The sequence below is a fragment of the Diospyros lotus genome, chromosome 14, assembly GCF_014633365.1.
Source record: "Diospyros lotus cultivar Yz01 chromosome 14, ASM1463336v1, whole genome shotgun sequence".
Lineage (NCBI taxonomy): Eukaryota > Viridiplantae > Streptophyta > Magnoliopsida > Ericales > Ebenaceae > Diospyros > Diospyros lotus.
In genome coordinates this window covers 34420096-34697566 of record NC_068351.1, presented here as the reverse complement: position 1 = coordinate 34697566, position 277471 = coordinate 34420096, and the positions used below count along the sequence as shown (strand labels likewise).

Below are 277471 nucleotides of genomic sequence, written 5' to 3'. Positions count from 1 at the left end.
AATAAATGGCATTGCTCTATTTATAGTACACTTTTTAATTTGATTAGGTTACACCAATCATTTTATGACAGTTGTCGTAATTGTAAAATGATTAAGGAAAATTCTTCGGAGCTAGATAGGTTGATAGATGGACTTACAGAATGTGAGCTAAAAGACTAAAATGTCTATATTTGCATTTTATTGCATTTTTTTCAATGTGGGTGAGGTCATTTTAGTCCCTATTCTGTAAGCATATCTTGTAGAAAAACCCAATGATTAAAGTATTCTTATAGAGGAAATTTTTTAATAGATTGATAGATAAATTTACAGAATAGGGGTTAAAATATTAAAATATTTTTATTCAAATTTGATTGCACTTTTTTCAATGCAATGTGAGTGAGGTCATTTTAGTCTTTTAACCCCCATTCTGTAAGTTTATCTATTAATGTGGTGAGGTCATTTTAGTCTTTTTCAATGCAATGTGCATAAACGGTTATTATTTCTGGACAAGGTTTAGATAATAATAATAATAATAATAATAATAAAGAAAATTATTAAAATTTTTAATATTTTATCAGTATTTTATATTTTTAAATCAAATTTTAATAAAATTAAAACTTTATTAGGAAGGATGAATGGATTATCTAATGTGAGAAAATTTACGGATCAAGTTGCACTTGATATATTTTATTTTTTTATGGATATTATAATTTATTATTTTTTTATTATTTAAAATTAAAATTATTATTTAGACACTTAATTTTAATATTTAATAAATATATTTATATTAATTTAAAATAAAATATAAAATATTTTCCGAACTAAAAAGTATAATAAAATATTTGGTCTGGCAGCTAACTCGTTATCAAAATTAAAAAAAATTGTTTTTATTCTCAAAAAAGCTTGGGTTTGGGAATCTCTTCACAGTTGCGGCAGAGGAAGAGGTTTCCGAACGTTGCCGTTGTCGTCGTCGTCGCCGGGGCTAATTTTTCGTCCTCATTCCTTCCGTCACGATCTCTCGGAAGTCTCTCCTCTCCGTCCGTGTAGGGTTCAGATGGGAGACAACAAGCGGAAACGCGGGCGAAAGTCCAAAACCCGACTCCCCGAAACCCTAGATTCTCAAGCTACGCCCTCCTCCTCCGCCGCCGGCACCTCTCCTTCCGCCGAAGACGTCGTCATCTCCGTCAGTAACGTCGTTGACCTCGTAGACAAGCCCGCGACCAGCGAACGGCGCCGCCGGGGCCGGCCACGGAAACTCCCGGAGGCCGAGAAAACCCAAGTGGCCTCGCCGACCAGGCGCGCCGAGGCCAATGGCACTGCTGCGGCGCACAATTTGGTCTCCCTCGAACCAGCCTTGGCTGTCTCCACGAGGTGGGAGAGCGTGGCGATGGTGCGGACGGTGCCGTCGATGGACGCCGTTGTGAAGGTGTTCTGCACTCACACCGAGCCCAATTTCTCGTTGCCCTGGCAGAGGAAGCGGCAGTACAGTTCGAGTAGTAGCGGGTTTATCATTGGTGGCCGGAGGGTTCTAACCAATGCACATTCGGTGGAGCACTATACGCAGGTGAAGTTGAAAAAGCGAGGGTCTGATACCAAGTACGTAGCCACTGTGCTGGCCATCGGGACTGAATGCGATATTGGTGAGAATTTTTATCATTTCTGTATTTGACGATTTAGAGTTCTCTACAAATACTTTAGATTGTGTTTGGGAACCATATTTTATTGACTTACATGAATTAATAAACAACCTAGTGAACTAAACGGATTATATGTTTGACTGAAATTGTTTCTTTTTAGAAGCTATTGTTTTTAATATCTTGGTGATAAACTATATCATTTTAGCAATATATTGGTGAAAAGCTATGCCAAAAAGGTTCTCTACCCTGTGTAATTAGTTTTGTGTTTTTGATAATATAACTTATTTGGTATAATTCTTCCCGTTGCTTTTAGCTGCACTGATATCCATATTTGGTGATGACTTATCATAAAAAGACAATCACGTCCTTATGGTAAATGGTGCACATCTTTTTATTAATGCAAATTTTGGTGAATGTGATTTTGCAGCCATGCTTACAGTAGAGAATGATGAATTTTGGGAAGGAGTATCACCCTTAGAATTTGGGGAATTGCCTGCACTTCAAGATGCGGTGACAGTTGTGGGGTACCCAATTGGGGGGGACACGATTTCTGTAACGAGTGGGGTTGTTTCGCGCATAGAGATTCTTTCTTATGTTCATGGATCCACTGAGCTTCTAGGGTTGCAGGTTGATTATATTGTGCAGATATTGATGTATTTTGTTGCTTTCTTATTATCCGTTTTGACCTCTTGGAAGTTGTACATGGTTTCGTGCAGATAGATGCTGCTATAAACTCTGGAAATTCGGGTGGACCTGCCTTTAATGACAAGGGAAATTGTGTTGGTATTGCATTTCAGTCCCTTAAACATGAGGATGTGGAGAATATAGGCTATGTGATCCCAACACCTGTTATCATGCACTTCATTCAGGATTATGAGAAGAATGGAGCATATACTGGTATGTTTATTTGGAAATCATAAATTATTTGTGCTAGTGTCTGTTTGTTATGGCTCCTTGTATACACACACATATTCACTAGGCCACATGACTTGCACACTGATTAATTGGTATAACAATAGAATTAATGAGTTTGATATAGAAAAACTAAGCATATAGAAACTGAAAATGTAGAGAAGAAGAAGAAGAGAATTAGAGAAGGAAATTGATGAATTGTAAACCCATCTATTTTGGAATTTCATAGTTCCAGTCCTAGGTGCTTTATAAGTTTTGTTATTCAGGAACCTTATGATTGTAATTTTTTTTCTGCTTTAATTTAGATTATTTGTTTTTTAAGGATTAGGAACGTTTTGATTTCTGTTTCACAGTTCTCCGATTGCTGATTTGGTAGAGATTTGTGTGTTTATAAATACCTCATAAGTTTTGGAAATTTTCAGATTACAATGATTGATATTGAAGTACAAGATTTGAATTTTCTTTTTGAGTATTCTTCTTCCCTCCCTAATTATTCTGTCTCTGTATTGTCTTATTGACTTCTTTCTATTCTTTTTCTTCTTTCCTTCTCTCCTCCTCTTCCTTCTTTGCCTATCCACCAAGAATGCAATGGCTTTTGGAACTAGCTCTTTACACTTTTGTAACACCCTATGTCATTGGTGTTATAAAATAAGGAAGGATGTTTGAAACTTCCAAAAGTGCCCTTGAGGAAGAAGTGGATATATGAGAATAATGGTGCCCTAGGAGAGGGGCATTTTGGTAAATTTGGAGTATAATTCCATGAGGGAATTAAATTATTGAAGAGGGAGAAATAATTATAATTCATTTATGTGGAAAAGTAATTTATTTTCCCTAAAATGGTGAATAAGGGTGGTGGCAACACATGGATGGCTTGGATTGAAGCTTGGAGGCCAAGGTAGTGTCTAATAGTGACACTTGGCAAGCTCTTGTCCAAGAGAATGGAAGGATTTATTTAAATAAAAAAGAAAAGAGAAATAGTCATTCTAGCATTTATGGGAGAAATGGATATGTTGATTAAAGAAAATCCAATTGAAAATGGAAATTAGTCTCTTGAAAATGTGGAGATTTATTTAAATTGAAAAATGTTGAAAATGGTCTTTTAAAGGTTATTCTTGAAATTAGTCAAGAATTAATTAATTGAGAAATTGGATATTTTATGGGAAAGTGAGACTTGATCCAAGGGTGGAGATTAAGTCTTGAAATTGGAAAAGATCCAAGGGTGGAGATTTGAGTCTTCAAATGGGCATGGATTGCCAAATGGGTTTAGTAATCCAAAGGAAGAATGAGGTGGATGGTGGAGATTTAATCTCCAAAGAAATCCATGGATGGGATTGAATCTTCTTTAAGCACATGGATTATGCTTTCTCTATGTGGTGGAGATTGAGTCTTGGAAAGGCAAAAGTGATCCAAGGGTTGAGATTTAAGAAGTTCAAATGGCATGGATTGTGCTAGTTTTAATGGTTGGGATTTTCTCTCCCAAAGAAAAAAATCAAGGGCTAGGATTTGGTCTTGAGTTTTGAGATATCAAGGCAAAGGAAATAATCTCAAGAAGAAAGGAAAAGAGAAGAAAGGAAAGAAAGGAGAAGAAGAAGAGGGAGGAAGAAAAGGTAAGAATTCTTCCATGTTATGGTTTCTCTTTCTTTGGTTTCTCTTTGAGTGGTGGCTTAGCCACTTTGTTTTTCTTAAGGTTTCCTTTGAGTAAGAAAGTTGGAAGCAAGGGGATTGGAGGCTAGAAAGACCGTTTTAAGTCCAAAGAGCTCCAAAAGGTAAGGGATGGCCCCATGGGTGGGTGGCCATGCAAGCTTTGTAAGTATGTGATATGAGATTTCATGTGTTTGCAAGCATACATGCATTTGAGTACTAGTGGACCTTTGGCGATAAGGAGGACTAGAGTATGGGTAAAGGGGGGTAGGTTATTGCCTCAACCAAGGTGGGTGTGAGGGCAAGAAGACCAACCACATATGCATCACTTGCATTACATGAATATTTTTATGCTCATTTTTACATTGCATTGCACCCTTACTAAGCATTGTAGCTCATGGGGTTTTTACCTCACCTTGTAAGTCTCTCATGTGCCAAGAGAAGGGGGATGTTGGAAGCTTTAGCATGGACTTGTATTTTTATTTTTGATGTATGTTGTGTAACCCTTGTTGTGGGTCAATGAAGGAAATATTTGTTGTTTTGGGTGCACATTTGTGCATATTTAAATTCTGGAAAAATTGGGCTAAAGGGGGCCCAAGGAAAAAAAAAAAGAAAAAAATGAAGTAGCAGCAACCGGCAAATTTTTTTTAAAAATTCTGAAAATTTGAGGTTTTTGGGCCATTTTGAAATAATTTTTGGACCCTAGAGGAATTTTTAAAATAAAGGGATTTTTGGGCAATTTCGACGAAAAAATTCTAATTTTTGGAAAATAAAGATATGTGAAAACTCGGGAGATCTTGGATATTTTCTGAAGAGAAAATGAATAAATGGGTTTTCTCGAAAAGCGTGCAAGCTAAAGAATTTTGAGCAAATAAAATAAAAATAAAAATAAAAATAAAAATTTCGCTCAAGAGTAAAAGCCGAGCTAAGTAACACAACCTAGATGTCACCCAAGCTTGGGGTAGTCATCCTTGGCTCAAGTCAATTGAGCTGAAGAAGGATGGCACTCACTTGAGGTTTCGGGTTCCTTTTGTTGCAATATTTTTCGAAATTTCGGAATCGATTCCATTAGTGGAGTGAAGAGAAGGACGAAGCCTAGTGTTCATTTAGGGCAATTTTTGTTGGAACATAGTCCAACCCTTCCGAATCTAGTTGATGGGTGAACAATCCGGTCTATTATTCACTCGTGATGCCCGTAGGTGGGAGCAGGGTGTTACAACTTTTCCTTAGCTTGTGGAAAAATATCTAACTTGATGCAAGACAAATCAACATGCTAGCAAGTTTCTATTAAGAGGGAACTAAAAACTAGATTTGCTCTAGTAAGTGCCTTGGAAGGCCTAGGATTTATTTAAAAAAAAAATCTAGAATGCTAGAGTAGAATAAATAGTATTTGAAATTTTGTTTAAGGTAGGAATGATTTGCAGGCTTATATAGAATTATAAGCCTATCAATCTTTGTTTAAGTGATGTGATATTGAAACCATAATTGATGACTTTGATTAAATATTAATTTCGTGACTTTAAATAATCAACTCCTGATGACACTTCTGGTCTTTGAAATGCCAACTTCTAGTTCAAGTCCTGGCATGCCCTTGTTGTGTGTTATGGGATCTTCTTAAGCAGATGTTATTTCATTTCATGGTCATTTCATTTCTAAGGCTAGCATGAAACAAAGTGTGTTTTTTTTTTTCCTCCTTCAAAATTACAAAATTCCAGTATTTGTAGAGGAACTGACTCAAACTCTTCAGAACTCTATGAAACATTTTTGAAACAATGTGATGTTTTGACCCTCGTTAGGAATATCTAGTACCATTTATTTTTTAATTATTTTTATTTTATTTTATTCAAATAAATATTTGAGTACTAATAGAATTTAAAGTTCATTTCAAAGGAGAGATAGAGTCAAAGGAAAATTTTATAAGACAACTATAAGACTGGCTTTGTTATATGACACGAAAAGTTATCACCGTGTGCTAGATACGAGCATAATGGAGATGAGGATGTTAAGATGGATGTGTGGCTATACAAGAAAAGATAAAATTATAAATAAGGTTATGCTAAGATGGATATGCTTTGATTGAAAATAAGATGACTAAGATGGTTTGTTCATCTGAGAAGAATAGAGCTTGTGAGGAGAATTGATGGAATGGAACTAGTAGTTAACATAACAGGTGAGAAAGACCAAAAAGGGTTGGTGGGAGACATGTAGGTTTGATATTAAGTATATGAGCCTTACAGAAGATAAGACAATGGATAGAAATGAATTGAAAGCTCGAATTCATGTAGCCAATTGCACAAAGGCTTGGTATGTTGTTTTCATGCTATAGGTATCTTCTTTCATAAATATCGTAACTGTTGTATTTTTTTCTCCCTAGTACTTGAATGTTGATATTAAACCTTCTTTCTTCTTTTTGTTTGTTTGTTCTGAAGGGAAAAAATAGATAGCCAACCCTACATGGTGGGATCAAGGCTTGATATGTTGTATGGCTGTTGTATATTTGAGGAATGTCTATTTCTTTATGCAAAGACATTGATGGATCAATCAATTTCTATAGACAACATATCAAAATAGTAGCTCAAGCAAAAAGTTAGTCTAGTTTGATATGATTGGATTGACTGGCTATGTCTCTAAAACCATATGAATTATACCCTATCTTCTCTCAGGATATATCTGTACTCTAGCTTTCTAATCATTGTGCCTAGTACCAGTTAGGAGTATTCATTCTTGTTTCAAATGTAAAGGGAGAAAGAAAGTAGACAGGAATTGAGAAGTGGAGCAAATCACTTCGGGTCATCTAACTCTAAACTGGTGTGGGTGAGGTGCATGACTGCATTGCCTTTTTGTAACAGTAAAATTACTGATGTGAGAGTTTTTTATTTATTTATTTTTCAAGAGGTATTTTAGTTTAAACATTAAAGCTTGTAAAAAGTACCTCCCTTTATCAGTAGATAATTTTATGGAAGCATAATCATTGTTTTATGTTATGTGCTAGGATTCCCAATACTGGGGGTTGAATGGCAGAAGATGGAAAATCCAGATATGCGTATGGCAATGGAGATGAAACCTGATCAGAAGGGTGTTCGTATAAGAAGAATCGATCCAACTGCTACAGAATCTGAGGTCTTGAAGCCATCAGATATTGTACTCAGCTTTGATGGAATTGATATTGCAAATGATGGGACCGGTAATGAGATCTTGCTGTTCATCCCCCCCCCCCCCCCCCCCCCCCCCCCCCGGGGGGCAGGTGTAAAAAACTTGAAAAAATGGAAAATAATTCCTGCCACTTAGTCTTTTTTTTTTCACATTTTGAACTATTAGCCTACCCTCGGTATTGACATCTTCAATCTTGTTTCTCTTCTTTATTACATGGAGACATTTCTAAAGTCATCTATAAAACTACTTTCCCCACCTAGGCTTTGGATTCTTGTTATTGTTGTATCCATAATACTACTTCATGGGATGTGATTCAAACACAAAGATTTGGATCCTTGCTACCTATAGCTGAGCAATAAGAAATCAAATCATGGCTCTGTCAGGGCCTAGTCCTAAATAATGTCTTCTTTGGAGATAGAACTAAAATTTGAGGGAGAAATAGGAAAAAATAAGGCAGAGACAAACCGAAATGAGAGAGATTGACCGAAAGTAGGGGGAAAACCAAGAGAAATGGAGGAGAAATCTGATAGAATTGATTGGGAAATCAGACAGAACAATAAGGGGAAATGAGAGACTTCAATAAATTCTTCATAATTCATACATGATCTCGACGCTGTGGGGGTTACGGCATTATATAGAAAGCTAACCACAGTTATTTGTGGCACTTACCACTCCTCCACTGCCAATAACTTCTCCTAAAACACTCCACTATCTCCCCATTTCTCTATAACTGTAATTCCTAGAACATAACCACTAATTAAATATATAACTACTGAAAATAAAATGAAAATATCTTCCTAATTCATGGGGTCGTGACAGGCTCTTGTATCTTGGTTGATATTTAATGTCATGGCCCCTTGTGTGATGTTGTCTGTGCTTTTGATTAAATCTTTTATCTTTAATGTAATAGCTTAGCAGAATTATCTGGTGTGTATAGCCAACTTATTTTGTTGTTAAACTACTCATCTAAACACATCCTCTCTTTACTTTGGATTGAAAAATACTAGGTCGGAAGCTCCTTTTTTGGCATCATGTTTTATTGGCAAACAATACTTGTGGCAAAGATGATATCTTTACTATCATAATTCCAAGATCATATTTTTGAATCTCTTTTTCCTTCGCTTTGTAGATTAGTTACCTTTTCTAGCGCTTGATGTTGATGGATGTCCATGATTTGAGCAACGTTTTGAGTTTCTGGCATAATCTTCTTTAAGCGAACTCTTTCATTACATCTTGGAAACAAGGCATTGTTATGTTATAATATCATAATATGGCTTCAAAATTAGGATCAATTAATTGGATGGAACCCTTTTTGTAAATGAGCAAAGTAAGTCACTAGAGTTCACTTTAAGAAGAGTAAGTCAGGCAGTTGCTTTTGTTGTGAATGGCCTTGGTTCATTCTTTTTATAAAGAAACAAAGTGTAAAAGATTCGAACAAGTCGATAGCTATCCATAAACATGTAATGCTAGTTGTATATCATTTGCGTGATGAGCAACAAAAAGGTTCCTAGCCTTAATCCTACTAGGTGGACTCGTCTACGTGAATTATAACTCACCAATAATCAATATCTATCACCATAGCATCTATAAGGTCATTATGGTCCTGTAGTTGTCTAATAAAACCTTCCTTTTAGGTTTAGAAGAATTTTATAGTTACTTAAAATGTCAAAGAGCTTCTTCATTTTAACCATCATGTGATAATTTTGAGAGTATTGTTACACCCCTTGAGTAGAACTCTCTCTAAAGCTAGCTGTCAAGGGGAGTGTGCCCAAGAGGTTATAAACCACACAGCAAGAGCCTAAACTTCTGATGTGGGACAAGTCTCATACTTTACAGTAGACCATAACAAGTACATCATCCCTAATTTCCCTATCCTTTTGGACAATTCCATTATAACATTGTCGACACTTTTATTTTACTAAACTTCATTTCATGTATTTAGTTTTTGATCTGCTCAACTTAAAACATCTAAATTCTAAAGTGTCCCTCCATATCTAGAGTTTAGAATTCACACCCTCTTTTGTCTCATCCACGAAGACAAGGTCATCTATAAGTAACATACACCAGGGCACCTTCTTGTATGTGCTTAGAGAGTTATTTTAGCTGGAACTAGTTAACTAAACTATATTTATTTGCTGAATTTATCTGTTTGTTGCGGTGTTCCATGCCTTTATATTAATGAAAACTAGGAAAAGGTCCATATTACTGGTGTATCTTGACCTAGTCTTGAAACTTTTGATCTGCAGCATTCAAAAATTGAACACTAATGTATTCAATTTATTCTTCTGGTCTCTTTTGATTTGCTTTTGGGCTCTATGATTAACTTCTGCCCCCTTATGATTTCCAGTTCCTTTTAGGCATGGGGAGCGCATAGGTTTTAGTTACCTCGTGTCCCAGAAGTATACTGGAGATGTTGCAGCAATAAAAGTTCTCCGCAATTCCAAAACTCTCAAATTCAATGTCAAACTTAAGAGTCACAAAAGGCTTGTTCCAGCTCACAACAAGGGCAGACCTCCCTCATATTATATTATTGCAGGACTTGTTTTTACAACCGTATCTGTTCCATATCTGCGGTCAGAGGTAAGCAGCATTTCATTGGTGCATCTATCTCCGAGTAGACATGTATTTCTTGCCTGTTTCAACGTCAATCCACTCCTAACTCAACAAATTTGGACTTCTGTCACATGGGTTTGACAATATTTCAATATCTAATGCTCCTTTCATTTCTACACTTTGTTTTTATGTTGACCAGTGATCACATGTGTTCACATAAACTTTAGCTTGTTAATGGCTGATCTGTCAATGAAGCTTTCTAGTTTGCACCTGAATTTGTTCTTGTAGCTTGTGATTTTGGTTATAGATTTCTCAAGAATACATGTATGGCAAACTTAGAAGCGGGCTAATTATGGAATTTCATGTGCTCTGCATAGAAACTGAGCTGTTCATAAGCAGCTTAGATGTGGCTCATTGTATATCAAACTGAGCTTAATTTCTTAGTTTAAGCTTGTTAATAAATGGGCCAAAGTTGAGCAGCTATATTGTTCTTATCTGGCTTGTGGAAGTGAGACAGTGGCAACTATCAATTTCTGTTGACTTCGATGTATCTTGTTCACTGTTCATAACAGGCATATGATGTCATATATTATTGTCAATGTTGGGTTTATGTGTGACTTGTTATCAGGTCAAATGCTGACATGATAGATCCAGATATGTCAGTTGTCTTGTTTGTGGTCACTGGCACCAATCTTAGGTCCCTTGATAGAACAAAATGGAATAGGATAACTGTGTAATGTGTCGGAAAAGCCTTACTTGAGTTTAGGTCTGCATCTAGTCATTTAAATTGCATCAACTCAAGAAGGACAAATGACTTGATGCTGTTGTAGATTTGTCATTAGTCAATCTGACCAGGAAGAGTTGCAAGCCTTTTAGCTAATGTAATTTTGATGTCAAGTAAATAATGTAAGGTCCCTGATTCATTGTAAAGCTCCGAGTTCCTCTACAAAAATCCAGGATGGTCTTGGATATTTAAGTTGTGATAACAAATCCATTGAATTTTTGGTTGAGTCTTTGGGTGAGTTTCTGTCATCGTTAATTCTTGGTAGCAATGGTAAAGTTGTTTATTTGTGACTATAAGTTATGGGTTCAAGTTATAGAAACAGCCTTTTTGCAAAGTAACGGTAGAACTGCGTACAAAAATGACCCTTCTCCAACCCTCACAAAACAAGGAACCTTGTGTACTGGGAATGCCTTAGATCACATGCATGACAGCATGGGTTTAGGAGGATTGCAGGCAGGAGTTAATGTCAGTCAGGCTGAGTAGGAGTAGCCATCACTGATTTTGTTTGAGTGGATTCCCTGCTAGGACATAAGGGATAACGAGGGAGAGGAACTGTAGGACATCAGTTGTGCTGGCTTGTATTGGTGGAGAGGTCTGCCTGATCCCAAATGACATACTTGGATAGCCTACAAGGGGCATGGCTGCAAAGAAATACATATCAGATACACATAAAAGTAATTTATTTTCCTCTATTTGAAATTGTAGAAACCATATTCATGTCTCACATTGTATATATTGGAATAGAAGTGCAAAGAGCCCTATTCTGTTTGCAAAAACTATAACCCCAAGGGCAAAATAACTTGGGAGTTTTGGGTACATGTCATGTAAGACAGACTGCGGGATGGATTAAAAAAAATTATGTTGCTTTAGTCTTTATTCATTGCCCCCGCCAGAATCTCTCAAGATTTGTCCCATGACCCATATGTTCACTTGTCTTCCTATTTTCTACCCAGTTCTAGAGCCATTAAAAAATTACAGGACACATGGGAAGTGTTTGATATATGTTCCAAGGTGTGTCCCACATCTGACACACCTTGGAACATAAAGATGTTCAACATAGGTATGACATCTTTATCCATGCTTCATAAATTAAAGGAGCATCAGCTTACACACAAGTGTTATGACCCTGGGGGTATCTTGTAATTCTACCTCTATTAGACTGTTGGAGGAGTTAGGAGGTTAGAGGGCGGGAGAGACTGTTGTAACAGCGGGAGAAGACAGTTAGTAGGTTAGAGGAATCATTGTATAGCTAGAGGTCTTATTAATAAGAAGACCTACGACACTTAGGAGTTTACCGATTGATTGAATGAATAAACTCTTCTCTCTTGATCTTTGTATTCTCTCTATTCTCTTTCTCATTCTCTCTCTCTCATTCTTCAATCTGAACTACTGAATTGCAAGCCCTAATTCAAGGACTTGACAACAAGTTTCTGGAAGTCACCACATTTAGGTAACCAAGCTTTTGGCAGTAGATTTATAGAAAATGGTTATTATCAACCAGAGTCCCTGTTTGCTACTTGGCACCTCAAGCCTTTTCAGTTACAGTAAGCTTTCCACTTTGAAGAGGCTATCTGATTAGAGTTCCTCAAAATAAAACTGTTCACTAAAAAATTTCCAAACTAAAACACCAACAGAACTATTTCCCAAAATAACCACATCACACAATACCTTGTCAAATGAGAAAAGGAAGAGTCCCCTAGTGAGATGGAACCGCTGGCTCAGCCAGCAGTGCGAAAAATTGGGAACTGCTGCAGTTCCCATTAAAATAGGAACTGCTGCTTGCTGGTTTCCATTAAAAATGGAAACTGCTGCTCATCCTGTGATTTTCCTCTGGAACTGCTGGATTGCCAGTGGTTCTTTCTTGCCTCTTATGTAGTGTCTGAATGATGATGTGTGTGAGTGGAATGATATGATGGGGGTAGTTTTATTTTTTAGAAATAATTTAGAGGGATTTTTAGTTTGGATTTGTTTTTTTGTATGGAGTTTTAATTTTGTAAAAAAATGCCATCTGATTACCACTTTAGCATTGCTGAAATTGATGGTCATTAAACTTTCCCTGTACCATCAAGGGTGGTGTCTGATGGTCATAGACCGTAAAAAAGGTGCGGAGTGGTCTTTGAATTAAGTTTAAAGATCAAAATAGCTTGTTCTTAATGGACTGCACCCTGCTTGGGTTTCTAGTGGAATTGGGTCAGGCTGTGGCCAAGTGTGGAAGTCCTCCCAATTTTCTTTCACCCTTCAATTAGGAATGCTTGCAGTCATGCACAGGGAGCTTTGTCACTCTCCCACGTCCCACCCACCCTTTTAAGATGAGTGCATTATAAATTGTCAGTGGTAAAATGGCTGAAGAGAAGCAGATCAAACAAAGAAGCCACTTTAAGGAGAGCCCCTACTCTTAAGATGGCTTCTCAAGGGATGCGGGAAACTCCTGCCACTGAGAGATCTGTAATATGAGTGAGTGCAGAAAAACCCATCCATCTTCCTAACTATGTTAATTTTTTGGGAACAGAAACAGCAGATCAAACTCTGTTTCCTGCTTCGTTTTTTTTTTTTTTTTTTTTTATCTTTTTTTGTTTTTTGAAGTGAAAATAAAACTAAAAAAGCTGAAAAATAAGATTTTAATCAAGCAGAGACTGGATATGTTTTTTTGTCTTTGGGAGGGACATTAAAGTTTGATATGAAGTGTATGGGCTTAAATGAAGATATGACAAAAGACAAAAATACATGGAAGTCTAGAATTCATGTAGCCGACCCCACATAGTAGGATAAAGGCTGGATATATTGTTGTTTTGTAGAGACTTACTGTTTGGTTTTCAGTTTACCTAATTAAGTGACCTGGGGACTAATGGCAATTATTCGTAGGATTCTTTTATGAGACAATGGCTTGTTGGAATGTGGTTGGCCAAGAAATTTCTTAAAACCATGAGATTGGTGGCCACGTGGCTGACAGGCGCACAGTGTCTAACTTGGCTCATTTTATGGTCATTGGAACATACTCGTTTAATTAAGTATGAGTCCAACTCTAAAACATGATTGGAAGATCTTATCCTGCTGGCCACTGCGATTGATTAAGCTTGTGATGATTCAAGAACTTTAGCTCCACTGTTGTACTTTTCAAGTAAAGTTTGGAGTCTGCTATGCCATTTACTGATTTCAATTTTGAACATATTCAGTACTTGTTTTATTCTAAAAGACAGAGATCCATTGTACTTATCATCTGTATTTTCAACTTGATAGTTCATATTTTAATCTATCCTCTGGAAGCCTTACCAATAGATAGATGCACACTGCTGGGGTCCAGGAAGACATGGATTTGGGTATTAATTTATAGTTTTCAGCCTTGTGAAGGAACGATTAGTTTATAAGTAGCTCTTAGACATGCAGTGTGCTGTCCTTGGGGATCTAGTGTGTTTCATTATCTTTAGTTGGGAAAAGGGGAGATGTTGAACTGGATGTAAGCAATTTTAACAAGCAAACCAATGCTTCTTTAGTGGGGCGTGAGCATCTAGTATTTTATCACTTTGGCATAATGAGGAAGATATTGTTAACATGCTTGTTAAGAATTTAGGGGGAGGGGGAAGGATATTGCTGTCATTGTTGGACATACTAAAGGTAGGACCTCTGGACCATATGGGGCTCTAGATTTTGATATTGAGAAAGCTGGAACATTGTTGTGGATGCCAATCCAAAACACTAGCTGAGAAGAGGTTTCTAACATGATATACATACACATATCAGACAAAGTTGTGGGGTCAAGGAACCTATTAAAAAATAGATGTACAGCTCTGATGTTTTTCTGTGCATTATGCCAACCAGAAAAATCAACTAAAAATTTGCATAAAGCGCTTGCATCCAGTCTATCAAATTATTCTAGAGTTGCTAATGAATGGTACACTGGTTTTAATGTCTCAGTTTAGAAGGTTTATCGTTACTATACATTGCCTTAACATTTTTATGCATCTTATGACCAGTATGGTAAAGAATATGAATATGAAGCTCCAGTAAAGCTATTGGATAAACTATTGCACGAAATGCCTCGATCACAAGATGAGCAGCTTGTTGTGATATCTCAGGTCTTCCACCTTACTCCTCTTGTGCGCCTATATAGCTTCAAATTTTCATTTCATTTTTATTTTTGATAAACACTTGTGTAATTCTCCTAGTGGGTGCCTTTTGTGTTTACATTTCTTGCTAAATGTATGAAGGTTCTCGTGGCTGACATTAACATTGGATACGAGGAAATAGTGAACACTCAGGTCCAGATTTTCTTGCAAGTCTAAATGATTTCTAATGCTAGTAATGGAATTCTTAGAACATGCAATTGCTAAATGCCCTTTACTTGTGTTATCTGCATAGGTTCTTGCTTTCAATGGCCAGCCCGTGAAAAATCTGAAGAGCTTGGCCAGCATGGTGGAGAGTTGCGATGATGAATTTTTGAAATTTGATTTGGAATACCAACAGGTATATTGACCTCCTCTCACACTCTGCAGATGCACATGGATGAACGTATTTGGATGGTCGTATTCATGTCTTGTGTTTTATGCAGATAGTAGTCCTTCGAACAAAAGCAGCCAAAGCGGCAACACTTGACATCCTCACGACACATTGCATTCCTTCTGCCATGTCCGACGATCTCAAATCCTGAGATCAAGTCATCAGTGGGTGAATTACACGAAACTCCACCACTTCCTCTTTTCACTCTTGGTGGACTCTATTGAAGCTCTTTTTGGGTACACGTAGATATGGTCCATTGAAGTGATCTAAACCTTAAAAGACTGAGGAATGCGTCCGAGCTATAGCTAGCTAGCAATTTTTTTGACATTATCTAGTTATGAGTACGAGGAACATAACTAGAAAATTGTGGCAGAGCCAGAGGGGAGGGAGAAGGAAAAGAGATGGGGTTTTTCTTGCTTCTCTTTTACCCCTTCTTTCATCTCTCTCTCTCTCTTTGGGCTGTTAGGGAACTGTCGGTTAATGGGATTATATCTTATCATAAACAATGTTAGCAAGCCTCTCTCTCTTTTTCTCTCTCTCTCTCTCTCTCTCTCTCTCTTTGGGCTGTTGGGGAACAGTTGGTTAATGGGATTCAGCAGGGCTGTTATGTTGCCCGGGTCCCAATTTGTCCACGTCGGACAAATGTTATGTTGCTGCGGGCAAGATAACATTTTCGTTATATCTTATCATAAACAATGTTATGAAGCTTCTCTCTCTCTCTCATTGGGCTGTTGGGGAACAGTCGGTTAATGGGACTGTATCTTATCATAAACAATGTTAGCAAGCTGCTGTCATTAAGGAAATTGATGCCATGTTAGTGCAGAAGTTGCATTGTTGTTGTTCTTTGCCATACAGGACATTATGAGTAGCAAACCATGTAGCGAACAATTTGGGTGCTATCATATGGTTATTGAATGTCATTCATTAAGCAGTTCTTTTTTGTATTATATTATTAATTTATTATAATAAATTACTAATGTACTAAAAATGATATTTGAAAAGTATAAAGTTCTGGTAGATTCTACGGTACTTGTGAATATTGGTATTCTGTACAATATAAAGGATACGAAATGGTATTATTCAGCTAGTAATTTATTATATGCATTATTCTTTGTATATTATGCAAGATACCATTGCCCTTGTATTTTTACATTTTTTTTTTTTGTCACTCGAATTTTTTGTTGTTTCGATTATATTTTTGAAATTGTATTTTTAAATAATTTAACTCTTATATTTTGTCTTTTTGTTCGTGTGACAGTTCAAATTGTTATTATATTTTTAGACTTGTGTTTTTAAATTAATTTTACTTTTATATTTTGATGTGAACAGAATGTAATGTATTTTTTCATCTCGTTTTTTTTATATATATGAAAATATATGAATTAAATTAATTAAAAAATATAAATATATAGGTATAATTGAAATAATAAAAATTTTAAATTGTTATATAAAAAAATATTAAATATAAGAGTTAAATTGATTTAAAAATTATATTGATTTATCTAATTGAAATAATAAAAAATTTAAGTGATTACACGAATAAAATTTAAAAATATAAGAGTGAAAATATGAATTTGACTCATAAATTTTTTTTTAAAATAAATAAGGTAAATTATATGAAATTCCCTGTACTTAAGCTATGTGCAACTTACTCCCTGTGCTTTCGATTGTATAAAAAAATCTTTACATTTTTAAAATGTTGCAATCAATCACAATTTGTTGTTATTTATAATTTTATGAAATCTATTGATTGATTAATGCAAAAATTTATATTTTTTTGACATATTGAAATTATATATGTAGAATTATATATTTTGTATGTAGATTGTTATACAAAATTATGTAAAATAACAACAAATTGTGATCGATTGTAACATTTTGAAAGTGTAAGAAGATTTTTTGATATAATCGAAAGCATATGAAAGTAAATTATACATGACTCTAAATACAGGGATTTCATATAATTTATTCAAATAAATATAATAAATTATTATACTTGCCTAAAATGGGTATTGAGCTGAATTTAAACGATGGCTGACTACAAGTTTTGGTAGTGGGTTATGGGGCCGATCCAATGGTACATTCTTGGAAGAAGGGTACCCTGAAACTGAAGTCTGGAGCCCGGACCACCTTGACCTTGAGGTTGTAATGTAATGTAGCAGGCTATCAGCCCAGACAGCAACATTCATTGATGCCCAAACTTTACTAGGACCTGGACCCACTGAATATACAAGGTAAATACAAATATGAAGGTTGTTTTTGTTATAAAATATTTAGAATTTAAGGTTTAGCTTTAACATATAATAAAAATATTTATTGATTTGAATCAAAACAATCACAATCTACACAATGGGGTCGTATTTAACTATTTTGAACATTAATTGTTTCCTTTTACACACTAATCGTAATTTAACTTGACACGAATAATTTGTTAAACACTAAAAGACAGAACAAAACTATTTATAAGATCGAAGAACAATCTCTTACCCACATTGACAACAAGCTTCACCACCAAGCTATATGTAACGGCCCGCCTCTCAGAACCCCCGTGCACCAAGAAGACCCGTGAGAGGGTCATTACTAAAATGATACCGAACAACACACAACTACAACTCATGAAATTTTTTTATTAAAATCATATTCTTTTATCATTTCACACCTCATAATCATTTTTCAAAATCATCTATTACTTGGGCCCACCTGGGCTTACATAACATACGATAATCTCTGAAAACGTAAACATTAACCTTATCAAAGACTCGATAACTGCCCAGGATCTAGTTTTGGGAGAGCTCTGCACTTGCTATCATGACTTGACGGTCTGGACCCAAACCTCGATGAACGTACATGCGATCTCAGGATATGCTGATCTGGAATGATGTAAAACAAACATGAGTCGCGAGACTCAGCAAGCTCATGAAAGGAAGGTTGAGGGTTTAGGGTAGGACTCTTCCCATAACACCCCATGCAATTCATGCCAATGCAACCACACCATACCATGATTCACATGTACCTTACTTTTACATGCATAACATAAAGTTAACTGCACATAAGGAACCAGGGGCCCACATAAGTCACACATTGGCACCCGAGTCCCGCATACATACCTGTTGACAGCCTTTTATAGGCTACCATTCCATCTTCCTTACATGCTCATTCCTGTCGCTCACATCATAATCTGTTGCCGTGGGTCTCACCCCAAGGTCTTTAAGTTGCCGTGGGTCTCACCCCAAGGTCTTTATGCTGCCGTGGGTCTCACCCCAAGGTCTTATCATGGACCACGCCGCCGTGGATCTCACCCCAAGGTCTTACTGTGACCACGCCTACCACCCATACTTATCACCTAAAACGCACATTCTCAACATGCAACAAATAAGAAATGCAACGACTTTTGTAGCATAAACGTGATGACAAGGCCCCCATAAACCAAGCATTAGGCCATGCTAATGCCCACATAAGAATTCACCCATGCGAGATGCCTCTAAATGCATATACTCACCTAGGGTACCCAAATTGACTCTTAGACCAACCAAGTCATGTAAATGCTCACATATCCCATTACACACAGAGCATGTCCCCACGTGAATGCAACTCAGCCATTTGTAGTACACACATAATGAAATGCACAAACCAAGTCGGGAATCTGGAGTACCAGCTCTTCTGGCCGTCTAGCGCTTATCGTAACAACCGATGACTGGCGCCCATACATCCAGCCATCAACTGCCACGACCCACGATCAACAGTCAGTGGCTTTGTACCCATACCCTTAGACACACTTACCGACACCATTAACTTTTATAGCCTATAAACTTAACATTACATAACATTTCTCCAAAACTCTTCATGTACATAACCACATAACATCATGATATCATTCTCATTCTTCCTCATTCATAAAAACCATCTCAACACACATAATAGACTCTTTAGCACATTCTCCTAATTCTGACCATAACCAATTTCTCTAAGAACCTAACCCCAACGTGTTCAGCATCATTCCCAAGGTAAATGGAGCGATACAAAGCTCCGTAACGATCAAAAAGAAAGATACTAAGATAACTTTGCTTAACTTATTCCATCGAAAATAACCTCATTAATAACATATAAATCATAGGGTGGTTGCCATGCTGAATATTATTATTAATGTGTGACACCGAATCAAGGTGAGAGAGGGTTTAGAGTACAAGAAACCTCAAAGACTTTCACAGGAAATAAATAACGCCAGGAAAGGGTTATGAGCTTGCCTGAAATCGGCTGCTTTCAGCCTCTCTTGTGCTCCCGATGCAAATTAAAACATTTCCTAGCAAATAACACAACCGAGACTTAAATTAATTAATTCTAATCACGTAAAATTTATAATTTAAACATATCATGTTTCTACTAATTTTTACTCACGTACCTGATCACTTTCTATGCCGAAAAATTCCAAAATCCTTTTATTTTCCTTATTTTCTTTTCCTTTCTTTCTTCACTTCATTTTCTTCTTCTTCTTCTCCTCCTTCCCGCGCCCACTGCTCCCTGCGCGCGCTGCTTCTTCTCCCTTCTTTCCTTCTTCTCCTCCATTTTTTCTTCTTCTTCTTCTTCTTCTTCCTCGCGCTGTTGGCCGAACTCCCCTTGCTCCCAAAGTTTCCTCTCCTTCCTCATCTATTTTCTTCTCTGCTTCACGCCAACACACTGGCCAAAATGGCCTTTAAATTGGCAAGCAAAGCTTGGTAGCCAAGCCACTCACACATCCCTAGGCCAGCCATACTTAATTTCCAATGACTTGGACGCGTGGCTGCGCCTTGCCTCTATATTAATATGCCAATATCAAGTATTTTGCCATTAATATAGTATATGTTAATATTATATACGTATATATATATTTCACTTATTTCAATTGAAAGCAATTCACGCATAGCAACTTCTCCAAATTGCAAACACTTCCCTTATTTAATTATTTTATATTATATATGAGCATATTAATTGTTATTATATTTTTATTATTATTATTATTATTTTTAAGTCACCAATATTTCATAAATCACCGTTCACTCTAAAACATCAGAATTAATAATTATCAATTACCTCTAAAATTTTGGATATTACACTATCACTTTGGGGCCAAACCTAATTTTCAACTATCACCCATACATCTTTAACATCTTTAATCTTTTTTATGTATCTACTAAACAAAAAAAATACTCTTTTGTTTTAATTTTTTTTTTTTCAAAAGTATATAAAAAAAAAAAGACCCACCCCAATTTTATTAGGACTCATTTTTATTTTACATCAATTATTCCCTACACCGAAAAAAAATCTAAAAGTGTGAAATCTTTTGTGGAACATGAAAACAAATACTAATAGATATTTTAAAATAATAATTTTTTAACCAATGAAATTAGCGAAACACCCCCGAGGGAGAAAAAAATTCCCTCATTGCCCCCTTCCTTGCTAAGAAGATTAAGGAAGAGGCGATAGTGAAATTTCCCCCATTTATGTAGATTTCCTCCAAACTCGATCGATCACCTAGTTCGACAAAAATTATGACATTCAAAAATATACGAAAATAACTAAGTTTTATTGGATCATTGAAGTTTAATCTCGTTTCACGAGACATAAGTCAATCCAAATTTTGAATCGAAAATCAAACCCTAGGTAGCTAGAGATCCTAGAGGCATTCTCATGTCTCACTATCATCAACTTTTAACTATATGATAATATGCACGACATCAATCAATCTATAGTTACACATAATATATTCCTACCATAATACTCAGAATCAAATCAAATATATAAAGTTCAAAGCAGAAAGGGGAGATAGGGAGGACCGGCGATGATGTTCGCCGTCGTCATCGACGTTTCCGGAATTCGAACACCGGCCTTAATTTGCCCGGGCCGTCACGTTCTTCCCGAAATCTGCCGACGACTTCGCCGACGTCGGGATGGCCGCGAACCTCACCGAGAAGGTACGGGACCCGTACTCCTCGTCGAAATCGCGGTTCTGCCCCGGGCCGTCGTCGAAGTTGAGGGAGTAGCTGAGAGGATCGTACTGAAATCTAGCCTTCCGCTTGCCAGCGCCGCGGCCGCGGCCGCGGCCGCTCCTGCTCAGATTAAATTGGCGCAAGAACGTCTTCCAGCGCGGCCCCGCGACGATCTCCGACCACTCGCGGAGCTTCTTCAGTGCGCTGATCCACCAGTTCTCGTCGCTCTCCGCAGTCCGCGCGACCTGTCCGACGACTGGCGATCGCTTTGCGCTTCGGAAGCAAGGAATGCGGAAGCAGCAGCGGCGGCGGCGCCTCTTGCGGGAGAGCTCCTGCGCCATTGCTTCACTGGATTCTTCGTCTTCGAAAGAGATGTCACCGCCTCCAGTAGCCATATATACGCTGGATATGTGTGTGTGTATATATATATATATAGAGAGAGAGAGAGAGAGAGAGAGAAAGAGAGAGATATATACATATATCTATATGCGTAGCCTTGAATCAGACGAAGAGGAAAGCAATCGAAGTAGCGGAATCCATGATTTAAGAACCCTAATTCTCTCTCTCTCTCTCTCTGTAGGGATTGATTGATATCATTACATCGCCACCGTGTGCAGTGGTGGCGGAAGGTTTCCACCGCAATAACCGGTAATCGCCGGTGAACAATTTTTTTTTTGTCACAAACAGGTTAAACATTGCAACTTCAAAGGAGTCAAATTTAACCATGGTTAGTAACTAATGCCATGTATCCCAACCCAAGGAGTCAAATTTAACCATGATTAGTAACTAATGGCATGTATCCCGACCCAAACCCGAACTCCCAAACTCAATCGAAAAAGAAAAAATAATATCGAATAACTTGTAATATTTAATTAAGATGAAAACATATAAAAGATAATATTACAAGATTAAAATTTAAAATCAAAATAATATTTTTTTTATGTAGTTTGATCATATGCAAACTTAATAACTCATTTATTTATCACAATAGTTAATGTCCTAAAATTTAAAAACAATATAATTTATAAACTTAATTACTAAAAAATAATGTCCTAAAATTATTATCACAATAGTTAAGTTTCAATAAATGCACTTCATTTTTACATAGACTTAATATATTTTATGCTCTTTTTAACAATTAAAAAATATAATTTTTTATTTTTGATATGCACAATGTCAAAATTTTGCATCTCGCTTATTAAAAATTATTGTTTTATGTCATTACCATGATAGAACTTTAACTCATGTATGAACTCATCTGTTTTTATAAGTAACACGCTGCGTGGATAACAAATTGATGGTATTTGAATAGATTAATTGCTTTGTTGTGCTTTCTCAATAATTAAAAAAATAAGACTTTTGATCCTTAATATACAAAATGTCAAAATTTTGCATCTCAATTATTAAAAATTGTCGCTTTAAGTCCTTATCCTGAAACACTAAAAATGATAGAAATAAGAGAATGAGAAAGCAATGAAACCGAGTTTAATAAAAAAAAATAATGGAGATTAGTTCTATCATATTTTGTTATTGAGAATAGAAAATATAATATATTTTTTTGTTAGCGATTCAAAGATTTAGGCTGCGTTTTCTTTGTTGTTTTCAAATCATTTTTAGTTTTCAATTTTCTAAAATAATGAAAACGCGTTCTTTTTACTGTTTTTAAAAATGCATTTTTAAAAACAAAAAAAAATGTAAAGAAAACTCAAAACAACAAAAAGTTGTTTTGAGTGTTTTCATTTAAAACAAACTCAAAACTCAAAACACATTTATTTATTTGTATTTTATTATTATAATAGGAAAAAATATTACAAAATTCATTAACTTTAAAATGTAAATATTTTTTAATAATATATTAACATTAAATATTTTTAATTTACTGAATAATCAAATTTATTAAATAAAATATCATTAAAAATTTATTTTTAAAATTTCAAAGAGAACGCGTTTTCTAATTTTCTATTTTAAAAAATAGATTTTCAAAATGATAAAGAGAACGCATTTTCAATTTTTTAAAAATAGACTATCAAAACAGAAAATTGAAAATGAATTCAAAACTCAAAATTAAAAATTAAAAAGTAAAGAGAACGCAACCTTAGATGTTTAGCATTTATTTATTTGGAATTTAAATTTTTTTAAAATTGTAGGTAATTTGGTCTTTTATCATTGAGCTAAATTTTAATATAATGTGCCTCGTTGGCATCACATTTTTTATGACATAGCAATTTCTCTTTTTTTACTTGTACATTCTACGTGGCATAAATAATAACTATATTCACTTCCAATTAAGATAAGAACTTAAAATAATAATTTTTAATAATTGAGATATAAGATTTTAAAATTTTACATATTAGGGATCAAATGATAGATTTTTTAATTGTTAAGAGAGTAATTAATTTATTCAAATACTGGTACTTGATCATTCATGTGGCCTGTCACTCGTCGAAACTAACGCATTCACACATACGCTAACATTTCGTCAAGATAAGAACTTAAAACAAATTTTTTAATAATTCAGATACAAAATCGTTGATGTTCTACACATCAAGGATCGAATATCATTTTTTTTTATTATTTTGAAGAAACGCCATATATATTAAGCCTTTTAGATAAGATGCATTGTTTTTAATTTTAAAATAATTTTATTAGTTAATAATAATTTGCAACATTTTATCAACCACTAAAATTGTTTTGGAACAAAAAATTATGCATATTGTTTAAAAAAAAGTTGCATTATTAAAACTTAAAAAACAATGTTTAGTATTACCCAATTAAAAAGTACATTTTTAAGTATTTAAATTTTTAATAAATGATCATTAATGAGTTATAACCTATATTTAAGTTTTGTAGTCTATGTGTATATGAATATATGTATATTTAGTTTTGGGTCCGAATCGAATTGAATCGAAATTAAAAATTACTATTTTTTGAACCAAAAACTAAACTAAAATAAGATCGGATTAGACCAAAATTTGCACTATTATACTCTCAGAGAGTCAATGGTTTGGCCTTCGCAGCCCATGCTTACCTTAAGGGGTGTCACTTAACAACTATTTGTGTTCTTACTTCTAAGTGGATCAATAAAAAATTATTTTTATTTGTTAGTTCTTTTTATCATTTCTTATGTTTCAATTATAATTTTATATATAGAGAGAGGTTTCTGTTGTTTACATCAGATAATAATTATGTTACTCGATATTAACGTAACAACATGATTATTGAGGATGTGACTCCTCAATTACGAAGAGTGGGACCCAATTTGTTGCCCAATACTATCGTGACAACATGATTATTGGGGGTGTGAGCTTCCAATTATGGAGGGTATGACTCAATTGAGTTTTATTTCTCAAATGGTTTATTATCACATCAACGTTGAACAACATAATTGTTATTTGACACAAGTAATAGATCAATTTTGTATGTATACAATGCGACAATAATGCTATATTTTTTGGGTTGACAACAATTTGTGTTTCTATATTGAAGCCGAGCAAGGAGTCGTCATTTTTGTTTGTTAATTCCTTTTTATCTTTTCCTATGTACCAAAGCTAGCCACTCCAACTTTGATGCTAATCTGTTCATTCTTCTTGAGCGGAACCCGGCTGCCACAGCAGGCCATGCTTCAGGCCTATAGGGGGGTCGGGTCTTGGGCCCAAGCCCAACCCTCCAACCCTGCTGCGGTATTAAGAAAATTAGCTTACACATATATGATGCACAAAAATGTTTGGGACACCATTTTGACATATTTAAAACTTTTTTATTTTTAAAAATATCAAAAAATGTCAAAAAAAATATTTTGAACTATTTCTATAATTTTGTAAACGTTTCGAAATCATTTCGTAATATCAAAATAATATAAAAAACTCAATTTCATCCACAAACTAACTCAAAATTTTTTCATCAGGTTGGAGATGAAATTTTTTTCTTTTCTAACTCAAAATTTTTATTTTCTTTTAATTTATTTGAATGTATTATAAAATTTATATCTTTTATATTGAATAATTATTTTTTATAATTTTTTATATTAAAAATTATATTTATAACAAAAATTATATTTTTTTATTCACACATTTTCACCCAAAACTCATTTGATATTTCTCTTCAAAGAATAATGATTTGTTGTCCTATTAGATAGGTCGATTAAGGGATCCTATCAAACAAAATTCCTACTTTACCCTCATTTCCTTTTAGTGATGTTAAAAAGCAAAAAGGGTAAAATGAGAAATTTCACCATTAGATCACCTACTCGACCTATTTAATAGGACCAAATATCAATGCTGGACTCTCTGGGCTCAATTTTGACCCTATATCTCAATCCATCTCTCAACTTATTTCTTGGGCCAATCTCGACCCATCTCTTGATTTAGCATTAGTGTGTCTCATCATTATTGCAACTTTTATTGGATAATCGCACGACCGCTTTAGATGCCATCCACATTAATAAGAGTCTCGTCGTCACTATGCTAGTATCTGAGAATCTCCATTGACACCGGATACTCAATCTCATCACTACGCACAACGCATGTATGCAGGAGGACATCTCTTTCTCTTATATTAGTTAGCTCTTTTCAGATGTAAGGTATGTTCTGCCTTCTGACACACTGTTATTTCTTTATTTTCTTACTTACTTGAGCGTCGGAATGTTTGCAAATGCCAATCACCTCCTAAATGGACCTGTCACCAGAGCCCGCGTCTTGCTGTTGCGATCCCGCCTCCGATCGCTCTTTTTAGAAAGGAAAGAACAAATGCCTATGCTCAAAACCTGTAAAAATAACACATCTTGGACAGGAAAAAAAATATATACAAAGTTTACAAAGAGGCCGTATGACCTCCCTAAAACTACTTTGAGACTCGGTGATAAGAAGAAACTTAAATTGCACAGAAAAAAATATAGAAAATGAATATAGTATAAAATAAAAATAAAAATAAAAATATATATTTTTAAAAAAAATAAAAAAACAAAAATATAAAAAAACATGTAAATAAAATAAATATAAGTATCTTTTTGTAAATATAATTTTTAATATAAAATTTTATAAAAAAAATTATTTAATTTAAAGATAAACATAAATTTCACAATACATTTAAACAAAAAAAAATATAAGTTTTATGAATCATAATTTACTAATTAAAAATAAATAATAAATTTTAAAAAAAAAAATCTGTCTCTAACTTGATTAGAGATGGAATAAACTCCTTTAAGATTTAGTGACAAGAAAAAACTTAAATGGCACGAAAATAGATACAATATAAAATAAAAATAAGAAAATATATTTTTAAAAAATAAATAATAAAATGTGAGAAATCACCTAAATAAAACAAATATAATAACCTTTCTGTAAATATAATTTTTAATATAAAAAATAATTATTCAATCTAAAGATAAACATAAATTCTATAATGTATTCAAATAAAAATAAACATAAGTTATATGAATCATAACTTACTAATTAAAAATAAATAATAAATTAAAAAAAATCCATCTCTAACTTCTCTGAAGTATTTACAGCGAAACCAACTCAGCAAAAGGGTATTGAAAATCTAAAAAGGGTTTCAGTTCATCAACTGGATAAACTAATCAAACAAGAATCAATGACCTTCTTAACATGGATTCTAAAGAGAATACCAAAGATCATTAACAGAACAGACCAGTATATATAGCATATACAATAAGTGATCCTATGTTATTGAAAAATATGCAACTTCCTAATTGAATTGCACGACAAGTGAACTTGCTACTTCTGTAAATGATCCATTTACCTGGAAACCAATTCGGCCATCATGCGATTGAAATATCTCAAAAGAATTTCAGTTTATCTACTGGAAAAACTAACCAAACAAGGATCAATATAAATTTCCGGGTCATCTTAACATGGATTCCAAAAGAATACCAAAGATCATTGATAAATACCAATATGGGACATATAGAAACCAAATACTTGTTGCTCTATTGAAAAATATGCAACTTTCCAATTGGATTGAGCTACAAGTTAAGCCGCATAACTAACATGCCCAACTGGGAGGCCAAGGTGAGATTTACAACACTCAGTGACGCCTCTTTGAGAATTCAGTACAGTGCACGCCATGTGCATTTCGGCCGTAAGGGAAAGAGTTTTCACTGATAAGTTACTACTAATAAGAAAATTAATTGATATGTATATTTTACTGTCTAACACGCTACAGATATGCACTGATGAGTCTCCTAGACTTGTTAAATTTAATAACTTAACAACCCATTGAGCTGGGGCACAGAAAAATCAGGAAACATAATCTTTAGTACATTAATAGACACACTTGAGCTTGATATTTAGTAGAAACTGCAGCTCTTTGTACGCAAGTTAACAGCTAAAGGATAGAAACAAGTAAGCATCCTTGAACTATGTCCCAAACAAGGATCTGAGAAGGGAAAACAAAATGTAGGAGTTGAGATTAGATTCGTTCCTTTATTTTGGTTGGACAAGAAAATAACAAAAAGATGAAGAATTGTAACATTCCAAGGGTTTTCCAAGAATGGAATTATGGAGGAGTTTGGGAGTGAGAGAATAGAAAGGGAGGGAGAAAAAAGAAGAAAGGGGGAAATTCAGGAGAACGGAGGGAAAATTAGAAGAATTAAGAGAGGGAAACATAATTCAAATTCATTCATCAGCTGACATTCTCTACTTCTTCAACTTATTTATAGGTTGTTACATCCCTTTAATTAGTAATTAACTGTAGGTACAACACCATAATAGCCTAAGGTACAACAAAGAAAAATACATGTAACCGAAGAATTACTCCTATGCCCTTGGAGTCGTGACAAGAATCAATAAGTTTTCAAACACTTCATTGCACAATCACAGGCCATTCAATAAGTTAGTGCTCTTTAATAAGTTAGTGCTTTTTGCTAAAAACATCATGGACAAACACCAAAAGGAGTTCACCAACATAAGCAAAGCACCAGAATCCAAATCCCAACATTTGTGATAAAAAAATATTCATCAAACAGTTTGCTGTTCGATCATAGCTATTCAATCAAATGGTGTTCATTGCTAAAACATCAAGCACAACCACCAATGGAAACAAATCATTTAAAGCACAACCCCAACAATAAGGAAGCAGCATTATCATATGTAATTATTGGGGAGGAGAATCCCACATAGAGTGCGAGTTATAGGAGGTCACTCCCTTTCCCCACAAGGACCATTGGCCAGAGCGGACAGTACAGCTGTGGCTTAGAGGTCACTCCCTTTCCCCGAAAGGATCCCTTTTAGGATAAAAACCTTGAAGGCCAACCTCATGCACCATTGGCCAGAGCGGACAATACTCTGTACAACACAGTCAAAAGACTCAAAACTTTGACCAAATCATAAAGCATCATCTATGGGAATCCCATACATACCCCCCCATAAGCACAGCTCATCCTCAATTGAGGGGTTCGTGTTAGGGAGGGAGAATCCAAGATCAAGTGGGAGTCAATGGAAGCTATGGCTTATAAGGGGTCACTCCCTTTTCCTACAAGAGTATTTTTCATGACAAAACCATGCAGGCTACGCCATTATGCACTTTTAGCCAAAGCGAACAAGTAGCTCATAGGAGACAAACCAGAACTTTGATCGCATCACTAATATTCACATATCCACCAAACAGATAATATATAAAATCACAGGGCATTCAGTCAACTAGTGTTCTCCACGAAGACATAAGCAAATCATACAAACCTAGACCCCAGAGATGGGAAAATCGGTTAAGTATATAACAGTGTATGACATACAATCACATCCGCAACTTACAGTGCAAATGCTCTTCCAATGCCGCCACCGTGAACCCTCCAGAACACAGCCCCGGCTGAATCAGCCGTCCCGTTATCGACCGCAATAGCCCCAAAAACCGCCCGGAAAGCACCGCAAACCACCGCCGGGGCAGACGAATTGGTCTTGGGAGAAACCCGTACCACCTTCTCCAATCCCAACCGCATTCCATCGGCAGTGCACGACGACTCCACGTTGGAAATCTCCGATATCCGGCGGGTCAGATCCTTCGCCGATACATCGACGTCATTGATCAGCGATCGGAGCGAAACTGCCGCCTCGATCGCGCTCGCCCCCAAAATGCTCAGCGCCTTGTTGTTCTCCTCCGAGTACGACGCGTGAGTCATGGCCCGTCGCAGAAGACTGATGCTCTTGAAAACATAGCTGAAACAGAGAGACAAAACAACGTCCAACAAAGGAAAAGCATATTTGAAAGCATTTCCGAATAATTTTACGAATGCTGACAATCAGTATAGTGCATAAACAAAAATCGCTAGTTTTCACACCATAAAAACTATAAAAAAACATGAATTGACTTGCCCGATCTGTTTTTGTAGGATTTTGAGGGCAGTGGAGAAAGGGGAAATGGATTCAATGCCATGATCGCGGAGTGAGCCCGCTGAAGCGGATACCTGAGAGGTACTAACGGAGGAATGTTAGGTTCGGGAGAAAGGAAAGTGAAGAAGATAGTGATCGTACCTGAAGGAAAGTGAAGAAGATAGTGACAGTACCTGAAGATGACAGTGGATCACCAGGGCGACGAAGCCGACGGCAACCAATCCCCGGCGACGCATCTCTCTCTCCCTCTCTCTGCAATGGGGAAAGGGAAGACTTGACGAAGACTAAGGAGAGACTGAGAGTGATGAGTACCTAAAACGATACAATATTTTAGTTATTTAAATAATAGATTTATTTTAATGCAAAAACACGTAATGAATTTTCTATAATTAAAAATATGGAAATGTTATTATCAAACTGATTTAATTGTTTAAATTAATAGAATAAACTTATGTCAAAAATTAAATTGAACAAATTAAAAATTTTAAAAAATAAAAAAATTAAACTGACAGCAAAATTAAAAATACAAAAAATTAAAATAATAAAATACAAAAAAAGGTCATTTTTTAAATTTTAGTCGATCCAATTATTTAAGATTTTTTTAATATTAAATCTGAACTGAATTGAAATAATCTAAAGAAATTCTATTTGCAGCCACCATTTTACTCTTTACACCTAGCTTTTAATATACCTAAAATATCCTCTTTTTTTTAAATTTATTTTTACTCTCTTTATTACACCCATTTTCTTTCTCAATACATCACTTGTCAATCACCATACGTGATCACTTATTCAAATCGAAAATGATGCACCTCGTCAAATGTGATAGGATGAAGATAAAAAATGAATGAAAATATAGACATAAAATAGAAGAAAAATGGCGATGCATACAAACATATACAAAGAGATACATGTATATATATATGCACATATATATACATATAGTTATACAAACACATATATACACATTCGAAGTCACAATGACACACGTATAGACATTTCTAAATGCATAAACACACGCGCAGACACATATATATATATATACACGTGTATACGCGTGCGCGCGCACACAAACATATATATATATAGACACAGGCTGTGACCATATCTGCTGGCAACGACCATACTCGCCGACATGAGCCATGAAAGCCGTCCCTGAACCCTTGGGTTTGGGGGCTTCAAGGCGTCCCGAACCCTAAGGTTTGAGGCACATGAGAAGAGATTTAACCAATTATTACCAAACATTATCTAATAATTTTTTATTTAAAATATTTTAATTTTTTTTCTCTATGTAGGAATTGATTAATATCATTACATCACCACCGTGTGTTGTGGTGGCGAAAGGTTTCCACCGCAATAATCGGTAATCGCCGACGAACAATTTTTTTTTTTTGTCACAAACGGGTTAAACATTGCAGCTTCAAATGAGTCAAATTTAACCATGGTTAGTAACTAATGACATATATCTTGACCCAATTAGTCAAATTTAACCATGATTAGTAACTAATGGAATGTATCCCTACCCAAACTCGATCGAGGAAGAGAAAATAATATCTAATAACTTGTAATATTTAATTAAGATGAAAACATCTAAAAGATAATATTGAAAGATTAAAATTTAAAATCAAAATAATATTTTTTATGTAATTTGATCATATACAAACTTAATAATTCATTTATTTATCACAATAGTTAATGCCCTAAAATTTTTAAAAAATATAATTTATAAACTTAATTATTAAAATGATAATGTCCTAAAACTATTATCACAATAGTTAAATTTCAATAAATGCATTTTTTTTTTACATAGACTTAATATATTTGTTGCTCTTTTAACAATTAAAAAATATAATTTTTGATTTTTGATGCGCAAAACGTCAAAATTTCATATCTCATTTATTAAAAATTATTGTTTTATGTCATTATTGTGACGGGATTTTAACGTGTCCATTTCTAAAAGTAACACACCACGTGGATAATCGATTAACAGTATTTGAATATACTAACTGTTTTGTTATACTTTTTCAATAATTAAAAAATATGGCATTTGATATCTGATATACAAAATGTCACAATTTTGCATATCAACTATTAAAAATTATCGCTTTAAATCCTTATGTTGACACACAAAAGATGATAGAAGCAAGAGAATGAGAGAACAATGGAATCGAGTTCAATAAAAAGAAATGATGGAGATTAGTTCTTTCATGTTTTGTGATTGAAAAAAGAAAATATAGTTTTTTTCTTTTTTGGTTAGTGATTCGAAGATTTAGGTGTTTGGCATTTATTTATTTGGGATTTAAGGGATTTTTTAAGCTATAGGTAATTTGGTCTTTTTCCCATCGAGATAAATTTTAATATAATATATCTCGTTGATATCACATTTTTTATGACATAACACTTTCTATTTTTTACGTATACGTTTTACATGACATAAATAATAACTTTGTTCACTCTCAGTTAAGATAAGAACTTAAAACAATAATTTTTAATAATTGAGATATAAAATCTTAAAGTTTTACATATTAGGGACTAAACGACATATTTTTTAATTGTTGAGAGATCATAACAAACCAATTAGTCTATTCAAATATTGGTAATCGATCATCCATCTAGCCTGTCACTCGTCGAAACTAACACATTCACAAATATGCTAACATTTCGTTATGATAAGAACTTAAAACAAAATTTTTAATAATTGTGATACAGAATCGTTGACGTTCTACACATTGAGAACCAAATATCATATTTTTTATTATTTTAAAGAAACGCCATATATATTAAGCCTTTTAGATAAGATATATTATTTTTAATCTTAAAATAATTTTATTAGTTAATAATAATTTGTAACATTTTATCCATCGTTAAAATTGTTTTGGAACAAAAAATTAGGCATATTATTTAAAAATAAGGCACATTATTAAAACTTAAAAAATAGTATTTAGTATTACCCAATTAAAAAGTACATTTTTAAGTATTTAAATTTTTAATAAATGATCATTAATGAGTTATAACCTATATTTATGTTTTATAGTCTCTATATACATATGAATATATGTATACTTAGTTTTGGGTCTGGATTGAATCGAAATTAAAAATTACTATTTTTTAAACCAAAGACTAAACCAAAATAAGATCGGATTGGACCAAAATTTGTGCAGTTCTATTCGAGTCAATGGTTTGGCCTTTGCAGCCCATGCTTACCTTAAGAGGTGTTACTTGACAACTATTTGTGTTCCTATTTTTAGGTGGATCAACAAAAAATCATTTTTATTTGTTAGTTCTTTTTATCATTTCTTATGTTTCAATTATAATTTTATATATGTAGAGAGAGAAACTGAAAGTTTTGTTATTCACGTCAGATAACAATTATGTTACCCGATATTAACCTAACAACATGATCATTGAAGATATGAGGCCTCAATTAAAAAAAGGACGCAATTTGTTGTCCGATACTAACGTAACAACATGATTATTGGGGGTGTAAGCTTCCAATTATGAAGGATATGACTCAATTGAGTTTCACTTATCAAATGATTTATTATCACATCAACGTCGGACAACATAATTGTTATTTGATGCAAATAATAGATCAATTTTGTATATATACAATGCGACAATAATGCTATATTTTTTGGGTTGACAACAATTTGTGTTTCTATATTGAAGCCGAACAAGGAGTCAGTCATTTTTGTTTGTTAATTCCTTTTTATCTTTTCCTATGTACCAAATATATGTATAAATATACATAAATGCGAGGGTGATCTAATAATAATTTATTATATGAAACGATGGGGGTGTTTCTTGCTTCCTTCAGATCATTTGGTTAACAAAGCTAGCCACTCCAACTTTGTTGGTAATCTGTTCATTCTTCTTGAGCGGAACCCGGCTGCCACAGCAGGCCATGCTTTAGCCCTAGGGGCTGCTGCGGTATTAAGAAAATTAGCTTACACATATATGATGCATACAAATATTTCGAAACACCATTTTAACATATTTAAAACTTTTTTATTTTTAAAAATATCAAAAAATGTCAAAAAAAAATATTTTGAACTATTTCTATAATTTTGTCAAAAAAAATATTATCAAACAAAATTCCTACTTTACCATCATTTCCATTTAGTGATGTTAAAAGCGAAAAAGGGTAAAATGAGAAATTTCACCAAGTAAGATCACCTTCTCAGCCTATTTAATATGACCAAATATCAATGCTGGACCCTCTGGGCCCAATTTTGACCCTATATCTTGGTCCATCTTTCAACCCATTTCTTGGCTCTCTCTCTCTCTTGGCCCAATCTCGGCCCATCTCTTGGTTTCGCGCTAGTCTGTTGCATCATTATTGCAACTCTCACTGGGTATCCGTATGGCCGCCTTAGATCTCATTCACATTAATAGCATATCTCATCCACATTAATGAGGGTTTCGTCGTCACCATATTGTTACCTAGGAATCTCCGTCGGTGCCGAATAGTCAATCTCATCACTTGCAGATGCACGATACATGCATGCAGGAGAACATTTCATCCTTCTATATCAATCAACTATTTTCAGATCAAATGTATGTTTTGTCTTCTGACCTACTAATACATTGTCATCTCCTTACTTTCTTACTCACTCGAGCATTGAAGTGCTTGTAGGTGCCAGCTACCTTTCTGATGAACCCATCACCAGAGCCCATGCTCTGCCGTTGCGATCCTACCTCTTGTTGCTCCCTTTAGTCAGGAAAAAACAAATGTTTATGCTAAACATAACTCATCTTTGGCAGGAAAAAACATATACAAAGTTCACAAACAGACCATATGACCTCTCCAAAACGAGTGCGGTTTTGTTCACCCCCTTTAACGGAGTGAACATAATCCTCAATATTTTGAGAGTTAAAAGTAACAAATGGACAGTACTTTGATTTGCTATTTGGCTACCCCTCCATTATTTTTAACCCTCAAAATACTGAGAGTTATGTTTACTCTCGTTAAAGAGGATGAACAAAATCGCACTCCTCCAAAACTCCTTTGAGACTTAGTGACAAGAAGAAACCTAAATTGCACGAAAATAATAGAAAATAAATATAGTATAAAATAAAAATAAAAAAATATATTTTTTTAAAAACAAAAATATAAAAAAATATGTAAATAAAATAAATATAAGAATCTTTTTTGTAAATATAATTTTTAATATAAAATTTTATAAAAAAATCATTATTTAATTTAAAAATAAACATAAATTCCACAAGTAAACAAAAATAAATATAAGTTCTATTGAATCATAATTTATTAATTAAAAATAAATAATAAATTTAAAAAAAAAATGTCTCTAACTTGATTAGAGATGGAATAAACTCCTTTAAGATTTAGTGATAAGAAAAAACTTAAATTGCACGAAAATGAATAGAATATAAAATAAAAAAATAAAAAAAAATGTAAGAAACACTTAACTAAAACAAATATAAGAACATTTCTATAAATATAATTTTTAATATAATAAATAATTATTCAATCTAAAGATAAACATAAACATAAATTCTACAATGCATTCAAATAAAAATAAACATAAGTTCTATCATCCATGAATCATAACTTACTAATTAAAAATAAATAATAAATTCAAAAGAAATCCATCTCTAACTTAATTAGAAATAAAAAAAAAAATTGTCTCTAAACTTTTTGTGGACAGAAATCCATTTCTAAATCAGAAATATATTTTTGATATTTTTCAAATATTACGAAATGATCCCAAAATTATAGAAACAATCCAGAAATGTTTTTTTTTGTATTTCTCAATGATTTGATAAGAAAAATTTTAGAAATACCAAAACGGCACCACCAAAACGTTTCTGTGCGGTCATAGGAAGAAACCAACAAGCGCACCATGCTAACTTATCAACTCCCTTAGTTTGCAACTTCTCTGAAGTATTTACAGCGAAAAAAGGGTTTCAGTTCATCAACTGGATAAACTAATCAAACAAGAATCAATGGCCTGCTTAACATGGATTCTAAAGAGAATACCAAAGATCATTAACAGAACAGACCAGTATATATAGCATATACAATAAGTGATCCTATGTTATTGAAAAATATGCAACTTCCTAATTGAATTGCACGACAAGTGAACTTGCTACTTCTGTAAATGATCCATTTACCTGGAAACCAATTCGGCCATCATGCGATTGAAAAATCTCAAAAGAATTTCAGTTTATCTACTGGAAAAACTAACCAAACAAGGATCAATATAAATTTCCGGGTCATCTTAAATAAATACCAATATGGGACATATAGAAACCAAATACTTGCTGCTCTATTGAAAAATATGCAACTTTCCAATTGGATTGAGCTACAAGTTAAGCCGCATAACTAACATGCCCAACTGGGAAGCCAAGGTGAGATTTACAACAGTCAGTGACGCCTCTTTGAGAATTCAGTACAGTGCACGCCATGTGCATTTCGGTCGTAAGGGAAAGAGTTTTCACTGATAAGTTACTACTAATAAGAAAATTAATTGATATGTATGTTTTACTGTCTAACACGCTACAGATATGCATTGATGGGTCTCCTAGACTTTGTTAAATTTAATAACTTAACAACCCATTGAGCTGTGGCACAGAAAAATCAGGAAACATAATCTTTTAGTACATTAATAGACACACTTGAGCTTGATATTTAGTAGAAACTGCAGCTCTTTGTACGCAAGTTAACATCTAAAATAGAAACAAGTAAGCATCCTTGAACTATGTCCCAAACTAAGATCTGAGAAGGGAAAACAAAATGTAGGAGTTGAGATTAGATTCGTTCCTTTATTTTGGTTGGACAAGAAAATAACAAAAAGATGAAGAATTGTAACATTCCAAGGGTTTTCCAAGAACGGAATTATGGAGGAGTTTGGGAGTGAGAGAATAGAAAGGGAGGGAGTAAAAAGAAGAAAGGGGGAAATTCAGGAGAATGGAGGGAAAATTAGAAGAATTAAGAGAGGGAAACAGAATTCAAATTCATTCATCAGCAGACATTCTCTACTTCTTCAACCTATTTATAGGTTGTTACATCCCTTCAATTAGTAACTAACTGTAAGTACAACACCATAATAGCCTAAGGTACAACAAAGAAAAATACATGTAACCAAAGAATTACTCCTATGCCCTTGGGGTCGTGACAAGAATCAATAAATTTTCAAACAGTTCATTGCACAATCACAGGTCATTCAATAAGTTAGTGCTCTTTGCTAAAAACATCATGGACAACCACCAAAAGAGTTCACCAACATAAGCAAAGCACCAGAATCCAAATCCCAACATTTGTGATAAAAAAAAATTCATCAAACAGTTTGCTGTTTGATCATAGCTATTCAATCAAATGGTGTTCATCACTAAAACATCAAGCACAACCACCAATGGAAACAAATCATTTAAAGCACAAACCCAACAATAAGGAAGCAGAATTATCATATGTAATTATTGGGGAGGAGAATCCCGCTTTGAGTGCGAGTTATAAGAGGTCACCCCCTTTCCCCACAAGAACCATCGGCCAGAGCGGACAATACAGCTGTGGCTTATAAGAGGTCACTCCCTTTCCCCACAAGGACCCATTTTAGGATAAAAACCACGAAGGCCAACCTCGTGCACCATTGGCCAGAGCAGACAATACTCTGTACAATACAGTCAAAAGACTCAAAACTTTGACCAAATCATAAAGCATCATCTATGGGAAACCCATACATATCCCCCCCATAAGCACAGCTCATCCTCAATTGAGGGGTTCGTGTTAGGGAGGGAGAATCCAAGATCAAGTGGGAGTCAATGGAAGCTATGGCTTATAAGGGGTCACTCCCTTTTCCTACAAGAGTATTTTTCATGACAAAACCATGCAAGCTACGCCGTTATGCACTTTTAGCCAACGCGAACAAGTAGCTCATAGAAGAAAAACCAGAACTTTGATCGCATCACTAATATTCACATATCCACCAAACAGATAACTGGTGTTCTCCACGAAAACATGAGCAAATCATACAAACCTAGACCCCGAAGATGGGAAAATCGGTTAAGTATATAACATCGTATAACATACAATCACATCCGCAACTTACAGTGCAAATGCTCTTCCAATGCCGCCACCGTGAACCCTCCAGAACACGGCCCCGGCAAAATCAGCCGTCCCATTATCGACCGCAATAGCCCCAAAAACCGCCCGGAAAGCACCGCAAACCACCGCCGGCGCAGACGAATTGGTCTTGGGAGAAACCCGGACCACCTTCTCCAACCCCAACCGCATTCCATCGGCAGTGCACGACGACTCCACATTGGAAATCTCCGATATACGGCGGTTCAGATCCTTCGCCGATACATCGACGTCATTGATCAGCGATCGGAGCGAAACTTCCGTCTCGATCGCGCTCGCCCCCAAAATGCTCAGCGCCTTGTTGTTCTCCTCCGAGTACGACGCGTGAGTCATGGCCCGTCGCAGAAGACTGATGCTCTTGAAAGCATAGCTGAAACAGAGAAACAAAACAACGTCCAACAAAGGAAAAGCATATTCAAAAGCATTTCCGAATAATCTTACGAATTCTGACAATCATTAGAGCTCAGAAACAAAAATCGCTAGTTTTCACACCATATAAACTATAAAGAAACATGAATTGACTTGCCCGATCTGTTCTTGGAGGGTTTTGAGGGCAGTGGAGAAAGGGGAAGTGAATTCAATGCCATGATCGCGTAGTGAGCCGGCTGAAGCGGAGACCTGAGAGGTGCTAACGGAGGAATGTTAGGGTTCGGGAGAAAGGAAAGTGAAGAAGATAGTGATCGTACCTGAAGGAAAGTGAAGAAGATAGTGATCGTACCTGAAGATGACAGTGGATCACCAGGGCGATGAAGCCGACGGCAACCAATCCCCGGCGACGCATATCCCTCTCTCTCTCTGCAATGGGGAAAGGGAAGACTTGAGGAAGACAAAGGAGAGACTGAGAGTGATGAGTACTTAAAACGATACAATATTTTAGTTATTTAAATAATAGATTTATTTTAATGCCAAAACACATAGTGAATTTTCTATAATTAAAAATATGGAAATGTTATTATCAAACTGATTTAATCGTTTAAATTAATAGAATAAACTTATGCCAAAAATCAAATTGAATAAATTTTTAAATTGAACAAATTAAAAAAAATAAAATTAAAAAAACAAACAAAAAAATAAAATGCAAAAACGACTTCAATAATTTAAGATTTTTTCATTATAAATACTGAACTGAATTGAAATAATTCAAACTATTGATAAACTGAATCAGCTTACAATTTCAATCAATTCAAGCCGATAATTTTGGTCAATTCAATTAAATTATTTTAAGTTTAACTGAAATATTATTCATCCCTAACTTTTATACCTAATTTTAACATTTTGAATAACTTTTCGTATTTATATATTTATATTATATAAATATAATATATAATATAATACATCAATATACAAATGTCATTTAAGTATCAAAATTAAGTGTTTAAATAGTATTTTTGTTAAGAATAAGGATCACTTGCTAAATAAACTACCATATTTCGGGCATGTTTGTTGTAGCTTAAAATCTGTAACTTTTAGCTTCTAATTTCAAAAAAGTTGAGATGTAGTGTTTGTTTTAACTTATAGAATTATAACTTATAATTTTTACTAGCTTTTAGAAGGAGTAGAAGCTGGCTTTTTCAAAGCTGGGGTACTCCAGCTTTTACAACTTCTGCTTAAATGATTATAGTTTTATGACAAATTTGCCCTTATTTTTAACAAAGAATTACCCTCATGTCTACGTAATCATGGGTTTTTCTTCTCCACCACCATCTTCATTTTCAAATCTCTTATTCTCTTTTGTCATCTTTCTCTTTCTCTATACTTTAATTAATTTTTTTATAACACTTGAAATTTATACATATACACTAATTAATTTTTAAATTATCATTCTATAACTACTAAGGGTATTATGGATAATTATAAAAAAATAAGTTATTTTACAACTTGTGGTATTAAACACCACAACTACTTAACTACAACTTCTAAGAAGTTGCAGCAAATAGGTTCACAACTTATTCTAAGTTTTAAAAACTATAATCTAAGAAGTTATAAGTTATAATTTCTTTAATTAAGCTGTAACAAACGGGGCCTTCATCAATGGCTAAAGTTGGTATTTGTGTTTTAAAAAGTGTTAAAAAAGTTATTGTATTTTCATATCCAATACCAATTTGTAATTGTGCACAATTCTTCAAATTCAAATTTAAGATTTCGTTTGGGTATTTATAATCGTAGTTCATTATTTTAATCTAAACTCTCGTTAAAGCTTATATTTATTTAAATAGGTCCTTAAATTTTTTAAATATAGTCTTAACGCCCCTTTATTACTAATATTGTTAAATTAATTGATTATAAACTCTTTAAATTAGGCCTTTTAACCCGTATACTCCGTAACTTTATTTTGTTGTTACATCATTTTTTGAGCTTTTTTTAAATGGTTATAATATTTTATCCATTGGAATAAATATTTTAATAAACTAAATCAAGTAGAGATTATGGATGATTCTAATTTAAATTGGTTTAATGAAGGTTGTTTTTCAAGAAGAGGAACTTAGATATTTTTGAAAAGTTTAAGAATTAATTTAAAAAAATAAAATTTAAAGAGAGTTAGGGTTATAATTAAATTGAGTTGAGTTGAACTTAATCTAGTGAGGTAATTTATAAACTCAAGCTCAAGTCGAGCTCTACTCATCAAAAGATTAATGAGCCATGCTCGAGCATTTGTTGACAAGTCCAAGCTCGTTAAATTCTATTATTTCAGTTAAACCTAATTTGCTATTTTACTTTATTATATATACATATATTATATTATATTAAATAATTAAATTAATATATAATAATTTTAAACATATTCACTTTTATTATATTATTATAATAATTTAAAATTTGATAAGTTTATGTTAAATAATATATTAATGTATTTATAAATGAAGTTGTTTATGAATTATTCCCAAAACTTTACTCGAATATATTTGTAAGTTTTAATAAGTTAAAATTTATTGAATTAAAATTTGGTTTGTATACAAATCAAAATTTAAAGTTAGGTTAAAACTCAATTCATTTATCTTGACGAATGAATTCGAATAAGGTTTTGCCGAATCGAATACTAAGTCATTCACGAACGACTAAGATCATTTGCGACCATAAAGAGATTGTATAATTAATTTATTTAATACCATTACTAAAAAAAGGGGTAAATGACTAAATAAAAAAAAACTTTAGAAATTTATTTAACAAAATATAAAGTTTAAAATGAATATAAATTAAAAATTAGAAACGTTGTAGACGAATTTACTATTGAAACGAACTTATTTTCATTAACGAGAAGGCGCCTTATAATGGGTCATTCTATACTGTGGGCTGAGCCCAATCTGTATATATTTTGAGAGGCGGCCCAATGATAGCCTACATCACGACATGGACTCAAAGCCCGGCCCATGGTACGTTCGGTGCGTTCGTCATAAACGACGTCGTTGGAAGCAGAAAAAGGAAGGGGTTTTGCTTGCAGCGTACTTCACACTGCAATTGGCTCACCAAATAGATATTAGGGTTCAAATCTCAAGCGCGAAGGCTCTCCGAGGCTTCCAAATCCGTCGCTCTATCTTCAATCTGATCGCCACCGCAGGTTTTTTGCGATTTGAGTCGGAATGGCAGCTGAACCCAAGGCACCGGCTGAGGAAACCAAAATCGACCTGTTCGAAGACGATGACGAGTTCGAGGAGTTCGAGATTAACGAAGGTAAATCCATCTTATTCCAGTTGAGATCAATACGTGCTTTGGTTTGTATGTTTTTTGGTTAGTTTGATGTACCGTGTCTCTTTCTCTGAGAATGTCAAGGCATTCATGGTAACGGAGTGATCATGTCTTAATTCTTGTGGGTGGGTATGTCCGTTTGTTTGTTGCCCGGAATGTGCGGGCTGGAATTTGATCTTACATCGCGTAGGCTCCAGATGGGCGAATCTAGGAATTATGGTAAGAGGGGTGCTAAAGTAGACGAATGAAAAATGTTACAACTGGTAAGAAATTCAGAGGAAACCACTAGGACCCGTTTGGCCATGCTGTGGGGAAGGAGAATAGCGTATTTTTATAGCAAAAGCGCATTTTTATGCATTTTGTAGCGTTTGACCAACAATTAGAAACTGCTTTTAGACGACCACTGGAGCAATTTTTCAGCTGTATAGCTCAAGCATATGCAGAAAATTGAATTATTATTTGACAAGAGTATGCTCAATATATGTTTAAAAATTACAGCCACTAGCTTTCCCATTTGACCCCCTGTTTCAATCCCCTTTTCATTTTTGAACCCTAAACCCTATCATGAACAAGAGCAAGAGCAAAGTTTTACATCCATTGCCACGGTTAGTGGTTGTCATTGTTGGGTGCACTGCTGCCGGCACTTTGAAAATGGAGGGGAAATGACCCCTTTCTGTATTAGTTCCGCCGCCAGAGTTCTCCTCCAGTCTCCAATGTCTTCAGGCAAGCCGTCCTCTGAAGTCCCTGTCACACCCTTGAATTAGGGCTGGCAATTCGGTAATTCAGAATGCAAGAATGATAGGAATTTAAAAGAACAGAATGGGGAAGGAAACAGAACAGAAAGAGAGAGAGAGAGAGATAGACAGAAGGGAGAGGAGAAAGAACGAGAGAGAGAACAAGATAGAAAGGGATGATCTTGTTTATTATCTTCCATGTCCCTTCCATACTGCCTCAGGTCTCTATATAGAGCTTCTAACACCCTTCAACAACTGTGCAACCACCTAACTAACAGTCAAAACAGATAGCTGTTATACAACTAGCCTTTTACCATAGATGTTAAAGGCTCGTCTAGGTGCAAGGTGCCAGTTTGGCGCCTCGATTGGGCTGAGGCAAGGCGTTTTCCAAGAGGCGCGCGCCTCATGAAATCAGTTGCCAAGCAGCCCACTGCCCACCAAAACCAGTTGTCATTCTCGGTTCCAGCCTGCTCTCGTGAGTTTTTTACTTGTTTTATTTGATTAGAATTAGAATTAAAAAAACTCGATCACAATTGGATTCAACTTCAGCTTCAACTTCACACGAATGAGAATATATATATTTGGAGATTAGGGCTGCTCCCCCCTCCCCCCGGCGAGAGCAATGGTGGGAGCCCTCCACTACCACCACAGTTCTCATGAAAAATCCACATTTGGGTCTTGTCCCAAATTACCCAGGCCAGGTCAAATAACGGGTTTTATTCTGGAAATCAAGACATACTTCAACAACTTCTTTATTGATTGTGGACTTGTAATGTTTATTGATTGTGGACTTGTAGTGTTTATGTGTTTGTTTAGAATTTTGCATGATGATTGATATTTGTTTGAGTTTGAACTTTAATGATGTTTCTAATTTAGAATTTGCATGATGAATGAATCAACTTTAATTTTGTTAGTTTAGAATTTGAAGATGATGAATCATGAATGATATGCATGTGTTATTATTGATAATTTGTTAGTTTATGATTTTACAAGATTTTAAGTTTTTTTCGCAAATGCGCGCTTTGCCTCGTGCGCTTCAGGCTCCAGGACCCTTTGTGCCTATCACCTTTCAAAACTATGCCTTTTACCCATCTAACCCCTTACAGTTACAATGGTTTATACAAGGTAAGTGTCCTATAATTACAATTTTACCCCTAGGGTCGTGACAATCCCCTCCCCTTCAAACAATTATTGTCCCCGAGAATTGACAGCGACGGCTATGTGTCACGACCCTAGGGCACTAGGAGGGCATAATTGTAATTAGCACTAGGAGGGTATATTTGTAATAGTGTATTCTGTTATGAATTGGTTAATCGTACATAGGGTTGATACGGCTGTTACAGCCATGGAACTGCCTATAAAGGGCTGATTGTAAGAGGATGGGGATAATTTTGATGCTATGAATGAAATCCTTTCCCTCTTTATAAATTCTCTTTCCCCCGAACCTTCTATCTTCCTCTAATTCTTGCTTCTCTTCCCCTTCAGTCTGATTCTTCCCTATTTTTCTCTCTGTTTATATTGAAATTATCATCGTCGGATCTTAGGATATAACAATTTTGGTATTAGAGCCCGGCAGTCCTTGGTAGTCAAGTTGAGATTCTAGCGAGTGAGGAATCGGTTCAGAAGTGAGTGTTGCATCACGACAATCGCTATTAGAACTTGGAGCGATAGAGATTGTGCAAGGGGTTTATGGCAAATTGGTCAGATTACAAAATCAAGTCTAGGAGCGGTTGCTGCATCATAGTAATCGGCGATTGTGTAGGTGTTTTCTGGTGATTTGGAGTTTGAGTGGTCTCGTTTGGACAAGGAGGGTGTCGCGGCCTCGCAGGTGTACCATTGTAGTTAGTGAATTAACAACGGAAACAGAGGAAGGGTGTCACAGGTGTACCCATTGCAGTTAGTGATTAACCACGGAAACAAAGGAAGGATTCGAGGTGAGGCATGGTGGAAGGGACGAGAATGAAACAGCTAGAGGCCTGATTGGACATGGTGGAGAGTGGGCTTCATCAAACTCAAGATCATTTAGAGGGTAGATTTGGAAAGATGGAGCTCGGGCTCCGCCAAACTCAGGAGGAGGTGAGTCGTGGCAAAGCTGAGAATGTTGCCACCTGGGATATGATGTTAACGATGGAGCAAAATGTTAGGGCCGAGATGATCGGCGTGCGGGAAGACGTCTCTAGCTTTAGGGAGGAATTTTCTAGGTTTGGCTAGCAATTGAGTACTGTCCTGAGCATGTTTTTGAGGATGCTTAACACAAGTTTGCATGCTGATTTTCCCTCGAGGTCAACTTCAGAGCTGATTTTAGCTAGAGGAGGAGTTCAACATTGTGCTTTTGATCCTTGGGAAGCAAAGGAGCGATCGGAATTTAGTCCAGTGACATCAACCAGGGGAGTTCAAGCCAATCAAAACAACACCTCGATGTCTAGGTTGGAAATTCCATCATTTGAAGGAGACAAACCGCGTTGGTGGATACGACGTTGCGAGCGGTTCTTCCATTGTTATCGGGTGGTTGAAGGACATAAAGTAAACTTGGCAACCACATATTTTAATGACATGGCGGATGCCTGGTACCAAGGGTGGAGTAGCTGAAGAATCGAATTGAATTGGCATGAATTTGCAGAAGAATTCTGTACTCGGTTTGGAGAAAGATCGATGACAGATATGGTAGAAGAATTTAATAAATTAAAATAGGAGGGTGTTGTGGATGATTATTTGACCAGGTTTGAAGAGTTGAGATCATTATTAGTTCTCTCTCGTCCAACCTTAGATGAACCTTATTTCGTGTCTAATTTCATCAGTGGCTTTACTGATGAGCTAAGACTGTCAGTTAAGGTGATACAGCCGGCCACTGTCAAATAGGCAGTAGAGAAGGCCCAGCTTCAAGAGTTAGCTCTAGAATCGATTTTTAAGAAGCACAAGATGTCACCTAAGAACCATGGGGTGAACAATCCACATATTGGTGGTGGAGGAAATTATAATGCTATTAACTAGGCTGTATAGAAGGGAAATTCAGTTCCTAAAGCCCCATTTAACCTGGCGCTGGTGTAACACCCAGTGTTACTGGTGTTAAGAGAATGAGAAAAGAAGTGAGAAACTTCCAAAAATGTTCTTAAGAAGATGATGGATCCTTGAGAATAATGGTGCCTTGTGAGAGGGGTATTTTGGTAATTTGGATAGTGAAGTCCAATAAAGGGTATTTGGGTAAATTAGAAATAATTCCTAGGTGGAATTAAGTATGGAAGTGAATTAATTTCCCATTTTTTTAAAAGTGAGGAGATAAATGGGGTAGTAATTCACAAAGGGTATTTTGATAATTTTGGAGTAAATTCCATAAAGAAATTAAATTGTGGAGAATGGGAAAATAATGGATATTCAATTATTTGAGAAAATAATTGATTTTTCTTAAATTGGTGAATTAATGTGGTAATGCCACATGGATGGTTGAGATGGAAGCTTGGAAGCTAAGTATGGTGTCTTAAAGTGACACATGACAGTATGTGGTCCAAGATAAATGGAAAGATTTAAATAAATGCAAAAGAAATGATAATTGGTCTTGTAAGCATTTAATGAGAGGCATGATGGTGTTGGATTAAAAGAAAATCCAAAAAGAAATGAAATTAGTCATGCATTAATGGTCAAAAATAGTCTCATTAATTTAAATAAGAAATAAATGAAAATTCGAGGGATTAGATTAATTCTTGGATTTGGAAAGTGATCTAAGGGCCACCATTAAGTCTTAGAAGTTGGCATGGATTGCCAAATGGTGGAGATATTTTAAAGAGAGATGATTGGAAGGTGGAGATTTAATCTCCAAAATAAATCAAAGGCTAGGATTAAAACCTAGCAAAGCACTTGGATTGTGCTTCGTTTGGATGGCTAAGATCTTGTCTTGTAAAGTGAGATAAAATCCAATGGTGGCTATTAAGCAAGACCTAATGCCATGGATTGTGTTAGTTTGGAGGGTGAGGATTTATTCTCACCAAATAAATCCAATGGCTAGGATTTATTCTTGAAGGATTGGGTGCTAGTATAAATGGGCTAGTTTATGGAAACCCTAATCCTTTTGGCAAAGTTTAGTAAGAGAATTGAAGAAGTCTCCCATCTTGTAGAGAGTAAAGAATGGAAGATGGAAGGAAGAAAAGAAAAGGGAAGAATGGAAAGAGGTAAGGGAAAGTTTTCATTTCCTTGTGTGAATCCCTTTTTATTTCTTTTAAATGGTAGCTTAGTTTCTTCATTTTTGTTTCAAAGATCTCTTAAGGAGAAGAGATGGTATTGAAGCTAGGAGGTTCTTGAAGCTTCAAAGAATGGAAAATGTAAGAGATAGCCCCATGGGATGGTGGCTTTGCATGGTTGTAAGTATGGTTCATGAGCAAATATGTGTGCATTGGCATGTTGTTTGTGTTTAAGGACCTATGAGCATGAGGTAGGGTAGGTTTAAGCCTCAAACCAAGGTGGTTGTGAGGATGTGAAAGCCCTAACTTTACTGCATTGCATGCATTGTCATCACATTTTATATTCATGTTCATACTTATTGTCATTGCACCCTTACTGAGCTTTATGGCTCTTGAGGTTTTATCCTCCCCTTGTAGGTTGTTCTTATGGCAAGAGATTGAGATGGTTGCAAGCTTGAGGTTGGAAGCCTTGTGATGTATTATTTTGTGTTGTTAGTTGTGGCTTGGTGAAGCCTAAGTATGTATTGTAATAGTCATGTATGATTTTCTTTTGAAAATGAGATATTGACTTAGGGCATGTGGAAGCCAAGGTATTGTTGTAAATCTCATATTTGATTGGGTTGTTGGAAGCCAAAAAGGGGTAAATAAAATGATTTTTGTTGGAAATGTGGTGAGTTTTGATGATTATTTATTTAATGTAATTTTTGGAAATTTTGGGCTAGGAAACCCAAGAGAAAAAAAAAAAAAAAAAAAGAGTAAGGTTGGCAGGTGGCAACAGCTGGGGGCCGTAGTAGGCGCGCGGGCGTGCGTGGGGGCACGCTGGGTCGCATGGCAGGTGCGAGCGGGCGGCAGGAGTGAGCGGCCCGCGCTGCCAGCGCACCGTGGGGCCTCGCACTGGCCTCGGGTGCGCCAGAAGGTCCCGCCGGCCAATTTTTTTGAAAAATTTCAAAAAAATTTGGGGATTTTGGGGCAATTCTTGGTTGATTATGGGCTTCAGAGGAATTCTCAAAAATAAAGAGATTTTGAGTATTTTTGGAGAAAATGTCAAAATTTTTGAAAATTTAAATTATATGAGTTTTTCTTCCAAAATTGGTAAAATCAATGGGTTGATTGAAATGGTGAATTTTATGGAGCCCGGTGGAATTCTTAGAAAGAAGAAGAATTAAAATAAATAAAAAAATGGCGATTTGGGCAAACTTAATGGAAATTAATTAGCTAAGTGTGGTATGATTAAAACCCAATTCTGCTAGTGGATCCTGGGGTTGAGGGAAGGGAAGGATGAAGCTTATTTCCTACCTAGGGTGTTTCGTGTTGAAACATAGTCTATCATTCACGAATGGCCGGGCATGTAAGCAATTTGGTTGATTGTTCACGAGTGGCACCCGTAAGTGGGAACTGGGCGTCACAGTTGGTGAAACCTCTCTCTTCGAAACAAAAAAGACAGCTTGGGCTATGCTTACGGTGTGGGGAGAAGTATGTTCCCAGTTACCAATGTCGGAGACAACTACTACAAATGGAAGGCTTAGAAGAAGAAGTGGAAGAAGTAGAGGAAGTGGCAGTAGGAGAAGATGAGAAGGAGAGAGAAGAAATGGCAAGGGAGGAAGGTGGGGAAATTTCCCTGCATGCTTTGCAAGACTGGCCCATCGGGTAAGATAATCAAGGTAAAAGGGAGTAAGGGAAGAGGACATTGATGATTTTGAAAGATAGTGGTAGTACTCATAGCTTCTTGGATGAAGCCACTGCCATAGAACTACAATGTTCAACATTAGCCACATTTCCCTTATCAGTTACAGTGGCCAATGGCAGCAAAATGTTTGGCAGGTCGGGGTGCCAAGGCTCTAAATGGGTGATGCAAGGGCAAGAGTTTATAACCGACCTCAGGCTGTTGAAATTGAGAGGGTGTGATATAGTTCTCGGAGTGGATTGGATGAAAACGGTTAGCCCTCTCGTGTTTGATTTCAATAACCTAGAGGTGACATTTGAAATGGGGGGAAAGAAAGTGACACTGACAAGGAGTTTGGAGTCTGGAGAATGCAAACAAATTACAAGAAAGAGGATGAGGAAGATGGTCTAGCAAGAGGAATGTATGGAGGCTCAATTATACTCAGTATATGCAGTTGAGTTGGAGAATGGTAGTCAAGGGGGAAGGGTCGATGAACACCTTGAACTTGCAGGTGGATTTGCAGCACTCACTATTTCAGAGGTACATTTCAATGACTCTTTACAATCCCTTTTGATTGAATTTAAGGATATATTTGTTGAACTCCCTACTATACCACCTAATTGATTTCTTAACCATTCTATCCACTTAAAGCCCAACTCCGAACCTATAAACATTAGGTCTTACGGGTATTCACCTAACCAAAAAGCTGAATGGAGAAATTAGTCAAAGAAATGCTAGCCAAATCGATTATCCAACCCAGCCGAAGCCCTTTTGCTTCCCCAATCATACTCGTTAAGAAAAAAGACGGGACATGGCGTTTTTGTGTAGATTACCGCTAGCTTAATATCCTAACCATAAAAAATAAATTCCCTATTCCCATCTTTGAAGACTTACTTGATGAACTAACCTCAACCACTATTTTTTCAAAGCTAGACTTGAGGGTTGGATATCATCAAATTAGGATGAATCCCGTTGATATTTCCAACTGCTTTTAGGATCCATCAAGGGCTTTATGAGTTCACAATTATGCCCTTCGGATTGACCAACACACTGTCACGAACCTAGGGTTTAATCTAGGATTAGATTGGAAATCGGAAGGATCCGATAGGTTTAGAACTAAGCATTGCCTGGTTTGGGGGAGGAAATGAGAAGAATGAGGGGGAAAATCAGAAGAAGAAGGGGGAAGAAACAGAAGAGAGGGAACAGAAGAACGAGAGGGAGAGACGGGAGAGGGAAAGGAGAATTAAGAGAGATAGAAATCAGATTTTCATTCATTCAATAATCTCTTCCCTTCTCCTACCAACAGCCTTATATAGGCTTCCTCTAACAAAAATAACAACATCCATGTGCTGTAACAGCATTACAAAATATCTCCTAACAACTTGCTAAATCTATTACTATAATGCCCTTCTATGGAATCTTGGGTCATGACACACACCTGCCACTTTCCAATCCCTAATGAACCATATATTTGAACCCTATTTGTCTTTTTTGATGATATCCTAATCTACAGTCCTACCATTGAACAACACTTAGACCATTTGAGGACAACATTTAAAATTCTTAAATTCAATCAATTGTATGTAAAGCTGTCAAAGTGTACTTTTGCTACAAAGCATGTAGAGTATCTTGGCCACATAATAACAGTGGAAGGAGTCCAAACAGATCCTAAAAAGATAGTTGCTATGGTGGAATGGCCAAGGCCAAAGACAATGAAGAAGTTGCGGGGTTTTTTGGGCCTTAAGGGTTATTACAGGAGGTTTGTTAGAAATTACGGAATAATGAGCAAGCCTCTAACGGAGTTGCTTAAAAAAGACAGTTTTCAATGGAATCCAAAGGCGGATGGGGCTTTCCAAGCATTGAAGAGAGCCATGATGAAGGCACCTATATTGGCTTTACTTGATTTTTCAAAGCCATTTATCCTAGAAACTGATGCATGTGATGTGGGGGTAGGGGTGGTGCCGGTGCAAGAAGGAAGGCCATTGGCTAACCTTAGTCAGGCCTTAGCTCTTAAGCATTCGAGGCTAAATATATATGATAGGGAGCTGCTTGCAGTGCTAATTGTAGTAGAAAGTGGAGGTATTACTTGGAAGGACACCCATTTGTTATAAGGACGGATCATGAAAGCCTTAAGTCCTTACTACAGCAACGCTTACATACCTATTTGGGATTAGATTACGTGATTCAATACAGAAAAGGTAAAGAGAATATAGTGGCAGATGCTTTATCGTGAAGAGAAGAGAAAGGCAGCTGCCATGCCATTTTTGCTATAGTTCTTGATTAGGTGAAGGAGATTTCAGATAGCTATGAGAAATCAAAATGGGCTAAGACTCTTGCAGCCCAGTTGGCCGTCTAACCTACTAGTAAACCAGGGTATAATCTATCAGCAGGATTATTGAGGTTTAAAGGAAGGTTGCTGGTAGGGGATGTGATGACCAGTTGAAGGAACGAATCTTGCAGTCCTTGCATAGTTCTCCGTTGGGAGGACACTCAGGGCTAAGGGTCACCTATCACAAGGTTAAGCAGCTGTTTTATTATAAGGGACTCAAGAAGGATGTGACCGCATTTGTCTTGGCTTGTGAGATATGCCAACACTGCAAGCACGAACAGGTTGCTTACCCTAGGCTGCTACAACCCTTGGCTATTCTCGAAAAAGCTTGGGAGCAAATTTCATTGGATTTCATAGAGGGGTTACCCAAATTTGAAGGGAAGAATGTCATCTTGGTGGTAGTGGACAGATTGATTAAGTACGCACATTTTTTGAGCTTGACTCACGTCTTTACAACTCAAGAAGTGGCGCATTTATTGCTAGATTCGATTATAAAAATCTATGGGCTGCCACTATCCATCATTTCAAATAGGGACAAGATCTTTACCCAGCACCTTCTGGCAGGAATTATTCCAAAATTTGGGGGTGAAGCTGCAAATGTCGACTGCCTATCATCCCGAAATTGATGGGCAGACCGAAAGGGTAAATCAGTGCGTGGAAAATTACATCCGGTGTATTTGTTTCTCCAAGCCTAAGAGCTGGAACAAGTGGTTGTCTCTTGTCCAATGGTGGTCTAACTCAAGCTTTCACAATTCACTCAACAGAGCTTCCTTTGAAGCCCTGTTTGGATACAAACCCCCACTACTACTTGCAGTAATACCCTCTCTTAGCACTGAAAAGGTAGTGGATTATTATTTACAGCAGCAGCAGGAGGTGTTGCAATTGATTAAGAAGGAGCTGGCAGTGGCTCAAAACCTTTCTCACCTTCCCCTATATCCAAGTTGAGTCCCAAGTATTACGGGCCTTTTGAAGTGCTAAAATATGGACAGTGGCCTATCACCTGGACCATCCGATTTTTCATGTCTCCCTCTTAAAGAAATCTGTTGGTGCAACAGAGACCACAAGCCCTCATTTACCCCCACCAGCTGAAGACTTGGTAGAAAAGGTTGAATCGCTAGCAGGCAGAGGAGTTGGAATCGATGGTTGGCTTTGGCACAATAGTGGTACAACACCAATTATCACATTGCCCACAAGAGGACTCCCTTTGAAGCCCTGTTTGGATACCCTCCCCTTATCATCCCTGCCATTATGCTCTATTTCCCATCTGAGACCACGGCAGACCAGTATTTGTAGGCCAGACAAGAGGCCTTACAGGTGATCAAGAGGGAACTCACCATGGCCCAGCAAAGGATGAAGCAAATGGCAGATAGACACCTCACAGTCAGGGTTTTTGAGGTGGGTGAGGAGGTCTATCTGAAGGTCAAGAGGTTCCAACAGCACCTTTTCACCAAGGGCCCTACATAAAAAATCAGTCCTAAGTAGTATGGGCCATTTAGGATTATGGAGAAGGTGGGTCCTGTGGCCTATAGGTTGCTACCTCCTAAGGGAGTGGGGATGCATCCGGTGTTCCATGTCTCCCTTTTGAAAAAGGCGGTGGGCACTACAGAAAGGGTAAGCCAGGAAGTATTGGAGATGGTTGAAGATCTAATAATAGAAGTGGAGCCCAAGGCAATCATGGACCAGAGAGTGATTCACCAAGACTCCATACCTCTCACACAGGTCTTAGTGCAGTGGACCCATCTGCACCCTGATAACACCACTTGGGAGTACCTTCAAAACTTTCTCCAACAGTATCCTAGGGTGGCCAGCCTTCTTTGATTTCTTGGGGGATAAGAAATACTTCCCCCCGGGGGGGGGGGGGTTAATCTCGTAATCAGGTACATATGATTAGTGGGGGGAAAGTTAATGATTGTATCTAGAGGCTGGTGTAGGGAATTAGAGCCAAGTGCACATGGCCACCTGAGCTGTTCTAGAAACTGTCTCCTATAAATAAGAGAATACCAATGAAGATGGGGATCATGTGAGGATTATTCCTATGATGTTTTCCCTCCTAATTCTCTCTCTCTCTCCCTATTTCCCTTTTGTTCTCTATTCTTTCCCTATCTTTTTCATATTTCTCTTTCTTGCTCATTCTCGGTTCTTCCCAATTACCAAAGAACCTACCTGACAGATCATTTCTTTTCCTCTCTCTCTCTCTTGCATCCTGTTTGTTCAAATTGCCATAATTGTCCAGCCCTAATCAGAGGGCTTGACAGGGAGATTATGAAGATGTTGCCATAGAATCAAGGCAGATGGTTAAAGTGGAGAGGTGCATCTAGTAACTTATGCAATCATAAAATCTCTTTTAAGGCTAAAAAGAAAGTTTTATGGCTTAGCATGTTGAGTAGTTAAATGCCAACCACATCTAGTGAGATTAAGGCTTGTGATGATTGTTGTTGTTGTTACCTTCTTTAAATGTAATAGCTACTTATTCTGAGCAAAATCAGTCCACGTCTAGCTAGAAGCAGAGGGTGAAGTTGTGTAGTAGTCCCATCTTGTTGCCTTCAAACTTTCTATTTTGGTGTTACTGAGAGATCAACATTTTGATAAAATGAGCAGTAGAGAAGGTTGGCCACATTCTATGCCTTGTTTTTCTCATGCTGTGTTGATAAAAAGCACTTTTAAGCAGACAAAAGCTACCCTGCCCCCAACACACACACGGACGCACTTTTTCACTCTTGAGGTTATTAGGGAAAAAATGTCTCTATATGAGAACCACGGCAATAACAATCACAAGCCTTAATGCACTAGGTAAGGTCTACTATATGAATTATAGATCTTCCACCATCTTGTTTTTATATAACAGCAATAGATTTTTTTTTTTTGTGTAGGAAAATCAAGAATTTAAAATTTTTTAAAATTTTTTCTATGTAAGGTGAGTATAAACGAAATTAACATTATTTTCAAATCAATCAGAATTATTCTCACAAAAAACTTTTGCAAAAGTTATGCTCCCCATAGTAGAAATTTCAAAGCAAATCAAACAAACATTTTGTCAAAGCGACAAGGAATCTAGGAATTTCAAGTCTTATTTAGTTACAGAGATGTTTCTACCTTTAGTATTTTACTTCAGCCTAGGTGTATTTTTTCCACTGAAAATAAAGAAAAAAAGCACAATTGTTGAATACAGAAAACATTTTCACCTAGCAAAAAATAAAAAAAAAAATCTTAAAATTTTAAACAGAAAGTGTGTTCAATTGTTATATATTTTCATATCATGTTAGTGATAATATTTATTATAGCATTAAAATATTATAACTATATAGTCATAGTCATTGTTATACTGTCAATGGAATATTCATGAAATTGTGATCATTTTAAGGATTCCAAAATTGACTGTAATTCATAAACTTGTAAATCATAAGTCATAAAGTCTTAAAATAAAGAGAAAAGAGTACTAAACCGATACCTAATTTGTCATGACCCTAGGTTTTCCTAGGGTTTAGAATGGAATTTTGGGAGGAATTTGAAGAAGAAAGAACAGAATGGAGGGAGAAAACAGAGCAGAAAGAGGGAGAAATTGAGAAGAGAAGGAAATGGTTTGGATGAGGAGAGATAGAGAGGGAGAAGAGAGAGAGGGAAACAAAATGATTTAATTCAGTTCATAGCCCCCTATTCTCTATTCAACAGCCTATTTATAGGTTGTTTACATCCTTGCAGTTATTACCAAACTAATCAAACTAACACACTAACAAACTCAAGCAACTACAAACTAACAAACTCTAGTACAATTACAACTACTGCCCTTTGGTTCCTGACATAATTATGCTCTCCTGCAAGATTAATGTTACTGACGCAACCCGACTGCAGAATCCAACTGCTCCAGTCATTTTTTGTATCACTGGAATTGTGTGATTCAGCCAGGTTGTCTGGTATCATATGATACATCTGATTCAGGTTGCAATTCAAAAGAAAAATCCACTTCACCATTTGGTTCATATTGGTGGGGATGAGTATCAAATGAAATCATACAATACGTATTGCATATCATGCAATACTAACAACACTGCCATATTACTAATTTCTCACTCTCGGTGTTCTGAACTGATTGTGATTGTGTTGAGCTGGTTGACAGATTTGGCTCTGGTATGCAGGTGTTTGTTTTATGCTACAGTGGTAGTAAAATATGGTCCTTATTTGTTCTATGCACTGTTTGTTTCTTGGTACACAACACATAAGATTGTGTTATTAATGTTACATATAATATATGGAGTGAAATAATTTTGTGTTCTGTATGGTGAGTAGATGTATGTATGTGTGCGTGTATGTATATTTATTAAGGTGGTTGGGGAATAGGTAAGGCAGTATTTTATTGTTAATGGCAGTCATAAGATATTAATCTGTATGTTTGACTCTATTGGGAGCCGGACTACTTTTAAACAAAATAAAGTTCTATTTAATCTCTGGTTTGGCAACTGTATGGTAACAGTTCAAGTCCACGGATGATTAGCTAAATCTGCAGCTAATGCCTTCAAAGACTTTTGTCCTTGGACCTATTTTTAGGCTAGGGCTCGTTAGAGAGAATCATTCGATCTCTTGCACACAAAGTATGCAGAAAAAGAGAAGTTTATTTTCTAATCCCTTGTGGTATTTACAAGAGATTATTTATAAGAAAGCCCTAGAAGACACCTCCTTGGACACTGCACCTGCTAGCAACCAAAAATTTTAAAGAGTCTCCGGTCGCACACAGGCTCCTAGCACTAATGAAAAACTGACAATTGACAAAATAGGAATGGGAACATGAATAACCCTAATCTTCCTTGACCAAACCTGGAATAGACATAACCTATTCAGTTTTCTGCTTAATGTTCCAACACTGATGGGTGTTATGAATTGGAGGTCTAGAAATCTCGACCATAACACCGTCTGTCTGCAAGCCAGTGTGTATAGTTATAGTTAGGACGTGGTCCTGAGCTAATTTCACAAATGATTTTGATTGGTTTCAAGATGCAATTTGATTTGGAGCTCCTGTCTTATGTTTAATAACTAGGATTGCTTATCTGACTGTTTAATTCGAGTCTTCTGTTTTTTGTCTTTTTTTGGGGGCAGAGTGGGAGGACAAGGAAGAAGGAAAAGAGATAACACAGCAGTGGGAAGATGATTGGGATGACGACGATGTCAATGACGACTTCTCTCTTCAGCTGAGGAGAGAGCTGGAGAGCAATGCCGAGAAGAAGTGAGGCTGTCGAAGTTGGTGTGTATCGATCTTGTTCTGCTATGATGGTGCAAAGTAAAGGGTCCTCTCATGAAACTCTTTCTTTCTTTCTGAAAAGAGAGAATGTGAATCACTCTGCATAGATGCATGAACCTATGGCAAGCTATTGGGTTTTGGCATTTTCTGTCTAACCCTTGAAAAACAGAACTTTCTCTTTTGAATTTCATCTGTCAAATGCATTAGGGTCTTTGCTTGAAGAGGCGAATGTTTGATTTGCTATCTTACTTATTGTTGAATTCAACTTTTGAAGCTTGAACTGAATAGCACACACGTAGGACACTTCCTTATCACTCCTGGAGGATGCCCTTGTCTTGTGCAAACCTGGGAATGGTCAAATATGTTTGATTCTCTTCCGATTTTTTTTTTTTTTTTTTTTTTAAATAAGATTATGATTATGGATGCTCTATAATTTTGAATTCAACTTTTGAAGCTTGAACTGGTTAAGGACGCGCAGAGAGGACACATCCTTATCACTCCCTTGAGGATGCCCTTGTCTTTAGCAAACCTAGGAATGGTCAAATATGTTTGATTCTCATCTGATTTTTCTTAAAATAAGATTATGTTTATGGATGCTCTATAATTTTTATAACAATGTAAAAGCACTTGCTATTTAATATTTATGATTACTGTTCTTGTTACATGGGTAATGTTAACTACTGACCTAAGAGCAAGAGCAATAGTTAAACGCTAGTAAATGTACCTTATTTTCAAATAATGTCCATTTATTGTGTTTTATTTTTAATATTTAAATAATTTTACTAGTTGATTGAATGGTTCAAAATGCTATGTATTTTTTTATCAATTAATAAAATTGATTGGATATTGAAAATAAGATATATTTATTAATGTTTAGTCGTTTTTTTAAAAATAATAATTTAAGATAATGTTTATATATATATATATATATATATATTAGAAATTCTCAATCTCTTTATAACATGTTATTCACATATCCCTTCGATATTTTGGTTGTGCCAAACATGCTTCTCACGTTAACTGACCCATATTTGAACTTAGAAAAGATGTGTTTGTGCCAAATTACTAGATTTATTTATTTTTAGGGTGTACTACACTAAGTTATTATGTTTTAAAAATATTTTTGATTTTTTGTTTTTTTAATGAATAATTAGGAATGAATATTTGGTCAGTTCAATTACTAAATTGATAGAATTGCTCAAATTGAATAAACTAAACTTATAACAAAAATCGAATCGAATCAACTAAATAAATGCTCAAATTGAACAAATAAAAAAATTAAACAAACCAAAAAAATTAAAAGTTCAGTAAAAAAAAAAAAATGATGTTGATATTTTGGTCTATTAAGATATTTTAATTTTTTTAAATATGAAAATCGAACAGAAACAAAATAATTAAAATTATTAAATTTAGAAACTAAAGTGAATTAACCAACAATTTAACTTGAATCGAATTGACAATTTTAACTGATTCAGTTCTATTATTTTTTATATTTAACTGAAATATTATTTATCCCTGAAAATGGCAAAAATTACAAGGGCACTTGCAAAGCATTCGTCACGTTTAAGTCACAAAAGGTCTTTTTGTACTAGCATTTGTTTTAAAGTAATAATTTTAAAAATTATGCTTATAATAACAATTTAAATGTAAAATAAACGACCATATTTATGTCATTATAAATACTATTAAAGCCATCTCCTTCAACAATCCTAACCAAAGTCATCAAGACAGGACATCTCTCGTCTAGTTACACAATTTGCTCTTTTAAGGACAATTTGTCTCTTGTTTCCTCTTAAGGCTTTGAGTCCTTTGACAAACTCATTGTTATTTTGAAGCACATTTTTATTGTTTCTAAATTAAAGATAAAATCAAAGACTTTTACCTATTGCAAATAACAATTTTCTTTTTGAGTGAGGTCATATGACATCACACTATAATCAATTTTAAATTTTACATTCGTTTTATAAAGTCTGAAAAATAAAAAATCGATCTCTAAGAATGCATAGTTCGACCCTGAAATTCTCATGTATAGAACTCAAATTAGAAGATTTAGATATAACTTATCTTAATTTCTATTAAAAATGTTATTTGGACACTTGAGTTTATAACATATTATAAAAATTATACTCTACTTGTCGACAGTGGCGGATGCAGTAGTGAGCTGTCCTGGGCTTCAGCTGAAGCCCAGGGCAGCTCACAACAAAATTTATTTTTGTAATGTAATTTTTTTAATTTTTTAGTAGTAGCCCAGTCTTAATTTAGTCCATTTCACTCTTAATTTTGTCTAGCCCAACCCATCCCACTTGCCTGGATCCACCCATGCTTGTAGAAATCGAAATGTTATTTAAGAAATTCTAAGTTTGGTATTTACTTTTCAATAAAAATGTCATATCTATGTCGATGTCTTGTATACTTGTATTGATGTGACACATAATATTATCACAAATACAAAATTTAGAATATCTTAAATAATATTTTGGTTTCTAGAAGCAAAGTATAATTTTCATAATATGACAAAATTGAATCAAATTGAGAGTGACAATGGCATTCTTTTATAAATGAAAACTGTTCTTCTCCCCTTGGCATTTATACACTCAACTACATGCCAAAATAGAAATACCAACCAAAAAGATGGGAACTTTTACATTTCTAGTCGTTGGAATCTAATTTCTTGGACATAATTTCTTCTTCTTCTTCTTCTTGGGCAAGAGAGTAAAGTTGGGTACAAAAGTATGTCAATAAATCTTATTTGGCTCTATACTTTACTCTTTACTTGTAAAATTAAACTTATTGACAAAAGTTGAAGAAAGGAGATGAATTAGCTAGCAAGCCAATTCCTGCAATCTCTGGCATACCCTTGAAGTCTCCACACCCACTCTTGAAACCTTCACCTGCAGGATATATATAAATTCATGATTAGACACATTATTTTCTCTAATTCTTAATGAATTTTTGAAAAAAAAAAAAAAGATGAAGAAAAAACTAGGGGTGATTTGCATAGAAATAGTAACGTTATTTCGATATTTGTCGCGAATTCTAGTTATGATTTGTAAAAGTAGTAATAATAATAAGATTGTATACAAAAACGAAACCCTTTAAAAGCACTTGTTTTACTAATAATGAAATTAATATCAAAAGGCAACAAGAAAGGTAGGGCAAGAATGGCCAAACCCAAGAAACCAAAGGCTAACAAAGAAACTAGAAATTAATTAAGGGTATCAACAAAGGTATAAAATCATAGAGCTCGAGAAGGGTAGTCAAGAGAAGAACCCTGCAATGGACTAAGAGACTACTAAAAGGTAGCTTGAAGACCCTATGCAATATAAAGCATGAGACTGACCCCAATGCTCAGGTCTTGATATCCTCAAAGCAAAAGGGTCTGTATGCAGTCCTCGAAGCAAAGCTAACATGTTGATATACTTTCCCAAGAACCAATTGGCCAAGAGCCAAAAAAGAGGCACCATAACCAACAACTACGTGCTACAAAATGACCCAAATGAACATAGCTAGAAAGATCCGAGAAATGTGATGCAATAGAAGGGGGAATAGCCCTAGCTAAAACTAGAAGGCAAATCTCAATCACTTGACATGGGGGCCTAAACAAAAGTAAAGGGCGCGCTTCCTTGGGTATTTTCTATCAAAATCATCAACTTGGTTAAGATAATTAGTCTATATCCCTATGATCACCATATGCCGAACCTAAAATGAAGATTAAAGATGGTATAGAGTGTGAATTAAGGTGGGAATAATGAATGAACCTGAGCATGGAGAGTGTGGAAAATCCTATCTTCCTTGGTGCAACAGCTTGCACTGACAACTTCAGCTCCTTCATCCTGAAGAACCCTAATCACTTCACACAGCATGAACTTGTTCTTCAACCCACTTATCAGAACAACTTCTATGATGGAACCCAGCTCCCTGAACTCAACCACTGGGGCTCTGAATCCATACATCATGCTACCATCACCATCATCAGCATCTGAAACAACATTCTTCTTCTTCTTCTTCTTCTTGTTTATCCTCAATTGCTGCCCACTGGCTGCAGCTGCTGCTTCTCTCCTCGCCTCTAATTCATCTGTTCTTTCTTTCAGTTGCTTTATATATGTAGCTGCCTGATCCAGCAGATCTAGCTGTGACATGTCCTGATGAAAATTTTTACAAAAAAAAATTATACACACACAATTTGAAATGGTATAATATCCAAGTAATTCAAAAGCATTGAAAGTAGAAGAGAAAAAATCAGATGTGTAGGACATACATACATACATATATATAATCATTTTAGTTTTCCCAGAAGACCAGATATTTTGCTCATTTATTAGGGCATTAAAAGCTTAGATATACGAAAATGTTAATCCCTGCATTTTTTTTTTCTCCAAATGGCAATGGATTGATGAGAATACTTTACATTAATTAAGAGATATACAATTGGTTGGATTAGTTAATACGAATTGGATCTTTCAAACCCAATTTCAGTGCTTGCTAGCAAACAAAATTAATTACCGACTTATGATTAGGTGGTTTGATAGTAATTGCATATATCCTTTGCCTTTGCCTTTATGACAATGTTTACTCTTCCTCTATATTGTTGCTTTCTTAAGGGAAGTGATTAGGAGCAAGGAAAAGAGAGAAATCAATATATATATATACACATATACGAGAGAGAGAGAGAGAGCACCTTGGTGGGTTTGAAATGGTGGGGAGGAAGGAGAGAAGAGAGCCTGAAGTAAAGACCTTTCATGTGAATTCTCCGGTTCCTCTCAACCACCTTTCTGTCAAGCTTATGCTCTGGAGACCCATTGCCTTTCTTCATCATCAATCCCCACTTAGTTACACTATATATAGGTAGATAGATGCAGCGAGAGAGAGAGAGAGAGAGAGAGAGAGAGAAACAGTAGAACTGCAGCTGATCAGAAGGAGCAGAGAGAAACCCTAAAAATGCTGGTATTAGCAGAGCTTTAGGAAGATCCCCCATGCCCCTTTTATAGGGTTATTGCAAGTGTCTGTTTCAACCCTTCACTTCATTTCATTTCTCAAAGAGAGAGTGCTCACTGTACTCCGAGAGAGAGAGAGAAGATGAGGGGAAGGAACATAAACAAATGGGAAATGGGAGGGTCAACTAGGTGGGGCAGAAGAAAAGCCACATACAAATATTTGGCCCAATTAGAGAAGCTGCAGTGGGGACTCTGATATGACTGTTGGCAACTGCTCTCCCTCTCTCTCTCTGTATATATATATATATATATATATATGTAAGGCTAACTGTAGGGTTCCACGTCCAGCGTGGCGGCCGCCACGCCAGCTGCCGCCATTTATAGCTGACCCTTGACCCTTCTCCCCCGCGGTTTCACCGGCCACCACATCCACATCCACGTCCTTCTATGTATGTGACATTCTCGTCCATTATCAAACTCTCCAAGTCTTCTCCCTGCGTCAATAGAACCTTTAATAAAATCAAAGAGATTGGTATGTTAATAAAAAGTTATAGTGAATTTTTTTTAATATTTGAATTTCAAAAAATTTGTGTGAATTCATATAAAAATTTAGGGAAAGTTTCATAAATTGGGTTTGCCTAAATTGTACTGAATATTTTGACTTTTTAAAAAAGACGCGAGCTTTCTTTGACTGTAATAAACCCTGAAAATGAACTATTTTGAACTTATATATATATATATATATATATCATCTCCACCAAATGACAATGGTTTGATAATGGCTGACATCACTTTACTGTCTCTTTCTCTCTTGTCGCCTTTCCTATTAGAAACCCTAACAAAAACCAAAAGGGTGGTTTACTACTGGGTTCACTAGTGGTTAATTATTATTTTATTCTTTTTGTAATTTTAGAAAAAAAAAAATAAGGGTAGTTTGAGAATTTTAACAGCAATTAATTAGCGACAGAGGGCCTATGTTGCAGGAGGGTTAACCTTAAAAAACACAAAGATGATTGGTGTAATTCAAACGTTAGGGATGTTTTGTGAAAGTTACCCATAAAATTGTGTGCTTATTTAATGTGTTAGATGAGCTTATTTGGTACACACTCCAAAGTAATGATTTTGAGTTCTCATTCACACCACAAAAATGATGGGGTAAATTACATTAACCTAATTTGAAGTTAGTATAATTTCAAGGGACCCAAGTTTCACTTTGAGAAATTACAATTTTTTATATTATTAAAAAAATAGAATATTATTTCTCTTCTCTTCTCTCACTCTTAAATAAAAACTAAAAAAAATAAATTAATTGCAATTAGTTAGCCTATTGTTGTTGTCAAAATACAAGAATTAAAATTTGTGATTTGGGGTCCACTAGAAGTCGGTGTCGGGTGAAGTTGAGCTGGCGTAAGAGAGGTCGCCTCAAGAGAGTTTGCCGCTAGGATGCTCGTGCAAGGACTTTGCCACTAGCTCTTTCGCCACAAGATTTTACCACAAGACTTCGCCACTAGCTTTCGCCACTAGCTCTCGTCGCAAGCTTTTGCCTTCGCAGCTAGGTCTCGCCGCAAGATTTTGCCTTCGCCACTAGGTCTCGCCACAAGCTTTTGTCTTCGCCACGAGGTCTCGCCCCGAGCTTTTGCCTTTGCCGCTAGGTCTCGCAACAAGCTTTTGCCTTCACCATGAGGTCTCGTCGCAAGGTTTTGCCTTTGCCACTAGGTTTGCTGCAAGGATTTGACACTATTGATGCTAAAAAAATAAGTTATAAGGCTTGCGAGAATCTTTCCCAGTAAAGACCCTTCAATGCCAAAGTCAGTCTTGAATCCCAATGTCTATTCACGAAAACAGTAAAGATGCATTCCAAGTGTCTAAAATTTTACCGAAATTGAAAGTCCTCATTAATGTCTTGTAACTGGGTATTTATAGGGCACGATTATGAAGGATGGTTGATGCCGACACATGTCGATCACTGAATGGGTCAATATTTAACAAAAGAAAAAGGGGGGTCGATTACCACGAAGCCGCCGTAAAGCCACTCACGGCAGGTTGCCACAAGGCTGGCACTCGCAGCCAGCCTAACTCGCGGCACGCTGCCGCGAGGCTGGCCTCAAGGGTGGCCTTGCCGTGAGAATGGCTCTTGCGGCCAACACCTGCTGGCTGCAAGGATGGCCTTACCTCGAGCCAGCTCACAACAGGCTGCCGCGAGGCTGGCCCTTGAGGCCAGCACCTGTTAGCTGCGAGGTTTGGCCTTTGCGGCCAACCTTCCTTTTCAGAAAGGATTTTTTATTTCCATAAAAGAAAATCCCTAATTTTCCATGGCACCAAAATTGCCCCCCACTCTTTTGTTTTGTCTTTAGACAAAATTGAAGAGTCGGGTCTAGCACCTAGGCTCAACCGAGTGTCCCAGAATACCCGAAAATCTTACGCCAGCCTGGGGCTTAGGTACCAGATTATCTTCTGGGCAACCATGCCCTCGAGAGATAGGTTTCGTTGTGGGATTCTTGTCGGGAATCCAAACTTGCCAGGAGGCCTAGGCGTCGGATCAACCAAGGAGTCGGATCTAGTTGGGACTCAGTAAAGGGATCCCGATGAGCCGATGGGCACAGACTTCAATGCATTCGGTAATCCCAGGATGGATCATAGCGCCCTAGCTATCGTGTTCTCCATGTTTGTCTTTTGGGGTTAGCCTACTTCAAGGAATCTGGGTTTGGCCAGTGGTTCGATGCAAGATTCTTACTAGACATCCAAGTTTACCGGGAGACCTAGGCACCAGATCAACCAAGGAGTTGGGTCTAACTAAAAAGGCATAGCACCCAACTCGAACGAGGGATCCAGGTGAGTCTACGGGCATAGGCATCGGATGTTTTGGTAATCCCGGGCCAACCTGTGGTCATTCGCACCAGATTGCGACCAGGTGACTCAACTCCGATAAGTAGGATCATAACAAAACCATCGTAGGGTTGTTTTCTCTTCATGCCTTCCTTGGGCTAGTCTACCTCAGGGAATCTGGGTTTAGCCAGTGGTCCGACACCAAATTCCTACCAAACACCCAAGTTTGCTGGAAGACCTAGGCCCCAAATCAACTAAGGAGTTGAGTCTAGCCAAAAAGGCATAGCACCCAACTTGAACGAGGGATTCGGGTGAGTCTGCGGGCATAGGCATCGGATCTTCTGGTAATCCCGGGTCAACCCGTGGTCATTGGCACCAGATTGCCACTAAACTACTTGACCTTCGGGACCGGGCTTATGCTAGAGCCAGTCTTCACTTCTTTTCCACCTTCCTAGGGCCAGTCATCTTTCTTAGGGAATCTGGGTTTGGTCAATGGTCAGGCGCAGGATTCCTACCAAACATCCAAGTTTGTCGGGAGACCTAGGCGCCAGATCAACCAAGGAGTTGAGTCTAGCCAAAAAGGCATAACAACTAACTCGAACGAGGGATCCGGGTGAGTCTGCGAGCATAAGCATCAGATGTTCTGGTAATCCCGGGCCAACCCGTGATAATCGGCATCAGATTGCCACTAGGCGACTTGACCTTCGGGAGTGGGCTGTGCTTTAGCTGTCATACCTGCATCACATTCTATGACACATATAAATAATCTAAGCCCAGGTAGATTTTGCATGGTTCGGCTTATAGTTTTGCCTACTCTACGGGAATACATGGGGTATATTCTTTTATTTATCAAGGGATTTTATTACAATGAAAAATTAAAGACAATTTCGACCTCTAGCTGAGTCGAGTAACTCTTCTGGTGACAGGCTCGACTCTACGTCTCGCGCTTCGTCCCTTCCCCTGAGGCTAAAGCTGGGAAGTACCTCTCGCAGTGCACGATGTTCCAAGCTTTTTCTATCGCCTCGCCTTATAGTGTCGGTAGTGTGCATATGTTGGGGCCTAACGTCTTCTGAATTTTGTAAGGTAATTTGCACTTCGGGCTGGGTTTCCGTTCCTCTTCTATTACCTTCCCCTGAGTCCAAAATTTCCATTTAGATGATAAACTGTTTTGCTCAGACGACCAACTCAGTCACATAATTTGGCTCAGAGAAGGCTAAGGATTTCCTAAGTGGGGCGTCTGTAGTTCCGGTTAACAGGGCTGATGCCGCTAATTCGACTGGGAGATCCCTTACTTCCTACATCGCGGCTCTGAATCGCTTTATATATTGCTTCAAGGATTCATTCGGCTTCTGCTGTAAGCTCATTAGATATATTGCACTCTTCTTCTTCAGGAGATAGACGGAGAATGCATTTAGGAATTCTTTCTTCAACTGTTCGAATGATCGTATATGTCATGCTGGTAATTCATTAAACCACCGTTGAGTTTGTCTTGCCAAGGAGAGTGGGAAAGCCCTGCACCTAGTGACCTCATTCCATCCATGTAATATGGCCACTGCGACAAAACCTTGTAAGTGCTTCTCGGGGTCCTCCCTTCCTAAGTATACCGAAAGGTGAGGCAGTTCGAACACTAGTTACACTAGTTGCCTTTGGAGTTGTTCAGATAGAGGGAACCCTTTCGGGGGAGTTACCTTTGGCACCATCATTACCTGCTTCTGTTCTAACACCTCTTCTATGAGGCGTTTGATGTCAGACACACTGAGTGTTTCCTGTTCTGCTTTATTTTGGCAAATATATGGGCCATAAGGGACTCTTGAGTAGGTGTTTTGTTTGTCTGTTTATACGTGAGAGCTTTTCTTACCCTCTTGCCATATTTCCTTCTCGAGTATGTTACCTCAGGGACTTAGCTATTCAGCCCTGGAGTTCCGATTCTTATCCCCTGTCGAGGGGCCCTTTGAGGGTTATCTTGGGATCTCCAGTGTTCTCCACTCGTATCGATTTGTCCAATGTGGGGAATATGAATGTCCGATATTAACTCACATAACAAAGCAATGATAGTCTTCTCATATTCTCCTCATCGGACATTCTGAGTTCATCATTTTGTTGTCTCAACTCCTCAAAATCCTTCCGCAATAGTTCATAATCTGAGAGTAAGAATGTGGGGGGAGCTATTCCTGAAGTCCCCATGAGGTTTGCATTTGGAATTGATGATTGCCCAAAAGAGTGTTGTTCTTGACTAGCGGGCGCTACATGTGGGACTTGCTTCTCTCGCCCTGTCACATATCTCCTCAATCCATCTACGTGTGCTTCTCTTTGCTCTGAACGTTCTATGCCCCCCAGTTCGGTGATATAGTTACATTCTAGCACAGGAAAATTCTCGGAACGCACTCTATTGTTAGGGTGATCTACTAAAAATTCTAGTACTGTAGAGTGCACTGGATGGGGGCTTTTTGTGGCTCCCGCCTTGGTACGAGCGCTCCTTCGGGCGAGATTAGGCGGGTTCACCCAATCAGCTGATCTTGTCCCTCTCGGCATCTTGTGTTAAGATTGGCTTTTTGTTGCGTTTCCCACAGATGACGCCAAATTATTGTTGCCAAAATACAATAATTAAAATTTGTGATATGGGGTCCACTCGAACTCGGTGTCGGGTGAAGTTGGGTTGCCATAAGAGAGGTCGCCTCAAGGGAGTTTGCGGCTAGGATGCTCGCCGCAAGGACTTTGCCACTAGCTTTTTCGTCACAAGGTTCTACCACAAGGCTTCGCCACTAGCTCTCGCCACAAGATTTTTGCTACAAGGCTTCGCTACTAGGTCTCGTCGCAAGTTTTTGCCTTCTCCACGAAGTCTCGCCGCAAGCTTTTGCCTTCGCTAGGTCTTACCGCAAGCTTTTGCCTTCGCCACGAGGTCTCGTCGCGAGCTTTTTCCTTCGTTGCTAGGTCTCGCCGTAAGCTTTTACCTTCGCCATGAGGTCTCATCGCAAGATTTTGCCTTCGCTACTAGGTTCGCCGCAAGGATTTGACCCTGTTGATACTCAAAAAATGGGTTAGAAGGCTCGTGGAAATCTTCCTTCGCGAAGACCCTCCAATGCCAAAGTCAATCTCGAATCCCAATGTCTATTCATGAAAACAGTAAACATGCATTCCAAGTGTCTAAATTTTACCAAAATTGGAAGTCCTCATTAATGTCATATAGTTGGGTATTTATAGGGCACGATTCTCAAGGGTGGTTGATGTCGTCACGTGTCGATCACTGATTGGGTCAATATTAAACAAAAGAAAAAATGGGGGTCGATTACCACAAAGCCGTTGCGAGACCACACGCGGCAGGCTGCCACGAGGTTGGCCCTCGCGGCAAGCCCAGCACCTGCTAGCCACAAGGCTAGCCCTCGCGGCCAGCACCTGTTGGCTGTGAGGTTTGGCCTTTGTGGCTAGCCTTTCTTTTCAAAAAGGATTTTTTATTTCCATAAAAGAAAATCCCTAATTTTCCAAGGCACCACACCTACCAACTTGACAAAGAACAACAGGTCAATATCTAGGCTGAATCCATCCATCATCGACTACATCTTTTGAAACCCAACCATTATTGGGTTTACAAACCCAAAAAGACAGAAAGGAAAATTATTGTTGTTGCAAAGAGTGATCTACCACGAAAAGAAAAGAGGTTTCTAAAGAAAATAGGGAGTAAGGAACGGGGACAGAAAGATAAAGGGTAAAAGTAAAGATATTTAATAGTATTTTTCAAAAAATAGTGGCAATTATCTTGTAACATCCCAAAAATTTGGAGATAAGTAATAATTATTAATTTTAGTATTTGAAGATATTTTAGAATATTTGGAGATTTTGGAGAAAAAATATATTTATGATATTTTGAGAAAATAGAAAATTAAGGCAATTAATTAAATTAATTGAGAATTGTTACGGGTATTTATCGCTCTACTCTGTGTAGGCTGGACTTAATGTAGTGATTCAGCCCAAATACTCAAGGCCCAATAAGAAATTGAACTAAGCTCGTCAAAGCGAGCTCAGATAATGCCGAAGCCCAAGATTAAACGTTGGGACTAAGCGAGCTCCCGGTAGCACCTCTAACTCGCCAGCATATTCGAGCAGGCCCCTGACAGTGTTCTGAGCAAGTTCCCAGCGGTCTCCATAGCTCGTTGGCTCAGCTAGTCAGCTCGCATTATAGAATGGGCATGTGTCGCAGCACATCGGCAGGCCGAGGGCCGCCCTGAATGGACCATTCAGGCCCATTCTCTTGGCCCATGCCAGTCCCATCCTGGCCTTCTGGCAACAATATCATTACAATAACGCTTGGGTTTCCGGACATCCACCTCAGATCCCATTCTCATTAATGACAGATCCCATCCCCATTAATGAAGGTCCCGTCGACACCTCGCCGCGGCATGGACGCCCCCACCGGCTATTCCATCCCATCGCCTGTACAAATACGGAACATGCAGAGAAGCTTCGGCTCATATATATATATATATATATATATCGACCAGCCCTCTTGAGGGCCATGGTATGTACTTTTTCTAAAAAACTTACGAACACCTGATATACTGGCTTACTTGCTCCCTAACTTAAGCTTTGGAGTACCTTGCAGGGACGAACCGGCGACTCAACAAATCGGACTGAATACCTCACTGTTCTTCTCTTGGATCTGTCATACCGGTGCGGTCCTACAAATCTCTGTCAACCAATTCTGAACGTCGACATTTTGGCGCTAGAAGAAGGGCCCGCTCTGGTAAAACATCAATGCCGAAAACTAGAAACACGAGAGGTTCCGGAGCAACGACCTGCGAATCATGCCAACCGTATGCTGGAGATTCTGCAAGCTGGGGGAGTTGTGGCGTCCGCTTCCATGCCTCCTCCGGCAGAAGCCATCCATAGAGTCCCTTCGAGGTGCCCCTACCCGTCCGTAACTCCTACTACTGACGTAGAAGTAACACAGATGTGGCAACAACGTCAAGAAACATTGGAGAACACTGTCATGCAACTCGCTAATGCAGTAAAGGTGTTAGCACAAACACAAGCCCAGACAGCACAGGCTCAGGCGACTGCCTCTCGACCTCCAGGCGGAAGACCCCCTCCAGAAGAAAGAGAAGACAGAAGGGACACGCGGCGAGCTAGCTTGGTCCGCTCCTCCAACCTACACTCTTGAAAGGAGGAAGAGTGACGGCGCTACGATGAGGAGTCGGGGGTGCACCTCGCCAAACAAAGGGCCGGTGCAAGCCTTTGTAGAAATCGCCACGAAGACGTTCATGAAGGAAGTCATCAACTTGAGAATCCACGGCATGGGGATTCCTTGGCCGACATCAGTAATAGCCATGTCGTCCACTGCTGCTCCCCTGATCGGGAGAATAGGGGGCGACCTCCCCCTCGGGACCGCTATCACTCAGAACAAGTCTCCGTGCGGGAAAAGCAACTCCCCACCGGGCATTCGGCAAACCAGGATCCCATAGTGGGGAACTGCTGCTAAGAATTCAGCAGCTTGAGGCTAAACATGGGGCGCATGGTCAGAGGGAAAGCTGCGAAGAAATGACCCCATTCTCCAGGGAAATTGAGCTGGAGCCCCTTCCCCGCAGATTAAAGGTCCCCAGCATCTCCCAGTATAATGGAGACAACGACCCTTATGACCACCTGGACGCTTTCAATGTCCAGATGGACCTGCAAACTTCCAGCTCGTTAGCCAAATACTGAGCTTACCCCGCGGCCCTGGGAGATATCCCCCGAGCGTGGTTAAGAAGACTTCACCCCCGCAGTATTGGCAATTAGAAGGAATGCCAGAAGAAATTTATAGACCAGTATAGATCGCTCCAAAGACAGCTCACCCCAACATGCCACCTCGCTACAGTATTCCAATGGTCTGGCGAATCTTTGAAAGATTACATAGAAAGGTTCAGACTCGAAGTGAATAATGTCAAGAGCCCTTCTGACGAAAGTATCCTGACCGCGATCTCCGCCGGGCTTTGGAAGGATGGGAAACTCTACGAAAGCATTTACAAATCCCCAGTAAGAGACTTAGGCGAATTTTATGAGCGAGCAGCGAAGGAGGTTCGGTGGGAGAAAGCATTCGGCTTGAAAAAATCGAGCAATCAGAAAAAGGGGACGGAACACACCAGCCAAGGCAAGAAGAGAAGTGATGAAGACTCTCTCAAGGAAGGTCGAGGACGAAGCCCCAATGATCAGACGGCCAAAAAGGCGAGGTTCGGGCAGGGAGGTGAACGACCAGCACACCAAGGTCGGTATGAAAGTTACAACATCTTATCTAACTCCCAGGACATGATCTTCGCCACAGAACGCAACAAGAAGGATTTCGGAAGGCCTAACTCCCTAAAGACTCCCAACAAATACAGAACCAAAAGCAAATTCTGTGCCTATCATAATGAGGTGGGGCACACCACCTCTGAGTGTTGGGCACTGAAAGATGCGATTGAAGAACTGATCAGGAGGGGTCGGCTACGTGACTATGTGGTGCGTCCTAAGGATCAACAGCCAAAACAATTGGCTCAACAAAGTCCTCATCGAGCTCTAGAGCCGGACCAAACACCTACGGTGAGAACTATCTTTACTATTCATGGAGGGCCCCATATCGCAGGGACTTCTAACAGGTCACACGAGCGATATATTCGGGAAGCCGGCCACCTCCTGCTCGTCGGGGATGGCAGCCAAGAAGCACCGTCCAAGAAAGCCAAGGTAGATTCGAAGGACGTCTCTTTCACCAAAGATGATACTAAAGGCGTGCACTGGCCGCACAATGACACCCTTATGATCCGAGCTCGGATTGGCAATATGGAAGTACAGAGAATCATGGTGGACACAGGTAGCTCGGTGAACGTCATGTACAAGGGATGTTTCGACTAGATGGGGCTAAGGCCGGACCAACTGACATCCTCCCCGGAGCCACTTTACGGGTTCACCGGCGATGCAGTAATCCCTAAGGGACGTATAAGGCTCCCGCTAACAATTGGAGAATCAAACTTCCAGGCCACAGCGATGGCGGACTTCCTTATCATTGACAGTCCCTCGGCTTACAACGTCGTCATGGGGAGACCTACCATGAATGACCTGGACCTAGTTGTCTCGACCAAGGCCGTGGCCGTCAAATTCCCAACCCCGAAAGGGACCGGTTGTGTGAAGCACGAGTAGTATTCGGCAAGACGCTGTTACGAGGAAGCATTGAAAATAGGGCTCAAGGGAAAAAAAGGTAAATATGATTTCCGGAGGGGAGGCCCGAGCTACTAATGGCCAGGGAGTCATCCACGACCTGGACTCGCGCGATGTGGATTGCGACTGAGCCGCTAGCCCGACGGACGAGCTGGAAGATGTGATAGTCAGTAGCCTAGATGTTGAAAGGTGCCTCCAAGTGGGCAAAGGTCTCTCCCTTGAGGTAAAAACCCAACTGACCGAATTCCTTAAAGCAAATCCGGACGTGTTCGCATGAAACCACAAAGATATGGTGGGAATAGACCCAAGGATAATGCAGCATCGGCTCAATGTCAACCCCAACCATAAGCCGGTTCGTCAGAAGAGGAGGCCAATGACGGCTGAGCGGTACGTGGCCTTGAAGGAAGAAGTAGACAAGCTCTTAGCCAGTGGATTTATCCAGGAGGCTCAATACCCAACCTGGGTGGCAAACCGGATCCTGGTGAAAAAGAAGAATGGGAAGTTGAGGACTTTCATCGACTTCATGGACCTAAACAAAGCTTGCCCGAAAGACAGTTTCCCTCTGCCACGAATCAACCAGCTCGTGGATGCAACGGCCGGCCACCAGTTTCTGAGCTTCATGGACACCTATTCGGGGTACAATCAGATGCCTATGAACCCCGACGAGGAGGAACACACCTCCTTGATGATGGATCGGGGATTATACTGTTATAAGGTAATGCCCTTCGGACTAAGAAATGCAGGGGCAACGTACCAACAACTAGTCAACATGATGTTCGGAGATCTGATCGGAAAGACCATGGAAGTGTACGTTGATGATATGCTGGAAAAATCTCGACAGGTTGCCAACCATGTCAGCGACCTGGGAGAAGCATTCCAGGTTCTGAGGAAGTACCAGATGAAGTTTAATCCACTCAAATGCTCGTTCGACGTAGCTTCTGGAAAATTTTTGGGGTTCATGGTGAACGAAAAGGGAATCGAGGCCAACCATGAGAAAATTCGAGCTCTACTTGACATGCGATTGCCCACCAAGACTAAGGAAGTGCAAAGCTTAAATGGACAGGTCGCGGCCCTCAGCAAGTTCATCTCCAAATCCTCTAATAAGTCTAGCCCAAAGTCCTAAAGAAAGCAAGTAGTTTCGAATGGATAGAAGAGTGCGAGACGGCTTTCCAGCAGTTGAAAGAATATATGGGGCGGGCTCCCTTCATATCCAAACCAAAGGAAATGGAGGAACTGATTGTCTACCTAGGGGTGTCTGAATACGCTGTTAGCGCCGCCCTAGTGCGAGAAGAAGACCGGGTCCAATACCCAGTATACTATGTAAGCCACAAGCTACTCAACGCCGAATCAAGGTACTCCCCCATGGAGAAGCTCGTTTTTTCCCTGGTGATCGTGTCCCGAAAGCTACGCCTATATTTCCAAGCTCATCTAATTGGTGTGCTGAGCAAACATCCACTGAAGCAGATTCTACAGAAACCTGATTCATCCGGCCGCCTACTCAAGCGGGCTATTGAGCTCGCCCAATTCAACATAGAGTACAGGTCGCGGGCGGCCATCAAAGGTCAGGTACTGGAAGACTTCGTTGTAGAATTCACAGGACCAGTGGAAGAACCAGCCCCTCCAACCTCGCTAGTTTGGAAATTATTTGTTGATGACTCATCCAGCGAACATAGGTCTGGAGCTAGCGTACTCCTGGTGAGCCCGGAAGGACATAAGATCCCCTACGCACTGAGGTTCAGGTTTAGAGCAACTAACAATGAAGCTGAATACGAAGCACTACTAGCTGGTCTCCACTTAGCAAAGGAAGTCAAGGTAGAACGATTAAAAACTTTCAGCGACTCCCAACTCATGGTCTGTTTCAGGAATTGTTCCACTTCTTCGAGGAGTGCAAAGTAAATCAAGTCCCGCGGAGCCAGAACTCTCACGCCGATGCCCTAGCTCGTTTGGCTTCGGTTGGAGAAGCTGACTCATTGGGAGCCATCCTCATAGAGTTCCTAGCAGCATTGAGCACGGAGAAAAAAGCTGAGGCATTGACAATGAAGCTAAGGCCAGATTCATGGATGAAGCCGATCGTGGACTATTTGCAAGAAGGACAGTTGCCAAGCGACAAACTGGAGGCACGGCGTTTTTGAGCCCGGGCGGTCAGATACTGTATTTGTGACAATATGCTCTACAAGCAAAGGTTCTCAGTCCCGTTACTTAGATGCATCGATGAGCCTGATTGCCGAGTGATTCTTGAAGAAATCCATGCTGGCCACTGCGGCAATCATGCTGCGGGGGTATCCTTGGATCAAAAGGCATTTCGCCAGGGTTTTTACTGGCCTACCATGAAGCGAGACGCTACGGACATAGTGAGGAGGTGCGACGCATGCCAAAGGTTCGCAAAAGTACCACGAGCTCCCCCCGCCTATCTTCAACAAATGAGCAGCCCTTGGCCTTTCGCCATACGGGGCATTGACCTGATTGGGCCACTTCCAACAGCTCGTAGTAGATGTAAGCATGTTATCGTGGTTGTATATTACTTTACCAAATGGGCAGAGGCAAAGGAGCTCGCACAGATATATACCACAAAGGTAGAAAACTTTGTATGGAACAACATCATCTGCAGGTTCGGTGTTCCTCAACAAATAGTCACTGACAATGGGACCCAGTTTACCAACGAGCAATTCGTGTAATTTTGCGAGTCACTAGGGATCAGGAAAAGCTTCACAGCCGTGGACCACCCACAAGCCAACGGTCAAGTCGAAGCCGTGAACAAGATAATCAAGCAAATAATAAAGACCAGGTTGGAATCGAGAAAGAGAGCCTGGGTGGATGAACTACAAATCGTGCTCTGGGCTTACCAAACTACAGCTCGCACAATTACGGGAGAAACCCCTTTTTCTGTGGTATATGGATCCGAGGCGATGATCCCAGCGAAAAATTAAATAACAAGCCAGCGAAGAGCCACTTTCAACCAAGAGAACAATGACCTATTACTGGCCTCAAGTCTCGATCTGCTTGAGGAAACAAGGGAGACAGCTCGCTTACGAATGGCAACTTACCAAAATCGTGTGGCAAGATACTATAATCGGAAGGTCCGAGTCCGATGCTACAAAGTCGACGACCTCGTGATGCGCCTTGTCCTTCCCGGAGCTCGGAAGAACAGTGAAGGGACATTGGGCCCAAGCTGGGAAAACCCCTATACCGTGAAGGAAAACCTCGGCAACAGAGCATATCACTTGGCCGACATGGACAGAGCATATCACTTGGCCAACATGGAACGGGGAGCATCTGAGACCATATTTTCGATAAGCAAACACTTTTCCCCTTTCTCGCATTTTCAATTACCAATTGACGTTTCAACTTTGTTGATATTTGCTTCATTAAGTCAAGCAACAAAATTCTGTTTGAACTATATTAACGTGTCTTTTATCTCTGATAAATATTTTTACACCCACGCTTTGGTTATTAAGAATAAGAATCAGAAAATAACTTGAGGGTTATAAGACTATGGTTTGCGTGCTGGGGCCCATTCAACTTGGCCAACGTGCCATGGTTTGTGGCTTATCTGAGTATTCATCTTAGTCTTCACCCTAGGTCATGGTTGGAAAAACGAAACCCATTCATCTTGACTGTAGTGTCATGGTTTGGCGCTAAAACGAGGCACCACCCTTAAAAAACTCCTGAGTCATGGTTCACCGGTCGGGGTCTTCTTATCTTGACAAAACGCATGAACTGCGACCTACCTGAGTGTTCACCATTGACCTCACCAAATCCCTCAAAAGTCATGGTACGTTAGCTGGGGGCAAACTATGACCTACCTGGGCGTATAACTTGACGGCAAAATGTGAACTAATTTAACAACTATCAAGCTACCGCACGTTAGTTCGGCTTTGATCCCGCGATCATGACCTACTGAGCATGCGACTCGAGCTAACAATATCTTATTCGATGTGTTATTTAAAGTCGCCTGTTTTCAAAATTTCTTGTTCACAAGTTAAAGGTGTACTCGAGTTAACTAAATTTAAGCTTGTTTCTATGTTGTGTTTTTTAAGTTTGCAGAAAATGATAAAGAAGCAGAAAATCCATTGAACGAAAGAAATGAATTGCTCCCAAAATTCAAATACAAGAGTAAAGGAAAAACAACAGTCTAGTGGCCTAGAGGATCTTGGGTTGGAGCCTCCACATCTTGGGAAGCAGGGTTGGTGGTATCCTCAGTAGAAAGATCGACCACGACTTGGTCAAGTCCGGACGCGAGAACAGCGATTCTCGAGTTCGTAGCATCAGCGGCATACTTCTTCACTGCCTCCACTGCTTCCTCACTAAAGAATGAGAAGTCGAGATCTGGATGCGCTTTCCACAAAGTAAAAAGGAACGCGCCGCAGACATCAGATTTGACCTCTTCACGCTCCCTCGCGACCCGGACCTCGACGTCGACTTTCGGCTGCTCAACCTCCTGCCGAGCCTACTCCAGTTCGCCTTGCATCGCAGCCAAGTCCATTTCAGCCTTGTTCAGCTTTGAGGTGGCTTGGGAACAGGCCAAGTTAAGCATTTACTTCTGGCGATACAGCTCGTCTTCGGTCTCCTTTTTTGCTTGCTCGGCCTCCCTTACTCGATCCTCCAAGCCTTCAACCTGGCCCCGATATTTTCTGGATTCACCGGTCACAAAAGCCAGGCTCTCCTCCAGCTTCTTCTTATCCTTTTTCAGCACCTCGATAGCAGCCTTGAGCCTTTCTTTTTCTTTCACGGCATGAGCTCTCTTTTCCTTCAGCTTGAAGACGCCTAAGGAAGCCTACAAAATTGGAGGGGTTAACGTGCTCAGGGTAAAATAAAGAAATGCAAAAGTGGGAAAAGAACCTCACCAGAAGACTCTAGCGAGCGACGTAATCCTCAAGCGCCTCACCCGACACTTCCTTCCTGTCTAGGCTCTTGGCATAGTTACCAAGTACCCGGTCCATATTATCGAGGAGGGGGGCGAAGTACGTCCCACCAGCCACGACGTCGGATGCGCTCGGTTCTGTGGGGGTGCTCGTTTTCTTCCTCTTATCAGCCTGGGCTTATGGGGCGAGCTGTGAGGTCAGAGGGGCCTTCCTCTTGCTTTCAGAAGTCTCCTCGCGAACCATGGATTTTCCACGACTCATGGCAGTCTTAGCCGCCCCAGGCTGCGAGGAAGTCTCTGTGGTAACCGGCCTTACAGAAGCCGTGACTGCGAGTGCGGAATTAGCACAAGGCATACTAGCGGGATCGTGCTTCGAGCCGGCTGCTTCGATATGAGTCCCAGCCCCTCTAGCTTTTGCAGGGGAAAAAGCCGCACGAATAGTCTTATGGACACCGGAGATCGTGGAAGAACCGGGTCATTCAAGTTGGAGCTTCATCGCCTCTAATAGTGTCAGTAAAGCCGCAACAGTAACTTCACCACGAGCTCTACTCTCCCTAACCGAGCTCCCGTCAAAATCAGCTTCGTCAAAAACAGACCTTACCTCCATTTGGCCGCGTATTCCGATGTCGCCTTTCCTGATTTCCTTGATACCAAAGGGAGGGGCGAGCTGACAATCGCAAAGAATAGACTCGCAGAACTCATAATCGTCTTCGTTGGTCTTTAAGTCCGAAGCCGCTTGAAGATCTTACGCTTTGGAGATGGTTAGTTCAGGCTGCCCCCCGGTGACGTCTGTAAAATCAGAAAGAGACATGTGAAGCAAAGATAGGAATGGCCAAATTGATGATTACAAAAAAAAAAAAAACTACTCACTCGGCACGAGAACAAAACTGAAGTTGTTAAGGTCTTTAAGAAAGGAACAGGACAGGTAGAACCATTGGGACTTGTAGTCTCCGACATTGGACCTGCCTTTGGCCCTCCTTTGAGGCAAGACCCTCTTGTAGGTTGGAAAAGGAAGTTTGTTCTTTTTGAAAAGGATGGCAAGGGAGGTTATTTGGGCGTACGAGTTAGGAGTCAACTGGAAGGGAGCGAGCTTAAGGTCGTTCATGATATCTATGAGGTAGGGCTGAAGTGGACACCTAAAACCGAATTCTAAGTGTTGGGGGCTAATGGAAACAAAACCCATGGGAGGAAAAGCTGCGTGGTCACTAGGGGAAGGGACCACCAGACGAGTCCCACAGGGAAGGCAGTACGAGGGATACCGCTTAAAGATCTCACGAGCCGCACACTCCTCGGTAGATTGCTGGGTTAATGCGAGGGTGTTACACTGAAGAGCTCTCTCAGCAACCTCTAAACGAGATGAAGCCACGTCCTGAACAGTCTGCGGCAGCATTACTCCTCTTTGCCCCAAAGAGCTGGAGGTGTTATCGCTCTCTACCCTGTGGTCGTGGCGCTTCTAACCTGATGTCAACATCTAAAAAAAAAAGAGAGAAAAGAGAAAAAGAGAAGAAAATGATCAGAATGTCGAATCAAAGTTCCTAGAGACACCTTCTACCTGTCAGGTCGCGCGCTTCGCAACAGGGCATGACTCGAAAGAGAAAAGGGGAGCTGAGGTTTCTAAGTTTATCGAACCTCCTGGGATAGGCAAAGCCTATCCCCATAAGACGCCCCGTCATCGCCAAATGGTGGGGCGCGGAGGCAGAGATAATGGAATGAACAAAGATAGAATTGAAATACATCAAAGGAAAAATAAGGAACTTACTGTTCGTAAGCCCGTAGCTGCAGCAATCGGGAACGGAAACCAGCTAAGAAACTAGGGCAAAGAGACTTCGAAACCGACGGCAATGGAATCTCGAAGGCGAAAGAGAACAAGTTGTAGGAGCGAGGGAGATTTTTGAAATAAGACGGTAAAGAGGGAGCAAAATAACCCCCTCCCCCTTTTATGGTGCAGGGCACCCGCCATTGGATACAGAGACTGACGAACTTCCCCAGATCCAATGGCATTGTACAAAAGCGTGGGGACTACAGACATGATGATTAACAGTTACGGGAAACGTGCGCATTAAATGCGCCGTAGACAAGACGTGATGCATGAAACAACGTGATTTGAAACGATCAGACGGAAAGCTAAAAAAACGTATTGAAGGCCGAAGTAGCCGAGTATGTGTCAGCTCCCAACCCGAAGATCGCACTACGAGCTAGGGGGCTTGATGTTACGGGTATTTCTCACTCTACTCTGTGTGGGCTGGACTTAATGTAATGATTCGTCCCAAATGCTTAAGGCCCAGTAAGAAATCGAACTAAGCTCGTCAAAGCGAGCTAAGATAATGCCCAAGCCCAGGATTAAACGTCGGGACTAAGCGAGCTCCCGGTAGAGCCTCTAACTCGCCAGCGTATTCGAGCAGGCCCCCGGCAGTGTTCTGAGCAAGTTCCCAGCGGTCTCCATAGCTCGTCGGCTTAGCTAGTTAGCTCGCATTATAGAAGGGGCGTGTGTCGCAGCACATCGGCAAGCCGAGGGCCACCCTGAATGGACCCTTCAGGCCCATTCTCCCAGCCCATGCCAGTCCCATCCTGGCCTTTTGGCAACAACATCATTACAGTCGCGCTTGGGTTTCCGGACATCCACCTCAGATCCCATCCTCATTAATGACAAATCTCATCCTCATTAATGATAGATCCCATCCTCATTAACGAAAGTCCCGTCGACACCTCGCCGCGGCATGAACGCCCCCGCGGCTATTCCATCCAATCGCCTGAACAAGTATGGAACATGTAAAGAAGCTTCGACTCATATATATATCAACCAGCCCTCTTGAGGGTCATGGTATGTACTTTTTCTAAAAAAAAACTTATGAACACCTGATATACTGGCTTACTTGCTCCCTAACTTGAGCTTCAGAGTACCTTGCAGGGACTGGCCGGCGACTCAGCAAATTAGACTGGATACCTCACTGTTCTTCTCTTGGATCTGCCATACCGGTGCAGGCCTACAAATCTTCATTGACCAATTCCGAACATCGACAAGAATATTTATGGAAATAATGATGAAATTAAGTTGGTGATTTTTTGGGAATGTTTGGGGTATAAGTGTAATAAAGGGAAATGGGATGTTCGTGGTATAGTGTGCATATATGCATTGAAAGAGGCGGCAGTGCGGATGGTCGCAGGCACGCGTGAGAAGGCTAAGGTCAGGGGTTCGAGGCTTGCGCGCGCGTTGTGTAACGCCCCGTTTTCTCGGGCGCGTTATAAATTAGGACAATTCCGGGACAATAAATTTTTTTTCTTTCAAATGCTAAAGCTAAACCACATCATACCTCGAATCCGTCCCAGAATTCCCAATCATTTTTCTCGTAAGAGAATCACTATACATATCAAATGCGGAAGCAAAGATCAAAACCTAATATCTTAACATAAATCATAAATAAAATCTTACATCTTCAACATTTCTCAAAACATTCAGAATACATGAGCTACATACATTTCATTCTTCATGCACTCTGCTAAGTGCCGTTTCATACCTCATTTATCCTTGAATCTGCTACAATCTCCACCTGGAACGTTTGAATATTCCAAGGGCAAAACCCAAGTTAGATGATGAATCATCTAAGTAAGGGTACATAATGCTATGTCATGTGTGTATGCAATGTCTTACCTCGTAGGTGTCAACTGCACCCCTTATGCTACCTACCATTTTAGCGGCCCCCTTCTTTCGAAGCCGAGGTGTATGGGTGCACCCTTGGTAAAGTAACGGTGCTAGTTCGTACTCCTTACGGCCTCAAATGCGAGTGATCAATGATATCAACGTGTATTTATGCATTTCATAATCATGTCATGGATGCAGTCTACGTGTTGAATACATATCAGGGCATGTCAATATGATGTAAACATTTTCGAGGAACATAAACCAAGCATTTTCCATAAAACTAACTTTAATTGGGGAGTACCACTTACCTTCTCAAGCTTATCGGGCTACCTCGGTATCCGTGCCTTGCCTCTTGAATCGCCTCAATTTGCGTGCCAACCTCAAAATTTGCACAAGTCTCTTCAATTACAGCCTCAAAGTATCCTAATCACCATAATTATTTAAATAAACATTAAAACCTATTTTTCCATATTTTTTGGCATTTTCTATAATTTTCTCTCCATTTCTTCCTATTTTTTCCTCAATAATTCCAAATTAAATATTTCTAAAATATTTTCTCAATTATTTCGCTACAAAAATTCATAAAATAATATTCTTGAATTTTCAGAATTTTCTAGACAGTTTTACTTACCTTGACTTAGCATCTCTGGCTTCATCAGTTTGTGTGTCATATCCTCGAAACGCGTTCCCGAGCCGCTTTTCTTTCCAAAAGCTCCGAAATATTAATAAACCACTATTTCCTATTTTTGACATTTTTTTGATATTTTTTCCCTATTTTTCTTCTTTTTCTTTTTTGCTTTTTCTTTTTCTTTCTTCTCCCTCTCTTCTTCTTCCTCCTCCCGCTTCCTCCTGCGCGTGAACCGCCATGCCCACTGCCGCCGCCGCGCGCCTTCCGGCCTGCCGCCGCCCTCGCCGCCTGACTCCGGTCTCCCCGACCGCCGCATCGCCGCTAGAGTTGCCCATAGCCGCCATTGGCCGCGGCTGGTACAGCCTTGCTGCAGCTGGAGCTCACGGCCATGGCTGCCGCTGCGAGCTCGCGGCCTCTCCGGTCGCCTTCAGCCTCACCAATCGATCTCTTCCGCTTCGCCAGCCACCGCGCACCTTGCTAGGCCGCCGCACCAGCACGCTTGAGAGCTTCCAGCTCGGGCTGCCATGGCCGCGGCTTGCGGCCATGGTTGCTGTCTGCCTCTTGCGGCTAGCTTCGGCCGCCTCCGCTGCTTCTTTGCGCCTCCCCGAACCCTCTTCCGTCTTTCTCGAGCTCGAGCTCGAGCTTCCTCTGCCTTTCTCTCGACTGAATGCATCCTATTTATACACCCCTTGCCTTGGCCACCACTCCACTATGTACCTATATATATATATATATTACTATTATAAGCTTGCCGCCCACGCACTTCATTTAATCACAAATCTTGCTCTAATCCCTCAAATCTCGCTGACATTTTCTTCCAGATTGTAGCAAAATCTCAGCCAAGAGATGGCCTCACACGCACACGCGCACAGTCACTTATATCTATATATACTATTTATTATATATTACACATATATATAAAAATTATGCATTAACCCCAAATTTTATCTTAAATTCATTAGAATAATTTTTTAATTACAATACTATCCTCAAACACTGAATTAATTGACATTACGATACTGAAAACACAAAATTAATAATCCAATTCTTAGTTAAAAAAGACAATTTCATCCCAGTGTCCTCACCGGGTTATTGTTTCATCCTGAAACTACTGAAGGGTTGCTCATTACACAAAACCAGAGTCTCCCTAGGGTTTCGTTGATTTTTTCGGGAGCCTCCTACGACGATTCGGTTTTACAGTCTAAATAGCAGCTGTATTTTAGCTGTACCGAAAATTATTCCTGATCCAATTTCTTTCGACTCCATAAATCCCAACTCGATACGCTCATCGAGACTATATACTTTTCCTTAGACAATTTCACTCCGAGGCATTCCCTGCAGTTGATTCGGTACCTGAAATTGCTATAAAATCAATTTTCGGTGTTCTAAACTTATTAAAATTCCGTGGCAATCTTATCTAAACATCGGGTATTACACGTTGGGGGAGAAAATGCTGATTTTTCTCAACAAAGGGCCCTTGAAATGACGTCGTTTCAGGGGAGGAAGGGGTGGTTGTGCGACAGCCACTAGTCGCGCCACGTAGTGGCTTCTAAGCTGCCCATTCGCCTTTTCGCCCAAGCCAGCTCATTTTGCAGCATTTTAAAGGCCATTTTTGGTCATTTCGATGGCCAATTCGACCACTTCTTGCACTGTGAGGCAGAGAGAAAATAGGGGAAGAAGAAGAGCTTGCGGGCAGCAGCTTGGGAAGTAAGAAAATGGGAGAAAATTAAGGGATTTTGGGGATTAATCGGTGTTTAAAATATCCAGGTAAGTGGGTAAAATTATGGGAAGCATTGTTTGTCTAGTTTATGAATTTTTCACAGTTATATTATATATTTTACGCGGTTAAATCTAGTTATTTTTAGTCACGATCTTATTATCTTCCTAGGAAACATTTTACTTCGCAGCGGGAGTGTGAAAAGGGCAAGAATCGGCCAAATGAAGGTAACTTCCTAACCCTCCCTTCATGTTCTTAATTTCTTGTGAGAGTCTCCGTGGTTTCTCATATTTTAATCTCTCCCTTACCATGACTCGGTACTACGCATTAATAATACAAATACGCATGGTAACCCTTTTATAATATGTGAGTTGTTGTCGAATCTTTGAACGGGGAGCTAAATATGTGACTCCTGGTGATATTTATTTTCAACCTTCACGGGGCTTTGTATCGCCCCTACTTCTTTGGGAATGATGTCAAACCGATGTGGGCTAGGTTCTTAGAGAATCGGGGAGACTCGATATGATTGTGGCGGTCAACTGACCAACCTCCGTCTAATCTTCAATAATGCCAAATACGTTGGACCCGCTTATAATGTGAGTAACAACGAGCGATGTCTTTAATCTTGAAAGTAAAGCGGTACAAATACTTATGTCATATAGGGGTTCATCTCCTGACCCCATAATCATATGAAACACCAACATGTTGATTTGTGAATATTGAGCTAATATCTTATGCCATAAATGTATTGGAAACGTACAAATACGGGTTCAATGACGCGGATTGCATAACGTGGAACATATGAACTTTTGCCTGGAACAACCAGAATAAATATTCTCATAACAACTATGTAAAGCCCCTTACATATACATGATGGTGTGAGTTGCATATGGTCATGCATCCATTGTATTTATGTTTATCAAGTGAGGATTATAATGGGTGTTTGTCCCATCGCCTTCTAAGCGAAAGCACTGCTATCGTTATGTTGGTGACGTCTAGACAAGTTAGGCATGTGCTGTCATGCCAAAGAAGGTGACGGATGGTTGATGAGTATTATGGGTTATGATATTGCATATGGTATCATTGAGCATATTGACAGATGTGAGTCTAAGGGTTATTTATATTTTGTTGAGCATGTGCATGTGTTGCATTATGATATGGAACTTTTCATGAGAGTACATGTTGTAAAGAAAAGTAATGTGAATGTGAACGTGCATGACAGTGCACGGTATACAATACGAACCTGGCCCAAATGACCATTTACATAATTATGAATACGTGCCACACAAACTTGTGGAACCTGATGTGGGTATACTGAATATATGCAATAACTTATGACATGACGTGGACAACGAATGTGGAAAGCCTTGTTAATGCTAGTTAAGGTGATTGATTCCCCTTTGTTTTAATTATGCTTGTTGAGCCTTATGGCTGACTTTGTTTTAACATCATTCCAAGTTAAGGAAGGAAGGTTCAAAGTCAGATTCAGTGGTGTTAGATTCTTGCCAATAGCCATATGTACGGGACTCTCCCAACCGAAAAGATCCTTGGAGGTGAGTGTGAATAAAGGCTCAGATGAGGGTGTTTCGTTCGATTTGTTTATCTAATGCTATGGCATGTATGTAAGAGCCTCTAAGATGTGTAATTTTAATCAATTTGCTTCCACTGAAGTAAATAAAAATTGAGATGAAAATCTGGCTCGTTACATATCTAGCCATAGTACAAAATTATTTTCAACTTTTAACTTCTTAAAATAGATGAGAGGTTCTTGAAGTTAATTTATTTTAGGGTAAATAGTAAAAAAAATTCAAAACTTTTGTGAATTTATAGATTTATCCAAACATTTTAATTTTGATAATTGTATCCCAATTGGCTCAATTGGGTGCAATTTTATTTAACACTTGAAATCAATTTGGGAAGTAAGTATCATTGCTGATGTGAAACGCCACCTGTCATAAAAAATATATATAAGTATTACTCACATGTATACATATAAAAAAAATAAAATTAAACATACGAGTATACATGTAGGTCTCATTCATATATTTTTGTTATGACAGGTAACTTACCACGTTAACAATAACACACGTTTTCTCAATTAATTTCAGATGTTAAATAAAATTACATCTAATTGAGATACAATTATTAAAATTGAAACATTGAGATAAATTTACATATTCGCAAAAAAGTTTAAATTTTTTTACTATTGACCTTTTATTTTATCTAAAAAATTCAAGAATAAAGATGATTATTTGACTCATTATTTTGCAAGCTTTACCTTTTATTTGTTTGACAAATGTGTGGTATAAGAGTTGTTCCCTAGTTCTATTCTTATCTCTTGCTTTGGATTGTTATTGATACATCAAGGGTTACATCTTGAACTATATATATGAACGTAAATGATAAAAATACCTCTCGCGTCTCACCATCTTTGGTGAGTAGTATTTTAATTATACGCCTCACTGTTTCATGCCACCTTATCACCTTAAATGAGGAATATTTTTATCATTTTATATATATTATATAACCCAAAGTGCAATTTAAAGAAAACAAATAGCATTTTTCTTCTTAATAGTATGGGTTCTATTTTCATCCAAAGAACAAGACAAATATCTGTACTCACACATAGAATCAAATAATATAAATTGTACTATGATACTTCCCTAGCATAATAGCATTAGGTAGGGAGAGACTTTCTTGATATAAATCTTGGCATGCTTGCCAAACGTTTTGAACCTTTTGACCAAAGGTCATGACAATGCTTCTCACATGTAATGAATTTTATTAAAGAAACATTTATTTCAAATTCGTCTCAAAACACTATTCACATTTTTATACTTCCATTTATTTGATAAATGTGCATATTCTGAATTAGCTTAAATATTACTTATAAGTCATAACACCAAGCATTTTCATTTAAAAGTATCAATTAAAATTAACGGGTAAATCACACCAAATGTCACAAAACTTTGGCATCCTTTTCAATTTGGTCACTAAACTTCAATTCCTTACAAAGTGATAATAAAACTTTGAAATATTTTGTAATATGGTCACTAAATTAATTTTTGAATAATTTTTTACCAAAATTGCTGACGTGACAATGGCCACATCATCGCCACGTTAACGCCACATCATCGCCATGTCAGCAATTTTAACTAGAAACCATCAAAAAATCACTTTAGTAACTACATTGCAAAACATTTTAAAATTTTGTTATCACTTTGCAAGAAATTAAAGTTTAGTGACCAAATTAAAAAGAACGTCAAAATTTTATAATTTTTGATTTGATTTACCCAAAATTGACTCTCAATCGTAGAATAAGCTACATGCTCATAGTCTCTCCAATAGGCTTATTCTCTATGGTTTAAATTATTTGTATAAAGACCATTTATAATTTAAAAATACCTTTAAGGTCTTTGTCGTTTTCTTTTTTTTATACAAACACCTTTCATTAAGTAAAGAAAAACTCTTTTGGGTTTCTATTTTTTTTAAAAAAAAAAAAAAAACTAGTTGGCTAGAAATATTAAGGTGGAGTTTTGGTGGTTTTAACTATTTTCACATGGACCCCTCACGAGTAATTTTAATTTTTCATAATTCAAATCTAACATCAAAGATAAAAAGGTTTTTACTTTAATCAAATGATATAGAAGTTATTTTGATTAATATAAGATACTAATGATAAAATGTGATAAATCACATGTCACAAAGTATAAAATGCTTATAATAAATGTGTGAGTGATTGTTATATTAAACAATGCATCAAATGTGACATTGATAACAAATCACATAATTGAAAGGATTAATAACTTATTATCAATTACGATTGTATAACTGGTCATCTGACTTGAAATAACATGAATGTCTTATGTATTGATGTGCAAGATTTACTGGTGATACAAACTTATCTAATTGTAAAGTAAAAATATTGACTTTGTTATCTCATTTGACTGGTATATGAAAGAAAATGTTCGCCAAATAAATTTCATTACCGAGATAAAATTTTCACTATATTATCTCATAACACTGACTAAAATTTATCATGTAGTACCAAATTGTGAGTTCAATAAATCAATGACTATTACTCAATCGAAACGTTAGTAATGAAATTATTGAATTGTACGGTAATCATCAACGAAACAAGTTCACTTAGAATTGACTTTATTACGTTTTAGATTATCTTGATATGTTAAAAGGCATCACTAAAAATCATCAAGGTGTTTTGAGAAAATGAAAAGATTCTCAAAATAGATGAAAAATTCAATTGACGTTAAAGAATTTTGATATTTCTTGATTGCTACTTGACGGTGAAATAAGAATTGTAGAGTTTGTGTTATGTTCATGCTGCCATTAAGAGTTAATATAAGATTCAATTGTCATTAAGAGTTAATAACACATTTGTATGCAATTGTGTAAGGGTCTTCCAGCAACAAACACCAAACTATTGATTCCTTTCATGAACTCTTGACAATTTTTCAAAAGTTAAAAACTGTTGACTGCTTAATAGATACTATGGACAATTTTTGTTTGGCAGATTAAACGTGGTAGTTTTGAAAGTCAATGGAATGTCCACCAATTAGCATATAAAAAGAGACATTAGAAAGAGTAAGAAAGGTGGGGGAAAATATGGAAATTACTTGAGACAATTTTCTTCTTCTTCTTCTCGGTGGCTTTTTCTCTCTCTCTCAAATTGTTGAGCTTTGGTTTTTGGAATCAAGAACAAGAAGCCTGCACATGCCTTGCAGCTTCAAGAACTTTCTGGAAACTAGCTCGGTGTGAACCAACCACACCCTTCACACTTGAGGAGAATAAGATCAATTTATAAAACTTCTCCTATTTCATACTTTGATTCTTCAAGAGATAACCTTAATGAATCGTTCAGTTTTTTGTTTAATATATTGCTTAGACACTCAAGTTTCATACGATTCTAGACATAATTGCGCTAAGCAGTGAAAATTTTTTAAAACCCTCCCTACACACCCATATAAGATCCCCAACACTTTCACTTTCATTATTTTAATAACGTTAATCAAACCCTAATTAATTTAAATTAATTTCATTAATCCTAATTAAATTAAATCAAATATACAAATTCAAGAAATAAATTAGAAGAAAAAAGAACCCATCGCCTGGGGACCAGAACCCCACTCACCATCCAGCCAGCCACCCCATGTTTCGGAGAAGCCTTCTTTGTTGGACTCATCCCTACCATCAGCATCATCTTCAACTTTATGCACGATTTGGCAGTATCGTAAGTGGCTACGATCTATCTCCCTCCACTTCTGCTGTCACCAATCTGGCGCTCCCTTGGTGGAGCCACCAGAAGAAGCCACCTCTCAGACACAGTTACCTCTTATTTTTCACCTGACATCTACCCATCTATCTATCTATCTCTCCTTAGCCACTACCAACAGATCCCCTCCATTTGCTTCTTCCCTCCCTTGAAAGAACCCATTTTTGTCGCCCATTTCGAAAGAAGCGGACGAAGACCAACAGATTTGGGTTTTAGTGAAGAAGAGACTAGGTGGGTTTCATCTCTCTCTCTCTCTCTCTAGAGGGTCAAGCCACTAGAAACCACCATCTGTGAAGGAGGTGGAAGGGAAATCAAAATCTAAAATGCAAAACTTATCCCAAATTGACTTGAAAATTAGTAAACGCCTTGACAACGGCAATCGTTTTCAAGATTCCTTCAGACATGCACGTGTGAATAAGGTTTCCACGATTGTGTCTACTTTTTTGCTACAAAAAGACAAAAATCGAAAACGTTTTTCGATTAAATTCAATGTACCTGCGGGCTGCTGCCTGCTCCTCTCACGTTTGTCACGTCTAAGAAATTCGGCAGATATAATATAAGCTTTCCTTTCCTACTATCATAAAAACAAGTCTCCCTCTCCATTCAATTCAGTTCTTTCCAAATTCACCCTTTTGTCTCCATTCAATTTGGCACCTTTTAAAAATAAAAAATGACGAACCACCCACGTCAAGCAAGCATGCTATGCCAAATTTGCACACAAGGCGGCAAAAGAGTTCTATAATAGGTAAAGGATGGAATTAATTGGAGTTAAAGACAGACCCTATTGACCTCTATAGAAAGTACAAATTGATCGAGTTCTTCTTCACCCACTAAAATACTCTCCCTCTGTCTTACTCTTTATATTATATGTATTTATATTATATATAAATATATGTTCAATTAATATATATTTGATAAGAGATACCTTGAAGACATTTTTTTTATCACGATCACGTGTATGCTGATCAACATTATAGACAACGCCAGCGACCATACTTCAAAATCGGATCCTCTAGTTCACATTGATGCACGTGAAAACATTCGAAATGAACTTCCCAAATTTGATTGCCTTTCCATGAGAGGACAAAGAAAACGACAACACAAAAACAAAAGTCAATTTGACGTTTAGCTTTCCTAATTTGATTAATTTAATTCTTGAGCTTTTTTTTTTTTTTTTTTTACTTAAATTCATCCATAAATTTTTTTGAAGGATTTAATTCCAAAGTAAATTTAAATTTTACAAAAAAGAAATTGAATATTTCAAAGTCAAAGTAAACCACAAACTGGTGGCCGTCGCTTTAAAAAATACTTCTAATTTGTCAACTCTAATTTCTTATTGAATGATTAAATCTCTCGTTAAAAAATAGAAAATTTAGTTTTTTTTAAACTCCACACTGAAATAAAAAAATTAAAAAATGTGAAGGAATAATTAGTTATAAAATTAAAATTAAAAAAATTCAAACCCTAAGGGCCCGTTCTCTTTATTGTTTTCGGGCCGTTTTCTGTTTTCGATTTTTCAAAACACCCAAAACGCGTTTACTTACCCATTCTCAAAAATGCATTTTTCAAAACACAAAAAAAATTTACACACAAAACTCAAAACAGCAAAATCGCGTTTTGGCCGTTTTCAATGAAAACCGACAAAAAATTCCAAAACACGGAAAACGCCTCTCGGTCCTCTTCTCTTCCAGCTCTCTTCTCTCTTCTCCTTCTCTTCAAGCTCGGCCTCTTCTCTTCCAGCTCTCATCTCCCTTCGCTTTCTCTTCAAGCTCGGTCGCCACTGCCATCACTGCCATCCACGCCCGCCACCGCCACGCCCAGATCCATCGTCCATGCTCGCCATCGCCACCGCCACGCCCAAATCCGCCGTCCACACCATCGCCATCGCCATCGCCATCGCCCTCTGCCATTTCTTCATTCCGCCACCACCTCTACCTTTTCTTCCTTCCGCAACCGCCTCTGCCATTTCTTCCTTCCTTCACCGCCTCATCCAGATCCATCATCCACGCCCAGATCCGCCGTCCACGCCCGCCACAGCCACCGCCCTTTGCCATTTCTTCCTTCCCTCATCGCCTCTGCCATTTCTTCCTTCATTCACCGCCTCACACGACCTCTGCCATTCTTCCTTCCTTAACTTTTATGATTTATAATTTTTTTTAATATTTATGTTGTGATAATCTAAATCTGTAGATAATTTCAATTTGTTGATAAAAGAAATTTATTATGAAATGAATAGTTGAGTCAAATTAAAAATAATTTTAGGAAGTATTTTGTAATTTTAATACATTATATATGATTAAATTATTAGTTATCTCTAATATTATATTTTAAATTTTTTAAATTAAATTTATAACTTATTAATAAATATTTATAATTTACTTTGAATCAATTTTTTTAAATAAAATATCATAAAATAATATTTTACAAAATTTTAAAGTAAACGCGTTTTTCAGTTTTCTATTTTGAGAAATAATTTTCAGAATGACAAAAAGAACGCGTTTTTAAAATTTTCAAAACAGACACTCAAAACACAAAACTGAAAATGAATTCAAAACTCAAAACTAAAAATTGAAACACAAAGAGAACACCACCTAATATTTCAGGAGCATAAAAGAGTTAAAACTATAGTTATTAAAAGGGCAAAGGGCAAAGCGCAAAGAATCCTAGAGTTCAAGGCACAAGACGAGAAGCGTGCCCGGCAAAGGCTAGGCACACCAAGAAAAAAATATTATTATTGCTTGACTCGATTCGTGATGCGCTATGCTGAGTCTGGACGAACCAAAAAAAAAAAAAACAAACACAGATAGGTGCACGCCTTGGCCGCCTCGTTTTTTTTGGGGGGGGGGGGGGGGGGGGGGGGTGGGTGTTCTAAGGCGCAGGGGCTGCGTTGCGCCTGAGGCGCACCTGTCACAACTATGGTTAAAACTAATCAAAATTGAAATTTTGCAAGGCAAATTTGGGCTTTTTTTTCCCGAATGCAAGCAAACCGTGCATTCCAAAATAAAAGGACACAAAAAAACTTGACAGTAAAATCAAACTGAACAATCATTGATCAAAAAAGGTCATCTTCTTAACAGGAGGGAAACCAAATCAGTGAGAAACAGATACCTTCTTATCAAAGCTTGGAATCACTGATCAGCCCCAATGCCAACTCCCACCCTAAAAAGGAAGGCAGGCAGAATTACATCAAATCCTAAACAATGTTTTCTAATAAGTGGACCATGCAACAGCAGCTCTTTTAGGATAGAAACCAACCCAAAAAGGGGGGGGGGGGGCACAAAATCAGCTTTAAAATAGAATGAACCCATAATTAAAAACACTCCCTTTGGTTGCCTGACATTCACTCGGGGAGGATTTGCTCATTGTCTGCATCTCCTTCTTGCTCGATTGTTGGTTTTGATGGTTGACTTGACCCTGGAGCTTGCTTCTTCTTGATTCCACTAACAATATCATCAATCCTAAGAAGCATGCACGCAGCCTCAATGGCCGTCTTGAAGGTTTGTGCTTTCACATTATAAGCATCCCAGATCTGTGGCAGTTTATAGCACATTTATACATAACGTCCTCCTAGCCGACGAACATATGCTAGTTGCTAGGGAGACAGAGAGAAAATTGAAGGGGACACAAAGAAAGTGATGTACCTTTTGCTCTTTCATGTCTGAAATTGACCCAGTGCTTCCATCTATACCAATCCATGCATTTTCTCCATTTGCATGCTGCAGTAGCGCATGAAAATAAATTTCAATAAGCAAAAAAAACCCCATATACGCGCGCGCGCGCGCGCGTGTGTGTGTGTAGATCAAGTAAATTTTCAGCATTGTGGTTAACTGGTTATCTTTGTAAGATCACGATGCAAAACAGAAGATTAAAAAAGAGATTGTCAATGTATGTCTTGCCTTCCCCTGCAACGCAGTCATAGTCCTAATCACATTGACCCCACAATTCTGTGCTAAAGTCCGTGGTATAGCCTCAAAAGCTATTGCTGCAGCTTCATAAGGCCACTGTTCCAAAAGTACACACTCGAAATCAGAAAAAGATACGAACCGTTGGGACCACATACACAAAAATAGGTTCATATTAATCAAAAATGTAGAAGCCCAGAATGACCACACACAGCCTAATTGATGGTGCATGCCAAAGTATCAACCTTTTCAATGCCTTCAATAGATTGACTCTTCTGCTTCAGTGTAGCCGATACAGTTAACTCTGTAGCACCCCCACCAGGAACAAGTTTTGGATTCTTTATTATGTTCCTGGCCACGGACATAGCATCCTGAGAAAAATAAGATGTCTCAGGTACCCCAAAGTCCCAATTTTAAATAAATTTTTGAGCACTAAAAACAATACCTGCAAATTTCTTTCAACTTCATTCAAAAGATCCTTACTAGCACCTCGTAACAGAACTGTGCAAGCTTTGGGATCCTTGCACTCAACAATGAATGCAAAGAATTCATCCCCAATTTTCTTAACCTCAAAAAGTCCAGCCCCAGTTCCTACGTCTGACTCTTGAAGTTCATCTGGTCTGTTAACAATGACGGCCCCACAGGCTTTAGCAATTCTATTGTTGTCAGTTTTCCTCAATCTCCTTATTGCACTCACTCCAGCTTTACTCAGGTAATGGCAAGCCAGATCGCTAAGTCCTTTTTCTGTAATGACTAAATCAGGCTTGAACTTCAGAATTTGCATGCATATATTCTCAATATACTCTTCCTCCATCTTCAGCAGAACTTCCCAGTCTTCTTCTCTGACCAACTCAGCATTTGTTTGATTCTCCCCTTTCTTGTACTCAAGAGGACAATCAAGTAAAATGATGCGTGGGTTGACAATTTTCCTTCTCATTTTGCCAGGCGCAACAACATCTTTGTTAACCATAACACCTTTAAGAACCTTTGAATCCTCCAACTGGCCTCCAGGAACTTTCTCAACCTTTATATACTTCTTAATGTCAACTTCACGAAGTCCTTGACCAAGGTCCACACCGACAGTAGTGGTAGCATCAAGTGCTAAATCCTAAAAGTTGAATGGATAACCCTAATTAGAGATAAAACGAATACAGCAGCTGGGCAATAAATCTTTGAGAACTTAAAAAAATAAATTAATAAATAAATAATAAAATAAAAGGTAGAAGACTGGAGAAGATGAAAATATTGTATCAAATTCAGTTAGCCGTAAAGAACTAGAGTGGAATAGATCTTAAAAAGGGATAAATAGTAGATTGATAAAATACTTACAGCAATTAGATCCCCAAATTGACTGGTAAATTTTGTGCCTATGCAACTCTTTACCAACCCCAACATTTGAACACCTGCCAAATGAAGTTGGGCATTATTACCTAACAACTTCTCAATCCATGAGAACTGAAACAAGGACAGCATATATTTACTTTTAACATTCTGCAGGTAACACTGACGTTTTCTTTAATGATTTCTAATAATTCTTAGCATTTTCATACTTCTCACATACAGAAAAAGATGATCAAAATTTCTGTGTTCAAATTCATATCGGAAAGTAACATTAACAGGCATATATAATCAGAATTACATTGCCCCTATCATAAAGAGGATTCAGAAGGCAAAACATCTTTTGAGTATTTGATTTTTTAGCACCTCTTGCAACCTAAGTAAATTTGGTCTTAGTGACAAGGACAAGAGAAATAAATATGTTATTAATAGTGAGACACAATAGTTGCATCTAAGGAAGTAAATGGGGCCCCAATTAAGCCCATATACATACTTATTTTAACAAATTTTTAAATAAGTCTTGTACTTACATCCTCATTTTTATACTTCTTTTTAGTTTTAAATGGGGTTGATTGGGACCCATCGGGGATCCATTTACATCCCTAGCTTGCATCAAGGCCAGAATTAAAAATTAAAAATAATTATCAAATTACAATAGCTTAAAATACTGCCAGAACTTACGATCATTTACATCAATAGGCATAGCAATCTTGTCAAGCACTGCAACAGCATCCTCAAGAGCTTTATTATAAGCTGCAACAGCACATTCGTATGGCACTTGTCAAAGAAAATAATAGGCAACCTACTTCACCTGTTAAACAAAATACCTTTGGGAACAATGCAGGTTACCTCGACAAATTACCGTAGGATGATAATTCTTGTCAATGAACGTTTCAGCAACATGAAGCATCTCACCAGCTTTAACAAATTACAAAGGAAAAGAGACTCCGTTATATAAAGCAAGACACACCAATTGAATTAAAACCAAAGCCAACTCCAGAGATATGCATGAAAGGAGAACCTAGTAAATCCATTGCAGACAGTAGAATTGTCGGTGAGGAAAACATAAAACTAAAGTACATGGGCTTCCAAACTCTACTTGCTATGTTGATTCCTAGCGATCATATTTTACCACCATTTGGAACTGGATTGATTTCCACTGTTTAACGATCAAGGACCTATAACTACAAATCAACTATTTGGAAAATCCATCTCAACCGTACCTAAACCAGATTTTAATGTAGAATACATTTAGATGCACATCAAAGGGATAGTGATGGGTTACAAATTCTATAGAGTAGCATACCAAGAACAATGACAGAAGTTGTCCCATCACCTACTTCTTCATCTTGCGTGCGGCTCAGCTCAATCATGGACTGTTATGACATAAACAAAGGCAAAAGTTAAACAAACAAAAGCTTAATAAGATCTGCTAAGTAACTTATGGCACAACAACTTCCCACAATTAGCATGAATAAATATGCATCATTAGAATGACAAAAAAAATCTTTTAAAAACAGGACATCACAAAACAATATCCCAAACAAACCAACAAAAAAGATAACCAGACTTCCTTCAAAAGTTTGTACATGTTCCATACCTTAGCAGCTGGATGAGCAAGATCCAACTCTCGCAGAATTGCATTCCCATCATTAGTGACCACAATTCCTGCCAATAACAATTAGAAATTAATAAATGAACAAAATACAAGGCTAACATCAGAGATAAATGAAGACGTAAAGCACATCCTACACCTAAAAAGGTATTTACATATAGATAGACCACTCTTAATAGACAACCTTAGGAAATTTAGCCAAAGTTGCTTATTATATTGAATACATTATGCCCTGGGGCCATGGAAAGATAGGGTTTTAAGGTTTCAAGATGTAAAAAACATGAGATTGTTAACTTTCAAAATGGAAAAATGTTGTCGAACCATCAGTGTTCAATGCTTCAGTATTTGTAACAATCTCTTTGCATGGAACTGAAGGTTTGCACAAAAAGAAGTGGTGTTTTCACTGTTTTGCATTATTTGGAAGGTGAAGGACGTTGAGAATTGTAGCAAGATAGAGACCAACTTAGCCAGGACAACTAAAAATAGTAACCTCTCTATTTGAGGGTCAAAGCAAGGAGTCCACTTAGTAATTTTTAATCCTTTTTGCAGCATTATCACTGCAGCTTTCAGTTTTTCGATTTTCTGATAATCTGCTCTAACATGCGTATGTTCTAAACTTCTGGTTATTTGATAGAAGCATGCAACAATGTGGTTCAGTTTAAGTTACTCCCTCTAATGAAATTCCACTAAGATTTCTTGGGACCATAAGAAAACATCTAATTGCATCAGTAACAAAAAGGAATTCACCTCCCCCAGCATCAAGTAGCATCTTCAACATGGATCGTGGACCTAAGGTAGTCCGGATTATGTCAGCCACAGCCTGCATATTAAGAGAAAATGAAGGGCATCAATTGAAAATGAGTGCCATTCAATTAGCAACCTGAAAACTAAACATTAACTCATATCATCAGTTAAAACTTTAAAAAATAATTTACAGAGTAGGAGAATTGGCCATTCCTGAAAGTATAAATTCAATATCTCCATCTCAGATAAGTACTGCCTGCAGGATTCTGTACTTATGCACAGCATATCTAGACACAAATCACTACTTTGATCAATACGGTCAACCAGTATGACATGAACCTAGCAAGCAGTCATGACCCATGCAGCCAAAACAATCCCTCAGATGAATGACCCATGCATGGATCCCACCATCTAATTCCCATATCTCAAGCTGTGGGATCAACCACAACAAAGGTGGATTAAAGCTTCAACTCTTATGGTCGATTGCATTCATGTCATAAACTGATGCGATCACTAATATTCAAGACCTGGTCCAAAGCCGACCCAACCCAAACCGAAACAGTAACCGGTCAGAACAGTAACACTACAGTAAAACTCCATAAGTTTGTAGGATTTTAGATTTTTTAGGATTTTTACTTCTATTCTACTTCATATGTTTTAGGATATTAATTCTACTTCATATTTGATTAGGGTTTTATTTTTATTAGGATTCTAGTTGGACTTTGTTTACAAATATTAGATGGATTTAGATTTAACCGAACACTATAAATATGCCTAGAACTTAGAGTTTGTAATCAGTTTTTCTCAATACAAATTTCAGCAACCTATTTGAATTTTCTTAGCAAAACAGTCTTGTTTTTTGATCTTCTTGAAAGCCAAACTTTGGCCATTGAAATTTGTTCTTTCAAGGGTTTATTTTGGTGTGTTTTTTTCACACACGCGTTGCACACTACATCAAGTGGTATCAAAGTGGTTAACCAATCAATTAGATGGCCAATCTTGAAAATAACGGTAGCAACCAGCTTAATAACAGTGATCGGGGATTGGCCGCGGTTTGGAGAGCAATCAAAGAACAACGGGAAATAACTCGTACAATGCAGCAACAATTGGAGCGAATTTGCAACTAATTGGGCGTTTTACAACGAGTTAATGATAACTGGAACCGAACTAATGGCGTGAATCAAGCCGGCTACGTTAAACCCAGAATACCAGCCATTAATCATGTTCTCATTAATCCTAGAAGACCAACGTTGGATGATAGCGACAGTGAGGATGATCTTGGTCGTATGATAGCCAACCCCAGTGGTAGAGGGGTTAAGAGGAATGCACAGCAACACAACCATTGGGAAACGAAGAGCATAAACTAAATAATGGCTTTTCGGTGAGTTTGGAGCTTGATCTCGAATATTATGTTGTCCCAACAACCTCAACATTTGCAAACTCAGGTCTAGTTTATGCTGCTAACATGATAGAAACTCCAAGGTTGTTGACTCATATTGGGATATTTTCCAGTCCCGAGGGCTCAGGCATTGCTTCGCAATCCAAGGATGGTGGTGTTTCTGCTGATTGGCTTGCGACTGTAAAGGAGATGGAGGCCATGGTAGCAGATCCTTATACCGTTTATTCAAACTCTGGCATGGTTGAATCGAAGGCAATAGGAACATATTCACCTTTGTGATTGCAAAAGCAAGATGGTCACAGGGGTCTTTTTGTAGATAAGGGTGTTGTATCTCCCAAGCTAGTTAACTTGGGTAGTGCAACTGCTTTCGATATTAATCTAAAATTAGATTTTGAATCTAAAAATGTTGTAGCAGTTGCTGCTATAGCTGATGAAGTGCTTGAACCAAAGGAGGATTCAAGCATCAAAATTTTAAGTGATGGAGAGACTGTTGATAGTCATGGAATAAGCCTCTATTCGAAACAGTTGCAAAAGAATGCTTCTCCATGAAAGAAAAATCTACGGATGAATGCGAAAGCTGTTGAGGAGTCAAAATCAAGAAAGCTGATGAGAGGAGAAGGATATGTGATAAGATCTACCAGATTAGACAAACGCTTAAGATCGAATGTTCAACGTCCTCAATCTAACAATAATAATACAATGGAGGCAGAGCGCAACAAACATGGAGATGGTTGGACCCATGCCAACGAAGATAGGGCTAAGAGGGAGAGGAATGTATGTGCTCATGTTCCCTCAGCAAAAAAGTTCAAGGGTTCTGAACCAGGGACTGTTCCAGTTGTTCATGTTGTGGGTGGCCTCCACGATACTATGTAGCCTTTGATCCTTATAATGAGTCAGGGTTTAGGTATTTCCAAACATTCAATGTGGCTAATCTCTCTTTGTACTTGTCGGACATGGACTTGTCCTACCCGAATCAAAATTCGAGGTCGAAATTTTTCTCAAGTGGAGGTGAATGATGCGGTCACTAATATTCAAGACCCGATCCAAGGCTGACCCGACCCAAACGAAACAATAACCGGCCGGAACAGTAACGCTACAGTAGAACTCCATAAGTTTTTAGGATTTTTACTTCTATTCTACTTCATATGTTTTAGGATATTAATTCTACTTCATGTTTGATTAGGGTTTTATTTTTATTAAAATTCTAGTTAGATTTTGTTTACAAATATTAGATGGATTTGGATTAACCACACACTATAAATATGCCTAGAATCTAAAGTTTGTAATCAGTTTTTCTTGATATAAATTTCGGCAACCTATTTGGGTTTTCTTAGCAAAACAGTCTTGTTTTTGTGTCTTTTTGAAAGCCAAGCTTCGGTCATTGAAGTTTATTCTTTTAAGGGTTTATTTTGGTGTGTTTTTTTCACAAGCACGCTACATGTTGCGTCATAAACGCTAGTCAATATAAAACATGGTAATGCTAGGGTTTGATGGAGACGCAATCATGCAAATTTACATGAAGTATATGGCTTGTGATGGGGGCTTATGTTAAGTTTGGTAATCCAGTTTGCGACAGGCCAGGGATTTGGTGTCACCAAAGCAATTGGCAATAAACCATTGCAGCTGGTTAGACATGTGCTTGTAATAGGGACCTTTCTAAAATACTTTTAACTTATGCTGAATGTGGATTACACATTCTTGACATATGCCAGAGGGCAGCCTTATCGTGGTGTGCAGTGATAAAGATGAAGGTGGATAAAAACATAGAATTTTCCATGAAGGCTAAACATCAACTGATGGTGGGTGGCAACTGGAAATGAAAGATAGATTTGTAGCACATGCACAATAATCAGCGCTGCAGATTCAAGTGGCGATAGCAGCTTCATGAAGACTTGTGGGTTTAAGGTTATGTATTGGCAGTTAGGCAGTTCAGTAGAATGGAGTACAGCAAGGAGGGGGCAAAGGTAAACTTGACAAAAATAATGGAGCTAGGAGGAGGAAGGAGATATAGAGTCTTACAGCAAATGATTGATTTTCAGATCTAGTTTTGAAGAGAAGACGAACAACAGAATGGATGGATTACACATTTCAGTATGGAAACCTTCAAAACTTTTTGTTTTCCTCCTTTTTTTTCTTCTTTCCTGTATTTTTTTCTTTGGCTCAGAGAGAGAGAGAAAAGAGGGGGGGGGGGGGGGGGGGGGGGGTGCTACAGGAGAAGGTATCAGCAAATTGGCCAAGTCCAAGGAAGTCTTTACAAACAGCAAGACATAAACTGAAGATGGTCAAGGAAATGTCGGTTTTTTTATTTTTCCTAGGTAAAAGAGGGAAACCTTCCATTACCGAACCAGAGGCATAAATTTGGGTCACTAAGATAGTTAAGCCAAGGGTACACTTTCTACATGACAAAGTGCATGACCACCAACAGGCATCAACTAAGTATATCAGCCACAATGGAGCATCTATTGCCACATTTCCTCAGTCCTAAAAGTTTTGGCATCTTTCCACAAGGGTTGAAATAGACTAGGAGTGAGTGACAATATATTTTGCATCTTGATGGTTCAATCCCCAAAGCCTAGTGGTACCTGTTAAGAAAGAGGCTTAACAACATTATCTAACTAATATCAAATTACGGAAAAATATTTCTAACAAGATGTAACACAGAAATAAATAAGAATTATACTAGCTTGGCATATTATTTTTTTCCCTCTCAGTAATTTTGATGGTTCAGAATTCCTTCAGACAGACCATAAACACAATCTCTTAAAAGCCAACAGACTACAAATCAAACATTACATGGTTGACAACAATGTAGAAACAAAACAAAGCTAATTTTACCTTTGAAGCTAGGATATTGGCATGGTGCACTCTACTTCCAGATTCACGTTTCAAAGAATCCCCTGCACATTCCAATCCATGCAAAGCAAAGCAATTAGCTACACCACATTTAGCAAGCCTAAAAGAAATTGAAGTTGAGCTAATAAAGACTTAAGAGGGTTTTTTTCGTTTTTTGAAGTGTGAAATTTTTGGAATCTTTTCTACTTATCAAGAAAAGGGAATTTGATAACTTTTTTCTACATGATACACATTTGCATGACAAGTTTGTTTAAGATCCAAATTTCTCAAGTCATAATTCCAGAAGATTTACAAATGGGAAAAAAAAAAGTGAACGAGAACCCTGTGGGAACACCAAATAACTTGAAATCATATATTTGAAAAATCAAAGCTATGAAAGAATGGAACCAAACCTGAAAAAAAGACCAGTGATGCTGCACCTCATCTAGGCATATGAATATCTTGATTAGACTTTTTTCTACAGCAAGAACATTACTGCAATGTAGCATCTTTATTCTTTCTTTCTTTATTTGTTGGGTGGTGGGTGGGTGGGGATTACCGTGTCTTCCTTTCATACAACTCCTTAAAATATATTTGCTCCCCAACAAGTGCAAGAGGTCCTGCTAGTTCTCCTTTTGTTCTTTTCCTCTCCAACAAGGATGTTGTATTGCTTGGTCTAGTCATAAACAGCAATCACCAACTTAGGCAATAGGCTCTATCCCTCTTATCACCTCATCAGCAATATATACTCCCTCAGCTCATGAGCCTAAACCTTGATTGGTTATAGACAAGACCAAGAGGCCTAGGCCCTAGACCCTAAGAGACTTGGGGAGTAGAAAATGAAATCAACGGATTTGCCAAGGGGCACAGTCCCCTCAGTCTGTATCTAGGCAGAGAAGAGGAGCAAACACCTTTGCTCTAGGAAATGAAAGAACTTTTTTGAAATTCCCACACACTAATTCGATAAGATGACATTGTATAAAATTCTAAAATAAAACAACATTAATGTGTACTTTGAATTGAATCAAACTTAAAGAGGTAAAAAATGAGTTCCTATCTCTTACCAAGGTTAGAGCATGAAAGCTTATTTACTATCAAATATGAGTTTTCACAAATTTTATTCAAGTAACAGGATTGAGTGTCCAATTTGACCAATAGAATGTCGGTCTTACACCTCACGCCAATATAAAAGTAACATCAGAGATGCTGGAATTGTTCTCGTGGACCAAGTTGATGCTTTTTGGCATATTCGAGTGAATTACATGGGGTTGGTCATCTGAAAAATGATATGCTCGATGGTTGGCCTCAAGCAATGACCTTCAACTGCTATTGTTTTCCCTGCCTGATATGGTTTCCCATAGAAATTTGATATATAGTCAGTTTCTGTCATTCCTATGGTGGTTGGCCTCCAACTACGTTTCCTTGTAAACCATAGAAATGCCCCTTGCATATTTGTAATTTTTTCCCCTTACGTTTTCAATAAGCTATCCACACTGGCAGAGTCATAAATGTTCATTACGTTCCAAGAAACGTCAGTGAATTCGAAATCCACAACATTTGCAGCAAAATCGGAAACAACATAAACAAAACTCTAGATGAAACGAAGGCGAAGCTGACAACTACAAATCCCTACAATGCCTGACTCTAGCACATACAACTATCAAAATTCGAACGGAGAAGGTGATCGCTCGAGCAAGGTTGCGCGAACTTACTGAGAACCAGCACCGGTGCATTCATGGCTCGGAGAAGGGTAGATGCGTGGAAACCAGCTCCGGAGCGATCGAAGAATTAGGGCTGTTTTCCGAATGGATTGTTCGAGAGGGAAATGCGAAGATCCAGTACGTTCTGGGGTTTACGTGAAGAGGGAGAGACACTATAGACATCGCCCAAACCCTAGACGGTTCTTTTTGGGAGGTCACGTGCAGTCACGTGACTGATAATTCCCTAGACGGTTCTTTTTGTGTAATTTTGGTTAAATTTAAACAGGTTTACGTCTGACATTTTTTATATTGTATAACGCGAACGTGGCATTGTCAGGTTGGGCAACAGTTGCTATTTCACCCACCGCAGGCTCCAATTACCCCCACATACGTATATAAGATAATTTTATATATTTTTTTAAATATTATTATAATATCTTTTAATGTCATACATTTATTTATTGTGTAATGTTGTAAATAAATTGTAACTTAAAAATATTTTATAAATAACATATTTGATCTGTTACTCGTGTCAGCATTGTTTATGTTGCTCGATGTAGATATCAACTTAAAATAAATGAACCATCATGATAAGTAATTGTTGAAATTCACATAAGAAACATCATAGTTGCTACTCACAATACTCGTGAATCCATTATTATGCATTCCATCCAAAGAATATTGTGGGTGATATGGGTTATCCAACCCATCCGACTTGAAAAGATTGTGAAAAAATGGGTAATATAAGATATGTAAATATAACTTGTAAAATGAGTTAAGTCAATCCAGATAAATAATTTAAGAAACACATTACCTATCATGCAACGTCGAGCAAGTCCATTTATTATGGCCACTAATGTTAAAAATGCAACATGTTCTGCTAGATTGGGACGACATTGCATTCTCTTTCGATGACTTTAATTGTTTTTCACACTTTTTCGTTCTAACGACATTCATATCACATACCACTTGGGTCTTATCACGGCTTTTGCTCTTATTTTTTTTCATCCTAATCTTTTTGTCATTGTCAATATTTTTAAGCCTAAGATGCAAACATTCAAATTCATCTAATAGAAAATTGTTGTGAGCATCTATTAAAGACGTGTCATTGACTAACAATGAAGCATTGTGTGATAATAACCCATGCCTAGCCATTAATGACTAACTAGAACCCTCATCAACTGATAAAACAACCAACAAAATGTTCGTGTACAGGTTCAACCTTTGCATTATTTGTCCACCTCCTTAAAATATATTTCTTCGGTAACAACATTTGTTTTTTCTTCAAATAACACAGCATGCGTCGGCATAGATAACCATCAAATTGAAACATTTGACAACTGCAAAATATGAAACCATACTTTGGGTAATAAGTCAGCTCTCAATGCCTATCGAAATTATTCCCTTACTCAAAACGCTCCACACTGTACATCTTAGCATTTACAGAGCTTGATCTCTTTCAACAAATGTAGAAGTTGTTTTGCTCAACTTCCTTATTGAACAACACAAATATATGCTTCGTATATATCTGTATCATATGTTGCTCCATCATAACAATTGATGTCAGCCTTAGTTGTTCACTGAGATCAATACGGTTGTCAACTAATTCCTCATTGCGTTGATAAACTAACACTCTATTGAAACGTGTGATGAAGTCTATCAATGAGTTATTTATGTTGACATATCTTTTAAAAAATGAGTAACTGCTCTCAACCATTTGTCTGCTAAACATTATTGCATTGAATACATGTTTGACATACACTAGTACCCATCAATTGCCTATTTCGTACATGTTGATCAACCATTCATTGCTTTCCAAATTGATTGTCTCTATTATCTTGGTCCATCATTGTTTAAACTCCTCGAGCAATTCAAAATATTTAATGATATTCATCAGCCTGTAATACTACATCTTATACAACGGCCCCGTTTGTTGCAGCTTAATTAAATAAATTATAGATTCTAACTTCTTAGATTATAGCTTATAAAATTTAGAATAAGTTGTGCACCTGTTTGTTGCACCTTCTCATAAATTGTAGTTAAGTAGTTGTGGTGTTTGATATCATAAGTTGTACAATAACTTATTTTTGTATAATTGTCCATAATACCCTTAGTAGTTATAGAATGATAATTTAAAAATTAATTAGTGTATATGTATAAGTTTCAAGTATTATAAAAAAATTAATTAGAGTATAGAGAGAGAGAAATATGGTGAGAGAGAGGAAGAGATTTGAAAATGGAGATAGCAGTGGAGAAGAAAAACCCATGATTGCATAGACAAGAGGGTAATTCTTTGTTAAAAATAAGGACAAAATTGTCACAAAAATGTAATTATTTAAGCAAAAGTTGTAAAAGCTAAGGTATCCCAGCTTTGAAAAAGCTAGCTTCTACCCCTTCTAAAAGCTAGTAGAAGCTATAAGTTAAAACAAACACTACATCCCAACTTTTTTGAAGCTAGAAGCTAAAAGTTGCAGCTTTTAAGCTACAACAAACAAGCCCAACATGGTGTTGATTTTTTCAGAAAACTTATTCAAAATATGCCACAGGCAAAATCGATGCAGAGTGAATGGCAACATTATTGAGATAATATTTGAAATTATAATGTCTTGATCAATGATTATAACAGCAGATGCCGCTTAGTTTGGCATGGCTTTTAGAAACTTCAATAACAACCAAACAAATGATTCGATTGTCTCGTCCTTCAATAATCCGTAGCCAAAGATAATGATCTGGCCATGGTGGTTTATACCAACAAATGAGGTAAAAATTATCGAGTACTTGTTGGTATTGTAGCTTGTATTGAACACCACGACATTGCCAAATAAAGCATATGATCTTATTGACTATGAATCAATCTAAAAACAACTAAGCATCCTGTTGTCTGAGTTCATATTGTAATTAAAGAAAAGTTTAAATTTTTATTTATCTCAAATGTGAAATGCTCGATTAGTGTTTCAACATCATGACCCATTTGTTGATGACGTAAATTCCTTTCGTGGTTCATGATACATCTCTCAATACAATCCATTGATGATGGACCGTCCAACTCTATCTTCATGAGTCGCAATTGTTGACATGTTGGTATATTGACTTTCGAAAAGTGTTGCACAAGTGTCTTCTTTATGGGCGAGACATTTTGGTGTAATCTTAACAAATGGACTCTGTTGTGTATAGTTAGACTGTGGTTATGTTCCTCTACAAATTGTCTAACCACCAAACTATTACTAGTTTGTTGCTTCACCACTGAAAATCTAGCACCGCACCCAACTCGTGTATGTCCACGATTTCTTTTGATAACCCGTGGCATACAGGGGTAGATCTAGGGGAAGGTTGCCCCCAGATTCATCAATGATTTTAGCCCCCCCTCTCATCCCAAATAGTACAAATCCCATGGAAGATTTGAAGGAGGGCTGAGACTGGCATGGGCTGCAGTCCGTGCCTGCCCTCCCTAGATCCGACCCTGGTGACATAACATTTTTACGGCATATCTGATAGGTCTTGTCTGTTTTTCTCTCTTTAGAGCAAATAAATAACTTCTATACGGTTTCACCTATTTCCTTATTCTTTTTGTTATTCACGATTCGAGTACTAAAATCGCTTATTGTGCATATACATAGTAAAAAGTGTACGCCTCATCATGTGATTCAAATACCTAGACAATTTTCAGAATTCAACCAAGACGTATCAATAAATTAACCACAAAGTAGAGCTAGTAAATAACAATGCTTATTAGGAAAATTGTGAAAGGTAAAAATTATAAAAAAAAATTATTATGTGCTAGTTAATTAATGATTTTTTTAAGATGGTGAAAATTAATACTCCAAAGTTGATGAAAACTAAATGTACACAAGTGTCGTTTAAGCAAAAAGAACGAAAACAAAATAAAAAATATGGACAATATATCAAAGATGGTGGCGGCGAAGTGAAATATATTAAGGCATAAAAAGATGAAAAATAAACCAACAAAATCAATATAAATGGTAAAGTGAGAAATCTCAAAGAAGGGTGGGGTTTAAATGGATAGGAGTTCCGTGACTCAATTGAGAATTGAGAAAGTTGGGGTTTAAATGTAAGAGGGGTTTAATTTGGGGGCGGGGGGAAACGCTGACATGATTTAATTGAAGGGGGGAGGGCCTGACGTGATTTAAATGGGGGTGGGTGAAATGGTGATTGTTGCTAGACGTGGCAATGTCACGTCCATGTCGGGCAACATAAGAAATGCATGACACAAGTAGGAGATCAAGCTTGTAAATTTAAATAATTAAATTGAATTTTTTAAAATTACCAGTTCGGTTTGGCTTGGTTATGTTTTCAAATTTGATTATTTCATATTGGTTTTGTCTTTGTATTGAAAAAAATCGAAATAATCAAATTGATCAAAATATCAAAAACAATATTGTTTTTGCACTTTGTTATTTCGATTTTTCAGCTTTTTCAATTTTTTGGTCAAGTCAATTTTTTCATTTTTTTAGGGTTTTCAGTTTGATAATCTATTTAGTCAATTCAATTTGATTTTTGACATATGCTCAGTCTATTCAATTTAAGCAATTCGGTTAGTTCAGTTATAATGCTCACTCTTAAATTTTCATGATACACGACTTTAAAAATAATAGTAAAAAAATAGAAATAACAATTACCAAAAGTCGTTACCAATAAATTATTGCTATAGACCTGACTATGGAATAACACATCGTTGGGTTTTTTACTATTTTAATAATCGCTTTATTTTCTTTTAAGTCATTTTTTCTTTTTCTTTTTTAATTCCTATCAAAATCAAATAGATTATCCTATTCACCTATCAAAAATTTACTACAAAATTCATATTATTCAAAATTATGCACATATACTTGTCCAAAATCTTTAAAATATTAAGACAACATCGTTTGTGCCTGCTACTTCTTTTTTACTTTGTCTAAAATTCTTAAAATATTAAGTTATGATCGCTTGACCATTATTTTTTAAAAAATGACTAAATTATAATAAGATCAAAAAAATAATAATTATTATAAAATCAATTAAAGTATAAAGACTATTTTATTATAAAATATAAAATTAAGAAACTAACTATGCTATTTATCGTATAAAGTTTTGAGGTCATGGGTGACCTAAAATGAGTCCAAATGACCCCTAGTTGGCTAAAGTTTTGAGGTCGTGGGTGACCTAAACCGAGTCCTAATGACCCCTAGTTGGGTACTATCTTCCAAAGGATTAAAAATCTAAAAAAAACATAAAGAGTCTAAAGGCATAGGGCAACGTTGCTTTTGGCAGCTTTTTTTTTGTTTTGTTATTTTCTCCAACTTTGATTTTATGTCGAAGTTGAATCAACCACTTGAAATTGTCGATTCAATTCAATTCAAGTTATAAGTTGGTTCATTTTAATTTTTAAGTTTGATAATTTTAATTATTTCAGTTTAATTTGATTTTCGCATTGAAAAAAAATTAAATAACTAAATCAATCGAAATATAAAAAATGACGTCATTTTTTCAATTTTTTGAGTTTTCGATTTATTCAGTCTAGCATCCATTTCATTTGATTTTTAATATTAACCGACCTATTCAATTTAAGTAATTTAATCAATACAATATGCTCACCCTTAAAAAGTCTAGCTAGTTTTCAATCTAGGATCAGTCAATTATCAAAAATTAATATAATATATTAATAAAATTGCAATATTTATAATCTTACATTTATATGCATATATAATATACACATACTATTATAACATGATAAATTGGAGAGGTTACATGATGACAATTAGCTTTTAGTTTAGATTTATTTTACCTTTTTTAAAATTAAAATTAGTATTTAATTGTCTTTATGGACGTAGCTCAACAATAAAGCATGTAAAATTTTATATAGAGCATTAGAAATTAAATATTTGTGATGGTATTTATCTTATTTGAAGTCATGAACTGCATGTCCTGCTTAATGTGTGTATAAATTGAGACTCCATCCGAATTTACCCGACAAGTCAATTAAGAGAGAAGCTATCCGTTTTTAGGACTAGTTGAGCAAATATCGAAATTTGAATTATCAAAAAAATAATAATTATTATTTTTGAATTATATATATAAATATACTGAACCAAATATAGGTCCAATTTAATATTCATCTAACCCCGACCAAGTGAACAACCCTAAAATAAAATAAATAATTAGGTAACAATCAATCGAAATACTCTATTTCCGACCAAAACACCACATTGGGTAAGTGTAGTTGGCCTATATCCATCCAAATTTAAAAATTAAAAAGATATTTATAGAATGATGGGTCGGTGTGACAGTGACCAGCCCACCCACTTGAGCTTTCAGTGAGTTTATTTGCTTTTATTCACAAATTAAAAATAATAATCAACGATATTAAAAATTTAAATAATATAAATAATTACTAAATTTTATATTAAATAAAAAAATATTATTAAACTTGATCATAACTAAACTTAAATTTACTATACAATTTTATAACTATCATTAATTGATGTTCAAAAAAGCTAATGGAATATTATCATGGGTAATAACGTTGACACTTAAATAGGATAAATAGTCACTTAACTTTGCATAAAAATATAAAAATATTGTTAAATTTTGTAATAAAGTATAAAAACTTTAATATTTCATTAGTCTCTTTTAACAGTAATTAACAGACTTATTGAATTATGTATTAAATTGAAATTTAATGACATTTTGATTACAAATAGTGCAAAGTTCAGGGACTATTTATGCTATTTGGCCTAAATGTTATAATCTTATTTTTCGAAAAAAATACTTGATTTATTTTTTTTTGGACTATACTCGTTAACGAGAAGTCCGATGTCCTACCACTCAAAACGTGTCATGTGACCTACTAACACGTTTGTTATTTGACGAAAGGTCTATGCTTGAAATATCATACTTAGAGTTAAAAAAATCTTGAATGAATAATTTGATAGAGAATCTCACTTAGTTGTCGTGTGCGTAACGTATATACGTGAATAAAGTATTAACGGGTAAATACATATAACTCTAGATACTATTTAATTTTTCATCATCAAAAATCATATCGAAATAAACGTGATTGGCCAAACCTATTGTTGTTGTCTGGATACAACAATGAATTTATTTGACTGAAAACGTCGTCGTCAAGTCGTATGAATTTGCAAAAATAAGAAAATAATCAGAGGGCACGAAAAAATTCTTGCGCAAACATTTCTATACTTAAATTACATATTGAGTATAATGAAAGAAACTATATTAAAACTAATATCAAAGACATCGTCATTGTCCCTTTTTCATAAATGAGTGTATGCTTATTTATAGAGAAATATGTAATGATTTAAAGTGTAGCATAATTATAATTATCGTAAATAACGTTTATTTTGATTAATCTTAGTCTTGGTAAAACTATATTTGTTATAAATGACATCTATATTTTATAAATTATGTTTATCTTGCCCTTTTGGGGATGAAATTTCTTAAAAATAATGTTTATCCCAATATTCTGAAATCATTTTAGAATTAAAATTATTTATAGATAATTATTTTTCATTTTTTTAGAATATTCAAAGAAATTTTTGGATGTCAAAATTATCTTATTTGTGTGTTTGGGTGGAACCCTTATATATGAGAAATTTATGCTTTTTAGTCCAAAATATCGTTTTGGACTCATGGCTTTTTGATGGGGTTTTTATTTATGACACAACACTTATATCTTTATTTTTTTATTTTTATATATTTTTTTGTGTAGCTACTTGAATTTTTAATTATTTTGATTGTACCTATAAATTTGTGTTATTGAGTCAATTTAATATTTATATTTTGATATAAACAGAATGTAACGTGTATTTTATTATTTTATTTTATTTTTTTTTTACACATAAAAGATAAGAGTTAAATTTTACTAAAAAATGTAAGTTTAGATATATAATCAAAATAAGGAAAAAGATTAAATTACTATAAAAAAAAGTCAAAATATATAGGGATTAGACTGATTAAAAATTAAATTTAAAAGAATAATTAAAGTAACGAAAAAAATGGATAATCACTGAAAAAACATTGAGTCGGCCAAAAGTGATTGGACGGAGGTAAACGCCGTGAAGTAACGGCACAGGAGAAAAAGAAAAGTCCGTCAGACCTTCCGTCCCCGTGCTCTTTTTCTGTTACTGGTTCAGACTTCAGTTCCCATATCCGTCTGTGCAGCCAAAAAACTCGCATTTAGATCTCTCTCTCTCTCTCTCTCTCTATCTGCGCTTTATTCGTCTCTCTGTAGCGTTGGGCGCATTCAATTCTCTGAACCAACCGTAACCGGCACGCCATACTTTCGGTTCTCCATTCGGCTGGCTCTCCAATTCAAGCGGTTCCCTTCCCTGTCAAGAGTATGAGGTTTGGATCTTGGAATTCCGGATTCTAGGGTTCCACAAAAACCCCGTCTTCCATGGCGATTCGAGGCGTCGATTTCAAGTGGTGAGTTCCAACAACCGGATTCTTGTTACATTCAGTTTATGCAATTTTGAGTTCTGCGCTTCAGCTCAGTTCTGTCCACTGATATTTGATTCCACTCCCTCAGGTACGATGGGTTTTTCCTGTCAATGCTCGCGACAAGTATGTATCCTTTGAATTTGGTTGTTCGAGGTTTCATCTTCTGTATAACCCTCTGTATGGCTTCTTTGGTGTCTCGATAAAGAAAAATACGTTTAAGAGTTTATATTGGCGTACTTCTTGTTATTAGATATCAGTTTATTACCCCCTGAATCTATCACTTACGCGCCAAGGTAACTTGGGAAATCCTATTTGCTGTATGCATTTGCTCAAGTGTATTGAAGTTTTTGCAAGCTGGTTTTTGGTTTCAAGTGTTCGCGTTGATTCTTTAACTATTTGACTATGAAGAATAATTGTGGCGATCAATTGGAAGCGCTACCATCTCTGTACATACCCTTTGCACATATGGATTGTGGTGGGTTTTTATCATTCTTCTCGTGGGCAGAACCGTTTATTTTATTTGTGTATTTCAGTAATTGTTCCTTTGAATTTTAGGCCTAATTGATGTCTTGGTTTTATTGGATTAGGTTGACTACACTACCGTGTTTGTTTTTCGGCTCTTAATGTTCGTAGATAATGGGCTCGCTGCTGGTATGGGATTGTAAGGCCCTCTATCTTGGACTGTGCGGTTGTTATTATTTTGTGTTGAACACCGTCTGTTGTTTTTGTGAGTGTTGTAACGTTTAGAAGGATTTTGTTTTGGGTTTGCCCCCTTGTATAGTTTGCTATTTCCTGGTGAAAATTCATAAATACAAGCTGATGTATTTTGAATGGAAAATGTTATTGCCCTTGCTATTGCGCAATGCTGTTGTTGCAGGTAGTTGACATGAAAATTTTTGTAACTCCAGGTTGCAAAGTTTGTGTTCGGTTATTTGTCCAAAAGTTGTTATTTACTTCATTATAGATCTCAACGTTTTTATTGTGTTTATTCTCAGTAATTGATGGAGTGCTTCATAATGTTTCTTACCTTGCGACCAAAGCCTGCTATGCCAAAACTGTACAACTAAGTTCCATTTGTGACTTCAATTAATTTTAGGGATTATGGATGGCAGCAGAGGTATGCACGTTTTTGTGGCAGAGTTGTGGTTCTTTCAATTCTTTCTCTGCTACTCTATCCATTTTTGTGGGCTTGGACTATCATTGGTACCTTGTGGTTCACCAGTGCAAAAAATTGTGTAAGTTTTGCATTTATGGTCTTATTATTTTTGGAGCAATGTTGTTCTTAAAATGAGTTGACACATGCTTTTTAATCTTGCAGCTGCCTGAAGAAGGTCAGAAGTGGGGGTTCCTTATTTGGTTGCTGTTCAGCTACTGTGGACTCATTTGTATTGCTTGCATGTCCGTGGGAAAGGTAAGCCATGCCTTTTAAACCAGGATACTTGGTGTATAGTTTGAATGACTCGAAAGTATAACATAAGTAAAACTCTTTTTTTCTCCCTAGTTTATTATCCCTGCTACATCATGCTTTATTTTGGCCAACGCCCCCACTGCAAATTTCCTATAATTATCCCTATCTATCATTCACAATCCATAACTTTGATGTTTTTCTTGGGACCTTTGTTTTCCCCAGTGGCTGACACGAAGACAAGCACACTTGCTACGGGCTCAACAGGGCATCCCCGTTTCAGAATATGGGGTAAAATCTACTAATATCCTTTTTTGAGTTTGCAATCAATTATGTACAATTAGATATATGTTGTGTTGCGTGAACAGATTTTGGTAGTCTATGTTGTGACCACCAGGATCAATCAACCATTTGTGGTTGTGTGTGTGTGTGTGTGTTTCTAAATGTTAATGGATTTGATTCTAACTGACATCACAGCTGGGTTTGAAGTTTAGTTAGATAAACATACATGGGTAATGGCCCTATGATGAAAGGATTTCTGCATCTTTGGAGAAAACACCTGGTTGTACAGTTTTTGTTAGGTTTTCTTTGACCTTTTTTGTAATTGCAAATCACTTTTGAGGCAATCTGTTAAAACAGCTTAGTGTCAGGGTTCCAACACTCCCCCAAGCCAGCCACATGACACTTAGCTTGAATTAGGCCCACCCTTATGCTACATCAGCTGTTCACGCCCCCATGTGCCCTAATGGGAACCACCCCACCTGTTCCGTGCCTTGGATTGAACTTGGGTAGTTAGCTAGGCTTGTGATGCTTTTAGAGAGAAACTCCCAAGGGACTTTGTTAGAGAGAGAGAGGCCCTGGAAGCTACTATTTCTGAGAACTTAAGAGTGGATGGATACAAATGGGGGCAGAAAGGCCTTTATATAGGCATCCTCTCTCCCAAGACTAAAGGCTGAGATCACATTGATCCAATGGCCTACAAATTTTGACTTTTGGCTCCTCAAATACTGGCCTTTCATATTACAAGAACAATCTAGAGAAACCTAGAATATTCTATATCCTAGAGTAGCCCAGAGTAATCCAGAATCTTGTTGCCATGCAATGTGCCATGTTGCTTGCCCAGTCATCCCTCACTCATCACTCTGTGCCTGCTTACTGCTGACGTGGTGTACCATGATGCAGATGCCATGCGTCATGCTTTGCAGCCAATCCAATTGAACCTGTGGTTCTTGCATGGAATTTAACCTGTATAAATTTAGTGTGTGGCATTAGGGTCACAACTGGTTGTGGAAATCAAGAGAATGATTCCTAGAGGTCATCAAGAAGTAAAGAGTACTCAAAATATAGAAGTGACGCAATCCAAATATTTGTGTGTATTTCTTGCATCAGATGCCGTCGTTTCAAGAATATTACTCATGGTCCTCTGCAGTTTCTTAACATTTATGATACACACACGCACTATCCTTAACATTCATGATAAATGTGCTGACAATAAATCTTTCTAGTATTATCAAAACTTAAGAAGTCTATATCAAGCTACTAGAGGACAAGTTCAATTCAGTGAGGCTGATGGAAGATAATTGGAGTTGAGGAATATAAATAGTTTTCCTGTGCATAAGCATACATGTGGCTTTTGATGGTAGATCTGAATATTAAAACTGCAAAAATGAAAGGCGTCCTACATCCTGTAGAATTTTGATAATTTAATAGTTCAAGACCTAGTGATTTAGAAAAATAAATTTCTAATTTTTAGGGCTGAAAATAAGATGATTTTGTAAATGTAAACATTAGAAAGAATATGAAAAGAGGGTTCGCAACAGTTGGAATGCTGTTTTCATTAGACTCTATGAAATAAATCCAATGTTTGTTGGTTCCCCCCCCCCCCCCCCCCCCCCCCTCCTCTTCTCTCTGCACATGCGCACTGTTGTTCTTGGGGCAACTCGGGTGATCGTGCACACATTGTTACTGTCATCCAAATCAATGGGGTTCAGTACATTGCCCATGAAGGACATTTGGGAAAAAAATGTTACGAGCCATTTATGACAGCATTTTCAGCTCCCCCACCCTTAAACTCATGGGCAACCGTATGATGGTTAATACCATGGACTATATGGACGTTGACCATTCAACCAATGGCTAGGCACCAAACTTGAACCTGGACTTTAAGTCTTGCTTCAAGAGGTATCTCCAGCAGAGCTGCCACCTGTGCTGGTTCTTGAGCTCCATTTAAACTAGTTATATTTATATGGTCCATATGGTCCTTTGGAGTCTGGTTATACTAAATGGTCTGCCATTTGCATAATTTTCATGGTTAGAAATTATTTAATTTTGTCTTCTGTGATCACACCCTTTTAAAGAGTCTTGATCTCTTTTCAGGTGTTGGTTGACATGATCCGGGTGCCAGATTGGGCATTTGAAGCTGGCCAAGAGATGAGAGGCATGGGCCAAGAGGGTGCTGCATATCATCCAGGGCTATACTTGACTCCAGCTCAGGTATCAATTAGATAATTACTATAGCTGGAAGATGTTCCCCTCACACACGTTTGAGTGAATTGTATTTCTTGTTATTTGATCTGCTGGATGACACTCACTGACTTACATGATAGCAGTAATTGTGAGTGTACTTGGGGCTTCACAAACTTATGCTCTCCTTATCACCACTTGAGGGTCTATAGTGTATCAGCTGCTATTCTCTGTCTTGCTGTTTCTGTTGGAAGGCTTTGTTGTAAATTCAATTTTGCCATCAAATTTTCAATTGTGAAACATCATGAAGAAATAGCTAGGGTAAAAATAAATCTTTCACCTGTCAATAATACATCAGCTTTAGGGAGAATTTATACAGCAAAAGTCCTAAAAAATCTCCTACAATATCTCTAAGATATCTCCTAAAATCTCTCCTACTTTACAGCAGTAGATAATATATATTTAAACTAGAAATATACATGATAAATATCTAAAACATTCCTAGATTTTAGCTAGCATTATCTTCCAGAATTCCTTAATCTAGGAGTTTAATCCATGCCATGTATGCCACCTTTCATGCCTCGGATTCTTCCAACACATCATATGTAGAGTTTGCATTTTGGATTGCATGCAGAGAGAAGCAGTAGAGGCACTAATTCAGGAGCTTCCAAAGTTCAGGCTGAAGGCTGTTCCCACCGATTGCAGTGAATGCCCCATCTGTCTAGAAGAGTTCCATGTGGGAAATGAGGTAAATATATCCTTGTTTTAATGTATAAGTAATAAGTATACTTTGAATAAACTCGGTTTTGGTAACTGACAAACTAATTAACCCATTTGTTTGTTATAAGCTCATATGATATCATTCCCCAATTGAGCCTGCATGTGAAAACACGTTTATCTCTATAAGAACGGTGTCTTCTGAGGTGTGAAGTGAGAGAAGGGACGTCATGATTGGGGTTTTGAATAAGACGACCTTTTTATTTTTCATTTTTTTTTCATATTGAAAAATAATAAGAATGGGGGTGTTAAGCTTTTTATCATGCATCGAGCTATTTTTCCGCATGACTTCCCCTACAGTGTCATCACTCAGTTGAGTTTAACCACTAAGTTTGGGATGGAGGGGACGCCAAAGGCCTCTGCCCTTCCATCCCTTGGATAGCCAGAAAATTTCAGATTCATATTTCTAGATTTATAACTATATGTCCTTCAGTCCTGTTGTTTTCATATCGGGTAATTGTAAGCTGAAGCAAAATGCAAGCTGATCGAGATATGCACTGGGCAGCCATTGCAGTCCCAGAATAAGTAAAAGGAATTCACAAGGCACGTTTTGGTAGCTCTGTTTTGCAAACTTGACTAAAGTCTGTCATTGAAATCTGTTCAGGTTCGTGGCCTGCCGTGTGCGCACAATTTCCACGTCGAGTGCATCGACGAGTGGCTCCGTCTGAATGTGAAGTGCCCCCGGTGCCGCTGTTCAGTTTTCCCGAACCTCGACCTCAGTGCACTGTCCAACATCCGGCCCGACTCTGAACGGACATCTGCCAGTGTTGTGACGACCAGCCGCTATGTGAGTACCCAACCTTCTAGCCAGAGTTATCTCTTAAGACTGCAAGGTTTGCTTCGACCAGTGCGTACAGAAAATGCAGGGCCCGGCAGCGATGCTGCAGATGTTGCCTTGGAAACAGCGGAGAATGGAGGTCTTCCAGTGCCAGTGCCGACTCGAAACTCTGAGGAGGGGGGTGGACGGCCTGTGGTGGATGAGCTCTCGCAGCCTCATCCAGCTTCCCCTCGAAGCTAGGTCACTTTGCTCTTACTCTTTTTGGAGATTAACTGTTGCTGCTGCTACTTCATATACTGTTAACCAAAATGTGCTTAATATAGAGAGGAGAAATGAATTGTGTACATTGACTAATGACTACTACTGGGTTCTGCTGACATGATTTTTTGATCTGAATTAAACCTCCCTAATTCACACTTCCATGTTCTTGCTTGCGGGAAAAGAAGAAGAAGAAGAAGAAGAAGAAGAGAGGAATGGGGTTTATCTCGCCTTTGGCATAGCAGGCCCCAAGTGGGAGGCTCGCACGTGATCAATCGGCCAAAATAACCATGAACAGTTACGATATTATAAGTTTCTTCCTCTCCCATCACCCCTGCAATATTACTTATTTAACATGAATGGTTAAACGGAATTCTCAGAAGACAAAATGTATATATATATATATATATGTAGGGTTGGTAATGGTTCAGTTTGGTTTCGATTTTTGTCAAAATCATAACCAAACCAAACTTAAATTACTAAAACCAAAACCAAACCATTACCCATTTGGTTTTAAAAATTTAAAACCATAACCAAACCATTCGGTTTCAGTTCGGTTTTGGTCTAACTATGATTGTTTTAATTTAATCCATATCAACAAATGAAGACAAATAGCATTCATAAAATTTTTTAATAATTTCACAACAAATAAAGATAAATTTTAATAAAGTTACCTTATTCTTGCATAAAGTTACAAAACTTATTGGATATAAAATCACATTTCCAAACTTACAATTGTTAAGATCAATAAATTAATATGTGCATAATTAAATTGTAATTTAAGTTAAAAAAAATTAGTTACGAAAGTTAATACCTTCATCAACAATATTAATATATTTTTCGTAAATTGATGTATATCCATCTGAAATGAATGAGCCAACTCCATCTAACAAAATTATAAATATAAAAAATAAATTAATATGAAGAGAGATGAGGCAAAGAACGAGAGGCAGCGAGGGTGAGAGAGATTGAGGGCGAGCGAGAGCAAGAGGGGCCGAGCCCTAGCGAGAACAAGAGAGATCTAGCGAGGGCGAGTGAGAGCAAGAGAGATGCAGAGAGCGAGGGCGATTGGAGAGCTCGCGTGGAGGAGCAGGAGAAATAAGGCAGAAAAGGTTAGAGAGATTGAGGGCAAGCGAGAGCAGGGGCCGAGCCCTAGCAAGAGCAAGAGAGATCCAGCGAGGGCGAGCGAGAGCAAGAGACATGCAGAGAGCAAGGGTGAGGGCCGGCGAACGAGTGAGAGGCAGCAAGGGTGAGAGAGAGTGAGAGTGAGGTTGAGAGAGGAAGGAGAAGAGAAGGGGAGAAGGGTTTGCAAGCAAGGCAATTGGGCTGGGATGGGCTAACCTCAGGTGGGCGGGGTTGTATATAATATATATTATATATATATTCGGTTCGGTTCGATTACCCACCATTCGGTTCGAGTTTTGGTTTGGTTTTAGTGAAAACCATAACCAAACCATACCCATTGAAACAGTGTTCGGTTTTTTCTCGAACCAAACCATTACCCAGTCAAATGGTTTTTAACTGCGTTGACCGATTTGATTTCGATTCGATTCCCCACGATTTCGGTTACAATTGCCATCCCTATATATATGTTGCTTGCTTTTCATTAAAATCCAAGAGGCTTATTTTTTCTTGCCCTTTTATTTCTTTTTGGCACTTTGTAGGCACGTAGATGACTTTAAGAATCCCTGAATGTGTTTTGATGAATCAGAAAGCACAATCTGTTTGGCAGGTAGGAAAAATGAAAGAGAGAGAGAGAGAGAGAGAAAGTGACTTAACTTATTTGCTACTGAAAAAGATCATCCTTCGTTACTAAGCTTTCATGGTTGTTGGTTAAAGTGGCGGTTTTATGAATTACAGCTGTTTAATGATTAGAAAATGAAAAAAAGATAAAGAAAGGTGTAAGCCACCATGAAACGTTACCAAAATTCTCAAAGTTTATCTCCACTTTCTCGAGCTTTCTTTTTAGGGAGTGTAGTGTTTGCACTATTTATAAGTTACTCTTTTAATTTAAATGTTATATAATTTATTTAGTTACATATTTGTTAAAAATTAAAAAAAATTAAATGTTATTGAATTTAAATACCATTTTAACGGCGTTTTAGAAAATTTCTTCATTTTTTTTTTCAAAATGTTGTTATCAGGTTATTTCATTAGACTAAGTAATTTATGATTTTGTTCGCAAACAAGTGAATAACAAATATATTTCCAACCTTATCTCTTTACTTTATCATTTTGCCTTCTTTTTGTCACCACTTGCGTTCGTGCCTCTAACGTTGTCGAGGCTTCTATCTCTTCCATGACATCGCTACCTCTAGCCCTATTCTCATTATCTTCATTATGCTCTCCGTCTGTTGCCATCACCTCCATTGTTGTCTCTTTTATTTTTATCTATTATTGTCATTGTCACTTCTGTCCACCTCTTCCATCTCTCTCTTTATATATTTTAATGTTTTAACATAAAATATTATATTAATATATTTTTTAACAATTATATATAATTAATCAACATCTAATGGTAAAAATATTCTCACTTGTATATCGATTTATAATTTATTTTGATAAATTTTATTTGTATTATTCAATAACATGTCTATTTTAGTATTTTTGTTCAATTTTGATAATTTATCAATTTTTTTAAATTAAATATATAATTATATAAATAATAATTTAAAATACATTTATGCAAACACTTTATTAACTTAAAAGTTAACAAATTTTAAAATTTTACACAATTTTAAGTAAGAAGACTTAAAAGTCATCTTAAAAAAATAAGCCAAACAGCCTCTTAGTTTTTCCCAGCTCCCAAACACAGCTTTTCATTTCCTCCTCCACATAAAAAGGGAGGGGAGCGCCAGTACTGAATGCCCAGGAAACAGAATATGGCGGGATCAACGTCGCTGGAGGGTCACGAATTCGGCTCCTTCCACTCCGCCTTCGGTTCCGAGGCTTCGTCGCCGGAGAGCTCACCCCAACATGGGAGGGGACAGGCGTTGGCGATGGCGATGGCGGCGGCGGCGGCACGGCGTGTGACGAATAGGGGTGGCGATGGCGGTGGCTGTGGGCAAGACAATGAGGTGGGCGGGGAGAGGAGGCCGAGGGCCACAGAATCGCCGGCTTTGAAGACGGCAGAGTTTGGGTTGAGGGTTTTGGAGGTGGCGCTGTGCTTGATCTCGTTGTCGGTGATGGTTGCCGACCAGACTCAGGGATGGAGCGGCGACTCTTTTAACCGTTACTGGGAATTCAGGTTCACAAATTATATTCTTATTATTATTTTTACAACTTCATTTACTAATATCTGTCCTTCTAAAATAATTTTATTATTACACAAAAATTCATTTTATTTAAGAATTTTTTAAAAAAAATTAAAATCTACAACAGTTATCGTCAAACGTTACTTAATAATTTTTTATTTAAAATTTAATACTTTACATTATCGTCTTGTCATAAATATACAAAACATCAGAAATATAATCCGAACCCTCAAGATCCCGAAGAGTACTTAGACTCCACAAAGATGGACGACATGGCCAATCTCCCAAGGTAATAGAGTTCATATGTGTGCAAGTCTAATATCGACTCGGATATCGTTGATGCATTATAGGATCTTGATACCAACTTATCGAATTCTCTCAAGGAGGGTTTCGTGGGAGGCTACCTTGGGACTTTTATTTCGGCTCTTGAGTAGCCCAATCTTCCTCCTACATCGTAGGTAGAGTAGGTCTTCTTGTTTCTTGTATTCTCATGTTGAACTGTCTATGTAAACATTAACTTATATTTATGAAACGAGATGAAGGGGATCGGATTATTCTTGTAATGATGGACATAACATGAATTGTATACAATACAGGTACTGCCTGGCGGTGACAATAATAGGATTCGCATATTCAGGACTTCAAGCATGTGCCTTGGCCGTTCATATAGTCGTTGGAAAGCGCTTAATTTCTAATCACCCTCGACATCTTTTAGAATTTGCAATGGATCAGGCAAGTTAAATTTCTTTCTATTATTTTTTTAAAATAATTAGAAGTATTTATATATGATGCACGAAAACACCGAAGTGTTGTTTCGGTGTTTTTAAAACGTTTCTTACTCCGAAAGACTAAAAAACATAACAAAAAAAAAAATTAGACTCAGGGCCATTTTCAATATTGAAAAAAGAAAATATTAAAAACACATTTCGATTTGAAAATATATTTTGTTTCGCGATCAAGCTAGAAAAGGAAACGATTTCTTCTCTACTACCCTAGTGATCATATTAGAGATAAAAGTAATTTATGCTTATGTTTAATTGAATGAACGATGGAATTTATGTTTAATTTTGATTGAATAATTTTGTTTTTTATAATTTTTTATATTAAAAGTTATATTTATAAAAAATTCTAATAATTTGTTATTTATGCGTTTTCCTAGGTTTTTGTTTTATACTTTTTTAAAAAATATCATGTTGGATTAGACTTAGGGGTGAATATTCGATCAGTTCGATAATTGAATACTCAAACTAAAAAGATTGAACATGTGTTAAAAGTTGAATCGAACTGATCGAAAAAATTAGAAAATCAAAATAAAAAAATATAAAAATGACACCATTTTTGACATTTTGATCGATTCAGTTATTTTGATTTTTTTCTATATGAAAATTGAATTGAATCAAAATGAAATAATCAAAATTGTTAAACTTAAAAATCAAACCAAATCAATCAAGAGCTTAAATCGAATCGAACCAATAATTTAATTAGATTCAATTGGATTCGATTCGATTATTTTGATTTAACTAAAATATCGTTCACCAAACCTTTACAATCATACACGACATAATCGTCATAATTCAAGTTAAGTTTTCGATAACCCTAAGATAAGACAACAAATCTACAAAGAATCTAGATTATATCTTGTATAATGTGATCTGAATGGGGAGTGAATAATCTTTGAGATGCAGACGGTGGCATATCTTCTGATCTCAGCCTCATCAGCAGCAGCCACAAGGGCAGAGGATTGGGTGTCAAATTGGGGAAAGGATGAGTTCACACAGAAGGCCTCTGCTTCCATTGCCATGTCCTTCTTGGCTTTTGCTGCCTTCTCCCTCACCTCTATCATTTCTGCTTCTCACATCTTCTCTTAATTAACCCCTTAATTACCATCCACACATGCACACGCACATACATATATATATATATAGGCATGTACATAATTGGGTACCATTTGAAGGAAGAAATTTAGAGTTTAGAGTTTAGAATTGTAAATCAATAGAGTGAGTTGTGAATGTAATTTGTAAGTACATACTTTTCTAAAGTTATGAGTTTAACTTGTGTTTGTTTCTTTTACTAATAGTTGTTGGGAAGCAATAATTCTCGGTCTAAATGAGACATGCTCAGAATGCTTTATGTTCTCTGGTTCAATGGAAGGCGTCAATCTTGGGATAGGGGTGGGCATTCAGTTGGTTTGATACGAAATGCTAAAACCAAATAGATTGAAGTTGTGTGAAAACCCAAACCAAACGAACTAAAATATCGAACAAACTGAAAATTGAAAAAAAATGAACAAATATGAAAAAATTGAATTAACCAAAAAAATTAAAAAAAAATTCAAATTGAACAAGCCGTAAAAAAACCATGAAAAAATCCAAAAAAGGGAAAAAAAATAGAAAAAAATAAAAATTTCAATCGTTTTGGTTATTTTGATTTTTTTTTTTCAATACAAAAACCAAACTGAAGTAAAATGACCAAAATTGTCAAATTTGATAATCAAATCGAATCGACCCTTAGGTGAAACTAAACTAAACTAGCAATTTTGATAGGTTTGGTTCAATTATTTTGATTGAACTAAACTTTTGCACACTCCTATCTATCATAGGTTAAATTTTGATCAATTCTCACTTATATAAAAATTATTTTTATCTGTTTAGCATATTACAAAAAATTTATAAACTACGTATCTTATAAACTCTTATAACAATTTATTTCCTTCAACTCAAGAGCGAATATGACTTTTAAGACAATTTTAAGGTACCCCAAGGGTCTCAACACTCTATGCATCTAAACTATATTGGGTTTGTTTGTTGCAGCTTAAAAGCTACAACTTTTAGCTTCTAGCTTTAAAAAAATGGATATGTAGTATTTGTTTTAACTTTTAGAATTTTAGCTTATAGCTTCTACAAGCTTTTAGAAGGTGTAGAAATTGGCTTTTTTAAAATTGGGGTACCCCAACTTCTGATTAAACAGTTATATTTTTTTGACAATTTCACCCCAGTTTTTAACAAATAATTACTTTTCTGTCCACGCAATCAAGGGTCTCTCTTCTCTACCGCCATCCCCATTTTCAAATCTCTTCTTCTCTCTCGCCATCTCCCTTTCTCTCTATACACTAATTAATTTTTTTATAACACTTGAAACTTATGCATATACACTAATTAATTTTTAAATTATCATTCTATAACTATTAAGGGTATTATGGACAATTATACAAAAATAACTTATTTTACAGCTTATAATATCAAACACCACAACTGTTTAATTACAACTTTTTAGAAGTTGTAACAAACAAGTTCACAACTTATTCTAAGTTTTTAGAAATTATAATTTAAGAAATTAGAAACTATAATTTCTTTAATTAAGCTATAACAAACGGAGCCATTATATCTCTTTTGTTTTCATGATGCACTATTTTCATCTTATACAACATAATTTTACACTGCACCTTTTATCGTTACACCATGACATGGGAACATTTAGAAGGTTAAAAAATTAAAATTTTATCGTGATCTTTTATTTTATTTTATAAACAATTAGAAATTATTGCTATTTTTACTTGCCCCCGTCTCATACCCACAAAATCGTGATATTTCTCACTTTTTTATCTCTATGTAACATGAGGAATTTTGTCATAACTCATAATCATCAAATTCAAAAATTTTAGAGATAATAACTTTAAATATCTTAATCCCATCACCTATATAAAGGCAAATAAAAGTATGATAATCGATTTTAAATTTCATTATTACACCCCTAATTAGGGAGGTGCAAAAGTTCAATTTAATCGAAATAATAGAATCAAATCGACTAAAATTGACAGTTCAATTCGGTTATCAAATTTTGTAATTTTGGTTATTTAGGTTCGGTTCGATTTTTGAATTAAAATAAAATAAAATAACCAAACCGATAGAATTTTTTTTTTTCATTTTGTTGTTTTTTTTTCAATTTTTCCCTTTTTTATATTTTTGTTTTGCATTTTTTTTCAGTTTGTTTTTTTTTTTTTTCAAATTTTTTGATTTCTTCTATCAGTTTGATTTTTTTCATATTTATTTGATTTTTTGTTTTATTAAATCGATTCAGTTCGATTTTTTATACAATTTCAATTTATTTGTGTTGTTATCTGAATACAACAATGAATTTATTTAATTGGAAAACGTCCTTGTTAAGCTGTCTAAATCTGCAAAAATAAAAAAAACAATCAGAGAGCGTGGGAAGATCCTTGTGCAAATACTTCGATATTTAAACTAGACATTAAATATAATAAATACTGTATTGAAACTAGTATCAGAGACGTATATTTTTTTGACACGAGTGCCTATTTATTTATAAAGGAATATGGAGTAATCTTAATTAATCCAGAATTAAAATTAATCTTAATTTATTTTGATTAATCCTAATTTAATTGAAATCAAGATTGTTATAAATGACATTTATATTTTATAAATGATGTTTATCTTGCGGATGAAATTTGTTGTGAATGATTGTTTATTTTAATATTTCGAAATACTTTTAAAATTAATTTATTTTATGAATAATTAATTATTTTTTTGAATATATTTTTGAATTTCAGAGTTAATTAATTTTTTCACATTTGTGTGGGATCCCTCACTCTAAGTATGAAACATTTACGTCTAGACCAAATAAATATTTTAGGTTCTTGGAATTTTAATAAACCTTTACTTATGATATAATAATTTAATTTTAATATTTTAATTAATTCAATGACTGAATCCACCGAACACTCACCATAGCTCTAATTATGAATACAAAAAAATAAGTCTCCATTCTCTTTGTTATTTTTAAATTATTTTTAGTTTTTAATTTTATAAAATAATGAAAACGTGTTTTCTTTATTATTTTTAAAATTATATTTTTGAAAAAAAAAATTATAAAGAAAACTCAAAACAACAAAAAATTATTTTGAGTGTTTTTATTCAAAACAAACTCTAAATTTAAAATATATTTATTTATTTATTTATTCATATTTTATTATTGTAATGAAAAAAAATCACAAAATTAATTTAACTTTAAAATGTATATATATATTTTTAATAATATATTAATATTAAATATTTATAATTATTAAATAATTAAATTTATTAAATAAAATATTATTGAAAAATTATTTTCAAAATTTCAAAGAGAACGCATTTTCTAATTTTTTGTTTTGAGAAATAGTTTTTCAAAATGATAAAAATAATACGTTTTTAAATTTTTTTAAAATAGATTATTAAAATAAAAAAATTAAAAATAAATTAAAATTTTAAAAATAAAAATTAAAAAGTAAAAAGTAAAGAGAACCTAATTTAATATTTTAACCTTTTATTTAGGAAACAAAATAGGTGGGCGCCGCAGCACACAGTAATGAATAATAGGCAGCAAAAGTTAACATCAAATCACAGGCGATGCACGTGACATCTGGCATCAGCCCATGTTCTTGCAATTCCAAGTTCTAACTACCTGACAAAATTTTTCCATTAATATGGTTTGGTTTGATTTGATCTTATTATTATAATTTAATTTAATTGGCTTTTTCTATAAAAATACTTTTTAATCCATCAAAATAATTGAATGTCACACCTAGTTTATAATGAACAAATATAGATGGGGCCCACAAATAAATTTTTATATATTTACTTACTTTGATGCACGGGAACACCAAAATGGTGTCGTTTTAGTGTTTTTGGAAACTTTTAGTATTTTAAAATATTAAGAAATATTAAAAAAATATTTTTAGATAATTTTTGTAATTTTAAAAATATTTTGAATTGTTTCATAATATTGAAAAAATATTAAAAAGAAGTTTATATTACATGACTGCGTTAAAGATGAAAGTAATTTTTTTCTACCATTTCGACGATTACATTAGAAATAGAAATAATTTGTGTTTGCGTTTGATTAAATAGTTATTTTTCATAATTTTTTATATTAAAAAATTATATTGGTAAAAAATACCTCTATATTTTTTTTATTTACCCATTTTCTTGTGTTTCTGTTTTCTATTTTTAAAAATATATTGTTTTCTTGTTTCAATTTCATATCGTATTGTATCCATTTCGCATCTCATTTCTATTTGATGCTCGTAAGTTTTAAAGTTGCACTAATATTTATTGAGTAAATTACAATGTTAGTTCAGGACCTTATACAAATTGTTCATTGTACCTTAATTCTTGGTCGTCGCTAAACCTTCATTTTTTTATTTTTGTTATGATTTGATTCCCTTTTAATTTTTCATCAAATTTCGTTAATAAAAATTGATATAATATATACTATTATATAAGCAAATAGAATATTTTAGTGTTAAAAGACGATGCTAATAAAGTGAATTCCCAAAATATTCCTTCTATTTTATGTTTAAAAAATAAAACTTAATCATCAATATTTGATATTAGGACCTTCGCATTTTAAGATAGTGTATGCTAAACAAAATATAAAGTAAAAGATATAAGATATGAAAAGCATTTCAGATTTTTGTGCTTTTTAATATATTTGTTAAATTTATCTATTGACCCTTAAAAAATATAACGTGACTTCTTATCTGATATTTTTCAGATATACTTATATTTCTTCCCTCTAGATAAGTATATTTTGAATTTTATAAATAATAAAAAATAACGCATATGTCTCACAGTGTATTTCAAAAAATTTTACAAATAATTTAATAAAAAATTTATCTTGATCATTCTATATTTTAGTTTAGAAAGTTTTACAATCTTATATTAATATAAACTTATTTTACTCATTTTAACAAATGTTACTTAAAAAAATATAAAAACTAGACCATAACTACCAATTGTCGCCTAATGAATCTTCCAAAGATCCCATAAATAAAATGGTAAATAAAATGGCAAATGCTTAGGGGGTTAGCAAATTAATTGGCTAAACCCATATTTTTTCTTTTAAACTTTATACGAAAAGTTTATCATTTTCCTTAACTTTAAATTTAACGTATTAAATACTTAATATTTATAATTTTAAATTCAATTTTAGATTGAATTTTATACTGAATATTGAATAAATTATTATATATATGTAACTTTCTTTAACAATACAACCATACATATTATTGCACTCTTATATATCTGACATTTTATATAGACATATAAATTTAATAGAATCAAACCAAATAGAATTGATTTAGTTTAGTTTTTGGTCCAAATTTTTTACTACTTTCGATCTTAGTCTGATCTCTTCTAAGATCGGTCTGAACTAATTGAACCCCTTTAAAAACTCATATATTATTTTTATAATTTTGTTTGAATATCTAAAACTATTTTTTGGATTAAGACCTTTTTTGAAAATGAACAAAATCTATTTATTTTTTTTGGACTTGTGACTTTTGGCTACACTTTCTCTACTATTGTGAAGTGCATAAACTTTTTGTCTTAAATTTTTCTGCATAATGTTCTTAGCTCTACATAATAAGGTCAAAACAATAACATATTTAGTATTTATTTCACTATATAGGGTCGGTTACATGAATTATAGACTTTTATGTGGATTACGTCCCAACAGATAGTTTGTCTAGAATTCATATTTAGATCCGACTAAGTTTCACGCTAGCTGTTGACTATCTAATACAACCTTCCTCTTTTATCTGGGTTTGGGACCGGCAGTGGATAACATGCCCTGCCTGAGTAATGATGAAATAAAGTTTCAACACCATCTTCATATGGAGAAGTGTCATGAGATGGCGATGAATGAAGATAATTGATATAGTTGTCTTCCATCACTTAGTTGACATGGTGAAACCAACAAGAATAATATGGAAGCACAACAACTCTACATGATAAGGTCATTGCATAAAATATTGATCGAATCAATTTCTATAAAATAACAACAAATGTAATGAAACACGAACAAAATATAACATAATTCTCCGTAAAAATGACAACTAATAAGTCTTAATTTCATGAGATGGGTCAAGGATATAAATTACAGTTTCGTCAATTATATTTATCAAATTATGACTAACCTAATCGCATTGGCACAAAATTGGTCTGGGAAAATTGCACGGAGACTCCCTACAGTTTTGGTAAATTACGGAGGAGCCTCACTGTGAATTAAAATTTTCATTCAAATAAGTCATCAAAATATATTTTTAAATTCCCGTGACTTAAATGTGTCAAAAAGTCTTTATAACTTTTTTTTTTTACTCGGATACATTATCGAAAAATATTTTTAAATTATAAGAATCTTTAAAAATATTTTTAATAAAAGAAATTCATACAAATGACCTAAAACTAGAGAAACACCTAAAATTAATTGGCTAAACCTATATTTTTGTTTTTATATATTTTTTAAGTATTCATTCAAACTTTTCATTGTTTCATTTAGGAGCGAATGCACGTGTGAATGATCCACTATTAAATTTAATTTTTTAGTGTAAAAAAAATAATTTTTAATAATAATTCAATTTAACAAATTTATAAGTTATAACTCACTTCAAAATTTGCGATGTGCAGCTTTCTACAAATAAAAAAAAAAAAATTCCAACCTCTCCCTACATAAATTTCTGGATCCGCCCCTGATTTCATTTATACTCATGGACTTACATTTTCGAATCAATTTAATATTTGTATTTTGACTTTTTTGTATGGTAACTCGAACTTTTTATTTTTTTGATTATATCATTAGATCTGCATTTTCAAATCAATTTAATTCTTAAATTTTGATGACAGAGTGTGACGTGCACTTTATCATCTTATTTTATCTTTATTTTATACATAAAAATACATGAGTTAAATTGACCCAAAATACAGATATAGAAATATATTCAAAACAATAAAAAATTTAACTCAGAAAAAGGTCAGATAACTTAAAATTTTAAATTAGATATATGTAATTGAAATTAGAAAATTTTAAATAATTATAAAAAATAAAAATATAAATATAGATTTGGCCAAACTGAATTCAAGCAATGGATTGACAAATGTATCCAAATTTATGAAGAGCTTCTCATAATTTAAACCCTAAAGCTTATATATTGTGAAGCCTTTTGTTTGCTCCATTACTTTGATTGGTTGATTGATTGGGGTGTGGGGTAGGGGAGACCGTATTACGGAGGGGCATACGGCAGTGTCCTCCGACAGGGTCACGGACTGCCACTCAGCCGCGTCTGTCCTGTTCTTTCTTTCTTTCATTTACCATACTGCCCCCCTTCTGCTCTGAATTTACCAAATTGTCCCTCCCCCTAAACCATTGAATCCAAAGAAGATGTGTTCACATATATATATATATATATCTTCTGGGTAAAAATCTCTATTTATGTAGATTTATATTTTAATTTATTTTCATATAAAAATATATTATTAAGTAATTTTTTTTATTTACTATAAATAATCAATCAGCTAATCGATAAACAATGTAAAATTTGTCAATTTACTTGAATAGACCCAAATCGTCTTTATTTACTATAAATAATCAATCAACTAATCGATAAATAATGTAAAATTTGTCAATTCACTTGAATTGACCCAAATCATCAAATCATAATTTTTTAAGTTGGATATTGACATCGATATTGATTTCAATTTCATAACTTGACAAATCGATATATAAAATCAATTATTATTTTTTAATTAAAGTTAAAAAAAACTCCTCTAACCATTAGTCAAACACCATATTTAACCAAAAAAAAGAAAAGAAACCTAAACAATGTTTTATTTTATATTTTTGAAATGAAGTGTGTTCGTCGCATCGATATATTCTTTTAATTTTGAATTTTATGTGCTTTGTGATCTTTGATATTTTATGATATTGTTTTAATTTTGTTAGAAGTGTATAAATTATTAAACTTCACCAACTATGCTTTTTACATCTCTTAGATGTTAATCTATGGTTAGGTGGTTTGAAATTAACATATATGGTTAGGTGGTTTGAAATAGATGACAATTTGGTTTGAAACACACTTTAAAAACCTCTCAAATTAATCTTCGAGTACCCTTAGAATGCATTTTGAAAATAATGACGAAGTTGAAGTCTTGAGTTTGAGTTTAGCGTGACCTCACGATTATAGACTCGCGAATGGTTTACTCAATTTCTTGAATGGTTTTCAATAAAAAAATGTAATGAATAATTTTGTTGAGAGTATTTGTCTTCTCACTCTTCTTTAATATGACAACCCATTTAAATGGATAACTCCATATTTTTTCTCATGTATTTTTACGTTATTACTCAAACTTTTCATTGTTTCAATTACACCAATTAACTTATATTTTTAACTCAATTTAAAATCTATATTTTAACTCTTTTTTTTCACGTGGGAATTCAAATTTTTCATTATTTCGATTACATATCTATATCTGCATTTTCGAGTTAATTTAATCATTATATTTTGACTTTTTTCAAGGGTTAAATTGATTTGAAAATATAGATAGACGGGTGTAATCAAAACAACAGAAAGTTTAGGTTGTCATATTCAAAAAAGTCAAAGTATAAAGATTAAATTAATTCAAAAATTCAAATACATAAATGTAATTGAAATAATAAGAAATTTGAATAGATACATAAAAAAATATAAAAATACAAAAATAAAAATATGAATTTGGCCCATTTGAATTGGTTAATATTACTAACCAAAGTGAATTTCTCCCCCATGGATAGAGCGGATTGTGTCTCTAAACTCCAATGTTGTGCTATAAATCAATCATATATTATCTAATGTTAGAGATTTATTACTCGTAAGCAATATTTTATATTACTTGACGCGAGCATGCATGAGAAGGAGGATGGGACCCACACTTCTCTCTAATATTGTCTATATCAAATAAATATTATGTTGTCCGACTCGAATAATATATCATTTCACCACCTAATATTAGTTATAAATAACAATATAAATTTTGTTTTAAGTTTACTCTCGTTAGGAACAGGAAAGGTGACGGCTTTACAGCATTGCTGACGTGGCGGCCTGAGACAGAGAAGAATTTGGAAAAGTAGGGGAGAGGGGGCTGATGGCAGTTCGGAGATTGAAGAGAAAAGGAATGGCAAAGGATGGAGAAGGAACTGGTAGGTATCATTATCAGCATGTCCGGTTGGTCTCCTCAAGAGTGGATCTTCGCACGTTAGTGTGAATGTACAAATCCATGTATCTAATGTACAAACCACACCACAAACGAAGACAAGGAGAGAGGAGGGGGGAGAGAGAGAGAGAGAAGAGACCGCCAGCTTTCTCTGCAAAACCAACCAACTCTCCTTCAAGCCATAGATTCATGGATTGAGAGAGTTTCTGCTTCGATGTGATGAGGAATGGGTGAGGCCAAGCTTGCACATTCGTACGCACCCACCTAACCTCTCATTGCATCCTCGGCAAAATGCGGGTGTTTTGTTTTTAGTCGGGTTTGGTCGGGTAACAGTGTTGGGATAGCTAGATTCCCATCGCCCAGACGGTTTTGGAATCTTCGGGTTCGGCTTCGAAATGTAGCGGAAGGAGTGGAGATCTGATACAGTTTGATGGTGGTGTGTTTTTGTTTGGTGATCGATGAAGAGGTTTCACTGGTTCAAGCAAATCTCCAACAATGGCAAGCTGGAGCGGCGGCTGTCGCTCGGCGAGTACAAGCGAGCGGTGTCGTGGTCCAAGTACTTGGTGTCGTCCGGCGCCGAGATCAAGGGCGGTGGCGAGGAGCAGTGGAGCGCCGACATGTCGGAGCTCTACATCGGGAACAAATTCGCGTCCGGCCGGCACAGTAGAGTTTACAGAGGGGTGTATAAGCAGAGGGATGTGGCGATTAAGCTCGTCAGCCAGCCGGAGGAGGACGGCGACTTGGCGGCGATGCTCGAGAAGCAGTTCAGCTCGGAGGTCGCTTTGCTTTTCCCGCTGCGCCATCCCAACATCATCACTGTAAGTCTCGCCTTCTGTTTGTTGATTTGCCTGACTGAAATTGCCTATTGTTGGTAGACTACCAATCTCCCTTTAAGTCCCGGCGTCCTCAACGGAAACAAGTCTGAAAACAGTTTGTTGGCTCGCACCCACCCAATCGGTTGTGGTTTTGGGCTGGTTCTAATACTACTTGTAAGATAATGGGTCTTCGTTCAAAAGTGCAAGTTGAAGGTCACTACTAGATTTATGAGACCAAATAATATACCTAACACCTTTATGATAAACTAGCAATGTGGAATTGGGTTATGAAAATAATCTGAGCGTTCTTGCTAAGCCAGAATCCATATCTTAATCTGGTCCGAACCAGTTTGAAAACAGTTTTTTAGCCTGCACACCCTCCGTAGTGGTCTTGAATTGGCTTTAATGGCACTTGTAAGACTTCGACTCCTCCCTCAAAAGTCTTAACTGAAGGTGACTATTGAGTTTATCGAACCAAATAATATACGCAAAAGCTCCCAAAAAGACTGCCATGTGGGGTTGATCATTTAACCTTTTCTTAACAAATTTAAAAAATTTGTCCTAAGAATATACTTTTGTTTTATAGAAGACTCGTGAATTACATTGGAATAGATCTTTTGAGTTTTTCCGATTCTTGTTCTTCATTTGAATGTTAATGTGGTGTACCCCAAAACTTGCTGCTAAATTAATAATGTTGTGATGAAACTCTCTGGGGCAAGGCTGGGAAGTGCATATTCGCAAAAGACATTAACTTTTTACTTTTCAGTGATGGGCTTTTGATTGGATTTGGGGGACGTGTAACTTTTTTGCTTGTTAAGGTATGCATTATTTTGCTTTTCAAATAGGAGAGAATAGGCATGAGTCAGACCTTGTTTTTTCTTATGGCCATAGATTCACATGACCTTCTGCATTATTATTCGCCTTTTTGGCTTGTTAAGGTATGCAAAGCAGTCCAAATAGGAGAGAATAGGCATTAGCCAGGAATTGTTTTTTTCTTATAGGAATAGGTTCACATGACCTTTCTGCACCATTCACTTTTCTACCCTGGGTTCTCCTTCCTTTGTTGGTTTCAGCACTGGGACCTATTAGTATCACTACCAGTATTGTCGTTTTACCTTGCATGCATCTTGGTAAAATAGTTGCTCTTAGAACGTTAATACGTTATAACTTTATTTTTGTTGTTTTGATGTCCTTAAAGATTCTCTTCTTGTCATGTTATCCGGCTTAGAGTAATGATTTTCTTTCTTTCTTCTTTTTGTGGGGGCTGGGCGGAGGATAAGAGGGTCAGTTGTCATTGTAAGGGATAACTTAATTTATGTTATCAGGGTTAGAGTAAGGATTTTCTTTCTTTCTTTCCTTTGTTCTTTCTTTTTGTTTATTTATTTTTTGATGGGAGTGAAGCGGAGTATACGGGGGCTGGTGTAATGGTATGGGATAATGACTTCACAGTAAGCACTCTAGCGCTTGATTCGAGCCGGTGATGCAAAGAAGAGTACAAAAATTCCATCAAGTTGGAGTAAATAATCTTTTAAACTGAATAGGATGTAGCAAAATATCACGTTACAACAATGTTGCAGGTGCTGTTCAAATCAAAATGGATCCTATTTCAGCTTGAATCATCTAGATTACATGCTAAGGGATCCTAATTTCTTGACATGAAGATTCTTATGTCCATATTAGTTACAAGCCACCAAAGAATTGAAGAACTTCTTCAAACTGCGATGCATTTTTTTATGCAGTCCATTTTAATGTTTCATGATGCATTCCAGTAAGTGCAATACTTCTTGTCCTCACCCTTGGTAATTCATGTGCAACCAAGTGGACCTTTATCTGTCAAACCTTCTTGATTTAGTTTTTAATTTGACACACAATTTGGGCGGCAGTATGCGCCACTTATTCTCACATGCACAAAAATTCCTCTTGGCAATGCTGAAAATGCTTATAAAGTTGGTGGTTTAACTTGTTGGCCGCATTCCTTATGGGCTTTGTGATATGGAATCTTCACTAGCCCTTCCAATTTCATCATTAGTTTGATCATCATATTTCTCCCCTTTTTTTGCTAATCTATTTCTTCATTTTATTCCTGTAGTTTGTTGCAGCATGTAAGAAGCCTCCTGTGTTCTGTATCATCACTGAGTACTTGGCAGGGGGATCCCTGAGAAAATACCTTCATCAGCAGGAGCCTTATTCACTTCCTCTCAACTTAGTTCTGAAGTTGGCCCTTGATATAGCGCATGGCATGCAATATCTTCATTCTCAGGGAATACTTCACAGGGACCTAAAATCAGAAAATTTGTTGCTTGGGGAAGATATGTGCCTTAAGGTAGCAGATTTTGGAATCTCATGCTTGGAGTCTCAATGCGGCAGTGCAAAGGGATTTACAGGTACTTATCGTTGGATGGCTCCAGAAATGATCAGAGAAAAACATCATACAAAGAAAGTTGATGTTTACAGTTTTGGCATAGTCCTCTGGGAGCTTATGACTGCCTTGGTTCCATTTGACAATATGACTCCTGAACAGGCTGCATTTGCAGTCTGCCAAAAGGTTTGTTCCTGCTTTGTAGTATTGCATTTGAGGATTATTGTCATACAAGGCTCTTACACCTACGTCTCATCCTACATAAAATACATTTTTATGCAATCCCACATCAATCTGCTGATCTATCATTTCTCCAACAGGGAACTTTTCCCAACATGTTGAAGGGATAGTGTTGATGATCTATAATATTTCTAATTGATATAAGAAGCGTGATTGTAAAAAGCCTTTTATAATTTTATGCAAGGGCTTGACATCTGAAATTTGGACTTAATGGATATCCTAACTGGAACAGGTTGATTGTTGTCCTCATATCTTTTCCAGCCTAAAAGATGCCAATTCTTGAAACTGTACATCATGATGAATGAAAGCTGTCTCCTTTACAATGATTGAGTAGCATAAAAGCTGCCAATATTTTTAAGGGGTTCTGTTGAATATAAACTTCAACCTGAACCACCTTTTTTGATGTCATAATCGGAAGCATAATGCATGATAGGACACCATCAACTACTGGCATTTCTTAGAATCTTGATTCTTGAAGAATGATTGGGTTTGAGGCATTTTGACTGCAGGATTTTTTTTCCGGTATCTCATTATGCTTCCCACCATCTTAAGTTAGACAATATTTTGTTCTTGTTTTCCTAAGTTCACGACTTAGATTTCTGAGTATGAACTGATGGGCACCTTTTAGAACTGATAAGATAGCTATTTTGTTTGATATAAAGCTAAATGAAGGTAGAGACCAGAGGCTTCAAGATTATAACTTTGAAGTAGGGTGGATTTAAGTGCTTTAGATCTTCTCTCGTGTTGAGTTATGCATAGATGGGCCAATTAAACTTGGATCTAGTTCAGGCTTTAACTTTATTGAGGTTGTTGGACCCCATCTAGTGGGATAAGGCTTGTAATGCTGATGGATCTGTAACTCCTGTTATGCATTGAAGAGCATGTTTAATATTTTGGCTCCCCATCTTACGCAATCAAAATTCTATGATCGAGTTTGAAGCACGTATTAGGTCAACCTATTTAGAAAGGACAAGATAGCTAGAGAAACCTGGCATTGAAAGTGCCAGGAGGCTAGTGCTGAGAGCATTTGTTTTTGGAAAAAGATACGGTGCCCTTGTCAGAAGATTTGCTCCTATAATGCAGTGTGTTGACCAAGTGAGTGCACCTGAACTGATTCTTGTGGGGTTAAACGTTTTCAGTGATTATTGATCGGTGTTAAGGATGTGTTCTCCATGAGCCAGTGGTATCCTTATACTTACTGGTTGTTTTCCATACTTTAGGTCATGTTCCTGGGTTTTTCATTCTGGTTTTATATTAGCAGATTCTAGGAAGGGTTGGCAATACAGGAAGGTGTACAGGCTTTACACAATCTCCATTCCTATCTATATCACTTTCAGTGACTGTAGCGTTAAACTATATTTCCCACCATTGGTAAGCTTCCTCTTTTGAAATTTGAACACCATGGAAAAAGCATAAATTTGATTAGTCTCCTGTTCTCTTCATTTTTTGCCCCTCATAAATACCTTGGAAGACTAGAGAAGCACCACTTGATGTTTGAAATTGACATTTTTCTGAGTGCTTAGCTCATTATGGTACCTTTGAATCCCTCTTTGAATTGAAAATGGAGCACGTCCATGGCTCAATGATTAAGTTGACTCTTGAACTATCTTTCGGTGACCGGATCAAAGTGGTAACTGCTTGTTAAGTCATTGTGGCATCATGAAACAAGTAACCCATCAAAAGTCCTGCATTGAAAGGTCAGCAAACTGCAGCGACTCACTAATAGTCAATGGCTACTCATCGGTTTTGGAGATCAAAATCCTACTTCAGTTAAAGATTTGGAGGCCTTCCTAAATTGTCAGTGTTGCATGCGCCCAGACCACTATTGTACAGTGCCCAATCCCAATGATAACTAGCTTATCTCATTCCTACCATCTATTCTCAGAAATCTCAGAAATACCGTCTCATGTTCTATTGGTTGAATTAGGTGATAGGGAGGAGTGCTTTATGACAATTCAGCCTATCTTTAGTGCATGGTGGAAGCCAGAAATGTATGAAAAACTTAACATTGGAACCGTTAGGATATGATTGGTTCACTCTATTTTTGTTTTCCATGAAATTCCTGGAAAAATATGAGACCCCTCATGTTCAGTTTGCATCTTGTGCAGAATGCAAGACCGCCATTGCCATCCACGTGCCCGGTGGCACTAAGGCGCCTCATCAACCGCTGCTGGTCCAGCAATCCCCACAAGCGGCCCCATTTTGAGGAGATCGTTACCATCCTCGAGAGCTACTCAACCTCTCTCGAGCAAGATCCCGAATTCTTTGTGTCCTTCAACCCTTCTTCTGACGGCCACGCTCTTTCACGGTACCTGCCAAAGTGTATTGCTGCCCACACATCTTGTTAGAAGCTGAAGAACACCACAGTTCTGGGATCATGCGTAATGCTAACTGTGTCATATTGCTATTGGTTGTCTTTCTTGCCTAGGCTGTAGGCATCAATGTTAATGATTATAAACTTCATCCATCCATCTCTTCATGTTCTTTGTGCAATATGTAAGGAGCAGAGAAACAGTTGCTTTGATTGTTATTCCTTGATTTAAAAGGAATTTCACGGGTTGAAACTTATGGTTATCTTCTGTTAGTGTCTTAGTACTCAATCCATTGAATTTGCGTTTGTTCTAAATATGGAACAAATATGAGAATTTATTGTTAATTATATAAGGTCCAGCACATGCACCATCGATTGACAGTTTGGCCGAGTGGTCTAAGGCGCCAGATTTAGGCTCTGGTCCGAAAGGGCGTGGGTTCAAATCCCACAGCTGTCAGCTTTTTTATTTTATTATTTTTGTTTAGATAACGCACTGACATCTCACCAACCTACGATGAATGAGTAAATCATGAATCCAGCAGTAAGTTTTAATCCCAAGCACGCCCACAAATGTGAGGATGGAATGCCCATTTGTTGAAGTCGTCCTTAGCCGAGCTATGCCCGCGGGCAATTTTATCTTTTTTGGGCCCCTATAGACCCAACTCAACTTAATATATTAATATATTGAATAGATCCTAAAATTGAATTGTTTGAAAAAAATTAAAAATTTGATTAAAAACGCCATTTTTTGACATTTTAATTGATTTTAGTTATTTATTTTTTTTGGAAACCGAAGTGATTAAAATTGTTAAACTTGAAAATTGAATCGAACCGATCTATAATTTGAACCGACAATTTTGGTCAATTCTGTTTTGTTATTTCAGTTCGAAATGCTGCTTGCCTCTAGCTAATGTTAACATTCCTTTAATTTTATTTATCAATTAAATTGTTTAGAATACATTATATTTATCATTAGTAAGGTAATGCTAACTATTGTTCTTAAACCCTAAAAACAATTGTTAAACAACAATAAATTTATATTATTTTACTTAAAATGCATTTATTATATTTTGTTTTTAAATTTTACTACCGAGTGTCTTTTAAGGCAGTGATTAAGGTGTATTTAATGTATTTTATTTTTAGCATTTCAATATTTTTAGCATTTTATTTTTAAGTATTTTATTTTTAGCATTTCAATATTTTTAGCATTTTAAAATGTATTTTATTTTTAGCATTTCAATATTGGTCGGTAAAATATTTCGAAGTACAATATGTTTATCATCAACAAATAAAAGTGTTTAGCGCTAAAATTAAGTATATAGAATGCATCTTAACAAGTGTCATGAGCAAAATTATTTATTTTTAACATTTAAATAAAATAATTCCATTGATTGATTAAATACTTTAAAAAAAGTAAATATTTTATATATAAAAAAGAGTAAACTAATTATAAAACTTTAAACTCAAATAATTACTGAAATTTTAAATTAACCTAGTTAGTTTATAATTTTTTTAAAAATTAATGACAACACTTATTCCATTATCACTAATTAGGGGTTCACTAATTAGGGGTGAGTATTCGGTTGGTTCGGTTACGGAATTAATCAAATTGTTCAAATTGAATGAGCTAAATCTTTTTTAAAAATCGAATTGAATCAATTGAATAGTTGTTTAAATAGAAAAAATTAACAAAATAAAAAAATATAAAAAAAAAAAGTGCAAGTAGATATAAGTAATTAAAGGTGAACAAAATTTCAGTTAAATCAAAATAACAAGATCAAATTGTCCAATTTTGATAAAAAAAAGATATGATTTTTGATATTTCAGTTGGTTCGATCTTCTTATTAAAAATATTAAATCAAACTATAAAATTGAACCTAACTAAACGGTCAATTTCAAGTGGTTCAATTCAATTATTTTGATTTAATTAAAATTTTGTTTACCTCTATTATTAATAGTGCATTTTCTAAACTTTAAATACCTTATGAGCTTTTATTTTATTTTATTTTTTTTTATCAAATTTCATGAATATTTGGCCCCTCGTTCCATTTCCTTTATTTTCATTCTGGCCATTTATATTTTGACTTAATACATACGGGACCCCTTGAATAATTAAAAAATATGACGTTTATTTGATTCCATTTAATTACTTTAGATCTCTTCCAAACACAGCCTTAAACCAAAAGCAGCAAAACCATCTAGACTTCATGCTTCATTGAATCCCAGTGCTTCCTTCCCTCTCTGCCTCCAGCGTTCCTTTCCGTTCCGGAAACATCTACTAGGGTTCTTCTCCGAGGACTAAGATCACGCCGCCGGTACGCCTTGCTCTCGCCGACGGTAAATCTCCTCCTCTCTAGGTTTTCTACTCGCGTCTTTCTTTCCACTCCTTTTCCTCCATTATAGTTTGATTGCGTTTGAGATTGGCTTTCTGTCTGTTTGGCATTTCAATAAATATGTCTTGCAATTTGATACGAATCTTCTATTTCTAAAGCCTCAGAGATTTGTTTTCTTCGTCAGTGGACATTAGAGACTGGTTATTGATTGGAGTTTTAATTGTGAGTTTAGTTTGTTATTGTGTTCTTTTCTTGGGTTCTGAATCTGTTTGGTATCAGAACTGTCTTTTTCTATGATCGTTCTGCGTCACTATCTGTAAATAGAATTTTCATATAATTCCCAAATTTGCCTTCACGAGTCTGTAATTGCCCATGCCAATGTTTGTCTCCTATAGGTGTTCCGTTCACTGCTTGCAGAAGTACTCCAAATCCTACAGTAGTTGCAATAGTTCGTCCCCTCTCCAAAAAGAAAGGAAATGGAAGCTAAGTTGTCGAATTTCATTGATCAATATGTGGTGAGTGGTACCGTCATCATTCTAGGTACACTTTTGAGTAACAGATTGACATAAATATATCTATATATGATTGAAAATGTGTTATTGTGGATGTGTTTAGGTTCCGGGTGATGTAGTTTTGGATCTCTCGAGTATGGCCAATCAAACCATCAAGCTTGGTGGTGGTCTTCATCAGGTCTGTTACTTCTCCTTAATTTTAGATTCTTAGCAATCCTATATTTCTGTGACGCATTGTGCTTTTTTTGCCGAGAAAAAAATCAGTTACAACTTACAAGAGAAAAAGGAATTTGAAGATTTGGTTTATTTGTGTTCAGTATTCACAAGCAGACAGTTCCTGGTCTAATCAATTCATTTCATAGCTTATTACTGATAGGCAGTTATGTTTTTCTCCAGTTTTGAACTGTGGAGTTGTGCGTAGACACACATCCTTGAATGGGTTCTTTAACCTAATACTGGAATTTAGTTTTATTTTTTATACCTAGTCAGAAGTTGAGTGTTGATAGCAATGGTAAAGTGGTTCCTTTTTAATTGGAAGGCCATGGGCTTGAGTTTTGGGAACAACCTCTTTGTGAAAAAGCAAAGGAAAGGCCGGTACAAAAAAGGTCCTCCTGCGGCCTCAAAAAATGAGGGCCTTGGGCTTTGGGGAGGCCCTTTTTATTTTCTCATACCTAGGCAGTTTAAACTTACCAATGTTATTATTATTTTTAAATCTGGACGGTTTGTATGGTTGCTGTTGCCTTCACTGGTCATGCTGTTCCCCAAACTTAAACACTTCCTGAATGGAAGCTTTCAAATTTTGTTCAGTAAATAGGTTCATGCATGAAGTAGAATTAGAAAATTACTTGGGTTTGGTTAGAACTGTATGTATTTGATTAAAAAACTTGAAACCTGAACTTCAATTTCAGTTCTATATGTAATTGAGTATTTTGCACATGAATCTTTGCATTTGCCTATTAACATTTTCTTGCGTGTGCCTATAATTTTCAGGAAGGTGATGTCATTTCTGTCATCAAGGCTGGGACGCTAAGATTTCTTAAGCCAAACAAATATTGGGTAGAGAGCTCCCAAAAAAGAGTGAGTTTGAAATGATAAGTGAAATTATGCCTTACTTTTTCTGCAATGCTGCAATAACTATATAACTATACAACTTACAATTTTTATCCTACCCATAGGAAAATTTATCCAAAAAGAAATTTCTAACTTTTGCTGCATCATTCCATGTATACCTGATAGGTTTTCTTTGGTTTACCCATATTTTAACCTTGGATAATAGCTATACTTTTTGGATACTGTTCTGCATTACAATAGACACCTTCAAGCTTGATATGGGACTTGAAATGACTATGTTGATTGATTTTGTTAGATAATATCATAGAATTCTTGCTTTGTTTTTTCTTTAAGGGCTTTTAGTCGTTTTAGTGAATGGATCAAAGATAGTTGGTATCCAAGTGTTGCATTGTTAAAGCTTTTTACCCCCAAAGCTGTAGGCTACCTTGTTATAAATGATTTTGATCTCCAATAGATATATAAATTGGAGCTTGATTGATGGATCTCTTTTTCATTTTCTTCCTTAATATTTTTCTTTTGGAAGGTATTGCTCTCTTCCCCATGGCATTTTCTCTTGATTTATCCTCTTAGTTATCTCCCACCCGTCTTTATTATTATTATTTGTCCCTATCCTCCTCTCTCTTTCTCCTTTGGCTCTTTATTGACTCTCTCTCTTCTCTTTCTTTTTTTCTTCTAATGGTAAATTCACGTTGAAATCAAACCTGGCAGTAAAATGGTCATATTGTGAGATGTCTTCTGGTCCTTAGTAAAAAGACTCTTACATAACAATATATGCTTATTTGTGCTTTATTAAGACAACTCCAATTGAGTGTCAACATTTGCTTATTTCTACGTTTGCCATTTTGTTGGTATTTTATTCTTTATGTTATTGTAGTTTTTTGTTTTATTAAAAATATTCACATTTGCGCCATTTTTATTCTTAGGTAATGCTTCAATAATTGCATCTTGTTTTTAGACAAGGTGCATTTTTTTCAGTTCTAAAACAGTTTTTTTGGTTTAAAATAAGTTGCAAAACACAATGCAATTACCATCAAACAATAAAATTGTTTTGAAACTGAAAACAGTGCACCTTGTCTAAAAGAATTGTGCATTTACTGAAGCTAGCGTTACCCTTATTCTAATTGTTGTGATCTTATCCTACTTTTGGTTATTCTATGTCTTGCTCATTTTGTCGATACTTTACTTTTTATGTCATCACAGTTTGTTGTTCTATTAAAATATTTTCGCATTTGGGTCATTTTTATTCTAATTGTTGTGGATTTCATAGTACTTTTGTTTTCTTTTTCTGAAAATGGTCGCATTGGTATCATCTTTATATTCAGCCAAATGTTTTTTTTTGTTATTTTTAATTTTCTTATCTTTTATCTTAAATATGGAGCTCATCTTTATAGTTCAGCCAAATGTTTTTTTTTTGTTATTTTTAAATTTCTTATCTCTTATCTTAAATATGGAGCTCATCAATGTGAAGTCCAGCATTGCGTTGATACTTAAGTGATTTTACCAATGAACTAAAATTTTATGCATACAGATTGAATGTTTGAGGTTTTGTTTTCCACTGCTCTAAGATTTTATTGTTTGTTAGATTGTTATGTATTTATTGGGAAAAAATAGTGTGTTCTAGTTGTCTTTATTCATTTCTGGCCTATAATTCTATTTTTTCCCCTATATAACATTCTAATTTGTGTTGGAATGCTCTGCTCTGCAGTATGTACCTTGCGTGGGGGATAATGTTCTTGGCATTGTAGTAGACTCTAAAGCAGATGTAAGCACTCCAATCATGTTTATAATTCACTGTTGTAGTGTTACAATTGCCCATGATAGAGGTTTTGAGATTCTCTTAGTTGCTCATTGAAATTAAAGAACATGTTGTGTGGACCTTTAAGGCTTATATATCATGCTTCTTGCAGTGCTTTCAAAGATGGATAATATCTCACGTGAATATTTGCCTATGTTGGGTTTTATTTGTGTGGCACCTCGTTGAAGAGTTATGTTCAATGGGGCAATTACCTTTCTCTTATCATGCATTTTATATTTTTACTGGCATATGATTGCATTTTCTCTTTTAGGTACATATGGCTTACTGATGTGACCTGTTAATATAATTCTTTGCTTTATTTATCTCAGAACTTTCTTGTGGACATAAAAGGGTCGACCTTTGCATTCCTTCCTGTACTTGCATTTGAAGGAGGAACAAGAAGAAACATACCCAAGTTTGAGGTGTGCACAGCCCTATTCTATCTTTTGTTGATTGATATGCTGCGCAGAGTTGTAAAACTTGATTGTGTAACCTGAAGATGCCTTAAATAATAATGTGGAATTCAATAATGTGTTTATGTTCTTTATTGGATTGCATAAAAAGTGAATTTGTTGAATGGATATTTTTCAGTGCTCTTGAGAATTTACAGAATCTAGGATTTCCATTGGATTTGGTTCTGAAATGCAGTTCATCCTTCAAGTTCACAAAACTGTCATAATGAAAAACACTTTCCTTGGGGGTAATGAAAGATGACCATTTGTGTTGAGCCTGATAACCAGTCTTATCCTTTCTCAACAAGAACTGTACATCTACATGATATACTGTCAAATTTTGTCTTTAATACCCCCCTCCCCCAATGTGATTATCTTCAAAATTTGCTTTTGAGACTAATTTCTCAGTCTGAACTTGTTTAGGCTCTGGGCCTAGTTTTCCCTATTTGTTATTCACTTATGCTTGTAAATTGGCAAATGTTATGGTAGTTCACTTATGCATGTAATCAAGAGTGGATGTCTTTTTGTTATATGAATGCATTCATATCTTTACCCTTGTTATTATATGAGCTTTAAGTATTTTATGGGATATTGTTTTTTTTTTTTTTGCAACATCTGATTTCATTTGTTTTATTTAGGCTTCATCTTGTCTGCAAACAAATCAATGATGAAATTTGTTCTTATTTTGTTTGATATTTGGTAAACATTTCAGTTGGCTTAAACTACTTCTTGCAGGTAGGTACTTTGCTCTATGTTCGGGTTGTGAAGGCAAATACGAGCATGAATCCCGAGCTGTCATGCACTGATGGTTTGTGAATTTTGCTTTTAACTCTGTTCTTTTCTATCTGTTGCCCTATTTTTATTTTCAAATTTTTTTGGAGTATTTGATATTCTTATTTGATCCACAATTTTTGAAATATTCTTGTTCGGCAGCCACTGGGAAAGCTGCAGAGTATGGCGCCCTCAAGGATGGCTATATGTTTGAAACATCTACTGGCCTTGCAAGAATGTGAGATATTTTTCTCATTTTGCATATAAAAGTCATGGATCTCGAACATGCCATCACTGTTGGATAACCATGCTATATTACCTGGTACTAGAGGTTGGTATTCTTTAGGTATGTGACATCTGTCTCTTCTGTTTTCTAGGCTGCTCAGTTCTCCTACATGCCCGGTTCTTGAAGCTCTTGGAAAGAAGCTCGCATTTGAGATAGCCGTTGGCTTAAATGGCCGTGTTTGGGTATGAATCTTGAGTTGCTTTCTTATAGCAAAACTGCTTTCTTCCTTGAAAAACATAATTGTTATCAGCATGTTCTCTCCTCACCCCCCATCCAAATTTTTTCACCTTCTTAATTGAGACATGTTTGTTGTGGTGATTAAAGAAAAATGATAGAATATAATTGAGGAAAGACAAAATAAGAATTTGGAATATGTTAGGCAAGACGTTTCCAGGATACTATCTTTAGGATAGTAATTTCCCCACTAGGTGCAAATGGTTTATGGAAATTCTAACCCCCATATATAATGTGAAACAAATCTTAGGAAATCGAGAATGTTTGCTTAGATTGATATTGAGATGGCTTTGAAAATATATACATGTTACAACTTAATCTCTTTCCTGTAAAGTAGGAAAGGATTTTAGTAATCTACTCTTAGAAACTAGGAACAACTATCTCCTAAAGTTTAGGAGATAAAATAGATATAAAATACAAATTTACAACAACTAAAACATAATTTAAATATCTTAAGATAATTTGATTTAATCTCTTTGCAAAGCTTCCACACCCCTCTTTAACTTAGACTTCTCCTTCCACTTGAAACTTCATTCTCGTCCAACACTCTCCCTCAAGCTGGTGAATAGATGGAAGTCATTTCCAGCTTACTAATTAGGGACTCAAAACATGGTCTTGTAACTGTTTTTGTTAAAACATCAGCTATTTGATCAGTGGAAGGTATATAGGACAGACTTATCCCTCCTCCTTCAATTTCTCTTTTTATAAAACTTTGGTCTATTCTCACATGCTTCATTCGGTCATGTTGCATTGGATTTTTAACAATATTGATAGCCAATGTTCTAAAATGCGCTAGGCGCTAGTCAGGCGCCTAGGAAAAATATATATTTTTTATTTTTTGATGTTATTTAAGATGAACAAGCAACAACAACAAGAAGATGATGCTTGCTGCAAGCAGCAAGGAGGAAGATGGCTTGCTGCAAGCAAGGAGCAAGGATGAAGATGGCGTAGCAAGCAACAAGGAGTAAGGCGACAAGTCCAGGTTGCGCGCGACCCAGGCTACGACAAGTCCAGGCTGCGTTCGACGAGAGAGAGTGAACGACCCAGACGGCGACAAGTCCAGGCCGTGTGTGACCTAGGCGACGACAAGTCCAGGCTGTGTGTGGCCCAGGCGACGACAAGTCCAAGCTGCGTCTGACGAGAGAGAGTGAACAACCCAGGCGGCTAGGCGTCGCTTGGGCCCCATTAATTGTGCCGACACCTAGGGGGGCCGATTTGGCCTTAATCACGGCGGCCAAGGGCCGCTTAGCACTCAGGCGGCGCCTAGGCGGATGCGTTTTAGAACACTGTTGATAGTTGACTTGCTATCACTAAATGCCTTTGTTTGTTGAGATAAAGGCATCCCCAAGTCTTCCATGAGCCTTTCTAATCAAATCACCTCACATATCCTATGAGCAATTGCACGGAACTCAGCTTCAACACTACTACGAGTCACAATCGGTTGCTTCTTGCTTCTCCATGTAACTACATTTTCCCAAACCCTGGTACAATACCCTGAAGTTGACCGGCTGTCTTCTCTAGAACCGGCTCAATCAACATCCACATAGCCTTCAATTCCCCTATTTTCAGTTTTCTTAAACATCAATCCCTTCCCCGGTGTCCCCTTTAGGTATCTTAGAACATTTTGAACATCCCTCATGCATCTTTGAGTAGGAGATTGCATGTATTGATTGATTACACTTACTGAATAGGCTATATTTGGCTTTGTTAGAGACAAATAAATCAATCTCCCTACTAACCTTTGATACCTCTCCCTTTTCACCGAAGTATCATCACCATTTTCCTCAACTTTCATGCCCTTTTCCAAGCGAGCTCCAGCTGGTCTACAGGCCATCATTCCTGTATCCTTTAGGAAATCCAGGGTATATTTTCATTGTGAGATGAATAGGCCTTTTTTGCTTCAGGCCACCTCTATGCCTCCTAAGAAATATCTCATAGTTCTTAGGTCTTTTACTTCAAACTCAGCTTTCAATTGCTTCTTTAGGTTATCAATTTCCTGCAAATCATCCCCTGTCACAATAATATCATTAACATAAACAATCAATATAACCCTTAATAAACAAGGTGTGATCAGATTGTCCTTGTTTATACCTTAATTGGTTGAGAGTCATGCTAAATTTATGAAACTAGGCCCTCGGTGACTGTTTTAATCCATAGAGGGACTTCTTTAGCTTGCACACTCTTCCATTATCAACCACATGCTCAAAACCTGAGGGAACCTTCATATAGATTTCCTCATCCAAATCGCCATTAAGGAAAACCTTCTTAATGTCAAATTGGAAGATGGGCCAATCTAAATTCACAACAATAGATAATAACACTTGGATATAATTTAGCTTAGCAATCGATGCAAATGTCTCCTTATAATCAATCCCATAGGTTTGAGTGAAGCCTTGGGCAACCAAACTAGCCTTGTATCTTTCAATGCTCCCATCTGATTCTGTTTTATTGTAAATATCCACCTGCATCCAACTGGCTTCTTATTTGGAGGTAGTGGAACAATCTCATAGGTCTTGTTTCCCACTAGGGCAGCCATTTTCTTCCATCACAACCACTCTCCACTTAGGATTACTCATAGCATTCTGAATATTTTTAGGAACTTCAATGCTGTCAATTTTGGCCAAAATCTCCTAAACTGTGGAGACAATTTGACATATATTAAATGGTTAGACACAAGACCTTACCCCTTTTCTCAAAGCTATAGAAACAACCTAATCCTAACTATCTTCCTCTCTAGCATTGCTGTCAATGTTGTTTCTGAGTGTGGCAGTCCCGTCATCATTAACCATATTCTCTTCTGATGGACCTACATCTGAGAGTAATGGCTGGTTTTGCTTTAGTTCTGGTCGGCCTTTAGGTCTTCTAGAGTAAGTAAATAGAGGGTTATCAGTTGTTGTATGTGAGGGAGGTTGATGAGGACCAAATTTAGGGCTAGAACTTGTTTTCTCATGCCAAGAATGATGAAGAGATTCAGAGATATGAGAAACAAAGGAGGGAATAACATGTGCAGGCTCAATAGGGGAAACAACCGGTTATGCTAGTGTGTTATCACAAGGTGCTGAGGATTCTCCCCATTGAGAACACACTGGTAGGATAAGATCAATGGGGACAAAAGAGGGAAAAGGATCAGTAGGGATTGGTTTTGTACCTGTGATGGGATAAAAGGTAATATCCTCGTAGAAGGTAACATTGGTAGAAACAAAAAATCTGTGATTGGTAGGACAACAACACTTGTATCCTTTTTGAGAGGGTGAATACCCAACAAAGATGCATTTGTGAGCTTTAGGGTCCAATTTGGTTCGAGATAGAGCATTGTTGTGAACATACACAATGCATCCAAAGACTTTAGGATCAATAGAAAAAATGTTAGAGGCATTTGGATACAGAGTGCAAAGGATGCTAAGGGGGGTTTAGAATTGCAAAGTTTTGGAAGGTAAACGATTGATTAAATAAGCGGTTGTGAGGACAACTTCTCCCCAATAGGAGTGAGGGACATTAGTGGTAAACATCATAGCTCTAGTCACTTCTAGGAGATGCCGATTTTTTCTTTCAGCTACCCCATTTTGTTGGGGTGTATATGGGCAAGAGCTTTGGTAAAAGATACCATGCTCGGCCAAGTAGTTTGTGAAATCATGTGAAAAATACTCTTGTCCATTGTCGGTTCGAAGGATTTTAATAGAGGTTTGGAACATATTCATAATAAACTTATGAAATCTTTTGAATATGTTTCTAGCTTTTGATTTTCCCTCATTAAATACACCCAACATGCCTTAGAATGATCATCGATGAAGGTAATAAACTACCTAGAACCAGTGATAATAGGACATTTAGAGGGACCCTAAATATCACTATGGATCAAATGAAAAGATTTAGAAGGTTTATACAATTGAATATGATGATGTGATTTAGGTTGTTTTAGCAAGAATGCATTGTTCACATGAAAGAATCTGCTCTTTATTGTTGAAAATATTGGGATACAAAGATTTGAGATAAGGGAAGCTAGGGTCTCCTAGGAGTTTATGCCATAACAAGATTTTTGCATTGGTGGTTACGTTTAGAACAACTTTATTTGAAGAAGAATTAGGGAAATCTCCTGTAAGACAGTAAAAGCCGTCCAACACTTAGCATTGCTAATCATCCTCCTGAGGCTTGGTCCTGAAACATACAATAGGAAGGGTAGAAGATTATATTGCAATTTATATCCTTGGTGATTCGACTGATTGATAGTAAGTTATGTTGCAAACCAGGAATATGTAGTACAGAATTGAGCCTCAGTTTAGATATATATACTGTTCCCATTCCCATAGCAGATGAGGTGGTTCTATCAGCCATAGATATATTGAGGGAGGAGTTACATAGGGTATAATAAGTCACAGAACATGTATAATTTGTCATATGATCTGATGCACCGGTATCAACTACCCATATGTTCTTAGAAAACCTTTTAGAAGCTAAGGAGTAATGCTGGGAATTACCTTGCAAGGCTACTGATGCAGTGGACTCTGGATTATTAGAGCTTGATTGGGCTGTACCTTGATTTGTACCTTGATTGAGGAGCTTGTATCTAATCTTCGGATAGGTTCAAACTAGGTTTAGTTTCTGCTGAAACTTTTGCATTATATGCAAATCTGGGGCTTTCCTTCCTGGGTCGTGGCTTCCAATTTGCTGGTTTGCCATGGATCTTCCAGCAGGTCTCCCTAGTGTGATAGGGTTTCTTGCAATGGTCTCACCTTATTTTTTCTCTTCCTTGAGTCTTGGAAAGAAGATCTCCCTGTTTGATAAAGGCAAGGGCTGAGTTTTGGTGTGGCAAAATAGGGTCGGTTTGGTGCTGAAACATCACCTTATGTCTGTTTTCCTCCCTTCTTACTTTTGCAAATACTTTCTTAAGGGATGGTAAGGGCTTTGTGCCCAAGATTCTCCCTCGAACTTCATCCAAGTCGGGATTAAGGCCATGTAGGAAGTCAAAAATTCGATTTTTTTCTATCATCTTATTGTATTTGTTGCTATCAGCTACAGATTCCCAACTGATGGTATAAAACATATTCATTTCATGCCACAATTCCACCAAAACATTAAAATATTCAGTAACACTGCACATACCTTGTTTGGTTGTCCTAATGGCAGATCGGATTTCAAAGCATTGAGAGGAATTCTTCAAGTCCAGGTACATCTCTTGGACTGATTCCCAAATCTCTTTTGTTGTTTTGTAGAATAGGTATGTTCTTCCAATTTTAGTCTTCATCGCGTTGATCGACCAAGCCATGATAGTGGAATTCTCTACCTCCCAAAGGCCATAGGTGGCTGCCGTGGATGGTGGAGTAAGGATAGATCCGGTTAGATAACTGGATTTACCATTGCCCTTGATCACTAGCATTACCGATTAAGACCACTCTCTAAAATTGCTCTCATTTAGCTTATGCCGAGTAATTTGTAGAGGGTGGTTATCAATAGGTGTTGTAGAGAAATTTGATGAAGACGGAAGTGGGGGGAAAGGTTCTTGGAGAACTAGTGGCTGAGGTTTCAATTACGGTTGGATTTGGGTTTGTTTCGACCATGATTGAAACTAAAAGAAAATCACTGCTGCTTCTGATCGAACCAGCATCTCTGATACCATGAAACAAGTCTTAGGAAATTGAGAATGCTTGCTTAGATTGATATTGAGGTGGCTTTGAAAATATATACAAGTTATAACTTAATTTCTTTCTTATAAAGTAGGAACGGATTTTAGTAATCTACTCCTAGAAACTAGGAACAGCTATCCCCCAAACTTTAGGAGATAAAATAGATATAAAATACAAATTTACAACAATTAAAACATAATTTAAATTAGTTAAGATAATCTGATTTAATCTCCAAATCTTCTACACTTCTCTTTAACTTGGACTTCTCCTTCCACTTGGAACCTCATTCTCGTCCAACATAATGCTTAACTTTAAGGAATCAAAATTGCATTTTTTTATTTCTTCTACCACCAAGAACTCAACCCAACAACCAGAGAAAATAAAGAGATAGATAATAGCAATTGAATGAAGAAGTATAGATGGCTTGTTGTGTCACTTTGCACCCCAAATGCCCACACTATTTATAGACATTGAATGGGTGCTACCAAGAGACACCAAAATATTAAAAACCACAACTTATTTGAAAGATCATGTCTATTGGAAATAGACTCATCCATTGGAAAAAACATAACCCTCCAATTTAAAGACATACTCCTTAAATTAAAAGTCACATTAGTTCATTTTCTGGTCGTTGATTTTCCAATGTTCGGACTAGAAGTCGACTCTTTGGGAATAGAAGTCGACTTCTTGGGAGCAGGAGTTGACTTCCAAGGGTAGAAGTCGACTCTCAGAGGCCAAAAAGTCAACTTTTGCAAGCCTTTAATCGATTCAGCCGAGAACCATTTATGCAGAGTTGATCCAACCGAGGACCATCCTTGGACAATCGACTCTTATTTGAACAACAATCGACTTCCCCTCCATGAAAGTTGACTTTCACTATAAATACTTCAAAAAACATAAAACTAACAAGAATGTTATTATTAGATAATACTAATATATACACTTATATATAACAATCCCCCACTTATTATCTAATAATAATACCAGAAAAGTAGAATAAAAATGAGAAAACACAAATCGAAAGATATTGGATATTTGCGTAACACATAACTAAAGATGGCCAAGGCTTGAACCTTTAGAATGAACATGAATATAACATTCACATTCGTGCTACACATGAGTTCTTTGATTCTGCAATGGCAGCGCATTTTTTAATGGGCCTTGCATTTCATCCTGGTTTAGCAAGTACTCTCGGATTTTACCAAAATCCTTAGAAAACGGCCTCTTACTTTCCTACTTGCATAGGCAGTATCATCAAGAGTGTCCACAATCGCTTTATCACTCCACTTTAAGCTATAAGAACTGTTAAGAACTAAGTTCAACCTTCTCGTTGTGGAAATCAAAAGTGCATATAGCCAAACATGAGACTTTTGAGGAATATGGCTTATACATATTCATTTCACCCTCACTATTCCTTAAACCTATTATGCACTTCAAATGTAACCTCAGTGTTAACATTTTAAGGATAGTTTTTGATTGAATTACCTTTGAACCCAAACACATGAATCTTCAGTAAGAACCGACAATCATATCAAAGAGTATGATTCAAACAAGACTATCTCTTTAAATTGGTGACAGTCTCATGTTCCTCGTGATTTTCAGAATTTTCTCACATTACAAAAGTTTTGTAAGAGGATCTGCAAGCATTTGATCTCCGCTCAATGGCAGCCCATAACTCATAGGCATGATAGCTCTTGTGGAAGATATTGAAGAGTGTGTTGCTTATTGCATTAAGAATCATAGAATGACATACAAAATCATCTTCCATCCATTTGTGTTGTGTAGGAGTGAGTGGCCTTTCATTGCTCCCATCTTGTGGATATGGATAGGTTAAGACATATAGGACTTTGGCCATGGTCAATTGGTACATGATCTTCATGCTCCAACGCTTGTAGTTCATTCCATTGAACTTCTCTAGGCTTCCCACTTCTTGAACTTGTGGCTTGCAAGAAGACTCCATAGGAAAAATGATTACTATCCTAAACTTCTTGTGGTAATTAAAGAAAAATGATAGAATATAATCGAGGAAAGACAAAATAAGAATTTGGAATATGTTAGGTAAGGCATTTCTAGAAAACTATCTTTAAGGTAATAATTTCCCCACTAGGTGCAAATGGTTTATGGAAATTGCAACCGCATGATACAATGCCTAACTTTAAGAAATCAAAATTGCATTTTTTGATTTCTTCTACCACCAAGAATTCAACCCAACAATGAGAGAAAATAGAGAGATGGATAATAGTGATTGAATGAAGAAGTTTAGATGGCTTGTTGTGTTACTTTGCACCCCAAATGTCCACACTATTTATAGACATTGAATAGGTGCCACCAATAGACACCAAAATATTAAAAATCACAACTTATTCGAAAGATCATGTCTATTAGAAATAGACCCATCCATTGGAGAAATCATAACCTTCCAATTTAAAGATATACCCCTTAAATTAAAAGTCACATCGGTTCATTTTTTTGCCATTGATTTTCCAATGTTCGGACCAGAAGTCGACTCTCTGGGAACAGAAGTTGACTCCCAGAGGCCAAGGCTGCGTTTTCTTTGCTTTTCAATTTTAAGTTTTGAGTTTTGAATTCATTTTCTGTTTTTTGTTTTGGTAATCTATTTTTAGAAAATTAAAAACGCGTTCTCTTTATCATTTTGAAAAACTATTTCTCAAAACAGAAAATTAGAAAACGCGTTCTCTTTGAAATTTTGAAAATAAATTTTTAATGATATTTTATTCAATAAATTTGATTATTTAGAAAATATGAATAAATAAATAAATAAATGTGTTTTGAGTTTATTTTGCATGAAAACACTCAAAACGACTTTTTATTGTTTTGAGTTTTCTTTACATTTTTTTTTTTGTTTTCAAAAATGTATTTTTAAAAACAGTAAAGAGAACGCGTTTTCATTATTTTAGAAAATTGAAAACTAAAAATGATTTGAAAACAGCAAAGAGAACATAACCCAAATGTTCTAATAGACTCATCTATTGGAGAAATTATAACCTTCCAATTTAAAGATATACCCCTTAAATTAAAAGTCACATCGGTTCATTTTCTGGCCATTGGTTTTCCAATGTTTGGACCAGAAGTCGACTCTCTGGGAACAGAAATTGACTCTCAGAGGCCAAAAGTTGATATTCGCAAGCCTTTAGTCGATCTAGCTGAAAACCATTTATGCAGAATCGATCCAGCCGAGAACCATCCTTGGACAGTCGACTCTTATTTGGAAAACAATCGACTTCCACTCCATTAAAGTCAACTTTCACTATAAATATTTCAAAAAACATAAAACTAACCAGAATATTATTATTAGATAATACTAATATATACACATATATAACAATGTTTACTCTTTATCTGACTTACTGCTTTATTGCTTTTCTGTATATTTTTGTTTCGTTTTGTAGGTGAACGCGGAGGCTCCATCGACAGTCATCCTTGTATCAAATGCAATCATGAATTCTGAGTCTCTGAGCAAGGCGCAGCAAAAGATTATGGTGGATAGACTGCTCCATCACAAGTGAGTCCATTATTGAATTTCTTGTTCAGTTTTTACTCCATGCAGTTGTTAAAGTATGAACAACAACAATTTCTTGTTATTGAAGCATAAACCCTCTGCAAAAATTTATTAGGTTCTATGATTTTATAGTGTTTTCAGCATCACTGCCTTCAATTTTTGAAACGAGTTTTCTATGCGAGACTGTCTGCATCAATTGACTAAACAACCAATTACTATATTTGTTCGTTACTCAAAAACATTATTATATTTTTCCCACTGTTCTGTTTTCATCGTCATCTTATTGAACTTCCTCTTTTTGGGGTGGTTTCCAAATACGCTTTACCCATTCTTCAAACTTTCTGATAAATAGTCAACAATTCTGTCCAATTCAACAAATAATCTCTCCCTCACTGTTTGCCTGCCTCTCTGTTCATTCCTACCAATATTTTCCTACCCTTTTTACCTCTTTGAATGCGGTTTAGGCTGATCAAATATTCTGTCTATCAAGCAATTGAGTTCTTTTTTGGGTTGGGCTAATCATTAAAATAATTCAATATTTTTCACAAATTTGCAATTTAATCCCATCCTGTCAATTTTGACAATTAGATTCAAATTGGTTCAATTGGTTGAATTTTACCTATCGATTTAGAAGAAATGTGTTCATATTAATTTGATATGTCAAGGGTCATATAATAATAATATTTGTGAAACTTACATGTACACATAAATTAAAAAAAAGAAAAAAATATAATTTATTGCACATAATCTGTTTATTTTTTTTTTTTACAGGTTACATCCCCCCCCCCCTATTTTTACTTATATGTACGTGTGGGTTCCATAAATATTATTATTATCTAACACTCGATATGTTAAGTTAGTACGAATACACTCTCTCTAAATCAGTTTTACATATTGAATAAAATTGCACTCAATTGAACTAATTGAGACTTAATTGCTAAAATTAAAAGCATGGGATAAAATTATAAATTTGTGAAAATGATTGAATTATTTTCAGATTTGATTTGGAGATTTCCTATGAGATTCTTTGAATTCAATCCCCTTTATGCTCTCCTTTTCTTGATCTGGAAATGTCAATATAGATATGCTGATGGGAAATCCTGAAAAGAGCAGTGAGAGGGTTGAATCCAACTCAAGGGAGGTGATTGCAGGAAGCTAGATAAGATATTTGAGAGTAAGTTTTGACTTATTTTCCTTTATTTTGAGTTAAGATCTTACTTTTTTTACTTTTTACTTGGATGATTGTAATTAGAGCCTGTATATTCTAGTTGAACTTGAGCCTATAAATTGGTTTAGGATGTATTCAAAAACTAGTTTAATTTACAAGTTTTGACATGGTTGGTTCATTTTTCTCATACTTCCTTAGTAGTGGGGTCAGAGGATATGCATATGAATATTTAGAATTTATGTCATCGGCTCATCTTTTAATTGTAGTTTCCTTCACTTATGTGTGGTTGGACACATGGTCATGGTGCAATGCTTGTGATTTTGAAACTACGATTTTGCATCGGTCAAACTTATATTTTTATTCTTGTATTTTTATTTTTTTTCTTGTGATAACTCAATTTTTTTATTATTTCAATTATGGCCATGAATTTATATTTTTTTAGTCAATTTAATTCATGTATTTTAATTTTTTTTGGGTGATAATTTGAACTTGTATTTTTAAAGTCAATTTAATTATTTTACTTTGATGTGGACAAATTGGTGTATTTTGTCATTTCACTTTTTTTTTTTTTTTATATATATGCATGAAAATATATGAATTAAATTGATTAAAAAATTGTAAGTTTAGGAGTATAATTGAACAACGAAAAGTTTGAATTGTAAAAAGTATTTTTTTAAATTATTTAAAAAATGAAATTTAAAAATATAATTAAAATAATAAAAAATTTGAATTTGGTTATTTTGCATTTGCATTTTATGGAGGAAAAGGGGTACTTATTGAAAGGTTGAATTCATTTACTCAGTCTCGCACAATCCGTTGAATTTGCATGATTCGTGTAATTAATGTCACATGGTCGGATTTGAATTTCGTTGGTAGGGCTGAAGGGAAAGGAAACAAAGCACAAGAAACTGGGGTCGGTCGGTCTTAAGTATTTTTTTTTTTATTTTTAAATATATTTTTTTTAATAAAAAATATGCATATTTAAAATTTTAAATGCGTATAATATATATTCAAATTTTAATATATTATATGTATATTATTAATACATAATAATATCATATTTATTGCAACCAGTTTTCGATCTGGACCGAAAATCAGTTGAATGAACTGATCCAGATAAGTTTTTTTTTGGTTCAAATTGAAATTCAAAAATCACGGCCCTATATGATCTCGGCTTAAGCGAACGAACAAGTGAGTTGTGGGATGAAATTGAAGGTCTGGTCTCTTGAATAGACAGATTATTGACAATAACACTGAGACAGACTCCATCCTATTGATTTTGCAGTAATTTTAGGAGTGAATTTATGGATGAGCTGTGCAGTTCATAACAAAATTTAAATTTTTGGAATAAAATTTTGAATTATTTAATAATAATTCAGTTTAAATTGAGTCCAGCCCACCTCAATTTTTTTCAGCCCAGCCCAGCTGCCTGCAAACCCTTCTCCTTCCTCTCTCTCGACCTCACTCTCGCTCACCCTCGCTGCCTCCTCTCCTTTGCTCGTCCACTCGCGAGCGCTCGCTCTCTGCCTCTCTCTTGCTCTCGCTCGCCCTCGCCCTAGCCCCCACGCTTGCTCGGCCAGTAGGCCTCGCCCTCGCTCTCGCTCTCGCTCGCTGCCTCTGATTCAGGTTTTCGTTTTACCCCCCAAACTTCCAGTCTCCAGATCTGCTTCATTCGAGCCCGGATCTGTATTACTGGTATGTTTTCTCTTCTTTGATTCTCTCGATTGACAGCTAAATCTAGATAGTTTTTCTGTTTTTCGGCCATATTTTTTTTTACGTGTGTATGCTTGATTTGTTGTTGAAGTCTCTGCCTTTTTTCAGCAAGTTTTAAGTAAGTGATTTTTCTAACTTTGTGTCTGCTTGCCTATTTGACTACTGCATTTAGTTAGGAATTGTCGTGGCTGGAAGCCTGGAATTTGTTATTGTGAATCTGTGATTGAATATTTGAATCGACCATACTTTTGCCTTCTCTTGTTTGAACCCCCAAGATATCCATAAAACAGCCTTTACAACCCACCAAGGGCACTGCAAATTCTTGGTAATGCCCTTTGGATTGACTAACGTGCCCGCAACCTTCCAAGCCCTCATGAATCAGATATTTGAGCCTTACCTATGCCAATTCGTTTTGGTCTTCTTCGATGATATCCTAGTTTATAGCCCCAATTTTCCTAAACACCTAGAGCACTTAAGGACAGCTCTACAAATCCTCAGGTTCAATAAGTTGTTCATCAAGAAGTCCAAATGTGCATTTGCACAAACCCATGTGAAATACCTTGGCCATGTTATATCAGAAAAGGAGTGAGCACGAACCCTCAAAATGTAGCAGCAATGACTGCTTGGCCAAGGCCGACGAACGTGAGGGCCCTACGGGGATTCTTGGGCCTTACAAGCTATTATCAAAGGTTTGTTAAAAATTACAACATCATTGGCAAGACATTAATTGAGTTGCTGAAGAAGGGGGGATTCCTTTGGGGTGAAGAAGCTGGAGCAGCTTTTGACAGGCTAAAGAAGGTTATGAGTAAGATTCCTACACTGGGCCTCCCGAATTTCAACCAGCCTTTTGGACTAGAGACCGATGCCAACAATTATGGGGTTGGAGCAGTGTTGGCACAAGGGGCAGACCACTAGCCTTTATCAATCAGGCCCTATCACCAAAGCACTTGGGCCTCAGTGTGTACGAGAAAGAACTACTGGCTATACTGATAATGGTAGAGAAGTGGAGGCACTATCTGGAGGGGAGTAAAGTCATTATCCGAAACAGACCATGAAAGTCTAAAGTTCCTATTGCAGTAGAAACTCCATGCACATCTCCAAACGAAAAGTATGTCCAAACTAATGGGTCTTGATTATATTATCTAATATAGGAAAGGACATGAGAACAAAGCAGCAGATGCCCTCTCTTGATGCATGGAAGAAGGGACTTTGGTGGAAATGACTTTTGTCATACCTGAATGGTATTTGGAAGTGGCATCTAGTTATGAGAAGAAAGACTGGACCAAAGATTTGATGGAGCAATTGACCATAAACCCAACTAGCAGACCGGGCTATTCATTAAGGAATGGATTGCTAAGGTACAAATAAAAATTGGTGATTGGGGATGATGAGTTACTAAGGAGGAGGATCTTGACAGCCCTACATGACTTTCCGGTTGGGGGCCACTCAAGGGTTCAGAGTACTTACAACAAAATCCATTAGTTGTTCTATTGGCCGGAAGAAGGCGGTGCAAGAATGTGAAGGGCTGTGACATTTGCAGCTGGTGTAAGCATGAGAACATTCACCCCCCAGGGTTGCTACAACCGTTGCCTATGCTGGAGCAAGCTTGGTCAAGCATCAACATGGACTTTGTGGAAGGATTGGCCAAGTCGGAGGGCAAGGATTGCATATTGGTAGTCGTGGACAGACTTACGAAGTACGCCCACTTTCTGAGCCTAGCACATCCCTTCTCGGCTTGTCATGACCCTAGGGTTTAGCTAGGGTCTTAGAAGTAATTGGAAGGAATTTGGGGAAGAAACAGAGAAGAATTGAAGGGAGAGATTGAATAGAATGAGGGAGAGATTAGAAGAAGTGTTAGGGGGATTAGAAGAACAGAAAAAAGGGAGATGAAGATCAAGAAAGGGGAGAGAATTTGGACATGACCCTAGGCATATTTGCCTTCTAATAGCCTAGCACATGCTCCCATGTGCTGCTTTTAACCACTTGCTAAAATATCCCTAACAAACTATTCTATCCTATTACAATAATACCCTTTTATTGCTGATAGGGTTATGACACGGCCCAAAAAGTTGCATGGGTGTTTCTAGACCAGGTGGGGAAATTGCATGGGTTACCCATCAGTGGAGGTCCTAATTTGGTGGCCACAGTTGATGACTATTTGGATCAGTGGCAGCGAGTCATGCAGACTCTAAAGAAGGAATGAGCAAGTGCCCAAAACAAGATGAAACAATATGCAGATAAGAAGAGGAGCGAACGATCCTTCTCAGTTGGGGACCGGTTTTATTTGAAGCTAAGGCAAGCTCAACTGAAGACCCTATCTCCAAAGGCAGTGACTAAACTTGGTCCTAAATTCTATGGGCCTTATGAGGTGTTGGCCGAGGTGGGAAAGGTGGTGTATAAACTACTATTACTGGAAGGGGCCTCCATCCATCTAGTCTGGTAACCTCCATCCATCCAGTTTTTTATGTATCCCTTCTCAAACCATCTCCAGGCGGTAGTTCGATGAGTGCTACCTTGCCCTCGGCAGTCCCAGAGATCCAACATGTGGCTTAACCTATAGCTATTTTGGGCAAGAGAGTGATCTACAAACAGAAACTACCCATTACCCAGGTACTGGTGGGATGGTCTATGCTACACCCGAAGAACAACACATGGGAGTACTTACTGAACTTACTCCAACAGTTCCCAAAGGCTGCAAAACTACTCTTAACTCTTATTGAGGACAAGAAGAATTCCAAGGGGAGGGGAATTGTCATGTGATAAGGGTAGCCGTTTAATAGCCTATTAGAAGAAGGGTAATATTGTAATAAATGGGGATGGCGGTTATGGGGGTAGAAGAATGTAGAAGATCAATAGTTAGAAGAATGTAATTCAAATCTTGGCGCCACTCCTCAGGGAGGAGTATATAAGCCAGCAACTGCTGCTGTAGCGGGCATGCTTGAATACAATTGAATCTCATTTCCCTCTCTCATATTCTCTCTTTTGACTCTCCCTCTCTTTCTGTATTCTCTCTCCCTCTTTCTGTTCATCAATTCCCGCGCAATTCATCTTGAATTGCAAGAGAATCCTCTGTCAGAATCGAGTTCTGACAAATTAATACTATCCAACGAAAATTTTTAAGGACAAAATGGTTTGGTTTACTCACTTGAAAATTGGCCCACAATATGTTTCAGAACCTTTCTACACCAACTTATTGGGCCATTTTGTCTAACACCTTCCTAATTCCTCAATGTCTAGCCTTTAATGGCCTTATCATTTTCTTCTTGTTTTCCAAAAAGCAAAAAACTAAACAGACAAAAAAAATTTCTCTTACATTTTTCCTCGATTTTCACTTTCATTTTATTTTCCTTTTCATTCCATAAGTTTCAAATAGAGCCTAAAATTACTACAAAAATCTCTCTTTTGGCGGATGCTGAGATTGAAATGGGATGAATATTTGGCAGTACAAATGGTTGAAACACAATTTCAAATTGATTAAGGTCCCTCCAAAAGAAACCCTTTTTTGCCCAATTAGCAGCAACAACAGCAATAGGGATGATTGTTCATTAGAACTCACAATGAAGCATAGCATCACCACGACAAGGCCAAAATTGTGATTTTCTATCGCCATCTCAAATCCTACGAACTAGGATACTTTTGAGATTCTTTTAGGCATTTCCTCAAACAGGTTTGCTTTGTTATCTGAGACATGTTGGTACGACATGAAGGTTACGTTTTTGGCTCAACTCAAAACCACTAAGCTATAGTTATTAGTATGATTAGGAAAGAAAACAAAACCTTCTGGGACCTTTTGAAAGAAAAACAAGGTTACCAGTCAACACTCAACAGAGGAGAAGAATGAGTGAAAAGGATAAACAAAAAAATCAGATAGAGGAGGGGGCTTACTGGCAGGGTGATTAAATGAAATGGAAAGCAAGATGCACAAACACAATGCCAAAAGCGAGAAGCCAATAATGGAAGTGCAGTTCAGCAAAGCAAGAGACCCTAGATGAGTTTCGACTTTGAGCCCTACATGATTTTGCAGAATCCTTCATAAAGTGAGAAGCAAAGTGAGAACTCAATTCAACTGATCTGTGACTGAGATGTAATGAGTGGGTTGGGTTTGGTTCTTTGGGTGGGGTTTTGGGCAGTGGAGCATGTTTCAAACTGACCATATGCTATTCACATTATGAAAGGGTAAACTTACAAATAACGGTAATTTTAGGCTGATACTCAGTTTTGACACTCCTAGAATTAACAATACTTCTTCAAGGAAGTAATAACACTTATTCTTAAATTATTAACAACTTTTCAAAACTTATAAACACTTTAAAAATTATTAACATTTTTTGCTCTGTGTAAAAAGTGTATATAGTTTTTAAAAAATAACACTTTTTATTATGTAAAAGTGTTTGTAATTTTCAATAACTAGAAACATAAGACTTCCAAGACATTTTTCCATTTTAACACTTTGCCTTAATTCTATGAGTAACATCCTTAATAATCTCCTCATCTTTTTGTTTTAAGATATTTGAACTGATATTTTCTTAGAATGATTCTTTCTTCAAGTCTCACCATAACATTATACTTATATTTTAATAAATTTATATTCCATGAATACAGTTTTATATGTGCTCAATTTAAAACCTTTAGATTCTAAAGTGGCGTTCCATATTTCTTGTTTAGTTATTTTGGAAATGACAAAAAAAGGGTACTTCTCTGTTTCTAGCCTTAATTTTTTGTAAGTTGAATGATATACTGTCTCTCATTATGGTAATAAGAAAACCTGAATGGGAAGGAGGAAAATGCTAATTCAATTATGTTACATCAGTTACTTGATACCAGATCATCATCATCACATCCTAATCTGATTAGGGTCGGTAGCATGACATTCATAATATCAATTGATTTCTAAAAGTCACACTAACAATAAAAATCCATGCAAAAAAATAATGTGGCAAAATTTTATGTTGAATGTCCTTGATCCTAGCCTCTAGCAAGGGAATAATGAGATAAAGTTTCAACACTATTTTCATATGAAAAAGTTTCATGAGACTGCAGTAAATGAAAATAATTGATATGGTTGTAGTCCATGACATAGTTTAAGAAATCATTTGAGGAAATTGATTTTGTCATCTGTTTCTCATCTCTTATCCCTTAAGTTAAAGCTAATTGTTATTTAACACTGTTAATTCTCATGTTTTATTTTCTTGTTTATGATTTTTTTTTCCTTACCTTAATCCTGGAAATTGTTTGAAATATGCCATTCATGATTTAACATATATTTCACTTCTATTAGTATTTTGTTTTTGTTTATTTATTATAGTTTTAGTCAAGTAAAAGAGTTACCAGTAACAAACAACAAATTAGTAACAAAGCTGGCATGGTATATCTGAAAGGTATCTCATATGTGTAAGTGACTATACAACAATAAATTGATAACAGAGCTCATGGCATGGTGATTGGTGCGTCTTAAAGATTCTCCAATGTATTTGGAACGTCAAGGATTTAGGCTTTGGAAGGTAAAACCTTGGAGTGCCTTAGAAATTCTCCATATTTTCTTATAAATAAGAATCTGGTATCACTTATATTTAGAAGTTGTACCACCTTATTGTGATTTGAGCAGAGGCATTCCTAGTACATGAAGCTCCCCGTTTTCTGAGGGTTGGAAAAGGATGTATTTGTATGTAGCCCTATCCTTATTTTTCAAAGAGGGTATTTCCCTAACTCAAACCTATGACCTTTCAGTCACAAAAGAGTAGGATCTACCACATATAGATTTATGATTGTGTATTAGTAACAGTCAATTGGAATAACATCTCATCAATTGGCACCTTAAACTTTTGAAACTTAAAGTACATTTGGATGAGATGTCAAGTAATGGAGAGTTTCTAGTGTAATCAGGCCAAGTCTGTGTTCAGAACTTAGAAAAGAAGCAATGTGTGTTTGGAACTTAAGAAGTGAAATAAAAGAAAAATAAAAAAAATAATTCTTTCCTATTAAATAAAATAAAAAGTAATGTTGTCACTTTTTATTTTCTTTTTTAATATTTTGAAAATGATTGGTGAGGTAGAATTTATTTATGTAGCCAACCCTAAATAATGGGATTAAGCTTGATATGTTGTTGTTTCTATATTTTCAAAATAAACTTTCTATCATTCTTTTTTTTTAATATGAATTAACTAACAATCCATTTTCTTCTCATTTTCTCAAACTAATGAAAAAGCAACTTTTTCCTCTAAATTTCATCTTTTTTTACTTGTCTCCTTTTTCAACTTCAGATCCTGAAATTACTAAAAACCTCACCCTCTCCCCCCCTGCCTCCCCACCCAGGGAATTTTGGACTGAAATGGGAAGAATATTTGGCCATAGAGATGGTTGGAACGTAATATCAAAGCGATTGAGGCTTCTCCGCAAGAGATCCTTTTGCACAAGTAACAGCAACAACGAGAAGAAAGGTGATGGGTCTGTGAGCACTTATGACGACGCTTATCATCAGCTTGACAAGCTTGACTTCATGACTGCCTCTAAGATTCTCTTCACCACTCCTCCGAAGAAGAAAAAGTTTGGGTAGTTGACCATGCTAATTGTGATTTTAGTTGATGATTTGAGCTTCTTTTAGGCATTTTTGGGGAACATGTTTGCTTCATTTTCTCTGATATGTTGAAGTTATGTTTTTGCCTCATTAAAGGCCTACTAGATCTGTGGTTATGTAGTTGGATTTCATTGTTTAAGATTATGTGTGCACTTAATCTTGATCATTAAAATATAAAAACTTGTCAAAGATGTCATTTTCTTAATTTGTTTGTGCTCAATTTCAAGATGTCATGACAAGATTTGTTTTTCTCAATTAGACTTTGCAATCCATTTAATTATCCTTTTGCAATCCTGTTACGTACTTTTGTCCTTTCTTAATCTGATGGTCCACATCTTCTATGCATAAAATATATGTGCCCATTTCTTACATCAGGGAATGGACCACTCTACAAAGACTTGGTATGAGGATGTTTATTTTTGGCTATTTGTTTCTTGCTGAACGGTAAAATAAAATCTTTTTGGACAGTTTATTAATCATTCTAACACAGTCAATCTATCTGCAGTATTATGAAGAAAGATTTTTATGGTACTTGAGAACTAGGATTCGGTTTCCTGGTGAACATGTGTTCTTTGGTTGTTGCATGCATGTGAAACATCATGGCGGAGAGTTTATATCCATGCCATAGCAAGTGCCTTGGGAACCCAAATCTTGAAGTGGAAATGGACTCTTGAATTTATTGAGGTGTATCTAGGTGGTTTACATTTGAATGATTGAAATTTATTAAAGTGTGTGTTGATCGCTTATTATTTGCTGTCACTGTTCCCGTTTTACTTTTGGATAGCAGTTTCTAGAGCATATTCTTACATGTTTCTCTTCTTGGTCAGGATTGATTTTCATCTTGTACAATTCTTCTTTGCCTGCATGCCTTCATTGGGTATCTCTGCTCACTGATGCATGGTATACTGTGATTTCGAGATGACTTTTGGTCTGGCCCTGCTATTACTAAAATATTTTTCATGTAACAGCTGTGTATTTGGTGGCTCAATATGCTCGCTATGAAATGAGAAAAATGGAGGCGGTAAGGAAAATTTTCGTTTTTATGCTCTTGATCATTAAACTTATCCTTTTTTCATCTGACTCCCTCAGGTGACTCTTAACAGCTGTGCCTTATAAAAAAAAAAAAACTGTGCCTTAAGTATTTATTTTTTTTTTTTTGGGGGGGGGGGTGGGGTGATGAAGACCTGTTTAATGCAATTAGAAATTTCAGGATGATAAATGCCAATACATCTTTGATTTCCCAGAAAGAAGAAAGAAACAACAAAAAAGCAGGAAAGAGAAACGCCATTTCAACATTTTAGTGACTACCTCAGACAGATGTATATAGCCATTCTCACGTTGTCTTTTATTATTATTTTTGTTTGCTTGGTATTCTCCATGTTTTCAAGCTAGTTCAGATGCACACTTTCTATACCTTTGACTTAATTTGTAACATTGTGTGCATTCCTTATATGAATTTAATGTTGCAAAATCTGCAAAATTATCTCTAAGTTATAGTTAAGACTTGCAAGATGTAAAATGGGCTGTGCTGGGCAGGGTCCAGCCCAGCTCATCTCCTCTAGTTATAGCATATGTGTGTCAGCATTGATCAGAAGATCAGAAACATTTAAATTAATTTTGTCTAATTAATCTTAAATGAAGTTTAATTGTTTATCCATGTCTTCCTCTGAGAAGTTCCTCCTCCCCCTCTCTTGTCACCCCCACCCCAAAACTAAAAAAAAAAAAAAAAAAAAAAGCTTGGAAATTCACCAAAATCTTTGGAAAGTTTTAGTGGATTCCTCTTTCCTAAGTTAAAAAAACTTGTAATCTTTATTTCTAAAATCTGGTATTATGTGTTTGTTTTAGCATACTGGTCTGATTGACGAGCAAAGCAGTTGGAGAATTTGTTGAGGCACTGGATTAAACGTATTTTAAATCTTTAGTGGTGATGCTGTGTGTTTCTTTGGGTATGCCCAAAACATTGAAGAGATCTTCAGTTTTTTTTCTTGGGTTGCCACTCAGTTATGTTGATTAATCACCTTCTATGTCTTGGTCTTGTTTGGCTTTTCATGGCTGAAGAACTTACTACCATTTCAGGAATTGGAGCTGAAAAAGCAAGCTGAAGAAGAGGCAAAAGCAAAAGAGATGGAATTAAACGCTTCTGAAGAAAAAGAAGCAGGTCCTGATCCAGAGATTTTGGACGTAAGGATGAGACTGGATAAAATGGAGGCGGCTGTAAAGGAAATTGTGGCTCAATCAAAGAAACAATCAGGTAGCACATCAACTGAAAACCAAAATATTGATGGCGCAAAGGGACATCATACAACTTCTCCTGAACAAAGTGACAATCCAAGTAGATCAGATCCAATTGTTCCTACTGCAGCAAAAGACCATAGTTAAACGAACTTCTGACATGTATCACCAAACTCAAATCAAGGCAAGGCAAATGGCTCAGTGGCCCCAATTAGTTATGCTTTCAAAGTGCAGGCCTCCAAAGAACTGAAGATAAGAGCACCAGATTATCAAGTTTTATTTTCAATGCAGTGATGCACAAGAAATAGTGGATTGTCTTAGGAGCCTCATGGGCTGTGAGGGATGATTGTTTGACTACCAGAGGCAGCATGTACAACTTAACTAGCCCGTGGTTGATTCCTGATGGCCAAATGCCCTTTTTATGTGGAAGCCATTGGACAAACACAGGTTCATTTTGTTTTCATCCACTCGAATTTCCCATATCTATAATGTATGTACATATAGAAACACTGCTTGATGGAATGAGAGTGAGTGCTCTTTTAAATGCTCTTCTGATAATTTAGTATGATCAATCATTTATACTTGCAGAATTGTTACAAGGCTTCATAATCTGCTGTGCTGCATTACATCTATTTGGAATTAAAATGTCTTTATTATCTCTCTTTTGACGAAGTGAGAGTCCAACACTCGAAAAATACACACACACAATCATAGAGAAGAGGGCACAAAGAAGCTGCCCTAATTTCTACATTATTGCTTATGAAAGCATAGGCTGAACACATACTTGAACAGGAAATGTAGGGATATGATATGCAGGATCTCAGATTGTGAGAGGGGGCATAACCTCCAACTTGAATCCCCATAGCTCAAATGTTCCTTGAATAAAGTCATAGTATCCGCCCATCAATTTCAGATTTCTCCGAGCCACCCCTTCTTGAACATAAGGATAACTGAGTAGGTTCAATAGTGACAAATTCACTGCCTCCTGAGCATTTAAAAAAAAAAAAAAATCATTATAGGCTGCCTTCAGATTGTAAATGACGCAGGATGAAAAGGCATTCTCTAACAAAAAAGGGGAATACCTTTTCCAAATGCATTTGTTGTTCATCAAGACACTTATCCCCAAATTCTGCCTTCACTTTGGCTTTGGCTGGTAAACCAATTTTGACCCAGTCATCTACGAAGTCACTGCAGTTAACAACAATAGGAACGAAAGCCAGTGTGAGGAGGGTCATCTTTTGTACTCGGTCACTGCAGTGTCATGAGGCTCTTCATTTTGTGTGAGTCAGAAGAGGGTCATCTTTTGTACCAAGTTTTACCCTTTCTTTTAAAGAGGGTGTTTTCATAACTTCCACCCTTGACCTTTTAGTTACAAAGGAGCAATTTTACTGTTGCTTACCAAGACTCCCCTTCATCTGGCAAACTAGTTTTGATTGAAAATACCATAACTATATAAAACAACAAAAACGAAACTATTTCATAGAAAAGTAGAAGTTATATGAAAGTGAAATTTTCAAAATTTTAGACCCTTGTAGAAGTTGATGCGAGTTCCTTACTTAGAAACTGCCCCATCATCTGGGAGGTCCAAAAGTGCTTTAATGCCTCCACATTTGCTGTGCCCTATGACCAAAATGGTCTCCACCTGCCATCACAGGTTCATCCAGTGTTGCAACAAATGAGCATCTCTTTAGAATACACGCCAAGGTAGTTATATAGAAGAAGAGTATCCACTCAAAATTCTAGAAATAAACACCTCTAGAACCCCCACAGAGTATTCAATGATTGCCCCTACTCCAGAGTATCTGACCTGTGATGCACAAAAATCCCTCATTAAACCACACAAAATCATGTGCGACTCCCCTCTTCATATTTTTAAGAAGAAAATAACAATATATCAGGCTTTTATTTTAGTAGGTAGGGTCGGTTACGTGCATGTTAGCTCATCGATTATTTTTTTTCTATGATCATATCTCCCGTAAGATCCTTATAATTTATATCATACTTAAAAAAGGGGGAGGAGTTTGAAGGACCTGGTTAAATGCGGGAACCATGTTAGCGATGTTTCGGGCCATGAAGGCTTCTCCTGGCTTGAAGTTTAGAATGCGAGAAGGTGAAACCCTTGAGTCGGAGCAGGCAAAAACCAGAAACTACTTGGATAATCAGTACAAAAACTTAACAATTAGTTGTAGGAAATCTAAGAAAATGAGCCCCCAGAAAACAAAAATGAGAGGAAAAACAGTGGTGAAAAAGTTTTCATACTTTGGGAGACTGGCCTTCTTTAAGCTTCTCGAAGTACTCTGGATACTTGCTGCAAAGAGATCCAGAATTCCATACTTGGGCAAATCAGTAAGAGAAGTAACAAAATGGAAGTAAACTCATGGTTTACTCAAGGAGCTTCTGTAAGTAATAGCTTGTGTCAACATACTCATATTCATTGATCTTGAAGTGATTGAATCCCTCTTTAATCCTTTCAATTGGGTCAAATGGGGACTCATCCACCACTTCTGTTGTAGTTTTCGTTGTCTGGTCCTCTCCACCTTGCAGATCTTCTTCCTCTCTGCAAACCCAACAACATTGTCATTCATTTATCATGTTGATATACAGAAACAAGAGGGAACAGTGACAAAACCTGAGGAGTTTCTTGATTCCTCCTGCAACTGCTGCTACGTTTGAAGGCTGATCAGCCATGTCTGTCTTCCTCTTTCTTCCTGCATGCCATTCATAAAATGATGAGATGTTATAGAAACAGCGTTAGTAATGCACGAGACTTCTCGTTTTGCAAGAATCGAAAAAGGATTCTTTTTATACGTAATATATCCCTTGTTCTGGATATAGGTTGTTTCTCACAACTTACTTGTGACCCTCTGCTTACATAGAAGTTACTAGGAAAGCTCTCTCTCAAATAGTACACACACACACACACCTATAAATTTCTCAAATGTGGAGGGATTTGTGATTATGAGCTTTGGTAGCAATCGTAAAGTCGCTCATTTTTTTATCGTAAGGTCAAGGTTGAGTTTTTGGAAACATTCTCTTTGTGAAAAATAGAAAAACAAAAGAAAGACTGTATAATTAAATGAGTCTCTTCTAATCCTTATAAAATAAAAAATCTCTCATACTGGAGATAAAAGAAAGAATTGTAGGCATACTATTGATGATCAGTGAGCCTCAAACTTGGATGAAAACCTCTTGCAATGATATGTATTATGGTCTCTACCTGTGAGCCTCAAACTTGGATGAAAACCTCTTGCAATGACATGTATTTATAGGCAGAGAGTGGCCTGTTTAGGTGCATTTTATTGAATTTTGTGTTAGGGGCCAAGGCAATTTTCACGAGGAGAATGAGCAAATGATGTTCCACTGTCAAATTTTTGTTGTCGTAGTAAAACCATAGACTACCTCCACAAGAAAACACTCCAAAGGCCAAAGTTCCATCCAACATATAAAACAATAATTTCTATTCCCCACTCTCCCTATCGCTCTCATTCCATGTTTTACTTGCCATGCTCTTATCATCATATGTTGAAGTCTTAGTTTTTGTCATTAGGTGGGACCACGTATGTGAGTTTTAACTTGTTAATGATCTATATTTATAGTAATATCTTGTGTGTGGTCATTGTGGTTTCTTATATATCAAGTTGTTCTTATTTTTACTTCTCTCATTCTGTCTACCACTTTACTTATCAGAGTATCCATTAGTTTTCTTCTCGCATAATCAAAATATATAATTGTTAGAATCTCATAGTTAGTGATTTGAATCGTCGTGTGATTTGATACAATTTTGAACTAAATCGATACAAATCTTTGAGGGAATTGAAAATTGGAAAGAGTTGATAGATTGGAAGTGAATCATTTGATTTTTATTGAATTCAAATTTAGAAAAATATGAACACTAATTGTAATAATATTTATACTTTATGTAGGTCTAGAGAATTTAAAGATTAATGGAAAAATAAATAGTAAAAATTGTCAAAATTATAGAAATTAAATTGATTAATGTTGAGAAGAAGAAGAAGATAAAAGACGATGTCACGCGATAGAGAAAAGGATAAGAAGATAAGTTTATAATAGTGATGAAGAAAATAATATTAATGTTGACGTTGACATTGAAAATGATTACTTAGAAATTAAAAAATAATGATCATAATAATTAATAAATTTTTATATGTTTAATCAAACGATTAACAAACTAAATACATATTGATTTAAAAACTCTATATCAAAGTATGTTAATCTTCTCTCATGTGTTTGTGCCTAAACACACGTTACGTATTGTCAATCCCTTGTGGTATTTTCGAATACAAAAATAGTATAAAAAACTATTTTCTAACCACCATTGATATTATAAGATGTTTATGTCTACAAGCAATTGTCTCTGACACACATTTTACATGCTATTGTTTCAATCATGTTTATTGCCACCTACCCAATTAGAATTGAAAAGTGTGACAATAAAATTGGATGTTATAATATAACTATGTATTGTTTAAGTTTATGAGTTGGAGATAGGCGGATTCAAAATGCTAACATTTCTCGTAAGGTAAATCACTGTCTCTTAAGTCTCTCTACTAATTTTACCATAGACGCCAATGGTAGACAATAACTCCCCCTTCCCTCGACGAACACAATTTACAATTTTTATTGTATTATGCTATGCAAAGAGCAACTATTTTCAAAATCTCACTTAAAGGGTGTTGAGTTGAAATTTTATTTAAATTAAGGATTTTTATGATTACGAAGGATTCAACTATAGGAGAACTAGGAATTGAGAGCTCCCCCCAACTCTTTGGTCATAAGGACGATAATTTTAAGAATGAATGATTATTTTTCTTCAACTCTTATCCTAACTTGAGAATGAGGAATTAAATTTCTTTTACTTTTTAAGTTATATATATATATTTATAATATCTTATAGTTATAAAAATATTTTTTATTATTATTTTTCAATCAAATCATGTATTCGTCTTCTTTTTACTAAATAAAAAGATAAAAAGTCAAGACTTAAAGACTGTAAAATAAGATGAGTTTTTTATTATATTATTAGGTGATCCAAAAGATTACCTCGGTATCCATAAAAATCACAATATCTCATAATTATAAATATATATTAAATATTTATCATTATTCTATAAAATAATTTTCATTTTTGGATGCAAAATGTGAAATCCCTCCCTTCCATAATCTCCGTAACTTACTCTTAAAATTTTTATAGGGGATTAATTCACGGAATCTAGGGTTAAAATTCAAATACGAAACCTACAACTAGTTATATAATAGTCTATAATTCAATGATTTTTTAAAATAACTCGTGCTCGCCCTCAATCAATCGTTGGACTATTTGCTCGGAAACATAATTTCCATCTGTTTCTACTAAATAAAAGTACAGAAGACCGAGTCAAAGCTTATGTTGTTAGGTGCAAGTCCTTCATTGCTACAGTGCTCTACCATTCTCTCCGAGGTCGAGATCGATGCCGCTGCTCTATCCTGCGAAGATTGTTGCGTCTCTTCTTCTTCTTCTTCTTCAATGGGATGACTCAATTGCGTAGAATTAATGTATTCCCAGATTTTTACTTCCTTCTAATGGCGGACAGCCCGGAGGACATGGGTTGAGAATCTTCCATTTCTGGGGAGCTCCAAAAATCTCCATTGCTAGCAATATTTTGAGCTCCAGAGCTGCCTTCTGATACATTCTCTCTATCATTGCTCACCATGTGTTTGTCAAATTGTCCCTGTGCGAAACTTGTCCATACCGCCTTGTTTCTTCGGCCGCGTGGGACCGACGGTTTGCCGTGCGGGACAGCCAGTCTTTATTCGTGGACAAATTATTGCTTTGGGTGGCCCATCGAGGTTGGAATTTTCAGCTATCTCCTACTCAGCAATGGTACGATTTTGGTCAGTTTCTATCTGTTATCATCACTCTTATCAATATATTTGGATGCTGGTTCATGAATTCTGCCTATGTTATCACTGTAAGGTTCATGAATCCTTAGTATGGCTTTGGGTGGTCGTTCTGTATATAGTCTTGTCTTTACTTTGTAAAGAGGAAGTTTTCACATTTAAACTCGTGACCTTCTCGTCTCCTTGTGAAGGAAGAAGCCTACTCGTTGCTAGACATTAGCAAAAAGCAAAAAGTAAAAGACATTTAGGGTTACTAAACTTACACCTTCTTTTTATTTTGGTCACCAAACTTCAATGTATCACCTAATTTTAATTTTCTTTACAATGTGACCATATTTTGAATTTTTTGACTATTTCCTCACCATAAGGTTAATGCTACTTTTAACAAAAGTGAGGCCTACCGAGAGGTGCCAAAATGACAAAAATGCCTCCTCCCTTACTTGCTTGCAACCTCCTTTCTCCTCTTTCCATGCCCGCCACCTCTAGCAAATTCCAGCACCCATTGTCGTCTTTCTCGCTTCGCCTTGCCTTGCACCATGCATCCAGGTTGAGGCGAGGCGGGGCAACGCGAGGAAGGCAATGAGGCGACATTGGGTGTTGGAGCTTGCTAAATGCGATGGCCATGTGAAAGGGAAAAAGAGGAAAGAGGAGGTTGCTGGTAAAGGAATATTTTTGTCATTTTAGCCTTTCTCGATAAATCTCTTTGTGCGGCCCTTGGGCAAAGTAACAAGACTCCTCACCGGAGATAATGAGCTAGCACCGACTAGACTAATATTAATACACATCAGTATTGTTTTATTGGCATACTTGTTGATTGGGTTAAGTCACCCAGTGAATGTGCAACACGGTGTCGCAAGATTCCTTGCTGTCACGTGTCTCCAACCTTGTCTCCTCTCATCGACCTTATCAAGCTCACGCTACCTCGCGTGGACGGCCTGTCCAAAAACGCCGAGGCCACCACCGACGTCGGATTCGATGGTCTCACTGCCTGAAAGCTGCCTTCGACTTGGTCAAGACTCAGTTCACTCGTTTCATTGAGTCCTCCCTGTCGAAGTGGATCATTCACGAATCACGATTACACCCCATTTCTAGGTGCCCCCCACGAGTCACGATTACATGCTCTCTTTTTCTTTTCTTCTATTTCCTCTCCCACTGCCCACTGATTACAGCAACCACACTCTCTTGTCTAGCTATGAAAAGCCCGCCACCCTTATCATATTCATCTTGTGTTGTAGTACTTTACATCAAGATTCGCTTCTTTCCTATTTTGATTGGGTGTCTGTCAATCTACAGTAACTCCGATAATTGCCCTTAGCATTTATCTCTTAATCTAGGGAGTGGATCCCTCTGGTCTGTTTGTCTTTCTAATAGTCTTTACAAATTACATGTAGGAATGGATGAATGACATATAATTTGAAGTGTACTCTAGTCCAAGTATTAGTGACACATATATAATTTATAGCCGCATCGCTTGCCATTGCCCTTAGAACATCATGGTTGCCTTAGTTAGTTGGTGAAAGCTTGAGTTTTATGTCCTTGGTTGAGCTAAAGTATTCCTAAGTGGTAGAAGATTATTGATAAAATTGTGTTAAGAAATGGCAAAAGAAAGTGTTTTAATGTGTACAAGATTCTGTTCAAGCAAAATATTTTTGAGAAAAGTAATTTAATCCTTTTTGTGAATTTGTAAATTTATCTCATTCTTTTAAATTTTGGCAATTAAGTTTAAATTAGATCAATTGGGTATAATTTTATCTAACATGTAAAATCGATTTAGAAAAAGTGTGTTAATATTAACTCGGAATGTCAAGTGTCATATAATAATAATATTTGTGCGATCCACATGTACACATAAGTTAAAAAAAAAAAAAAACAAATTATGTACAATAAGTTATATTTTTTTTAACTTATATATACACGTGGTTCTTACAAATATTATTATTATATGACATATAATATGTTGAATTAACATAAATATACTCCTTCTAAATTAATTTTATATGTTAGATAAAATTACACCCAATTGAACTAATTTGGACTTAATTGTCAAAATTAAAATAATTAAATAAAATTATAAATTGCAAAAAAGATTAAATTATTTTCATGATTTTTAAAACATTAATGGCAGATGTTTTGGAAAATGAAAATGCTATTTAGACACCCAATATGTGAAAAATATTTTAAATTTTTATCATTTTCAATGTAACTGTTAAATTTATTTGACGACTATTGGAAAAAAAATCACGTGACTTATTGTCTGTGAATTTTTAGATATACGCATCTCTCTTTCTTTTTAAATAAACATATATTAGACTTTATAGATAAGAAAAAATAATGTATATGTCTTTCAGTGCATTTTAAAAAATTTAACAAACAGTTTGAGAAAAATCTTATAATATTTTTCAATTTTATCTTGACCATTTCATATTTTGGTCCAGAAAGTATTCTAAGTTTATCTTAATATAACTTTATCTTATTCATTATAATAAACCCTACTTAAATTGTCGTATTTTGTGGATATAAGGGCGGGGGTATTGGGCTAGGCCTCTATTCGTGGACACTGTGTTACTTGTGTAGATGTCAAACGGGCGGGCCAAATGGGCCAGGCCCATCAAACCTGTTGGGCCTTTTTTTAATTTTTATTACTTTTTAAATTGCTGCATACATGTAGTAGTTGCAGGGCGGGGGTATTGGGCTAGGCCTCTATTCGCGGATCTTACTCCGCCGGAAGTGCTCTCCTTCGCTGCTGTTTCGGCGGAAAAGGTCTCGAAGCTTCCACCGCTTGGAGAACCCCATCAACTTGCTTTTCCAACTCCTCAGCTTCTCCGCCGCCGCTCTCGGCGTCCATACGCAATACGTCCCCGGCGGAACCGCGCCGAGGTCGTCCGCCTCCGACCCAAACTCAGCCCAGCCCACCCTATTTTTCCCAGCCCAGCCCACTTGTCTGCAAACCCTTCTCTTCTCTTTCTCTCGAACTCGCTCTCGCTCACGGCTCACCCTCGCTGCCTCTCGCTCTCTGCCTCCTCTTCTCTTGCTCGTCCGCTCGCGCTCGCCCTCGCTCTCTGCCTCTCTCTTGCTCTCGCTCGCCCTCGCCCTCGTTGCCTCTCGCGCTTGCCCTCTCTCTCTTGCTCTCGCTCGCCCTCGCCCCCACGCTCGCGTCGGCCTCGGCGCCTCGCCCCCTTGCTCGCTGCCCTGCCTCTGATTCAGGTCTTCGTTTTACTCCCCCCCCCCCCCCCCCCCCAAACTTCCAGATTTGCTTCATTCGAGCCCAGGTATGTTTTCTCTTCTTTCAGTTCTTTGATTCTCTGATTGACAGCTAAATCTAGATAATTTTTCTATTTTTCGCCCATATTTTTTTTACTTGTTTATGCTTGATTTGTTGTTGAAATCGCTGCCTTTTTTCGGCAAATTTTAAGTAAGTGATTTTCTTCTAACTTCGTGTCTGCTTGCCCATTTGACTACTGCATTTAGTTAGGAACTTAGGAATTGGCGTGGCTGGAAGCCTGGAGTTTGTTATTGTGAATCTGTTATTGAATATTCGAATTGAATATTTAAATCGACCATACTTTTGTCTTCTCTTGTTTAACTCTAGAAATACAGTTGTTGTATTGGCCTTTCATTTGCCTCAAATCTTGAGTTAAATATTTTAATTGTTCGATTATTGAATTGATGCATGTTTTCATAGTAATTATGAGAACATGCACTGCATGTTCTCATGGTAAAATTCATGCTGTTGATGCACCCATTTGCCCCTTTCTGCCAGAAACCTCATTATATTTTGGTCACCACCCTGCTTCTGTCCTGCATTTTGCTTGCTTTTGGATGAGTTGATTTTCTAGAGTGGTTGTAATTATCGCTTTGTGAATCCAAACTTGTGATTGTGATCTGAGATTTGTAGTTGTTTCCAATTGTATTTGAACACTTAACTATGAAGATCTGTATTTGTGCCCCTTAAAATATGTGATTGGCATGATCTTTCTCAACTAATTTGTACCTCTAAATTTGCAGAGAAACCAGTTGTTGTACTTTCTACCAAAAGGAAAAACTTGGTTGGACAATTTTTTCTGAGGTAATATCAAAACTCCAATTCAGTGCTGCGAGGTTAGAGGCAATTTATTTCGTTCTTTTGGCATAGTTGCTAACTGGAGTACTGAAATAATCATTCCCTTGCTTGCTTCTTGGTATTTTGTTTTGAGGCATTTGTAATACTTTTGATTTAGTTAATTGGTAAACTGACTTTATCGACAAACCTCGTGTAAAGTTTGATGGTTTACCTTCGTTAATGTTTGAATTGAATAGGCTTTGTTTTTGGTATCATTCTGTATTCTTAATAAATGAGGTAGTGCAGATATAACAGTACCTCTCATGAACTGTATCTGTGCTTCCGTGTTTGAACCTGTTTGTTTAAGTATGAAGGAGCATTGTATGCTTTTACTGTCACGTCAATTATGAAGTAATTACTTGTCTGGTGTGCGCTTATTGTTTTACTTCTATTACTCGTTGTACCAGAGAGGAAATAATCTGACGCCTTTTCTGTTAAACACAATAACTTAGTGTGATCCAAAAACACCTGGATGAAAACCTGTCATTGGGGTGGTTGTATGAATTTTTTTTACTCTGGTGGCAAGCTGCTTCTCTAGCTGTCTTCTCTCTGACAATAGTTTCACCAAGTGGTTGGACTTTATTCGAGTTTCGATCCTCAGCTTAGAATTAGCACATAATGCTTCTCTTTCAGCCAAAATAAAATCAGTTAGTCTATACTAAATATATAACTAGCCATAGTTAGATTGGCATCACACTAGAATTCTTGCATCCGACCCACATAATGTGATTAAGGCTTGCTGAACTAGAAAGGATGAATCTGAATGTTTATGCTGAACTAGCAGGGTAAGAGATGAGTCAGTGTAAGTGATCTATTCATGAGAGTTTGAGCCCATGTGATGTTCTGGTCCTTTTAACCCTAGATGGAATTTGGAGAATCTGTGTTAACAACAAGGCAATCAATAACTTCATTGTAAAGTATTGCTTTCCCATACTTAGGTTGGATTTTTTGTTTGATATGATGGTAGGCACTACAAGTTTTTCCTTGTTATGTAAATGGTTTTGATCAATTTGCTATAATAACTTTCTGTTTGAAAATTCACGTAAAATAACGTTTGTACTAGAATTAGCTACCAATGGATAAGTAATCAAATTACAAACACCCTTAAGAGACAGTTTATCTCCAAAACTATCCACCCACAAGATCTAATTTTGGGTTTACAAGTGCTCTTTTAAGAAGCAATGCACTCTTGGGTACTATCTTCACGTCTCCATAGTAGGAAGGGATAAATGTAACTCCCCCAGCCCCACTCACAAAAAAAAAGGGGGGGGGAGGGGGGGGTTGAAACACAATAATTGAAAGAACAGAAAAAAAAAATGAAGATGAAAAAATGCAAACTGAAAAATAATTTAAGTAAACAGAAAATTAATATATAGTATGGTTTTAATTTAAAAGCAAATTAGTCAGTTTAACATTTAGGTGTTAATTAGGCCTAATTTATATAATTAAAATATATGAAAATTGACCAGACATGCTAAGAAAGAGTTCAGGTGATTTGTTATCCATGCTATATGTATTCTGTTTGAGAAATAAGTCTCGTTCGTGATTGTCTACTATGATTTACCTACATTGCGATTTTTAATGAAATGTGAAATTTGTGGCGTTGTAGTTTGAGAAATGTTATTTGGGAATGTTGTTACTTGAGTTAAGCAGTCTTTTTAGAAATGCTTTGAGAAAAACTAAGAAAGTGCCTATTAGAAATGGATTGCTTTTTATTGTTATTTGAGGAAGGGAAATAATTTTTAATTCAATGTTAAGGGCCATTAGTCTACCTATCGTACGATCTTTTGTTTCAGTATTTTCTTATGGATTTTGACCTTTTTGGCTGATGTCCTGTTCATCTCTTTTAGGTAAGGTTCTTTCGCTTTCCATCCAACCATACCAGCTGCATCCCAGCTTACATCTATGCTGCAAGTAGAAAACGAGTGAATAGCTTCTTCTCAGCCATTTCATCTCATGATCCATTATTTTTACTAATCAAAAGACCATGAAGTTCACTGCACTAGTCAGAACCATTCCTCGCCACCCCAACCTTCGTGAAATTACCGGACTTTTACAAAGTCGTTCCTTCCAACTTGACTTTGTTCCTAGAGATGCCAAGGCAAAGCCTAAGAGGTACAAGTATCCAGCCTTCTATGACCCATATGGCCCTAGACCCCCACCCTCTGATAAAATCATTCAGCTTGCTGAACGGATTGCTGCTTTACCCTCTGAAGAGCGCATTCAGATAGGTCCAACTCTCAGAGAGAAACTTAGGCATCCCAAGATGCAACCAATTTCAGTAGAAGGAATGGACGCGGGTCCACAATCCCATGGATCCTCAAAGGTCGAGGAGAAGAAGGCGGAGAAGACAGCATTCGACGTTATGTTGGAAAAATTTGATGCGGCTGCAAAAATCAAAGTGATCAAAGAGGTGAGAGGCTTCACAAATCTGGGATTGAAGGAAGCTAAAGACCTGGTGGAGAAGGTACCTGCTTTGCTTAAACAAGGAGTCACCAAAGAGGAGGCCAACAACATAATAGAGAAGATAAAGGCTGCTGGAGGGGTCGCGGTTATGGAGTGAGATTCTGCCTCGTGGTTGCTACTGTGCTGTTTCATCTACTGCAAGCGGTTTGAGCACTTGACTTGAGTTTTATGTCCTTGGTTGAGCTAAAGTATTCCTAAGTGCTAGAAGATTAGTGATAAAATTGTGTTATGAAATGGCAAAAGAAAGTGTTTTAATGTGTACAACATGCTGTTCAGGCAAAATATTTTTGGGAAAAATATTCCAATCCTTTTTATGAATTTGTAATTTTATCCCATTCTTTTAAATTTTGACATTTAGGTTTAAATTGGATTAATTGAGTACAATTTTATTCAACATGTAAAATTGATATAGAGGAAGTGTATTTATATTGACCTGGCATATATAGTGTTACATAATAAAAATATTTGTGTGACTTTTATGTACATATAAGTTAAAAAAAAAAGAAAAAAAGAAAAAAAATGTAACATGTAAAAAATAAAAATAAATAAACTGTGTAATAAGTTTTATTTTTTTTAACTTATGTATACATGCGGGTTTTGTAAATATTATTATTATATGATATTTTTCTCTAAATTAATTTTATATGTTAGATAAAATTATATCCTGAGCTAATTTGAATATAATTGTTAAAATTGAAAGAATTGGATAAAATTATTAATTACAAAAATAATTGAATTATTTTCATGATTTTTGAAACATTAATGATAGATGTTTTGAAAAATGAAAATGCTATTTAGACACTTAATTGTGATACTTATATATTAAGATAGTGTTGGTTAATCAAGATATAATTTAAAAAAGATAATATATAAAAAATATTATAAACTTTTGTCCTTTTTAATATGTGTATTAAATTTATTTGATAATTTTTAAAAAATAAATTACATGACTTATTATTTGAGATTTTTCAGATATACTTATTTTTCTCCTCTCTTTTTTGACAAATATATCTTAAATCTTATACATAAGAAAAAATAACATATATATTCTTCAGTGCATTCTAAAAAATTTAACAAATAATTTGATAAAAATTTTATAATATTTTTCAGTTTTATCGTGATCATTTTATATTTTACTTTGAAAAGTATTTCAAATTTGATAAAAATTTTATAATATTTTTCAGTTTTATCGTGATCATTTTATACTTTACTCTAAAAAGTATTTTAAACTTATTTTAATATAATTTTATCTTATTCATTCTAACAAATGCTACTTAAATTGTCATATTTTGTGGATATACGACACATCAATATACGATTGTAATAAAAATGTCACCACCAGTGTCCAAATTACATTTCCGGTTGAAAAACCGCACCACAAGCAGACAATGTGTAGATGTCTAACGGGCGGGCCAAATGGGCCAGGCCCATCAAATCTGTTGGGCCTTTTTTTTAATTTTTATTACTTTTTAAATTGCTGCATACATGTAGTAGTTGCAGGGCGGGGGTATTGGGCTAGGCCAGGCCCACCAGGTGGCAGGCCATGTCAGAGCTGGCCCACTGACATCCACTACCCCTAGGCTTAAGGATGGGCTAGTTTAAGATGATATGTAACAAAATAGTCTCCACTTCAATTTATTTTATATCCACTATTAAATTTTTAATTTTGTTACAATTTAATCCCTTCTAAAAATTTCATAAAATTCTATGAAAAGTTATCGTGTTATAGACATAAAATAAAAAATAAAAACAAAGAAGAGTGGTTGTCAAGATAACCACTTAACATTTTGAAGATTCTGTATAAAAATATATATACATATATATATATACTTATTTCACATGTATATAAGATTTGTGGTAACATTTTAGTAGGCGAAGAGAAGAATCTCTTTGATTTTGATTGAAATCTTTTAAAAAGTTAAAAGAATAGCTACTTGGGAGAAAACTTAGCAATTTTTAATGAAAAAAAAGAAAGAATGTAGCGATAAAGATTTATAGCAATGACAACCACTTACTATCGCTCACAAACACTATTTTTATATTCTCAATTATTTAGGTATTAGATCGTGAGTTTTAGAGATGATGAGATAATCTAATTCAGAAAGCTATCTGTAATCGAGAACCCCTCGAATTTCTCATATTATAAAAAAAATAAAAATTCTATTCATGATACAATTTTGGTTACCACTAATCATACATGCAACTCCAAAATTGCTAAAGCCAATTTCTCATTTCCTTAATCAAGCTTATAATTAACAACGGGCACTTGACACATCAAGTGATAGATTTATATAAGAGTAGGGTTTTTATTTTTTATAATAGACTCTAATAATCAATTCAGTATTTGATAGTATAAGAGTGAGTATCAATATAATAAATTAAAGAGTATGTTTGTGTCTATTTTTAAAATTATATTCTTTGTATAATTTCATTGGGTAATATCTTTGGCGATGTTATCTTCTATTGGCTCGAAATTTTTGAATCGAGTAGAGGAGTATCCAGAATGTAACTTTTCTAATAAGATAGAAAAGAGTGTAAGATGTAACATTCATGAATTAAAGAGATATGTGTCATAAACATATACCTTAATTTTTGTTGTATCCCTTTAGAGCTAAAATCCACTGTTCTGGGGAAACTAGAATTTGTGGGACATGGTGATGATGTCTCAAGTAAACAAAGTCCTCCAATTGGCCAATTGGGAAAAAGTCTTGAAATTTGTTTGTTTCCGTTGCTACCGGGAGAAAATGTCCCCAATTAGCGCCATGATTTTAGGGTTTAGGTTGCCCTCTTATTCGGCTTCCTTCATTTCTTCCTGGGGTGGGTTATTCTAATTCCAAGTTCCTCCCACGAGGAACCTAGTGTTGTAAAAGATTATGAGGAGCAATATTTTGATTAAATCAAAATAATTGAATTGAATTAATTAAAATTATCGATTTGATTCAAGTTTTAAGTTAGTTCGGCTTGGTTTTTAAGTTTAATAATTTTAGTTATTTTGATTTGATTTTATCTTCATATTAAAAAATAAATAAAAAATAACTAAACCGACTGAAATATCAAAAACGACGTCATTTTAGCACTTTGTTATTTAGTTTTTTTATTATTTTTTTGATCAATTTGATTTTTTTGATTTAAGAATCTATTTGATTAATTCGATTCAATTTTTTACTTAAGTTTGATCTATTTAATTTGAGCAATTGTTATTAAATTGAGCTAATGCTCACTCTTAACAAGGAGAAACTCTAAGAGACTTTGTTTTACTTATTGACTAGTGGCCTGCAACTGACCTCGACCTTTCTACTTTCTCTTTGCTTCGACTGACGATCGACACCAACCTTTCCCCTTTCTTTTTGCTTCGACTGTTGATCAACCTCGACCCTTCCCTTTCTCTTTTCTCTTTGCTCAATTCATGTACTAACGCTTGCTTGTTTGGTCAATTTTTTCAGTAAGTTCCTCTAAGCTTCCTCTTTTTCTATTTTTTGGGTCAATTTGATTTTTTTGTATTCTTTCAATTTTTTAGTTTGAGCATTTATTCGGTTGGTTCGATTCGATCTTTAACAATATTTTGATCTATTCGATTTGACCTATTTGATTGGTTCAATACCGAATGCTCATCCCTAACGAAAAAAAGAATTTTATGCCCCGTATTAGAGATAATTGTCCCAATTTTACAAGAAAAGCAATAAGGGGTTTTTCTTATTTGTATGAAAAATAATACTGTGTTCATTTTATATTGTAAATATATTATTTTCATAAGTTATATTCATGGCTTCTTATTTATAAAAGAGTACACTAATTATTATTATTATTATTATTATTATTATTATTATTATTATCAAATCTTGTATTTTATATTTTAAATTAAACCCACATGTTTTTTGATAAATCATGAATTGGTAACATTTTTTTTTTTTCAATTATTGACAATATTTTTCTATATTTATTTGTATTTGGGGTTGATTGGAATTAGCCTCAATTATGAAATAAAAATCATGTTTTAGACTTAAAACTAGATACTATTTCCTAATTTTCCTATAATTTTGTAAGTAATAAAATCATCATGTATGCACACAATTTTCTATTTTTCTAACATTCACTTGGTAAGCATAAAAATGTTTATGTTTAAAATTATTTTTTCTTACTTAGGTAGAATTTGTTAAAATGAGTAAGATAATATTATATCAAAATAATATTTGAATGCTTTCTGAACCAACATATGAAATGATCAAAATAAGGCTAAAAAATATTTCAAGATTTTTATCAAATTATTTGTTAAATTTGTTGGAATATATTGGAACATGCGTCATTTTTTCTTATTTCTAAAGTCCAAAATATGTTTATTTGGAGCATGTGAGAAATAAACATATATGAAAAATATTAGATAATAAATCATATGACTTCTTACATTTTATGTTCTATATTTTGATTAACAAACACTATCTTAATAGATAAATCTATTAACTAAGTTTTGAGAATATTATTATTAATTAATTTATTTTCTTCACCTTTTGAACACCAATCATTAGTTAGAGCACAAAGTCACAACCTAAAAGACAAACGGTAATTGTTTCCATGTTATTGTCAATAATTTGTGTCTATTTAAGATGTCAAATCTCGTGTTTCGACTTGTGACTCACTTGTCTGATTTGTCTAGTTCAGAGCATTATAGACGGTAGATTTTTGAGAAAGTGAGATAGTCTTTGCCAAAGACTATACATTAATCGAGAACATCTCATATTTTCAACGTTAAAAAAAAAAAAAAACCTTAAACCAATTTTCATACAAAATTTTTTATGTGATTGATAAATATTTGTTTTAAAATATTTATAAAAATCTATATCTATACTATTATACAAACAAACATTATTGTTACGAAATTCTATCAATAAAGTATTTTTGAAAAATATTATTTATATATCTTTTTCTTAAAAAATAAAAAATAACATTTCGGTGAATTTAGTTTGACCTATTCGATTGGTTCAACACCAAATGCTTATCCCTAATTAAAAGAGAATTTTATGTTCCGTATTAGAGATAATTGTCCCATCTTACAAGAAGAGCAATAAGGGGTTTTCCTTATTGGTGAGAAAATAGTATGGTGTCCATTTTATATTATAAAAATTTTACTATTATCATCAAATCTTGTATTTTATATTTTACATTAAACCCACGTGTTTTTCGATAAATCATGAATTGGTCACTTTTTTTTTTTTTTTTGAGAAATCATATTGACAATATTTTACTACAATTATTTGAATTTGGGGTTGATTGGAGTTAGCCTCAATTATGAAATAAAAATCATGTTTTAGACTTAAAACTAGATACTAATTCCTAATTTTCTTATAATTTTGTTAATAATTAAATATTATTATTATATCTTTAAAATTTTTGCTTCACCTTTTGAACACCAATGATTAGTTAGAACACAAACTCACGATCCAAAAAACTAATACTAACTATTTTATATCGTTGTTGATAATTTGTGTCTATTCGATCTGTCCAAACCAAAATGTGATAGGCTATAGATTTTTGGCAGGGTGAGATGGTCCTGCCAAAGACTGTATATTAATTGAGGGCCCTCTCGTGTTTTTAATATTAAAAAAAAAAAAAAACAATCCAAAACCAATTGTCATACAAAAATGATATTTTATGTGATTGGTAACTACAAAAAAATCAATCACATTAACAAGATTTAGACTCCTAATTTTTAAACAATAATTAATTTTTCAAATAACTTTATTTTTACACACAGTTTTATTTCAAACATCACCTAACCCCTTTTTATTTAAAATTTCTAATTTTTTTATAATTGCACAACACATACCACATCAAAGATAGTTGAAGATGGTTTAGGTTTAGATTAGATGGTCAATAATGCCCCAATAAAGAAGAGATAAAGCATCAACTACTACCCCTTACCAACTCCTAATTCTGATTATAATTTTAGTTTTTGACTTTTTCATTCATTTAATATTATATCTTTTAAATTTTAATCATATCTAGATTGACAATTTCACATTGTCACCCACTAGAAATAAGAAATAAAGTGTACTTGCTTTATTTTGTATTCCATTTCTAAATTAAATAACAAACTTACAGAATAATATAAAGTTTTTGTATGGATGTCTACAGTGATATATAATATAAAAATAAAACACATTTGACGTTAAATAGATAAAAGTCCATTAAAAAGAACAAAAAATATTAAAAATTTAAATAATTTTTTGCCCTAAAGAGGTGTAATTTTTTCTTAATTGAATGTTATGAACAAAGTGTGAATAAGATAATTTCACCATCTAAAATTTTTTTGTTAAGAGTTTTAAAAAAAAGATAAATATTATTTATAAAAATTCTAATTTTAATTGGTTCCAAAATATCTAAATAAACGTTATTAAAAAAATCTTAATTTTAATAAATTTTAAAATATTAAGATAAATATTATCTAAAAAAATTACGATCCTAAAGAATTTGAGTAAGTTTTACGTTCTTCTATAAATAGCTAAGGTTTCATTTTAAAAAATATTTTTTGATATGGAGTTTAATACAATATTTTAAGTTGCGTTCTCTTTACTTTTCATTTTTTAATTTTAAGTTTTTAATTCATTTTTAATTTTCTGTTTTAGTAGTCTGTTTTTAGAAAATTGAAAACGCGTTCTATTTGTCATTTTAAAAAATTATTTTTTAAAATAGAAAATTTAAAAACGCGTTCTCTTTAAAATTTTGAAAATATTTTTTTAATAATATTTTATTCAATAAATTTGATTATTAAGTAAATTATAAATATTTAATGTTAATATATTATTAAAAAAATATATACATTTTAAAATTAATGAATTTTATAATATTTTTCCATTACAATAATAAATATGAATAAATAAATGTTTTGAATTTAGAGTTTATTTTAGATGAAAACACTCAAAACAATTTTTTGTTATTTTGAGTTTTATTTATAATTTTTTTTTATTTTCAAAAATAGTAAAGAGAACGCGCTTTTATTATTTTAAAAAATTAAAAATTAAAAATAACTTGAAAACAGTAAAGAGAATGTAACCTTAGTTTTTAGTGTTTGATTTAAAAATTTAACTATTTACATGAAGACTTACTTGCTTGATTGTTTTCTTACTTGTAGACTCTAAGTGACTTGATGATGATATTTTTAGTTAATAAATTTATTATAATATTCAAACAATAATAATATTATACATAATATTTTACACTATCTTATATTCATTTTCACCTCTAATTTTCAGGAAAAAAAAGAAAATAAAAAAAAAAGAGAAATCAAAACAAAAACAAAGAGAAAATCAAAAGAGTCCGATAGAAGAAAACAAATTCGAAAGCTAAAAGGACACGTGCCAGATGGAGAGACAGGGCAGGAACGCGGTTTCCTGCTCCACCCGACACGTTACCGCCCTTCGACTCCCCGTCATTGGCGCTACGTCGGCGACACCACCGCCAAACCAAGAGTCACTCTATCCGCGGATCTTACTCCGCCGGAAGTGCTCTCCTTCGCTGCTGTTTCGGCGGAGAAGGTCTCGAAGCTTCCACCGCTTCGAGAACCCCATCGACTTGCTTTTCCTACTCCTCAGCGATTCCGCCGCCGCTCTCGGCGTCCATACGCAATACGTCCCCGACGGAACCGCGCTGAGGTCGTCCGCCTCCGACGACGACGGAGGATCACGGTGCTTGAACAGAAGCTTCTTCAGACAAGCGCGAGTCGATAACAGAGTCGAAGGATTGGAAGAAGTGAAGTCGGTGTTGAGAAACAGAGGAGGAGAGACTGGCCGGATCTGGCCATTGTGGAAGATCTGATCAGCCGAAATCGGAGACGACACCGACTCTCTGCTGCACACAAAAGAGAAGTCGAAACCATCACCATCACCGCCTTCATCATCATCATCATCATCATCATCATCATCTTCTTCTTCTTCAGTCGATTTACCGCCTTTTTTATCTTCGAATACAGAATTCGACTCTGGAGCGAATTCTCCGACAACTGTAGCGGACATCTCTGCGAGCTCAGTAGCGGATGAACAGGTGGAGCTGCAGGGAGAAGAGAAGGAGTCCATCGGCCTCGGCTGCATTTGGAGGTTCATCTGATTCTCACTTCCCAAAAGTCTCGCCGTTACCTTTACGAGAGGATGGCCGGATAGAGACAGATAAACAGTCAGTTACAGATTCCTTCCACAACATATTCGGGAAGTGAAGTGGAGACGGATGGGCGCTTTATAGGGATTTTCCTGTCTCGTACTCCCAACGCGTACAAATGATTTTGGCTTAATACGTGCGATGCTATGTGAAGAATTACTTGAATTATTTTTTCTTATGGAGTGGCTGTCCGTAGTGTTGCTCGTGTTTTCAATTTCAATATAAGAGATAAATTATAATTTTAATATAAGAGATAAATTATAAGTAGAATTTTAGCATGTGAAGAATTACTTAAGAGATAGAGCAAGTGATAAAGTTTCTAAGTATTTTTGAGAGTGGTGGGGGATTAATTTTTATTAGAGGTAAAAATATTTTATTTAGTAAAAATTAATCACGTGTTTGCTTGAGAGTATATAAGTTTAAGATTGCATCTAATTTATTCAAAGGTTGAATTAGGGGAAATGTCGATCTCCTTCAGGATTTGACAGGTGAAGTCCGGACACTAAGGTCATAAAAAAAAAATGATATCTAATTTTTTTTATATAAAATATAAAAATTTTATATTTTAATTATTAAAAATTATTACTTTAAATCTTTACATGGAATATTAATGTGTATGAACGTACTTATTTTTTTTAGTGACACATCACGTGAATGACTAGTTAATAGTATTTAAATAGATGGACTTATTTGTTTCGCTTCTTCAACAATCCAAAAATATGATATTTGATTTTTAATGTATAAAATATCAAGATTTTATATTTTAATTATTAAATAATAACTATGTTTTTTAATAGTTGAGATGTAAAATTTGACATTTTATATATTAAGGACCAAACGTTATATTTTTTAAACTATTGAGGGGGAATAACAAACCAGTCAATCTATTCAAATACTGTCTATTGATCATTAACGTGACGTGTCACTTACGAAAACATGTACGTTCATATATATGTTAACGATTTGTCACGATAAAAACTTAAAATAATAATTTTTAATAATTAAGATAAAAAATTTTGACATTTTGCATATTAAAAATTAAATACTATATTTTTTTAATTATTAAAAAGACACCATATGTATTAATCAAATCACTTATTCGCCGCCCCCACTACCATGGTATAATGGCAAAGTATCTAAAATTTCACATGGAATATCAAAATTCGAATTATTATAAAGATTTGTCGAAATGTTTAAGTTCTGCATAAACTACTCTGAATGTTCAGCTCTGAATATATACAAATTGTGTCTGCATCTTGATTTACCAGAGGAAAATATCAACCCTGAAAATTAGTATGGTGAAATTTGATCACCCTAAGTGAATAAAAAAAATCATTTATTCCCATATAAAACTCCATCACATAATAAGTAACGTTCATTGTAAGTCAAAAGTCACATAATATTTACACAAATCTTGTCACATATATAATATAATAAGCGATTCTCACATTGATCATCCGATCACGTAGACTTATATAAAACTCAAGTATATATCTTAGTGAGTATAACTTATAAAAATTTAACTAGAAAATATCTTTCGTATGATTAACGAGACTTAAATTTACACAAAATAATCTAAAAAATTGCAATAAAGATTAAATTTGAAGTGTTACACAAAATAATCTTAAATTTTAGAGGGTGTTCTCTTTGTTATTTTTAAATTATTTTTAATTTTATAAAATAATAAAATATATTTATTTTATTATTTTAAAAAATAAAAAAACACATTCTATTTTTATGTCACTCTTCCTTCTCTCTTCTCTTCTCTTCAAGACCATCACTATCGCCACCGCATCGTCGCCGCGACTATCATCGACCGCCATCTCTCTTTTTTCTTTCTTTTCTTCGTTTTGGCCGTTCCCTCCGACTAGCAATCCAAATCCGTCGTCTCTGACCATATTTTTACCGTGAAAGTGGCCCTGATCTACAAGGAGGTAAGTCTGTTAGTCTGATTAGCAAATATTTCCAGCACAAATCCATGATATATACGTATGTATGCGCGATTTATATCTGACCAGAGGTTTAAGCTTAGATCTATGGATATTCGACCATTGGATCTTATTAGTTTTTGGGTATGTTGGTCAATAGGGATAAGGGCGTGGGGTGGTTGCCTCTGGTTGTCAGAGACCACTGGCCACGGTGGCCAGCGATAGCGCGTTTTTCAGTTCTGACCAAAAATTAAAAATCAGATCTATGGAAATTCAGCAGTTGAATCTTACTGATTTTTTGGGTATGTTAACCCCCTTGGCTTGACGCTTCTAATGGTAAGATCTGATCATGGGAATCTCTGCCAAAGGTGGTCACCCGCGATTGCTGCTGGCTGCAGTTGTGGCTGGTTGCTGGGTATGTATGTATATATATGCATATATATATATTTATAAATTTTGTTTGGTTGGATAAAAATTTACACGAGTATATAAATTTGGAATGAGTATTGAAGGATGAGTTTGTAAAAATTTACATATAGCTGTTATTGGCCAACGGCTATATGTAGTTGTTCCAAATTGTTGATGGAATTTCGTTGTGCTACTTTCATATAGGATTAGCAATTGATTCTGAAAGTTGTATACGTGCTTCTGGGTAATTATTAATTTGTTTCTTTTTCTTTTTATAATTACTGTGGACTGTTCTTGATACAAATTTTACTGGGGATCCAGACTTATTCTGTATTTGACAAAAGGCAGCAACTTTTGCTAAAGAACTCAACCTCAAGGATTTCTGAAGTTTAAGTTACGTTCTTTTTACTGTTTTTAAGTCATTTTTAGTTTTCGATTTTCTAAAATAATGAAAACGCATTCTCTTTATTATTTTTAAAAATATATTTTTAAAAATAAAAAAAAATTATAAAGAAAACTCAAAACAACAAAAAGTTATTCGTGTTTTCATCCAAAATAAACTCTAAACTCAAAACATATTTATTTACTTATTTATTCATATCTTATTATTATAATAGAAAAAAATATTACAAAATTCATTAACTTTAAATATATATATTTTAATAATATATTAACATTAAATATTTAATAATCAAATTTATTGAATAAAATATTATTAAAAAAATATTTCCAAAAGTTCAAAAACAACGCGTTTTCTAATTTTTTATTTTGAGAAATAATTTTTTAAAATGACAAAAAGAATGCGTTTTTAATATTCTAAAATAGATTAGCAAAATAGAAAATTGAAAATGAATTTAAAAGTTAAAATTAAAAATTAAAAAATAAAGAGAAGGCAATTTTATATTTTTGGAATGGATTTTGATGCGTCTAATAATCCATTTCTAATTATTAGAACATGCAGTTGATGCACCTATTTGGCCCCTTTCTGCCAGAAACCTCATTATATTTTGGTCTCCACGCTGCTTCTGTCCTGCATTTTGCTTGCTTTTGGATGAGTTGATTTTCTAGAGTGGTTGTAATTATCGTTTTGTGAATCCAAACTTGTGATTGTGATATGAGATTTGTAGTTGTTCCCAATTGTATTTGAACACTTAACTATGAAGGTCTGTATTTGTGCCCCTTAAAATATGTGATTGGCATGATCTTTCTCAACTAATTTGTACCTCTAAATTTGCAGAGAAACCAGTTGTTGTACTTTCTACCCAAAGGAAAAACTTGCCTGGACAATTTTTTCCGAGGTAATATCAAAACTCCAATTCAGTGCTATGAGTGCCGTACTTGAGTTTTTGGGGCCTTGAGGTGAAATGTAAAAAATAGGCCCCGAAATGTAACCGTTGAAAGTTGAAGCAGATTTGAAAGATTGAATCTAATGAGCCAATCGACAATCGAGAGGCAACAAGCCACCAGCAACAGCGAGCAATGAAGCAAGAGGCAGCGAGCCACCGACCACAACCCACAAGGGCGAGCGATTGTTAATTGGTAAACTGACTTTATTGACAAACCACGTGTAAAGTTTGATGGTTTACCTTCATTAATGTTTGAATTGAATAAGCTTGTTTTTGGTATCATTTTGTATTCTTAATAAATGAGGTAGCGCAGATATAACAGTACCTCTCATGAACCGTATCTGTGCTTCCGCGTTTGAACTTGTTTGTTTTAAGTATGAAGGAACATTGTATGCTTTTACTATCACGTCAATTATGCTATAATTACTTGTTTGGGGTGTGTTTATTGTGTCGACTATTGGCAGTTTAATGCCGTTATTATTAAAGATAAATTTTTCATACCAATGATTGGAGATCTCCTTGATGAACTTAAAGGAGCTACTATTTTTTCTAGACTTGACCTAAGAGCAACTTATCACCAAATAAGAATGAAACCTGCAGATATACCAAAAATAACTTTGAACACATCAAGCCCTATACAAATTTTGAATCATATCTTTTGGTTTGACTAATGCACCTGCCAGATTCCAATCTCTTATGAACCATATTTTTAGTCCTTACTGGATTTCATTCTTGTATTTTTTGACAACATCCTCATTTATAGCTAAACTTTTGACTAGCACTTTGTTCACCTTCGAACAACATTTGAAGTCCTTAGGTCCAACCAATTATATGTAAAGTAGTCTAAGTATACTTTTGCCATAAGACAAATGGAGCATTTGCGATATGTTACATATGGGGAGATAGTTAGTACGGACCCCAAGAAAATTTCTACAATAGTTGACTGGCCCAGACCAATTACAATTAAGGCTTTGAGGGAATTTTTTGAACTGACGGGATACTGTAGGAATTGACTAAGGCCTACAACAGAATGAAACAATACATAGATCGTAGAAGAAGTGATAGGGAATTCCTGGTGGGAGATTTGGTCTATCTTAAGGTCAACAACACCCACCAGAAGTCTTTTTTTTTTTTTTCTTTTCCTATCTATCTCCAAACTTAGTCCTAAATATTATGGTCATTTTCCAATCATAACAAATGTGGGTCCTGTTACTTATAAACTACAACTACCCGACAACATTACTATACACCCGATATTTCATGTTTCCCTACTCAAGAAAACAATGGACTCCCATGATGTTCCTAACATGGAGTTGCCACCTGCACTTGATGACTACCTGGCGAAGGTGGAGCCTTTGGCTATCTTGGACAAACAGGTGATTTATAAGGATGCTATATCCTTTACCCAGGTGCTAGTTCGTTCGTCGCATTTGCATCCAGATCATTGAGAGTACTTATCGGACTTGCTAACCCAGTTCTCTCGGGCTACTCATTTTAATTCTTGAGGACAATAATAGTTTTAAGGGGACGAGAATGTCACGACCTGGAGGATGTAGGCAAACATCTTGGTCATTGGTGTAATAGATTATTACCCAATTTAATTATTATTTTCTGTTATTAATTTCAATAATATTTTCTGTAATTTATTTTTTTTTTCTGTATTTATAACTTAGCATAAACAGTAACTTACATTTATGTATAGTACTGGCAGCTACCATCCCCTGCTCTTTCCACTACTTTATTCTTGTTAAGTGTGGGCTATATCAGCCCCTCGTGAGATGCATTGGCATTATTGGAAAATGTTTCTCTCTCTCTCTCTCTCTCTCTCTCTCCCTCCCTATTTTTTCACTATTTTCTCCTTGCTTTCTCTCTATTTCCTCTCCCCCTTTCAATTCTTTCATCAAAGAAGTCGCACTCAGGCCGGGTTCCTGACAATTTGCTACAGCCATTGCTAAGCGTCCTCGTAGCTTTCAGCTTCAATCCCAATCACATTTTCAAGTATAAAACGGGTTCCACAAAAGTGGTTGTTAATGATTATTTCTCATAAATAATAATAAAAATGAAGTTTTGAAATTTGAAACAACGGCGAGTAAAGTATTTTCAGGAGTTGGTTTACCTAAATTTGGACTAACTAACAAATGCTTAGATTCTAAGGGCCGAAATTTGAATAGAAAGTGAAGCCGGCCCGACCCAGCCCAACACCACCCTTTCAGTGTTCACATTTGAGAGGATCACCGACCAATCTTTAACATCTAGAGCTACTGATTCAATTTTGACCCGGGCCGGTTTTGGCCCATAGAATTTGGATATGTTTATAATAGATCCGGATCAAATTTGCTTGAATTCAAATTTTTTAGACCCGTTTATTAAGATTTAATGGATCTCGACCCATTTACCCTTTACCCAACTCTCAACTCTCCCACCCATTAGCCAAACTGCTATCTCAACCCTAAAGTTTCTCAAACGATTAGGGCTTCTACACTGCAGGCCACCTTCGCCGACCGCCTTAGACCGCCATTGCCGACAACCTTGGTCACCGCCTCCTGGTTTCTATACAATTTCGTCCTCAGCGAGCGTCAACCGCCGTCATCTCCCTCCTCTGTGTTCGTTGCTCGACCTGGCATCACCGTTTTCGGCATCACGAACCTCCGTCGGCCACTGCACCATTCCTCCTCTCCGACATCCGAGGTTTGCAATTTCCTTTGCTTTTCATATATATAATGTGTGTGTATATACACTCTGTAAAAAAATCAGAAACCAGAAAAACAGCACATTATATATAATGTGCTGTATATATATATATATATATATGTATTGATGTATATATAACAACCCTAACTGCTGAATGCATGTATTGATAAAATTCTGGTTTTTGGTTGACTGCACGATGTTCTTTTGAAGTTTAAACTGGTTGAACAAATTAATACTTATTGTGTTTTAACTTATAAATGGCAAAATGAGGTGTTTTGAGGCTTTGTGCTAAGACTAACCAATTCTACATCAAGCAATTTTCAAAGTTGATAAGAAAAAGATGCACAAAACCTATTAAACCACTAGTCCTGGTCCTTCTGCTTTCACTTTCTGTAGTCTAAACCTGTTAAACCACTAGTCCTAGTCCTTTTTCTTTTGTTCATAGCCTTCTGATTTGTTAGACTGCTACATTGTTGGATATTTGAATTGGAACTTCCTATGGGACTTCGTGCTTAAGTAATATTGTATTATTTGGATTTCATGTTTATGAACTGTTGCTAGTTTAATGTCAGATCTTTGTTGAGTTCTAGGACGTTTGGAAACTTAGTTTATTTGCTGGTTATCAAATAGTGAATTTTGGATATGGTGGCATGCTGGTTATTTTTGGTGAAATTTATGCTTTGGTGATCAAATAGTAAACTTTATACTGGTGCGTAGGAACATTATTATGTGATCAACTTTCATCATTAATCAAACTTTCCTCAAAACTGCCCAAATCGCTAAGCTATGGTCGCTTGGTTTGGAAAGTTGCCAAACCTCCATTGGTGGTTTGGTTTGAAAAAACTTCCCAAACTGACCTTTGCATACCCGTAAGTGAAATTGCTGTGTTGCTTTGTAAGAACGGTGAAAAATTGTATATGTTTTGATTGTTTGTTTTTCTTTTTAATGAATGAGTAAAAATAAAAAATTGTGTAAACAATTGTTAAAATTGAAAGGAAAATTTTATAGGACGGCTATAAGACCAGTCTTGTTGTATGGCTCAGAATGTTGGACAGTCAAATACCAGCATGAGCAAAAGACGAGTGTAGCGGAGATGAGGATGTTAAGATGGATGTGCAGACATACAAGAAAGGATAAAATTAGAAATGAAGTTATTCGTAATAAGGTAGGAGTAGTGCCAATCGAGGAGAAGATGAGAGAGACTAGACTAAGATGGTTTGGTCATGTGAGAAGGAGACTAAGAGACGCTCCTGTGAGGAGAGTTGATGAAATAGAACAATTAGTCACAAAAAGAGGTAGAGGTAGACCCAAGAAGACTTTGGGAGAGACATTAAAATTTGATATGAAATATATGGATCTAAATGAGGATATGACAAAAGACAGAAATACATGGAAGTCTAGAATTCATGTAGCCGACCCCACATAGTGGGATAAAGGCTGGATATGTTGTTGTTGTAATTGTTAAAGTTATTTAAACTATGAAAGAAAGTTAATTTTGTATCGTTTCTTTCTATGAATTTACTAGGTATGGGTATTTACTCAACGGGGATGAGGACAAGGAGTTAAACAAAATGCCCAATAGGGATGGGGAAGAATGGATGGGAATAGGCATGCAGGGATGGGGTCCGTGGCCAAACCACCTCATTGCCATTCCTTTTAAGAGGCATGTGTTTCAACAGTGGAGTATACAATTTATACTCTTTACATACATTAAATAAATTTTGCATCACCAACTAAGCTGGTAACTTTATGGTGAGAGGGTTCAAAACATCAACTTGTGAATCTAATATTGCGAGTTTGATTCCTGGCCCTCCTAATACTTGGGTAGTTCCATGCTATAATATAAGGTTTGTAGGTTTAAATGGAGGGCTAATACTGTTGCCAGGTTGTAGTTTTACTCAATAATAATTTTGGCTTCTCCTTCATTTAGTTTTTAATTCTACAGGTAGTAAAAATTCTCCTTTTTTGTTAGTCTGCTAAAGTAAAAGAAAAAAAAAATCAAGTTTTAGCTCTCAATTGAATTGGGTGCAGATAGGGTGGGGTCTGAACCAACCCAAAATTGTCAGTTTTAACTGGCAGGACACCAGGTTTGGGCAGTATCTTATTTTTTGGATTGCATTAGCAAAATAGGATAATACCCATTTTGAAGCCGCTTCTACCACTTGACCAAAGTAACCTTAGTTTTTGTCTGATTTACTATCATAATAACTGTAAAAGATACACTTATTTCATTTTGAGGGTTCACTCCGTAACCGTTGTTACTGGTGATTCATCTCATCAAAGGAAACGCCAACATCGGCAGTTCACTCCCCACCAGGGAACCATTGAGGTGATGAATGATGTTTTTTCATAAAAAAATATCCCAAAGCTTTTTCTTCTGTAATTTTGGTTTTTCTGTTGCTGAAGATACTGAAGAGTTTTCTGTAACTTCTTTACAAGAACTTATCAGATTGATGGCTGTCTTCTCCCTCTGATTTGTTCTTCAATGAGTGACCTGGTATGTTGGACCCCGTATTATGTCTCCTTAGGTAATTTCTCCCTGTAGAGCTCTTAGTGGAAAACAAAGAGGGTTTCTTCATGTTTTTGGTAACAGCTATTCTTAGTAACTTGTGTTTTAAGAACATCATTGATCTGAGTTAATGTTCCTATTTCCCTAGTAGCAGATTTTAGCTTTTGGAGTAAATGGAGAATGCCATATACCTATGTTCTAATCCAGGAGGAATGTGATAGGGATTGAAGCTGAAAGCTACGAGGACGCTTAGTAATTGCTGTAGCAAATTGTCAGGAACCCGGCCTGACTGCAACTTCTTTGATGAAAGAATTGAAAGGGAGAGAGGAAATAGAGAGGAAGGAGGGAGAAAATAGAGACAAAATAGGGAGAGAAATGAAGGGAGAGAGAGAGAGAGAGTGAACTTCTGATTTTCCAATAATGCCAGTGCATCTCACGAGTGGCTGATATAGCCCACTCTTACAGGAATAACGTAGTAGAAATAGAAGTGGATGGTAACTGCCAGTTACTGTACACAACTGTAAGTTACTGTTCACGCTAAGTTATAAATACAGAGAGAAAAATAAATTACAGAATAAGATTGAAATTAATAACAGAAAATAAGAATTAAATTGGGTAATAATCTGCTGCACCAATGGCCAAGATGTCTGCCTGCATCCTCCAGGTGGTGACACAAATTTACTATGATATCAGGTATTACATTTCTTTATAATGTGGATGATAACCTTGGTATCCTATAATGGTGTATGGATGAGACAATTCTTGGCTAGCGAGGGAGGGAGGTAGAGGGAACTTTTCAACAACTGAAACCAGCGAATCCCATCCCTACAAGCAATAGAAGCCAATGGATGTTAAAAAATGCCGGGCAGAGCTGAGCAAGTACAGGTTGGCATCAGATCCCAAAATTCACACATTAAAGCAGTCAACCGTAAAGATGAAGACTAGAAGAGAAAACGTACACTGGAGAAGTAGACATTTCAGCCAAAACAAAATCAGTTGGTCTATACTAAATATATAACTAGCCATAGTTAGATTGGCATCACACTAGAATTCTTGCATCAGACCCACATAGTGTGATTAAGGCTTGCTGAACTAAAAAGGATGAATCTGAATGTTTATGCTGAACTAGAAAGGTAAGAGATGAGTCAGTGTAAGTGATCTATTCATGAGAGTTTGAGCCCATGTGATGTTCTGGTCCTTTTAATCCTAGATGGAATTTGGAGAATTTGTGTTAACAGCAAGGCAATCAATAACTTCATTGTAAAGTATTGCTTTCCCATTCTTAGGTTGGATTTTTTGTTTGATATGATGGTAGGCACTACAAGTTTTTCCTTGTTATGTAAATGGTTTTAATCAATTTGCTATAATAACTTTCTATTTGAAAATTCATGTAAAATAACGTTTGTACTAGAATTAGCTACCAATGGATAAGTAATCAAATTACAAACACCCTTAAGAGACAGTTTATCTCCAAGACTATCCACCCACAAGATCTAATTTTGGGTTTACAAGTGTTCTTTTAAGAAGCAATGCACTCTTGGGTACTATCTTCACGTCTCCATAGTAGGAAGGGATAAATGTAGCTCCCCCAGCCCCACCAAAAACAAAAAGGGGGGGGGGGGGGGGGGGTTGGGTTTGAAACACAATAATTGAAGGAACAGAAAAAAGAAATGAAGATGAAAACACGAACTGAAAAATAATTTAAGTAAACAGAAAATTAATATATGGTATGGTTGTGTATTGGTTTTAATTTAAAAGCAAATTAGTCAGTTTAACATTTAGGTGTTGATTAGGCCTAATTTATATAATTAAAATATATGAAAATTGATCGGACATGCTAAGAAAGAGTTCAGGTGATTGGTTTGCCTTGCTATATGTAGTCTGTTTGAGAAATAAGTCCCGTTCGTGATTGTGTACTATGATTTACCTACACTGCGATTTTTGATGAAATGTGAAATTTGTGGTGTTGTAGCTTGAGAAATGTTATTTGGGAATGTTGTTACTTGAGTTGAGTAGGAATTTTAGAAATGCTTTGAGAAAAACTAAGAAAGTGCCTTTTAGAAAATGGATTGCTTTTTATTGTTATTTTAGGAAGGGAAATAATTTTTAATTCAATGTTAAGGGCTATTAGTCTCCCTATCGTGCGATCTTTTGTTTCAGTATTTTCTTATGGGTTTTGACCTTTTTGGCTGATGTCTTGTTCATCTCTTTTAGGTAAGATTCTTTCGCTTTCCATCCAACCATACCAGCTGCATCCCAGCTTACATCTATGCTGCAAGTAGAAAACGAGTGAATAGCTTCTTCTCAGCCATTTCATCTCATGATCCATTATTTTTACTAATCAAAAGACCATGAAGTTCACTGCACTAGTCAGAACCATTCCTCGCCACCCCAACCTTCGTGAAATTACCGGGCGTTTACAAAGTCGTTCCTTCCAACCTGACTTTGTTCCTAGAGATGCCAAGGCAAAGCCTAAGAGGTACAAGTATCCAGCCTTCTATGACCCATATGGCCCTAGACCCCCACCCTCTGATAAAATCATTCAGCTTGCTGAACGGATTGCTGCTTTACCCTCTGAATAGCGCATTCAGATAGGTCCAACTCTCAGAGAGAAACTCAGGCATCCCAAGATGCAACCAATTTCGGTAGAAGGAATGGACGCGGGTCCACAAGCCCATGGATCCTCAAAGGTCGAGGAGAAGAAGGCGGAGAAGACAGCATTCGATGTTAAGTTGGAAAAATTTGATGCGGCTTCAAAAATCAAAGTGATCAAAGAGGTGAGAGGCTTCACAAATCTGGGATTGAAGGAAGCTAAAGACCTGGTGGAGAAGGTACCTGCTTTGCTTAAACAAGGAGTCACCAAAGAGGAGGCCAACAACATAATAGAGAAGATAAAGGCTGCTGGAGGGGTCGCGGTTATGGAGTGAGATTCTGCCTCGTGGTTGCTACTGTGCTGTTTCATCAACTGCAAGCGGTTTGAGCATGTGTCTTGGTGTTAGGTTAGGAGTGTAGTATGGTGGTGGTGGTGGTGGTGGTTATGGAGGAGTAATTTGGGCAGATTCTTCTAATTAATTGTCTTGAGAGCCAAGTCCCACTAGTTGAACTGCTTATGAAGACAGACAGCCAAAGTCCCCCTTTTGTTAAATTTGAACTTTTGAATTGGCTCTATATTATTGTTTAAAGCATCAGCAAATGGCTAATAAGCGGAATATCAAGCTTCATTTGTCTGGTGATTTGTCTTTAATCCCCTAGAAGGATCCTCAGCAAGTTCAGTTACATTAGACTTATCCAAATGCTTTCCAAAACTTTCTTCCCTGAGTACACACAGTTCTTTAGAGAATACTACACAACATAAATGGTCCAAAATTTTCCGGCAATGGCTGCCCCAAAGCTTTGACAAGAAAACAGATCGATTATCAGACTCGTGCCAATAGTTCAATGCTCAACAAAAACCTAAGAGAGAGGGGTAGAGGTAAAACTTCGTTACAGGTTTCATAATCCCTACAAGCAAAATGATACTTGTTTACCAGAGCAAACAGAAACCGGAAACCACTGAACACTCGAATGCAATGAGCCACTTTAACATTTTTACACTAGTTTGTAAGCAAACAGTTCAAATTTTAACCTCCCTACTCAGATCTCGTAGTTGTGGGCACTAAGTGATTTTGACATGGGAGTTTTGAGGGCTGGATTCGTATCTGCAAACACAGTCGTATATGTTTCCTTTAATCAACTTCTCTGCCAGCCTTTGATTCTTCACCATTGCAAGCTGCATAAGGAATTGTTCTTGTTATACAAAGAATTGAAAGAACAACCTAAAGGATCCCTACCTTTAAGCACTCTAAAGCTGCCAAGAGGTTAACATCTAGAAGATGGTTATCTCATCTTTGGCTAACGGCTCAGAAGAGTGAAGCCTTTTATACTCTACTTATAAAGGGAAGGAAGGCTGTTCAGATGATGAACGTCGACACACTATTGGTTTTATGGTCAGATGGTCTCGTTGGGACCAATTTCATTACAAAATTTGTGCGAATAAACAACATAAGTGATTGCCTTCTAGTTTTGCATTTCCAAAAAAATCTTACCTTCAAAGCATCACATTTAAACTGAGCATTGAAATTGGTATGCAGGGATCGACCCATCCCCTCCAAGATGACCTGCAAAAAAAATCCAAAGGCATATGATCACCAAACCTAGGCCACATGCATTGACTTGTTTAAAGGTGAGAAACCTAGCAAACCCCAATGAAAAAGCAAAAAGGGAAAATAACTGAAATTACTTAAAAACAAAAGAAAGCATACAATATTAGAAGAAAAAAATTGCATCTTAATTACCAAATCAGCATCTTTTGCAACTGCAGCTAGCTCTGAGCTGACCTGCCTCAAGTCTATGCATGGACTTCCACAACCATTCTCAACAACCATCAAAGGAACTGAAGGGGAAGTTTCTCTGGAAGCATCCTGGATGTTAATCATTGCATCAACCAATAGGCCTCCTGCTTCAGCAGCCCTACGAAGAATGTCACAATGCTGTGGACCAGAGGAAATAGTTTCTTATGTTAACGAGTGAACATACCTCCAGAGTTATGTAGGGAAATCAAAGCCACAATAATTCAAGTAGAACACGAAATACCCAAAATATTGTTGGGCACACAATGTTTACACCTTAATTACCTAGGATCCTGATATAGGCCAAAAAATTGTTCACTGGCTAATCCCAATTTTTTTCATTGTCTTGGTGCAACATGGCATAAATTCCCACATGGCAAAAAATATCAATGGGACCACCCACCAGCTAAGAGATTGCTAAAATTGCTAAACATCTAAATACAATCCAACTTCCTTCATCCTTTTGGTGCAACATGTGGATGTGACACAAATTCCCACATGTCAAACAGAGTAATGTTCATCCACCAGCTAGTTAAGAGACTAAAATAGCTAAATGTCTGCCATACAACATGCGAAGAAGAAACAGAATGACAACACCTTATGCTATTTTCGGATAGAGGTTTTCTTCTTAGAGTACAAAAACAACAACAACAACAACATATCCAGACTTTATCCCACTATGTGGGATCGGCTACATGAATTCTAGACTTCCATGTATTCTCTTCTTAGAGTACAACATACTAAATTCATATCAGCATTCAAAGTTTGGAAATAACTGTGTAATGTCCGTGCATAAATTCCAACAGATACCTTGGCAGCCTCAGCAACAATATCAGGAAGTTCCATTGCAGTGACATCATTTAGGGCAGGAAGTGAATTTGCAACCAGAACCACCTGCAAGAAAGATCCTCTTTATTCTAGGAAGGCATTGAGAGACAGTTGTTAAAAAATGTTTAACCTTTTCATATTTCTATTTTGCTGTTTAGACCTACGATTTTTTTTCATTTCAGGCTTATATTACATGGAGCAGCCAGAAGTGATGTAATATATTCCAAATGTATCAAGTAAAAACAAAATGCCTAACATGTAGGGTACAACATAAAGTGCAATGCCAGACAGATTTTAGTGAGACAATTCTTGAGAGTAAAAATAATAATATAAAAGATAAAGTTAACCCTCTATTTACAAGTTTAAATTTTTAGAAAGATTGTGGTTAACAAGTTAACAACGATGACATCATTCACTTGAATAGCAAAGTATGCAATCCACTGCAGTCCAACCAATACCATTTAAAAGTTCTGCCATTCACAGTGCATCAACATGTTTGCATGTCTAATCTGCTTCTTCATCTCCCCCATAAACAAATGGAGTGAAATAGAGGCTCTAACACATGCAACTTCACATCTTCAAAATCACTCTCTCTCAATTACCATGAAAAACTCATTAAACTTGGATTTCACAAATAGCTTAGAACAAGAAATTTCAGAACCATTTGTTTAGGATTGCAGCAAAAGACTTACTTCAGTTCCCCGGATGAGAAGTTCCCTCGCCAGTGGAAGCATTCCCAAGACAACATCAGCACCTGAGTTGTCCACGAAGAGTAAGGCTCTTTTATGTGGACAAGGTTTCTTGCCTCCAGATCCTAGCATCCTCTCTTTAAAATGGTCAAAATCATCCACCTGAAACAAGAAGGGACCTTGTAATTTTCCATTATGGTATATATTTGCTTTTCTAGAATTTTCTTTTCAGTTATACCCGCCAAGGTCTTTGCATCTTTCTCCGACTCATTCTGTATATTTCAATAATTGTTCCTTCATGATAGAGATCAACACAGGCACGGGATCCCCAATCAAATATGTTTGCAGCAAGGACACCTTCAATTAGCGTAAGTAGCCTTGTCTCCTGCACATGAAGGGATGTTGTAGACAATTAGTATGGGTATCAGAAGAGTACTGGAGTGAAAAAGAATGATGGAAAGCTAAGTAACACAAGAAAAAACAAGGGACAAGGACATGACACAGACATCCCAGCAGGGAAGTTTTGAAAATAATTAGGACACATCACAACAGAACCATGTTAAATAATAACTGATATATTTTGGACATATGTATAGAAATAGCTTATATTCTACATAATAGAAAATAAATATGAACAAAAAGTCTTAATAGATATTTTAGAAAATCTTTTTTTTAATGTTTTAGAATTTAAGATTCTTAAATTCAAAAGTTTGAGGGAGGACCAAAAATTTTACGTTCTTTATTTCATAATTGATATTTAGCTAATACCATTAAGCTCATAATTTGTTGAACCAATTGACAAAATCTTGGACATTAGGGTCCCCAAGTGTATGAAGTGTTGGGTTACTCTAAATATTTGACATGCATTTGGAATTGCAAGGTACGTGTTCAATATAGGAGTGCTCACGCTTCTTAGGTGCAAAGCATTAAGACATCTGCAACATATTACTCTTTATTTCAGCAATCAGTCTCTTGAATGTTAACAAAACTTTCATCTCAGATGTTAATGCCTTTTCACACTTACAGTTTCAGTAGTTTTTCACACAGGGAGAGAGAGAGAGAGAGAGAGAGAGAGACATGAATTTGATTAGATTAAAGGATAGTAATGCTATCTCAATATGCATGAATTCCATATCAGTAGAACATATGCTTTTGTTCTTCGAATTTTGAGGAAAGCAAATGACAAACTTGAAAAATATAGATACCTCATCCATGCTATCAAGCTCCACGAGCAGGTCAGGCAGAACAGCAAGTGATGCCTCATTTTCCCTGTCACATGCCACACAAGAAGTGGAAATAAAAGTAAATGAATGTTAACATATCAAGGCACATGCCTGACACAAGTCATATATGGTTAAGAAACAATTATCTTGAGGCATGGATACCTTTGTTTTATGCTTCTATAGGCATCAACAAACTGGAACTCCCTCAAGCACTCTTCCCTTAGTTCCAAAAGGTAGGCCAACCCCAACTTTCCATATGCAGCAGGCTCCTCCATCAGCCTATTTCACAGGAGTTTGTAATTGCACTAAGTGAATAGCTCAATTTCAGAGTAGTCAAAAACTAGTTTTTCAAACTTCAATCAGCAGTAGCAACAGAGTGTCTCTCATAGTGCAAAACAACCAAGAGCTTTTTAACTGACATTCAGTAATACAACAGACAGTTTCACAAGTATTTAAGCAAAAAGACTGGTTTAAATTGCAGGCATAGATTTCTCAAGGATTTTCTTAGAAGTCCACAAAACAACAAAACCTACAGCCATGGTTAACCTTCTACTTGAGGATTTCTTGAGTTAACAGACAGTATGCAATGCATGCAGGCAGACATAGAAAGATGTCAAATGCTTTGATTGAATTAAATTTACCATGTACACATCAAATAAGATGTCAGTAATCTTGCTTGCTTAGAAGGGTGAATAATTAAGACCACTGATCAACCCAACCAAGAGACACACCTATTTCTTATGCTGTTAGAAAATGATGTAAGATTTCATAAATACTGAACAAGAAAGAGAAATAAAATAGACAAAAAAAAAAAAAAAAGTATGCTGTAAATACATTTGTTAAATGAACAAATTTAGAATCGGCACTGATGCCTCAAAGTGGATGTTGAAGGGTTAAAAGAATAAAATGGACAGCTCCCTTTCTTTTTGTGTGTGTGTGGGGAGGTGTTCAATTTTGGCTCTCCTTTTCCTGAGACTAGCAGATTACAGTGAAGCAAGACATCAAATCTAATCAAGAACAAATATTCAAAAAGCACACATACAACCGGAAGATCATTTGACTGCTGCAACAACTAGTGGATTTAACAAACACCAACATCACAATTGCAACAGAGATGGCAATGCCAGGAAACTTGACTGCTGGCACTAGCACATATAAACCCCAAACCTGAGCATTTGTAAACCAAAGTAATATGACCCAATGACCCCAATTCAAAGTTTCTTATTCTCACAGCTTTGGAACTCCAAGTATGATGCATACCATCCTTGTTACATCATGAAATAATACAATTGTTTGCCAGTATTGGATACCTTGCCAAGTGGGCAGAAAATGCACGAGAAAATGCATCACCCCGCCTTTTAGCATCATCTGTTCCGCCTTCACTAGCTACAGCCTATACAATTACATCGAGCTCCCACGTTATTGTCAAGGGTCTTTAACTACTCAAATAATAGTATGGAAATTTAAAAAAAAAAGAAAGAAAAAGAAGGGACAAAAGCTCTAGCAGATGGAGGATTTGACTTCATGACATTAGGTTGTCTGCCACTTGTTTTCTCTTTCCCATATATTTGTCACTTTCAATTTTATCAGTATCCTCAGCTTGATCACTGAGAGGTAGTTAGCAAAGAGAAGAAAACTAGAGGCCTTAACATTTTTGGGTTCTTAGATTTGGTTCCAAATTCAAATAACTTCTTCATGCACTCACTTCCACTATAGAGCTTTGATAAATTGTATTTTAAAATTTCATCCATCAATTTATTTTATGAAAACTTGTTGGTTCCACTGGAGTTGAGCCATACAACTGCAAGTGGCTACAGAAACACCTTTCATTTGTTAGAAACCAATATGTAAGACTTTTTTCCTGATTCATGGCAAGACAAAGAAAGCTATTACAGTGGAATATTCTGAACAAACTTAATGTCTAAAGATTCCATGATGGCAGTGTAGGAAAATTCTGGTTCACTTAATTAAAATCAGATAGTTCCTTCATCCAAAACCTTAATCAAAGAACAGTAGCTGATGTGGATCCTCAATGTTCATTTGTCAGGACTTAATTTAAGAGAAAGAAGGATGAGGAGGGAGGGAGGTCATGCAAGTGCCAGGAGAAATATTTGGTGTTTACCGTATCAACAAGGTCTGGCAAATGCTCCGATAGCACAGTGAACCAATACCTACAATGGCATCATTGCATGATCAATACAAGCACATAAATATTATATTGCACTGTCAAACAATCATGGTTGGAGACAAATATCATTAAAACAATAAGCAAGTTAACATAGACTTACTCCAGTTCACCGTGATCAGAAAGATCTACAGTGTTGGGCTCATATCTGTAAGAAAATCAAAGACATTAAGCTTAAACATGGTGAGGTCAATATCATAATTTAGTTTTGTACAAATTCAATGGTTTTTAAAGGAATAGCCAATATGTGAAAACTCAAGTATTTTGCACCCTTGAGTAAATGAAGTCTACAGTGGAAAGCATAAAACATAATAATAATAGACAAAAAAAGGAAGTCTACTTGAGCTCAAGAGAAAAGGAACTACTATCTGGAAGAGAAAGGAACTTTATAGGAAAATTTGGGTCCATTTAGTTATCGTTCCAAAAACTATTTTACCCTTAAAGGGGAACTGGTTTCAGAAACTGTTTTAGAGAATTATTCTCAAAATACCCTAATTTCAAGAAATAAGAAGCAGTTGTTCCATTTTTCAAAGATCATTACCATTTGAAAATAAAAACTATATAAAAAAAAGTTATTTTCAAAATTTATAGAATTTTCAGTTATTAAGCCAGAAAAAAAAAGAACAAAATGAAAAAACGTATAAATCATAATCAAACAAACCCTTTAATACAACGTATTGCCCTAGTGCAAAAGTAATAAGACAAAAATCAGGGCAATAACATAATACAAGATTAACAGAATGGAAAAATCTATAAATAGTACAATGAAGTTATCTACATAAGCCATTACTATGGATACTAATTCAAAAAACAACACCCCCCCCCCCCCCCCCTTTTAATCTTTTTGGTTAAGGAAAACTCAATCTACCTAACCATTGGATCAAGCATTGAAGAAAAACTTATAGAGCCCAAGAGTATACAATGACATTATAAGAGTTTGCTTACATTTTTGGGTCATCCAACAATGGAAACACCTCCAAAGTGGGTACAAGATGAAGTACACCAACATTTAGGTTACTTGCATCAGATCGCAAACTATCTCCCTTTGATAATGGAACTTCAAAGCCACCAAGGCCAGTGGTTCCTGATGAGGCCATTGGAACAGGAGCAGTAATCTCAATTCCCTTCTGAACAAACTTCTCCATCCATGATATCTGTAATTTGATCACAAGGTTCCTTAAGATTATTCACAAGAAAATATCCCAAGATGGAGACATACCGCTTGCAAAAACAAAGGATGCCAGTTCCTAGGTATAAATATACAAACACAGATTATGTCAATAATTTTTTTTCCTATGGAACATGAAGCTTCAAGCATAAAAAGAATTGAAAAATACAGGAGGTATTGACCAGGAAAAGTATAGGCATCTTATATCTACCCAAGATCTCGTTAGTTACATGGATCTTTCTCAATAACACCCCATGTAAATTTGACGTTATGCAATGAAATAAGATATGGCATGGCACTATTTACCTAACAAGCCATCCATATTCAGTATCTATCACCAGAAAATAACTTAGATTCAAATGTATTATGCCCACAATCGCAAACATTTGTAACCCCAACAATGACATTGATGCATTTACTAAAGACTAGGCACCAAAAATCATAACATATGTAGAAAATTGAACTGCCTTGATAATGGAAAAAGGTCAGGAAAATAAATTGTCATACCAGCAAAAAGAAAATCGATTGACTAATTTCTCATGAATGGGCTTTTCCAAAATTGCATTATCCAACTTTAGGGTCCTTTTCATCACTAATCAATTAGTTCCATCATTTTCATCTATTATGCGTTAGTCCCCATTATCCCAGTTTTAGTGAATATATGCCAGTATGGTTGCTTTAAGAACATAACCCTAAAGAATGTATTCTTATTTGGAAAGTGAACTTTTTAAAGTTACAATGATAACGAAAGATATATTCCAGAGAATTATCAATATAAAACTAGAGGGGTGGCCCATGCTACAGAAGTGCAAAAAAATAAAAAAATTTAAATGAAAGTTCATTGGGTGGTATTTAACATTTACAATTTACTTTTTAATTTTTTTTAGGCAAAATCTAAACAAAATGATCCTTGGTGTAGTGGTGAAGTTTTTGAGAAATTAATTATTATTTAGGGGTCATGAGTTCAAATCTTGTTAACGTAGTTAATTTTTTTTAAGCATGATACATAAAGAGTATTTTAGGAAAATACTTTATTGACAGGGCTTCAAAACACCAAAACATGCTGTTTGCTTATATAATAGCGTAGATTACATTCTTTTGCTTTCATTTCTGGGAATATAGTCCTACAAGTTGATAAAATTGATACTTGCAACAGGCAAAAAAGTCAAGTGGAATCTGATAAAAGCTGAGTTTTTGCTGGTATCCTTCTTTCCTTTTCTTTATCATCTATCATTTTTCTTTTCACTTTCCACGTTGAAAAGACCTATATGTGTGTGCATGGGTCATAAACAGAATACAAGGCAAAAATAACCTACCAGAGCAACATTTTATATCTCAAACAGAAAGCATCTTGTTGATAAACTATAAAGTTTAAGAATATTTGCATTAGGAAGTAAAAAAGTAATGAAAATTTACATGCAAGTTTTCCCAAAAACAACATTAAGCTTCTTGTCAATTCAGGAAAAAAAATCTGCATGCATATATTGATACATATATGTAAGGGCCTTATAGAAGACAACACCAGAGATAGAAATGATTGTGAGCTAGAATTTATGTAGCCAACCCCACATGGTGGGATTAAGGCTTGATATGTTGTTGTATATTGGTAAAAATATGATCTTTTATTTGGCATAACTTTCTTATAAACAAGTTCTTGAAGGTGAATAATACAATGACTACATGTTGAGGGAAGGGAAAAAATAATTTCTCGAGCTCCCGTTCTAATTCTATTTTAACCAAACATGATAAAATCACACAAGTGTAAATTTTATACCCAATGCTCACATGAGTTTTACAAGAGTAGCCATACATTCTGCACCCGGTGTCAAATAAGGTAACCCCCCCGGCCCCCTTCTCTGACTTCAGTAAAAAAGATCATCAAGAAAAACAGAAATTGAAAATGGAAGTAATTTGCAACTGGATAAAATAACTTGCTTAAAACATCAAATTTGAAGAATCAGCAAAGAAATATTAAATCACGTTCATATATTTGCATAGCATTCCACTGTTAGTTTGGTGATTTATCCAACTGTTTCAATTTCATTTTCCAAACAGAATGAAACTCAATACAAACTTATAGAATTAATATATACTAGATTACAAGGTCAAGCAATTGCATCTGACAAACTACTGAATGAAAAATTTGCTATGGTTCTGACCCAATCATGTCCAAGACAAGTTGAACCAGATTATGAGTCCAGCTGGAAATTCCCAACCATTGCTCATTCACTGATTATTCATTCAGGATTGACTCAATAGTCAACACAAAGGCAAACTCCTAATAATATTTATCCTAATAAACATTGAAATTGAAACAAGAAGTACAAATATTGCAAACCAGACTTGTCCAGGTCATTCAATCCCAAACCTCATGTAAATAACAGTTGTCACACAAATACTTAAGAAGCAAGGGTACAAATATGGAAACAGTAGGGTATGTAAGAAAAATTCCTTTCTAATACCTTTTTGTTAGCCGTATCTATGAAAAATAACATACCATGAAATAAAAATCCTAATTCAACATTGAAGATAGAGAAATTCACAAGGTCAAAAAAGATTGCATTAAATTTAAAAACCAATCAACATCTAGACCCATTAAAATAAAAGGAAAGAAAATTTAGTATCCCGTCTTCCAACTTTCACCTAGACCCAATTTGAACCAAGTCATTGCCAGATGCTTGTTTAGCACATATTTTGACATGTCCCTACAAGTGTATGTGCTAGATATGTGTTGAATACAGGTACGATACTGATTTGAGTGTCCATGTTTCATAGACAAAAACCAATTACCTTAGTTCAGCACCAGGTGCAAACTAGTTCTGTTTTAAACTGTAAATACCCAAAATTTTAGCAAAAGATAATTATGGAAATATCAAAGAAAAAAATATTTACAGATAGATCTCTAAGATAATAATAAATACAAAAATAATAAAACATAAATCAGTCTTCATTCAGAGTTTGGATACAAACCAATTCCTCAATTGAAGAGAGACTTGATAAACAAATAAAAACAAAGAGATAAGATATCCTTCTCCCCACAGATGCATCCCTATAGGAGAGGGATACTTCAACATAACCAAATACTTTCAGGATTTGTATCAGTGCCTATAAAAGAATTTAAAAGAGGAGAAGGAGATCACGCAATGATGTAGCATAACACGTAGAGAGTGACAGAGGGTGCTTGTAGAGAAAGGGAAGGGAAGTCGCCTACCTGAGGAAGAACTAGTTGTTGATGAACTCCAATTTAAGGTAAGACTCTGTTGTCTACTTCTTCAATTTCTTTTTAATAGTTCATTCATTAAGTAGTAACCACGGAAGAAAAACCAGACTGACCACTGTCCTCAATGGAACTAGAAAAGCACTCGTCTCTTGTATGTCTATTTCAGTGAGCATTAAGGTGATCGAAACGGTGATCGAAACCTTTGTTTCAATCAATTGAAAAATCAACAGATTGAAGAGGAAGCCACAACCTAAGAGTACAAACCTAAATGCATGATTCAATCCCTAATTTGTAAAAACTAAAACTCAATCACTCTGATAGAAAGACCCAACAAAAACCTTTGATCTTGTCACTGCTGAACATGGTGTGATCAGATTTCATGCCTTGGCCGACCCCCACTTTGAAATAATTAGGACTTTTAAGTCCTAGTTATTGAATAATTCTAAGACCCAGAGAAAGAACTTTTACCCAACTGCACAAATTGAAAATCAATTTGCTGGGGTTGTGTTTGTGGACCCAGTTCGGATACTGCAAATAAGACTTTGGACTTTAAGTTGAAGCCAATGTTGACCATATTGTGAAGTCTACCCAATTGAAACTCTAAACCATTGAAAAGGCAAACATCTTAGGTAGTTACTTTTTCTTGAATAGAGTTGGAAAATTGGGCTTCAAATTGGGGCCTGACCCAACCCAAAAAAGTAGAACCATTTTCAAATTAAAAGTCTAATTTAGCCTACACTAATTAAAAATTAACTAATTTAAAATTTAACATGAGTATATGTATAAATTCATCACCATAATTATAGCAAATAGAAATAGACAAATATTGGGGCATTGAGGATTTGATAAAGGAATTTCAATTCGATAAATTGATTGTGTTACTTCTATTTTTAGGCTCTTCTAATATACGTGATTCACATTCAACATAGCTAGTCAATTGGGCACGACTGCTATGACTAGACAAGTTATATTGTGGCATAGTTTTTAATTGTTTTTTTATTGATTGCAATAAAGTGAATAATTTTTTTTTTCGGAGTACATTAGTTGAAATTTTCAACACGTAAAATAAAATGTTGTCTTTTCAAAATCTTTGAATCACTTATGAAAATTTATTTGTCCTAAAATTATAGAGCTCAGAATGTCGAGACAAGCCCTTTATTATGCTTTTTGTCATGTTCATTGGCTATGTGATATTGCAATAGATATGATTGCATAATGTTTTGGATTATTTGTTATGATAGAATTATCAATACTGTCAATTGATGCTTGGACTTTTGCATGTAATAAATGTTTAAGAGAATTTTTTACAGAATGGCAATAGAAGTTAGTCTTGGTGTAGCTTGATCTGACCCCAGCTAGCAGGGGTGTTGCGAACCTATTTGTCAGCCAACACATGTGGATCGACTATTTACTTTGGCACAAGGGTGGCCAATGACAAAAATGTTATATGGATTCATTCCACTAAGTGTACTCCCATGAAGTTAAGAGAAAAGAATTTTATTGAAAAAAGAAAGATATTCTGGAAATAGAATCTTATTATTTTAAAAGGAACAATAAATTTTTCTAGCATGATTCCAAAAGAAAAGTTTTCTTGTACAAAAACTCGCGCATGTTGCTTGTCCCAATTCCGTCATGGTATATGATGCATATTCACTGTGTGTTGATTCATTCGTGTTATGTGTTTTTTTCCAGATTACAGTTCAGCTTTAGAACCGATGCATTACAGTTTGAGCAGCTCAGTTCAGTTTAATTAGTCTAGTCATTTTGTTTGGTAGGCCCCACATCTGCTCTTGTGGGCATTAGTTATTTTCTCAGTTTTTTGATATCCTCAGTAGTTTTCTCTGACTATTACAAGCAAGGTTGTTCAGAAATTGGTTTAGTTTATTATTATTGTTGTTATTGTCATGATATAATACAAACAGGAGCTTGCTTTTGACCTTGTAGGCCTATGGTTAATTAAGGGTTAAGAATCAGTCATGGACCCCCTTTTACGTCATAGCATAAACAAACAATGTCAGTCCCAAACTTCTGTAACAATATGGCAACATACTTGCCTTTTCATTCAGATTAGCCAATGCAGGACCATGGATCTTTCCTCCAGTGTATGGTGCACCCATTGGAAACCTTTCCACCAGTTGGTGAACCATCAAGTCATCCAATCCATGCTTTTCATAGCTCATGAAAGCACCTAAAGCTCCCAAAAACCCTTCATGCCTCAAAAACATAGCTTGTGTCTCTCCCTTCGACCTGAACATAAGTTCAACATGAATTCACTATCTAAATCATAGAGACAAAGAGAAACAGTTAAGGCTCCAAACATTAGTAATTACCAGAAATTAACTGCAAACGAGATAGTGTCCATTGTATAAGCATGGCCCCTTATAAAGAAGCCTCCAAAAAATATTCGTTTAAGCCCAAAACGTAGTGCATTTAAATAAGATACCTACAAAAGGAAAAACTATCATCAGAGGCATCATCTAATAACTTTCAAGCAGTAGGTAGCATAATAATGGGACTTTCTGGTTCTCCTTTTGGCACCAGGGTTATGAATGACAAGCATAAGATGGAATTACCAACAAAAAAAAAAATTGTTATCTGGAAAGTGTCGGGTTACAGGCCATCTGAGAAATCTACAAGATTTTCATTTATTTTGGCTATTCTCTTATTTCTTAAAATCATGTGAAGTTTATGGTCTGATACCCAATTTCATTACATTTATCAATATTCCATTATTTTGTAAGTTGAGTTGCTATTTTCTAAAAAAAGCAAAGCTTAATCTTTTTTACTAGCAGTTGATTTTTCCATTGAATACATCCTTTACAATTCACATATAATGGTAGCAGACATTGAATTTAAAAATCCTCCCAGTGTCTTGCATTTACTGAGGAACAATTTTGACCATTCACCCAACCCATGGTTTCATGCAACTCACCTGTCCAATATTGTATGAAATCATTCGCAATAGGGACAGAGAAATATCTTCAGGTCTGTAGTCTTCAAGATCCTTCTTTTCAAAAATGGCTTTACCAAAACTAGAAGCAATTGTTGAAGCAGAGAGACCAATCTGTTGATAATTTGTAAGAGAAGAGGGTTCTCAGTCACTCTATTAAATGAAAGGAACAAACATGAAGCAAATTTCACCTTTTAGATATGGAGGTGGTGATAAACACATAGAAATCACAAATAAAGTAAATGTAGCATCATCATTCTAATGACCCACAGTACACATTTTAAAGATGTCATGCAAAGCTAGAATTTTACAAGAAGATATACCTTTGAGTAATCCATACCACCATAGATGTCACCAACAAGCATGTCTATGGTTCTGTTATCTCCCCGTTGACTCAGCTCCAGCAACTCATCAAAACTGAAACAAAAAATAGCTTCGACACCTTCATAAGATTCTGCATTAAGGAGGAAATTGAAGAGCAACAAAATGATCAGAGGAAAAACACCACCTCTTGCATTGTGTTAGAAGTTTTCCCAAACCCCAATAGGTACCGCCTCCAACATTGGTTCCACTGACTCGTTCAAACTTCCCATCCCCATCAACCTATCACAGTGTCCATATTTTAGTAAATACCCAGATTAAAATTGCCTTGTATTCTCAAAATCAAATAAGGTAATACCTTGATCATGCTGACACCAGATCCAATATTGACAAGAAGGTAAGGAAATAATTCACTCTGGTCAATCTGTATGAACTCCTTTTGACCCTCCATGTGCGTGAAAGCTTCATGACGAATTGCCTACTCAAAAGAACCAAACAATATAACATTCTAGGGGAAAAATAGTAACAAATACTGAGGCAATGAAAAATAAACTGCATTTAAGGTAAAAAATTCAAAAAGGATTCCTCACATCAATTTATTTTTTCCAAATACTTACACAGCTCTTAATGGACAGGACACTGCCAACTTATTGTGAGTGGGGTGAAAATTCTTTTCTTTTTTATGCATATGTAAAAATTTGACGTTAATTATAGTTTAACCCCCCTAAACAAATTTTAAAAAAAAAAATAATTGACCTACACATTAGAAAATTGCAAAAAGTAATTAAAAGATTTGGCATTTGGCTCTTTTAGCAAATAAAAATTCAATTGTTAAGTGGCGTATTCATAAATTTGAGATATTAAATTAGGGTAAATTAGTTATAACTTTTGTCCACTTTAAAGACGAATGGGGCTGATATTCAAGATAACCATTTGTCTTCTACTTTTCTCCTCTCTTACATAACACACAAACCCCACTTTCCCTTTTACAAGCACCACTATACCAGGAGAGAGAGAGAGAGTAAAAATATTAAAAAAAAAAAACAGTGTAATGGAGAAGACAAGGAGGAAGAGAGAAGAAATTTAACCTTTTTATGTGATTCTTTTTCTACAATTGAAGTATGTCAATTATTGCTTAATCCTAACTTTAAGTTAGGATTTTTTTAGTTTTATATTTATATTTAGTAATAATCAATTGATTGAGAAACAAAAACAACACCAGGGATTATGTTATTTATGATTTGATTTTCTATTGAATTGGTATTGTTGAAACCGGTTACTAAATTTGGATTGTTTAAGCCTATGTTAATAGTGTTGATAATGAAGCGATTATATAGAATTTCAAAATATGAAAACTTGTCATGAACATTTATAATAGTATATTTTGAACATTTAAAATATTGTTATAAGCATTTTTTCATTATTACTTTATTTTATTTAATAATTATGTTTAATTTTAATTGACCCCACTAGCCTCAAATTCTAGCTCTTCCACTGACAGATGAGGATTTTTTGCATTACAATAGCGATATCTTTCTACTCACTTGTGAGTTAGTAGGATAACACAATATCGTTATCATTATACTTCATGAATCTCCTATAATGAAATTATTAAGCTTATAGGTTTTCAATGGAAACTTGAAGCATAATAAAGATTAATTAATTTACGATGGAACATTCCATCATGATATATACAACCATATGTGTACAAGCGGGGGGCAGGGGGGGAGAGAGATCTAGACATGTCAAAGATTTCAAGCATCTGCTTTCTCAACTTATTTCCCCAATTCTTCAATTTTGTTGATTCAGTTAGGCTTGCTTTTATATGCATCTACAATTTGAATATTGCCAACTAGCAAAGTCTTTACTGGATCCCCACCCCCACATCCACAAACTCTATAGTTATGAATACTTTAGTTCCTTTCATATGTGCATCGGCCAGCAAGAATAAGCCATAGACACTTATCCTTGTATTTTATCTCATAAAGTCCCATATAAGTACGCACCATTTTACCATGAATTGACAAGCAAAATAAAGATACAAAAAAAATATAATTTTTGGACCAAAGAAACAGCACAAGAAACTAGATTGCAACTCCATTTCCAAACCATATCTGCTGATCCTTGTACTTATGTCCCACATAATTATGCATTATTTACCATGAAATGACAAGCAAGGTAAAGATAGAGAGAATATAATTCCAAAGCAACGCAAGAATAAAAACTGGAACTGCATTACCAAACCATATCTGCCAACCCAAATTTATGAAGAACATTAAACAACTAGAGAAAACTAGAACATAGCAATCAGTTCCACTTTGGACAGCATACAGTTTTTTCATTGATACGGTATGTATTCATACCAATGTGTCAGCTCCACTAGTAATTAAGTATTATAAATTTTATCTAACATATAACCATTCATAGAATACAATTTGCAAAATCTGACAGTACTTATATTGTTTCTCATTCAACACCCAAATCAATTCAAAACATATTGTACCACTTGAGTTTATATCCACAAAAGATACCTCAAATTAAAATTATAACATGCTTTACTAATGAGAGAGAACCTACAGAACAGAACACATACTAAGGAAAAAAAACTAAGACAGTATATGTGCATATATGTACATGTGTGGATTTAGTGCGGGCCTCTACATGCATGAAGGAAACAAATAAAGGGAAATTGTTAAAAGTATAAATATATAAATTGAGAACGAAAAAGTGAGAGAGGATGGGCAAAACCAACCCCCGTTTATTTGTGGGCAAAAGAGGAAGTTGCTGGCAAGGATGAAATTGCAGGCATTCTCATTTAGGAAACCTCTCTTTCATTTGTTCAATAACTAGTAGTGAAACAAACAGCAGATATCAAGACGCTGTTTCTCTCTTTCTCTCACTCAATCTTGCATACGACACTTTTAATATAGAGGGTTTTATTGTTCATAAAATATGTATGCATCATATAGAGATACCAAACAGCTAAAAGACCAGGTTTTGCTCTCCACTGCATGCAAAGAGAAACAGTGATTTGCAAGGTGGATGGCCCACTTCTTTTCTGCATTGCTGGTCTATATGTCTTTTGCTTTACTTTGAATTTTGAGTTGTAAATGTGGTGGTAATAATGGAGGGTTTATATGTAGGCATCTTGTGGTCAATATACATGAATAGCAAGAAATTTAGCATTATATGAGTATTTTGACATATTTGGATGACAGACGGTGATATTAAGACCCAAAGCAACCAGATTAGCCAGAAGTCATGTGGTATCATCCAACATTGTTGCCACACAGGCAGAGACAAGGAAAATCATTGAAGATTGACAAAATCCAGTCTTCTGAGTACCATTTTACAACCAAGAAGGTACTTACCAGAATGTATTATCCATTACAATAAGAGAGAAAGTACTATGCGCTAGATGTCCATTACAAAACCAATAAAGAACAAAAAACAAAAAAGGAAGAATAAGAAAAGCATTCATATATTCAAACCCTAACTATACCACAAAAAAAGAATGAGTTATGATGGCACCTTGAGCAAGAAATTTGCACCAGCCACAAGGCAATCCATTTCATCTTCCTTTTCTATACAAACCCCAAGCCTTTCTTTAAAGAGATCTGCAAATTTGTATGCCCCACCACCTGTAGCCTTTTCACAAACATTAAGTAGTTGAAATAAGAACATGCGCCAAGCCCAAAACTTCAATTGCATAAAGGAACTGAGTGCTACACTTGCTTTGTTCTGGATTCAGTTCTGTGGGTGTTTATATAGTGCTCAAATGATGATCAGAAGACAGTGCTATAACTGCAATTCATGTGGAAGTGAAGAACTCAATGTAACAAAAACTATTAAGAAACATCTTTCCTGAAATATTTACGAGAAAGCAAAACAGAGTATGCCCACCATCCAACTTCGTCCTAACTGTGAAAGAAAGAAGAAAATAAACAAGGAACTGATTTGAGGGGCTAAACTAATTATAAGGGCATCCTCAGGTTCCTTCTCAATCATAATAGTGAGAATTTAAACCAAGTTGATTGAATTCTCACACCAGTTCTATTCCCAATTGAAATGGAAATAGTTCAACCAGCAAAAAGTAAGAATAAAGGCAATGTCTACTGTTACATGCAGAGGTCCTTGTACACTGGACAAGCATTTTACCAAATGGACTTGTTCACGTCAAGCAGAGAACTTTAGGAAAGGTAAAACTCTGCAAAACTAGCATTTCTCGTTGATGCAAAATATCAGCAAAACCAATCAAATGGCCACCTAAAACAAAAGTTACTCCTCTTTGTAGCCAGTCAGGTTTAAATTATTAAGCCTATTTTTGGTGATTTATATCATAAATAATTTAAAGTTGCCTGCATGGCCAGGACTTGTTTAGATTGTCTGAAGGGGGGGGGGGGGGAACTTTGGTATAACAATTCATATAAAATGAACTTTACAGTCAGAAAATTAGGACAGAAACAAGCTTGTAAGCAGATTTCTCGATAAATCAATCTTGAGAAAATGTTTGTTTCATATAAGCAAGCATAATTTGAGAGAGAATAATTGATTGAATTAGTCCTCCTATAAAATCAGTTGAAACATAAGAAATACTAACTTAACCAGAATGGTCACCTAAATCAGCCCAAATAATCTGATGTGTATTAGCTGTTATTTATCTCAAATATTTGATGTAGCCTTTGCCTCTACTCAAAAATGGGCTTCCAGTGTCATCCACAAATGGCCCAAGGAAAGAATAACTCCTTCCAGTTTTTCTTACTTAATATTTTTTTTTTCCCAAAAGAACTCAATGAATTATTTTTAATCATCGAAGATACCATCTCCATGTTCTTTATACAACTCAGTTTAAGAAACATACTGCAGGATTATTGCCTGTAAATGATAATGGAAGACAAAAGTTACCTTAATTACTGCATTTTCATTGTTTGGGGCCCCAGAATTCCAAAGGTGTGCATCCATCCCTATCCATCACATGGTGAAAATAGAAATAAATGCACCAAGTAAAAGTTTGTCTTTATATCAACAACTATCAACTGTTCAAAATTTAACTAAAGTTGCTGAAAGCTATGACTGTGATGTGAAGTTATGGTGCACTGTGCTCAATCATGAACAAGGGAAAAGACATATACCACCATAGTGAAGCTGTTTGGAAGAAATAAAATCTAAGCATTCATTAACTTTGGTTGTTTCAAACTTCACAAAATGAAGCCTTCCACCAAGAATTGGGTAGCTCCTCCTATTCCCATTAGAACCACCAAATTTTTCCTGAAGAGACTTCTTTCTCCTGTAATTCATTGATCGGTCCTCGTGTCTTGAAAAATACACCAACTTGATAAGAGATCCTAACAAACCATCAACAACCACTTTTCAATAAAACAAATAAATAAACCAAGCCATCACAAATTTAGATGGCATAAGTGGCTTTCAACATGTAGCAAGACCTAAACATTAGTATAAGTTTAAGATAACAAATCCTAGGTACAAGAGCAAGGTGAAGACTTATGATAGCAGCAACAACAAAGTCGCAATAGAGGAGAACCTCATCTGGGGGTTATCATAAGACTCCAATTTCATAGAATCTGGATTCCAAATTATGTGATTGTTACAAGGCCAAATTGAACAACAACAATTATATCAAACCTTAATCCCACCATTGGCGTCAGTTACATGAACCAATTATTTTTTGTTTACGGCCTTATCTTTTCTTAGGCCCTTATAATTCATGTCACACCTAAGAGTCTCCCATCAAGTTCTTCATATCATTCCTCCACCTCTCTTGTTAAAGACTTATTTCATTCTATCCATTCCCCTCATATTTTGCATATGTTGGTGCTTTGCTACCCAATATTTTGTGCCGTACAACAAAGTTGAAAGTTATAACTAATGAAAAGCCTTGTCCACCACTAGAAGAAAATGTCCTAATCCTTCAGTAATATAGTACTAGAAGCAATTATATATAGAGAATACTATCAAGAAAGCTAAATTTGCAACCAAAAATGAACAAATCAATTGACCCTCCAGCCTCAACTTTTCAAATTGGAAAGAAGACAATCACAGTCCTAGAAAGCATCGACACAATTAACCCACAAGATCAACAGAACCGAACAATGGGAAGAGCTTAATTTCACCTCCAATGTCCAAGGCCAAGTGAGATATATCATCAGACTGATTAGGCAACAGAATTGTTGGGTCCCTCTCCTCAAAATTCCCCTGAATGGCCGCCTTGCTGAGGTCCAGCTGCGGACGAGAACCCGACCGGTGAATCGAATTCCCAACTGCATGAGACATCTCTCTCTCCCCTTCACTCTCTCGCTCTACGATGTCCTTGTTGAACAACTTCTCCTGATTTTCTTCATTTATATCGTCAATCCCGAGGGAGGGGTGGTCCTGTACTAAACCAGCCATTAATCCACTGTCCCCCAACCCCGAACCGTTCGTGTCCAGCCCAACGTCCAGTTTGGTCACTTCACTCGAATCCAGACAAACACCCAAATAGAAAACAAAATCAATTGCATATAATATTACTCACACATAAACTGAAGAATAAGAATGTATTCAAAAACACAAAATTATAATTGGAGAGGAAGAATCCGAAGAAAACCCGAAATGACACCGATAGACTTGGGCTGAATTGAACGAGGTTCGGTGGGGCGAAGTTCGTTGCAACGACCAACTTACCTCCTCCCTCTGCCATTTCCAATCGAGTAATTGAAAGAAAACCCAAAATCAAAAGCGTGAATCAAACAAAAAAACCCACATGTGGAAATCAACTCCTTTAAAACTTATCCAAGTTGCTTACGGTGATTGGGAGGGAGCACCAATGAAATGGAAACTAGCTGGTTTTTGGATTTCGCTTGGAGCAAGAAAACGGAGATGAAAAGCAATCGTCAATCCAGTGGGTATCTGAGAGTGAGAGAGCCGAGCGATCGATCGAAACTTAAAATAAACGGATTTGTAATCAAAAGATAGAAATTACATTGTAATAAATTTTGATTTTTTTTTTTGTTCAAATTTAATTTTTATTTTAATTTATCATTAAAATTTGTTCGTAAAAATTTTCACAAAAATTAACTTAAATTCCTCGATCAAGTAATTTTATGATTTGAACTTTGGTTGAACCCAAAATTCTTCCCACTCCAATGCTACTTTAGCCATCCTTTAGGGCTAAGAGAACTGTACTACTACCATGAGGAGTCTATTATTATTATATTTAAAATTGTCTGACTAATTTTGTGTTATTAAAAGCTCTTGCCTAATATGTTAAGTGGCGACACAACACGAGTATAATTGGTTATTTAGACATGTCGAATGGATTGGGCCCATCATTTAGTTCTCATTTAACAGTGTGTTCCATCCAAAATTGTTAATAAAACAAATTGAGTTTGAAGATAGCTCTTTTACCAAACTAAGAGCTTGAGTCGTTGGTGGAACATGTGTTTTTATTTATCAATATTATTATTTTAATTTTTAAAATAAAAATGATAGATGTTATATGTACTTCTTGCATCATCCCGCATGGGCTAGACTCGGTTCGATGGATCGGCCCAATCACCCGAGGCCAAGAAGGCCCAGACGACCTCGTCAAGGAAAATTCAGCCACCACCAAAATCTAGAACTCGTAAAGCGAGCATCTGGCGAGCTCCCGATAAGCCCCCCAACGAGCTCCCAGCAATCGACTAACGAGCTCCCGAAAATATCCTCCAGATCGCTGGATTATCCAAGTCGCTGGCCTAAAACCTCCTGTTTGAATGAGTGGCAAAGCTACTGAGAAGTCAGAGTTAGGGTTCGTTCACTTTATCTACAATAGCCCATACCCCTCGAAATGAGGATCTCACTCCTGGTTTTATGAAAGCGATAAGGGCTGTTTATCTCCCATTATACACTCATTGTATTTTCTTTATGTTATCCAAATTATAAAAACTCCTCAGTATAAATAAGAATGATATATATCATGAGGGGCAGGGACAAGGAGAATAATCAAATACCGCCATTCTGAAAAGAACAATCAAAGTGCGGTCGTAGAGTATGCATCGTTCTGACCGAATCACGTAAAAATTCTGGTGTTGACTCACGTTTGGAATCTGAGTTCTTTTCTTCTTCTTGGTATTTTGGATTTACTCACCGCGACCCAAAACAAATCACGGTCGGCTGAAATCGAACGTCGACAATAAATAAAATATGTTCATAATGAATGACCACGATACGAGGTGGTTTGCTTGATGGGAAGAACCAAAAAAGTATCAACAACTTTAAGTTATGGCATATTCCAAGTCTCACAACAAAAGACTAGACCAGAAGATTTAAGTAACTAATAAAAATGTATAATTCTCCTAACGTTAAAAGAAGATTATGTACAAATGTCAAGGAAATTTTCATCAGTATCACACCTTCCTTAAGAATTATGTTAGTTATAGTCGTTCAAGGTTAACAGTTATATTGACAATCTTAAAATATTCATCAAAATAATCACTTAAAGTGCATAAGTATACTCATAATTTTTTTTTTCAATAATAATTGCAGGCAACTTTGAAGAATTATTGCAAGCAATTTTATAGGTGTGTTTATAGTTAATGAATTGAAGAGAATTTCGAGACTATATAATGTCTTGATTATTGGTAAAATCAAAATGAGTAAAAAAAAAATTATTCTAAACATAAACTATCTAACAAGAATTACTATATGAATTTTATCTCTCCGATCATTTTATATATACAAATTCACTACCTTATTTTTAACTTTCTAATTATTTATAATCAAATTAAAACATCCAATGATGTTTAAGCATCAACAATGTTAAGCAACCTTTTTATTTATGTAAATTACTTTTAAACCCCATTGTAATTTAAATCATTTGTACAAAGACTCCTTATAGTTTAGAAATGATGTCTATGGTTTATTTTTTTTTCTCTCCAACACTTCCTTTTATCATAGATGATATTAATTAAACCTTAATTGAGTAAAATGATTTAACTATAATTAAGTTAAAATAAATCAAAATAAAAGAATATGGTAATAATATTAATGCCAACAATAAATTGTCAATGACCTCTTCTTATTCTTATCCTTTTCCCCTTCTAATTGGACCGCAAGAGCTAATGGTATGCTCCATCATCATTCTTTTCCTCCATTAAAGACCATCGCTATCGATCCCTACTTTTAACTCTCTATCTCTTTTTAATTTTATCTCTCTTACTCTATTTTTTAGTTCTACCACAACCACCAAAAAATGACCCAAATTGTGAGTTGGACCATTATCTTATCCATTTAGCCACCCTATCTTCCATTTAATTCCTATCTATCATTAATAGGGATGACAAAATAATGTCCCTACAAGATTAATGCCCTTTTAACTAAGGTTTCAAGGTTAGGTAGGGGTAATTCATAATTTCTCTTGTTCAGGACAAGGCAATGGTAGGAATTATGGCCCTTACCTCGATTAGTTTAACCTTGCCATCTGTATCAATATAAACTATTTAAACTATTTTTTCTATGTTACATGATGCATGTACTATGGATATATAAATAGAGTTGAACTGAAACCATAACTCTTATAAAAGATATAAGATTCAAGCTACTTTTGCAGTCATTTGAACCTTCAGAATTTTGATTTTATTTTGAGTAATTTCTCATCTCCGCTTCAATTGTTGTAATTTTTAGTTTGGACATTTGCAATCTTTTGTTTAATAATATAATATTTTTTGTTTATTGTAACTTTTTTTGTCTTAATAATGTTACTTCTTGTTATTCTTAAAAAATTAATATAAAATTATTTTATGAGAGAACAGGGATCCCTACCCCATCTTGTCCCATCTCCAACAAGGGTCATTTTTCCTATCTCACCAAGATATCGGGCAAGGAGTCTCCAAAATCATTTATAAACCATTTAGAATCTCCATAAAAATTACTTTAAAACACGTAAAATTTGAAAGAATTTAACCTTTTCCCTTTATTCAATCTTGAGACCAACATAGACAAGTTGACTTTTATCTACTTTGTTAGCTAAGAACTACTTTATTTAGAAGGGTAGTTTCCTCAAAAAAGCACAATTACGTTGGAGGAGAAAAAGGATAAAAACATCGTTTTAAAGACGATCATTTTGAAACACAGGTGAAGCACAAGTTCAAAAGACACAAGTTCTCAGATAAATCTCTTTTTTTTCTATAAATAAAATAAATAATAAATAAGAAAAAACACATATATCAAGCTTAAAGACATATAAACAAGATAAGTTGAACACAAACAATGAAAGACTACGCAAGAGCGATAATCCCAAGATAAATCCCTCAAAGACATATATCATCAATCAGGGCCCATCTCTGATCTGAACTGACAGCTGACCTAACACAACCTTTTTCTTTTATTTAGTCGTATTTGAGCTTGAGACCAACTGTAATAATGGATCTACGATCCGAGTTTTTATTTATCTATATCACTCTGAATAAAACTTTATTTATATGACAAGAGGGTGGGTAGTTTCCTTAAAAGAGCAAAATTACATCCAAGGAGAAAGGTGATAACATCAGATCTAGATCATACCTAAGGTACAACCTTTACATCACCCAATATGTCAAGATCAAAAGACAGATGCTCTTCCATAGAATTCCCATTTTGCAGCAAAAGAGCATCATCAGTCATCCGCCGCCGCCGCCGCACCGGCAGCGGGCGGACTGCGCTTCGCCTCGTAGTCTTTGACGGCTGCCTTTATGGCATCCTCAGCAAGCATACTGCAGTGCAGTTTAACTGGTGGGAGAGAGAGGTGTTTTGCAATTTCACTGCAATATCATCAAGTGAATCAGCATCCTCTGGTTTAAGGCTTTCAGACGATGAAGTTCTTGAAAAGAAGTATGCAGACTAACTAAGCTTAACAATATAATTAGAGAAAAACAATGTTTTCCATATGTTAAAAATACGGGGCGAGCTAATAAATGCACTCTAAAACAGAGAAATGTGCATCGGCAACCTCAAGTGTACTCGTCAATCCATTTTCAGACGAGTCAAAAAAATAGAACAGGACAGTCATCAGATGGAGAACTAGAATTCATGTGATCAACTGGGAAAAAAGGCTTCGTACATTGTTGTTATAGCCATCACATAATATATATACAAATATGTCATCTTTCATGTCATATAAGCTACAAAATTCGTGTCAGCCATTCAGGAAATTCTCAGAACAATAGTGGGATGGATCAGTGTATAGGATAATAGATGAGAGCTTATTGTCATCAGTATGAAGATGTTATTCAAAATAAATAAAGTTCTCAGACTAGAAAGCAGAGAGCTAAACAGGCAGCACTGACATGAAAATGTTATGAAACCGTGAATGTAGGTGTCAATTATGGTTGATTATATACACACACAAACCAACAGATAGGTTGACAATGCATTAGGGGGTAATTTAAATCACCATTAAATTATTTGACATCTTTGTCAAAAAAAAAAGAATAGGAAAAGCAGCATATGGTCGTATGCGAACTGGCTGCCACTAGAAAAGTGATTTACGTATCAAACCCACAAAAATCCAATAAAAACACCTTAGCAGAGTAATTACAAACTTGGTTCATACACAAGATTGACTAACCAAACAAGTACATCTCTAGACAACCAATTAAATGTGTGCACCATTTGATAGATAGGATCATGGGTTTTACAACAAGAATAGAAATGGAGCTTACGTGTTCTTAATGGATAAGACCTCTTCCATCTGCTTCCCCTTTACCCACTCAGTAGCTGCAAGTTAAAGCACACACCAACAGTTAATAATACTCTAATTACAACTCAAGAATGCCTTGCAGTTTTCCTGATGTCAAGCAGAACTGTCATAGCTGAATTGCTACTTTACAGTTTCAGGAAAAAGAAAAAAAAAACAAAAAAGATGAGGCATTCAGTGCATAGATCTCATTCAGCACTACAAGAATTGTCATTGCTTGTAGAAACTATTGGATTAGACTATCTTGATATCGAGATGAGAGTCAGTGATCATCTCTGCTAGTTTGGAACATTGTGACTGTCAACTTTATGACCGTCAACTTAAAATTTATATATTTTGGAGGCCACACATTTAACAGAGCCAATATCAGAAATGGCAGAAATTTCAGACATTTTAAAGATTATAATTCAAAGAAAGTACCAGTAATGCCAACTATAAAACGTAGAAAAGAACCAGTAGAGAGACAGATGAAAACCAGTTAGTGGGTGAACCCAAAATATACATATTTATTAATTCATGTACACCGGATGAAGTAATCAAAGTTGCATATTCAACCCACAAAAATACATCATCTTCCCCACTGAAAAACCTATAGCAGTGCCAAAAAAAAAGAGTGAAAAAGAAGGGGGCAAAGTTTCTTTTGATAAGTTTCCTAATCAAAAGACCCAACTCAGAACTGCAAAAATCCCTAGTCCCAAGCAACAAAGTTCCCAGCAAAAGTTCTCTCGTCAATCACAACAATATAGAGAAAGCTATAATTCGTGGAGGTTAAGGAAATGAAAATAAAACAACAGATGGTGCCTGTACATAGAATCATTAATAGAAACTAAACAAAAGAGTTCAATTCCTTACACTCACTTTCTCAACCCAGAAACAGACTTGGCTTTAATCATTTACCTCCTCTTATCCTTTCAATTCTGTTGGAAAAATATTTCCAGAAATTGTGTAAAATATGGCTTTGAACATGAATGACTCCATTTTTAAATTGTTATTTATCCTTGCTGAAATTACCACATGCTATTGGCAAATCACTTCCAAATATTAATCAAAAATCACAGAATCTACCGGCAAAAATACTGAAGGTCTTCCTGTAAGAAACTCAGTCTAGAAGAAAAGGGTTTATCTTGGCTTAAAAACAAGCCATCATCATCAAGTGTAATTCATCCTATTGATTAGTATTGGTGAAACAATATTCATAATCAATTGAAAAATAAAAATCTATGCAAGAATAACAATACGACATTATTTTAACCCTTCCTGAGCAAGCTCTAGTGTCGAAACGATGAAATAAAGTTTCAATACCATCTTTGCGTGAAAAAGTTTCATGAGATTAAAGCCAATGAAGATCATAAAACAGTTTCAAATTCAACTAACCGACAGACGACGAAGCGATGGCGGAGCCACATCCAAAGGTCTTGAAGCACGCATCGACGATCTTCCCGCTCTGCTCATCGACCCTGATCTGGAGTTTCATCACGTCGCCGCAGGCTGGGGCGCCGACGAGGCCGGTGCCGACCGTCGGATCGTCCTTCTTGAAGGACCCAACGTTGCGGGGGTGGTTGTAGTGGTCCACAACCCTCTCGTGGTACAGCCGCACCAGCAGCTGCAGCTGCGTCGAAGAGGATCGAGCTTTGGCATGGGTTTGGGCGTTTCGAAACCCTAACCCTAGGAAGTTCTTGGCGGTGGTTCTCAGCATTTTTCCAATGGCTTCGATTGGTCTGAATCCCTTGATCAGGGATGGAAACTTTGGCTTTGATTCGATGATTATATACGTTGCGCGAGATGGGCGAAGGCGGCGGGCAGAGGATGGCGGCGAGCTGACACGTGTCCTTATCTTAACCGACTTGTTGGAGTTGATTTATGGGTAAATTACATTCGAACCCTCATAGTTTGTTTTATTCCATCCAGACCCAAAAGTAATTTAATTAATGAATGGAAGTTAAATTGTTCTTGTTGAAACAACTTTGTCTATCACCTCAAGGATTAATCTATTTTGTCTGACAGATTTACTGACGGGGTTTATGATGGAGTTAAAAAGACTAAAATGATTTCACCTAAATTGTAAATTTACAAAACCTATCATTATCTTGCCCACATGTTTTCTCTTATCTCTATTTTTTATGGTCACCAATGTAATCGTTGATTGTCGTTGCATTTGCCTCATCGATCGCTATTGTATCCTCCCACTATTGAGAATGCAGCGGTAGTCGATGAGGTTGTGAGGCGATGGCCGTGAGACGGTAATGCGATGACCCTGAAAAAGCAAGATGAATGCAATAATAGTTGGCGGTTACATATCGATGGTCATAAGAAAGGGAAAGACAAAGAAAAGAATAGACTGGCAAGGCAATGACATGGTTTGCAAATTTATAATTTGGGCGATGACATTTTTATCTTTTTGGCACCCTTCAATAACTCTCTTGATAAATTTGTCGGACAATGTAAAAGGGCTTATCACCTCAATATACTCGGTCCCATTCATACACACACACATATATATATATATATACAAATATGCATACAGACTCAAGGTATGGTATGGTAGGCTAGGTTGTATGAAAACAAAAATTTGAAAATGGTATTTTTTAAGAAGTAAAAAATGAAAATATAAGAGAAACGCATAAATAAAAAAATATAAGATTTTTTTGATAAATAAATTTGTAATATAAAAATATATAATTTAAAATTTTGAGTTAAAGACATAAAAAATTCCTTTTTTAATTTTATAGATGGAGCAAAAATGTTTTTCTACTATTAGGTAACGATACTGAAATGTTTTTGAAATTGCAAAAATGACCCATAAATATTTTTTTAGTGTTTTAGTACAGAAAACATTTCGAAAATGCCGAAATGATACTCCCGACATTTTCGTGTATCATAGGTGGTAGGGGTTACATAAGTTTAAAAACGTAAAAAATAAAAAATAAAAATTTATTAAGTGATTTTTGACAAATACAACTTACTTTTTAATTTCTTAGATAATTTTTTAAATAAAATCAGCATTAGTGTAGCGATAAAATTATTTGAAAAATTAATTATTATTTAAAGATTTTGAGTTTAAATTTTATTAACATGGTTAAGTTTTGCTTTTTAAGCAAGATATCAGGTTCGTAACCTTAAAATATAGTGTTTGATTATATAATAATATAGATATAAATTTATAAATTTAATTTTTTAACAATTAATAGATGCATGATTCTCGTTTTCTTTTCATAGTAAGAAATTACCTTCGTCCTTGTTAATATTGGCACAAAATCTTTCTATTAATTCAACTAGCTAACCTTATATATTGCGAAACTCGTGTAATCTAATTTGTCGACCTAATTCATTTGTTGTTTCCACACCCTAAAATAAAAAAAAACTCGATAAGATACAATAAATATGTAATCTATACATTTTCATATTTATAGTCAAGACACGCGATATCTATATATTTATATTTTTAATTTTAAATAAATAATTAAAGAATAACATTAATTATAATATGAGAAAAACACGTAAGATATTGTAATAGTCAACCACGTGATTAATCTAAAAATTTACAATTACATTAACTAGTTATGATATATTTGACTAACCAATGAGATTGATTAAAGCGATGAAATGGTTAACACAACCTAACACTATATTTTCAATAATTTAATTAGTATTGAAATTAAGGTGCCTTAATTGTCTTTTCCTTCTCTAATTAAATAACCATTTATTCGACCTTTAAGGATGATAATAAATTACAAATTTATGTGTGTGAGAGAGAGAATTTGAGCTAAATTACAGTTACATGTATAATTAGACAATTGAAAAAAAGAAACATAAAAAAGATGATGAGTTTTTGATAATTTTAACATTTATTTTATAAAAAAATATCATTTTATCACATGTTCGAAATTATCTTCTGAAATATCATCTGCTTAGTAATGAGAATTTTGAATTCTTAAAGGGTCACTAGACGAACCAATAGCGAAACCTTTTCAAAACTCAAAATTTCAAGTTATTTTGTCATATTTTTAAAATTATTTTTTAAAATATTATTTATTTAACATTTAGAATTTTGAATTTTACTAGCGAAATAAATACCTCCTAATGTGTTAGATACACAAAGGCTACGAATCTCACCATCGCTCTTTCAAAATCCAAACTTTCAAGCGCCATTAAGTCGGTATTTTGAAAATAGTTTTGAAAAGTTGGTAAATTGAGAATTTTTATAAAAAAAAATGAAAAAATTACACACAATCAAACATCACTACAGAATTCCAAAAAAGGAAATGACCAAGCAAGTGATCGAGTGAAAGCTTATAATCTTATGAAATCACAACCGTTGGATCATGCCATGAATCAACGGTCACCATCACTCCACCACCATGTTAAATGCCTTGGAAGCACAGATGTTACGAAGAACAGGAGAAAAGGAAATCAGAATATTTCCTCTCATTTTCTCTCTCTCTCTCTCTCTCATGGAGTTTGATACAGACTTCACAGAAGGATTCAACCCCAGTAGCCCAGCAAATAATTTTCCCAGAAACAACTGCTCATCGTCAAAACCCAGTTTTATAGATGGGTTCTTCTTCGAATCTGGTAATTCATCCAAGGATTTTCTCCATGATCTTGATGATATCCAACTCAACCCGTTTTCTCCCAGTTTTGATCCATTCTTGAACCATGAATTTGGGGTTCAAACTGGCGGAGGCTTCGATCCTTTTGACTCTTTCCCAAACGGTTTCCCTCCCATTGATCTTGACGATCTCTACGAGCCCAAGCCCCTTCTTCAAGACTATGCAGCCATGCAGACTGTCCCTGCCGCCGTCGCCGCCGGAGGCTTTCGCGGCGGATTCTTGAACCATGCAGCCAGAACTCCGGCCGAAAAGGCGGCCGTTTCGCATTATGATAAGAGCTGCAGCAGCCTGCAAGCCATGAGCTTCTATGCCGCAAAGCCTTTGAGCTTTGTGATGCCAGCAGATGAAGGATCCTCAACGTCTGCCGCCGGAAATGGCCGGAAAAGGAGGAGGGTCTCCGCCGCGGCCGCACCGGCGAGGCCGCCGACAAGAAAGCAGAACAGAGTTGGCAAGAAGCCCAATTCCTCCAAGGGGCAATGGACAGCAGAGGAAGACAGGTTGAAGGGATCACTATTTTAATTTTTTTAATGCATTTATATATATATATACATATATCTATATCTATGTGTGCATATTGCGGTTTTCTTAATCCAATGCACGTGCATGACACGCTCGTTGGTCGTTCGAATATTTTTTTGGGTCTAAAAACAGATCCAATTCAAAAAAAAAAAACCTTTATTGTTAAGAAATAGTAAATCGATGAGTATAGATCCTAAGGTAGAGCTCGAGCAGTCAAATGAACAATATATCAGTGTCAATTCAGTGGATTACGAGTTAAATTCTCGCCCTACACAAGAACTAAAGGCTCAATCTAGAATTTATTTTTCTTGATTAAATCGAAAGCATGAGCACTTGCACAATTCAAAAAGTAATAAGTAAAATAGCGATCTTCTATGTTTTTTTTTTTTATATTTCTCCGATTTACTAAAATAACGAATGACGTGCTCAGCACGGTGTAGGTTGATTTCATTGATGGAGAAATATCGAATAAAAAAGATAGCTATTTTATGTTTTTCAAATGCATTATGTGTGTATTTTGTTTTATATCTAATTTTCTTATATGAACGTTTTATTTTTTATGGATTTTTTTAAATATGTAGTATTTGTTTATAAATTGCACGTGCAGAGTACGTGCAATATTATTTTTTTTTTTATCAAGTGTACGTGTTGAAGAGGTCATTCGATCTTAAAGTCATTGTTATTTTTTTATTTGGTCTAAAAATTCAATATTTTGAAAATCATACTAGATTAATTGACTCGATGAAAAATTAATTGAGAAATTGAAACTACTACGACTCAAGTATATATATATATATATATATGTAAATAAATATTAATGGGTGCAGATTGCTAATATCATTGGTGGAGAAATATGGAATAAGGAAGTGGTCTCAAATTGCTCAGAGGCTGGAAGGAAGGATTGGGAAGCAATGCAGGGAGAGATGGCACAACCATCTCAGGCCTAACATTAAGGTATGTACTATTATTATTATTCCTTCTAATTTTCAACAATCATAGGAAAATTTGTTTCTAAAATCATATATAATTACAATAATATCATTATTATTGCATTAATTTAAGATAATTATAGTAGTCATTTTTGAAATTTTTGTTAATTTATATTTAGTAATTCTCTACATTTCGAGAATTAAGTGGCCACCATTTTGTTAGACTAGCGTTAATAGGAAGAGAGAAAGTGGCTCTTTTGACTCTACTGGTTAAATCCACCCACCCTCAGCGTAGTTTGCATATCTTATGTCATCTTTTTTTTTCCGTTATTGAGACCTATTCTCTAAACCCTAAGAAAGAGATAAATATACAAAAGTTTGTGTTTTTTGAGTTTTGATTCTCTATTTATTATTTTTCACCTTTTTATTTAAGGAAAGAGAATAATATATGAAAGTTTCTTTGTTTTCGAGTGTTTGAATTGTTTTTTTTTTTTTCTATTTTATCCTTTTCAAAGCTTGTGCCTTATTTCATTCGAACATAAATTAAGAACATATAATTTTTACCTTCATAAAAAATACTAAGATACCTAAACATAACATTTTTTTCTACGCCTTAATTGAATAACTTTGAGAAATACTCCATCCATCTCTATTTGATCGCCCCCGCTTTTTATTAGTATTTTCTTGTACTTTAGGTAGTTTAAATATCTTTTTCTCCATATTTTATTTCCATCTCTTTATATATCTGCGCACACACGCACATACCCCACAACCTCGATACTCTAAAACCCAATATTCGTGAGTCATGGAGAAGGGATAGGAGATATACATGTGAAGAAATTTTAAATAATTAAGTAATTTTAAAGGTGGTCGTCTATTGAAAGGTCCAACAATGTGATTCAAGATGCAAGTGATAACGTTAGTAATTAAGCCAACCTCGAGGTGTCGAGTTTAATTTACTCATTACAAGTGTGGCGCTCAAGTTTTCTTTTATCTTCCACTCCACCTCATCTTATTAACGGATGGATTGTTGTGACTCATAAACAATGAGCATAATGAAATTGTTTTTGCAGAAAGATACATGGAGCGAAGAGGAAGATAAGATCCTGATACAAGCTCATATCGAAGTGGGAAACCGATGGGCAGAGATCGCAAAATGGCTACCAGGACGAACAGAAAATGCCATTAAAAACCACTGGAACGCCACTAAAAGAAAGCAACATTCAAAGCGAAAACTTCGCTCTAGGCACCCCAAGCAAAGCTCTCTCCTTCAGAACTATATCAAGAGCCTCAACCTAGACGGTCGATCACCTACTAGAGACCTACTAGTGCCGGAGTTGCTAGCATTTGATGAGAGACTGATGGAGGAAAGGAGTGTCTCTAGCATTGATTCTCTTTTGGATCGGATGCCATGGCCGTCGACGACAGGGGCGACATCGCTGGATTTTGATTCTTTCATGGAATGTGAGGTAAAGAATGAGATGGGTTTGATTCAGATGATTAGTAAGGTTGGTCTCTAATTGGCCCTTCTAGCTAATCTAGGTAGCTTCTTTAATGGTGATTATACATCCATAAATATATATATATATATATTGAATTACATTTATAAGATCTTTTCATTACTATGACAATATCAGTGTTGTTTTTCAATTATTGAAATAATATTTGAACTTTGATGATATTGTTAAAAACTTGAAATATTTGGGACATAATTTTGTTTGAGATTAATCATCTTAATTCCTTATGAGTTGCCTTGTGTCTTGCATGTGTTTTCGAATTAATTTTTGAGATAAAATTAATCTCACATGATGATATGACAATTGAGCACATCAATGTAAAGGCGATGATAAGAGGCCCAAACCCATTTTTTTTTTTTTCCAAATTCATAAGGGTATTTTATTTACATTACAAGGGTATTTTAGAGTTTATTGATGTATTTTAAGGGTATTTTATTTACATTACAAGACATTTTTTTTTGTTTTGAGTTATCCTCGTGTTGTTAATGAAGTTATTTATTCTTCATTATTTCATTTATTTTACATGCATTTGTGATATATTAATTCATTTCTCAATTACATATTTGATAATGGATTTCTACTCCTAACTTTGATTTCAAAGAATCACACAAAAATTGACAAGTGATAGCATAGATTTTGGATCATGTGTGATTGTTAATTATTACTATCTATACTACTTACAATCTTGATACATATTGACCATTGTATATTACTAATATTAGAAGATGATACATCATTGATAGATGTATGTGCGACCATGGTTCGATATCAGTAATTGTGTTGGATTCAATGGTATTACTGTGTAATTAATACTTTTGTTATATATGGCCACATTTTGATTGGTCTACCTTTTTCTGAGTTTAATACAAATTTTTTAGGTGGGAGAATGATAGAAATCCTATTTTTAGCATAGCATATGGAGTTATCATTAATCATTTTAAGTTTGGGAAGACAATCAAATGATAGAATTTCACTTTAGTGAGACATTTATTGATTAGTTTTTGTTTGATATTAAGTCTTTATGCACTTGGGATGACCACCCTTACACAGTTCTCAGTGCTTGTGCCCTCAATTATGTTAAGGAAAGTAAATTGCAGGTTGGGTTTTTGGCCTTTGTGCAAGGCAATGATCGAACTCGTGATCTATCAAATTAACACCGACATATTGCTCATTCGACTGCTCAACCTATGCCCTAAGAGTTTAATTTTTCATGCACTAATGCATATATTATTGTTGTTTTATATATTGATATATGATTTTACCATATTTTCAAAACTATCTTTTGAAATATCATCTGTTTAGCACTTAGAATTTTGAATTATTTTCATATCAAGAAACCTTATCTTATCTTTGTTAATATTGGCACAAAATCTCTATTAATTCGACCAGCAAATCTTATGTGTTGCAAATCTCTTGTGACCTGAGTTATTGACGTAATTCACTTCTTGTTTTCATTTTCGCCCTAGAATAGAAAGACCTGACTAGATTCAATGAACATAAAATCTATACATTTTTATATTTATAGTCGAGATATACGATATCTACGTATTTATATTTTTAATTTTAAATTAATAATTAACAAAATAACATTAATTATGATCATTATAATATAAGAAGAGCACATAAGACATTATAATAGTCAACCACGTATAACTAGTTTAAGAATTTATAATTACATTATTACACAACTTTTTAACAACTAGTTATGATATATTTAACTAACTAATGAGATTGATTAAAGCGATGAGATGGTTAACACAACCAAACACTCTATATTTACGTTAATTTAATTAGCAATGAAATTAATATGCCTTAATGGTCTTTTCCTTCTCTAATTAAATAACCATTTATTTGACCTTTAAAGACGATAGTGAATTGCAAATTAATTAGAGAGAGAAGGGGAGAGTTTAAACTAAATTACCGTTACATGTACAATTAGTCATTTGAGAAAAATAAAAATAAAATAGATGTCGACTTTTTGATAATTTTAACACTTGTTTTATAAAAAATTCTCATTTTACCATATTTTCAAAACTATCTTTGAAATATCATTTCTTTAGTACTTAGAATTTTGAATTCTTAAAGGGTCGTACAGGAACCAATAGAGGACTTGTTACAAGCCCAAAATTTCAAGTCATTTTACAACATTTTTGGATTTATTTTTTTAAAAAATATTATCTATCTAGCACTTAGAATTTTGAATTTTGTGTTCGATACACAAAAGCTACCAATCTCACCAATGGGTCTCTAAAAATCCAAAATTTCAAGTGCCAATAAAATGGTATTTTGAAAAATAATTTCAAAAAGTTGGTAAATTGAGAATTTTTATAAAAATAATGAAAAAAGTATACACAATTAAACATCACGCATAATTCCTAAAATAGAAATGACCAAGCAAGTGGATCGAAGTTTATAATCTTATGAAATCGCAATCGTTGGTTCATGGAATGATCCAACGATCACTATCTCTCCGCCACCATGTTAAATGCCTTGGAAGCACAAACGTTACGAAGAATAAGAGAGAAAAAGAAATTAGAATATTTTCCTCTTATTTTCTTGCATTCTCTCTCTCTCTCTCTCTTATTCATAGAGTTTGATAAATTATAGTAGACATTTTTGAAATTTTTGTCAAATTACATTAAGTTATTCGCTACACTTCAAGAATTAAGTGGCTGTTATTTTTATAGATGAGCGTTAATAGAGAGAAAGAAAATGCCACCTATTTTACCTTTACTCTTTTGACCCAGGTATAATTTTACATATCTTACCTTATCTTTTTTTTCGTTATCGAGACACATTTTCTAAACACTAAGAAAGAGATAAATAAACAAATGTGTGTGTTTTTTGAGTTTTGATTCTCCATTTATTATTTTTCGCCTTTTCATTTAAGGAAAGAGATTAATAAATGAAGATTTCTTTGTTTTTGAGTGTTTGAATTGGTTTTTCTTTCTATTTTATCCTTTTCAAAGTTTGTGACTTTTTTCATTTAAACATAAATTTCTAAAAAACGTTTAATTTTTTTCTTTTTCAAAAATACTAAGATACCTAAACATAACATTTTTTTTTACACCTTAATCGAATAACTTTGAAAAAAACTCTTTCCATCTCTATTTGATGACCCCGTCTTTTACTAGTATTTTCTAATTTCATCTTTTATGCATTGTTTTGGGCCCCTCTCTCTCTCTCTTACTTTAGCTAGTTTATAAATATCTTTTTTCATCTTTCATCTCCATTTTTTTATATATTTGCACATGCACGCACAACCTCAATACACTAAAACCAAATATATCTCTTTATTTTTCTTTCGCTTGTTCGTCATTTGAATAATTTTTTTAGTCTAAAAATTCAATATTTTGAAATTGTGTCGGATAAACTAATTTAATAAAAATTAACTAGAGGTGAAAAACAATCTAATACAAAAAAAAAAAAAAAAACAAAAACCAACAAACATATATATATATATATTGTTAAGAAATAGTAAAATTATGTAAGTAAATATTAACAAGTATGGATTGTTGATTTCATTGATGGAGAAATACGGAATAAGAAAGATAGCTATTTTATTTTCTTTAAATGCGTTATTATATTATATATGTGTCTACAAAGTTTTAATCTTTTATGAATTTTTTAAAATGGATAGTGTTTTTTTATCGAGTGCACGTGTTGACCACGTCGTTTGATATTAAAGTCTTCATTCTTTTTTTATTTGGTCTAAAAATTCAATATTTTAAAAATCATATTAGACTAATCGACTCGATGAAAAATTAATCGAGAAGTTGAAACTAATACAATTGAAGAAAAAACCCTACAAATATATATATACATATATATATGTAAATAAATATTAATGGGTGCAGGTTGCTAATTTCATTGGTGGAGAAATATGGAATAAGGAAGTGGTCTCAAATTGCTCAGAGGCTAGAAGGAAGGATTGAGAGATGGCACAACCATCTCAGGCTTAACATTAAGGTACTATTATTATTCCTTCTAATTTTCAACACTTATATATATATATATATATTGAAAATTTGTTTCTAAAATTATATATAATTACAACAATATCATTATTGCATTAATTTAAGATAATTATAGTAGACATTTTTGAAATTTTTGTCACATTGCATTTATTATTTCTCCACATTTCAAGAATTAAGTGGCCTCTATTTTATTAGACGAACGCTAATAAAGAGAGTTAAAGTGGCTATTTTGTCTCCACTCTTTTGACCCACCCAACTCCCGTGTAGTTTTGCATACTCTATCTTATCCTTTTTTCGTTGTGGAGGCATGCTCAGCAAGAAAGAGATAGATAAACAAATGTTTGTGTTTTTTGAATTTTGATTCTCTATTTATTATTTTTTTCACATTTTCACTTAAGGAATGAGATTTATACATGAAAGTTTCTTGGTTTTTGAGTGTTTGAATTGGTTTTTCTTTCTATTTTATCCTTTTCAAAGCTTGTGCCTTATTTCATGTGAACATAAATCTCTAAAGAACGTATAATTTTTATCTTTATTAAAAACAGTAAGATAGCTAAACATAATATTTTTTCTTGCACCTTAATCGAATAATTTTGAGAAATACTCATTTCATGTCTCTTTGATCGCTACCTCTTTTACTAGTATTTTCTAGTTTTTATCTTTTATGCATTTTTCTTTGGCTTAAATCCCCCCCCCTCTCTCTCTCTCTCGTACTTTAACTAATTTATATATCTCTTTCTCCTTATTTCATCTCCAACTCTTAATATATCTACGCACACACAAACCCCACAACCTCAATACTCTGAAACTCAATATTCGCAAAGTATAGAGAAAGGGAAAGAGTAGGGATGAGAGATATACATGTGGGGAAATTTTAAATAACTAAGTAATTTTAACGACAGTTATGCTCAGAAAGGTCTAATAATATGATTCAAGATGCAAGTGATAACATTAGTAGTTAAGCCAACCTTGAGATGCCGAGTTTAATTTACTCATTACAAGTGTTGGGCTTAAGTTTTCTTTCAATATCTTCCACTCCACCTCATCTTATCAACGGATGGATTATTGTGACTCAAACAATGAGCATAATGCAACTGTTTTTGCAGAAAGAGACATGGAGAGAGAAAGAAGACAATATCCTAATACAAGCTCACATCAAAGTAGGAAATCGATGGGTGGAGATCGCAAAATGGCTACCGTGAAAAATAGAAAATGCCATTAAAAACCACTGGAACGCCACCAAAAGAAAGCAACATTCAAAGCGAAAGCTTCGCTCCAAGCACCCCAAGCAAAGCTCTCTCATTCAAAAATCATTTTACTATATGTTTGAAATTATCTTCTGAAATATCATTTGCTTCGTAGCGAGAATTTTGAATTCTTAAAGGGTCACTAGACGAACCAATAGCGAAACTTTTTCAAAACTCAAAATTTCAAGTTATTTTATCATATTTTTAAAATTATTTTTTAAAAATATTATTTATTTAACACTTAGAATTTTAAATTTTACTGGCGAAATAAATACATCGTATTGTGTTAGATACACAAAGGCTAAGAATCTCACAAAGGCTACTAATCGAATCTCATAAAGGCTACGAATCTCACCAACGCTCTTTCAAAATTCTAACTTTCAAGTGCCGTTAAGTCGTTATTTTGAAAATAGTTTTGAAAAGTTGGTAAATTGAGAATTTTTATAAAAAAAAATGAAAAAATTATACACAATCAAACATCACTGCAGAATTCCAAAAAAGGAAATGACCAAGCAAGTGATCGAGTGAAAGCTTATAATCTTATGAAATCACAACTGTTGGATCATGCCATGAATCAACGGTCACCATCACTCCACCACCATGTTAAATGCCTTGGAAGCACAGATGTTACGAAGAACAGGAGAGAAAAGGAAATCAGAATATTTCCTCTCATTTTCTCTCTCTCTCTCTCTCTCTCTCTCTCTCATGGAGTTTGATACAGACTTCACAGAAGGATTCAACCCCAGTAGCCCAGCAAATAATTTTCCCAGAAACAACTGCTCATCGTCAAAACCCAGTTTTATAGATGGGTTCTTCTTCGAATCTGGTAATTCATCCAAGGATTTTCTCCATGATCTTGATGATATCCAACTCAACCCGTTTTCTCCCAGTTTTGATCCATTCTTGAATCATGAATTTGGGGTTCAAACTGGCGAAGGCTTCGATCCTTTTGACTCTTTCCCAAACGGTTTCCCTCCCATTGATCTTGACGATCTCTACGAGCCCAAGCCCCTTCTTCAAGACTATGCAGCCATGCAGACTGTCCCTGCCGCCGTCGCCGCCGGAGGCTTTCGCGGCGGATTCTTGAACCATGCAGCCAGAACTCCGGCCGAAAAGGCGGCCGTTTCGCATTATGATAAGAGCTGCAGCAGCCTGCAAGCCATGAGCTTCTATGCCGCAAAGCCTTTGAGCTTTGTGATGCCAGCAGATGAAGGATCCTCAACGTCTGCCGCCGGAAATGGCCGGAAAAGGAGGAGGGTCTCCGCCGCCGCCGCACCGGCGAGGCCGCCGACAAGAAAGCAGAACAGAGTTGGCAAGAAGCCCAATTCCTCCAAGGGGCAATGGACAGCAGAGGAAGACAGGTTGAAGGGATCGCTATTTTTATTTTTTTAATGCATTTATATATATATACATACATATATCTATATCTATGTGTGCATATTGTTTTTCTCATAATCTAATGCACGTGCATGACACGCTCGTTGGTCATTCGAATATTTTTTTTGGTCTAAAAACCGATCCAATTCAAAAAAAACCCAAGGCACGCATATATATTGTTAAGAAATACTAAGTCGACAGGAATAAGTTTTAGGGCATAGATTAAGTAGTCGGATGAGTAATATGTTGGTGTCAATCTGATGAATTGTGAGTTCGATGCTTGTCTTGCATAAGAGTCAAAGGTCTAACCTAAAATTTACCTCTCCTAGCATAATCGAGAGCACAAGCACTTAAGAACTGTGCAAGAATGATTATCTCAAAAAATAATAAGTAAAATAGCTATCTTCCATGTTTTTTTTTTTTTAATATTTCTCCAATTTACTAAAATGACGTGCTCCGCACGTGCGGTGTAGGTTGATTTCATTGATGGAGAAATATCGAATAAGAAAGATAGCTATTTTATGTTTTTCAAATGCGTTATGTGTGTATTATGTCTTAAATGTAATTATTTTATATAAACGTTTTATCTTTTATGGATTTTTTAAATATGTACTATTTGTTTATAAACTACACGTGCTAAGCATGTGTAGTGTTTTTTTTATCGAGTGCATGTGTTGACGACGTTGTTCGATATTAAAGCCATCATTCTTTTATCTGATTTAAAAATTCAATATTTTAAAAATTACACTAGACTAATCGATTCGATGAAAAATTAATCGAGAAGTAAGAATTGATATGATTTCAGAAAAAACCCTACAAATATATATTTATGTAAATAAATATTAATGGGTGCAGATTGCTAATTTCATTGGTGGAGAAATATGGAATAAGGAAGTGGTCTCAAATTGCTCAGAGGCTGGAAGGAAGGATTGGGAAGCAATGCAGGGAGAGATTGGCACAACCATCTCAGGCCTAACATTAAGGTACTATTACTATTCGTTTTAATTTTCAATACTCTTAGGAAAATTTGTTTCTAAAATCATATATGATTACAACAATATCATTATTATTGCATTAATTTAAGATAATTATAGTAGTCATTTTTGAAATTTTTGTCAATTTATATTTAGTAATTCTCTATATTTCGAGAATTAAGTGGCCACTATTTTGTTAGACTAGCGTTAATAGGACGAGAGAAAGTGGCTTTTTTGACTCTATTGTTTAAATCCACCCACCCTCGGCGTAGTTTGCATATCCTATGTCATCTCTTTTTTTGTTATTGAGACCTATTCTCTAAACCCTAAGAAAAAGATAAACATACAAATGTTTGTATTTTTTGAGTTCTGATTCTCTATTTATTATTTTACGCTTTTTCATTTAAGGAAAGAGATTAATACATGAAACTTTCTTTGTTTTCGAGTGTTTGAATTGGTTTTTCTTTCTATTTTATCCTTTTCAAAGCTTGTGCCTTATTTCATTCAAACATAAATCTCTAAAGAACATATAATTTTTATCTTCTTCAAAAATATTAAGATATCTAAACATAACATTTTTTTCTATACCTTAATTGAATAATTTTGAGAAATACTTCATCCATCTCTCTTTGATCGCCCATTCTTTTTACTAGTATTTTCTTGTACTTAAGGTAGTTTAAATATCTTTTTCTCCGTATTTTATTTCTATCTCTTTATATATCTGCGCACATACACCACAATCTTGATACTCTAAAACCCAATATTCATGAATCATGGAGAGGGGATCAGAGATATACACGTGGAGAAATTTCAATTAATTAAGTAATTTTAACGGCAGTTGTCTATTGAAAGGTCCGACAATGTGATTCAAGATGCAAGTGATAACGTTGTAATTAAGCCAACCTCGAGATGTCGAGTTTAATTTACTCATTACAAGTGTTGCGCTTAAGTTTTCTTTCATCTTCCACTCCACCTCATCTTATTAACCGATGGATTGTTGTGACTCAAAAACAATAAGCATAATGAAACTGTTTTTACAGAAAGATACATGGAGCGAAGAGGAAGACAAGATCTTGATACAAGCTCATATCGAAGTGGGAAACCGATGGGTAGAGATCACAAAATGGCTACCAGGACGAACAGAAAATGCCATTAAAAACCACTGGAACGCCACTAAAAGAAAACAACATTCAAAGCGAAAACTTCGCTCTAGGCACCCCAAGCAAAGCTCTCTCCTTCAAAACTATATCAAGAGCCTCAACCTAGACGGTCGATCACCTACTAGAGACCTACTAGTGCCGAAGTTGCTGACATTCGATGAGAGACTGATGAAGGAGAAGAGTGTTTCTAGCATTGACTCTCTTTTGGATCGGATGCCATGGCCGTCGACGACAGGGGCAACGTCGCTGGATTTTGATTCTTTCATGGAATGTGAGGTAAAGAATGAGATGGGTTTGATTCAGATGATTAGTAAGGTTGGTCTCTAATTGGCCCTTCTAGCTAATCTAGCTAGCTTCTTTAATGGTGATTATACATCCATATATATATATATATTGAATTACATTTATAAGATCTTTTTCATTACTATGACAATATCAGTGTTGTTTTTCAATTATTGAAATAATATTTGAACTTTGATGATATTGTTAAAAACTTGAAATATTTGAGACATAATTTTGTTTGAGATTAATCATCTTAATTCCTTATGAGTTGCCTTGTGTCCTGCATGTGTTTTCAAATTAATTTTTGAGATAAAATTAATCTCACATGATGATATGACAATTGAGCACCTCAATGTAAGGGCGATGATAAGAGGCCCAAACCCTTTTTTTTTTTTTTCAAATTCATAAGGGTATTTTATTTACATTACAAGGGTATTTTAGAGTCTATTGATATATTTTAAGGGTATTTTATTTATATTACAAGGCATTTTTATGTTTTAAGTTCTCTTCGTGTCGTTAATGAAGTTATTTAATCTTCATTATTTCATTTATTTTACATGCATTTGTGATATATTAATTAACTCCTTAATAACATATTTGATAATGGATTTCTACTCCTAACTTTGTTTTCAAAACTTTTTCTTTTGTGAAGAAGAAATCACACAAAGATTGACAAGTGATGGCACAGATTTTAGTTCATGTGTGATCGTTAATTATTATTATCTATATACTACTTACAATCTTGATTCATATCGACCATTATGTATTACTAATATTTGTAATCATAGAAGATGATACATCATTCATAGATGTATATGCCACCATGGTTCGATATTAGTAATTGTGTTGGATTCAATGGTGTTATCGTGTAATTAAACTGTCCTTTTGTTATATATGGCCACATTTTGATTGGTTTGCCTTTCTTTCTGAGTTTAATACAAATTTTTTAAGTGGGAGAACGATATAAATCCTATTTTTAGCATAGCATATTGAGTTATCATTAATCATTTTAAGTTTGGGAAGACAATCAAATGATAGAATTTCACTTTAGTGAGACATTTATTGATTAGTCTTAGTTTGATATTAAGTTTCCATGCACTTGGGATGACTGTCCTTGTGCGGCCCCTAGTGTTCATACCTTCGATTATGCCAAGGGAGGTAAATAGCAGATTGGGTTTTTGGCCTTTGTGCAGGGCAATGAACAAACTAATACCTCATCGAATTTACACAAACATATTGCTTATCTAACCGCTCGACCTATGCCTTAAAGGCTTAAGTCTTCATGCACTAATGCATATTTTCTTTGTTATTTTATATATTGATTTGTCATTTTACCACATTTTTTAAACTATCTTTTGAAATATCATTTGTTTAGCACTTAGAATTTTGAATTATTTTCATATCAAGAAACCTTATCTTGTCTTTGTTAATATTGGCACAAAATCTCTATTAATTCGACTAGCAAATCTTATATGTTGCGAATCTTAGGTGACTTGACTAATTGATCTAATCCACTTCTTATTTTCATTTTTACCCTAGAATAAAGAGACCAAACAAGATTTAATGAACATATAATCTATACATTTTCATATGATATCTACATATTTATATTTTTAAATTTAAACTAATAATTAACAAAATAATATTAATTATACTATACGAAAAGCACATAAGACATTGTAATAGTCAACCACGTATAACTAGTCTAAAAATTTACAATTACATTATTACACAATTTTTAAACAACTAGTTATGATATATTTGACTAACTAATGAGATTGATTAAAGCGATAAAATGATTAACATAACCAAGCACTCTATATTTACATTAATTTAATTAGCAATGAAATTAATGTGCCTTAATTGTCTTTTACTTCTCTAACTAAATAGAATCATACTAGATGTACATTATTTTTGTATATTTTGGACTACACAAAAGGGTATTATAACCAAAATACCCCTCGTCTCCATGCGTCTCTATGCATCTCATGAGGGATATTTTTGTCTTTGGTACACCTTTATGTAGTCCAAGGTGTACACAAAGGTGTACCAATAGTATTATTCAACTAAATAACCATTTATTCGACCTTTAAAGATGATAGTAAATTGCAAATTAATGAGAGAAAGAGAGGGCGGGAGAGTTTAAACTAAATTACTGTTACATATACAATTAGTCATTTGAGAAAATGAAAAATAAAAAAGATGGCGACTTTTTGATAATTTTAACACTTGCTTTATAAGAAAAAACTCATTTTACTATATTTTCGAAACTATCTTTGAAATATCATCTATTTAATACTTAGAATTTTGAATTCTTAAAGGGTCACTAGAGAAACTAATAGCAAAACTTGTTAAAAGCCCAAAATTTAGAGTCATCTTACAACATTTTTGGATTTATTTTTTTTAAATATTATCAATCTAATACTCAGAATTTTGAATTTTGCTGGCAAAACCAATAACTCGTATTGTGTTCGATACACAAAGGCTACCAATCTCCCCAATGGCTCTTTAAAAATCCAAAATTTCAAGTGCCATTAAGATGGTATTTTAAAAAATAATTTCAAAAAGTTAGTAAATTGAGAATTTTTATAAAAATAATGAAAAAAGTATACACAATCAAACATCACGCATAATTCCTAAAATGGAAATGACCAAGCAAGTGGATTTATTGAGTGAAAGCTTATAATCTTATGAAATCGCAACCGTTGGTTCATGGAATGATCCAACGGTCACCATCCCTCTGCCACCATGTTAAATGCCTTGGAAGCACAGATGTTACGAAGAACAAGAGAGAAAATGAAATCAAAATATTTTCCCTTTCATTTTCTTGCATTTTCTTTCTCTCATGGAGTTTGATGAATTATTGTAGAAATTTTTGAAAGTTTTGTCAAATTACATTAAGTAATTCTCTACACTTCGAGAATTAATTAAGTGGTCGCTATTTTTATAGATGAGCATTAATAGGAAGAGATAAAGTGCCTATTTTGCCCTTACTTTTTTTACCTAACTCCATGTTTAGTTTTGCATATCCTATCTTATCTATTTTTTTGTTGTTGAGACACATTCTCTAAACACTAAGAAAGAGATAAATAAACAAATATTTGTGTTTTTTGAGTTTTGATTCTCCATTTATTATTTTTCGCCTTTTCATTTAAGGAAGGAGATTAATAAATGAAGGTTTCTTTGTTTTTTAGTGTTTGAATTGATTTTTCTTTCTATTTTGTCCTTTTGAAAGTTTGTGCCTTATTTCATTTGAACATAAAACTCTAAAGAACATGTAATTTTTATCTTCTTTAAAAACACTAAGATACTTAAATATAACATTTTTTTTCTGCACCTTAATCAAATAACTTTAAGAAATACTCCTTTCATCTCTCTTCGATGGCCCCCTCTTTTACTAGTATTTTTTAGTTTTCTTCTTTTATGCATTTTTTTTACTTAAATCCCCCTTTTCTCTCTCTCTCTCTCTCTCTCTCTCTCTCTCTCTCTCTCTCGTACTCTCTCTCTTGTACTCTAGCTAGTTTATATATCTCTTTCTCCATTTTTCACCCCGTCTCTTTATATATCTACACATGCACGCACAAACCCCAAAACCTCAATACTCTAAAACCTAATATTCACAAGGCATGGAGAAAGGGATGGGAGATATACATGTGGAGGAATTTCAAATAATTAAGTAATTTTAACGATGGTTGTCTATTGAAAGGTTCAACGATGTGATTCAAAATGCAAGTGATAGCGTTAGTAATTAAGCCAACCTCAAGGTGCCGAGTTTAATTTACTCACTATAAGTGTTGGGCTCAAGTTTTCTTTCATCTTCCACTCCACCTCATCTTAATTAACAGATGGATTGTAGTGTCTCATAAATAATGAGCATAATGCAACTATTTTTGAAGAAAGATACATGGAATGAGGAAGAAGACAAGATCCTGATACAAGCTCACATTGAAGTGGGAAACTGATGGGCGGAGATCGTAAAATGACTATCGAGAAAAATCACTGGAATGGTACTAAAAGGAAGCAACATTTGAAGCGAAAGCTTCGCTCCAGGCACCTCAAGCAAAGCTCTCTCCTTCATAACTATATCAAGAGCCTCAACCTAGATGGTTGGTCACCTACTGGAGACTTACTAGTGCCAGAGCTACTGCTATTCAATGAGAGATTGATGGAGGAAATAAGTGCTTCTAGCATCAATTCTCTTCTGGATCTAAAGCCACGGCCGTCGACAACAGGGATGGCATCGTTGGATTTTCGTTCTTCCAAGGAATGTGAGGTAAAGAATGAGATGGGTTTGATTAAAATGATTAGTAAGGTTGGTCTCTAATTGGCCCTTCTATAAACTAGCTTCTTCAAGGGCGATTATACATCATGCACACACACACATTGAAATGGATTTATAAGATATTTTTCATTACTATGACAATATCACTGTTGTTTTTCAACTTATTGAAATAATATTTGAAATTTGACGATCTTGTTAAAAACTTGAAATATTTGGCACATAATTTTGTTTTAGATTAATCACCTTAATCCCTATGAGTCGCCTTGTGTCTTGCATGTGTTTTCAAATTAATTTTCGAGATAAAATTCATGTAATAAATCTCACATGATGATTGAGCACATCAATGTAAAGGCAATGATAAGAGGCCCAAACCCCAAAAATTTTAAAATCCATAAGGGTATTTTAGAGTCTATTGATGTATTTTAAGGGTATTTTATTTACATTACAAGGCATTTTTATGTTTGATTCTCTTCGTATTGTTAATGAAGTTATTTATTCTTTATTATTTCATTTCTTTTACATGATTTTTGATATATTAATTAATTTCTCAATTACATATTTGATAATAGATTTCTACTCCTAAATTTGTTTTCATAACTTTTTCTTTTGTGAAGAAGAAGTCACACAAAGATTGATATGTGATGGCACAGATTTTGGATCATTTGTGGTCGTTAATTATTACTATCTATATTACTTACAATCTTGATTCATATTAACCATTGTATATTACTAATATTTGTAATCATAGAATATGATAAGTCATTGATAGATATATGTGCCACCATGGTTCGATATTAGTAATTGTGTTAGATTTAATGGTGTTATTGTGTAATTAAATTGTACTTCTGTTATATATGGCCACATTTTGATTCGTCTATCTCTCTTTGAGTTTAATAAATATTTTTTAAGTGAGAGAATTATATAAATCATATTTTTAACATAACATATTGAGTTATCATTAGTCATTTTAAGTTTGGGAATACAATCAAATGATAGAGTTTCACTTTAGTGAGTCATTTATTTATTAGTCTTGGTTTGATATTAAGTCTTCATGCACTTGGGATGATCGCTCTTGTACGGCCTCCAATGCTCGTGTCCTCGATTATGTCAGGGAAGATAAATCACAGGTTGGGCCTTTACCATTTGCATAGGGCAAGGAACGAAGTCCCAACCCACCGAATTGACACTGATATATTACTTATCTGACCGTTCGACCTATACCTTGGGGGCTTAAATCTTCATGTACTAATGCATATATTGTTTGTTGTTTTATATATTGATCCGTCATTTTATAACATTTTTAAAACTATCTTTTGAAATATCATCTGTTTAGCACTTAAAATTTTGAATTATTTTCATATCAAGAAACCTTATCATATCTTTGTTAATATTGACACAAAATCTCTATTAATTCAATTAACAAACCTTATATGTTGCGAATGTCATGTGACATGGCTTATTGACTTAATCCACTTCTTGTTTCCATTTTTGTCCTAGAATAAAAAGACCCGACAAGATACAATAAACATATAATCTATACATTTTCATATTTATAGTCAAGATATATGATATCTACATATTTATATTTTTAATCTTAAACTAATAATTAACAAAATAATATTAATTATAATAATTATAATATAAGAAAAGCACACAAGACATTATAATAGTCAACCACATACGACTAGTCCAAAAATTTACAATTACATTATTACACAACTTTTTAACAACTAGTTATGATATATTTGACTAACCAATGAGATTAATTAAAGTGATGAAATAGTTAACACAACCAAACACTCTATATTTACGTTAATTTAATTAGAAATGAAATTAATGTGCCTTAATTATCTTTTTCTCCTCTAAGGGGGTGTTTGTTAACTAAGATAAGAGGGAGAAAATGTCAGATATGGGAAGCATTCTGGATGTTTGGTCTTTCCAACATGTTTGTTAAGCTTATCTGGCCATTTCCAGAAAAGGCATCACGTGACCTCTTATCTCCCCCTTTCAAGATAAATTTATCCGACCTCCTTCATCGGATAAATTTATCTGGCTCTTTCAAGATAAGCCTCAATTACTTATCTACCCCTTGTAAAATAGTTAATGCTATTTAATGCATTTTAAAGATTTAAATTTATTAAAAAGCTTATTTATTTATCTCTTATAATTAATATTATTTAATATATTTTTAAATTATTATATGTTTTGACAATTTTTAAAATTTAAATGACATTATTCATTTCATTAATTTTTAAAATTTAAATTTCTCTCTCTATATATATATTTTATTAACTAATATAATTCATTTCATCAATTTTTAAATTATTTTATTTAATTTTATATTTTATTATCTATTATGAAAATATGTTTTGGCTATTTTTAATTATGTAGGTGGAATTATTGTAATCCTAACAATTATTATTTATACTTTTCAAATTTATTTTTGAACTTGAATTTAGAAAATAAAATATTATTTTTAATTTTAATCTTAATTTTTTTGACAATTCATATTAATCATAAAATACTATTTTAATCATAAATTTGGTAATAGGGATATTTTGGAAAAAAAAACCTTATCTTGGTGCTTATCATATATATTAACAAACATGTAGAAAGAAAAAATACAGTTACCAATGAATTCTAAAAAATTTAACAAACAGTCTGATAGAAATCTTGGAATGCTTCCCGGCCTTATCTTGATCATTCCATATCTTGGTCCGGAAAGTATCCCAATCTTATCTTGATATCACCTTATCTTGCTCATTTTAACAAACGCCCCCTAACTAAATAACCATTTATTCGACCTTTAAAGACGATAGTAAATTGCAAATTAATGAGAGAGAGTGTGTGTGTGTGTGTGTTTAAACTAAATTATCGTTATATGTACAATTAGTCATTTAAGAAAAAGAGAAATAAAAAAGATGACTTTTTGATAATTTTAACACTTGTTTTATAAAAAATTCTCATTTTACCACATTTTCAAAACTCTCTTTGAAATATCATCTCTTTAATACTTAGAATTTTGAATTCTTAAAGGGTCGCTGGAAGAACCAATTAATAGCGGACTTTTTAAAAGCCAAAATTTTTAGTCATTTTACAACATTTTTGGATTTATTTTTTTTTAAATATTATTTGTCTAACACTTAGAATTTTGAATTTTGTTGACAAAACCAATAACTCGTATTGTGTTTGATACAGAAAAGCTACCAATCTCACCAATGGCTCTATAAAAATCCAAAATTTTGAGTGCCAGTAAGATGGTATTTTGAAAAATAATTTTGAAAAATTAGTAAATTGATAATTTTTATAAAAATAATAAAAAAATATACACAATCAATCACCACACATAATTCCTAAAATGGAAATGACCAAGCAAGTGGATTGATAGGAGTGAAAGCTTATAATCTTATGAAATCACAACCGTTGGATCATGCCATGAATCAACGATCACCATCCTTTTGCCACCATGTTAAATGCCTTGGAAGCATAAAAGTTATGAAGAACAAGAGAGAAAAAGAAATCAAAATATTTCCCTCTAATTTTCTTGCATTCTCTCTCTCTCTCATGGAGTTTGATAAATTATAGTAGACATTTTTAAAATTTTTGACAAATTGCATTCAATAATTCTCTACACTTCGAGAATTAAGTGGTCGTTATTTTTATAGATGAGCCTTAATAGGGAGAGAGAAAGAGCCGCCTATTTTGCCTTTACTCTTTTGACCTAACTCTAGGTGTAGTTTTACATATCTTATCTCTTTTTTCATTTTTGAGACACTCTCTAAACCCTAAGAAAGCGATAAGTAAACAAATATTTGTGTTTTTTGAGTTTTGATTCTCCATTTATTATTTTTTGCCTTTTTATTTAAGAAAATAGATTAATACCTGAAGATTTCTTTATTTTTGAGTGTTTGAATTGGTTTTTCCTTCTATTTTATCCTTTTCAAAGTTTGTGCCTTATTTCATTTGAACATAAATCTTTAAAGAACGTGTAATTTTTATTTTCTTCAAAAATACTAAAATACCTAAACATAACATTTTTTTTCTACACCTTAATCAAATAACTTTGAGAAATACTCATTCCATCTCTCTTTGATGGCCTCCTCTTTTACTAGTATTTTTTAGTTTTCTTCTTTTATGCATTTTTCTTTGGCTTAAATCCTCTCTCTCTCTCTCTTTTATACTTTAGTTAGTTTATATATCTCTTTCTTCATCTTTCATCTCCATCTCTTTATATATCTACGCACATACCCCACAACCTCAATACTTTGAAACCCAATATTCGCAAGGCATGAAGAGAGGGATATGAGATATACATGTGGAGGAATTTCAAATAATTAAGTAATTTTAAAGGTTATTGTCTACTGAAAAGTCCGACAATGTGATTCAAGATGCAAGTAATAATGTTAATAATTAAGCCCACGTCCAGATGCCAAGTTTAATTTACTCATTACAAGTGTTGGGCTTAAATTTTCTTTCATCTTCTACTCCACCTCATCTTATTAACGAATGGATTGTTCTGACTCATAAACAATGAGCATAATGCAACTGTTTTTGTAGAAAGATACCGGGAAGAACATAAAATGCCATTAAAAACCACTAAAAGAAAGCATTATTCAAAGCGAACACTTCGCTACAGGCACCCCAAGCAAAGCTCTCTCCTTCAGAATTATATCAAAAGCCTCAACCTGAACGTACGGCCAGTCACTTGCCAGAGACCTACTGGTGTCGAAACTGTTCCCATTCGAAGAGAGACTAATGGAGGAGATGAGTGCTTCTAGCATCAATTCTCTTTTGGATCAGATGCCATAACCACCGGCAATAAGGGCGACACCACTGGATTTTGGTTCTTTCATGGAATGTGAGGTAAAGAATGAGATGGGTTTGATTCATATGATTAGTAAGGTTGGTCTCTAATTGGCCCTTCTAGCTAAGCTAGCTTCTTCAATAGCAATTATACTACATAATACACACACACACACATTGAAATGGATTTATAAGATCTTATTTATGATAGTGACAATATCACTATTGTTTTTAATCTTATTGAAATAATGTTTAAAGTGTGATATGATCTTGCTAAAAACTTGAAATATTTGGGACATAATTTCATTTGAGATTAATCATCTGAATTCCCTATGAGTTGCCTTGTGTCTTGCATGTGTTTTCAAATAATTTCAAGATAAAATTCATGTAACAAATCTCACATGATGATTGAACACATCAATATAAAAGCTATGATAAGAGGCCAAAATCCAAAAAAAAAAAAAAATTAAATTCATAAGGGTATTTTAGAGTATTGATGTGTTTTAAGGTTATTTTATTTACATTACAAGGCATTTTTGTGTTTGAGTTGTCTTTGTATTATTAATGAAATTATTTATTCTTCATTATTTCATTTATTTTACGTGCATTTGTGTGATATATTAATTAATTTCTCAATTACATATTTGATAATGGATTTTTACTCCTAACTTTGTTTTCAAAACTTTTTCTTTTGTGTTAAAGAAATCACACAAAGATTGACCAGTGATATAGCACAAATTTTGGATCATGTGTGATCATTAATTATTACTAGTTATACTACTTATATACTTTATTCATATTGACCATTGTATATTACTAATATTTGTAATCATAGAAGATGATGCGTCATCGATAGATGTATATGCCACATGGTTCGATAGTAGTAATTGTGTCAGATTGAATCGTGTTGTTAAGTAATTAAACTATACATTTGTTATTTATTACCACATTTTGATTGATCTATCTCTTTGAGTTTAATACATATTTTTTAAGTGGAAGAAATCCTATTTCTAGCATAATATATTGAGTTATCATTAATCATTCTAACTTTGGGAAGACAATCGAATAATAGAGTTTCACTTTAGTGAGGCATATATTGATCAGTTAGTTTTGGATTGATATTAAGTCTTGATATATCATTAAGCACATGCGATGTAGATTGATTTCATTGATGGAGAAATATCGAATAAGAAAGATAGCTATTTTATGTTTTTCAAATACATTATGTGTATTTTTTTTTAAATTTAATTATCTTATATGAATGTTTTATCTTTTATGAATTTTTTAAATATGTAATATTTGTTTATAAACTGCACGTGCTGAGCATGTGTAGTGTTTTTTTTTATCAAGTGCACGTGTTGAACACAGATCATTCAATATTAAAATCATTATTATTTTTATTTGGTCTAAAAACTCAATATTTTGAAAATCATACTAGACTAATCAACTCGATGAAAAATTATTCGAGAAGTTGAAACTAATACGGCTCAAGAAAAACCCCTACAAATATATATATATATATATATGTGTGTGTGTATGTAAATAAATATTAATGGGTGCAGATTGCTAATTTCATTGGTGGAGAAATATGGAATAAGGAAGTAGTCTCTAATTGATGCAGAGCTGGAAGGGAGGATTGGGAAGCAATGCAGGGCATATTATTCCTTCTAATTTTAAAATTTGTTTCTAAAATTATATATAATTACAATAATATCATTATTGCATTAATTTAAGGTAATTATAGTAGACATTTTTGAAATTTTTGTCACATTGCATTCAATATTTCTCCACATTTCAAGAATTAAGTGGCCTCCATTTTGTTAGACGATCGCTAATAAGGAGGAGTTAAAGTGACTATTTTACCCCTACTCTTTTGACCCACCCTACCCCCGTGTAGTTTTGCATATTCTATCTTATCTCTTTTTTCGTTGTTGAGACATACTCAGCAAGAAATAAATAAATATTTGTGTTTTTTGAATTTTGATTCTTCATTTATTATTTTTTCACCTTTTTACTTAAGGAATGAGATTAATACATGAAAGTTTCTTGGTTTTTGAGTGTTTGAATTGGTTTTTCTTTCTATTTTATCCTTTTCGAAGCTTGTGCCTTATTTCATTTGAACATAAATCTCTAAAGAACGTATAATTTTTATTTTCTTTAAAAATAGTAAGATACATAAACATAATATTTTTTTTACACCTTAATCGAATAACTTTGAGAAATACTCATTTCATCTCTCTTTGATCGTCACCTCTTTTACTAGTATTTTCTAATTTTCATCTTTTACGCATTTTTCTTTGGCTTAAATCCCCTCTCTTTCTCTCTCATACTTTAGCTAATTTATATCTCTCTCTCCATATTTCATCTCCATGTCTTAATATATCTACGCACGCACGCACAAACCCCACAACATCAATACTCTGAAACCCAATATTCGCAAAGCATAGAGAAAGGGAAAGAGTGGGGATGAGAGATATAAATGTGGAGAAATTTTAAATAATTAAGTAATTTTAAGGATGGTTATGGCCTGAAAGGTCCGATAATATGATTCAAGATGCAAGTGATAACATTAGTAGTTAAGCCAACCTTGAGATGCCAAGTTTAATTTACTCATTACAAGTGTTGGGCTTAAGTTTTCTTTCAATATCTTCCAGTCCACCTCATCTTATCAACGAATGGATTATTGTGACTCAAACAATGAGCATAATGCAACTGTTTTTGTAGAAAGATACATGGAGAGAAGAAGAAGACAAGATCCTAATACAAGCTCACATTGAAGTAGGAAATCGATGGGTGGAGATCGCAAAATGGCTACTGTGAAGAATAGAAAATGCCATTAAAAACCACTAGAACACCATCAAAATGAAGCAACATTCGAAGCGAAAGCTTCACTCCAGGCACCCCAAGCAAAGCTCTCTCATTCAAAATTATATCAAAAGCCTCAACCTATTGTTAGTGTGTGGAGCTTAATTATCATTTTGGCACATATTACCCCTACGTAAAGTCAATACGCGAATCAACCTTAATTTTATAATAAAGGTAGTTTTAGATTTTTACATGCATTTTTGTTGTCCTAATTTTGCTTATATTAGGGTAATTATTAGAGAGCATTGGTATGCATTTTTGTAATCTTCAATTTGATTATAGTGAAAAATTTGCAATGGCGACAGTAGACATAACTCTCACAATGAGAGTGAACCACTATAAATCTCGTGTATTTTTTGTACTTTGATTATTTTTCTTCTGCTATTTAGGATTAGGACTTTAATCCTAACAAGATGTAGGTTCTCAATTTGATCTCCAACAAATTTTAGGGTGCAATAAAGGGCCCCCAAACCAAGTTTGAGTCTCCCCAAATTTGCACATCATTGACCTCTCATGCAATGGATTTTCAATTGATTTTCCTACAAAACACTTTTGTAGTTGGAATGCAATGAAATTGCTTGGCATAGATAGGGTGAAGAAAATTAACATTAGGATTGCCGAATATTACTTCGGAATATCATTTTCTCTACCATATAACCATAACAAACCAAGTAGTGGATAGAGAGTATGCCGAGACACTAGACATCTTCACTGGTATTGATTTCTCTAGCAACATATTCGGTGGAGGAATTCCAAAACTTTTAGGAGAACTCAAGGCCCTTCAGTTGCTCAACCTACCCCACAAGGAACTAAGTGGGGGAATTCCATGCCCTCAGGGCATAGATCCAGTGATTGAGCAAATAATATATCGAGTATGTATCCAGTGATCGAGTAAATAATATATCCAGTATGTACCGGTGGGTCATGAATTCCTCACCTTGCATAGTGAGACAAAATCTCACACTTACAATTTATCTCATTAGCCCGAATCAAAAGCACGAGCAACAAGAGTCATGTAAGAGCAATCATCCCATCATCCTCGCGGTACCTATCCAATATTGAAGCTTTGGACTTTGCTCGAATCAAGCTCTCAAGAGAGATCCCTCAACAACTATAACAACTTACTTTCCTCAAATTCTCTATTGTCAATTTGATACATTTCAACTATATATGTGTGTGTTACCGATCTTACTTTCATTACAGAAAAATCTTATTCTTTTCACCTACTTAGAATTAACATGTTTTCCTATATTGCAAGCATGGTTCTAAACATAGACATGCGTGTTAAGTTTGAATTTGGACTCTTAAGATTTGCAGCTTCTAGTTGGCCCAGTCCAGTTACAGTTAGAAATTTTTTAACTGATCACAATTGCAACTTCTTCCTCTTTTTCATTTTTTAAATATTTTTATGGGTTAAATTAAATGCTCCACTTTCATGGACAACTGTGATGGCCCATGAGACAAGAACTTCCAGTAGATAATGCTCCAATCTTATTGGTTTGGGCCTTTTGTGTTGAGCCTATTTTCCTAGATTACTGCAACAAAAAAATCAAGAAATAATATTATCATCTTTTCATTGCAGTTTTCATCGAACATTAACAATAAGCCAGACAACACTAGAAGAATGACATTTCTCCATAACTGCTATATAAAAAGGTGACATGGTAATTCCTAAATAAAAACAATCACTGCCAAATTCAAGACTGTTTTTGTAACAACACTTCATTATGATAAGATTGATAGCACAATTAACTCACAGTTGCATCTAAAACAGAATATAATCCAATTAACTAATTAGACAAACTGGTTAGATTTATATTCAGGGATTTAACAGCAATTAAATGCTTTACTCAACAAATTAGATGCGTATAAAAGGGGTTACTTGCCATCCTTTTATTTGAAGCCTTTCTGAGCTGCTTATGGTCTCTTCCTCTACCTGCATAGGGAAAAAGAAAAACAAACACAATCAGTGAACAGTTGCCATGGCCGAGATCTCGTTGATGGCCGGCGTGACCAGAGGCATCCCATGCCGCCGTTGATGGGTCGCGACTCTTGGCATGGTGGACAGACCTATTGTGTTGGGGCTTCCTCGGCAGGGAAGTCCGATCGGTGACGCCGGCGAACATGGGCCTTGCCGCCTTGCTGTCTTCTCTATCGCAGGTCACCGTCGTGGCCCACCAGTGCATCATTGTCCATGATAAAAGTCATGTAAACATTAAACTTCAATCACTTCCTATTAAATGTATGCCAAAAAAGTCATGTGCATCATTGTCCACTTTGAATTTTTTTTATCACCCATCATATTTTCCATCCCCAAAATTAAATGGGATTTGAAGAGTCAAATGAAAATTAATTAATATGCCTCATACCACTTCTCTATAAATCCCCCCATTAACATTCTTTTTGATCATCCAAGAGTACCAAAGAATTGGGCCACATCCCATGGCTGCCTCTTTTTATTTCTTTATGTTCATGCATTTGATCATCTGTTGCTTTCAACTTATTACTGCAACTCCTAATAATTTCTCTTTCATGCAGCCACTCTGCCATGCTGAAGAGAGCTCTGCTCTTTTGCAATTCAAGCAAGCATTTTCCTTCAATAAATCTGCATCTTCTGATCCCTTGGCTTACTGGAAGCTACGATCGTGGAAGTTCAAAGTTGGTGGAGGCAGCGACTGCTGCTCCTGGGATGGTGTCGAGTGTGACCAGTCTACAGGTCATGTAGTTGATCTTGACCTCAGTAGCAGTTTCCTCTTTGGCTCTATCAAGTCCAGCAGCAGCCTCTTCAGCCTAGTACATCTTAGGAGGCTCAACCTTGCTGATAACCACTTCAATTACTCCCAAATCCCATCGGAAATCAGCCATCTTTTGCTGCTAACAACTCTAAACCTTTCTCTATCTGTATTTTCTGGCCCTATCCCTGTGGAAATTTCCAGATTGTCCAAATTGATTTCACTTGATCTTTCTCTAAATTCAGGACCATTGAGACTTGAAAAGCCTGGTCTCCAGAGCTTGCTTCAAAACTTAACTAGTCTAGAAGAAATTCATCTCGGTCAGGTGAATCTAACTTCCAAATTAATATTGCCCAACATCTCTTCTCTGAAAACTATAAGCTTGAGTGATTGTGGGTTGTATGGAACATTTCCCACATCCATATTCCATCTACCAAAGCTTCGAGTTCTCAACTTACGTTATAATTATCTCCTTACTGGCCCTTTGCCAGAATTTCAGCATACTAGTTCACTTCAAAAGTTGATACTTGCTTCCACCAATTTCTCTGGTGAGCTACCAAACACGATAGGAAATCTCAGTTTCCTAGATACGTTGGACTTATCAGACTGCAAGTTCTCAGGATCCATTCCAGCTTCACTTAACCGGACACAACTCACTGTTCTGAATCTTGAATCCAATAATTTTAGTGGTCAGATTCTTTCTCTGGCAAGCTTATCACGACTCCGTGATTTAAAACTTTCTTACAATGAATTTGATGTAGGAAGCCTGTTTTGGCTTTGGAATCTAACTAGCCTCACTACATTGTACCTCAATGGCATAGATTTACAAGGTTCGGTCCTTTCGTGTCCTGCAAACAAAATCCAACATGCTACCATAGGCCTTTCCACCAACACTACTCTCTTGAATTTCAATAGGTTACAGTTCGATTCATGCAACCTCGGAGAGTTCCCATATTTTTTGAGCTTCCAAAATCAACTTGAGGAGCTTTCTCTTATAAACAATAGAATTCACGGCAAAATTCCAGCCTGGATGTTAAACATAAGTAAAGATACTCTCGGGATATTACGCCTGCAAGGCAACTATCTCACAGGCTTTGAGCAACAACCAATTATTCTTCCTTGGGCTAAGTTAAGCCTGTTAGACCTTAGCTACAACAAGTTGCAGGGAAGGCTGCCAATTCCACCAACATCTATTCTCGCTTATTATGCCTCAGACAATGCAATCATTGGAAAACTTTCCCCATTGATCTGTACATTGAGTTCCCTTTACATTCTTAATTTGTCTAACAACAATTTGACAGGATTAATTCCTCCATGTCTGAGCAACTTCAGTGATTCTCTATCAGTTCTTGATCTTGGAGGCAACAACTTCTACGGTCCCATTCCCCAGGCATACAATAAAGGAAACAGTCTAGAGTTAATTGGCTTCTCTCAGAATCGCCTATCAGGGAAACTACCAAAATCATTGGCAAATTGTACCGTGCTTAAGATTCTTGACATCTCCGATAATCTAATTGAAGATGCATTCCCTTTTTGGTTGGGAACTCTTACACAGCTAGAGGCTCTCAACTTGCACTCCAACAAATTCTATGGTGCAATAAGGAGTCCAAGAACCAAGTTTGAGTTCTCAAAGTTGCACATCATAGTCCTCTCCCACAATGGTTTTTCAGGTGATTTGCCAACAAAATACATTCGTAGTTGGAATGCAATGAAATCAATTGGAAAACAAGAGACAAATCAAGCAATCCCCTCCAAGGAGTTTCAGTTGCTACCAGGAATATGGTGGGAACACGATTTTTTCTACTCTATGACCATAACAAACAAAGGTGTAGACAGACAATATATTAAGACTTTGGACATTTTCATTGGCATTGATCTCTCAAGCAACAAATTTGAAGGGGGAATTCCAAAATCTTTGGGAGATCTCAAGGCACTTCAGCTACTAAACCTTTCTAACAACGAGTTGAGTGGTGGAATCCCATCATTCTTGGGGGACCTGTCCAACCTTGAAGCCTTGGACCTTGCTCAGAACAAGCTCTCAGGGGAGATCCCTCAACAATTAACACAACTCACTTTCCTTGCATTCTTTAATGTCTCCCACAACAATCTCGTTGGACATGTCCCAAAAGGTCGTCAATTCAATACATTTCAGAACAACTCGTATGAAGGGAATTCAGGACTTTGTCGGGAGCCGCTTTCAAGGCATTGTGAAGAATTGGATGCTCCCTCACCAACATTGTCACCGCAGCCTGTAGACTCCGAAGGAAGCAAGGATTCAACATTTGCTAGTGGAGCTGACTGGAATGTCATATGCGTGGGATTTGGAAGTGGGACGGCGATCGGGTTTGCCATCGGGCAAATGCTAACCTCTAAGTACCATGAATGGTTCCTAGAGACCTTTGCAAGGAAGAAAAACAATCAAAGAAGGGAGAGGAAGAGGAAACTGTAAGTTGACTTGAGAATGTTTCATGAGACCAATTTTATGTTTCTTTCCATGTGTATTTCTTCTAGTTTCATGGGACTGTATTTCCAATGTTTCAATCACCTAGTGTAAGCATCACACTAGATTGCATTCTTGAGCTTACTATGGACTAAAATTTGGTTCTTCCTTTCACAAGATTAGAGTAGACCATCAACAGGACTATACATAATAAATCTCACCCTTTTTTGAGTACAGTAGGCCATGCTTATGAATGAAAAGGCACATTTCATCTTCATGTTAGTAATTTCACCCATTTTGGAATAAATATGTGTGTGTGCGCCCGCGCGGGGGGAAATGACTTTGCAAAGACTTGTCAAGCTTCATGCATGGCCACATGAAGATGATGATATGATTCCAACATACTTCCATCTTATATGCACCATTCCATGAGTTGGACAGATTATCATTCACGGATTCAACCTCGAGTAAAAACTAAATTTGGAGTGACTTGACATTTTCTTTGTCCATGGTGCATAGACATGTGTGCATTAATTTCTATGCCCTAGCTTACATTAAAAATTAAACGTGATTTGAAGACTCAAAATGATAATTAATTAATATGCCTCATGTAGATCTTCTAACTAAATCCCCTACTTATTAATAACGTTCTCTTCTTGCTCACCCAAGAGAACTATATATATATGTATAAGCCACAATCTTATTGGTTTGGGCTCTTTGTTTTGAGCTTATTTTCCTAGATTACTGCAACAAAAAATCAAGAAATAATATTGTCATCTTTTCATTGTAGTTTTCATCGAACATTAACAATAAGCCAGACAACACTAGAAGAATGACATTTCTCCATAACTACTATATAAAAAGGTGACACGGTACTTCCTAAATAAAAACAATCTCTGCAAATTCAAGACTGTTTTTGTAGCAACACTTCATTATGATAAGATTGATAGCACATTTAACTCACAGTTGCATCTAAAACAGAATATAATCCAATTAACTGGTTAGATTTATATTCAGGGATTTAACAGCAATTAAATGCTTTACTCAACAAATTAGATGCGTATAAAAGGGGTTACTTGCCATCCTTTTATTTGAAGCCTTTCTGAGCTGCTTATGGTCTCTTCCTCTACCAGCATAGGGAAAAAGAAAAACAAACAGAGTCAGTGAACATTATATAAATATTCACTCAGATCAGAAAATATAAAGACGGAAGTGGAGCTGATTGGATTGTTATATGCATGGGATATGGAAGTGGGACAGTGGTTGGGATAGTCATTGGGCAAATGCTGACATCTAAGTTTCACGAATGGTTCTTGAAGACCTTTGCAAGGAAGAAGAGAAATCTACGAAGGGAAAGAAAGAAGAGAGGAAGAGGAAACTGAAGTTGATTAGAGAATGTTTCCCAAAATGTTATCATTTACTTCCATTAACAGAGTGCAATGAGATTACATGGTATGGACAAGATGAAGAAAGCATCCACCTCCATACAGTTCCAAATGTTACTGTGGCAAACAAAGGTCCAGATAATTTATGCTTAAGGCTTTGGATATCTCTGCTGGCATTGAAGAAGGAACCAGAACCACTACGAGATCTCATAGCACTTCATCTGCTCAATCTATCCTATAATGAAGTGAGTGGTGGAATCCCAACTTCGTTAATAGACCCATCCAGCCTTGAAACCTTTGACTTTTCTCAAAACAAACTTCTAGGAGAGATCTCTTAACAACCATCTCAACTCATTTTTCTTGCATTCTTTGATTTCTCGCATAATAATCTTACTGGAGTTGTCCACAAAGGTAAGCAATTGGATACGTTTGAAAACAAATCGTAAGAAGGGAATGCAGGACTTTGCAATGACCCCTTGTAGAGAAAGTGCAGAGACTTGGAATTGCTGCCACCGCCACCATCAGACTTTGAAGAAAGCAAAGATTCATCATTGCTTGGCATAGCTGATTGGATTCTCATATTCACGGGATTTGGAGTTGGGACAATGGTTGGGATTGTCATGGGGAAAATGCTAACTTGTAAGTATCACGAATGGTTCTTGGAGAGACCTTTGGGAGGCAAAAACAAAATCAGGGAAGCAAGAGGAAGAGAAGAGGGGAGGAAATTGAAGTTGATCCGAGAATATGTTTCATGAGACCAATTGTATGCTTAAAGCCATGTGTATTTCTTCTAGCTTCGTGGGATTGAATGGTCAATGTTTCAGTCATCTATTTCCAGGTGAAATCATCTCACTAATATGCATTCATGAGCTTACCAAATAAATGAAATTTACTAGAATTCACAGAAGTTTTTCCTTCACTAATCCAGTCCCTTTCTACGGAGTTAAAGCTCTTAATCAAGGCTCTGTTTGTGTGCAAGTTTCCAAACAGGACATTGCTAGTGTTCATAAGCTAATTAGCCAAACCAATCGACACAAGCACAAAATGAGAAGGCACAGACATTGCTAGTGTTTCGATTATTCTGCTGGAATTCAGGTATTTTTACATCCCCTCTACAATTTTATTAAAGTTCTAAAGTGACATCAGAGCTTTGTTTATTTATCTACACCGTTGCGATTGACCATTCGTAGTCATGTTTTAGTAACTCGTGATATTTTCCACGTAAATTATTTACCGTCTGTCCGATGCGATTCAGCCATGGCAGAGGCACTGTCGCGGGCGCTGGGCTTGCTGCTCGTGGATCTTCCTCGCCATGGCTGAGACTCTGTCGCCGACGGCCGTGTGCGTCGCGGCCGGTGGGACGGACCATGCATCTGGGTCTGCCGTGCCGTGGGTCTTCTGTGCAATCTCCATGGCTGTGTTGAGATCTGTCGTCGTCCTCGCCGCGTCGTCTCCTGCGTGAATGGGCGGCCGCGTACGTCATGGCCGTGGGAAGTTAAATTGTGTCGCCAGTGAGCATGGGGCCGCACCGCAGTGACCGATCCTACGATCACTGCCATGGCCGACGATCGGTCGTTTTTAGCCCATCGACGGCGGCCAGTGGCTTGATGCTTCAGTGGTCTAGGCGCTTGGTCCTCTCACCATGGCGGATGACCTCTGGTCACTGCCATGGCCGAGATCTCGTTGATGGCCGGCGTGACCAGAGGCATCCCATGCCACCGTTGACGGGTCGCGACTCTTGGCATGGTGGACGGACCGATTGTGTTGGATCCTCCTCGCCAGGGAGGTCCGATCGGTGACGCCAGCGGACATGGGCCTTGCTGTCCTCTCTATCGCGGGCCACCATTGTGGCCCACCGGTTGGAATTTGTTTTAAATTACATATTATTGTTTAAGACTTTCGAACATGCCTCGAGACCCACAAATACAAGGGTCTAGCGTCTAGTCTGGGGTCAAAGATCTCATCATTAAGTCTCCTTTACGACACCCACCACTCAACGAGTTCAAGCTCGAGACCCACAGATCATTTCTTGCATTAAAACTTTCGATTTTTAAAATATTTTCAAATACTATACAAATAAATAACGGATGTGGTTCGCTTCTTGCATGATACATTAATTTCAGCCATATGCACATAGGCTTAATACATTATTTAGTTTTTGAATTAATCAAAAAAATAATTTTAAGAATATCAACTAAATTATGTTCACTATTTATTTTTGAATAAAATAATTTTACTCATTTTTAGTCCCTGGATTAGCCGACTTTAACTGAGATGTTAACTTTGTCTTATCACGTTACCACGTCACTGTCACGTCAATTATAATTTTGCATCACTATTTTTATAAAAATTAAAAAAAAAAACAACAAACCCTAACCCTAATATCCCCATAGTCGTGACCCACCCCTGCACCCATCTCCACAATCCCTTCCTTTCTGCTTCTCCTTTCTATTTCCATTTCACTCCAATGTGATAGCAACGTAATGGATAAGATTTATCAGCCATAGTCGACGATTGATTGATTCACTCGCCAAGTAGGGAGTTTCATCACAATGGCCTGACTCCGATCGGCCTCCGCCGTTGCTTTTCTTGCCTTTCTTATTTTTCGACCGTTGATGTGCCTAGGGATTCACTCTTTTTCGGCCGATGGTGGTGCGCCGATGGGGTCCAATGGGATTGAGAGTTTGCTCCGAAGCGCCGAAGTATCGTAACGACGCCGAGTGTCCGGCCAATTACAGCAACGACTCGGTCGTTCACATTGCGATGATGCTTCTTGCATGATACATTAATTTCAGCCATATGCACATATAAAAATATAACTATTCATAATGAAAATGTAATAAACAATAAATAATACCTCAAGCTCAAATAGCATGTTGGTTATTTTTCTTGTGCATTTGATTTGACCTTCTCAATCTCCCAATTGAACTCCCATGATCCTATTATGTTTTGACTCACCAATCTACTTCACAAATCCACTCCAATACCTCTCCTTGGGTAACCAAGCCACCCCTAGGGGACCAAGTCAATTCACCCGTAAGTCGTCCTCAATCTTTTGTTGAAGTCATGTGAAGACCATCTCAACAAAGGTGAATAAAAATTAGGACCATTTCTCCAAAAGAGATTGTCCATTTAGTGGACCATAAATGGGATATCACAAAAAAAGGTCACAATTATAACTCCATTACTGACACCTCTTGTCCGATAGCTGTAGAAAACTCGTCAGAAATTCTAATCGTTGTACCAACGACAACTCTTGTTGTCACAATTGTCCGGGATCGCTGGAGATAGAGATGGGAAATGGGCGGGCCTGGCTATCTGGGTCGGCCCATGAGCCATTTATTTTTAATTTTTTAAATAAATTTTTTTTATTTTTTTTCTAAAATGTAACTAATATTTTTTAAAATATGTTTATAAATAAATATTGTTTGTTTATAATTTTTATATTTGTAAAATTATGTTTACAGTAAACATAATGTTTACAAACATAATTATTTTTACAAACATTACAGTAAATAATTTTACAAACATAATAAACATTATGTTTACAAACATAATTATGTTTACAAATATTATAGTAAACATTACAATAAAATTATATTTACAGTAAATATAATTTTTAAATATTTTTTTATTTTTTAGTGGGTCGGGTAGCGGGCCACATATGACTGGCTCGGCACGACCCTCTTTTTGCTAGTCGAGCCAACCTGGCCCGTCTGCTACAATAACTGGTCGGGCCAGACTATGAGGCTGGCCGGTCGGGCCGGCCCATGGGCCGCCCGACCTATTTTCCATCTCTAACTAGAGAACAAACCACGACCAGCATGTCCATGAAAATTTGATGAGACCCATAAAAGGGTTGCCTCAAGTCCATGAAAATTTGATTATTTGGACCCCATAAATTGAAAACCTTCCTCTTTCTAAGGATCCATAGCCCATGTCTAGCGGCCCACCCCCTCCCCCTATGCAAAGCTTCGTCTCTTGCCCTTCTCCCCCTCTCGCTTTTGCTTATTCGCTAGCTACCTTTTGTCGCCCTCACCCTCGCTGCTCCGTCACCTTTCGCCTTCACCCTCTTGCTCTCTCGCCTCTTGCTACTCTGTTGGGTCGCTTGCCCTCGCCCCCGTGGCCGGTGGCTTGCTCTCCGTCGCTCACTGCCTCTCTCTCGCTCCATCACTTCGTCACAATTTTCCACCCTCGCCAACTTGCCCTCGTCAACTCACTCTCATGGTTGGTGCTCAATGGCTTGCTCTCACTGGCTCACCTTCGTGGCCAATTCAGGGGCCTAATTTTACATTTTGCCTTAGGATCCCAAAATTTCAGGCAACACACACTACCATTTCATTTCATATATTAATAATATATATTTAATATACTAGGGGGTTGTTCTTCGAATCTGGTAATTCATCCAAGGATTTTCTCCATGATCTTGATGATATCCAACTCAACCAGTTTTCTCCCCGTTTTGATCCATTCTTGAACCATGGATTTGGGGTTCAAACTGGCGGAGGCTTCGATCCTTTCGACTCTTTCCCAAACGGTTTCCCTCCCACTGATCTTGACGATCTCTACGAGCCCAAGCCCCTTCTTCCAGACTATATATGCAGCCATGCAACAAACTCTCCCTACGGCCGTCGCCGCCAGAGGCTTTGACGCGGATTCTTGAACCATGCAGCCAGAACTCCGGCCGAAAAGGCGACCGTTTCGCATTATGATAAGAGCTGCAGCAACCTGCAAGCCATGAGCTTCTATGCCGCAAAACCTTTGAGCTTTGTGATGCCAGCAGCTGAAGGATACTCAACGTCTGCCGCCGGAAATGTCCAGAAAATGAGGACGGTCTCGGCCGCGGCCGAACCGGCTAGGCCGCCGACAAGAAGGCAGAACAAAGTTGGTAAGAAACCCAATTCCTTCAAGGGGCAATGGACAGCGGAGGAAGACATGTTGAAGGGATCAGTATTTTATTTATTTTTAATGCATATATATATATATATATGAATCATGCTATATGTGTATCATTTTTATACATTTTGAGTTATATAAAAGAATATTATGATCAAAATACCCCTCACCTCCATGCGCCTCACGCGCCTCTATACACCTCATAAAGGACATTTTTGTCATTAATATACCTTTGTGTAGCCCAAAGTATACACAAAAATATACCAATAATATTTTCCTATATATATACATATATCTATACCTAAATCTATATCTATGCATCAAAATTGTTTTTTATTTTAATCAATTGCACGTGCATGACATGCTTTTTGGTCATTCGAATCATTTTTTTGGTCTAAAAATCGATTCAATTAAAAAAAAACCCAACACACACATATATATTGTTAAGAAATAATAAAAATATGTAGTCCCTAAGACACAAATCAAGTGATTGAGCCGAGAAAGATGAGATTCGCACAAGTTGTGAATTCGATTATTTACCCTACACAGCAAGATAAAGTTTCTACCTTTGATTTATTTCTTTTACCAAAATTGAAAATACGATAGACGAGAGACTACGCAAGGGCAGTAATCTCAAGAAATAATAAAAATATGTAAGTAAATATTAACCGGTGCAAGTTAATTTCATTGATGGAGAAATATGGAATAAAAAATATAGTTATTTTATGTTTTTTAAATGCATTATGTGTGTATTTTATTTTATATTTAATTCTCTTATATAATTTTTTTTATCTTTTATGGGTTTTTTAAATATATAGTATTTGTTTATATACTACAGGTGGAGCACCTCGTTCGTTGGTTCGATATTAAAGTTATTGTTCTTCTTTTATTTTGTCTAAAAATTTAATATTTTAAATATCATACTAGATTAATCGATTCAATGAAAAATTAATTGAGAATTTGAAACTAATACGACTCAAAAAAAAATTCATACAAATATATATATGTAAATAAATATTAATGGGTGCAGATTTATTATTTTTTGCTTTTTCATTTAAGAAAAGAGATTAATACATGAAAGTTTCTTTGTTTTTGAGTGTTTGAATTGATTTTTCTTTCTATTTCATCATTTTCAAAGCTTATGCCTTATTTCATTTGAATATACAACAACAATAACATATTCAGCCTTTATCCCACTATATGGGGTCGGCTACATGAATTCTAGACTTACATGTATTTCTGTCTTTTGTCATATCTTCATTTAGATCCATACACTTCATATCAAACTTTAATGTCTCTCCCAAAGTCTTATTGGGTCTACCTTTACCTCTTTTTGTGACTAATTATTTCATTTCATCAATTCTCCTCACAGGAACGTCTCTTGGTCTCCTTCTCACATGACAAAACCATCTTAATCTAGTCTCTCTCATCTTCTCCTCAATTGACACTACTCCTACCTTATTACGAATAACTTCATTTCTAATTTTATCCCTTCTTATATGGCCGCACACCCATCTTAACATCCTCATCTCCGCTACACTCGTTTTTTGCTCATGTTGGTATTTCACTACCCAACATTCTGAGCCATACAGCAAAACTGGTCTTATAGTTGTCCTATAAAATTTTCCTTTCAGTTTTAATGAGATTTTACCATCACATAGCACCCCCGATGCATTTCTCCATTTTAGCCGACCTGCCTTAATTCTATGTGCGACATCTTCGTAAATTTCTTCATCTTTTTGAATCACTGATCCCAAATATTGAAAATGATATTTTTTTTTGTAAGATTTGCTCTTCTAATTTTATTATAACATCACCCACTCTTGCCTTATTTCATTTGAATATAAATCTCTAAAAACATGTCATTTTTATCTTCTTCAAAAATACTAAGATATTTAAACATAACATTTTTTTCTACACCTTAATGGAATAACTTTGAGAAATACTCCATCCATCCCTCTTTGATTGCCCCCTTTTTTTACTAGTATTTTTTTGTATAGTTTATATATCTATTTTTCCATATTTTATTTTCATCTCTTTATATATATGTACACATACCCCACATCCTCGATACTCTAAAATCCAATATTTGTCGTCTATTGAAAGATTTTGCTAATGTGATTCAAGATGCAAGTGATAACGTTAGTAATTAAGCCAACCTCGAGACGCCAATTTTAATTTACTCATTACAAGTGTTGTGCTTAAGTTTTCTTTTATCTTCCACTCCACCTCATCTTATTAACAGATGGATTGTTATGACTCATAAACAATGAGCATAATGAAACTGTTTTTGCAGAAAGATATATGGAGTGAAGAGGAAGACAAGATCCTAATACAAGCTCATATTGAAGTGGGAAATCGATGGGCGGAGATTGCAAAATAGAAAATGCCATTAAAAACCACTGGAACACCACTAAAAAGAAGCAACATTCGAAGCAGAAACTTTGCTCCAGATTTTGGATCATGTGTGATCGTTAAATTATTAATATCTATACTACTTACAATCTTAATTCATATTGACCATTGTATATTACTAATATTTCTAATCATAGAAGATGATACATCATTGATAGATGTATGTGCCACTATAGTTCGATATTAGTAATTGTGTTGGATTCAATAGTGTTATTGTGTAATTAAATTGTCCTTTTGTTATATATGGCCACATTTTGATTGGCCTGTCTCTCACTAAGTTTAATGTAAATCTTTTAAGTGGGAGAATGATAGAAATCCTATTTTTAGCATAGCATATTGACTTATCATTAATCATTTTAAGTTTGGGAAGACAATCAAATGATAGAATTTCACTTTAGTGAGACATTTATTGATTAGTCTTGGTTTGATTTTAAGTCTTCATGCACTTGGAATGATTGCCCTTATGCGGCTTCTTGTGCTCATGGGCTTAAGTCTTCATGCACTAATGCATCTATTATTTGTTATTTTATATATTAATTTGTCATTTTACCACATTTTCTAAACTATCTTTAGAAATATCATCTATTTAGCACTTAGAGTTTTGAATTATTTTCATATCAAGAAATCTTATCTTGTCTTTGTTAATATTGGCACAAAATCTCTATTAATCCAACTAGCAAATCTTGTATGTTGTGAATCTCATGTGACCTAACTTATTAACCTAACCCACTTCTTGTTTTCATTTTTGCCCTAGAATAAAAAGACTCGATAAGATTCAATAAACATGTAATCTATACATTTTTATATTTATAGTCAAGATATATACGATATCTACATATTTATATTTTAATTTTAAACTAATAATTAACAAAACAATATTAATTATAATATAAGAAAAGCAGATAAGACATTGTAATAGTCAACCATTTTTAACAACTAGTTATGATATATTTGACTAATCAATGAGATTGATTAAAGTGATAAAACAGTTAACACAACCAAACACTCTATATTTAGGTTAATTTAATTAGCAATGAAATTAATGTGCCTTAATTGTCTTTTCCTTCTCTAACTAAATAATCATTTACTCAACCTTTAAAGACGATAATAAATTGCAAATTAATGAGAAAGAGAGAGTTTAAACTAAATTATCATGTACAAAGTCATTTGAGAGAAAAAAAATAGAAAAGATGACGACTTTTTGATAATTTTAACACTTGTTTTATAAAAAAATTCTCATTTTACCACATTTTCAAAACTATTTTTAAAATATCATCTCTTTAATACCTAGAATTCTGAATTCTTAAAAAGTCGCTAGAGGAACCAATAACAGGACTTTTAAAAGCCCAAAATTTTAAGTCATTTTACAACATTTTTGGAATTATTTTTTTAAATATTTTTTATCTAATACTTAGAATTTTGAATTTTGCTGACAAAACCAATAACTCGTATTGTGTTCGATACACAAAAGCTACCAATCTCACCAATGGCTCTATAAAAATCCATAATTTCGAGTGCCAATAAGATGGTATTTTAAAAATAGTTTAAAAATTTATAATTATATTATTACACAACTTTTTAACAACTAGTTATGATATATTTAACTAACTAATGTGATTGATTAAAGCGACGAAATGGTTAACACAACGAAGCACTCTATATTTACCTTAATTTAATTAGCAATGAAATTAATGTGCCTTAATTGTCTTTTGCTTCTCTAATTAAATAACCATTTATTTGACCTTTAAAGACGATAGTGAATTGCAAATTAATGAGAGAGAGGGGGAGAGTTTAAACTAAATTACCGTTACATGTACAATTAGTCATTTGAGAAAAAAAAATAAAAAAGATGTCGACTTTTTGATAATTTTAACACTTGTTTTATAAAAAAATCTCATTTTACCATATTTTCAAAACTATCTTTGAAATATCATCTCTTTAATACTTAGAATTTTGAATTCTCAAAGGTCTCTAGAGGAACCAATAGAGGACTTGTTAAAAGCCCAAAATTTCAAGTCATTTTACAATATTTTTGGATTTATTTTTTTTAAATATTATCCGTCTAACACTTAAAATTTTGAATTTCACTGACAAAACCAATAACTCGTATTGTGTTCGACACACAAAAGCTACCAATCTCATCAATGGCTCTATAAAAATCCAAAATTTCGAGTGCCAGTAAGATGATATTTTGAAAAATAGTTTCGAATTGTTAAATTGATAATTTAAAAAAAATAATAAAAAAATAAAAATAAAAATGACCAAGTAAGTGGATTGATGGAGTGAAAGCTTATACTCTTATGAAATCACAACCATTGGATCATGCCATGAATCAACGATCACCATCCCTTTGCCACCATGTTAAATGCCTTGGAAGCACAAATGTTACCAAGAATAAGAGAGAAAAAGAAATCATAATATTTCTCACTTTTTTTCTTCATTCTCTCTCTCTCATTCATGGAGTTTGATAAATTATAGTAGACATTTTTGAAATTTTTGTCAAATTACATTCAATAATTCTCTACACTTCAAGAATTAAGTGGCCATTATTTTTATAGACAAGCATTAATAGAGAAAGAGAAAGTGCCACCTATTTTGCCTTTACTCTTTTGACCTAGATATAGTTTTACATATTTTATCTTATCTCTTCTTTTGTTGTTGAGACACATTTTCTAAACACTAAGAAAGAGATAAATAAACAAATGTTTGTGTTTTGATTTTTTATTTATTATTTTTTGCCTTTTCATTTAAGAAAGGAGATTAATGAATGAAGGTTTCTTTGTTTGAGTGTTTGAATTGGTTTTTCTTCCTATTTTTTCCTTTTCAAAGTTTGTGCCTTTTTCATTTAAACATAAATTTCTAAAGAACGCGTAATTTTTATCTTCTTCAAAAATACTAAAATACCTAAACATAACATTTTTTTTTTTTGCACCTTAATCCAATAACTTTAAGAGATACTCCTTCCATCAATCACGCCCCGTCTTTTACTAGTATTTTCTAATTTCATCTTTTATGCATTTTGCTTTAGCTTAAACCCCCCCTCCCCCTCCCCTCTCTCTCTCTTACTTTAACTAGTTTATAAATTTCTTTCTTTATCTTTCATTTTCATCTTTTTATATACCTGTGTGCACGCATGCACAACCTCAATACTCTAAAATCAAATATATCTTTTTATTTTTCTTTCGCTCGTTCGTCATTTGAATAATTTTTTTAGTCTAAAAATTCAATATTTTGAAAAGTGTGTTGGATAAACTAATTTAATAAAAAATCAACTAGAGGCGAAAAACAATCTAATACAAAAAAAAAACAAAAAATAAAAACCAACAAACATATATATATTGTTAAGAAATAGTAAAATTATGTAAGTAAATATTAACAAGTGTGGATTATTGATTTCATTGATGGAGAAATACGGAATAAAAAAGATAGCTATTTTATTTTCTTTAAATGCATTATATTATTTATGTGTATGCAAATTTTTAATCTTTTATGAATTTTTTAAAATGGATAGTGTTTTTTTTATCGAGTGCACGTGTTGACCACGTCGTTCAATATTAAAGTGTTTGTTCTTTTTTTATTTGGTCTAAAAATTCAATATTTTAAAAATTATACGAGATTAATCGATTTGATGAAAAATTAATCGAGAAGTAGGAACTAATTAATACGATTTAAGAAAAAACCCTATAAATATATATATATATATGTAAATAAATATTACTGGGTGCATGTCGCTAATTTCATTGGTAGAGAAATATGGAATAAGGAAGTGGTCTCAAATTGCTCAGAGGCTGGAAGGAAGGATTGGGAAACAATGCAGGGAGAGATGGCACAACCATCTCAGGCCTAACATTACGGTACGTACCATTATTATTCCTTCTAATTTTCAATACTCATAGGAAAATTTTGTTTCTAAAAGCATATATAATTACAACAATATCATTATTATTGCATTAATTTAAGATAATTATAGTAGTCATTTTTGAAATTTTTGTCAATTTGCATTTAGTAATTCTCTAAATTTCAAGAATTAAGTCGCCTCTATTTTGTCTAATAAGGAGACTTAAAGTGGCTATTCTGCCCTTACTTTTTTGACCCACCCACCCTCGATGGAGTTTTGCATATTCTATCTTATCTCTTTTTTCGTTGTTGAGACATACTCTGCAAGAAAGAGATAGATAAACAAATGTTTGTGTTTTCTAAATTTTGATTCTCCATTTATTATTTTTTCACCTTTTCACTTAAGGAATGAGATTAATACATGAAAATTTCTTGATTTTTGAGTGTTTGAATTGGTTTTTCTTTTTATTTTATCGTTTTCAAAGCTTGTGCCTTATGTCATTTGAACATAAATCTCTAAAATCTTCTTCAAAAACACTAACATACCTAAACATAATATTTTTTCTTGCACTTTAATCAATTAACTTTTTGAGAAATATTTATTCCATCTCTCTTGTATCTGTGCATGCACGTACAGATCCCATAATCTCAATACTCTAAAACCTAATATTTGCAAGGCATAGAGAGAGGAAAAGAATGGGGATGGGAGATATACATGTGGAGAAATTTTAAATAATTAAGCAATTTTAACGGTGGTTGTCCACTAAAAGGTCCTGCAATGTGATTCAAGATGCAAGTGATAACATTAGTAATTAAGCCAACCTTAGAGATGTCGAGTTTAATTTACTCATTATAATTGTTGGGCTTAAGTTTTCTTTCAATATCTTCCACTCCACCTCATCTTATTAATGGATGGATTGTTGTGACTCATAAACAATAAGCATAATGTAATTGTTTTTGCAAAAAGATACATAGAGCGAGGAAGAAGACAAGATCCTGATACAAGCTCACATTGAAGTGGGAAATCGATGAATGGAGATCGCAAAATGGCTTTCAGGAAGAACAGAAAATGCCATTAAAAACCACTAGAACTCCACTAGAAGAAAGCAACATTCGAAGAGAAAGCTTTGATCTAGGCACCCCAAGCAAAGCTCTCTCCTTCAAAACTGTATCAAGATCCTCAATCTGTTGTTAGTGTGTGCAGCCTAATTATCACCTTGGTGCATATTTTCCCTACACAAAATCAATACGTGAATCGACCTTAGTTTTATAATAAGGGCAGTTTTGAATTTTCACATGTATTTTTGTTGCTTTAATTTTGCTTATATCATGGTGGTTATTAGAGAGTGTTGGTATGCATTCTTGTAATCTCTAATTTGGATATAGTGAAAAACTCACAGCAACGGCAATAGACCTAGCTCTCACATTGAGAGTGAACCACTATAAATTTCATGTGTTTTTTGTACTTATTTTGATTATTTTTCTTCTGCTATTTAAGATTAGGACCTTAATCCTAACAAGATGCAGGTTCTCAATTTGCGCTCCAACAAATTTTGGGGTGAAATAAGGGGTCCCAAAACCAAGTTTGAGCTCCCAAATTTGCACATCATTGACCTCTCCTGCAATGGATTTTCAATTGATTTGCCTACAAAATACTTTTGTAGTTGGAATGCAATGAAATTGCTCGGCATAGATAGGGTGAAGAAAATTAACATTAGGACTGCCGAATATTACTTGGGAATATCATTTTCTCTACCATATAACCATAACAAAGAAAGTAGTGGATAGAGAGCATGTCGAGACACTGGACATCTTCACTGGGAGATCCCTCAACAACTAAAACAACTTACTTTCCTCGAATTCTCTAATGTCAATTTAATACATTTCAACTATATATGTGTGTGTTACCGATCTTACTTTCATTACAAAAAAATCTTATTCTTTTCAGCTACTTAGAATTAACATGTTTTCCTATATTGCAAGCATGGTTCTAAACATAGACATGCGTGTTAAGTTTGAATTTGGACTCTTAAGATTTGTTTGAATTTGGACTCTTAAGATTTGCAGCTTCTAGTTGGCCCAGTCCAGTTACAGTTAGAAATTTTTTCACTGATCACAATTGCAACTTCTTCTTCTTTTTCATTTTTTAAACATTTTTTATGGGTTTAATTAATTGCTCCACTTTCATGGACAACTGTGATGGCCCATGAGACAAGAATTTCCAGTAGATAATGCTCCAATCTTATTGGTTTGGGCTTTTTGTTTTGAGCTTATCTTCCTAGATTACAGCAACAAAAATTCAAGAAATAATATTATCATCTTTTCATTGCAGTTTTCATCGAACATTAACAATAAGCCAGACAACACTAGAAGAATGGCATTTCTCCATAACTACTATATAAAAAGGTGACATGGTACTCCCTAAATTAAAACAATCACTGCAAATTCAAGACTGTTTTTGTAACAACACTTCATTATGATAAGATTGATAGCACAATTAACTCACAGTTGCATCTAAAACAGAATATAATCCAATTAACTAATTAGACAAACTGGTTAGATTTATATTCAGGGATTTAACAGCAATTAAATGCTTTACTCAACAAATTAGATGCGTATAAAAGGGGCTACTTGCCATCCTTTTATTTGAAGCCTTTCTGAGCTGCTTATGGTCTCTTCCTCTACCGGCATAGGGAAAAAGAAAAACAAACAGAATCAGTGAACATTATATAAATATTCACTCAGATCAGAAAATATAAAACGGAAGTGGAGCTGATTGGATTGTCATATGCATGGGATATGGAAGTGGGACAGTGGTTGGGATAGTCATTGGGCAAATGCTGACATCTAAGTTTCACGAATGGTTCTTGAAGACTTTGCAAGGAAGAAAAGCAATCTGCGACGGGAAAGAAAGAAGAGAGGAAGAGGAAACTGAAGTTGATTAGAGAATGTTACCCAAAATGTCATCATTTACTTTGATGATCAGAATGCAATGAAATTACATGGTATAGACAAGATGAAGAAAGCATCCACCTCCATACAGTTCCAATTGTTACCGTGGCAAATAAAGGTGCAGATAGTCTATGCTTAAGGCTTTGGATATCTCTGTTGGCATTGAAGAAGGAACCAGAACCTCTACGAGATCTCATAGCACTTCATCTGCTCAATCTATCCTACAATGAAGTGAGTGGTGGAATGCCAACTTTGTTACCTTGCACTTTTCTCAAAACAAACTTCTAGGTGGGATCTCTTAACAACCATCTCAAAACAACTCGGACGAAGGGACTTGTAATTGCTGCCGCCGCCACCGTCACTCTGAAGAAAGCAAAGATTCATCATTGCTTGGCATAGCTGATTGGATTCTCATATTCACGGGATTTGGAGTTGGGACAATGGTTGTGATTGCCATGGGGAAAATGCTAACTTGTAAGTATCACGAATGGTTCTTGGAGAGACCTTTGGGAGGCAAAAACAAAATCAGGGAAGCAAGAGGAAGAGAAGAGGGAAGGGAATTGAAGTTGATCTGATAATATGTTTTATGAGACCAATTTTATGCATAATACCATGTGTATTTCTTCTAGCTTCGTGGGATTGAATGGCCAATGTTTCAGTCATCTATTTCCAGGTGAAATCATCTCACTAATATGCATTCATGGGCTTACCAGATAAATGAAATTTACTGGAATTCACATAAGTTTTTCCTTCACTAATCCAGTCCCTTTCAACGGAGTTAAAGCTCTTAATCAAGGCTCTGTTTGTATGCAAGTTTCCAAACAGGACATTGCTAGTGTTCATAAGCTAATTAGCCAAACAAATCAGCACAAGCACAAAATGGGAAAGCACAGACATTGAAAATGTGAAAAGGGGACTCAGCTGGAGTTTGATGATAGAAGTCATGGAGCATTAAATTTCAATCACTTCCTATCAAATGTATGCCAAAAAAGTCCAGTGCATCATTGTCCACCTAATTAAGTCTTATGGTCTACATATTCAACTTGTTGCAAAATTTGCATAACACGGAGATCTCACCATAACTCTCCCTTATGGCACCCACCACTCAACAAGTTCAAGCTGGAGACCCACAAATCCAACCCTTTAGAGGTGCCAGCCTCTAGTCTGGGGGTCAAAGATCTCACCATATCCATAAGCCTCCCTTATGGCAAAGACCAACAAATCCAACCCTTTAAAGATTTGTAAAACTATCTTTCAAGGTTGGTAATAGATTATATATACTCATTTCCTTAGTAATTCAAAATTTATATGTAATTTCATCGATATGCATTTAAAAGATGACAATTATAAGTTAAGAATGATTAGGTAAAAAAAATATATGATCTTTTAAGTGCACACTAAACAAAATTCATGTGTATACGGTAACTCATAAATTATGCAAGTTAAATAAATTAATTAAAAGTGAAAAAGCAAATTAGCCAAACCAATCAACACAAGCACAAAATGGGTGATTAAAAAAAGTCCAGTGCATCATTGTCCATGATAAAAGTCATGGAACATGAAACTTCAACAACTTCCTATTAAATATATGCCAAAAAAGTCAAGTGCATAATTTTCCACCCAATTAAGGCTTATGGTCTACATATTCAACTTGTTGGCAAATTTGAATAACACAGTACTGCTGCCTGATCATGATCAAAATGCATCATTGTCCACTTTGAATTTTTTTTATCACCCATCAAATTTTCCATCCCCACAATTAAATGGGATTTCAAGAGTCAAATGAAAATTAATTAATATGCCTCATACCCCTTCTTTATAAATCCCCCCATTAACATTCTTTTTGATCATCCAAGAGTACCAAAGAATTGGGCCACATACCATGGCTTCCTCTTTATATTTCTTTATGTTCATGCACTTGATGATCTGTTGCTTTCAACTTATTACGTCAACTCCTAATAATTTCTCTTCCGTGCAGCCACTCTGCCATGCTGAAGAGAGCTCTGCTCTTTTGCAATTCAAGCAAGCATTTTCTTTCAATAAATCTGCATCTTCTGATCCCTTGGCATACTGGAAGCTACGATCGTGGAAGTTCAAAGTTGGTGGAGGCAGCGACTGCTGCTCCTGGGATGGCGTCGAGTGTGACCAGTCTACAGGTCATGTAGTTGATCTTGACCTCAGTAGCAGTTTCCTCTTTGGCTCTATCAAGTCCAACAGCAGCCTCTTCAGCCTAGTGCATCTTAGGAGGCTCAACCTTGCTGATAACCACTTCAATTACTCCCAAATCCCATCGGAAATCAGCCATCTTTTGCTGCTAACAACTCTCAACCTTTCTCTATCTGTATTTTCTGGCCCTATCCCTGTGGAAATTTCCAGATTGTCCAAATTGATTTCACTTGATCTTTCACAAAATTCAGGACCATTGAGACTTGAAAAGCCTGGTCTCCAGAGCTTGCTTCAAAACTTAACTAGCCTAGAAGAAATTCATCTCGGTCAGGTGAATATAACTTCCAAATTAATATTGCCCAACATCTCTTCTCTGAAAACTATAAGCTTGAGTGATTGTGGGTTGTATGGAACATTTCCCACATCCATATTCCATCTACCAAAGCTTCGAGTTCTCAACTTACGTGATAATTATCTCCTTACTGGCCATTTGCCAGAATTTCAGCACTCTAGTTCACTTCAAAAGTTGATACTTGCTTCCACCAATTTCTCTGGTGAGCTACCAAACACGATAGGAAATCTCAGTTTCCTAGATAAGTTGGACTTATCACGCTGCAAGTTCTCAGGATCCATTCCAGCTTCACTTAACCGGACGCAACTCACTGTTCTGAATCTTGAATATAATAACTTTAGTGGTCAGATTCTTTCTTTGGCAGGCTTATCACGACTCCGTGATTTAGAACTTTCTCACAATGAATTTGATGTAGGAAGCATGTTTTGGCTTTGGAATCTGACTAGCCTCACCACATTGTACCTTAATGGCATAGATTTACAAGGTTCGGTCCTTTCATTTCCTGCAAACAAAATCCAGCATGCTACCATAGGCCTTTCCACCAACACTACTCTCTTGAATTTCAAGAGGTTACAGTTCGATTCATGCAACCTCGGAGATTTCCCATATTTTTTGAGCTTCCAAAATCAACTTGAGGAGCTTTCTCTTGTAAACAATAGAATTCGCGGCCAAATTCCAGCCTGGATGTTAAACATAAGTAAAGATACTCTCGGGATATTACGCCTGCAAGGAAACAATCTCACAGGCTTTGAGCAACAACCAATTATTCTTCCTTGGGCTAAGTTAAGCCTGTTAGACCTTAGCTACAACAAGTTGCAGGGAAGGCTGCCAATTCCACCAACATCTATTCTCGCTTATTATGCCTCAGACAATGCAATCATTGGAAAACTTTCCCCATTGATCTGTACATTGAGTTCCCTTTACATTCTTAATTTGTCTAACAACAATTTGACAGGATTAATTCCTCCATGTCTGAGCAACTTCAGTGATTCTCTATCAGTTCTTGATCTTGGACGCAACAACTTCTACGGTCCCATTCCCCAGGCATACAATAAAGGAAACAATCTAGAGTTAATTGGCTTCGCTCAGAATCGACTATCAGGGAAACTACCAAAATCATTGGCAAATTGTACCGAGCTTAAGATTCTTGACGTCTCCGATAATCTAATTGAAGATGCATTCCCTTTTTGGTTGGGAACTCTTACAGAGCTAGAGGTTCTCAACTTGCACTCCAACAAATTCTATGGTGCAATAAGGAGTCCAAGAACCAAGTTTGAGTTCTCAAAGTTACGCATCATCGTCCTCTCCCGCAATGGTTTTTCAGGTGATTTGCCAACAAAATACATTCGTAGTTGGAATGCAATGAAACCACTTGGAAAAAAAGAGACAAATCAAGCAATCCCCCCCATCGAGTTTCAGTTGCTACCAGGTATATGGTGGGAACACGATTTTTTCTACTCTATGACCATAACAAACAAAGGTGTAGCCAGAGAGTATATTAAGACTTTGGACATTTTCATTGGCATTGATCTCTCAAGCAACAAATTTGAAGGGGGAATTCCAAAATCTTTGGGAGATCTCAAGGCACTTCAGCTACTGAACCTCTCTAACAACGAGTTGAGTGGTGGAATCCCATCATTCTTGGGGGACCTCTCCAACCTTGAAGCCTTGGACCTTGCTCAAAACAAGCTCTCGGGGGAGATCCCTCAACAATTAACACAACTCACTTTCCTTGCATTCTTTAATGTCTCCCACAATAATCTTGTTGGACATGTCCCAAAAGGTCATCAATTCAATACGTTTCAGAACAACTCGTATGAAGGGAATTCAGGACTTTGCGGGGAGCCGCTGTCAAGGCACTGTGGAGAATTGGATGCTCCCTCACCAACATTGTCACCGCAGCCTGTAGACTCCGAAGGAAGCAAGGATTCAACATTTCCTAGTGGAGCTGATTGGATTGTCATATTCATGGGATTTGGAAGTGGGACGACGATTGGGTTTGCCATCGGGCAAATGTTGACCTCTAAGTACCACGAATGGTTCCTGGAGACCTTTGCAAGGAAGAAAAACAATCAAAGAAGGGAGAGGAAGAGGAAACTGTAAGTTGACTAGAGAATGCTTAATGCCATGTGTATTTCTTCTAGCTTCGTGGGATTGAATGGCCAATGTTTCAGTCATCTATTTCAAGGTGAAATCATCTCACTAATATGCATTCATGATCTTATCAGATAAATGAAATTTACTGGAATTCACAGAAGTTTTTCCTTCACTAATTCAGTCCCTTTCTACGGAGTTAAAGCTCTTAATCAAGGCTTTGTTTGTGTGCAAGTTTCCAAACAGGACATTGCTAGTGTTCATAAGCTAATTAGACAAACCAATCGACACAAGCACAAAATGGGTAGGCACAGACATTGCTAGTGTTTCGATTATTCCTTTGCAATTCGGGTACTTTTACATACCTTATGCAATTCTATTAAAGTTCTACAGTAATATAAGAGATTTGTTTATTTATCTACACCGTGTGATTGGTCGTAGTCACGTTTTAGTAACTCAGTGATATTTTCCACGTAAATTATTTACCGTCTATCCGCTGCGATTCTGCCATGGCTGAGGCACTGTCGCCTGCGGCCGTGTGCGTCACAGCCGCTGGGCTTGCTGCTCGTGGGTCTTCCTCGCCATGGCTGAGGCTCTGTCGCCGACGGCCGATGGGACACACCATGCATCTGCTGCCATGCTGTGGGTCTTCTGTGTAATATCCATGGCCGTGTTAAGATCTGTCGTCGTCTCCTGCGTGAAAGGGCGGCCGCGTACGTCACGGCCGTGGGAAGTTAAATTGTGTCCCCGGTGAGCATGGGGCCGCAGTGACCGATCCTACGGTCACTGCCATGGCCGACGGTCGGTTGTTTTTCTCCCGTCGCCGGCGGCCAGTGGCTTGATACTTCAGTGGTCTTGGTGCTTGGTCTTCTCGCGATGGCCGATGACCTCTGGTCACTGCCATGGCCGAGATCTCGTTGATGGCTGGCGTGACCAGAGGCACCCCATGCCACCGTTGATGGGTCGCGACTCTTGGCATGGTGGGGTCCGATCGGTGACGCCAGCGAATATGGGCTTTGCTGTCCTCTCCATCGCGGGTCACCGTCGTGGCCCACCGGTTGGAATTTGTTTTAAATTACTTATTAATGCTTGAAGACTTTCCAATATGCCTGGAGATCCACAAATCCAAGTGTCTAGCGTCTAGTCTGGGGGGGGTCAAAGATCTCACCATAAGTCTCCCTTGTGGCACTCATCACTCAACAAGGTCAAGCTGGAGACCCGCAAATCCAACCCCTTAGAGGTGCCAGCGTCTAGACTGGGGGTCAAAGATCTCACCATTTCCATAAGCCTCCCTTACGGCAAAGACCGACAAATCCAACTTGATGATAAAAGTCCTGGAACATGAAATTTCAATCACTTCCTATTAAATGTATGCCGAAAAATTAAAGTCCAGTGCATCATTGTCCATCCAATTAAGGCTTATGATCTACATATTCAACTTATTGGCAAATTTGCTTAACACAGTGCTGCTGCCTGATCATGATCCAAATGCATCATTGTCCACACTTTTGGATTTTTTTTTATCACCCATCATATTTTCCATCCCCAAAATTAAATGGGATTTGAAGAGTCAAATGAAAATTAATTAATATGCCTCATAACCCCTTCTCTATAAATCCCCCCAATTAACATTCTTTTTTATCATCCAAGAGTACAAAGAATTGGGCCACATAGGATGGCATATCGCCAGGGCACATGCAAACCCTTAGCGGCATAGACAAATCGACTTTTAAAATATTTTTAAAAATTATATAAATAAATAATAAAAATAAATCGCTTCTCGTATGATACAGTAATAACATTCATATGCATATATATAAAAAAATATGACTATTAATAATTAAAATGCCATAAACAGTAAATGATATCTCAAGCTAAAAGAGCATGTCAATTGCTTCTATTGTGCATATGTGCATTTGACTTGAACTTCTTAGTCTCTCGGTTGAGCTCCCATGATCCTATTATGTACTGGCTCACCAACTTGCTTCACAAACTAGGTCCTCGTCCACTTCAATATCTGTCCTTAGCTGACCAAACCACCCCCATAAGTGGTTATTTTGACCCTATTCTTTTAACCCACCAATTTTCTGTCTAGTTTTGCATATTCTATCTTTATCTCTTTTCTCTTTATCAAGACATACTATGTGAGAAAGAGATAAATAAATAAATATTTGTGTTTTTTGAGTTTTAATTTTTTATTTATTATTTTCACATTTTCACTTAAGGAATGAGATTAATACATGAAAGTTTCTTCATTTTTGAGTGTTTCAATTGGTTTTCTTTCTATTTTATCCTTTTCAAAGCTTGTGCCTTATTTCATTTGAACATAAATCTCTAACATAATATTTTTCTATACCTTAATCGAATAACTTTGAAAAATACTCCTACCATCTCTCTTTGATCACCCCCTTTTTACTAGGTTTTTTTTTCTAGTTTTCATCTTTTATGCATTTTTCTTTGCCTTAAACACCCCTCTCTTTCTTGCTTTTGCTAGTTCATATATTTGGTTCTTCATCTTTCACCTCAAGTCATTGGTATAAATTAATTTTGATAAACTTCCATCTTTGTTTCACTAAATTTTTATCCATATAAATCATCTTTCCTTCCATCTCCATCGCCCTACGTATCTATGCACGCACGCGCCTCTCAACCTCAATACTTTGAAACCCAATTTTTGTGAGACATGGAAAGAGAGAAATGAGGGAAAGAAAAAGGATAGGAGATATACATATGGATGAATTTTGAATAATTAAGTAATTTTAATGGCGATTGTCTAACAAAGGGCTCGACAATGTGATTCCAGATACAAGTGATAATGTTTGTAATTAAACTAACTTTCAGAGTGCTGAGTTTAATTTACTCATTATTACAAGTGTTGGGTTTAAGTTTTCTTTCACCTTCCACTCTACCTCATCTTATTAACGAAAAGATTGTTGTGACTCATAAACAATGAGCATAATGCAACTATTTTGGTAGAAAGATACATGAAGCGAGGAAGAAGACAAGTTCCTGATACAAGCTCACATCGAAGTGGAAAACCAATGGGTAGAGATTCAAAAATGGCTACCAAGAAGACTTGAAAACACCATTAAAACCCACTAAAACGCTAC

At 35.5% G+C, this 277471-nt stretch overlaps 19 protein-coding genes, 1 non-coding gene and 1 pseudogene across 31 annotated transcripts; 11 read left to right on the top strand and 10 right to left on the bottom strand.

Annotated features, from left to right (window-relative positions):
- Window positions 1-869: 869 nt before the first annotated feature.
- On the top strand, window positions 870-15978 carry LOC127790350 (protease Do-like 9). The gene is made up of 9 exons (XM_052319816.1): window positions 870-1619; window positions 2044-2243; window positions 2333-2513; window positions 7162-7353; window positions 9670-9902; window positions 14631-14732; window positions 14865-14915; window positions 15016-15120; window positions 15206-15978. Exons 1-9 carry the CDS (start codon window positions 1034-1036, stop codon window positions 15302-15304), a joined length of 1749 nt encoding a protein of 582 aa, XP_052175776.1. The 5' UTR covers window positions 870-1033; the 3' UTR covers window positions 15305-15978.
- Window positions 15979-21016: 5038 nt separating this feature from the next.
- LOC127791021 (uncharacterized) lies at window positions 21017-21511 on the bottom strand. Its single transcript, XM_052320753.1, has one exon. It carries the CDS (start codon window positions 21509-21511, stop codon window positions 21017-21019), a length of 495 nt encoding a protein of 164 aa, XP_052176713.1.
- A 7174-nt stretch (window positions 21512-28685) lies between these two features.
- On the bottom strand, window positions 28686-29778 carry LOC127790389 (protein NUCLEAR FUSION DEFECTIVE 2-like). The gene is made up of 3 exons (XM_052319886.1): window positions 29635-29778; window positions 29444-29535; window positions 28686-29287 (listed from the first exon to the last, which is right to left on the bottom strand). Exons 1-3 carry the CDS (start codon window positions 29695-29697, stop codon window positions 28882-28884), a joined length of 561 nt encoding a protein of 186 aa, XP_052175846.1. The 5' UTR covers window positions 29698-29778; the 3' UTR covers window positions 28686-28881.
- Window positions 29779-37358: 7580 nt separating this feature from the next.
- On the bottom strand, window positions 37359-38399 carry LOC127789772 (protein NUCLEAR FUSION DEFECTIVE 2-like). The gene is made up of 3 exons (XM_052318757.1): window positions 38281-38399; window positions 38089-38180; window positions 37359-37932 (listed from the first exon to the last, which is right to left on the bottom strand). Exons 1-3 carry the CDS (start codon window positions 38341-38343, stop codon window positions 37527-37529), a joined length of 561 nt encoding a protein of 186 aa, XP_052174717.1. The 5' UTR covers window positions 38344-38399; the 3' UTR covers window positions 37359-37526.
- A 19504-nt stretch (window positions 38400-57903) lies between these two features.
- Window positions 57904-60784, bottom strand: LOC127790326 (transcription factor bHLH162-like). Its single transcript, XM_052319775.1, has 3 exons — window positions 60053-60784; window positions 59133-59516; window positions 57904-58265 (listed from the first exon to the last, which is right to left on the bottom strand). Exons 1-3 carry the CDS (start codon window positions 60347-60349, stop codon window positions 58197-58199), a joined length of 750 nt encoding a protein of 249 aa, XP_052175735.1. The 5' UTR covers window positions 60350-60784; the 3' UTR covers window positions 57904-58196.
- A 7882-nt stretch (window positions 60785-68666) lies between these two features.
- LOC127791020 (uncharacterized) lies at window positions 68667-69992 on the top strand. Its single transcript, XM_052320752.1, has 2 exons — window positions 68667-68812; window positions 69026-69992. Exons 1-2 carry the CDS (start codon window positions 68667-68669, stop codon window positions 69990-69992), a joined length of 1113 nt encoding a protein of 370 aa, XP_052176712.1.
- A 17563-nt stretch (window positions 69993-87555) lies between these two features.
- On the bottom strand, window positions 87556-100144 carry LOC127790325 (T-complex protein 1 subunit gamma). Its single transcript, XM_052319774.1, has 14 exons — window positions 99974-100144; window positions 98265-98326; window positions 94034-94106; window positions 93272-93339; window positions 92978-93047; window positions 92521-92589; window positions 92353-92424; window positions 91663-91736; window positions 90779-91441; window positions 90579-90704; window positions 90328-90432; window positions 90073-90147; window positions 89023-89960; window positions 87556-87895 (listed from the first exon to the last, which is right to left on the bottom strand). Exons 1-13 carry the CDS (start codon window positions 99996-99998, stop codon window positions 89772-89774), a joined length of 1671 nt encoding a protein of 556 aa, XP_052175734.1. The 5' UTR covers window positions 99999-100144; the 3' UTR covers window positions 87556-87895; window positions 89023-89771.
- Window positions 100145-108109: 7965 nt separating this feature from the next.
- LOC127791053 (E3 ubiquitin-protein ligase SIS3) lies at window positions 108110-114256 on the top strand. The gene is made up of 10 exons (XM_052320790.1): window positions 108110-108400; window positions 108504-108542; window positions 108824-108890; window positions 109003-109076; window positions 109512-109650; window positions 109734-109826; window positions 110046-110111; window positions 112197-112313; window positions 112918-113031; window positions 113665-114256. The coding sequence occupies exons 1-10, from the start codon at window positions 108372-108374 to the stop codon at window positions 114076-114078; spliced, it is 1152 nt and encodes a 383-aa protein (XP_052176750.1). The 5' UTR covers window positions 108110-108371; the 3' UTR covers window positions 114079-114256.
- A 2645-nt stretch (window positions 114257-116901) lies between these two features.
- LOC127789807 (CASP-like protein 4A3) lies at window positions 116902-119452 on the top strand. 2 transcript variants are annotated; one of them, XM_052318808.1, is made up of 4 exons: window positions 116902-117343; window positions 117701-117808; window positions 117947-118082; window positions 119036-119452. In XM_052318808.1, the coding sequence occupies exons 1-4, from the start codon at window positions 116961-116963 to the stop codon at window positions 119216-119218; spliced, it is 810 nt and encodes a 269-aa protein (XP_052174768.1). In that variant the 5' UTR covers window positions 116902-116960; the 3' UTR covers window positions 119219-119452. The 2 variants fall into 2 exon arrangements, with proteins under 2 accessions (XP_052174768.1, XP_052174769.1); XM_052318809.1 differs by lacking the exon at window positions 117701-117808 and having other exon boundaries at window positions 116909-117343.
- Window positions 119453-128307: 8855 nt separating this feature from the next.
- LOC127791112 (serine/threonine/tyrosine-protein kinase HT1-like) lies at window positions 128308-134358 on the top strand. The gene is made up of 3 exons (XM_052320891.1): window positions 128308-129189; window positions 131276-131731; window positions 133894-134358. The coding sequence occupies exons 1-3, from the start codon at window positions 128830-128832 to the stop codon at window positions 134131-134133; spliced, it is 1056 nt and encodes a 351-aa protein (XP_052176851.1). The 5' UTR covers window positions 128308-128829; the 3' UTR covers window positions 134134-134358.
- Window positions 134359-134473: 115 nt separating this feature from the next.
- Window positions 134474-134553, top strand: TRNAL-UAG (transfer RNA leucine (anticodon UAG)). Its single transcript has one exon. It is a non-coding gene; the product is annotated as a tRNA-Leu (tRNA).
- A 1716-nt stretch (window positions 134554-136269) lies between these two features.
- On the top strand, window positions 136270-161167 carry LOC127790662 (uncharacterized). 6 transcript variants are annotated; one of them, XR_008020802.1, is made up of 14 exons: window positions 136270-136433; window positions 136825-136944; window positions 137045-137119; window positions 137932-138018; window positions 139718-139774; window positions 140137-140229; window positions 140995-141067; window positions 141193-141268; window positions 141408-141498; window positions 150582-150694; window positions 151774-151865; window positions 158997-159073; window positions 159178-159234; window positions 159885-161167. XR_008020802.1 is itself a non-coding variant. In XM_052320250.1 (12 exons), exons 3-12 carry the CDS (start codon window positions 136906-136908, stop codon window positions 151793-151795), a joined length of 726 nt encoding a protein of 241 aa, XP_052176210.1. In that variant the 5' UTR covers window positions 136270-136433; window positions 136588-136651; window positions 136825-136905; the 3' UTR covers window positions 151796-152046. The 6 variants fall into 6 exon arrangements, 3 of the variants coding, with proteins under 3 accessions (XP_052176210.1, XP_052176209.1, XP_052176211.1); XR_008020801.1 differs by lacking the exons at window positions 158997-159073; window positions 159178-159234; XR_008020803.1 differs by lacking the exons at window positions 158997-159073; window positions 159178-159234; window positions 159885-161167 and adding an exon at window positions 146675-146714 and having other exon boundaries at window positions 151774-152046.
- LOC127790666 (uncharacterized) lies at window positions 153262-162927 on the top strand. Its single transcript, XM_052320254.1, has 6 exons — window positions 153262-153554; window positions 158997-159073; window positions 159885-160121; window positions 160974-161023; window positions 161115-161167; window positions 162223-162927. Exons 3-6 carry the CDS (start codon window positions 159901-159903, stop codon window positions 162523-162525), a joined length of 627 nt encoding a protein of 208 aa, XP_052176214.1. The 5' UTR covers window positions 153262-153554; window positions 158997-159073; window positions 159885-159900; the 3' UTR covers window positions 162526-162927.
- Window positions 162928-165710, bottom strand: LOC127790661 (carbonic anhydrase 2-like). Of its 3 annotated transcripts, none has more exons than XM_052320246.1 (9): window positions 165596-165710; window positions 165008-165086; window positions 164804-164935; window positions 164638-164686; window positions 164409-164525; window positions 164132-164185; window positions 163935-164020; window positions 163461-163566; window positions 162928-163363 (listed from the first exon to the last, which is right to left on the bottom strand). In XM_052320246.1, the coding sequence occupies exons 2-9, from the start codon at window positions 165064-165066 to the stop codon at window positions 163199-163201; spliced, it is 768 nt and encodes a 255-aa protein (XP_052176206.1). In that variant the 5' UTR covers window positions 165067-165086; window positions 165596-165710; the 3' UTR covers window positions 162928-163198. The 3 variants fall into 3 exon arrangements, with proteins under 3 accessions (XP_052176206.1, XP_052176205.1, XP_052176208.1); XM_052320245.1 differs by having other exon boundaries at window positions 165528-165685; XM_052320248.1 differs by lacking the exon at window positions 165596-165710 and adding an exon at window positions 165233-165412.
- Window positions 165711-170961: 5251 nt separating this feature from the next.
- LOC127790664 (uncharacterized) lies at window positions 170962-183107 on the bottom strand. Its single transcript, XM_052320252.1, has 2 exons — window positions 182488-183107; window positions 170962-171153 (listed from the first exon to the last, which is right to left on the bottom strand). The coding sequence occupies exons 1-2, from the start codon at window positions 182932-182934 to the stop codon at window positions 170977-170979; spliced, it is 624 nt and encodes a 207-aa protein (XP_052176212.1). The 5' UTR covers window positions 182935-183107; the 3' UTR covers window positions 170962-170976.
- LOC127790665 (uncharacterized) lies at window positions 171145-175163 on the top strand. Its single transcript, XM_052320253.1, has 3 exons — window positions 171145-171545; window positions 172282-172342; window positions 174226-175163. The coding sequence occupies exon 3, from the start codon at window positions 174363-174365 to the stop codon at window positions 174936-174938; it is 576 nt and encodes a 191-aa protein (XP_052176213.1). The 5' UTR covers window positions 171145-171545; window positions 172282-172342; window positions 174226-174362; the 3' UTR covers window positions 174939-175163.
- Window positions 183108-189085: 5978 nt separating the features above from the next.
- On the top strand, window positions 189086-195139 carry LOC127789940 (uncharacterized; annotated as a pseudogene).
- Window positions 195140-195335: 196 nt separating this feature from the next.
- On the bottom strand, window positions 195336-215803 carry LOC127789939 (pantothenate kinase 2-like). Of its 2 annotated transcripts, XM_052319051.1 has the most exons (24): window positions 215643-215803; window positions 215445-215530; window positions 214972-215307; window positions 213973-214185; window positions 213746-213804; window positions 212372-212488; window positions 209199-209318; window positions 209028-209122; window positions 208843-208936; window positions 208502-208633; window positions 207900-208012; window positions 207624-207816; window positions 202127-202335; window positions 201285-201329; window positions 201119-201167; window positions 200307-200389; window positions 199159-199275; window positions 198979-199042; window positions 198012-198158; window positions 197777-197935; window positions 197067-197150; window positions 196203-196397; window positions 195954-196025; window positions 195336-195637 (listed from the first exon to the last, which is right to left on the bottom strand). In XM_052319051.1, the coding sequence occupies exons 3-24, from the start codon at window positions 215246-215248 to the stop codon at window positions 195524-195526; spliced, it is 2751 nt and encodes a 916-aa protein (XP_052175011.1). In that variant the 5' UTR covers window positions 215249-215307; window positions 215445-215530; window positions 215643-215803; the 3' UTR covers window positions 195336-195523. The 2 variants fall into 2 exon arrangements, with proteins under 2 accessions (XP_052175011.1, XP_052175012.1); XM_052319052.1 differs by lacking the exon at window positions 215445-215530 and having other exon boundaries at window positions 215643-215796.
- Window positions 215804-219231: 3428 nt separating this feature from the next.
- LOC127791240 (iron-sulfur cluster assembly protein 1-like) lies at window positions 219232-222304 on the bottom strand. The gene is made up of 3 exons (XM_052321101.1): window positions 221925-222304; window positions 220516-220570; window positions 219232-219615 (listed from the first exon to the last, which is right to left on the bottom strand). Exons 1-3 carry the CDS (start codon window positions 222244-222246, stop codon window positions 219471-219473), a joined length of 522 nt encoding a protein of 173 aa, XP_052177061.1. The 5' UTR covers window positions 222247-222304; the 3' UTR covers window positions 219232-219470.
- A 28494-nt stretch (window positions 222305-250798) lies between these two features.
- LOC127789910 (uncharacterized) lies at window positions 250799-274983 on the bottom strand. Of its 2 annotated transcripts, XR_008020686.1 has the most exons (3): window positions 274848-274983; window positions 270009-274318; window positions 250799-251028 (listed from the first exon to the last, which is right to left on the bottom strand). XR_008020686.1 is itself a non-coding variant. In XM_052319001.1 (2 exons), exons 1-2 carry the CDS (start codon window positions 257130-257132, stop codon window positions 250951-250953), a joined length of 327 nt encoding a protein of 108 aa, XP_052174961.1. In that variant the 5' UTR covers window positions 257133-257532; the 3' UTR covers window positions 250799-250950. The 2 variants fall into 2 exon arrangements, 1 of the variants encoding a protein (XP_052174961.1); XM_052319001.1 differs by lacking the exons at window positions 270009-274318; window positions 274848-274983 and adding an exon at window positions 256884-257532.
- LOC127789909 (receptor-like protein 7) lies at window positions 251499-274370 on the top strand. 2 transcript variants are annotated; one of them, XM_052318999.1, is made up of 2 exons: window positions 251499-252149; window positions 272247-274370. In XM_052318999.1, exons 1-2 carry the CDS (start codon window positions 251535-251537, stop codon window positions 274368-274370), a joined length of 2739 nt encoding a protein of 912 aa, XP_052174959.1. In that variant the 5' UTR covers window positions 251499-251534. The 2 variants fall into 2 exon arrangements, with proteins under 2 accessions (XP_052174959.1, XP_052174960.1); XM_052319000.1 differs by having other exon boundaries at window positions 251499-253953; window positions 274051-274370.
- Window positions 274984-277471: the final 2488 nt, after the last annotated feature.

Excerpts from the sequence above, each read along its gene's own strand:
- LOC127790350 (XM_052319816.1), top strand. The coding sequence starts at position 1,034 with ATGGGAGACAACAAGCGGAAACGCGGGCGAAAGTCCAAAACCCGACTC. Across the intron at positions 1,620-2,043 it reads CGGGACTGAATGCGATATTG|CCATGCTTACAGTAGAGAAT; the intron begins GTGAGAATTTTT and ends GTGATTTTGCAG. Across the intron at positions 14,733-14,864 it reads AGCTTGTTGTGATATCTCAG|GTTCTCGTGGCTGACATTAA; the intron begins GTCTTCCACCTT and ends AAATGTATGAAG.
- LOC127791021 (XM_052320753.1), bottom strand. The coding sequence starts at position 21,511 with ATGGCTACTGGAGGCGGTGACATCTCTTTCGAAGACGAAGAATCCAGT.
- LOC127790389 (XM_052319886.1), bottom strand. The coding sequence starts at position 29,697 with ATGCGTCGCCGGGGATTGGTTGCCGTCGGCTTCGTCGCCCTGGTGATC. Across the intron at positions 29,536-29,634 it reads TGATCCACTGTCATCTTCAG|GTATCCGCTTCAGCGGGCTC; the intron begins GTACTGTCACTA and ends AGTACCTCTCAG. Across the intron at positions 29,288-29,443 it reads ATCCTACAAAAACAGATCGG|CTATGTTTTCAAGAGCATCA; the intron begins GCAAGTCAATTC and ends TCTCTGTTTCAG.
- LOC127789772 (XM_052318757.1), bottom strand. The coding sequence starts at position 38,343 with ATGCGTCGCCGGGGATTGGTTGCCGTCGGCTTCATCGCCCTGGTGATC. Across the intron at positions 38,181-38,280 it reads TGATCCACTGTCATCTTCAG|GTCTCCGCTTCAGCCGGCTC; the intron begins GTACGATCACTA and ends AGCACCTCTCAG. Across the intron at positions 37,933-38,088 it reads ACCCTCCAAGAACAGATCGG|CTATGCTTTCAAGAGCATCA; the intron begins GCAAGTCAATTC and ends TCTCTGTTTCAG.
- LOC127790326 (XM_052319775.1), bottom strand. The coding sequence starts at position 60,349 with ATGGGGGATCTTCCTAAAGCTCTGCTAATACCAGCATTTTTAGGGTTT. Across the intron at positions 59,517-60,052 it reads ACCATTTCAAACCCACCAAG|GACATGTCACAGCTAGATCT; the intron begins GTGCTCTCTCTC and ends AATTTTCATCAG. Across the intron at positions 58,266-59,132 it reads TCCACACTCTCCATGCTCAG|GTGAAGGTTTCAAGAGTGGG; the intron begins GTTCATTCATTA and ends TATATCCTGCAG.
- LOC127791020 (XM_052320752.1), top strand. The coding sequence starts at position 68,667 with ATGACCCCATTCTCCAGGGAAATTGAGCTGGAGCCCCTTCCCCGCAGA. Across the intron at positions 68,813-69,025 it reads GACCTGCAAACTTCCAGCTC|GTTCAGACTCGAAGTGAATA; the intron begins GTTAGCCAAATA and ends TTACATAGAAAG.
- LOC127790325 (XM_052319774.1), bottom strand. The coding sequence starts at position 99,998 with ATGAATGCACCGGTGCTGGTTCTCA. Across the intron at positions 92,590-92,977 it reads AACTTCTGTCATTGTTCTTG|CTGGTGAGATGCTTCATGTT; the intron begins GTATGCTACTCT and ends AATTTGTTAAAG. Across the intron at positions 89,961-90,072 it reads CAGACATGAAAGAGCAAAAG|ATCTGGGATGCTTATAATGT; the intron begins GTACATCACTTT and ends AAACTGCCACAG.
- LOC127791053 (XM_052320790.1), top strand. The coding sequence starts at position 108,372 with ATGGCGATTCGAGGCGTCGATTTCAAGTG. Across the intron at positions 108,543-108,823 it reads TCAATGCTCGCGACAAGTAT|AATAATTGTGGCGATCAATT; the intron begins GTATCCTTTGAA and ends TTGACTATGAAG. Across the intron at positions 112,314-112,917 it reads TATACTTGACTCCAGCTCAG|AGAGAAGCAGTAGAGGCACT; the intron begins GTATCAATTAGA and ends GATTGCATGCAG.
- LOC127789807 (XM_052318808.1), top strand. The coding sequence starts at position 116,961 with ATGCCCAGGAAACAGAATATGGCGGGATCAACGTCGCTGGAGGGTCAC. Across the intron at positions 117,344-117,700 it reads AACCGTTACTGGGAATTCAG|GATCTTGATACCAACTTATC; the intron begins GTTCACAAATTA and ends GATGCATTATAG. Across the intron at positions 118,083-119,035 it reads TAGAATTTGCAATGGATCAG|ACGGTGGCATATCTTCTGAT; the intron begins GCAAGTTAAATT and ends TTTGAGATGCAG.
- LOC127791112 (XM_052320891.1), top strand. The coding sequence starts at position 128,830 with ATGAAGAGGTTTCACTGGTTCAAGCAAATCTCCAACAATGGCAAGCTG. Across the intron at positions 129,190-131,275 it reads GCCATCCCAACATCATCACT|TTTGTTGCAGCATGTAAGAA; the intron begins GTAAGTCTCGCC and ends TTATTCCTGTAG. Across the intron at positions 131,732-133,893 it reads CATTTGCAGTCTGCCAAAAG|AATGCAAGACCGCCATTGCC; the intron begins GTTTGTTCCTGC and ends CATCTTGTGCAG.
- LOC127790662 (XM_052320249.1), top strand. The coding sequence starts at position 136,906 with ATGGAAGCTAAGTTGTCGAATTTCATTGATCAATATGTG. Across the intron at positions 141,269-141,407 it reads TCTACTGGCCTTGCAAGAAT|GCTGCTCAGTTCTCCTACAT; the intron begins GTGAGATATTTT and ends TCTGTTTTCTAG. Across the intron at positions 150,695-151,773 it reads GATAGACTGCTCCATCACAA|ATATGCTGATGGGAAATCCT; the intron begins GTGAGTCCATTA and ends ATGTCAATATAG.
- LOC127790666 (XM_052320254.1), top strand. The coding sequence starts at position 159,901 with ATGGGAAGAATATTTGGCCATAGAGATGGTTGGAACGTAATATCAAAG. Across the intron at positions 161,024-161,114 it reads TGCCTGCATGCCTTCATTGG|CTGTGTATTTGGTGGCTCAA; the intron begins GTATCTCTGCTC and ends TTCATGTAACAG. Across the intron at positions 161,168-162,222 it reads AAATGAGAAAAATGGAGGCG|GAATTGGAGCTGAAAAAGCA; the intron begins GTAAGGAAAATT and ends CTACCATTTCAG.
- LOC127790661 (XM_052320246.1), bottom strand. The coding sequence starts at position 165,066 with ATGGCTGATCAGCCTTCAAACGTAGCAGCAGTTGCAGGAGGAATCAAG. Across the intron at positions 164,186-164,408 it reads TGGTTCCCGCATTTAACCAG|GTCAGATACTCTGGAGTAGG; the intron begins GTCCTTCAAACT and ends TGTGCATCACAG. Across the intron at positions 163,364-163,460 it reads AACAAATGCATTTGGAAAAG|GAGGCAGTGAATTTGTCACT; the intron begins GTATTCCCCTTT and ends TTAAATGCTCAG.
- LOC127790665 (XM_052320253.1), top strand. The coding sequence starts at position 174,363 with ATGAAGTTCACTGCACTAGTCAGAACCATTCCTCGCCACCCCAACCTT.
- LOC127790664 (XM_052320252.1), bottom strand. The coding sequence starts at position 182,934 with ATGAACCTCCAAATGCAGCCGAGGCCGATGGACTCCTTCTCTTCTCCC. Across the intron at positions 171,154-182,487 it reads CGTCGTCGGAGGCGGACGAC|CTCGGCGCGGTTCCGCCGGG; the intron begins CTCAGCGCGGTT and ends GAGGCGGACGAC.
- LOC127789939 (XM_052319051.1), bottom strand. The coding sequence starts at position 215,248 with ATGGCTGGTTTAGTACAGGACCACCCCTCCCTCGGGATTGACGATATA. Across the intron at positions 207,817-207,899 it reads TCGTTTGCAGTTAATTTCTG|GTCGAAGGGAGAGACACAAG; the intron begins GTAATTACTAAT and ends ACTTATGTTCAG. Across the intron at positions 202,336-207,623 it reads TGGCTAATCTGAATGAAAAG|ATATCATGGATGGAGAAGTT; the intron begins GCAAGTATGTTG and ends ATCAAATTACAG.
- LOC127791240 (XM_052321101.1), bottom strand. The coding sequence starts at position 222,246 with ATGCTGAGAACCACCGCCAAGAACTTCCTAGGGTTAGGGTTTCGAAAC. Across the intron at positions 220,571-221,924 it reads CATCGCTTCGTCGTCTGTCG|CTACTGAGTGGGTAAAGGGG; the intron begins GTTAGTTGAATT and ends TTTAACTTGCAG. Across the intron at positions 219,616-220,515 it reads GTCTTATCCATTAAGAACAC|TGAAATTGCAAAACACCTCT; the intron begins GTAAGCTCCATT and ends ATGATATTGCAG.
- LOC127789909 (XM_052318999.1), top strand. The coding sequence starts at position 251,535 with ATGGCTGCCTCTTTTTATTTCTTTATGTTCATGCATTTGATCATCTGT. Across the intron at positions 252,150-272,246 it reads AAGAAATTCATCTCGGTCAG|GTGAATATAACTTCCAAATT; the intron begins GTGAATCTAACT and ends CATCTCGGTCAG.
- LOC127789910 (XM_052319001.1), bottom strand. The coding sequence starts at position 257,132 with ATGACGTACGCGGCCGCCCATTCACGCAGGAGACGACGCGGCGAGGAC. Across the intron at positions 251,029-256,883 it reads TGAATCGCATCGGACAGACG|GTAGAGGAAGAGACCATAAG; the intron begins GTAAATAATTTA and ends TTCCCTATGCAG.